Below are 219,609 nucleotides of genomic sequence, written 5' to 3'. Positions count from 1 at the left end.
TCGAGACACAACAAAGGAACTTGCTGCAGCTGGTTTGTCGCATTCATTTTGTGTATCAGTGCACACTAACCTGAACACACACACGCAGCATATTTTCCCCTTTTTTAAACCTTTTAGCTGAACTGTTTTCACATAGAGAGCTAGAAGCTGCAACTGATGAGTCAAATGAGAGAAAAAATAGAATGCCAAAGGGGGCATTAAGACAGTTTGAGAAGTTGAAATTGAACCATTAATTGCTTTTCTTGTTTCTTATTTTAGCCTCTTACCGCATCACACACACACACACACACGCACACGCACACGCACACGCACACACACACACACACACACACACACACACAAAATACTTATTAGAAATTAGTTATGGTCGACACGTCAGGCAAGAGTAATGGTATGTTTTGAAAGTGAGATTTGCAATAAAAATTATTACAATCATAAACATTTCTTGTGCAGGATGTGATTTTGACATTTAGGATTTCACACAGACTTTATTGTAGTCGTGATGGTGTATGTGTAACCCTGTCACTGAGCTTACAACAAGCTGATTATATCCCAAGCATCACCCGGCAGCAGTGATTATTGATCTGATGATGCATGCTGGGAGAAATGATTGCTTTCAAAGGTTAGAGTTAATATCAAAAGGTCAGAATGTAAAGTCTGTTGTTTATCTGCTTGTGTATATTTGGCTGCTCAGCAGCTGTGTAGATGGCTGCATGCGCTAATGAGTAATTATTTAAATATATCCAAGTGCACTTTGGACCATGACCAAGCATAACTTGCACTTTGAGTCTTCAGAGATAAAGGTTTGGAGGACTGATGGGCATGAATGTGGAATGAACTCACAAACTGGCTTAATGGGAATTGCAACAAATTAACGTGAAAAATTAGATCACAAAACGCAAAACAGTTAATAAGTAAGGGTATGCAAAATCTCAAAGCAAATCAAACAGAACTTCAATTAAACGGAGTCAGTCTAACACAAGAAATGAATAAATCTTACTGAAATACACCCTAAGAATTGATGTAAAAGTGTCCCATTTGCATAGCAGTCTTTACTATTTCTAACATGAATTTCTGAATTTAATATAATATATTCTGCTTTGAATGATAAAAAGTAAATAAATATATGAATTTCTACACTTGGCTCTTGTCAGATTTGAACAATTTTGACGTTTGATTGCATTAAAAAAATGTCAATTTATGTCAAGATTAATAATAAGAGTAAAGACATTTAAAAAAAAAAACTTCTCAAAGCTCTAGTTTGGAGTTTCCCATGTGACTTTGATTCAAGCATTCCCACACTATTTTGTAATCATTCACCTTCATGCACATGAGTGCATTCCATTTTATATATTTATTGTCCTGCCAGTTTGCACAACCTGAGCAACCAATCATCCAATCAGTCTACCTTGCCTACTTTCATTCCCTGGCATTTCCTCTCAGCTACTAATATCTTACAACGTGTTTGTTCAGCTCTCACCCCTAGTGCATCACACATGGATAATTGGCCAGGTTTCATTGGTGGAAATTTTCAACCCATGCATGTATTTTTTTTTTTGTATTTTTGATGTATTGATAGATGTAGCAGCATGTCTGTTAGGATAAATCCTATTTTCAGTCCAACCACTGGACCCAAAGTAGCTTGACCCAAGTTTGCAATGTTAGTCATATGACTACTGTCATTAAAGGTATTAAAAAAAAAGCATTTTACCTTTTTTTTCCCCATAACATTTCATTCAAAATCTACTAATTTTATAAGAGTTTTAAAAAAAAATGTGGCAATTAATTTGGTCTATCTCTGTGCACTATGTAAGTTTTTTTTCCCACAAATGTTGTTTTTAATATTACTGTTTAATGTTCTCACACTTGTTCCTAGTATTGTCACCACTCACTTAAGAAGGAACGTTAGATCACTGAATGAATATTTGAGCTGACCCGTGAGTTCATTTTCTCTGATCAACTGTGCTAAAACCAGACTGAAACGCTGCAATCTTTGTATTCATATGCAGCGCTGCAGTTTCATTTGTTGCAGAGGTCAGCATGTGACGGGGGATCGGTGTACGGCGGACAGGGGGCAGATTGATTTGACCTCTTCTCTGACTTTTCCACCACCAGATGTTTATCCCATTTTGTGTGACAGACTCACGGATGAGCATTGTTGTGGGTGCATTCTGTCCATACGTGGCTTTGAAAAGTACTGACCCTGACTGAAGCAGACTGAGTTTGAGAGATTGCTCTCAGCTATCTGTCACAGGCCGAAGAAGAGAAAAAAAAAGGGATGCTGGAGGAGATGGAGCGCTGCATTTTGATAGTGTCCCTGTGAGATAAATAACTCAACGAAAGTGGCTGTCACTGGGAACAGACATAAACTGATGACTTGTCAGCCTGCTTTTGTTTCTCCTCATTAACAAGTGCACCTTTTTAAATGATACTTCTGGAGCCAGAAAACTACTCTTATGTGGCCCTCTAGCCGGCCAAACATGATAACTTGTTAAGCGATTCGAAAAACAATTTACCAGGTGTCAAATGGAATTCTTGTCAAAGCACCTGTTTTAAAGGGGAATTTTGAAAAAAGTGTACGCATAAATAAAAAGGGGCATTACATCAGGGAGGTCTAAGGCAACACGGTTTATGGAAAAGCTTTTGAAATACAAGAGAAACAATGAAGAACCCCATTAACCTCATCTGTGATTAGACGTCCTTAATCATGAGAAAATGGAAGCATCTTAATCAGCACAGCCATCGAGAGAATCAGTCAGTGAATTGTAATAGGATCTGTTTTAGATTTTGGAAGTATTGGATTCTGCACAGTTTTAGCTAATTGGTTAGTTAGTTAGTTAGTTAGTCATTTATTGAACTGATGAGGATCACATGTTTGTCTATGGACAATTCTCTACAGGAGAAAACGTAGTGGCTGCTTGCAGATAATGGAGCTACTGAAGCGGGCGAGGCGGTAAAGTGAACTGTTTTTTCTTTATGTGAATTTGCTACTCCACCTACAAAAAAACTGTGCATATAAGAGGAAATATGGCTTCCTCAACAGGGATCACACATGCATACACATGCACATACTTGATGATCATAATCATGCACTTAGTCGTAGAGCAAAATATCCTCATTGTGTTGTTTGAAATTATGGCAACTAGAGTTAAATCTTGAACAGAAGGACTACGAGCTGAAGAGTTATTAATCAAACCGCAGTACCTAACAAATAAGACAAGTCTCTGCAAGTATAATCCCTCTTCTGTCGTGCACATTCTCACAGAAAAACAGCAGTACGCATTGTGTGCACAGGTGTGCATCAGCATTTTCTTGTCAGTTTGCATTGGTTTGTGCAGCCTTTTCCGTGTCATCAGTCTTTCTGTGTATCGCTCCGTGTCAGAGAAGGAATGTCTCTGAAGTGACTGTGTGCTGATAGCGGGGCGCAGGTACCATCAGTTTTGGCATCAGTGGCAGATTAATGAGGGTGCTTTATTTAGCTCCTGCCATGTCTCCCTCTCTGACCTGCTGTCAGAGACCCATTTCACTCTTGACAACTATTCAAACTTAGAATTTCTTAAATGAGTTTTCACATGCAAATGACAAACCTTTAAACGATTGATAGACGTCTGGCTGAAAGTAGGATGCATGCATGTTCTATGTACACTGTTAGTCCACTGCAGAAACACTGTTTTCATTTCTACATAACTCCACTGATACATGACCTTTACCATGATAGATTTTTTGAAGCACTTCTTCATGCGTCATCTGCAAATGAACCTATTTTCCAATGCCTCTCTTGAGCTTTGACCCAGATAGTCCGACTGTGTCTGGGCCTCACCGTCGAGTCCTGACCCTCTGTTTGGACAACCCTGGCCCAGAGCACATCTGTATTCAGCCCCCACTCTGTACTCATATTGTCATTGCCCAGTGTGCAGACCTCTGAAGATGGATGAAGGTAACGTTTGGCCTGATAACCAGTCTATACCCTCAGGGTTGGTGTAGCACTGCACTCCTTTGTCACCCGAGTCCCTACACTGTCTCTGGATTGACTCAGGCATTTCATTATCATGCCTTCGAATTCATCACCAGACAAACCTTCCCAGCTTACATTATTTCAGATAATATTTTTTTCCTGCCTCATTCTGTACCATTAGAATCATCCACTGCTTTCCGCTGCATATGCCTTGTTGTCACCCACCATTTCTCTCTTTTTCACTCTTGTATCACATATTTGAATAACAAGTGTTTTCCGCAGTGAATAAAAATGGCTTTGTCCATAAAATTCATTTTTTCCGTCATTGTAAAGGTCCTCCATATGTATCCCTAGTTTCTTCTGTTGTTTTCAGTGTTGTCGTCAGCATACAAAGCAAGCTACACACACTTTTTTTTAAATGTATGTCATTTTATTTCCTGCCTGCCTGATTCCACTGAAAAATGGTACAGAAACCAAATGTGAATAAGGAAAAATGAGACAGAAAGGAGAAATCTAAAGGTCATGGCACATTGGTCATGTGGAGTAAGATGCTGGTTTGATGTTTACAGGTCAAAAGCTCAATACATTTAGGGTCACTGCACAGACTGCAGAGCATAAAAAAAGTTTAATCATGCTCAAGTCCAAGAGTTTTAACCCTTTGATGCTGTCATGAATGGAGTCCTGGAAGAACAACATGGAACTGGAATGTTGCACTGACAGGTTTAACCACACGCGCACACACACACACACACACACACACACACACACACACACACACACACGCACACACACACACACACACACACGCACACACACACACACACACACACACACACACTCACACACACACACACACACACACACACACACACACACACACACACACGCATGGCTACAGTGAAAACAAGAGGCCTTCTACAATGCGTTCAGGTTTCGTCTCTCAAGATGAAGTGGGTAAGTGTTTGTGTGGCTGCGTGTAGATGATTATCAAGGTGTTATGTGGGTGAACGACTGCACAAGTGTTATCGTATGTGCTTGTTTGTCTGCACTGCATTGTAAGAGAGGATGTGCTTCATCAGCAGACCCATTGTTCCCACCGCCCCTCATACTCTTCCTTCCTTCCTCCTCCCCAGGGTGTGGACAGCAAACAGGGACAGCTTTCTCCTATATGTGGAGATGACCCAAGTGGGCGTTGGTGTTGTCGACCGGACTGGGGAAAAATAAGACTAAGAGGCCAACAAACGAGCCAGAGACCATTAAAAATGACAAACTGCTCTTATCAGGTGCTTTCCGTCAACAACTGCTGCCTGTGCTCCCGAAGCCCTGTGTCTGCCCCACTTCATCAGCTGGCCTGAACATCAACAACCTTTTCTGACGTGTTTTTTTTTTCTTGCTTATGTAAAGGTTTGGAGTTAATTCACAAAATGGCACAACACAAACACACATAAGCTTGGTGGGAAGAAAACGCCTTGTATATTTAAGGGAAATTCCTATTTTGAACCACTAATAACTAATACAGGAAAGATAGCATCAAGTAATTTGAAGGCACAGAAGTCAGTACTATCTAATGTCACATGTAGGCAACTTTCATAGCAACATATAGTTTTCACTGGTTGTTTTTTTTTATGTTTTAACTATGTTTAGGTTGGATAGACCATAAGAACCAGGAATGACACCAGAAGGTCATGTTCAATGTGCAATAACAGGCTACAACAAAAGCCCAGCCATAATGGAGCCATTCTCATGCTGAACTGTTACAGAATGGTTCATTTAAAGAAACCATGAGCCCTTTTTTTCCTTTCTTTCAACAGTCTGTTGCATATTGTCTCTATTACACTTTACTGTCACTCTCATTAGACATGTTTGCAAAAAGCATGTTTAGATGTTTATTTGACATCTTCTGATGCTGAAATCTGTGGTCTTGAATCCAGAAGATGTTTGCGTTCATGATTCTATGAACATCAGTTTTTGCACATAAGGATGCACGCTAGAATAGTGCTCTACAACTGTGGAGTCTGCCAGAGTCTTCCAAAAGTTTATTGCAATAAAACAAAGGATGTTGATTTGCCTTTAGTGATCCTAAGCAGAGTTCTCTCTTAAGGGTTTCACAGTGTTCCAGACTGCAACTTTACATCCTCTATTCATGTTAATATCTACAATAAACTGCAATACGCTTGTAACCTTTATCAGCATCAGTTATTTCAATATTGAAAGTGGAACTCAAATGTGTAGAGGCGCCCTTGACCTTGACTTTCCTCATTAAGGAAAAGGTTTTCGGGGCATTTATAACACTGATAATTGTATCACTTGTTCAATTTTTTAACAAGAAATGATAACAAGACCAAGCTCTTGCATCTTCTGAGACCTGAAAACTCAGTCTTGGCTGGTGCTCAAATGATCGCATAACAGTTGTGGAAGCACCGATGAAATACACTATGTTGGCTAAAAATGTTGAAAAAGATTGCGTCCCCCTTAACTTTGTGCTTTTTTGGAGATCCTTTGATGATCTGCTCATTATTCACAACAGCAGATTTTCTTCTTTTTTTTTGCTGAAGCTGTACACTGAAGGCATTCATATTGCAAAGCACGTACAATATTAAAAGCCCAAGTCATTCTATAAACTCGTAAAAAGAGTAAATCTAGTACAAAAGTATCTGGGCCAGTGTGCTGCAAAGGGACAACACTGAAGTATGAGGCCATCCAGTGGCCCGGGGTGAAACCAGACCTCCTAAGTTTGAAGATTAAGAACTTCATCCCAGTTCTTCAGCCCCGGGGACTTGGGGGACATATCTAGCCCAAGACAGGTGTATAGTTCTGGGCTCCGGGGCAGGAACTGCCTCCTCCTCCGCAGAAGCAGACTCTGGTCGCCAGTGTCCCTGCAGGGAAAAGCCCATTGTGCGTACCATCTGTTGCAGCACACGCACACAAAAAGAAATGAGAGGGGTGAAGGGGTGGGGGTGCTGATGTGCAGTCACTGTTTAATATCATTATGAGCTGCAGCTGAATTTGTCAAAGCTATTAAGGAGCATTTTAAATGCAAATGGGGATTGAACTTGCGTGCGCGGGGGGAGAATAGAATGAAGATGCGACGACATGGACGAGGCGCTAAAGTTTCTTCTTAGTGAAGATATTACTCATCTGACTTTCCATGGTCATGCCTGCAAAATATCGCTTCCTTATTAATTAATTAATTTATTTATTTATTATTATTATTCCTAAATTAAATACTTACCTGCTGTACTCTACTGCCCTTATTTTTAACAGCTTGTGCTTTTTATTATTTTACCTCTTTTCTTATAATTTTATTTCATTTATTTGGTATTTAAGCATGCTCTTAAATTAAATACTTTCTGAAAACCGCGAATGAGATGTGTACCTGGGGTATTCTACTGCCCTTAGTTTTCAGCAACTTGTGCTTTTTATTATTTTACCTTCTTTTCTCATCATTTTATTTCATTTTATTTGTTATTTACTGTTTATGTCTTGCGCTTTTAATGTTGATGTTAAGCACTTTGAATTACCTTGTGTTGAATTGTGCTATATAAATAAACTTGCCTTGCCTTTCCTTATTTGCAAATGACATAAAAAATTATCAAAGTCCAGGCCGGTGTTCTGCCAATCCATGCTACCTGCCGAGAAATGCTACTTTGTGGTTCTGAGCATGCGCACAGTCGATTTTCAAAGTTTGATTGCCACGTCCATCATTTCTTGCACGATGTAAAATTGATAATATGGGATATTGAGTATTTGATCCTTCAAAATACACTACCCATGACATGAATTGCATTACACTTTGTCAACATTATACAATAAAGAGAGAAAAAAAACAATGATATCGCTTTATTTGATATTCATTCAGTCATTCGCATTTATTTAACCAGGCAGGTCATTAAGAACACATTCTTATTTACAATGACGGCCTGGCAAGAGACAAGGACCACTTGGGGGGAAAGGGAAGTGGGTTAGGGAGTAAAACACAGTAACATTGTAGCTCTATAAAGGCAGAAAACCATTAGGTAGCATTTTTTGGCAAAGCAGCAGAAATTGGCAGAACACCAGTTTTCTTTCCTCTTTTAAGCATAGCCATATTGGAGATGTGTAAACTAATATCCTACTTAACATCACTATTATTTCATCCCATAGGGAGGTGGTTCTACTAATGACACAAGCGTTTAAATCACCTCCCACGGGGGGGGAACTTGACTGTTGGCTTACAACTTGCGATGCAGTAGCAGCACTGAGCCAACTGGTGGCGTTATTTCCTTTCCGAGCGGCAGACACCGTTTCAAATGGGTCAAGGAAAAGTTTGGTGTTTTGACAATGCCAGGTGGGCGGAGCGGCGATTGGTCCATTGGTTCGTGAGTTTGGGCTCCGGGCCGCTGATTGGCCCCGGCGGCCTAATGGGGGCCGTGAGCAGGCGGTGTTCGGGGCTCCCCCGAACCCCCCCCTCCCTCCCTCTCTGCCCTGGACTCCGCTTTCCCCTCGCGCTGCTTGTCACACATTGTTTACTACGGCTTGAAATGTGACTCACATCTGAGGCTTATCTGCGGGAGTGCAGCTCTGACAAAACCAGGGGATTCTTTTTGACGCGCAGCCTTGCGTCCTGGTTATTTGGGGGAGAAGCTGTGGAGACTATCCTTTCTGCCATGACAGTGGATTTGTTTGCGTTTTTATGCGTTCTGGTCATCACATCCTCTGCGATGGAAGGTAAATGACAGTCCTGAACTGTAGATGTGGGGGTCCAGCATGTGTTTTTTTTAGGGGGGGTTTCTGCGTTCCCAGCGTTCAGGGATGCTGTACACGTGGATGGCACCGGGCAGCATCCTCCCGCTCCTCCGCTCACACTTTCTACTGTTTTCATTCTCTTATGTGAAGAAGGGTTTTAGCCTGAATTATGGTTCCGCGTTAAATCGACGCAGAGTCTACACCGTACGTTGCGCGTCGCCGCGTAACCTACGGCGTAGGCTCTGCGTCGATTTAACGCGGAACCATAAAGCAGCATTTACTTTGAGCCATTTAAACGTGCCTTTAAACGCTTTTGTTGACAGAGGCTGTTGTATGAGGAATGTGTGCCACATTTCCGCGCATTGAGTAGTTTTCATCTTTTTCTACTTGTAGGATTTGAGATGCGCCCACCAGCTTATTATTTATTATTTCGATTTGTGTTAACCCACGAGCCTTTTTTTTTAAGTGTGACAAAAAGGTTGAATGTAACCAAACATACCTATGAAATTCCCGTCACGTTTTTGATTAAGTAATATATAAGAATTTATAAATTAGGTTCAGAAAAGTCCATCTGGCATTTCCAGTCGGTCAAGGAAACGCTCATTTGTGGATTGTGCTCGCAGGATGACTCCCTGTATGTTGAATTTTACGCTGGAGTATTTTCACAATGTGTATGAGAAGTATTCTTTTAACTGTTTTAAAACCACCCACATTACGCACCACGAAAACACTCCTTTTGAAAAAAAAAAAACACGTCATTTTGTCACATTATCCTTGGATTTTGCTCGTTTAATTCTAATTTTGAGACTTTCTCAGCACTTCCTCCCCCCTCCTTCTCATGTAAGTGGTGATGCCACTAGTACAGTAGCTGTTATGTCCTCAGTCAAACATGTTTTTCATTTCCGCTGTAGGACCACAGGGACTGGACACTACTGTCTGTGTGCCGGATGGATAGCTCAGCTCCCATCATGGATACATCCATTCTCTCATTTTATCGTACAGCAATTTATCAACATACAGAAGACGCTCACTTCCCCTGTCAGTTAGTATCTATTCTTATATATGAATAGATGAAGAGGACAATTAGAATTAGTTTTCTCACATGACATTTGCTCTTCAATCATTTACAAGTCTATCCCTGTTTTGTTCCCGGCTCTGCTTGTGCTCTATAATTTGGCAGCCCGCTTTCTTGTTTGTGCGCATCAGATTTCAATACAGGCTATGGATACTCTACCAAGCCCGGGCCTAAATTACCACCTCTGGGAGAACACATATTTTTCGACTTCAAATCTTTACCCTGTATGAAAAGGGTGGATGATAAAGGAGTGAAATTTCCCTGCAAGGGAAAGGGTGGGTGATATGTGCTTAAAAAGATGGGACCAAAACGAAGCAGGCGAGCAGGGAAATGGCCCCTGGGTCACCTGAGTAACACGGATGAAAGTGATTTTCTTGTTTTTGGTTGCTAATTGAAAGGCGGATGCCGCTGGGGATGGTTAAAATCTTCACTGATCTGAACTCCGGTCTCTTCCTCCTTCCTTTTGATTTATCTATTCATTTATTTGTTATTATTGTGTGTGTGCGTGTGTGTTAGTGGGAGAAAGGGAAGCCACTGACCTCATTATTTCTGCCTTTCTTGTCAGCATTAATCTGATTACAAGTCTAAATCAGATGAAAGTGTCTGTTTGCACAAACGAGTGTGGGTGGCTCTTAGTAACTTTAGAGGAGTGAGCACCCCCCGACCATATGGACTGATAGCTGTGATGAAAAGAGTGATTTATTTGACCTCTCTGCATATAAACACATAGAGACCTGGTACATCATACAAGAAGTGATGAAAATCACAGGAAGGAAAAACTACTATGGATGGATGGATGGGCGAGATACAGTTAGGGATAGAAAAAGAGATTTACCGTACAGTCGGAGGTTTATGTAAAGGTGGATGTTTATTTGTTTAGGCGAGGTGCACAGAAGGACCAAACCTGTTTCCTTTCATTCTCCAGGCATTCAAATGCTTCGTCACACAAGATGCCGTGATACTAACGAGTTACTGAAAGGGTGCAGAGGGCATTCAGACCCAAAGAACAAAGCCAACACAGAGTAGATAGAAAATGGGGATTTGCATAGCATTAAATACGTAGCATGTGCATTGGTCTTTTTTTTAAAAAACCTTATTTGTTTTCTGTCTCCATTTCTCCCTGTCATCGTCACCTTCTCAGACAGCTTTCCTCTGCACCTTTTTTTCCCTTCATTTCTCTAACCCATACTCTATCTTCCACTATTTTTCCCCCCACTAATCTCCTCACTCCACTCCTGCCTCCCTCTTTGCTTCTGTGGCAGGCAGATGGTTTTTGCCAACAGCAGCAGTAATTCTCCTCCACTTGCAAAGCCATTGCTTATTTTTGTTTGCACTTAAACCAATTAAGCTTAGATAAACTCCTGCATTTAACGGCTTGGAACTGGGTGGTGGAGGGAGCACAAAATGAGCGAAGGTGGATCAAATAGTGGTTGAAGGTAGACGTGTACGAGAGGAAGATGAAAAGGTGAGGGAGACAGAAAGGGGTGGCCGTGATTTTTCAAAAGACATCCAGTATATATGTTTTACAAATAAGTAGAGTGAGGCAAGCCTAAGAAGGTAATTGGGAAACAGACTGTTTCTGTTATTTGACATACAGATTGTGTCTGAGCCTCGCTTCCCTGGTGTAAAACAGCAGCAGCATTTAATATGAGAAGGATAAAAGGATAAAGGTATGTTAGTGATGTTTTGTACACAGTCCCTGAGGATCTGTGTTCGCATCCTCTGTGGAAAATGCACTGTGGTAATACATTTTCCACAGAGGATCTAAACAGGAAAATGATAGCTCCCTGTATGATACACTAAAAAAAAAAAAAAACTGCTTTCTTATACAAAATTAATTGCATTTGTGATGCTGACCTGACTCGCTGACCTCAATAGCAGTGAGGTTGATGAGATCCACGAGCGTGAACCTGCTTGAAATATGACAGACTTTAAATATAGAAACAGACTTGCAGGGCTCAAATACAGCTTAGCTAGGTCACGCCGTGTTGCGACTGCTGGGGCTGGAAAATGAAGACCAAGCTCCACAAACTGCAGTTCCTTGGCACTTTGGCTTCTTCTCAAGGCCCCAAAAGTCTCATTTGAAAATGCCATTTTACCTCGAAATGATCTTGAAATAGTCAATCCTGTCAGGTTCTAGGCCATGCCACAGTTGCCTTGTTATAATAGAGACTCGGTTTGGATTTTAGATGTGACAAAAGCCAGAGGTGGTGATACTTACCCTACATCCACGAGAGTGCGGCTTCATCAAAAAATGCAGTTTTAAAAGAAAATGATCCATAGACACTTATACTTTTTAACTTTAACTAAAAAATGTCATAAACCAGCACATTCATTAATGTTTACACTGTTAAGGGTTATCTGTTTTATTCATTTATGTATTTTCCAATAAGAGTGTCATATAAGCTGTCCAAATCAGGGGAGGAGATACAGTAATGCAGACGAGAGAAATAAACAAATTGTCTCAAAGGGCTTTGGGTTTTATCTGTCCATCCTTGACTGAGACGCCAGCATTTACAGACTGAAATTGGGTTTTCAAAGTTCAGACTCACTGGAGTAGTGTGGACATCAGTTGTACCAAAAACAATGATTTTACATTGAAAAATAAACAAAAAATTTGAGGTGGACATAGTGTAGCCTTAAAGGGGTAACCTAGTGCTAGTGTTTATACCTTTTAGAAATACCTGTAAAGAGTATTTCTTATATGGAAATAGGGGAAAAAAAAAGAACGGCATAGAAATCATCATGTTTTTACCAATTGGCTCCACTCAGTATTTCAGGGTTTTGCTTTTATACAACTTAACATGAATAAAAGTGTGTTCTTTGAGTGAAGCATGAGTGCCGTGGCCACTCCGCAGCAGCTGTTTCCTCGAGTGCCTCCATCTCTTGAGTCTCTTCTGCCTCCTAAAACAGAATAGGATAATGGCTAAATGACAAAATCAAGTCTGTGAACCTGTTGTCCACAAACCTAATGGGTACATCATTATTTTTCTTTGTCTTTTCTAAGGATCACCAAATCACTCCTTGTGGTTAGGCGGGGCTCAGAAGTCAGTTTGCTTAGACACCATTCTGTTCCAGAAAAATGTTATTTACTACAATCTAAATACTGACACTGGTCTCTCAAAAATGATAATACACTCTTCATGCACCTGATTAGGTAAACAGAGCACTTATAGGACTCTTAACAATCTCTGAATTGGAACAACAGCTTCTTTTTTTTTTTAATCAAAATTTCCAGGAAACCAGACTAGGTTAAGCATTTGTAGAATGATGCTTCATTTGGGCTATCAGGCCGTAGTTTCTTGCATTGACCCAAAATTTCTTGCCAGACACCAAAGAGTGTCAATCATTTCCTAGAATGAGAGTTGTTTTTCTTTGTGCCACTAGAGGTTGTATTAATGCAGAATGCCTCAAGAAGGCTGTTGCTGAGCTGATAATTCTCCCCGTCTCTGTGTGTGAGCTGTGTGATCTCACCAGCTGCATGGAAGAGTCAGACTGCAAAAAAAGTCCTGTTGAGTCTCTAATAGATGTGAATGTGAAATTTCTCCTTTCCTCTACTCTCTTGATTATATGTGTTCAAAGAAAAAAAGAGGAAATATTGGCACAACATAGGTCGTGGGTGTAGCTCTAGGGCTGAAAAGACATGAAGGTTTACATGTTGAGTACTCGGGAGTCTATTTTTTGCCACGGGCACTATTCATGATCTGGGACCACCTGGAGTAGGATTCAATTCCTCACTCATTTTGTTCTGCTATGTGTGTTCATGTATTGTCAGAATAACGTTAAAACCATTATGGCCCAATAGGCAAGTAGACATGCCCTCATCGCATAAAGGGGGCTTCATTTTGGCCACAGTGAAAAAGACTACTTAGTGTTAAGGCACACTTAGCCTAGTCAGCTTTGACGACCCCCATTGCAGATCCATGCCAGCAGCTGATGTGCCTGTAGCCCTGTAAATGTGTCGCACACCCTATTCTGTGACTATATTACGCTTCCATGCATGCAGTGTGGAGAGTATTTGTGATCTGTGCAGCTTGTTTCCCATAAGCCCCCACCCCAACACAGTATATCATCATGTAGAATAGGGAAATCAAAAGCTCAAGTCATTTTTTTTTTTGGTTTGATGTTACATTTTGAAATGTGACATTAAACAAGATGAAATAGCTTGCTGATATGTCTAGTGGCAGGAGAATTGTCAAATATCTTAATTGTTTTCCGCTTGTAAATAATCCTTCACACTGAAGATTAATGGATTTCAAATTGTTTGGAAATGATAGACAACATTGCTGGCTTTTCTAAAATCATTATTGAAGTCTTTCTTTCTTGACACTGTGCTAACACTACTGAATGCTCCAGACTACTAAACTAATGCTGCTTTTCAGTGAGGTGGTCCCACTCACTGATGATCAGTTAAAGTGACATCTGTAACGCATGGCTTTGGCATAGGGTTAGGGTTAGGATGCTGAAGGGCCAGGCTTGACCAAAAGACCCAGTGAAAATGTAGATTTGGTCCATGTTTGGTAAATATGTGGCATAGCCACAGTAACAATGAAATAATGCCATTAAGGCTTGAGAAATCTGGATCCGGACCACATTCAGGCCAGATATAATATGTCATGTCTTGTTATTCTGGTTAGATTTAACTATTTCAAGTTACTTTTTTCAATGTCCTGATATGGTAAAGCTTACATTTAGAAGGGTTATACTTGCTTTTGTTATGAGACTGTGTGGCCGTGTACTATAATTTATACTCTTTCATTGAAAGATATTAATTGCTTCTCTCTCTCGCATCCATATAAACACATAAGACCCAGTGAAACACTTCCTCATAGCTCACCTTACCCTAGAGACATCTGAGCCTTGGGATGGCCAGATGGTTGATGCAGGCCGGGAGCTTATGCATGTGCACTTTTTAGTGAACCCCCTCAGTGTGAAAGTGAGACGCATCATATAGGGGTCGGAAAAAAAAGATGAACATGCGCAGTTCTGAATGTGTGCGTTTGTGTGCTCTTTTCATTTTAGGTCTAGACTTGGGAGTAATGCGGGCATATCTCATTGTCTTATACCATATTGCCCGCCTGTGTCTTCCACACATTCCTGTGGCCACAGATTTGCCGTGGAGATGCTATCAGCAGTGTCAGGTTCCACCCATCTTGCTTCATGCTTGGCCCTTATCAGAACAGGTGGCAGACTGTGGGACGAGCGCTCAGGCCTTATCTGGCCAATCTCAGGGAAAAGCGAGCCGAAAGCATAACATGCGTAATGTATTAGAGCAGAGGGGTGGACGCGGTGACGCTCTCGAATTCAACCTCAAACTGTGTGAGTCATCTGTTTGCTGGAAAAGCCAGTTCTCTCAAGGGGTCTGAACACAACATGGACAGAGACACACACTTGCACACAGCCAGACACCCGCAGATGCTTATGGTGCAAAGATGCAGAAAATAAGAGGTAACTGTCCACGCACACCTAGCAGAAAGTGGCATCACTAGTAATTGATTGGCAGCAGTGACCCAACTAACCCCGCCACTCAAGGATGGCGGTGAGAAAAATGTGCTTTTTCTCATTCTTTTTTTCTGCTTCGGAGCCTTTTTCTGCTTTTTTCTTATCCTCCATTATCACCTCCCTTACTCGCTGGCTGGCAGTTGTTCAGTCAGCAGGAAAAAGAAGCCTCTTTGATATTAGTTGAATTGGGAGGTGTGAAGCAATAGCATTGATTATTGTGTCTTATTTCCCACTTTTTCACGCAGTCTGTCTTCGTAGACTGCTATACGTACAGCCTCATTTCCAGCACCTCCTCCCTACCTTCAAGCCCCTGTCTCTTCCAACCTCCCCAGCTTAAGGTCCACAAAATCTTGCTGTAAATTCAACTTCCTTACTGCTTGTTCTTGCAGATGATTTTGCTTGAAATTTGGTCTGTGTATAGATGCAAGGTATTCAGCGTGCTCTCCCAGACCTTGTTGCCTAGTTCCTTATCCCAACTTTTGCCCCCGTTTTCTCCCCATCTGCCCACTCTGACATGCCTCTTTCCCCCACCACTTTTGTGGTTAAAAACAGATGCATTTATGAAATGCTGTAAAGTTTACTACAAGGAAGAAATGGGAAACCTGAGCCTGCCCTTTGTAGGGTGTAATAGTCTCAGTATTTGAAGGAACAGGAAGAGGGTAAAGAGGCAGCTGGGGTTATGTGAGTTTTGAAACAAAGAGCTTCATTTATGATTGTTATAATGAGATCTGTTGAGTGAGGTCCAGACAGATTTTGCAGTTAAATTTAAGGCTTAAGAACAAGGCTTAAAGGATAAATTTAAGAAGAAGAAGGCCTACCTATATTATATTATATTATATATTTTATATATATATATATATATATATATATATATATATATATATATATATATATACATATATATATATATATATATATATAGTGAGAATTCTGCATCTCCATTTCTCAAAGGAATTAAAGGCAGAACGTTAATAGGGCTGAAATTACAGACAGTGGTGGAAGCTGCTCCACTTCTGATTAAATAAAAGCCGGCTCCTCCACAGGCTATTTCTCATAGGGACGGACAACCTCGCATACACACAGGCGTACGTGCACGAGAACAGATGTGAATGTGAAAGGATGCGAGTATACACAGCCATGGACACACTGAGCTTTGATGTGTGGAGAGGAAATGAGTAGAGATGGGGAGCTAAGGGCTGGGGCCTGGGGCCTGTCCCATTATTAATGAGTAAGTGCCAGAGCCTCTCCCAGGTTCAGGACATTTAGACATATTTCACCATTTCCCTGCCCTTCTCCTTACCATAAATGTAATCTCTTATTAAACACTGGTCTTTTAGCGAGAGAGCAGCTGAGAAAGTGTGCATGGTTATTTGTGTCGGTGTGTGTCTGTGTTGGCATGAGAAATGAATAATGCGTCGGAGAAACTGAAGTGCCTGCATAGTGCAAAATGGGCCGCCAACTTCTGAGAGGGACACTGATGGGGGAATAAGTAGCGGCAGTGGGAGGACAGTTTCCACCGTGCGTATCGCTGGATTCTACTGCCAGGAAAAATTTCACCTGCCCAGCGTTGTCCACTCTTCCAGGAGGGTAAGAAGAGCATTTGTGGAGGTAATTAACTATTGATTCAAAGTACATAGGGTAATGGGGAATGAGTGGACAGTATCTCGATCCACCTGCAGTCGCCTGACTGGTAGCAGTACACCTTAAAATGCAAAAGGGTGGGAGGCGTATTTCATTGATTTGTCTTGTTTTTACATTCTGATTCCTTTTGTCCATTCCTGTGTCTACTTTTTGAAATATGGTCGGATGATTCACAGAGTAAGTCCCTTTTGGCCCACAGACAGCCATAACTGTTCATGAAGGGGAGGTAGGTCAATGTTGATTGGGATTTATGTTAACACAATTCATCCTGAGGTCACATAGCAAAGATTTCACATTTTGACCATATAGTTTGAGCAAATGCACAAACAAGCCAGGAAGAAAGTTACCAGATGGAGACGCTGTTGTAGTCCATCATCTGTGTCCTCCTACATCACTGTGATGTATTGGTTTTGTCTGAGGCGAGCAGGAGGACAAGGATTTAAACTCATTTGTGCAAGAGAACAGAGGCGACGAGGGACAAAGAGGTAGCGAGAGAGAGAAGAATGGGTTTGTATCATGCCTTCAATCTCATATGTGCTAATTAGGAGGCTGCTGGTTCTGGCTGCTAACCCTTAAGCTCACCCATCCCTTTAAAGTGTGCTTTTCTTTGACACTACATGTCTTTGGATTATGGTGGGGATTGTGATTTACCTATTTCCCACAAAAAGAGTAAAAAAAAAGTCATAATTGATGTGTTGAATCATGGTATCGTGTGCATTGGATGTTGGTGTAAGTCGTCTTATTTTGAGTGCAACGTTTTGTGTTTCAGTTATACACCCCTGACTTATACCTCCTCTGCATTGAGACTTGCTGAACTGTGTAAAATTCATGGCCTTTTCTAATTGTTTCTTTCCTCCTCATTCTTTATTCCTATGAAGTCTGTCCCCTTCCCCGCTTTCTCCCAAGGCTGAGCATTTAAAGCGGCATGCCTTTGATCTGAGCTTCACACACTGTTAGAGACCCACTCAGCAGATTGACACATGATGTTTTGCCAGAGTCAGCCCATTTCTGAGAGCTGGGGAAATGAACTGTTTGTGTATATTGCACAAACATGCGGTATTCAGTCAGGTAGTTTTAAATAAGGTAAAGCAGAATCCGGAGGTGAAAGAACAGATGTGCTCGTTTTTCTACTGTGGCCGCGTAGCTGTGCGCTGATGACATGTCAAGAAGACAAACGTTCGCGCTAAGCTAAGTTGAATGTAATTGTGCAGCAGTTTTTCTGGTGTTTTACAATGGTGTCACATCCGTTTAAGATGACGTTCAGTTAATATCAAGAGTCATCCTTGACGAACAGAAGATAGAAAATGGTTCATGTAAAGTAGGAAAAATTGGGCTCTTTTTTATGCTTTTATTCAACCAGCTTTAGATCCTTTAAAGCCTTAGATCTTTGCTGCAGCGCAGAAGACGATAGATGACTTGTAGAGGTCTAACTAGACGGGAAGTGTGTGATATATGTGGGTGTATATTGTGCAAATTACCGTGAATAGCTTAAGAGAATCTCTTAGCATCAAGCTCTGCAAGAGGCTCTGTGTGCTTGATGTGCAGTGCATTGTTGTTATTATTATGGGAATTTACGGCATTATTTCAACATATAGAGCTGTTCCATCTTTGAAGGTTTATACATCATACATTGCAGGTTGTGGATTTATTTTGTAAATTACTGTTGTGTGTCTGGCTACCCACCAGCGCTATCTCCTGTTATTTCCTGCTGTCTTTCGCAAATCATCAGCTGATGAAGTCAATTTCAAATTTGCACGAGTAGTGGAGCGTCTAGGTGGCACAGTGTTTTCTGGTTCAAATCCTTGCTAAGGACTTTTTTTTGTGTGGAGTTTTTGTGTTATCTTCACAGTCCAAAAATACGTGTGTCACCTGTGATGGGCTGGAGATCTCTCCAGGGTGTAGCCTACATCTGGGATATGCTGCAGGCCTCAGGCCCCAGTGATGGAGTATAAAGCAGTTATAAAAAACACAATAAATAGATAAATGGATAGTAAGGCGTGGCTAGCGTTTCATTTGTTGGTAACTCAAAAGGTCACATCTGTTGAATTCAGTTTCTTTTTTTTTTTTACATTTTATGTAAGGTTTTGAAAACCTCCTGACTCATGACTGTGCAGCAAATCTCAGAACAGTATGTGTGACTGCCGAACAAGGTGTTGAAATCACTCTCTTTCAGCATGCTGTATTCAAAAGCTCTTGCTAAATAACCCCTTTTTTCTGTATGGGAGGTCTTGGAGATCTTTTGTGTTATTACTCTGTCAGTATACAGTGTATGCCAGTACATTGTGTATCCCTCACAAAAGGACATCATTTCAGCCTGAGAGTACTTAGGATTAAATAAATCACATTACTGAGTTGCTCCCAACCTTTATGGATGGGTAAATCATGCTCCAACCTGTGTTAATGATAACACTGACTGTGTAATGCCAATCCTAACGGCTGCCTGGACAAAAGACTCTGCCAAAGCAGAGTCATATATGGGTGCGTTACGGTGTGACAATTAAGATTCAGATTTCAGATTTCTTTTATTTGTTATTGAGTCAGCGCCCCGACACAACGGAATTTCATTCCATTCCCAGGCTTTTACCGTATGTGCCAAAGATTGAATCTGCTTTTCACTAGATAAAAAAACAAAAAAATAAAACAGGTTCGGACAATTAAGGAATGTTGTCCCTCTATTTGCACATTTCCAAAAGTGTTGTTTGAGTCGGTTGCTGTGATTTCTAGACTATCATGCATATTTATTCTTTTCTGTTTTTAAATTTGATTAAATGTTTCCATCTCTTTTTGGGTTTGTGGCCCCATGTACACAGATCTATGCTCTTTTCTAGTTATTGATATCAGTATGTATGTATGATTTTGAATACTTTGGATGGAATATACAGTAGTCTTAACAGTCTAGTTTTGATATTTGAATGATTTTGGATGATCACTTGCCAAAAGTCTGGACTTTCTCAAATCCACTTGGTATATTTTTATTCCAAAAAATAAGGTGCGACAGAAAGGGTCAGATGTGTATTGCTCACTTTATGTGATAAATAACTCCTGACAAGGTCACTGTGTGAGTCTGAGAGTGTGTATTTGTGTATGTTTGTGCAAGTGGATTCAAGCACCTCTGGAAAAAAAATGTAATACAAATATTCTGCTTGTCCTTAAAGGGTTTTTTAGAGACCTGCCAGTGACCGACTGAGGGAAGATGCCTTCTTTCTGCTGTTACTTACATCTGGACATGTAGACACAAGAGACTGGCTTATGTTTTTGCATTGTGTTTACAATCACTTTGACATCCTGGTAATGCTCAGGGAATCAACTGCACCTTTGATAAACATCATGTAGAAGCTTTTTAAGAGGAAATGCATGATAAATTGCCAGATGGATGAATATTATTTATTTAAAAAAAGGTAGAAAAGACGACGGACAAACACGAGGCATCCATCTCTTGTTGTTGTCTTGGCTCTGAGTGATTGTGATTGACCAGGATGGATGCAGTCATATCATGTGTCACTGCCTGGGGAGGGAGTGACAGGTGTCATAAGTGTTCATTGTTTATTCGAGAGCCAAGTGTTTGTCTGGTGGAATAGCCACGTTTGGTGGATACCAGACTGATTTGTCACCTCTAATGTGTCTCACAAAAGTGAGACAAAAAGTGGAGTGTTTGTCCGATGTAAAAAAAGTTACCTTTTAATTTCAAGGTCACGTCTAGTTCAACTAATCCAATAAATAAACATCTGAGGCCAGGAAAAGCTTTTACAAGGTATTTCAAATATAGACTTTTCTGTTCATTTCTTAATATACTTTGTCTTGGAATCTATGTTCAATGAGACCCGGTCATATTTAGAAGACTTTATCTTTTGTAGTTACTGACAATCGTGTATTAACCGTTCTCTGCAGGTACAAATCAGTTTTAAAATAATAATAATAATTCAAAAAAAAAATCTTATCTAAAATCAGTTTGAAGACAGCTGGGATAAATTACAGTGAAAGCATCAATAAGAAGTTAAACCTTTAAAAGGTAGAAAGGGATTTTCAGGATTTGCAACATCTCTCTTAAGCACAGCTCAAAATGTTTCTTATGCTCTAACAACTATATTTAAAATTACTTTTAACATTACTGTAGCTCAGTCAGTTCTTTTACCGGTACTTTATATTTATTGATTTATTTATGCTGTGATAGCTGCAGACTACAGCTGAAGAGTGACAACGAGATGCTGACACGTGTGGCTGCTTCACACAGTAAGAAGCGTTATTTAATTTTCAAGCTAAAAGCATTTCTGACGGCGCAAAACCTTAATTGTTAACTGGTAACTTAAAACAGGGCGATACGCCATTTTCCGATTTTATATTTACTTCTCAAAATGTGATGTGTCACTGGGACCTAACTCTAAAGTGTCTGATCAGATGCTTTTAACTTAATATTCAAATTTAATGTTAAATAAAAGGTACTTTTTTAATAAAATGTGAGGCCCCAATGTCACTTCTGGGATCAGCGTCTGTGAATTATGGTAAAAAAAACAGAGTCTGTGAGTAATACATTTGCCACTCCTCACTACAGCAGTTATTTACAATATTGACACAGCTACTAACCATATAAGACAGTCAGCTTGTAACAGCCAGATTTATGGGGGTAAAATCTCCACAAATCAGGTGACACCAGTCCAATTGAGCAGCAATTTTCCTCCCAGTTAAATCTACTGTCATGACAGAGGAAGATATACTGTTTCTTCAAAACACACAACTCCACAGGCTGAACAACTGGTGCTTCACTCAGTGTAAAACAGCATATGGTATCATTACAAATGATTGAAATTAGACGTATGACATATATATGTTACAGTTAATGTAGAAAAACGGCTATTTTGCAAAGTAGCCGGTCAATGTGCAAAATGACCGTCAGGGCGGTGAATGTGTAAATTAGCCCGCTAATGTGCAAAATAACCGTCAGGGCGGCTAATGTAGAAAAACGGCTATTTTGCAAAGTACATACATTTTTAAGCTCATGGTGCGCGGACATCACATTTTTAATCATCTCTCCAGTCTCGATGCTCCGGTCAGCTCGAGACAATTGTCTCGAGCTGACCGTGGCATGCCGTGGCAATTATAGCAATTATTCTGAGTCCAAATCCCATGCAGTATATTCCTAAATTGAGTATTCCAAAACGAATAATGCAAACTACAGATCACGTCATTGGCACCCCAGAATAGAGCGCCACCGAGGTGGCAAAGCGCAGTGGAGTGCACTCACCTCTACCAGCCTTATAGGTCTGGGAAATGTACTCGCAAATATCCAGTGTGACAGTAAAGATCTATTCCCACCTTCTCTTTGCACCTCCAAAACAGACAAACAGTTGTTGCGTCTCGCGCAAACCCGAAGCGCGCGCATGATGAGATGAGGTCTCTCCTCCTCCTCCATTTGCACAAATTGATTAAACCAAAACAAACTAAGCAAACGTAATTCATTTGGTAGATAGAGTCCAGTTACTACACTACAGAATAGCCTACAGTTCAGTTGAATGGATGAAGTTCGCGCTTCAAACCAGTCACTTACAGTCGCCAATCAGTGCAGTTGGTGTGTAGCGCAGCCAATTGAAGAAGCCCATATGCTGCACATGCTTGTTGTTGACAAGGCTATTTATGGCTGTTGAAGAAGCCTAACGTTACACTCCCCGAAAAAGTGTCGGGTCTGACACATCCACAGCATTAACCGGCTACTGCCGTTTTTCTACATTAGCCGCCCAGACGGGTATTTTGCACATTAGCCGGCTATTTTGCAAAATAGCCGTTTTTCTACATTAACCGTAACATATATGATATATGACCAGTGGTGTAAAGTAACGAAGTACAAGTACTTCGTTATTGTACTTAAGTAAGATTTTTGAGAATTTGTACTTTTATTGATACTTTCATTTTTCTGTACTTTTACTTTTACTTCGTTACATTTTCAAGGAAAAAATCGTACTTTTAATCCGCTATATTTAAAATTGGACACGTCGTTACTCGCTACAAATTAAAGAACAGCACAGCGGGGGCTGATTTATGGTTCCGCGTTGCACCGGCGCAGAGCTACGGCGTAGGGTACGCGGCGACGCACACCCTACGCCGTAGCCTACGGCGTAAGGTGTGCGTCGATTTAACGTGGAACCATAAGGCGGACGGGAAGGAAGGGGGCCGTGTGAATGTACCGAGAAGGAGCCACAGCTCCCGGGAGAGTTGCGCCGCAGAGGCGGGCCGGAAGGCCGGAGGAACCGCCGTCGCGTCGAGTACCGATGAGGACTGAAGCCTGAATTATGGTTCTGCGTTAAATCGACGCAGAGCCTCGCCGTAGGGTACGGGCCCTGCGTTGGTGTAACGCGGAACCATAAATCAGCCTTGAGTGGCAGCCAACGCGTGTTCATGCGCACCATTCTTTATCAGCTGGGGTTGCTTAATGTTGTCACTGCATACTACAGGCTGGGGGTGGACCTGTCAGCGGGGTCAATGGGGTACAGCAGCAGTGATGAGCAAAGGGAGAAATTAAAATGGGGTAATGGAAACAAACGCTAAAGGGGTCAGAATAATATCACCATTATTTAGAGTTGTAAGCAAATTCTTGGATTCTTCATTTCTTTGCAATCCTTTTGAAAATAATTTTGTACTTTGAATTTTGTACTTTGTACTTTGTACTTTTTACTTTTTACTTTTGTACTTAAGTACATTTTACACCATGTACTTTTGGTACTTTATTATATTTAAGTTGAGGTACTTTTATACTTTTACTTAAGTAATGTTCTTAATGGGTACTTTTTACTTTTACTTAAGTAATTTTAAGCAGAAAATTTGTACTTTTACTTAAGTACAATATTTTTGTACTTTTTCCACCTCTGTATATGACAATAATAAATGCTTTTGAAGGTGTTCAGTTGATGCCAGAAACCTATCAGTCTTTGATACCCAGCCCTAAAAGGACTCTGGGAAACGTCAAGTCTTTTAGGGTGAAGTTACCAACAATGTCACTCAAAAACACTGAAAAAATGTTTGGTGACACTGGCAGCGGTGAGAAATGTACACACTGGTGCAGGTTTACAGGGGAAACAGGTTATTCAATACAGCATCAGACAATATTGATGCAATGAGACATGAAAAAGATAAATAATAATAATAAATGAAAAAAACACTTTATTTAACCCATCTCTAATTTTTAATACACCTAATTTAGTTTAAAGAAAAATAGCATGTCACTGGGTTGATGAGTGTGTGCTATTAAGGGAAGGGTGAAAGTATGAAATAGTTTTGCGTAGGGGTGTAACGATACACTAATCTCACGATACGGTACGATACACGATATTGAGGTCACGATAACGATACGATACGATATTATAGCAGTATTTTTTTAAACAACCTTGAATGAGGAACATATGACTGGAAAAAATTGTCTTATTTGAAAGACACAAAATACAAAACAATGCTGTACGTTTGCCCTATTGTTACAGTTTGTAATGCTTTATAACTGTTTAAGTTTTAAAGAGAAAGCCAGGCCAACCATTTTCCACAAACTGAACTAAAAGTAAATGTCAGGTTTGCATTATGCATCTTCAGTAAACATATTTTGCCACAAACTGAATAGTTTCTCTCACGTATGATTTGACTTTTTTCTTTCTAATTTAACAACTAAAATTAAATAAATAAATAAAAGTAAATAAATACATACAATTTTACAATCATAAAAAAGATTGATTCATGCTCACCTTATAAGTGTAAGAGGAGATTTATTTTTGTTAAGAAGTTTATTTTGGTAATTCAGGGTTGATTATTTTATAAATATATTCTTTATATTCTGATGTAAATCAGGGACTATAATGACACTAGTCAGTTTATCTGTAGTGCTTAGTATGTTTTAGATTGGGCGGAGTGATACAGCACTAGGTGCTGTGTTGATGCTCTAAAATCCTACGCTGTTGAGGGACATTAAAGTACACTGGAGCTCAGCAGAAGTTGCCTGCGTGTTTATCCTACTCACGACCCGAAAAAGGTTTAATTTAATAAGGTAAGGCTTAACTCTACACCAGCCTTACATAAGTAAAAGTTCAGAGCTGAAAACGGGACCACAAGACGGGACTAGTTTCTTCTGAGCGGAGTAAGATTTTGGTTCCCGGGTCGAGGTGCGGCCGCGGCCGCAGTCGCGGTCGCGGTCGGATGCGCGTTTCTAGTCAACACAATAGATTAATAGTAATAACCCAATATCGCGATACACTTTGTCACCTCCACGACACGTATTGTGACGTTTTTGTATCGCGAAATTTCGTGGCACGATATATTGTTACACCCCTAGTTTTGCGTGACACATGCACAGCTGCTGATCAACTTATAGATAAAAAGGCCTGGTTCCTGATCCACGGCTCCAGACAGACTTTCTCCAAAAAAAGTACCTATCTTCGAAAATGGAAATTTAAAAAGCAACATCTCAAAATTTAAGAGCATCCAATTAGATGAAATGCAACACATCGATTATTTTAACCGTCCTAATTCTGTTATTTCCATCACATAAAATAGTCTGAAATTGCTATAGATTTGTTTGTTTGTTTTTTCAGGATTGTAGCCAAGATGCAATGTATTTTCAGTCAAGCCATTCATGTTTATCCTCACAGGCATTCATGTTTATTCTCACAGACATTCATGTTTATTCTCACAGGCATTCATGTTTATTCTCATAGGCTTGAATTAAGGCTACTGGACCTGGAGCTGCTGAGCATTAGTTATAGTTATAACTTCAGATCTAATGTAAGTTAATTTACTCGTACCCTGCAGTGATATGAACTGCGTTGATCCTGAACGTTGTCTGCTTTGATCGTGACAACAGTAAGTGGAGGCTTCTCCTTGTTGCACTGTGATCTGCAAACCCTTGTTTCTATCCATTTTAAGTAACTGCTAAATGCTATACAGGGTCATATGGGTCTGCAGGAGCCTATCCCAGTTGATTACAGGTGAAAGGCAAGGGTACACCCTTGACAGGCCGCCATTCCCTCGTTTCTACTTTAACTTTATTATTCACCTTTTCTATTAATATTCTGTACATATACCCCCATTCCATATTTAAGTTCTATTTAAATTGTCATTGATGAAAGGGTATCAATACAAATGTTGGTATTTTTATGACCAAAACTTGTGTGAGTTAGGAGTCGGGACAAGGTTTTTTTTACACAGGCAGGTGCCATTGTAAAACTGTAAATGACTTGTCTGAGTTAGCAATAGTAAGTAAAGGAGGTGGGACTTCCTGATAGGTGAATGGGAACTGTCAGAACGTTTTGGGTTGAAGCTGAAAGGTCTTCAAAAATCAAGAAAAGAAAACCAAGTTACCTTGAGTCAACCTTTTAAGAATTATGTGGTGGTTGTAGATTGTCATTGGATCTCCCACCTGCCTAGAATCCATCCCTTCAACACTATTTCCTACATGGACGTCATGATGATGTACTTTCCACAGCAATTTGAATTCAAGGTGTTGAAATTGCTTCAAATAGCAGGCCTCATCTGTACTGTCCTCATCAGCATTTTTTTATGGTGAAGGTTAAACACCTTTTATTTCTAAAAGTAAGCAAAAAATGTTATGCTTCATTAGCCATACTTCCACAAAGCTACTGTATATTTCCTTTACTCAATTTTTCTCATTTAGACTGACCAAGTAGTGGCATTATACAAGTAAATTGTAATACAAACACTATTTACGCAATACTGAAGCAGAGGTCTAACAACATCTGAATCTGCTTGCTCACAAGAACATCGACTTCGATCCAATGTTCCTACTTTGTACAACCTTTGTACCCTTATATTGAGTGGCAAATACAGGGTTACTGTCATCCAAGTACCCAGTGAGACGCTGCACAAACTCTTCATTATTCAATCCTGGTGATATAACGTATGACAACTTAAGAACCTATCACGTCTTAAAACAACAACAACAAAACTGTCATACTGTATTTGCAAGTTGCATCAGTCCCACGGTTTAGAAGCAAAATGTAATCACACAGCTGGAAATCACTTATTGCAGCATGCATGGTCACACACCTGCACTCATTGGTATGGAGGACCATTTCTTTGCTAGCAGCTCCTGATTGCTTTGCCTTTCACATCGAAGTGACATCAGCACATTGCTAATTGACAGATAATTGCCAATAATGATGAGATAGATTTGTGTGAGCACAATTAAGGGAGCTTGCTGCTCCCTGCCAGTTCCTTTGAGAATTCTGAATGGATGTGTTTGTCCTTGTACAGGGTAAACCAATAAATGTTCCTAGGAACAAGTTTTGAGATTCTGTGTATGGACTTCTGTTGGACGTTCCTTTTGTTGCAATCTCTTTGAAAGATAAAACTCGTGCTTGTAAAGGGATCCTGTCTGTTGGGAAAAGATGGAGGAAATCGCTTGGAGCAGGAATGCGCTTGACCTGTTCGTTTAGGTCAGTAAAGGAATTGCCGGTGTGTGTTTGCATGTGTGTGTGTATGTCTGTCTGTTGCCCTTCTCTGTGTTCGCTCAGCAATAGAAAATTTGAAATGTGATATGAATATCCTCTCCATTCTTTCATGAAAGCACCTGAAAATACCCCTAAAAGGGTCCCATTTATGCCCACTCTCTCACAATACAGTACAATGCTCTTGATGACAGGCTAACTGGGGAAGGAAATAGCCCTGCTAGGGCCGGCATAATGGCAGAATAGTCTGGAAGCTACAGGAGGGATTTATGGAAGCAAATAATCTTATTCAAACATCCAATAGGGCCATGTGCAAGGCTTTTTTTTCTGCATCCGTGTAGTGTGTGTGTGTGTGTGTGTGTGTGTGTGTGTGTGTGTGTGCAGTTTTTGTGTCTCTGTATCTGACATCCTGACCTTTGTTGCTGTGTGTGGACATTCTGTGATGTGCTAGATGTGTGAATTGGAGCCTTGCCTAGCCTGTCAATCAGATGAAGATATCATTAGAGGTGTCACTCAAATCTCACATCTCTTTAATCAGCTGTCATACTAACACCACACACCACATGTACCTGTGCCCAGCTACCAAATACTAATGAGTTGGTACAATATCGGTTGAAGCCAGCTACAGTCTCTTAATAAAAACTAAAAACTCCTTTCGACTTCTTATGCACTGATTAGTTACAGTGGCTTGTGTGTAGAAAAGAGCATGTCTTGGTTGATCTACTTTCCCTTTACCTGCTTTTTTTTTAAAAGCAGGAAATAACTCCATATTGTGCTCCATATGGACCTCATGTTCAATCCACGCTGCTCTGTAACACGGAGGGAATGGCAATTAGCACTACACTTGCTGACGATGGCATGGAACCAGAGACCCGTCACCTCTGCTTCACATCTCTGTCTTTGAAGACATGCATGTGTCTGTGTGCATGCACCTATTTCAGAGCAGGTGGTAGGAGTGCCTCACCAAAATAATGTGTGCGTGCGTGTGCGTGCGCGCGCAAACTCACGCACGCGACAGCTGAGGGGGTAACACAGGACATCACATTTGGCACCCTGCATGTGATCAGAGCCAGAAAACTATCTGAATTCATGCGGTTACTTGTAGTCAATGTTACCAGAGACCCTTTTGAGTATGCTAATGCATTCTAAAATGCTAATGCTTTTCAAGGCCAGTCCCCCATTTTCTATCATCTCAGTGAGTGAGCAATGGAGCACATACTGTAGTGACATTGACATGGAAATCTGCTGGAGGAGAGCTATACAACATCTTGGGAAAAGAGACTGCTGCACACATGAGAAATTGCATCGCATGTCTGCTGACATGTACTCCTCAGGTGGTAGCCATTACATCCCGGGAGGTTATTTGATTGAAAATTATAATTATCTTGATGGATTGGACTGATTGACTGTCACACAAAGATGGTTAGAAGCCCATTGATGAAGCCTGGGAATCTGCACATCATATCCCTGGAAAACCCTAGTTTGAGATCTCTGATGTCAGGAGACCAAAAGAATGGAAGCAGTGGCATAAAATAGGCCTCGTCAACTTGTTCCACAGAGTATACTGTACGCATGCATGAACGCATGGTAATCGGGAGCTTCATTTTTTTTGACAGACCTACAGCTGCTAAGATATCCCTGAAGGAACTGTCCCACACCAAGTGTTTATGCACAGAAAACATCAGTTCATCAGAAATGTGCCGATCTTGTGGAATTTTGTGCTGAATATGAAACATATATCACAACATGAAATTAAAGAACGGCATTAGATACCATAGAAAACTTCCAAATGGGTCCTATGATCTCCTCAAGGCATAGCCTGATTTGACGGGGTCCTCGTTGGGCTGCCCTGGATTCTTCAAAGCTTCTGTCTGATTAATCAATGCCCAAATTAGTATTCAACAGCTTAGTTCCTATTTTTGTTGTCGGACATTCGTAAACTGCAATTTCCCTACACTGCAGAAACTCATTTCTAGTAAAGTAAAAAAGACTTGTTTAGAGAAATTTATTTGATAGTTTTAAGAATTCTGCTCAAAAAGGTTTTTCTTCCAGTTATTTTTGATTAATATATGCAAATTCGACTAGATGGATGGATTTTAAGCTAATTTCTAGAGGTGCTGTTTTTGCAGTGTAGTTTATTTCCATTTCAGTTTGCCTGACCTTTCTCATTCTTTAATTGTAAGTTTTCTTAAAAAAAAAAACTGCTGTTTTTTTACAAAATAAAACAAAGAAAACAACATCAGACTTCAAAAATAAAATTGGTTATGGGCTTCTGAAAATGTAGGCAAATTATAAAATAAGTTATTTCCTTCATTGGCCAAAACAAACATAATCAAGTTGGTTGAATGTTTAAGCTCTTACAGCTTCCCACCGCTCGATGAGCCGTGACACCTCTCGACTGACACAAACAAAGTCTGCTCGATGTTATAGTGTCTCTCTGCGACTTCACTGTCTGTGTTGCTGTGCACATGGCGTGAACCATCTTGTGACTTGAGTGTTAATTTGACCGGCACAGAATCTGCTGTACTTCAGCCAGACTTGCTGCTGCCTGGTGAAGTTTGACCGAGCTGAAAACTGTCTGATTCGAGTAGGCTGATCACTCATTTCATCTTTATTCACTGTTGCATAGATACAATAATCCCAAACAGCCAATGCCATAACATCAATTCATTATGTGCTAGCATTAGTTATTAATAACAATCTTTTTTTTTATCAGTGATATTCAGTCTTAGTGTATAAAAGCACTTTTTAAAGTGTAATCAGGACTGACTCTTGGATATGTTTAATATAAACCCCCCCAAAACTCATAATCTATCGTCTTAAATCATTTCAAAGTTTGCCTACTTTAACTCCAAATACTCAAATCACAGGCATAAATTCGATATTTGCATTTACAGAAATGTGTCCCCTTTGTCTGTTTTCTTTTCAATTGTTAGTGCAGTCAATATGTCCCACTCTACTTCTTTGTCTGTCTCGTTCCGTCTCTCCCCCTGTCCACACATTCGAGTGCCAGGTTGTCTAACATGTTGCTTGGCTTTGTACTCGCAGACCATGACTTCTGTCAAAAGCTCACAGTTTTGGAATGAGCTTAGTTTTGAGTTCAGCGCGCATCTTGTATCTGTGTGTTTGGGGATAAACGGCCCCCGTCTGCTTGCATGTGACTAAATAGTGTACATGACAGTCACAGCTGATAGTGGCCACGTCTCTAAGTGAGCTTTGATTTGTGGCCCGCAGGGGGAATAGGCACGACGCTGAGACAGTGTTTAGACGAAGCTTCAGTGGTAGCTTAGAGTCCCTGGAGTCCATACCTGTGGAGTCATTGAGTCCTATGTCTTGGAAACAGTGTAAACATATCCAATGAACAATAAGTAAAAAAAAAAAAAAAAAGAATCAGGGGCTGGCCACTTTTATTTTGGGAAAATGTATATGTGTATATATATATATATATATATATATATATATATAATATATATAATATATATATATATATATATATATATATATATATATATATATATAATATATATAATATATACACATTTTTTTGTGTTGTTTGCGTTTCCTTTTGCAAAATGTTTAGTTGAGCGACTCAGCCTGTTTACAAGTGTATTTTCACCACCTGTAGTGTAGTAAATTATTTATGCAATTAATTAGCAGGGATATTGTTCTATTTACAGTAACTAAAAAGTTTCAGATGTTTATCAGTGCCATCGCAGCACTTTTTCCGTTTCAGGTTAATTATTTTCGACGCGAGTGAAACAATTTTAGAACTGAGGTTGTGACGACAGCCTGTGCAGTAATCTGGAGATGATCAATCCAGAACTAAAATGCACTGTGTGCCTTTTCATGTCTTGGTGTATGCTTGTGACTGGATAGATAAAGGAATGAAAGGGTCCCCATGTGACTCAGGCTTTATTAAGAGAAGTTAATGAGTTCCCCTGTCTGAATCTCATTTTCTCTCTCCTCCCAATTTATTCTAAGCTGCACCTCTTCTTGTTCTCTCTCTTTCACATCCTTTGTTTGTTTTTACTTTTTTTGAAAGGTATGTTCATTTTTTCAGGCATGCTGCTTTACCTTTGCAAGGAAATTAAAAGACTAAACAAACAAAAAAAAAACTACTTTGCTATTACAGACATTTTTGTGAAAATATCAAGCAATTTTGTACATCCGGCATTTTTGTTTCCCCTTTTCTTTTTCCTTTGTGGTCTCCAACTTTTATTTTCCCTTGTGCTTTATAGAATTTTAGCTTTAATAGTGTCTCCTAGTGGAACTTTGTTGCTAATTCAAGCAGATCCCAATGCTGATCACAGATCCTCTGCTCTTTGTGCTTGTGTTTCTGATATCAGAGCACATGATTTATTTGATGTTTCAGATCTTCTAACAACAAAGTGCAGATTCTTTGCTCTTGAATAATAGATATCTTTAAATCAGCTGGCTGTTGGGATGATTATAGCAGTGAAGCTGATAAGCGTCTACAGTGAATTTTCCCCAATATTATGGGTTGAAAGGAAGAGAGAGGGGGAAAGAAAGAAACTCAGAAAAACGTTTAACTCTGATCCGTTTCACCCAGCTTCACAGTATTTTGTTGACTTTGCTCCCACAATCTTACAATGACAGAGGCTTGCCAGTAAAGGAAGCTATCTCTGCTCACAGGATATAGAACACTGGAGGCAGCACTTGGTCAAATCTGCCAACTTGAGGTGGAAGACAGGCCTGTGCAGGAGAGTGAGGTAGACAAAAGCAGAGCCATGTGCTCTCATGAGGTGCAGAGCTCAGCAAGTGACATGACATGTTATTGAAACAGCACTCCACCACTGTAGCATCGTTCTGCTCTTTGTAGCACTACAGATGCAGGAGGACAAAAAGCTTCAAACATTTCCCCTGAAGACTTTACAGTTGGCAGAAGTAATGTGGCTTTCGTCCCACAGTCCACAAAACACGGCGCTTTCGGCTTATTAATAATTCTAAATTGCCCATGTGAGTGAGCGTGTCTGGTTGTTTGTCAGAATATGACCATATGATTTAATGACAAACCCGTCCAGGGTGTATGCCTGCTTTTTGCCCAAAGAGAGCCTTCCCTATCCTACCTTGTTATTCAATGTTATGTGAATATGCTGGGGTAAAATCTTGCGTGACAGACCCATTCACATAGAAATAGGGCGAATAGTAGGGCTGGGCGATATGGACCAAAAGTCATATCTCGATATTTTCTAGCTAAATGGCGATACTCGATATATATCTTGATATTTTTTCTGTGCCTTAATTGGGGTTTCCCCCAAAGCATTATAGCATAGCATCTCTGTTAGCTTCATATTTTTCTCAGGCAAACCCTTAGAAAAACAGTCAACAGAGGTCTGCACAATATCAAAATGTATAAAACAAATGAAATAAAAATAAACTGCCTGCATATATAGAATAAAAATGCTTCTTGAATAAAATGAAACAAATATCCCTTTCCTGCATAACAATTAAATTAAAATACACTGTGCAATTAATACAATGTAGACAGTAACAGGCAGACTTTTCCTCTGAGGTTGACAGTTGTGCAAATAACAAAACATTTGTGCAAATCTCAAATAAAACATTCAAGTCAATTTGTCACAAAATAAGCTAAAAAAAATGTAGCAAAAAAATGTTTAAAAAAAAAAGAAATTTTTTTTTAAATCGATATAAACGATATTGTCTCGTACCATATCGTGTTTGAAAATATATCGATATATATTAAAATCTCGATATATCGCCCAGCCCTAGCGAATAGCCACCCTTTTTTCTCTAAATCAACAGAAAGTAGCGATAGCATGACTCAGGTAAGGTAAGCGATTTTGCACTTGTCATGCAGTTTTCCATTTCCTCACGTGTTTCCTGACAACTACAACCATTTGTGCTGCACTTGAATGAATGACTGCAGGTGCATCCCTATGGTCTCACAGTACAATGAGATTTTCAACCCAGTACATTCTGGCCCGTTTGACTTCATTCCAGTTTTATACTGGATGCGCTCCCTCTCTCTCATGTCGACTTCAGCCATCTGGGCTTTTGATCCGGTGGGCACACTGGGATGGGCCTGTTTGAGGGGCCAGCAGAAGAGAGATGACATTGTCTTGTGCTAAATCTATAGAAGTGACACACAGGGGGGACTTGTGCAATCTTCCCAAGTCAGGGGGATACTATAGCCGTCTGGATGATCTATGGACTGTGATGTGAGTGACGTTGTATGATATTTGGTGGATTCCTCTCCGGACAGAGCGAGGCGCATCTGTGGCAGGGAGCCAAATCAACACTGATTTACACCACACGGCCATCTAGAAGGGGGGCCTGCCCAGTCACCCTGCCATAACAGAAGATGTATTGTCAGGCGTAACACAGCATCAAAGAACAATCACTCACAGAGACTCTCTCTTTCACTCACACATGTATATACAAGCACAAGAAGATCTATGATGAGTGAGCTCAAGTATCTGTAGTCACAAATTGTGGCTGCTCACATTCGACATATATAAATCTGTTTTGCACACCGAGACACAGACATAGGCTGCTTCTGCCAACAGATATCTTGTGAAGAGCAGACCATTGTTCCAAATAAAACAAGCTTCTTGGCCAGGTTTCCATACGGGCCAGTTTGACTGCATGTTAAACCTTCATTGAGCCCTCATTATTTCGCCTGCGTTTAGTTAGCCACACATCCCATTCAGAGCTACAGAAGAACTCACAAAGGTCTGGAGCAGGGGTCGGCAACCCAAAATGTTGAAAGAGCCATATTGGACCAAAACACAAAAAACAAATATGTCTGGAGCCGCAAAAAATGAAAAGTCTTGTATAAGCCTTAGAATGAAGGAAAATGGTGAAAGGTGAAATGTCGAGGAAATAGTAAAAATTTCGAGAAAAAAGTCGAAATGTCGAGAAAAAAGTCGAAATGTCGAGAAAAAAGTCGAAATGTCGAGAAAAAAGTTGAAATGTCGAGATTAATGTTGAAGTACAATTTCGAGAAAAAGGTTGAAATGTCGAGATTACAAAGGAAAGGAAAAGGGAAGAAAAAAAAGAGAAAAAAGGAAAAAAGAAAAAGAAAATAAAAGAAGAAAAAAAAAGGGTCAAACATTTTTGAAAAAGCTCCAGGAGCCACTAGGGCGACGCTAAAGAGCCACATGCGGCTCCAGAGCCGCGGGTTGCCGACTCCTGGTCTGGTGAAACTAACAGCAATGTAGAGCACTGCTATTCTAAACGGATGGTTAAGAACTACATGGGGGCAAAAGTTAGGATTGATGGGAGAAAAGACACAAGTTACTCTGAGAGAAGTGATATACTGTAGCAGAGAAGAAATGAGGCAAGGTCATTCTTACTGAATGCTCGCATAAAACTACACAGGTAGATGTGGTCTTATGAAGATGTGTAAAGCTGTTTTTAGCATCTCTTGAGAAACTGCTTTTTCAGGTTCAGGTATAAAAATTATTTTCTTTTATCTAGACACATTTGCTTTAAGGTAAGAAGTAGCTGTGAATCAGAGTTTGAACGAGACAGAATCGTTGATGTGAAAAACATTTGTCTTTTTTTAAATGAGTCATTCTTAAAGGTCAACTTAAAAAAAACAACAGTTTACCTTGAACATGCTACTCATTTTACTCATATCTCTTCATTAAACTGAACACAGATTAGCTGTAATGGCAGATCTGCAGTTTGAGTTGGGTACCTCTCTAATCTCTCCTTTGAGAAGCCTTCAAACTCGTACACAGGTACACACGGCCGTATGTAAACATCCTAATTGGTGGTGAGTTAGACAGAAAAGGGGCTGTTTGACCAGGGCCATCTGGCGGGGCCTGCCTGTCTGCCTGATCTATAGGTCTCTGGTTTGCCAAGCCCCCGTGTTTTACATTGTCTCACAGTGAAGGGAGCATGTGTTAGCCAGAAATCTGTTGTTTTCACCAGAACAAATTTGATCCATAAACCTACACAGACATGTTTGGAAACACACAGAATTTAATTCACATATATTCACGCCTCAATCCATTTTCTCCATTTCATTCTCATCTCTCCTACTTACTCTCTCACGCAGGAAAATTAATTAGGGTTGGCAAAGCAGCAGCAGCAGCTTCGTTCTAATAAATCTTTCCATTATCTAAAGTGATTGGTGGACAGTGCTGCTCATTTCCTGCTACAGAGTTGAGACCAAAGGACAGGCGGATATTAACCCCATGTTTCCTGTCCTGTTACGTTTCTACGGTTTAGTTCTGTTAGCGTACGTGCAGTAAGGCGGGCCATTACAAAAGGAAATACACAAAAAAGTCAGTGGTGTTTTCGTGTTGTATTCATCCTCGCTTTACCTGCCAGGACAGGTTCAATCACTAAAAATCTATCTGACTAAAAAGGCATATTTATAACCTAAACCCTTTGTGCCTTAAAATAGCTAACACATCTCACAGTTTGACAGTATTGGAAGCTTGGTTTTGCCAGAAGTGTTCTTAATTCACACTTCCACTCAGAAAATGTGTGTTTGTGAATGGTTTCTCTCTCTCTCTGTCTCTGGATGGACTGGTCCATCCAGATTGTCCAGTGTGTAGCGTCACCCTCAGTTTGGACAGGCTAAACACCCTCTAGTCTTTGCACTAATTCAGCTTCCTTCTCCTGACCGCACATTGATTATTTGAGGAACTAATACAAAAAATGGCACTCTTTGTACATCACATGGCACTTGTCCCCATTATCAGCAGTACTCTATAAGAATTGGGATTTTTTTTTTTAAGATATTATGCACTATGGAAATAAAAGGGGGGGGGTACCGGTACTCTCTCCAATTGTGGAGCGCTTGATCTAGGTTAGTTATCATCCCACTAATAGATGTCCTGCAGTTTGGACTTGTGAAATAGACTCGGTAGTATATGGGATTCTGACCCAGAAAATGTTTGAAGTCTTGCGTCATAACAGTGTTGCAGACAAGACTGAATATTTCTTTATTTAAGTGGGAATTTTGAGTGAAACAATTTCCCCTTCCTGTTTCACATAAGCATTATATGTGTCCAGCAAGCCACAGGATCATCTGTGTTTCATCTGGATGACAGCTGAGCTCGGGGCATTTGGGTGATAGGACACATGGATGGGGCAGGGCTCGTACAGCTCGACTTGCACTTACACTACACATGCATGCACTTGCACTCACCTGATTTGAAAGAAAGAGGGACCAAATAAATCACGCAACATGAACTCATGGGGTAAGAGCCTCTGATGAGATGTCAAGCCTCCAGAAATAGGCCATTGCAGACCCCATTCCTCCTGGCCAGCGTCAAAGTTAATGGCTTTCAGATCTCTGGGTGCCTCTCCGTCTCTTTATGTGTGAGCAGGGTTGTCTTTGTTATTTCACAGCTCACATCTTTACTGATTCTGCCTCGTCTATTTGACAGCTTTGTGCTCCGTCTTCGTGATGATGTGTTATGTTATAGAATAGTCTAACAATAAGCCAGAGTCCATTCATGGCCTTCGGTTGTTTCAGCCTGACTCTGTTTTCATTTTCAAATGGAAGGAAGAGCTGAAATTAGAGGAAGAGTAAAGAAAGGATGGAAGGAGGAAGGGAAAGCCAGGACGGCAGTGTAGACAGAAGTAGGGAGGGGAAGGCTGTGACTTTTACTGTTCTTCTGGCAGGAAGTCAAGTGAGCGCAGTGAGGCAGAATAATATGGCCTGAGAGTGGTGAGCTGAAATGCGCCTTGCAAACAGGACTGTGTGTGTCTCTGCGTTTGACTGGGGCACAGCCCATTATTCTCTACGCTTTAACCGAATTTGGTCTGAACGAGTGGCTCAAGAACTTTGTGTCAGTTTTTATTAAGCAGAGAATGCAGGCTGACGTATAACGCCTCCAGCTGGGACAGGGATTCAGAATGGGACTCAATTTACCACGTGACTGCAAAGTGGTGTTTTTGAAATGTAAAATGCTGCATAATATATCACTTGGTACCTTGACACTGAATTACAGCCGGAAACGTGAACAAAAAGTTGAAAAGTGAATTGTTGTTATTTAAAAAAATATAGATTGTAAGGTGGTTGCATTTAACGGGGAAAACATTATGTGCCAAAGTACACCTGTCCATTCTCATCTGAGTACAAGGATACCGGGATAATAACATTCTTTTTGCCTCTGGCACATCACATTTTTACTATTTGCCAAGCAGCCAATATCCAGTGTCATTAACCTCATCATTGCAACATAATCAGCTGCAGATGAAGCTGCCACTAATCCGAGACAGCCTTCAAGGTACAATTCAAATTTTTAATGAAATGTTGCTCTGTTTGGTATTGGCTTGACATGTAAGGTAATAAAGACAGCATTTTGTCTATGAAGTTTTCCCTCCTCTATAACTGTGGTCCTGTATTACACTTAATAATACATTGCTTAAAGACAACCATCTGAGACGAAAATATTCAGATATTTGGGAGTGAATAAAGAAAAACGTATCAGTAGACTGCTAATAATACTGGGACATTTCATCCATCAAATGTTGTAGCTGCTCTTTGTCGGGATCTGTAGGTGATTCTTTTGTTATGTTTTGTTCTTCTTTACACACATGGCAGTTAAATGAAAAAAGAAAATAGCTCTGAAAATGTTTTGTGGATGCTCAAACACTTGACCACATATTAACGATCAAGCATGTGACAGTGACCTGAGAGAGGGTCCTCTTTGCATGAGCTTGCCTTTGCATGTTAGGCATACAGAAACTGAATCTGCATCTCAAACCATCTGCAATGACAAAGAATGCAGAGGCGTGAGTCTTAAATAAACCGGACAGATTGGGCAGCCTAATCTTTTTTATTAAATGCTGCCAGTCATCTCCCCGTCATCTGTGAAAGACTGCTTGCTTGGCCGTTTTAGTCCCACAAAGGCTCAGCAAGCATTGTGTGAGTTTGTTGCTGGCCTAGTCTTTGCTGTGCCCACAGATGAAGCAAACCCAAGAACAACAGGGGGAGAGTGAAAAGGATTAAAGGCAGAGACAGACAGGTCTGTTCAGAACAGGTGTGCTTATCCTTTTGTAAAGTTGCTAAAACTATGAGACTTGTGTTTGATAGAGAATAAAAGTAGGGTAGAGTATCTGTGTGTGTGCTTGAACTACTAACTTTAGGAAATGACTTTTTCTTCTGTTTACATGGAGGCATTGTGGTTACTGCTTTTTCCCCCCTTTTGAGGCAACAAACAACCCCCCTATAATGCAAATCACAAAGTTTTAGTCTTGAGACTTGCTCTAAAATTCAGTAGGACTCCATGAAATAAAGGGATGGCTTTGAGGAAGAGTGGCAGGATATGTGTAGCTCCCAGTCTGTGAGTTAATTTGCTCTGTCTTCATCTTGATGTTTATACAGGGTGTGTGTCCGTCTGTGTGCGCATTCATTGAGTATCTCTTCTCCACACTGACTCATTTAAACAGGAGCAGAGAAAGTGCTTCTTGACTTTTTACATTTAGTTATAGTGTGTTTTAAAGCACTGTGCCACCCACACATAGCCTACATTATCTTGTACGTACATGGGAGTCCCATAGAGGCAAGCATGCACTGAAGAAATAAAGTACATGCACCCACAGAGACAATTGCTGATGAGTGTGTGGGCTGGAGAGGAAATGCATAGCTGTAGTCCGAGAAGTTTGTGTGCTCACTGAATACTTTCCCAGCATTAATCCGTCCATTCCTGTCAGCATGAAAGACGGGGATTAGCAGACGAAAGGTGAAGATGGAGAATAGGTCGAGGCAGAAAAGAACAAAAAAAGGAAAGGGATAGTATCCTGGAACCTCTGCAAGACTTTCCTCTTGCTTTGGTGCATGCAAATAAGCTGACCAGAATGAAGTGAAATCCTCGCATTGATCAGCAGAGCAGATGGTTATTCCAAAGCTTTGGAAATACATTTTCCCTCTGTGGGATTGTAATAGTTGGCTGTAAAAAGTGTTAAAGTAATTACAAAGAGAGGTCATCAAATGTGTTTAAAGGTATCCATTTAAGTATTCGGCTACAGAAATGAGACAGATGCTAGAGTATGAATAAAGAGCCAGCTTAAATATATGGAATGTCATATAGATGGTTAGATGAGAGGCTGGATGTGCTTGTTATATCACCATGAAATGAAAGTCACTCCTGGATAACCTCTGACACAAATACAAGAGAGGAGCAGTGTTGTTGCGACTACCTGTAATTAATTATTGCTCATGACAAACAAGACCAATATCTGTTTTTTTTTTTCCCCTAGCAAGTAAGATGTTGGTGCAATGCTAAAGAAAGCTGTGCAAATAAGGTGTTATTTGTATATATATTTATAACATGTATGGATATATGTATGTAGCCTACATATAATATCATATTATATATATTAGGGTTGTCCCGATCGGGCCGGATCACGTTGTTTTAGACTTCACCGAAATTGGACATTGAATCCCAATCAGGGATTGGACATATATTTTATTCTCATTATTTTGATCAGTGCATCTAACAGACTATGGAAAAAATGCTAAACAACTGGTGTATCAACAAGGAATGGGACACGTCATTTTGCGCCACAACGCTGCTAATATGAAGGAAGATATGGGTGAGCTGGGGGTGCGGAGTGTGGGCTGTACCAAGATAAAGTGAATTCTATAGTTGCTTTATTTTAGTGATCTGCGCATGCGCACAGCAGTGTTACAGCGGGGGCAAATAAATAAATGTTACAACGGTGATGGAAAACTGAATGTAGCTGGCGTCTGTGTTGTCTTCCTAAGCTGAACCTTCAGGAAAACGCCACCGGCGGCGTCGCACATTCTAGCTAACTTTGCGTGCACAAGGGCTTGCTTTCTAAAGGCAGCGTGATGGACACCATGGCTACCGTGAAGAAGCTTGTAGGTCACTTCAAACACAAACATTTTATTCTTTAAGCCAGAAAAAGACAGTAAGAAGTGAGAGTACAGTCTAAAAAGCACTTTACTGGCCTTAGTTTATGACTGTTGCACTTTTATTTGCCAATTTGTTGACATACCTGCGGGGTATTTTAAGTTGAGCTGCTGTTTTTATTTTATCAAATTTATGTTTAAATGTGCACTATTTTTACTAGTTAATAGTTGCACTATTATTACTTGATTGTTCAAGCTACCTCAAATGGAACCACACTGTTCACTGTTTCCACTGTTTAAGTGGAAAATGATAAAATAGGATGAATAAAATCAAAAAAGAGACTATATAATAGTAGAGGTAAGGTTAGAATTATTATAATGCTTGTAATAATAGAACATTGACATCAGGAATACATTCCTGATGCAGTAAAAACATATTTGTGGCATAGTATATGTTCTCTGTGAAAAAAGGCAACAGGAATGCAGTGGTTCCATCAATCACTGCAGGATATTTTTGCCGAGCTCGATCTTCCATAATATGCATAACTGAAGGCTTTTATACTTTGCACAGTCTTGCATCAGAATGTTTCCAAACTTCTTGCTGTGGCATTGTTTTGATAGAAGGCCTTCCCAACTCTGCTGGAGTGCTGAAAATTTCTCTTCAAAACTAGTCAGAGACATGCATCACTGGTTGAAAGATTGCATGCTAGACATCTGAGTCGCCTTTGTGCAAAACTAAGGGGTGGATGCTTAAAGTCTACTTTGTATCCAAGGCCTCATCTGTCCGTTGATAGATTGAGGTACAGCACATGTAAAAATAGCTCAAAAGAAAAATGTGTTAACAAAGGAGAGAGAAGGGACAGCCATGTGGTACACTACAGAAGACAGGGAGAGAAAAGGCAGATTTTGGTAGGCATTTTAACAGTTTGCCAGAATTGTTAATCGACAGTGGGCTGCGCTGATATAATTTAGATGTATGCCTCTTCATCCTTATTTAAAAAGTGTATTTTACTTATCATTCTGCTTTCTAAGGCATGCTCACTAAATTGAAATCTTAAGGATATCTTTAGAATTTCCATTCAGACCATTAAGACAGACCTTAACATACCATTTAAATAAAACTGGCTACCATACAGATTATTTATGGCAGACTTCAATACCTCTCGCCTCTTCTTTTTGGGCTCGGCATAACTCAGTGGGTTGAACGGGCTCCGTTTAAAGAGGTTATTGCCCTTGTGCAGGCAAAAAGAAACGGACAAAAATGCACATCTTGTATCTCAAAAGGCCTTCTTGGTAAAAACTAAAGGGCATATAAAATGTAAACAAGCACACATGTATGGATGGATGGATACCAAGTGTGCCATTGTCAGTAGCAGTGCATGCTAATTCATATACATTATATACATAGAAGTATAAATAAAATACCTTCTGTGAGCTGACGAGCCATCACCACTGTACACTTAACTGAAATTATTGTGCATTATTGTGTGGGTTTGTGTGAGAGAGGAAGGTTGTGTGTATATTTTTGTTTATATTTGACTTTTGGTTTGTGTACCTAAGTGTTTTTGAAAACAAAACAAACGTAATTGCTTCAATTACTGATATTAATTGCAAATTACTCCGCACTAGTGGTGTGTGACTCTCAATTTGGAGTCTTATGGATTCATATTTCAATTCTGCATTCACTTATGTGATTGCTGTAAAAGGTATTCCAAAGTTTTGCATTATCTCTGTTTGATACTTCGACACAGAAACTATCTAATGCTCACCTCTGGGTTCACTGCCATGCAAAGTTAAAGACATACTGATAGTGCTGTCTTTTGTGTGCTTAGTCTACATTAGCCCTGAATGTATTTAATTGTGCCTAATTTGACGTATGAGTGGTTGGCGATTAGTCACCCTCACTTTGTCCCTCGGTCCCTGTCACTTAACTAAACAGTCTAAAAGATGGATGCTTTGCAGATTCACCTTCTGCCTGCCCTGACACCCATAAAGAGAGAAGTAAATCAGGAAACTTGGGGATTTAAAAGTCTTGACTTATGTCTGAAACTGAGATCTATATTCTACCATCTATGTGGGCTGCTCTCTGAGTCAGTCGTGCATGTATTTTTCTTTTTGCCCGTTGGGTCATCTTGGGTGGGATGTAGGTGGAATGAGCTTGTAAGGTGAGATATACTGAAGAAACAAGATGATAACTTTTTATGGCTCAAAGGAAGCCCAACAGGACATACAGTGAACATGAATTTTCAACATTGCCTGATTGTTTTTATGACTGATTTATATAATGGAGGGTGATACCAGGTAATCTTAGGTTGCATTTACGAGGTTTTAAATAAACCCTCAAATATTGCTAATTACCTGGAATGAGTAGGTGCAAAGCAGATGTTCACTGCTTCTGGCACAAGTTCTGTGCAGTAAATGTGCTCAAGGCTAGCCTTGGCATCCTAGCAAGCCTTTGTTCCATCCTTCTGTTTTCCTCCCTGCTCTGTGTTTAGATGGGAATCAAATAGGAGCAGGATGAGAAAAGACAACGCAGTTTAATTACCGCGGTATAAGTATTCACAAGGTCGGTTTTTGTGAACTGAGCTTGACTCTCCGCACTGGCTTTAGGCTATTGTGAACCCCAGTGGAGGCAACAACAGAATTGTATTGCTGAATATACAACCATCACAGATGGACTTCCCATAAGCTCTGCTGTCTGGCTCAGAGTGAGAACGCAGGGGATCTACACAAAAGAGACTCTTGGTAATTCATGACTGAAAACGGAAAGTTTCATGAAAGTGAACTTATAATTGACTGAGTAACCTGACTCTTCATGCATATTTAGATGGATATGCTCAAACTGCTAGGGAGGTAATAGCTATGTCAGCTTTTTTCAGTTAAAACACTGATTGCTGAAAATGTTTTTCCATGCTGGCTTGGATCTTTTGCTGCCCAAGCGATTTCTGCTGCCATTTATGGCACTTTTCTACATCTGCTATGATGAATAACCCTGTTAACAGAAGAGCACGTTATATGTGGAAGGGGCAGATTGAGCTCTTCAAAGCCCAACTAATGCCTGGAATGACACCCAAAATCCATGACGAGTTAAAAGGAGACGTTGCAGATGTAGGGCTGGAGCAAAGCACAGAGCAAGGAGGGGGAATTTCAAGCCATTTTCTGTCAGTCATTATAGTAAATTTCACCATTCCTACCAAATAAAGCAGACAAGCTTGTAGTGTTTACACGGCTAGAGTAGTAATGCTGTTATTGCAGCATGTTGTTCCATCGAGCTATGAGAGCTTTCAGTTAATTATGGGGGACATAAAAGGTGCGTAAACCTGCCAGATAGGAACCTCTAACAGGACCGACCGTCTCCTCAGTCCCTTCAGCTGGCGTGTCTCCATTACACCGTAGCACCACACAAGAACCTTTGACTGAACAAATAGCACAGCTGACCATGAGGTGGGGCTAATTCACATTTTCTGCTGTTCGCAAACAGCCAACAGCATACAATGAAAGAACAAGAAGAGAAAGAGAAGAAGAAACATGTAAACAAGGGATGCTATTTGCATTTTGTTTGCTTTTTTGATGTTCACATGAGAGTGTTCAATGTCATTTAGGAATGCCGATTGGCAGATAGCCCCCAGGTTCCTGTTGGCTGACCTTTCCTACTCAAGGAACATTTTTTCTCCCTTTTTTTCTCCCTTTTGCTGGGCCGTTCCTGGCAATCAAGACATGTGCCATGGAACTCCTGGTAGTAGAAACATGCCTAAAAAAACTATCTGAAACATGTTTCTCAACACTCCACACCCTCTGAACAACATTTTGATGGGGTGGGGGACTCTGGTGCAATAAGGACCAGAAATCATTCCTGCCTTGCACTTTACCTTCATATAGAATCTTCAACACATCTTTTTTTTAAATTATGTTTTTAATCTTAATTGTTGAAAGGGGAAAAACATAATTATGAATTTGTAGAATTGTTACATCTCACAAACTCTGTAATGCTGATCACTTTTCCCTTTTCTTTATTTATCTTTGTGAAAATATTACAGATACACTTATCCTGTTTCATTCTTTTGGATTTCCTTTCTATTTCTCATATCACTAAAACAAGTAATAATCTTTATTGTTTGCCAGTGTTTTCTAGCTGCTATCAATACATGCACCTTACATTTGACATTGTTACATAACAAGAGAATAACATCTGAACTGTTAACATAAAACCATTTGCATCTTCCCAATACTGTACCATTTATGAGCTTTGGGACTACAGTGAGCTTTTTGAGCCAATTTCTGTTAAATTACATTTGTGGCATTTGGAGCTCACTGGTTGCCTTTTCTATATACAACTGACTACTTAATCTGCACGGAATATAGCTGATACCAAAGGAAAAGTGAAGCATATGAGCATAATTATGCTTATGCACATGTCAATACTGTGATTGGCAAGAATAGTTTAAACAAACCGTTGGGGAATAATACAGAATGTCGGCTGGACAGCATTCACAGATCCTCACTTACAATGTCTCAGTGATAGATCCACTGTGATGTTTTATTTGAGTGTTCAGTGATTCCAACAACAAAATGAAATGCAATCATGTGTTACAATGTATGAAACCGCACTTAAAAACCACCTATAATGATGGTCTGTTTATTTGTATAAACTTGGGCCTTTCCCATGTGCGTCACCCCTTCAGTCCAGTGTTTAGCAACATTCTCCAGCCCTGCAATTTTGTGCAGAATATGCACTCATATGTAGTTCATGCATGGAGTTATGACATTTTTACTAAAGAAAATGGTTTAAATTGGAATTTAATGAAAATGAGCTCAAATTAGCTCTTTGGTTTAAGGAATGTGATGGGTGTGTTATTTGCATGTTTCTAGATGTTGTAATCTAACTCACATATTTTGAATTATTAGTCTGGACAATAGATGCAGATACGTTCTAGATACAGCTGGCATTGTATGACATGCGTTTGTGTATTTTTATCCCCCCTTACAGTGGTGGTTCTGTTACTAAAGGAGAGTCTAAATAATTATGAACAGAAAAAGTTTTTCTCTCTGGGAAATTTAAGGGATGTGTTTTACAAGAAGTCACAGGTTATTGTTAGTTTGCATGCCTCAAAGCATAAGAAAAGTGTTAAAGTATATACGATATTGAAGATTTTTCACAGTTAAGCATCCCATGATGATACAATATATGTACCAGAGCTGAGCTGTGGCGAGCCCAATCTAATTTAACTTCCTTACACTGTTGACCCCCTGGTATTTTCCTCTCTTGTAAGTTTTAAACTGGCCATTTCTATTTCATTTCTGGCTGCATGTTGGTGTATGTGAACTTGATACTACCCCTGTTATCTTGTGCCTTCTGCTTCAGGCAACTCTCTAGATTTTCATATAAGGATAGACCCAATTTTCTTCAGCTTTTCCCTCAAAGATCAGGTTCATTGATTTTGATTGTTCAGAAATTGAGATTGGCTGCAAAAGAGCTCTAAGTTAGCTTTTGCTTTTCTTCTTTTTTTATATAGTATGTGCTTATTGGACCTGGGGTTTGGTACTTTATACCAAGTAAGTTCCTCAAATTGGACACAACATCATGGACAAAGAGGGCATTCTGGAGTATATTCATGATCTGTAGACTTAATTAACACCCTCTTTATAGCAAGTTCTATTGTGAAGATGCTTTGACACTTGTTTACTTTTACTACTGCTACTACTGTCATTTAGCAGACACTTTTATCCAAAGCGACTTACGTCTGAGGGAACAAACACACCATTTTGCTCAGGGAGCAATTAGGGTTTAGGGCCTTGCTCAAGGGCCCAGGGTGGTTCTTCTCGGTTGCCATTCTAGGCCTTGAACCTGGGTCATCCAGACCCAAGCCCACCTCTGTAGCCACTAGACTACCCCCCCCCACTTTTCATCCTCAAAGACGAGCTATTAACCTTTATAAAAAACTACTGAATTCCTTTAGATGCCACATTGTTTCAAAATTCTAACTCATATTCAGCTCATGTTCTGCTCAAGTTATGCTTTTTGAAATGAATAACCTAAGGACCTGCACCATTTATCGTTAACATACCATCACTAACAATCCAAACTTACAGTTTTACTGCACTAATGATCGATTCTTTAACAACATCAATCATGTCTGCGGAGTCCAGCAAAGAAGTGCGAAGGCGCTGTTGCCCTGCTGTGAACCAGCAGTGTGCAGCTCTTATCCCTGCCAGGAGTGTGTCTCCGCCTGTGCTTTGAGTTATTGCTGCCAGGGTTTTAGACCCATTCATCAGGGCTTCATTAAAACCCAAATTGCTTCTTTACTCACAGTACTCCAACTGTTAAGCTAACAAGTGCCACATTCTGCCTGCTCCATTTCTGGGCTGGGCCTGCTGTAAAGAGCAGCTCTGTCCCATGAATATGCAGCGCTAACCTGCTTTTAGTTGAGAATAAAGTGCTCCGAAGAGTACATCACCCACTTGGGAATCTCACTGGATGGAATGGCTTCTCAATTGGTAGGAAGCTGAACAAAAAAGTTTCACCTGGGTGACATGAGGGTTTGGGAGCGAACAAAAAGATACGAGCGGTTGAAAAGAACTCTCCACTGGCCTTTTCCTGTTCCACTTTTGTTTGGTATTATCTTTACTTTCTGTTGTTATTAAACCACACAATGAGGTACAAAACTGCCAGCAGCTCCTCCTGATGTTCTCCTCTGGCCTTTCACCTCTTCCATGCCAGTCACTTTCTGCTGTTTATTGCTCATAGGTCACTCACCGTCTTTGTCGTTACAAGAAATTATTAAGCTATTGTGCCTTTGCTGCTAAATGAAACTCTGTTTGTTCCTTTTTATCTATAATGCCCAGCCTTCAGTCTGCGTATGCAGATGAGAGAATAACCACTAGTGATTATATCGTCTGTGTAATAACCTTTGCTAGTACCCACAAAGTGGAGGCTCATTCTTAATGAATAAAGCTAACGGGACTTAGCACGGTGCATTTTTTAAAAAATGTTTCAATAAGGTAAATGTTTCTGTCCAACTTGCTGACATGGTGCTGCTCTTGCATATGTGCACAGCTTCACACACATTCTGCTTCTCCTGGGAGGGAAAGTCTTTAGTACAAAAACTAGAATTGAGAACCTCAGAGTTTGTCGACGCTAAAATCTTCAATAATTTATCTCTCATTCCTACCAAGGGTTTAGCAAACGGCTTGCTGTCAATACAATTCAAGTGTTGCTCAAGGCTATTTGCTTTTTTCTTTCTTAAAATAACATTTCATATCTTACCAGTTAATTAAATAGGACTCTGGGAGATAGCATTGAAAACTATAACATTCCAGGAAGTTGGAAGTTGGTCTTCCAAAAATAAGCCTGTGTCAATGTCCGCACCAGTCCGTCACTAAACTGGCAGTTTGATTAACAAAAGAAGCAGTGCTAACTGTTTTGTGTTTCTTTTCCACATACACAACATTCTTCCCCAGAAATCACATGGAGCAGATTAATGGTCCGATTAGATCCCTAAAAGAAAATGACCCTACTTCTCATTTGACCTTCTCATTTGACAACAGAAAATATCTTTGTGAGTTTGTTCCATTTTGACTTGCAAGTCAGAATTTCTGAGTTCAGAGGTACCGACTGGAATGCACCAAGTTTGGAAAGCTGAAGAAACCTCACTAACCCCAACTTCAGAATCCACCTTGGCTGCTCCTCACATTACCAAGTAAACACTTTCTTGCTCTCCATAACAGTTCTGTCTTATTTTATTCACATTTTTATTTTGATTGACATGAAGTTGACATCCACATTGTACACTTCACTTTATCAGTGGATAAATAACGTCAAGTTTGGCTTTCTTAAATCTTTCACAGTATTTATAGTAGCTCTTCTGCTTCAAACTGCAGCTTGAGTTCCAGTGACTGTATTTGTACAGAACAAGCTCATTACATTTGCTGTGAAATGTGACCTTTCATTTTGGTAAATGTAACACAGACCACAGGGGAATACAGAGAAAACAGGATTGGACATGGTACACTAGTGAGCAACTTGTGTGAGGAAAGTCAAAAGAAAGCATGAAAGTATTATTTTTCCAACTTTAGCATTGGGATTTATCACCAGCCAAAATGCATACTTTCTCATAGTATTTTAACTCTCGCTGCGCTACAGGTATACACGTCTGCACATTGTGACACACACACACACACACACACACACACACACACACACACACACACACACACACACACACACACACACCAACACGCTCACAGTCCTCCACACTTTTCCCACATCCTGGGGGGAGATGTCAGGTTAAGTGCTGCGTGGGGCAGTGGGCCTGCTTTTGCTCCTGGCTGGCACCCTGCCCACGTCAACAGTGCTTTTCTTCAAAAGCCACTAATGCAGGGTCTGGTGCTGACAGCGTTCTGACAATGAGTTACTATCTGGCAGCCGTGGCCCCTGTCCGACTGCCGGTCCCACTGAAAAACAGATCTTTGGCAAGAGCAAAGGTTAATCCAGCAGTGAGGCTCCGCTAGCAACTGCGTCCTCAGCCATGTGTGACTGAGAATAGGCTGAGAGGAATTAACAATTCTGCCTCGGGGAATGTTTACAGAGATGTGTGTGCATGTGTGCGCGCCGCTGTGTGTATGTTTGCGTCTGCTGGTGACGGGAAACGAGGAAGGGCCAGATGATGATGTTTGAAGAGGAGGTTTTGTCTGCACAATCCATTATCATAAGGGAGAAATCACGCAGGATAAAGGTTGCTTCGTGCCATTTAAAAGACGTAAGACAAATACCAGCAGACCGTATAAATATTGCGGTTAGACTCTGCATGATGTCTCCTTTTTATCTGCCATATCAAACGTACTGTCAGTTTGTCTCACAGCTTTTTTCTTCTTTTTTTAATCCTAACCTACATTAGTCATTGTTATTATGATTTCCCATCCTGCTTTCTGTCTGTGCTGTGGGACACCGAAAGGCAGAACTGAAAGTCTCCCGTAGGCTGCAATCCATTAAGAATATACCTGTAAAACATATGTTATTCTATACAGTCTGACCAGTGGATAAATAATATCTGATATCCATTAGGAATTTCTTAAGAGTCGTTAAGCTTGCCATTTGACTGAGTCAGCAAAGGCGTGCAGCTTCCTGCGGAGCGGACATTTGAACAGTTCTCCCTATGACTGTGCCAGCTGTCTGTTTTTAGTTCAAACAGCTCTGTTCACAAGTCCTTGTTGTCACATCATGGCCCCCCGCCTGCTGGCAACATGCTTACAATAAAACACTTACCGTTGCGACTGTGTACAATCTGGTTTTAAGGATGATTTTTACCATAACGGACAGTTATATCTTTACTGAAGTAATGGGAGGGATACATTGGATTTTTTAGATTACTGTAGGGCTGTGCGATTAATTGATTTTAAATCTAAATCGGATTTATTAATCAAAATCGATGTTAAAAAAGGAAAATCGGAAAATCGATTTTCCTTTTTTGCAGCTGGCTGCATTACAGACAGAGCTCGTCTAGTCATCTTTGTTTGATCAAGAAAATTGTAAATGTTGTCACTTTACTAAACTCAAGGAGGATTTACAGTATCTTTCAATTGCACTTCATTCCCAATAGGGACATTTGTTTGCTATTTTTCTTTAAAAATAAAGATAAAATATTTTAAACAATTTATTCCATTGTCTTTGTAGTTTTACCAAAAAAATCGAAATCGAAAATCGGGTTTTCAGGGAAAAAAAATCGGGATTTTATTTTTGTTCAAAATCGCCCAGCCCTAGATTACTGTAATTGTTGTGCCAATTAATGATGTCTAATAATTTTTTCATATTTCAAGAAATATTTTTTTTTTTAATTTCAAAATGTATGGACTTGATGAAGTGGAAATTGAGACACAGATGGGTGGGGGGAGAAGATGGATCAAGGCATGCTGGTGCTGGTTCATCAGTCAGTTAGCTATGTGAGGCATCTCATGGAGATATTTCTGTATGAAATTGCTTTCTCTGTCATAAACCTTTGTGTGCATAGGCGTATTTGTTTTCTTTTGCGTGTGGCTCTGAATGCCTGGGGTTGGCGTTTAGGGGTTGCCTGAGCACACACCTGCTAAAATACCATCATATAGTGCTTCTTGTGAAATAGACCAGCCTGGGGGGCATGTTCTCCCTCTCACAGTGGGTGTGCATTTCTTTATCTCCTTTGTCTGTCATGTTGACTGATGGCTTTTATACTAAATGGGGCTTTTGTTTACCTCACCTGTGCCAATGGCAGGCTTCAGTGAGTGCTGGGCTGTGTCATGGAGAACTAATAATGCTTTAAATGCTCTGTCAAAAGTCGATCACATTGACACAACCTCTGGTGTGGCACACTGTCCAACAGAGGGGCCGTCACTGGACAGATGTAAGTGGATTGTGTGTCAGCATTACATGGCAAATGTTGACTATTTCGGTGGAGGTCAGGTAAATGGAGCGTGCCATGGAGCTCAGGCGCATATCTGCTCTGGTAGTACTTATGTGTATATGCATGCAAATTCAATTTTTTTTCACTTATGTTTATATATGCATCATCTGAGTAGCTTTTCAGTTGATATTTGTATATCCATTGCAGGGTTAGTGGAGCAGGCAGGTCTTGCATGAGCTTCTCTACAGGAGTGTGTGATTTACGAGGTTTGTGTGAGCTCTTCTCCCATCCGCCCGCATAATGTTCCCATTAGAGACAGCGCACACTGTGGCTCTGTTCATCATCTGGCCTCAGCGACCAGAACACCTGGGGAGGGATATCTGGAGAGGGATGGAAACAGAAGCAGAGACAAAGAGATGTAACGGGGGAAGAAGGAAAAGATAAGATAGAGTGTTGCCATCGGTTATCACCCTCTGCCTTTACAAAGGCCACGACCAGTTACATCTGTGTACTGTAGAGCTGAGAAACATAACAAAGAGAAAACATGAGGGAAAATCAAAAATGGAGCATTGTTATGGCTTGAAGTCCATCCCCGGTTCTCACAGCTCCTTCAGCCATATATGAACCAGGTTCCAGGATTCATTCTTCCATCTCTGACTCTACCCACTCTTTTTTGTTTACCTTTGTTCTGTACCTGTGGTGGTTTCTTTTTTTCTTTCTTTTTGGTCTGTCAGCTTCATTATATGGAGTGAACAGCCAGGGGACACACAGGCTAACAACACCCCTGGGGAGGAGAAAAGAGGAGTAGTAGTGTGTGAAAACTCTCTGGGAGTCATTCCAACAGCCATCCACATTAATAACTCCACAGCCGCAGATAACAAACACTTCATGAAATGGTAGTCATATTTGCTCAGCAAACATCCAAGCCTTAGTGGGAGCATTTTATGAAAAGTGTACCAGCAAACATTTGGAAAATTGCTTTTTAAGATAGAATGGAGTGCAACATCTTTGTTCTCGCAAAACATCACAGACAGCGTTTGGTGTTTTATCTTGTTCATACAGCTGCTGTGCTGAGCCTCTGACCAGTTGTGTGCTCTGCTTTTCAACCACTTGAACATATTTGTGGATTTTATTTTGTAATCTTGATTGCCTGATACATGAAATTGGGCTATTGTTTGAAAATTAATCAATTAAAAATAATCTATATTATAAAATTACAATCTTAAACCTTAAAAATGGCTATCCTGTATAAGTATCCACAGTTAACACAATGGCAAACTCCAATAACCCCAATACTGACACAGTATGGGGGGGGGGGGGCTGTGATCCACTTATTTGTTGGGATGTCAGAGGACGATGTGTTTCTTATACTTCTGCTTTTTTCTAACACTGGAAAAAAGACATTCAGCGTCATTAGTTGCATAACAATGGTAAAATTTATATAAATGTGTGTGTAAAAGGAAATTCAATTAAGTTCCATTATACTTTATTGATACCTGAAGGGAAATCATGTATTGTATTTGTAGTTAAGTAAGTCAGTCAGTCAACATTGTCATCACTTTAAAGATGAATTATAGTGCAGTGAACCCGAAGAAGTCTGTGAGTGAAGATGGTGAAGGACCAAAGGTTCCCCAAAAAGTGCAGTTTGGTTTGTCCGTTCATGTACAGAGCCTCAGTAGCTCCCAGGTATCTGAAGTCCTCCATCTCTTCCCCCAGGAGGGTAATAGTATATCGCTTAGTAGGGGTGGGCAAAAATATCGATATGGCAATATATCGCGATACTTTTCCAGCCGATTCAATATCGATATTAAAAATTTGAATATCGATTTTTTTTTTTTTTTTTTAATTTATTTATTTTTTTAAATATTTTTTATCCCCGATTTTTTTCCCATTATATCACCCAGTGCTCCTACCTAAGTGACAGTCCTGGGCATTGCCACATAATTAAAGCAACCTCATACTAAATTTAATGTTAATTTCATATGATGTAAATAATATGAAAAACATATACAAATAAGTTGTAACTTTAGCTTGTATAGTTATAATAAAACATTGTTTTGACTCAGTTTGTCCCATGAATTGTCACTATAATCTGATGAACGTGCAACTCGGATTTTAAGATCCATCACTATCATCTGATGTACATATATACAACTTGGATTTTAAGATGTGTAATGCATTTTAAAATTTTTTGGTGAACTATGTAGAATATAATAATCGGGATATCGTATAATCGGGATATCGCAATGTGTATCGTATCGTGGCTCAAGTATCGTGATGCGTATCGTATCATGAGGTCCTTCCCAATACCCCTATCCCTACCACCCCTATCGCTTAGTCCTAAAATTCACAATCATCTCCGTTAAATTCTACATGATCAAGATGAGACAATTATTCCCATTATGTCTCAAATAAGTCTATCAGTTCTAGGTGGTCAGCCACCTCTCCACCACTGATGCATCTCACAACAGCACTCACATCTGAAACACGGAGAGGACAATCCATATCAGAGCAGTGCTGCGGATGACCTCCTCTAACACCCAACCCTTCAGTCTCCCATGCAAGAGCTGGTTTGTCAGGTAGTCAATAATTCAGGGAACTGAGAAGACATCCACCTGTGTCTTATGGAGTTTCTCACACAGCAGTGCAGGCTGAATCATGTTAAATGCTGTGGAGAGATCAGAGAACATGATCCCCCACAGTGCCACCTGCTTTGCCCAGATGAGAGTGGGATTGTTGAAGCATATGGTTGGTGGCAACCTCAACTCCATCTGTATGATCGTAGTGAAAGCGCTGTGGGTCCTGGAAAAGCACTCATGCCCCTACCTATTTGGGTTGATGTTTCCTGATGTAGTGGAAGATGCTGATGGGACTGTATTATGATCGAACACCAAGTTGAGATTCTAGATTTGTGAACAGCCGTGGATCTGGGGAGAGTGGGGACGTCTGGGGCCTGACTGGGCCAGCAGAGAAGCCGTGCTTCCTCGAGCTGAACCTATTGAAGAAGGGCTCTTGAACCTGTCCAGGTCTCCCTCAGTCTGATCCCCCTATTGCTTGATGTCAATAATCCCAACATTGTTATATTGTAACTTCCTCTAATTTCTCTCTTAGGTTGACATTAAGCTGTTTAATAGTGTCCGACCTCCCTCGCTGAAGACACTTTTCTTCTGGTTCAACAGCTCCTTCAGGTCACCTGTGATCAAGAGCATGTTACTGGGAGGAGCCCCTTACTGTTCTGTTGGGGATAGTGTTCTCAACACATACATTACTGTGGCATACTCAGTTCAGGCATTATTGCCTCCTCAAAGCACCCCTGCAGAGTCTCTTCAGCTTTCTTGAGGCTCTTGCATACTTAGGCCCCGTTTACACGGGGCAAAAACGGAGGCGTTTTCATGCGTTTTGGCAGTTCGTTTACACGAAAACGGAGGTCAAAGCCCCCAAAAACGATCATTTCTGAAAACTCCGGCCAAAGTGGAGATTTTCAAAAACTCAGTTTTCACGTTTGCGTCTAAACAGAGAAAACGGAGGAAAACGGAGATTTACGTCACATTATGCGACAGAAACGTCACCAGCAGCGTCATGAGTGCGACCTGTGTTTACAATTTGTTTGGCCACCGTCAATATTTTATTTTATTTTACCTGTTTTAAATTCTCTCAGACTCTCGTTCCGTTTTGGAAGTAAAGCCTGAATTATGGTCCCGCGTTAAATCGACGCAGAGCCTACGCCGTAAGGTACGCGGCGATGCGCGCCGTACGGTGTGCGTCGCCGCGTACCCTACGCCGTAGCTCTGCGTTGGTGTAACGCGGAACCATAAATCAGCCATAACTGGAAGTTACACGTGTTATTTGTTGATGTTTTTCCAGGATTCTGATTGGCTGGCATGACGTTAACAGCGTATTCATGAGGGTCCGTGTAAACGAGGATATTTTTGAAAACGTAGAGGGGAAAATATCTGTTTTTGTAAATACCCGGCTACGTGTAAACGTGGCCTTACATTCTGTAACTGCTTTACATACAGGACCGTGAAAGACATACCAAGCATCTTCGTACATAGAGTGAATATAAAACATCCATGGGGGTGGGGGTTTTGTGGTATTTAATACTTACAGGAAATTTTGAGGACAAAGAAAAAAACTAAATAATCAAAGCACAATGATTGAATAAGTCTCTGCACCCTTTTTAAATTGGGGGCTCTGACTCCCCCTGAAGCCTTTGAGCCAGGCAGGGAGGCATCGGATTCAGGAATGTGCTCCTGCAGCCACATTAAGCACATAATGATACATTCTTACTGAGTTCTCATCAATGCCCTAATCTCGTCTGTTGTCTTTGCCAATGATCTTACTTTCCCCTTGATGGAAGAAATTGTTTTTCTTCTTTTCGGTCCATTTTGCTCTTTCTCTACTGCCACAATGTCCCCTCTTGAAATCATTTGGGATTTAGGGTTTCAGTGTGGGTTTTTGTTGGTCTATTGAAAGCTCAGTCAGCTTCTCCCATGTATAAACAGCTCTCTGGTTATCATAGTGACTCATCATAAGAGATGTTAAAAAGTGCCAGAAGTACTAATGCAAATCCCTCACGCAGGATAGCTTCCAAACCAGCATAAAAACAATATCTCAAACATCACTTTTATCCAGGAAACAATTCCGTTCTCAATTGGATACAGTCTCAAGAGGATTTAAAGACACAAACAACATGACAATTCTTCTGCAACAAGCTGCCACTGGTGTGGTGCCATTGTAGAACAAAAAGATAAAAGACAAAGTGAAAGATGTGTCCTTTTGGCTGATTGTTTTTGATTGTGATTGAGACTTAAGTTAAGTTTTTATTTCAGAATTACGTCTTGTCTTTTATTCAAAGCCAAAAGGAGGCTGGATGAGGCCACCTTCATATCTGTGCTAGACTGCAGCGATGTGATTTATATGCATGCTTTGTCACAATGTTGAAGTAATCTGGATGCTGTTTATCATAGTGCACAGTGCATGAGGTTTTATAACAAGCCTCAAAGCCTGCACTCATCGTGTTTTATAGTCGGATGGTGTTCATTGTCAGCACACAAGACTGAACCGTTGGCATGTTTTTATTTGTAAATGTATTCTTGGTCTGCTCCATTTATATATCCAGAGTAACATCTGTACAGATGAATGTATGCTTTAAAAAAAAATAATAATGATTATAATAAAGATGATACCAACAAGCTGTTCGAAAAGGAGCAAGGAGAAGCAAAGCTTATTTAACCCTACCCCTTCTCCACTAACTATTAATCTTCTTTTTAATTCCTGCTGGAGTTTTACCATGATATATAGTTTCTTTAATAACAATCTATACAGTATATACACAGGTACAAATACACATGTATAAATACAAACGCATACAGACACATGCACAAACACAAACATACTGTACATACTGTACACACATATGCACCTTTATGCATATTTATTGACCTCTATATGGAGTTAACAGCTTTCTTTATACTTGTATATAGTGAAAATCATACTTTTGTACCACTTTTTAAACCAGGTCATGCTTGGACATTGTTTTATTTTTTACATTTAATCTGTTCCATAGCTTGACTCCATAGACAGAAAGGCAAAACGTTTTTAAAGTTGTATGCACCCAAGGATGTTGAAAAAGCAACTCTCCACTCCTGCTTCTGGAAGCATCGCGTTATCTATTATCCCACCAAGAAACGTATTTTCATGAACTCTTTCAATGTCTACACCATCAATCTTAATCTGTACAAGAGTGTTCTTTTGGCACTTATCAAATAACCTGAATTTTGTTTTATTTACATCTAATGATTATTAATTTAAATCAACCCACTTCTTTAGTTTACACATTTCTATTGTAGCCATTGCCAGTAAATTCCTCCCAGAACCAAAAATATTTGTGTTGTCTGCAAATAATACTAATTTGAATTCTGAATGCACCTTGCAAATGTCATAAATATAAAGAATAAATAATATTCAACCCAAAACTGAGCCTGTGGTACACCACAAGGAATGTCCCAGCATGAGAATATAAAGTCTCCCATCTTCTCTAACTGTTACTTAAATAACCACCCATGCAGACCAATATGGCCTTCAGTCCAAATATATATATATATATTTTAATCTGATGACTAAAGTACTTGTATACATTGATGCCTGGTGTGCACAAGGATTTAAAATGAAAAGTGCATTGATAGAGTTGACTGCACTTACTACACTGGATTTGCCACAGAGATGTACAGTAAAATTCACTGTAAACCTCCAGGCAGCCTCAAAAAGAAGATGCTTTGTCCTCCACACGCAGTGCAGCCATACTTAAAGTGATTCACTCCACATACATTGTTGTCATTCCATTTGGGATACAATTCAGTGTTGTTGTCTCCAAACACCTGCAAATCGCTTTACATTTTCACACATCCATGCACCGAGCAGACACCTGCAGAAATATTTTATCAGGTTGGAGCTGCATCTACAGCTGCAGAAGCTACTTCTTGTTTTCTGTATTTACTTTTGCACACATGCATTAGTGAATGTGCGTGTCTGTACGCAACGTGAGGTGTGTGTAAGTGTTTTTTCACACTGTTCCTTACATGCCAAGTGGGAGAATAGCTTATAGTGGGTCTGTGGCACTACATATTTAATGAGGAATCTTGCCTTCTTAGCTGCAACTGTTGTAGAGAGTGCTGCACTTTGACTCGTGGAGCACAGCTCACATAATGCCAGCAAACAGCTTCATCAGGCAGATGCAGAGTAAAGAGCTGCCTTGGAGCTATTTTCTTCTATCTGAAAGGAAGATATTTAACTGAGAGTGTAACCACAGGCTGTCTTGCTGCATCAAGAAGCTCACCCTCTGATCTTCTCATGTTCCACTAACTGTGGTACAGTAATATTTACAGACGAATTGAAAGATCCAAAATGACAGGAATAGAAGTAGTGTCAATGGATGTTGTCTTAAAGCCGGCAGCGGCTGTTTGCATTCCCTGCTTGCGCAACTGGACAGCTGTGACATTTGGGGTTGCATTGTGGGCAAAGCTCAGGCACTAAAGCATCCAGGATGTCAAAAAAGATGAGGTCAAATTTCATATATGTGTGCGTGTGTGCACGTGTGCTTGTGTGTGTGCTTGTGTGTGTGTGTATGTGCGTAAAATCAGAATTACCCCCAGCTTCCCTGTGGCAAAACAGATTGAATCTAGTGTGTATGAAATGACATTTTCACTCCCATGTGAGGCAAATGTTTAACTAAAGTATGACTTAGAAAGAGAAATACCGAAAACCTGAAACAGACTTAAATAAAAGAAACAACAACAAAAAAACAACAGTAGTTTATGCAGGACATAAAACAGCTGTGTGAAATGAACATGAAACACAAATACCCTCTGGGAGCTGAAAGAACAAGCGTTTCCCGATTGTTACAATCATCAACTCAAACCAAAAGAAAAACGGAACTGTTTTCCACTACAGTATGGAATATTTCCAAAAAACAAAATATCCCAAAAAGGTCTCTCAGTCATATTCCCATAAGGAAAAAGAAAAAAAAAGTAACTCAACCCTCCGTCTTTCCCTCACTCTCTAGTTGTTTGTTCTTGCTGGGGAATTTCAACCACCTGTGTCAGACTCATCCCAAAAGGTCAAGCTCCAGTGCTGAAAGTTTTCTTTTTGCCTCTGGACTGTTTTATAACTCGTATTCTCCCACAGACCCAAGCAAAGCCCTGGAGGAAAAACAAAGCCCATTGCCAACAATACATGGACTTCCCCGGGCATGTGAGAACGTTGCAAGAGAGAGGATTTAGTGTTTGCTTTTAATGAAAAGCAATGTGTTTGCTCGGAGTCATTTTGAAAGGCCATTCTTTTTATGGAGATGGATAGCGAGGGAAGAGGGGAGAGCGGGGGGTGATATCAACCTGAGATCGTCTGCATCATCGGTGGTTTTGCTTGTGGGATGTATTGACGATGTATGTATGTGTGTAGCTGGGGAAGCTATTTGTGTGGTCGAGCGGCACTAACGAGATCCCTGAAGAACACCTCACTAGTGGTTAAGAGAGTGAGATCTCACCATGCGTCGTGTCTCATTCACACCAACTTAGCCAGCCCCGTCTCTGTGGAGGAGAACACATGCCTGGGGAATACCAAACTGAGGCATCAATTACCTGGATCTTACTATGTCGGTCAAGGGAGAACAACGCTAAATTGAATAAACCTTTTTCCTATCACATGTCGGCATATGTGCCGTCTCGCACACACAAGTGCCAGCACACACACAGACACATTCACTCGGAACATAATCAGCGACCCGTCCCAGTGGCATCCTCTCCTGACGGGGTACAGTAACCGTCGCTTACTGCTGAGACTTCCTCTCGGTGAGAAACAGAAGTGTGGCGTATGATTGACTCACTCACACCTCCATATGACTGTTAAATCGTCTTATATGCGCCGTCAATCCAGGCTTAGTGCCTTTCTCGAGCCCCGTGGGCACGGGTGATAATTTGACTTTTATTGAAAATTCTGCTCTAGTGGGTTCAAGGTGGTTGAAGGTCGCACTTTTACTGCCACAAATGAGAGCACGGCCTTGTACCCTCAAGGTCCTCGCTCTCCCCGACTCTCTCCTGTGCTCCCTTGTTTGTTTCCCTCACTGCCAAAAGGGGGGATTATTCAGGAGGCACGAGTCAATTTTGTGGTGCATCCAAACATGGTTAACAACAGCATTTAATGAGATTGGATACAGCTACCTGCCTTTTTGCCTCTCCCTGTTGAATACAGGCTTAGTTATTACTTTTCAGTAGTTCATTGCCCTATTCTTGGAGAGGAAAAAAGCAGTCACAGAGAAGAAGAAGTATTAAGCTACTCTTTTGGGGATTAAAATGTAGACCATATTCCTTTTCTTTATTTGTGTTTGGTTTTTGGAAGGTGTAACGTTGCTGTTGTTGTTGTCATTCAAAATTATTGATCAGACTCGGGGGCGGGGGGGGTCAGCAGCCTTGGGTGTTATGGCAATACGCTTTGTTTACTGTGTTATTTGCAGTGGTGGACAGTAACGGAGTAAATTTACTTGAGTACTGTACTTAAGTACATATCCAGAGGATTTGTACTTTACTTGAGTATTAGATTTCTTTGGTACTTATTACTCTTACTTGAATACATTTCCAAGAAAAATATTTTTACTTTTACTCGAGTAAATTTCTAGGAAGGCTGAAAAGTACTCGTTACTTTCAGGTCTGCTCTTTTTTCTTCTTCCCTAAAATCCTATTGGACACAAGCTGTTTTTGTCAAAGGAGGAGACCTATCACAGTGCACGCTCTCCACTGGGATGTACGTAAAGCGGAAATACGTCAAGCCTCCTATATACTAATACCGCCAAAGTAGCCTGCGTTTGTCAAGACAGAGACGCAACAAGTCAAGACAGAGCCGCAACAATGGCTACGCCTGCGTCAGGAGAAGAAAGACAATCCGCTGAGTCTGATAATGAGCCGGACTCATGATTCATGATTGTTAATAAACTCTGCATCATCTGCTGTCCTCTTATGATCCCATTCATTTGATTTGTTTTTGGTGTTTCTGCAGGTTTTATATAACATTGTGGTTCTAAAAGCAGCACATCAGTGCAGCTGGTTTCAAAGAGTTAATTCTCAGAAACAAGAGTTAAAAGATACTTAAATTAATTTAGAAAAAATATAGTAATTTACTGATGTGGAAAATAAGAAATTTACTCTTACTCTTACTCTTACTTTTACTTTAAGTAAATTTAAAAGCATTTACTTTTGGATACATAAGTACCTTTAAAGTACTTTTCTACTCTTACTCGAGTAATATTTTGACTGAGCTACTTTTACTTGTAACGGAGTAAATTTTGACCAGTAGTATTTATACTCTTACTCAAGTACTGGGGTCGAGTACTCTGTCCACCTCTTGTTATTTGGTACGGGAGAGTGTGTGCTAGTGCCGTTTAGGACGATGACTAGGTGTTAAGTTTTGCTCTCGCATTTTACGGTAAAGCATTAAAAAGAGCTGAACAACATAATACATTCAAGGACCAGGACCGGGTTGCAGGAATTTCTTAGAAATGGAGTCCCTTGTGTGCTCCACTAAGGTTAGATCCATTTCACGATTAGATAACACTGGATGCAGCTGTATGGCGCTCTCTCTCCATCACAGTGTCTCTTCTCCATCCATATCTGATATCTTTCTTCATGTGAACTGCACCTAGCTTCCTTCTTCCTCCTGCTTAGACTTATTTATCTATTGTCTTGTTTTGTATCTGTGTTTCTCTCTATACAAGCTATACTGGTTCAGCATATTATGGGATGGTTAAGTTCAAGTGTTTGACAGCTGAGGGCAGTTTTGCATTATTCTTCAAACTGCTGTATTGCTGTAAAATGCAGCCAGGCGAGTTGCTCGGCTGTCACCAGAGATGCCTGTGCGCTGCTTATTTGCCAGAGATCATGTTTATAGATTCCGTTGTTCCTTTAAAACTTTAAGTGTGTTTTCTGTGATTCTCCTTTCGCATTCTGACAGGATATGTAATCTCCCCACACACTCAGGACCTTGCTATTGACAATTCTCTCTTAATTGGACTGCAGTGCAAGGCTGGGTTGAGTGACATAATTTTGTTCGCTCAGCACTTCTTGTTTTGGTTAAAAAAAGCAAAGATGCTATTACTCTCTCTGGGTAGCCCATTAGCTGCAGCTTTTGCTGGTAAATGTCAGTCTCGCAGCCCCGTTGTGACCCGACACGATACTTCTCTGTCAGTCTAGTCACTGCCTCTCCAGGCAGCAGATGTGGTGATAGGATAGTAAGCCTGAGCTAACTCTCCTGTGTGAAGTTTAGAAATGTCAAAACTGTGGTGAATAGACTTTCATTGTAAACCCATTCTCCTTATGGGAAAATGTTAAATTACACTGCCATTTTCCTGGTAGCCCACTAGCTATCCAACACAAACAGATTTTGTATTTTTCTTTTACTGAGAGCGTGGTTGTCCTCTTGTCCCTATTTCTTTCTGTAAAGTGTTTGTTTTCCTTAAAACTATTGATTTAAGAATTATTCTAAGGAAATCAAATTTGCTTGTGATACTCTATTGGGAACCGAACGAGAATAAAAGTAATAAGTGCAAAAAGAATGGAAGACAGCGAGTGGGTGTGATGGAGAAACACAGGAAGCCAGCCAAAGCTGTGCTCAACAGCCAGTGAAATATTAAGGAGTAGTGCCCCCCCCCCCCGCACACACACACACACACACACACACACAACCACCATCACTAAATGCTGTTTAGTGAGGTGAGGAGCCTGATAAAAGTTGTAATTACCTAATTTCACAATGGCAAATTGCCAGATTTCTTAAAAGCGGAATGGCAGACGAGGTAATATCAGTGGTAATCACTTGTGATGACTGTTTGTGCAGCTTTCATACAGATAGTCTTCTTTGGTCACTGCTGCTGCTAAAAGAAATATGAACAATCCAGCACTTTTAATAATATATTGGTTGTATGTGTATATATTTTACAGCCTTTTGAGAAAGCTGGGAACCATTTCTGGCTTGTGGACACATATGAAAGAAACTTAAAAGAAATATAGAGATTAAAGTAAACTATTTGTTGTCCCAGTTCTATTAGTTGCATTTCGTCATGGCTGTTATGGATATATAGGGAAAAAGACAAGAGGGAATGGGTGTGGGAGTGGAGAAAATCACATATGCTGGTTTTTGTAAAGTAACCAGTTAAATCACTAAATGATGCCATCCCAGCCTGACTCACTTTACAAATCTTCACAAGGGATATCATGTGTCTACTGTCTGTGCCGGGAGCAGAAAGAAAAAAAAAAATACATTTGAAACACTATATCCTTTTGTTCAACTGCAGAACACTGCTCTTGCCACACAAAGCTCACACAATGAAACACTTTCAGAGCCCTTTTCAGGGAAATGTTGCTGTCCCATAATACTTGAGAATGTACAGAAAGATTTTCAAGACTTTCTACATTCGATCGATGTGTAATGTTCATCTCTTACACCACTCTATTATTTAATTGAGTCACTATTCATGTTTGGACTATATTGCTCGCCTATGTAACGTAGAAGAAAATAATAACACATTTGACATCTTTTGCAGTTGTACTAAATGTTATCATTTTAGGTAATCAGTAGGATCAGACTTGTCCTTGGTTTGGTTCTCACATCGGAATCTAATAATAAGAGAATACTTAAGAGTGATGGTTTTATTCAGTCAGTGCCTTTTTTTTCTTAACTGATTAAGGATAAAGAGAACAATTACAATCCCACTCTTTGTCTTTAAGCAACAGTGAAGCAGTCTCACAAAGCTTCATGTTCAGATATTTACACATATAAAACCCCCACACAAATATGCTTTTTTTTCTATGGTACAAGTTGCTTTTATTTTAGATATATGCTTAGAGTAGGCTATAAGAACCCTTTGCAATCTTGGCTTTAAAATGTGTTCATGTGTATAAGGAAACGTATTTAATTAAAAAAAAAATGAGACAATAAAGTGTATTTTAGTTTGCAGGAGTCAAAAGATTGTTTCAAGAACCTGGTGTAAAGTCTGTAGATCCTGAGTTTAATCTCACCCCCCTGACGGCTGGTTATTGGGTTTGTATGGCGTAGTCAGTTGACTGATGTGTTTGGGTGTGCACGTTCTCCTTTCAATCTTCCAAAAGCTCCGTCTGTCATTAACGAGAGGCCGGCAGAAAAAAAGCGATAAGACAAAGAAATGGAAGTTAGAAGGCAAAGAAAAGAGGGAGATGAAAGAGAAAAGAGAAATTAAAAAGATGAAAGACGCCGGTAAATAGAGAGTGGGAAAACATTCAGGGGGAAAAGAAGGAGAAAGCGATGCCATGGGATCAGGGGAAAAGGCGAGCGAGGCAGAGGAGAGACGGATGGTTGGAAAGGAAAGAGGGGAAAAAAAGAGGGAGGTAAAGAGAAAACAGAAAGATAAGTGGGTGGTAGGGTTATGATGAATTAAAGATGACACTCTCCGGCAGTTTGGTTTCTAAAGATCACTCTGTCTGCTAATGTAATGTTAATGAATGCAAATGATGTGCCTAACCTCTCTCCCCTGACCAAGGGAGGAAAGAGGAGAAAACGAAGGAACAAGATCAACAGATAAAGCAGACGAGGTAGCAAAGGAGAGGTGTGTTGTTGTAAAGGCAGAGTATTAGTATAAAATGTGCCGTCTCTGCGTTACTAAAGCAGCTGGGAGACTGGCTGACCTCTTAGATATGATGCGATGCATGGCTCTCCAGCGCTGCTTTTGCCATTTTTATCGCGCTTTGACTGTATACCTGTCTGTGTTTGCCAAATAGGCGTTGAGGAGGGGGGGCGCTGTTTTTTGTTCCTTCTAAAGCAACTCGATAACAAACTGTTAATAGTGCGGGGAAAGCATTTGGCTGCTCAGCAACAGCCTCATGGTTGGCTCTTAAATTGTATGTGATGTGGCAGCCCAGATGTGTAGGGCCATGAGAATGTCACCTTGCTGTAATTATTGGATTATTTGATCGGGTTCTGCAGACGCTGCATGTATATTAATTGTCCTCACAGAGCGCTCTTTCAAACATCTCTCCGTCACTCCTCTGTATGTTCTCTTATCTCTCGTGGCTTTTCTCTTTTGTCTCATACTGACACTGTTAATGCATCTGCGTGTGAAGTCTGTAATTTGTGAGCCTTCTCTTTTAATCCTGTCTGTGGCTCAGCGATGCAGGACTCGTGTAGCTCTTCGCGCTGTGCTAATGCCTAAGAGGATGGCAGATTATTTTCTGTTCAATTTTCAAATCAGACACATTGTGGTATCTGTCTTTAGAGTGACAAATAAATAACACATTTCTTTTGATGTCTTCCTGTTGATTGTGAAGCATAAGCCCTTCAGCATGACTGGCACAAATTCAGTAGTACAGATTAGAAAAGTCTCATATCTGTGTTCTTGAGGATTCTTGTCTCTGTTGAACATGGTGACTCCATCAGATACTGCTTCGTTTATATTCCTTTTTTGCCTGAAGCACCGCTGCACCATAACAGCCATTGCAGTTCTCAAATCACGTAAATCGTCTCAAACGCGCGCTGGACTTGAGCAAGTGCTCCTCTCCAATCCAAAGTGCAATGTTTTTCGTTTGCAATATGTGGTGAATGGTGTCATTGCATGTGAAACTTCCCAGCGTTTGTTCAGAAAGTACCTCACTCTGTCCAAAAAAGTTCCCTTTATATTCATAAATCGCCTGTGTTGATGGCTGATTAGTTTGGAAGATGCAGCATACATTTCCCGTGCTTGTTTGTCACTTTGTTTTCAGTCCCATATTAAAGATGCCAGGCTCAGCAGGCTACCATGGGGTTTCATCATTGTTAAGTGCTCATTTCGGTCCTGCTGATTTCTCCTGTGGGTTTTTCATTTCCATTTTTGCTCTGTCTGTCTATCTTTTCATTTTTCTTCCTTTCTTTTTTTTTTTCTTTGTGGGTGGGCGGATGGGTGGATGGGTGAGTGGGGGTGGGGGGACTCATTTCTTTATCCTACCATTTAGAATCCATTCCCATGAAAAGATAAACCCCACTTAAATAATGTCATCCCGGGGCCTCGGATCGTCTTTCAGTATGTATACAACAACAAAAAGAAGCATCCTGAATCTGGACGTGATTGTCTCATTGAATTACAAAGTGTGCTAGCAACCTTGAACAGGAGGAAATAGAGGAAGGTTGAAGAATAGATGAATGGAAAAGATGGGAAAGCAGTGGAAATCTGTCGAGAATCGTCTGCTGTATTGATTAAGGAGCCTGAAAGCTTTGCAGAGGGGCTTCAGCACATGTTCTATCGACCAACAGCCATGCAATTATTCAGACATGGCCACAAAAAAAATGGAATCATACGGACATGTCGCCTTTTCTGACTCATACTTTTGAATCAGACTCATGCATAGATGTCAAGTAAGGATGCATAGATGAAATGATCCATTGTGGCTGATCTGTCTTCACCCACCTCACCTCCTTTTAGTGTAATACTAGTAATGTGTAATAATATGTGTCTGTGCAATGTATCATTTGGCTGCTTGCTGACGTGTAATTGTGCGAAGAGCGCTGCTGCCTTATCGATCTATAACACAGGGCCCCATCAATGTTTAATGCAGTCCCTCTCACTCTTTCATTTCTTGCTCTTTCTCTATACCCCCTCTCTCTCTATCTGTGGAAACAGCCCACCATTTGTATTGATCTATCACTTGGTGCTAATAAGAAAGAGCAGTGCTCTCTTGTGTCAGAGGCTGCACACCCCCGCCCGAGTCTTGGTTTTGGCTCTGCTTGTGACTTCTGAGTTTTGACAAGCGTGCTTGCAGTGCAACAGCCCAACCGAGCTTTCCACAGTAAAACATCCCACATCCGTTGTATGATTAAGAGTAAATCATCTTCTGTGATCTAGTCAAAACACGTCCCCTGGTCTGGTTTCTTTTTAAATTAATTCAAGGCCAGCAACCCCGACACCTACACACTTTTGTTTTCCAGTACATTTATGACTTTTAGTCACATAGTCAGTGTTAAACTTGTTATGCTAATGGTTTTCACACAAACTGGAAGCAAACCTGTCTATGATTCATTTATTGGAACCGACATGGCACAACATGAATAAAGGACAAAGAAAAAAACAGAAAACAACAACTCAGGGTTACGAGGGCTGGAAACACATGGGACTACAGCATGTCTTGTGTGACAATGTCGTTCAAATTACTGAGGAGGAAAGGACCGTTTCCATGGTGTTTAAGGATCTAATACCACTCACACTACTGAGGTTCTGTCCGTACAATCTTCAGAGGAGAAATTTGATTAAAGACCTCCGGAACCAATGTTTGACCCAGGTGATCTGGTAATGTGACCAAATTCGAAACTCAATCTATTAAACACATTTCACATCAAGTAATACATTCGGAAACAGCTGATATTGCTGCCAGGTAATCAAAACACCCAAGCCCTGAAGGATGAGGCTCGCTACTGTTGACAAATATTAAAACCCACACTTAGATCTCATCTTCACCTCCTCACTGGATAATAGACAGCCTAAGTTGACCATATCTCTCCAAATATTTTCTCATCACAGAGTCATTTTCGGCTTTGTCTTTTCCTCACAGCAGAATAATGATAACATCAACTTGTTGTGCAGTGGTCTCCACTGTGTTTACACGCTTCCTTGTGAGATTGTGTGAGATCACGGAAGGATTGCTTTAGTCTGTCATACACCTTTTGTACGATTTAATCTCAGAGACAATCGTTTGTAAAAATTCACTGCCAAATTTAGTCAGCACTAACTCATACTGCCCAAGTACCCATACATACAATAGCAAATGGTATATGGACAGTATTTATTTAGTTTTCCTCTCGTCTTGCAGGCTTCTCAAAATACTTTAATGTGTGATTTCAGTATATTTATGTTGCAGCTGTTGAAGCACAAGTTATAGTAACATATTAATACACTATTATTTGAATACTCAAAATCAGTGACTGGTTCAGTAAAAAAAAACCGTGGTCAACACAGCTTGGCAAAAAAACAAAATCTTCTTCAGTAGTGAGTAAGTAGTGTAACTTCCCAGAACCAGAACCCAGATTTTGACTTTTATATGTATCATATTTGCATTAAAAAAAAATGTAGTTTGAGAAAGTCTACAGAAGTTCACAAAATAAACCAATATTCAATTATTAGAAACTTAGTGTAGATGATCACAATGATTTATTTATTTTTGGATCAATTTGGATATTTTATATTTAATGCCTTAATATGAATACAGTATTAAATCAAAGTAACCAGCAGCCACTTAGTCGCCGTTTGCTCACAAAAAAGAAAATCATTGATTGAAACATAATAGTTTTGAACCTCATGTCAATCAAACCAAGTATTCTCTTGCAATTTTAATAAAGAGAGCTTTTATAATTAATGTGAGTAGCTTATTTTTTTTTTTTTTTAAAGAAACTCTTCAAATCCTCTTATGAGTTAATGGAAAAACACAACAGCTCATTTAAAACTCACACACATACACATGGGACCTTTTCCAAATCCCCTGTGCCAGTGGACAGGTGTGGGAGCTGTGGCATGACGGCTGCAGGAGCCCCACTTTGTTGCTAATCACCACTTAGCATACTCCATTTACTCATCTGCTACTTTGATATTCTGCTAATGGTAGGCATCAAGTCACATGATGCGTCTCATCCTCCCCTCCCATGGGCTTTTGACCTTTTTTGTACCTTACCCGCATTGTCCCTCACCTCAGACCCCCCTTTTCTCTATTTTAAAGGAAATGGAAAATGGCCTACCAAGTGCCTGTGTGATTTGACTAAATCTTCTGTGATTTCCCCCGAGAAAGGTTGGCAATCCCTACAATGCTGGCTGGTTGCTGAGGGCTGTTTCATGCTCCTATCTCCCCAGCTGACAGCGAGTCTTACAAGCAGGCAGGCAGGCAGGCTGGAGCTCGCTGGCTGTGGAAACGAGGCACGGCTGATCTTTAGGAAATTGAAATACTCTGATAGAGGCTGGGGTGTGAACAAGGCTGTCACTGTAGGTGTTCGAAGAAAATTGCAAAGTGCATCTGCGGAATGTATGTCCATCTCTTTGTGTCTTATACATGCACAAATGCGGCTTTATCTGCATGCATATTACTGGAACTTCTGGAAACCTTAAGAGGGCATCTTGTATTTCATCAGAGTGAGATTTCTCCCTCATCAACACCTGCATGTTACACAAGTCAACTGTCTTCTGAAGAAGTGAAAGATATTCACGCCCAAATTCTCTACTACCGTATCTGCTACAGATCATCCCTCAGCCATGCCTTTCACCCTTATACCCCCAGCTTTTATCAGTTTGGGTATAACAACCGTAACAGAAGGCATGTTGGAACAGGGTACATCCAAAAATGAGAAATATGCCTTCACTCTATAAAATGAAAAGTGTCTGGCAGAGATTAAACTGTCTGCCGAAATGGAAATCTCTCATTGCACGACTAACATCCCTCCTTGTCCATTATCTATAAATCAGTTAGACTGAGAGAGGTAGGTGATATCAGTGGGATTGTGATAACTGGCATATTTCTCTTGTCATTGCTGGAGCGTCACGTTAGGTTTCTCCATTTTTGCATGCCAACGTGGCGGATATTAATCAAAACCGAGCCGACAAACTTCTTGGGAGAGCTGCCACACTTACTTGTTGGTGCAAAGTCGCTCAGAATTACCAATAAAGGAGAGCGCAAGGTAGAGTACAGGCCAGTCACGTCCCCCTGTGCAACAGGGGTCCGAAGGAATATGAATGAGGTGTTTGAGCACACATTCTTTCTGCTACTGGTTGGAGCTCAAAGATACTTACTAAGTATAAAAAGACTGTTTTCTCCAGGTTAACAGTGTCCAAAGCCATAATTTATTTTTCATGCAAGCAAATATGAGCAAAAAATATTCTGCCTATTTTTCTACATATGTCTGCGTGTCAGTCAAATACATACATGTGCTGAATAACAAAGTCAGGATGTGCATATTACACTCATGGTCACAGAGAGAGAACACAATACAGGATTTAATACCATGACAGAGGCACTCAGGCATTTCTCCCAGCAAAGTGCCGAGAATTTGTTTCCATGTTTCTTGTCTTAACAGAAGTGTAGGCGAGCTGGATAAATCACATAGGGGGTTTCATCTCCTTTCTGTTCATAGATGATAGTGTCAAGTGATCACTGGGCCTTGAATACAAGTCATCTCTCTGGAGTGATGCTAAAAATATCTTTTCTTTTTTTTCTCACTCTCTCTTTTTTTTTCTTAAGTCTAACCACAATTTCTCTGTCATTTTTCTTTTTTCCCCTGCAGAGACTTTGATGGACACTCGGGTGGCCACAGCAGAACTTGGGTGGACAGCGTATCCTAATTCTGGGGTAAGTTGACTGTTGCCAAAAAAATGTGCGTGGTGAATTTAAAAAAAAAAAAAAGAAATACACACCCATATATTGTATATAACTTGATGGTGTGATATGTAATATAACACAGTCCACCCTGAGATGTGCAGGGATACTGGCGGATAGACAGGATGGAGCTAATAAACTGAATCACTGTCCAATGTTACTGCCATTACAGGTATTATATTCCCTGTTTCTTGGTTTATACTGGATTCTTGGTTTATACTGGCTTAATAGGTCTTTGTAAGCCCCTGAATACGGTAACTTAGTCCCTTTAACTGAAGGCCGGGGGAATGCCATAGACTTAATGATACTGTTATGATATATTTATACATGAAAGTAAAGGCAAACCAGGGAAACCAGGGAGTAGGACTGAAAATGCTCAGGGATTTCAAGATATTAAGGAAACTTTTTTTTTTATCCTACTTTCAGGTTTACTGATTCAGTAAAAGGGAAAAAAACTGAAAAAAACTGTCGAGTCATCAGAATATGAACAGGATACCTCAGTTCTTCACATCTTAACAAAATACACTATCTCAAGAGTTATTGCCCTATTACACTAATGGACCTAAGGAGGGTTTTAAGACCCTTATCTCTGCACTGTAATTCGATAATCCAATGAAAAGCTCCAGAGCCCTACATTGGTATGAATTAAAGACCTATCCTGCATGTTCTGGGTCTTTGGGTCTTTATGAGGCATTTTACACACACAAAAGGGACAACTTTATTTGTACTGAAACAGATGCTCTGACCCTGTTTAGAGACTTTAAATACTGTAGCAGCCAATATTGCCATTGTTATACTTTTTTTTTTCACCTCTGAAACAACCTGAAATCTGGACTAACACTATTTGCTTTGCGTCACTTCATTAAGATGTCATTGCTAGGATGTTGTAGGGTGGCAGCCATTGTCCCCAGTGTAAGTTTGCATCCTCTGAAGAACTTGTATTCTTATAGTATAGTCATACAGAGGATAATCAATATGTAATACCACATGAAGTCTATTTGTTAGCATTAAAAAAGGGGGGGGGGGGGACAAACACAAACACACACACTGCTATTGATCAGCATCACCATGTATTAATTAATTGGTGGTTTGTGAGGATTCAGTTTTGTTTGATGTGAGTACATCAAACATAAACTTTGAGATAAGCTAGTACTTATCACTTCAGTCCTCTCTGAGATATTTACCACCACACACAAAGGGTCACAAAGCATCGTTAAGAGCATCTTCTTTACTTTTGCTTCTTTTTTATAGTCATCTTAAGCAATGTATCAAAATAAAAATACTGAAATGGACACATGGCATATTTAAAAACTAAATCACTTAATGATAGTTTTGCATGCATTATTTATATAACACTTTTAATGAGGATCATTAACAGCAGCTTTGGTGCCCCCATTTATTGATTAACCAGTAAGATCTATAAGCAGAGGTTTCAATTCAGCCCCAGGCAGAGCCCCTTGTCTGTTATATTTAAGCCCCTTGTGTTGTAAAGGTTCAGCCAGGTGATGACCTGGTAGAATACTCTCACACTGCTCACAGGCACAACCTGCTTTTCTCTGTAGCTAACTTTGAGTTTGCAGTGTGAAAGCAAATGCTTTTATGCACATCTGACACTCTCGGATAACTGGAGTACATCTTACAGGTTTCGAACGGATTTCTGTGGCATGACTGCTACGTATGTAATAATGGCAATTAGTCATATCTGACAAATGTGCACCTTCACCTCTGAGAGCTGCAGGTGCACTCTTGGTGTAACATATTTTTGTAAGTGTATAACCAGCAGCAGAGTGCTCAATTTGCTTCCCTTTGTCAATTTGGCAACTGCATCACACAAGCAGTCACATATATTGCTGTTCCTTTGCTATTTTGTACACACTTAGTAGAGGTATGTGTTGTGCCGAAATATCCAGTATATACTTAATAGCATATATTATTGTATTTATAATTTTTTTCATCGCTTTTTCCTTCTTGAGTTCACAAATTGCATCTTTGAACCGAGTTGCGTTTCGCTCATTGGAAACATTTTCAAGTACTGCAAGGGCCATATCATTAACTGCAAAGACCAAGGACATCAGTGTTAGGCATGTAAACATACACCTTACATATTAGCATCTGTTAAAAAATAAGATAATTGACTTTTTTTGGAAAAAAATCAAAACACCCGAATATTTTTCATACTATGCATTTGTGCTTTTCTATTTTCTCACTGTTTAATTTCAGTTTCATGTTTTCTTTTCCCGTTTGGACTTCACTCTCCCACGTCTTTTATCTTTGTTTCTGTCTCACCTCTGCCTTCATATGTTGATCTTTTCTTTGATTTCTCTCTCCCTGCTTTTCACTCTCAGCCATCCTCTTAGGCACACACTCTCTCTGATGATTAATAAAATATAGAGCCCCAGAAAGGCTAATGCCCCCCCGCCCTTGTCATGCAGCCACATGACAAAACAGACATGACCGGCAATGACACACAAATACAATAGTCTTATAATAGTGCATTCACACGCACACATAGGTAATGTGGTTATTTTCAGCTTTCATCAGTAATTTTGTTTGTGAAACTTGATCATAATGATAAAGTCCACTGTCTTTATCAGGATAAGTGATCGAAGGAAATCAAAACAACCAAACCAGTTCACAACTGTGGCAACAAAGAGGCAGAGTGAAACATAACAAAGTCATTAAAAGAAAGCGTTTATCTCTGAAATCTCAGTATGCTGAAGTTTTAGTCCAAGATTCAGCATAAAAAACCGTGTGTTTTTAGTTAGAACATTCCTTAATTAAATTTTTAAAGGTGAATGTTAGTAATGAAAGAAAAAAAAACAGAGCAAGATCACCGTCCAACTCATCCGATGACAATGGTTCAAGTAGAAAATCCCTTTATAAGTCACTATTAAATAATATTTGTCTGAACTGATTCAGAACATGGTAAGGAGTGGAAAGTAAATCAGATTACTGAACAATTCAGTGTAAGCTGCAGGAGATTTAGCAATTCTACTTTTTTCCTGGTTATGCAGTGTTATCTAATTTCCTGCGTGATTTCTCACAATAATCAGATTTTCCTTTGGTCATAATGTAAGCACAGTCAATGTGCAGAGGACATGATGAAAAAATGGGCTGGCGCACTCCTTCTGAGGAAGAAATGTCATAAAGTTAGTTAAGAAATATAGGGAACAGTGGAAGAGTGCAGTGAAATGTGGACCGATGCCATTAGGCTTAAAACATGAACTAGTTTTTTACCACTATGCTACTGCAAGATGTATGTAGATTTAAAAACCAGAATTGTGCAGTAATACTTTGAATCTACATCGGAACTCAGAGGTACAGAAATGGAAAAAAACTTAAACTCTTTCACTTTTTTATCATTCTTGAATGATTTTGATAAATGCTGAGGCAGACATGCAGAGCAGCTCTCACAGGCTGAAAGATGAGAGGAGCATGAAGCTGAAATATGGGAGTGATTTTAGAGGCGCTGAAGGGGTTGCAGGATTAGGAAGGGGGTTAGGGAGGGATTAGAAGAGGCTGCAGTGAGAGAGTGTAAGAAGATAAACTGTGCGAACAAAACCCACAGAAATCTGCATGTATTCTTGCTTTTTGTTCATGAGGACTTTGTATGTACATGTGTATGAATTCATTTTATTTAAGATATCTGGATGTGTTGGGACTAACATTCCATATGGTAATCAAAGCTCAGTCATGAAGCAGGATTAACTTCCTGGGGTTGTAACAAAGGTCTGGATGGAGATTAGAATAAAGTTTGGTGTTACAGGTTTGGGTTAAACATCCAATGGAAGTCAGTGTAAAATCCTGCAATGGTTAAACCTTATATCTGTGTGTGCGTGGTGTTTGTGCCATCAAATCTTGTTTTTGTATAATCTCATTTTGTTGTGACCAATAGTCCTCGTGGGGGTCAAACCCCTTGTGTTTGAAAGAAGGTTTAGGGTAGGTCACCGGATGCAGGGAAGTCAGAGGCAGTGTTACGGGGAAAGTCTGGGATGGTTATCTGGACAGCAGGTGGCGGCAGCTGTGGTGCTGCTGGCTGTGTCATCGAGCACGGAGAAGCGGGGCAGGTATGTTTGGTTGTGGCGAGCCTGAGAGAGACATATGAGGAGTGGACTGGGAGCAGAATGAAAGAAGTGGAGAGTAAATGCTGTGATGATGCAGTGGATAGGTACAGTAGATGGAATTTATAACACTGTAACCTAAACAGAACCCATGTATCACATCACGTGAGCTCTCAGTTTTAATAGGACTCATATTTCTTTGTAATTTTCTCTTTTTCGACCTTTCCAACATAAATAATCGGATACACACTTTCAGGTCCCAGGATGAGCTAGTGTTGTTGACAAATATGCTGCATGCCATAGTCATCCCTTTCACTGTTGCTACTTAAAGTCACACTGTCAAATTTGTACTCAATCAAATAATTATATTATTCCATCAAAATATGATGACTTTTATTGTGGATATACTGCCTTCCGGCATAGCATTATACCACAGATATACTTAGGATGAATATTTTGCACATGATTGTCTTCGATCTGCAAATATCCATAACATACTAAGAGAAAGACATTTTACACTTTTCTTGGTGGGCTTGTGGGTGAGCTCGGGAATAAATTCATGAGATCGGAAGAATTGTTGCCAACCTGAGCCCGCATATAAGAGTTCCTTAAATCAGAGATGCAATTCTGGGCATGCCCCACCTACCAACCCCACTGTGTTCGGCGCTTCAGCAGAACGCCTTGTGGACCTTAACTGGACAGGTGTCACTCACCGACTGTATGCCACTAAGGGCATGGGCAGATCCATAACGGTCATCTCGCCATCTGTTGACCAAACTCAATACACCTCAATTATTCATAGAGGGAAAGACAGACAGGCAGGGGTTCAGCGGGCATAACGATCACTGGAGGGGTAATGTAAACTGAGGAAAATGAAAAAGAGCAAAAGCCAGAGAGGAAGGAAGTCAGGTTTTATTGATTGCAGATTGAGAGAGAGAGAGAGAGAGAGAGAGAGCAAGAGAGAGAGCGAGAGAGAGAGCGAGAGAGAGAGCGAGAGCAAGAGAGAGAGAGAGAGAGAGAGAGAGAGAGAAAGAGAGAGAGAGAGAGAGAGAGAGAGGTCTGCACTTGTAAATCTTGATCTATATAACTCGAGAAATCCCATCCACTGGTAATTGACAGTTTAAGCCATTGCATGAATTACTTCTTTAAAGAGGATCCTATGTAAAAGTGGTAGGATTTCTTCTCAGAATGTATCATATATGTGTATTTAACAAATTACAGGTTATTTAATAAGGATTTTCAGGAAGAATCCAAAAAGAAAGAGAGGGAAAAAAAACTGTTTTGGATCAGTTTACTATAAACTGGGATCTTAGATCTTCCTCTTATTGTGGATATCAGTTTTGGGATTCTCTTAATGGGGTTATGGGATGAGGGTTAGGGTTTTTCCATCCCCTCGACAAGCAGAAGCTCAAAGGGCGTAGGGAGCACTTGAGGGCAAAATGGCAAGTGGAAAAGAAGATGAGGTTGATTGAAAATAGATAATAAGAGTCTGAAAGAAATTGGAAAAAAAAGGCAAAGGATGAGTGGGAGGGAGTAAGAGCGAGGAATGGAGATGAACTGTGAACTTGCGGTGCTTGAACTCAAATGGAAATAAAGAGGAAAAATGGCAGGGTGTCATGCTCGCTGTGCTGTAGAGGCCAGGTGAGAAGAGTGGCTTCATTACAGATCCATATGCCTGTACACATTCACGATTCATACAACCACCCTGTGTGGTTGTATGAGTGAGCACCCGGAGTGAGTCTATAAACCTCTATTTAAATGGATTTACCCAGATATGAACATACTGTATACACATATCCACACTTTTAGAATACCTCACACATATCAGATTTGCCACACCACTGGGGGACGTGCATCATCTTACCTCCATGATATCTGAGTGTGATTGAGGAGCGTAGCGATACAGCTGAAATTGCTTGAAGCTAAGACATTTCTTTATAATGAATGACGAGTGAAATGGTTCAGCAAAGTACCATGACTGTGTTTCTTCTGCGTGGACTGGCATAACTTGGCTTGATTCCCTTTGAATGTGTTGCTTTCTTTTTTGTAGAATGGTTCAAGCCAAGGTAATTGTTACCTTGAAGTGTATCAGAAATGTTTTACAGACATGTAGAAATCATCACCTGTCTTCTCAGATTGGCAAACCAAAAAGAGAATCCATGCTGCAAGGCTACGAGATACCTAATCCATTCACATTTTCCCCTGCCCTTGCCATCACAGACTTCTTAAATGGTTCTGTGTAACAAAGCACAGTGTGCATCTCATTTCTGACCACTGGTATGACAATATTATTACCTGTTGCTTTTTTGAATAAAGAAATTGCATGTATGATGTATCAGATGGTTTCACTTGGTGAAAGGTCTGAACTGCAGGCAAGCCAGTTCTGCACATGAGCTTTTTCAGTTCGGAGCCACACTTTTGTGTATTTTATCATGCATTCAGCACATAACATACAGAATGAAATAGTGAAGCTACGAACAGTGCTTGTGCTAGTTTCAGCAAGAAGTTGAGTCTACTTTTTGGTGAGGTTTCACCACATAAGATTGTTTGCACTTGTGAGTCTTTGGTATTTAATTTTCCAAATTCTACTGGGTCAACATGGCAGCAGAAAACAGAAAACTCCAAGTCTAATTACAGTACAACATTCTAACATTTCTTGATTTTTCACCTCTTTGCTGTTTTTCATTCTCCCTCCTGACATTAAATAACATATGCTTGGCTCAATTATTGATTTCTTTCCAGCGGATTGCTTTCTCTTGATTTCACGTGGAAGAATTCTTTAGAATTCATCAGGAAACAGAGGGTGTTCTTTTTCTTTTACTTTTGTAAAGAATTAATGAAAGAACAATGTGATAGAACTATACCAAAGGAGAAAGAAATACAAAATGAGTCTATCCCTTATTTTGTAGGAAGCTTCTGCAGTAGGCTACCTGTTTTTTCAGCAGTCACATAGCTAATAGAAATACCAGTAAATCCTTACATTTTTTTGCTCTCCCAATTTGTTTTCCTGTATTTTTTACTCCATTTTAATTGCATCGAAGCTCAGACTCCTTTTTTGATCTGCCTAACAGCCTCAGCCTCAGACCACCCCCCACCACATCTACTGCTTTCCATTAATCAGGTGGTAACAGAATGTGTCAGTGTCACGTCTGAACGACCCCCTCACCCTCCTACTCCCTCGTGCCTTTCCGTGCATTTTGCGTCTAAATAGGTTGGACCTAATGATTTGTATGGGATGCTTTCAACATGGCCCAGATCTGAGCTGACATGCAGACAAGCACAGTTAATGTTAGTGCAGCTTTTGATCAGCTGTTGAGAGGAATCCGACAGATATTGAGTAAATAAATTATGGTGCTGTTCAAACCTTCCTATATAGTATTACCTCAGTTAATTAGCTACAGCAGTGAGTGATTTCTTTTTCACAGTGTCTGAGCCAGACAAATGAGAGAAAACTGACTGAAAGCGTCTGAGCTGCACTTTAATTTTCTGCTTCCTGTCTGATTGGATATCAATATTTTCAACTGCTCTGGTCCCTAAAGGGCTGTTGTTTCTTTCCGTCTTGAATAAGGGGCTGCAGTGGGTTATGATTTGTAGAATATCTGATCGCAGTTTGCAAAGTTTTCTAAACAATGAAAACATACACACCTGCAGGTACAAAAAAAATGCTTGGGCCATGCTGTCTGCCATATCAACACCTTTCACGCTATCTTCCAGTTTTTTGCACTTCACTCACACCTGTCTCCCTCTGTTATCACATGCTTTTCCTGTTCATCATTTTTGTATTTCCTTCCAACAACAACTTATTTAATCTTTTAGCGCTGACATCTTAGCTCCCTCAGAGAATTTCCCTCCATGTTGTCTGTTTTGCTCTCCCTTAAGACGTTTCTTTTCTATCTGCACATATCACTGAATGCATCAGGGCACAGCTGCAGTTTCATTATGTACCATATAAACATGGTCCTGCTGAATTATTTACTCCTCTTGCTCAACATCCCCCACAACAGATCCATAAGGCTGCAGAGTCAGTCAGATTTGAACTAAACAAACTGCCTGGGCCTTGTGCAGGATGACCCAAGGTAATGTTGCTACTGGTAACAGAACCCTGCTCTGGTAGTGTCAGTTGCATAGTTTCTCTGAAGGTACCTGAGTGGGTGTTACCAGGTGCATTGTTAGATCTCATTCTTCAAGAAAGAATTCTCTTTTCAGCACTTCATTTAACAGAAGCTTTGTATCTTTGAATTAATAAAAGCTTTAAATCACCTTTTTGTCTTTTACAAGATAAAATATTTCCATAAAATGCATTTTAGGATGATAAGTCACAATTAACATCATCACAACAGCAACTTATTCTACTATACATATACCAGTTTCCAATTGAATTACTTGAGACTGTAATGTTTTGGATTAAAAAACATTATTTAAACCTTTGTTGTTGCCTAATAACTGCTATTCTAAAAATATTTATAGCCTAAAAGATTGCTGGGCTTTAGAGACTGCTGCTTTCAAGCAACTCCTCCTAATTGAAAATGCATCGGGTTAAAAACCATGTTATAAATCATGTACGATGTGAGTGTGTGAATTCCTCACTTTAATGGTACAGGATGATTCCAAGCACATCATTTTTAGGATGTTTGAAAAAGGGCATATCAAAGATAAATGGGAGTAGAGAACTGGAAAAATGTTTCAGGACAGCACATTTTATAGCCAGTATGAATGATTTGGGGTGAAGTTCTGCACAAATGTCACCAGTATAAAACAGTGAGGCTTTCCTAACTTTTGTTAGGACAGAGAATCATCAAAGAGAAGTCACTAAGCTGTATTGATCAGGATACGGGCATGGTCAGGGAGCCAAGCAGTAATGAGACTCTTTTTGTGGCATCCAGCCAGATGGGCAGGGCTCTCCTAAGGCTGAGACAAACCGTGTGACTGTAATTATAGAGTGGCTTGAATCTGGCAGGACCTGGAGTGTTTCAGACATCACCATTTCCTCCCCATCCATCACATTCAACCAGGCGGAACTAGGCCTCAGATGCCCCGCAAAATAATCATTCCCATGCAACAGCCCTGACAGCAGCATTCATTCAATAACACAGATGATAAGAAATGATAATAACAATCATGCTGCTGCATATTTTAAAGGCTCTACTGTGGTTCTGTGTGTGTGTGTTTGTGTAAGTGATTTTTACAATTATGTATGAACATGAGCCAAAAGTTTTTGAGGGAAAACAAGTGCATGAAGAAGTAGTTATTGTGCACAAGCAAACCAACTGTTGATTTACAGTATATGATATGTCCATCGACTTCAAGGAACAGACCCGAAGGTTGAAATGCAAAAATCCTCATTAACTCAGAGCGATTTCAAACAGCCTTCAGACTGAAAAAGCTATCTGGCTTATGATTACTGTCAGCAGAGAGCTTTGCAAAAATGAGAAGAGCATCTTTCAGCAGGGGCATAAAGAGTTCAATCCCTATTTCAGCTTTTCATGTCCACACATAATCCACTGTCCTTCCGAAACCTTGGCCTATGCAGATCTGCCAATGTGAGTTTCACCTGCGCATGTGTAGTTTCTTTTTTATCAAAAGCCAGCTCTTAAAATGTGGAATTATTCATGCATAATTATTTGAAATTTATTCAGTGAAGGTACACTCTCCTTGCCTGAGTACAATGTTGGGTTGTCATGAATAACAAATAGGCTCATTATTGAAATGTCCATCCCAGGCCCAGGGTATGAAGAGCAATGTTGTATCTGGCTCCACCCTCATGTTTTACTCCTGCAGTGATAGATGAAGGGACAGCTCTTGGCTGGGAAATGCTATTCAATTTTTCAAATTCAATTCAATTCAATTCAAAAGTCTTTATTTCTAACATAATAGTAGTGTAAGTAACAGACCTGCTTGAACATACTTAAGCAAGGAATGCAAGAGACAGCAGTCTTGACATGTCCGATAAGGAGTAGGAAGAAGTAAAAACGTATTAGTACTTTGTTGGGAATCCTTTTGCACGGATTACTGCATCAATGCGGCGTGGCATGGAGGCAATCAGCCTGTGGCATTGCTGAGGTGTTATGGATGCGCAGGATGCTTCAATAGCAGCCTTTAGCTCATTTGCATTGTTGGGTCTGGTGTCTTTCAGCTTTTTCTTCACAATACCCCACACATTCTCTATGGCAGGGGTCTCAAACTCGCGGCCCGCGGGCCAAATGCGGCCCGCCGGACGCTAGTTTGAGGCCCCCGCCTTGATATGAAAGTTTAATGTTAGTGCGGCCCGCGCGAGTTTGACATGGATGCTGTATGGTATCATGTACCCAGAAATGACAGCTTAAAGCTGTGTGCACACCGGACACAATTGACACGATTTTGTCCCGCCCATACGCGAGCGAGCCCGCCTGTTTTGCTTTTTCTCTCATCATCCATGACTGAGATCACCACCATCACTGCGCTGTACTGCTCTGAAAGTCCGAAGCTCCGCTGTCATTTCTGGGTACATGATACCCTCTGGAGGCGTCACATTCTCCCTAGTTCTCCCTATAAACGTGCATTTTTTTCACACTGACAGGCTCAGATAGTTACAATAAGTGTCCGACAACATACTAGAAAGGAGAAATGAACGTATGTCTACCTTTAGCTTGAGATCGCTGTTTGTTGTTGTTCTGCTGCTGTGTGGACTAAAGGGGTGTTCACAGCAAAAGCGACAAAAATAATCGCAAAATACTCAAAAATACTCCCATGGTCAGTAAACGGCCGCCGGTAAACTGTGGGTTTTTCCCCCAGTTCTCTCCTTCAGTGCTGCTGCTCTGAGCCGGCTGCCTGCCAGCTAGCAGTGGTTCAGTCCTCCGGTCCAGTCCCGCGAAAAAAATAAACAACCTCCGGTCTGCATTGACTTTGTATGTAATCTCGTCGGTTTTCCCCCGGTTCTCTCCCTCCGAAACTCCCGGTCAGGTAAACCGCCAGCGAACTCCGGTCCAGTCCCATTCCCCCGGTCAGGGGAAGTTCACAGGGGATTCACCGGCTCTCTCCTCCCGGTCAGTAAACAGGGGATTCACCGGCTCTCTCCCTCCAGAGCCGGCTGCGAAACATAAACTCTCCTGGTCGTTAAACGGTTGTCGGTAAACTCTGTCTTCCATAAACTGCAGCGGGCACAGCAGCCTGCAGGACACCGCACAGGACCTGTGTGCAGTAACGTTATGAGACTCTCCACACTGATTGGCTCTCGCAACAAACAGCGATCTCAAGCTAAAGGTAGACATACGTTCATTTCTCCTTTCTAGTATGTTGTCGGACACTTATTGTAACTATCTGAGCCTGTCAGTGTGAAAAAAATGCACGTTTATAGGGAGAACTTATAATATAAATATTAAACGGCCACCACAAACACTTTGTGTTTCCATGGTTTCTGACGTTCAACCAATCACTAACTGTGCCGTGCTCGACGTCATATGCAGGCGCAGGACCCTGAGCCAATCTGGTACCAGCGGAAATTACGTTCTTTGTACGTCAGCTAAACACTAAAACTTAAACTTCAACACAACAGCGATACCTAGTGGAATTATATATTACACAGCCCCAAACATGTCTTTCTCAAAGCCTGCAGTGAAGAGAAAGGTTGGTGATGAGCACAGACAATTTCAGGAAAAGTGGGAAATTCAGTATTTCTTTGTGGAGCACAGGGGCACTCCGACGTGTCTTATTTGCACAGAGAAAGTTGCGGTGCATAAGGAATACAATTTGAAACGTCATTACACAACTAGACATGCTGAGGACTATGCAAAATACCAGGGAGATGAGAGAGCCAACCGAGTTGCCAATCTTAAAACATGTCTACTGAAGCAACAAGATTTTTTTAAGAAAGTAACCAAAGAGAATAACGCAGCAGTCGAAGCTAGCTATGTGGTTAGTGAGATGATTGCTAAAGCAGGAAAGCCATTTACAGAAGGTGAATTTGTCAAAAAGTGCCTGTTACAGGCTGCAAGTATTGTCTGTCCAGAAAAGAAAGGTCAGTTCAGCAACATCAGCCTTTCTGCCAACACCGTGGCAGAGCGCATTTGTGACATGTCAAGTGACATTTATGATCAACTGTGTGAGAAAGCAAAATGTTTCAGTGTATACTCAGTCGCTCTTGATGAGACCACAGACATCACTGACACTGCCCAGCTCGCAATATATGTCCGTGGTGTTGATGACAATTTTGAAGTGACAGAGGAGTTGCTCACAGTAATGCCAATGCATGGCCAGACCACCGCTCAGGAGATATTTCACCAGCTGTGTGATGCCATTGAGAATGCCGGTTTTTCATGGAAGAGATTTGTTGGGATAACAACTGATGGAGCGCCATCAATGACAGGGAGGAAAAATGGACTGGTGGCACTTGTTCAAAAAAAACTGGAAGAGGAGGGTGTGGAGGAAGCCATAGCTCTGCACTGCATTATCCATCAGCAGGCCCTTTGCAGCAAATGCCTGAAATTTGACAACGTGATGTCTGTTGTTGTGCAATGCATCAACCACATCAGATCCAGGGGCTTAAAACACAGAAGGTTCCGTGCTTTTTTAGAAGAAATGGAGTCAGAATATGGGGACGTGCTTTACTTCACCGAGGTACGTTGGCTCAGCAGGGGAAACATGTTGAAGAGATTTTTTGAGTTGAGAGCAGAAGTGAAAGTCTTCATGGAGAAGAATGGGGTGGCTGTTCCTGTGTTAAGTGATCCTATATGGCTCATGGACTTAGCTTTTCTTGTTGATGTCACGCATGAGCTTAATGTACTGAACAAGAGGTTACAAGGCCAGGGGCAACTTGTCAGTGCTGCCTATGACAATGTGAGAGCATTCTCCACAAAACTTATGCTATGGAAAGTTCAGCTATCTCAGACAAACCTTTGCCATTTCCCAGCATGCAAGGCACTTGTGGATGCAGGCACACCATTCAGTGGTGAGAAGTATGCTGATGCCATTTTGAAGCTACAGGAGGAATTTGACCACAGATTTGCAGACTTCAAGACGCACAGAGCCACATTTCAAATTTTTGCGGACCCCTTCTCCTTTGATGTGCAAGATGCCCCTCCTGTGCTTCAAATGGAGCTCATTGACCTGCAGTGCAACTCTGAACTCAAAGCCAAGTTCAGGGAGGTGAGTGGAAGAGCAGACAAGCTTGGGCAATTTTTGAGAGAATTGACTCCCAGCTTCCCTGAGCTTTCCAGAATGTTCAAGCGGACCATGTGCCTTTTTGGGAGCACGTACTTGTGTGAAAAGCTCTTCTCCACCTTGAACTTCAATAAGTCCAAGTACAGGACCAGACTTACTGATGAGCATCTTCAAAGTCTACTGAGGGTCTCAATTGCTTCCTCCCTCAAGCCAAATGTGGCTCGGCTATGCGAGAGGAAGCGCTGCCAGACATCTAGCCAAAAGTAGGCAAGAGAAGCCATGTTCAGAACAGTTCATGTTGAAAGTTTCATTAATGTTCATGTTAAAGGTTAAATAACTGTTAATACTGTTAATTTGAATCTGAAAAAAAATAATTTCTCTACCCACCAACTATATGTGGTTTCTTAAGTTTTTCTTATTTGCTGTTTTATTATTATTTTATTTATTTATTACTGATTGATTGATTTATTTTCTTTATTCTTTATTTGTTTATTTATTTTTTCATCTTATTTTGTGTAGAAAATTAAAAATTAAGATATTTGAGAACAGTGGAATGTTTTATCAGAGCTTTTCTTGTGGAAAACCGGAACCAAAGCACTGAAAAAGTGTAGGGTATAGCAGAAGCAAAAGCATTGAAGACAGTTTTTTTTTTCTTTTTTTTTCTGTTTTTAATAAATGCGTTTTTTTTGTTGAAAACCTGATGCGGCCCAGCCTCACCCAGACCCTAGCTCCAGTGGCCCCCAGGTAAATTGAGTTTGAGACCCCTGCTCTATGGGGTTCAGGTCAAGGGAATTGGCAGGCCAATCGAGGACAGTAATGCCATGGTCAGTACATCATTTACTGGTGGTTTTGGCACTGTGGGCAGGTGCCAGATCATGCTGGAAAATGAAATCATCATCTCCATAGAGCTTTTCAGCAGACAGAAGCATGTAGTGCTCTAAAATCTCTTGGTACACAGCTGCATTTACTCTGGACTTGATGAAACACAGTAGACCAACACCAGCGGCTGACATGGCTCCCCAAACCATCGCTGACTGTGGGAACTTCAAGCAACTTGGATTTTGCTCCTCTCCAGCCTTTCTCCAGACTCTGGCGCCTTGACTTCCAAATGAAATACAAAACTTGCTTTTGTCTGAAAAGAGGACTTTGGACCACTCTGCAACTGTCCAGTGCTTCTTTTCCATAGCCCAAGTCAGACGCTTCTTCCGTAGTCTTGAGTTCAGAAGTGGCTTGACCATGGGAATACAGCTATTGTAGCCCATTTCCCGGACACGTCTGTGAACAGTGGCATTTGATACCTGGACTCCAGCTTGTCTTTGAAGCTCCCCCAAATTCTGGAAGCGACTCTTCTTCACAATGTTGTTAAGGCTGCAGTCATCTCTCTTGGTTGTGCAGCGTTTCCTGCCACATTTCCCCCTTCTAACAGACTTTTTGTGGATGCGCTTTGAAACGGCACTCTGTGAACAGCTTGCTCTTTGAGAAATTTATTTTTGTGTCTTACCCTCCTGATGGAGGGTGTCAATGATGGTCCTCTGGACAGCAGTCAGATCAGCAGTCTTCCCCATACTTGTGATTTAGTTTACTGAACCAAGCTGAGTGTTTTTCAAGGCTCAGGAAACCCTTGCCGGTATTTCGAGTTAATTAGACGATTCAAGTGATTAGTTGAATACCCTACTAGTATACTTTTTCATGATATTCTAATATTTTGAGATAGGATATTTGAGTTTTCTTAAGCTGTAAGCCATAATCAGCAATATTAAAATAATAAAAGGCTTGCAATATTTCAGTTGATTTGTAACGAATCCAGAATGTATGACATTTTTGTTTTTTTAATTGCGTTACAGAAAATAAAGAACTTCATCACAATATTCTAATTTTCTGAGACAGTCCTGTATACACACGTACATATATACACTTATATACATCCACAACCATACAACTCCCGTCCCCCCCACCAACCCCACCCCCAGCACTCCCCCTGACAGAACAAGAACAGAACCAGGAGATCCCCTGTCCCGATTTGCCGGCACAAGACAACGCACCAACACCAGTTCCCGGGCCCCTCACAGCAACACCAGAGAGCCAGCCCAGGCACTCCCCACCATCCCCCCGCCAGCCGCAGATTGATTGATTGATTGAAGAATTTATTAGAAGAATTGCATAGGATCAGGTACAGTTTCATGACAGTACAGATTCGCTGATACAAAGTCAACTAAAAGGCATTATTCCAAGAAAGCATTACACTTGTTTACATTGGAGACCTTTTTAAACTCATATAACATTGAATGACATACAGGTAAGAAGCAGTACTTTGTAGGGAAGATTGTAAAAAAAAAGAAAAGGGGGGAATTACTGTTATTTTGCACCGAGAGAGACTAAAAAGGTGATGAGACAAATAGAATAAGCTAGGTAATACAAAACAAAACCAGAAAACAAAACAAAAAACAAAAACAAGAAACGATAATAAGAAGGAACAGCGGGATGTGCAGTAGAGGCTTTGATTATTCCCAGTTACGAGTAGCAGCCTCCTGTAGGGGGCTTTTTAGGGCAGACTTGAAGGAGACATGGGAGCCCCCCTCCGAGCCTCTGCCCTATTCAAATGAGACATATTATTATTACTCTTTTTAAAAAGTTGACAATTTCCTGAAGTATTGATGAAATGTTTGTGATATGCTTAGGTCATTATACTGTAATAGTGTAAGAGTTTTTATGTCTAAAACAACTGTTTTGGAATGAGTCACTCATTTTCATTCTTTTAAATTAAACACAAGAATGCTAATGCTCAGAAGAAGACTGAAGGCACTCAGTAAAGGCCTTGGCACAACTTGATTATATACCTGTGAGCAGCAGTAACTGATCTTTGGGGTCTTTGGGTTGGAACCTCCTTTCACCAGTGTTTTATTTAAATAGTCTCACTCAAACTTCCAGATGGCTAAACAGTGATCTTTGGCGTTGTAGAGTCATTCCCCTAATGCCAGCTCTCACTGCTCCTCACCAAGACAACAACCTCCATTAGCTTACCTACAAAATGGCTACAACAATCAAATAGTATTGCCATCAGAGAGGGCTTGGAGGGGGAGGCAGGGCAAGAGAGGGTTGCTGGACTTGAACACTCCCTCGCCGGACCGGACTGGACCATGCACCCATGAAGTTGGGGGGAGATGGGGATGCTGGATTAGTTGAGTCTGATCTATTTGTAATAGTGCCCTGCAAATCTGAACCACCCACTGAATGACATGTCGTAATGTTGTGAAGTAACAAACACTGTCACTTTGCCAAATATATTAACAAGGTTTTGAGGTGTTAAGCACTTTAGACAACCAGATATATTTAAATATTGATTAAAATAAATTGAAACAAATGATCCAGCCTTAAACATAATTAGAATCCAGTCCCACACCTTTTTTTACGAAATACACAACTTTCTTCTACCACTTACACTTACAAAGAAACGTTTTAAAGTTTCAAAGTATAACAATATCATGGTGGAGCACTGGCTCCACTTTTGTCTGCTATTTAGTATGTCACTTGTTTTGCTGTAATAGCACACCATCAGACTAGTACTTTTCAAGGCCTTTAAAGAATCAATTGCCACCAGGCACTCATGTGCTATTTGCGAAGGCATTTTGTAGACCTGTATAGGTTGAGGAGCTTTAAATGTGAAAATGCTTTGAGCTGCTCAGCACCCATCTGTATTCAGTTTGCCTGAGCGTGTAGCTGAATTAACTGGTGCTGATGGATTTGAAAAGCTGCAGAGGATTGTGACTCCACTAAGGACCAGACAGCAGACTGGAGGTCAAAGATCAGTAGGATGGACGTTTCTCTATGAAGGTGTCCCTTTTCTGTGAATTAGCTGAGGTTGAAGGATGAGCTGAAAGCTGTCAAGCCCCATTTGAATGTTTGTGTTTCAGTCAGAGTCATCGACAAACCAACATCTAACTGATGTTTTGGCTAGTTTATTGATTGAAGATAGCGGGCATGTGTATTTGATATCCATCCATCCATCCATCCATCCATCCGTCCGTCCGTCCGTCCGTCCGTCCGTCCGTCCGTCCGTCCGTCCGTCCGTCCATCCATCCATCCATTAAATGGATCATCATCATCCTCATAATGTAGATGGAGGAAATGTTTGACCCACACAGTCCCCCACAGGCTCAATGATCAAAACTCTCTTCTCCCACACTCATGCATAGACCTTACCAGGAAGAGTCAGGAGTGTCAGTCCCCTATAAATGAAACACACACTCCCATCTCCCTTCAAAGGGGGAACCACAACCCCGTCTGCCAAACTGGAGGGACTGCCCCCAACATTCACATGATGTTGCAGAGGCAGTCAAAAGAGAGTTCTACATCAACCAGAGCCTCAAGGAACTTCTAGGTGGATCTCATTCACCCCAAGAGGCTTGCTTCTGCAGACAGTTTGCCCTTTTTTCTTTGAGTGAATTTAATCTATGCATTTTTGAATTTAAGATGAATTGTTCATTTAAATCACTTCACCCATTCCTATTTGAAATCATCCATTTATATTTATTTTAAACCCTGTTCAAGGTCAGGAGCTTATCCCAGCTGTCACTGGATGAGAGATGGGTTAAACCATGAACAGGTTGCCAATCTGTCTCAGGGCCAAACAGAAACATTTGAGGCACACAACTATGCACACACGCAGTCCTACAAACATATATATTAATAAGACCATTTTATTTATTTTTCTTTTGTGTTTAAACAGCAACCAAAGCATCTGTGCTGGGGACTGCCCTGGAGTCCCTGGAGCTGCTTGTCCAAATAATCTTGTATAAATTGCAAAAGAAAATGGTATTAGATTGCTCAATGGGGTGAGTGGGAGTGTGTGGTTGTTTGTTTATCGTGATCCTGCAATGGACTGCTGACCCGTCTAGGGTATGCCCCTGCCTTTTACCTGAGGAAAGCAGGGACTCATGATCGTGGATTTATATAAATGGATATAGATAATGGATGGATGAACTGAACTGAATGGAATTGAAATGTTGACATTCAAAAACTTCCTTATAATGCAACATATTGTACTAGATTTCGGGACAAGATATGCAACAAAGACTTTCCTCTGATTTACGAAAAAAGACCTTCTGTAGTTCTTCTATCATGCTTTCTCCAGACGACTCATTAGTCCAGCCTGTTTAGCCGATCCTTGTCCTTCAGTGTTATATCCATCTTTTCAGGTCTCTCGGCTGTGACTGGGACCCTGCTTGTCTTCAATGTTTGGCGCTGCAGCCCTTCAGGGCCAGAGCTTGACCATCAAAGCTGTTCTGTGTTATTTTAGACTTTGACGGTAATGGCAAGAGATCATTGTGATGAATGATCATTATGACGGTAGAACTGCTCGATAGCAATGAATTGAGTCTTTGGGAAGGGTAACACCAGCCTAAATATATCAGCTTGTATTTTACTTTTATTCATCACTCTGCCTCTTTTCATTTTTTCCACCCTCTCTTCTCCAGCTCAGCGAGCTGTGACTGGTCATTAACACAACATTAAGTGCTCTGTGAATCCATACTTCCTCCAACTCATCTCTTCTGCCCATAAAAAGGAGCAGCTATAATGACACTCACAATGACTGCATTTGACAGTGAGGGGCAGACAAAGTATCTCCTACACATCTGGTAAAATCAGAGCTGTCAAAGTGGAGCTGGTAGAGATAGTTGGCTTACAAATGTGTGTTGTGTAAAGAGGCTTTTAGTATGTATCGGGTGTTTCATCGGTAGAGACGGTTTGTGTTCAGTGATATGGTCAGTGATGAAATAAAGATATGCCAATTCAAGAATGAAAAAGTGAGAAAGAGCGAAATGCACACATACATTATTGTGCTAAATATTGGGCAGTGTGTCCAACAGCTTTATCCCACATCACTGTGTTCTTAGTTGATCATTATGTAACCAACATCCTCTTCTGGTCTGCGGTTTCTGTCATAACTGACTGCCATGAAGAGACCATTATTTCTTATCAAAATATATGAGACCTTTAGGAAGGGGAAAAGGGGCTCTTTTCTCTTCTTTCCAAAGATATTTCATCTTGACTTGATGTAATTGCAGCTGGATTCAGTGATAGAAACATAATTACTGTGTATAGACCATGAGTCTATACAATTCTATACCATGAGTCATTTAATACCTGTCTTTTATGTACTAAATATTAAAGAGTAAAAGAATGCAGAGACTAGGATGTCCCGATACTGTTGAGGTGAGAGGTAATGAGAGGTTGCATACAACTACATTTTATGTAAATTGTCTAAAAAGTGCAAGTAAAATGCAACAAAAACGAGGCGGTGTCTTGGCAGATTTTTTGCATGTCTTGGACATGTTGTCCTGAGAGTACAAATACTGTTCTTGCCTTTTCAATGTCTGTTTAATGTGGTTTTGAATCATGGGAAAATTACAAAAGGTGCTGCAGAAAACAGTGCAATGTCAACACTCACAGTAAATGAGTGTTTTGGTCTTTACACCAGTAGATACGCGGCACGTAGCCCGGAGGTCTCGGCAGCAGAACAAGAGCTACCAAATCAATATGTTGTTGGTAAACTATCAAATTACAAACACGGCCTTATCCCAGCCCACAGGTACAAACAGCATCATAATGCAAAGTACTTACAGGGTAAAATGAAACTGTGCCACAAAGTTTGATTTTTCCTAACTTGTAATAGTTTTGTGTCTGACACAATGGTGTCACTGAAAATTGACTAAGGAGGCAAAAAAGAAAAAAATCATTCTTATATGAGCCATTTCTGGGCAGATACTGATAATGGGCATTATTGGGGATGCCTTGGGCCCCTCTCTGGCATGAAAGATGGTGGTCATTTGGCTAGACGAGAGGCATTGAAGACCCCCTCCTAGACTGGAGCAGGTGGGTGCGGAGGCGCCTAGGGCTAGCTGTATTAATGAACAGGCAGTGCTGAAAGGGACAGGTTTCTATAATGCTGATGAATGGTCATTACAGAGCAGAGATGGGGGAAGAGAGCAGGAGAAAAGGAGACGACAATGGGAGAAGAGTCGAGTGAAGTGGGCAAAGAGGGAGCAGCAGAAGGGACAAACAAAAGCTTTAATTTGCACCTCAGATTTCTGTAAACTCATTTGTCATGTCAGCTGTTTTACTGTTCATCATGCGTCTTCGCATTTCACCTTGTATGTGTGCTTACTAGACCCAAATCTGGCTTTTTTCACCATGTGTCTTCTGCACCAAATCATTTTATTATCTGCATTGAAATTTTATGACTCATATTTCTCCTGTACCTCTTGTCTCGCACCATTTTATGGATTCATCTAACAAGACCTCTGAATCTATACCATGCTTTAAATGGTTCTGGGGGTGATGTGTGGAGACCTGAAAGCATCTCCTCTCCATTAAATGTTATTGAGCAGGTGGGGCTTTAAAGGTCAGAAAAAGGAGGATGCATCAGGAGATATATGCTCATAAGAAACATAAACTGACTGGGGGCCAAATCCAACCGCTATAAACTTCATTAACTTCTTGCCTACAGCTGTTTGGGTCATCGGTGTTGAAGGATTTGCAGAAGTAACTGTCTAAACCAAAATGTTGCTGTAATAGGACTGTTAAGAATAGAAGTGATCTGATATCTATAACATAAATAAATAGAATTAAACAATCTTAGCACGATCAGCAATCTTGAAGACCAGCAGTTATAGGGAGGCTTTTCATCTGAACACTTGCACAATTTCTCCTCCCAATTCTCAGTGATTCCATCCAAATGTTAATGACGCTTTTTCATCATAATTTGGTGCACTGAGTTAATTCCCTGAGGACCTACCAGCGCTCATCCAACATACTTTCTGGGTCACACGTGAAAAAAAAAAAAAAAGAAAAAAGAAAGAGAGGCCCGCATTAGATTGGCTTCTGGCTGCCGTGTAGTCAGTGTCAGTCTAATTGCAGTGCAGTAGTGTATAATCTAGAATTTGTTACACTTCATATTTCCTACTGCATCAATTCAGTGCCCAGCAACACTTGGTGTAGATGCCAAATAGCATCGCATCCGCAGTAATTACTTGGTTTGTGCTTGTATGGTGAGAGTACTTATGTTACAGCTGTGAGCGTATTTAGAGAACAAGACAGTAAAGTAGTGTTTTGCTGTTGCTATGCTTAGTCAATTGTTTATTATTCTAAAAAGTCAGGAAATGTGTGTGTTTCTAAAGAATGAATGGGGTCTGTATCCTACTGGTCTGATGTGTTTTTGTGATGTTTTTGGTAATGTTGTTAGTCTTAGGGGAGATAGTGATATGTATATTACTTCTATCTGGTTCAGCCAATGTTGACATTGTCTATTAAAATGTCACAAATTTACAGTAAACATCACAACCTCATTCCACATTTAACATTATCCAGACACCACTTAACTTTCTTCTCTGTTTCTGTTTGTTTAGTGGGAGGAGGTGAGTGGCTATGACGAAAACCTCAACACCATCAGGACCTACCAGGTGTGTAATGTCTTCGAACCCAGTCAAAACAACTGGCTCCTTACCACCTTCATTGATCGTCGTGGAGCACAGCGCATCTACGTGGAGATACGTTTTACCGTGCGCGACTGCAGCTCCATCCCCAATGTCCCCGGCTCTTGCAAGGAGACTTTTAATCTGTACTACTATGAAACTGATGCTGTTATTGCCACCAAAGGCACAGCCTTCTGGATGGAGGCGCCTTACCTCAAGGTGGATACCATTGCTGCAGACGAGAGCTTTTCCCAGGTGGACTTTGGTGGACGCCTGATGAAGGTCAACACAGAGGTGCGCAGCTTTGGTCCGCTGTCCAAAAACGGCTTCTACCTGGCCTTTCAGGACTATGGGGCCTGCATGTCTCTGCTGTCAGTCAGGGTGTTTTATAAGAAGTGCCCAAGTGTGGTCCAGAACTTTGCAGTCTTTCCAGAGACCATGACAGGGGCGGAGAGCACCTCCCTGGTCATCGCCAGAGGTAATTGCATCCCCAACTCAGAGGAAGTAGATGTCCCTATAAAGCTCTACTGCAACGGGGATGGAGAGTGGATGGTTCCCATTGGTAGCTGCACCTGCAAGGCTGGGTTTGAACCTGACAATGGCAACATCTGCCGAGGTAAGATACATTAATCTTCAAGTACTAGCTAAGACAGGCCTTCTTGGACCTTATTTTCTTTTCCTTATTCTCTCCGTTACTAAATAATGGACCATTTAAAACAAACCAGATCCATTTCTCTTAAAGACATGACAGGAATTTGTTTTATTGTGGGCTTGCATAAAACAAGGGTTCAGTATATCTTGGATCACAGACTTTCCACATCATTAGAGAGTCTAAAATGATTATGTTCGATGGATTGTGCTGAATTTAAAGCGCTGTACTCTTTTATTTATTGAATTGTTTTGATCATGTATATTTCCAGAGTGCTAAGAAGGCACATTATCATTTATTTACTTTGTTTTTTTTTGTTTTTTTGCTTAAGCTGTCACTTTTTTTCTTTTTCTTTGCGTCCTCTAATGCACCTTTCGGCTCTCTACCTCGTTATTTTGACACACTCACAGGCACACACATATGAACAGAAAATTTGCTCAAGGTGTCTGGCGATAATAAGAGTAGCTGGGGGCTCTCAGTATGGTGCTCCGTTGGTTGGCTTACCTCAGGAGGTTAGTTGGAGAATGTGTGGAGCCAAGATAAGATTGATTGACACCATCTCCTCTGATCAATAAACAGATATAAGTCTGCCACATATCTACAAAGCACAATGTGTGTGACTGCATCTACTGTATCCTTCCCGCTTAGCTTTAAATGCTTTGCAACACAACCTCACACTCGTATACACACAGAAACGAACACCTGTAGTCTTTAACCAATATTGAATGACATTCAAATGAATGTGGCACGGCAAAAGTTGATTAGTGTAAGTTAAGCAAATTGTTCCCATCTCTAGTTAAAACATCAACATCCTTGTGGTAACAGCCAAATATTTAGAATATCAATTTTGTGTGACTTGTTAACCGAACACATAACATATGTAGATATAGTGTAACCACTTTACTTATGATACTTTACATGCTTCATGGTTAAGATTAATAACTATAATCGGTTAATCAATCGGCTTGATCAAATGGACATTTGGGATGAAACCACTTTCAGCTTGGTCTACTGAGATAAGGGCAAAAAACGTCATATATTTTGGCAAACTTTTCAATAAACTGCATACTATGAAGAAAGGTTAAATAGAGGACCCTCTTAGCTAGTAGCACTGGCAAATAGTTACGTAATGGCATTCAGAGCTCGTTTCCCTTTTGATTCGCCTCTGTACCTCTTCACCAAGGTGAAACAGCAGCTCATCCGCCTCATGGTCATTTACATAACAAATTTGGTGGACTATTGGCGCAGTGACCAGAATTGTTAGTGCAATACAGCTAAAAATATAAAGATCTATCACTTTTGCTCAACAACCATCTCAATCTCTGGAGATTTGTATGGAATCTGTTCCCTTCTCATCTCAACTCAGAGGCTCCTGCTATAACCTTTTATTTTCCATGCAGTCTTTTTTCATTGACTTTTAATCCATTATTTAAACAGGAGAGTCGAACCTAAAAGTGCTTGTGGAAGCTGAGTACTATGGGCAACCAATAAATCGGAGGTGGGTGCAATAACATGGCTTCAGCTTTGGGTCTGAAGTAATTCCCCATTAGAGATGGAGTAACAGGAACAGGAATAAGAAGAATATGAGAACATGTAGCTTCAAGCTGAAATAATTTCCCTCATTGAGAACAACATGATGGAAAGGTACTACTTAGAAAAAGGGAACGGCGCTGCAGTTCCTAATAGCTCAGTGGGAAATGAAAAGAAATAGCTTCTGTTTTGAGCAGTGATAAACTACCTGGGTAATGTGTTACGTTGTTTGATATAAAACCCATTTTTATGTTATATTCCTCAGTACAGAACAGTGGGGTTCCGGCTAGAAACCCACCTACTTACTGATTAATATGTTAACGGTATCTATTGAGAGCATTTTTGATCAATTGCTGACTCAACATAAGCAGATATTTAACTTACCAAGCAGTTCTTGATGGAATAATGAGTCTCAGCTTGTTGTGGCATGAAATCAGCATGTTAATTCTAACTACTCTTTTTTTTTTAGAAAAAAAATTATTTTAACGTATTTTGCTACTGCAAATTTGTATAAGTCTTTTTCAAGCACATGCATATTTATGCACAATACATTCTGCAACACTTTGGAGTAAATAATTGTCTTTTTTCTCTCTCGCTCTCTCTTCTTAAATGTCAGTGTCCATTTGCTGTGACAGTGAAAGTTTTTCTTTAGTGGAAGTGAGAGGGCTGTGTGTGTCTGCTTAGGTGGAATAAGCATTCATGACTTGATTGCATGTCAAATATATGTTTTAATTAGTGACAGGTAGCATAGTGTGTGTGTTTGCGTGTATATGTGTGTGGAGAGCCCTCTGTCAGCTGGGTAGAGAGGCCATGTAGAGATCTTGTGCTCTGTAAAGATGATGTCAGCATGCTATCCTCATTACTAGTTCCCCAGCTCCCACACAAGCCATTAGGGTATCCCCTACTCTCTCTACCTCTCCCTCTCTCGCCCTCGGCTATGTAAGCAATCTGCTAAATATTTTATCGCCTCCCTGTTAAATCGAGCAGAGACACTCCACGCGGCAGCACCCCACCACCTTTAGCAGTGCAAGGCTTGTCCTATGTGTGTCCCGTTCAACTGAACAACCTGAAACACACTCATTTGTTGGTTTTATTGACCCTTCTCGTAACTGTTGTTGTGGTCTCCATCCAAATGATTTATTGCATCATCTTGTTACGTTTGCCTTACATCATCTGCTAATGTAATTATTGATCATTTTAATGCATCAAGTAATTAAAGCTCTCCGTTAAGCTAATTATTCTGATGTTAAAACTCTTAAAAGTGACTGATGTGGCACAAATTACGTTAGATTTTGCATTCCAAAATAATACATGGTGAAAACCAGTTCAAACTTCAGACTGCCTCTTCCTCATCGTGCTGTCAACACCGTTTCCTGTGGGGAACAGGGTTTGATGAAGTTTATTAAAGCCTGACTGACTTTATAAAGATGAGAGTCTTTTATGAGGCCCTCTATTACATTTTTCTTTCATTTCCAGTTGGTTGCCCATGATTGAAGCTTAAAGATTTTCCTCTGTTTACACCTAATTGGACCATTTCCATGCAAAACACATAGCTGTAGAGAATCTCCTCTCCTGTGTATTTTCAGACACTGTCTTGTTAAAAAAAAAGAATTTGAAAGGGGTAAAGTATTGTTTCTGTAAGTGATTGTTTTTAAGTTAATTTAAACTTGATAAGCGTGGGACAAAAAAATAAGAAATAAAAATGTCCCTTATTGTTATCTGTGATATTGAAAACTTATTCTTTACAATCACAAGCTCGTTTCCAAACTGGGAATAGGGAATTGGTTTATGAGATTTGCAATGATTTCTGAATCTCATAAACCAATTTCTTTCTGCAGTGGAACATAGAAAACATATCAAATATTTGGTGGAAATACATTAGCTCATTTTGAATTTGATGTCAGCAACACAATATCCATGACAACAAAAGACTTGGAAAGAAATTGGCACTAAAAATAAACATCAGGACAAACATTTTCCAACTACCGTAATTGGGTTAATTGGCAACAGGTCAGTGACATGAGTGGGCTTCAAAAGAGAAATAGAGAACAGCAGCATGTCACAGAAATAAGGATGGGAAGGAGTTCACTAGGTTCCAAAAAACAAGTTGTGAAACAGTTTGTTTCTCAGTGTAAAATTGTGAACACTTTGAAAACATATTTTACAGTACAGTACACCATCACAACATTCTGTGATTGGAAAAAAGTCTGTGCACAACGGACCTTAGCAAAAATAATAACTGCCTGTCATCTTAGAGGCTCAGATGACATTCCTTTAAAAAAAAAAATTAATAAATACCACAGCAAAGACTAAAGAACCATTCTAGTAGTCACCGTCTAAGAACATAATTCACTGTAATGTCCAATGTAGGTTAAAGCTCTTTCATATAAAGAAATCATATGCAAATATAAATGTTGCTATCTTCTCTGGGCGAAAACTAATTTAAAATGGACTGAGGCAAAGTAGAAATCTGTCCTGTGGTCAGACAAATCAAAATATGTAATTATTTTTGGGACTCATGGATGCTGCGTCCTCTGTAGTAAAAAGGGAAAAGTGGCTATCTTCTAGTATGGAGGTGCCTAAGTGCTTGTGGAATGGGCAGCCTGTGCATCTGGAAAGGAAACATGAACGCTGAAATGAACATTCTGGCTTTGGAAAAGCTTATGCTCCCATACAGATAATTTCATTCCAGCGAGGTGTTTTGTTTCTAGCAAGTTAATGCTAAATTTTACACTGTATTCATTGCAAAAGAATGGCTTCATATAGAACAAACTTGATGCTGGACTGGGCTGTCAGAAGTCTACGTGACATGTCATGAAATGAAAACCCAGTACTGTTGAACAACTTGAATCCTATATCAGAAAAAAATTAGACAGCATTGTTCTCCTATATATATATTAGGGCTGTCCCCGATGCAGGATTTAGCTGGTCGACTCAAGTCGGGGAGTTTAATGCGGCGCGTCGACGGCTCGTTTTTTAAGTATCCAAATTCTTGGTTACACATCAAACACTGTACTTTTTTAGGGTCATCCTTCACAACTTCGAAATGTTTCCAAACCTTTGATTTCTTACTTGCCATGTTTTAACCTGCTGCTTTCTTTCACCGCATAACACACTTCACATGTAGCTCCTGCTGATACTGCACATGCGCAGTTTGCGCACCATCCCCCCCATCCCCCTTCCCTAAAAATACGATGGCTCGACTCAAGGAATGCGCGTCAACGCCAGGCTCCTGTATGTATTTGTATATATATATATATGTATATATATGGACTTTTACCTTCTTTTTTCCTTAATATGGTACATTTCCTCACTTTAAACATTGACTTATTTTCTATGTTTATTTCTGGATGACATATAGCTTTATATGATCTGCAAATCAGTGCAATCTTTTTTATTTACATTTCAGTGTTCTATTCTTTTGGATTTTGGGTTTTACCCATCTATCTATCCATCCATACATCCATCTATCCGTCCAGACATCCAGCCATCCAGCCATCCTCCTATCCAATGCAATTTCCATGATGCTGTATCTATATAGTTTGCTATTTACATAATTCCTCACCCGAGCATTACAGACCCGCACAGCAATATGAATCTATCCATATTTTCTCTGCCCGTTCAACTCCAATGGGATTTTGACATGCTGGCACATTAATATTACAAATATTCAAATAACTTTATTTAACATTCTGCAGGCTGGCAGTCACAGTGGGAGATTCACAGCCCATTGAGCAAGTGTACTTCCCTGGGCTAAGTGCCGATTCATCATGGCTGCCTTACTCCTGTCTAATAGCTGCCATCATGGGGCATGAGCACACACACACGCGCACACACATGCACCCAGAAAAACATATTACGTCCTCCATGGATGCATTTTTATATTGTTAAATGCAGTGACCCAGGCACGTTTCTCACATTATTAACCCAAGCCTAAAACCTTATAAATCTTAATATTTCCCCCTGTAGGGTTCATTGTCATGAGCACCATTGGCTTATTTTTTCTATATGACGGGGAATAAAGAATGTAACGAAATAGAACAATGTTTTTTTTTTCACGTCCTTAGAGCACATGGAAGCATAACATTACACCAGAGATTTTCTTTATTCAAGATATAAAAGTTCTGCTTTGGAAGTTTCACAGTTTTCTGCTCCAGGGCAGATTTTCTTTATTCTTTGTACGTCTCATCTGAGAAGATCTGGCAGAGAGGACCCACAAAGGCCTCCTAACCTATTAGTACCAATTCCAGTCTATTTGGCCTTGTCTGCTTCTTTTTCGCAGTGTTTACTTCATTTGCAGGGATGCATCTGTGTGTGGACAGCACAACACACGCACAAGCATCCCTTAAGTGACCTTGAAGCCCAATTAAATAAGCATCTGACTCTTCCTATCCCTATTAGACTTATGGTAGTGAGAACCAGTCTGTTGAGGACAAAATGGCGTGGTGGAAGAAAGACAGAAAAAAAAAGGGGACTGAAAGACTTCTTGTTTCCATGGCTCTCAATAGGTTTAATAGGTGGGTGGCAGAGAGCACTGGTGATCGAGCGTGACCCAAACAAAGACTCTTTGAATTTAAGGTCCAAACTGACTGTTACTAATGACCCAAAACACGGATGCACTGCTCTCTCTGCAGTGACAGTCTCATGATTTAAAAGGAATCTAGGGATTTTCTTCACACATAATGGGAGATTTTTGCCACAAACGGAGCTGTTCTTATCCTCTGAGGGGGTGCACATATTCCTTTTCCTATTATTTTTAGTCTCTTTGTATTTCTCTTCAGCTGCCGTTTTTCTTTCTTTTTCTTCTTTCTTTTGGCTACTTCTCCAACCTTCTGTCCCTTTCAGGCTGTGTATTTGGTGACTGTGTTTTGCCTGAGCATTTTTTTTTGTAATCTCTTGCTGAGTCTTTCCCTCCTTCAAACTCGGTCCTTCTACTCCGCTCTTTCGCTTTTCCTCTCATCTCCCGTTCTCACGCAGTGATGGACATTTGGTTTTGAGGCCAGTCAGAAACACAAGGTCAGAGGGAGACAAAGGAGCCCAAACATTTACCAGATGGCTGGGGCTCAGCTTAATTTGCCTATGTCACCCTCCCTTACAAAATACAAAAGCATTTCACTTCACTCTCCCACCCCATGCTGGACCCCTATTCATCAAATCTCTCATTTGACTATTTACATTTTTTTTTTATTTCTTTTTTCATCCAGCCTTTTTTTGACAGACTTAATCATTAATGGATCAAAGAAAAACATAGCTGTATTTACTTTGGTTCTACATTTACAAGCTTTCCAAATTTACAATTTAAGAGAATTATCAGTTTTGACTGCATAGAAACATTTTTCTTACTCTCCTGTTGCTTTTTTTTCCCACTTTTACAATACGCTGTTTCTTTCTTCTCCTTTCTCTCTCTTCCCTCTAAAATCTGGTCCAACCGGCGGTAATGAGGCGACATGGTGAGCTTCTCCACAGAGTAGCCTCTGGTTGGGAAAGTGCAAACATCCCTCATCTCTCCCTCTCTCATCATTTGTTGATTCTTCCTCTCTCATCAGTGCCCATCAATATGCACTGGCCCACAAGTGGAACAGCCTTGTCCGTTCGGTTTGACAGCAGAGGGCTTTTATTTCCGCAATAACTCAAAACACATTCCCACAAAGCAGAACTGTTTAGTATAAGATCATTTGAATTTCTTTTTTTCTTTCTTATTTTTTTGTAGATTCAGTTAATGGACCTTCTGATACTTCAATTTGACAACTCAACTGACAAGTAGTGTTTATATAAAGTATGATACATTTTCATCATAAGCCTTTATGTTGACTTAGGGAGCATTATATTTGCTTTTTTTTTATTTGCTATTATTTTTTGCTTGTTGTGTTTTGCCCAAAAGCGCATTCTCCATTTTTGTAGCAGCCTGATCCAGAGGCTGAAATTGATTGCAAGTTTAAACTTCAAAGGTCAAAGTTTGCAAGATCTTTGTTCTCTTTCGTGGAGAAGCCTGCATGCTTCGTAGATGAGTCCATACACCCACAATCAGTTTCTATTACCTCTTGCTGAACTTTGCATGTCCAATTTCATAACCATAATCATGTATGCCATAATCCTTCCGCACTTGAAGCAAACAGCATTACATTTCAACTGTAAATGCTCCCTAAGTGTCCTTGATTAAAGACACATCGCAAATTAAGTCTGTGTAATTTGTGTTATGACACCATGAATTATCCTAACTCAGTCCAACTCTCTATAACTAGTTGGGTCGTAACAAACACGGCCTCAATCCCCTGACAATATGCAATTAACCAGCAATTACACATCTCGTACAATCTGCACTGGACTATGTCATTGCATGTGTGTAATTGCATGTTAGTGTTGACCATTAAAGGAGTCTGTACTTTTCAGGGTCAAGAGACGTAGTTCTGCAGAAACAAGAAGAAATGGCTCTTTTTTGTCTGAAAAAAGAGGTCTCTTACAGATGATTGATAATGACTATGTTGACTCACCTCATGTTAATGAACCCTGTGTGTGTGTGTGTGTGTGTGTGTGTGTGTGTGTGTGTGTGTGTGTGTGTGTGTGTGTGTGTGTGTGTGTGTGTGTGTGTGTGTGTGTGTGTGTGTGTGCGTGTGCGTGTGCGTGTGTGTGCGTGCGTGCGTGTGTGCGTGTGCGTGTGTGTGTGTAGATGTGTTTCCACTACCCTTAGATTTGCGAAAAACCAAATATCGAAAAAGAAATCCTGTTTTATCTCAAATATGCACTCTCAGTGGAAGAGAGACAGCTCACCCTCTCCCAAAACCATTTGGTACAAAAAAAAAGAAAAACAGTAAATGAATTGTTAAGAAGGACGCTACAGGGATCTGCTGGACCTTATCCCAGCTCTCTTTTGGCAAACAGCAGAGGCCCACCTTGGACAGGTCTCCAGTCCTTCCCAGATCCCATTCCAATCAAGTATCTGTAGAACACTCAGGCACCGCTCTGCAACCCGATGGCCTAAAACATCTGCAGCCAGGCATCATATGATACCTCCAGAAGTGCTGTGTCCTGCTGTGTCCTAATCCTGCTGGATTAAAGCTGCTTGGATGGTTTTAGGAGAATATACATAATATTAGGCACAAGAGGTCTGTTTATGTCGTGGGAGAATGGTGGTGGATACATTTACAGCTTAACCCTCTAACACTTTTATGATGTCCATATGCGGTGCTTGGAAATAAATACAGTTTCTGAAAGACAAGAGCTCCAATCTTAGTACCAGGCCAGTGTGAATATAGTACTTGTCCAGTTTGCACAGTGGTATGTTTCTCAGAGAGAATGATTTCTGATTAGTCTAGCTATAGCTGACAAACAAATAGATTTTCTCTGTCTGTAATGTTCTCCTGGGGAACTGGACAGGCTGCGATAGAAAGACAGTGTTTTTGTGAAGGAGCCAGTATGAAGCATAATAAGACCCTTTGGGGAATGAGCCAAACAGAGCGATAGGGACAACAGGACACATGCTTGTACACTATATCGGTTTCAGCATGACTGTCTCTTTCTTATTCTTTCATCCCAATTATTTTCTCTTTCTTCTTTGTAAACTGACCTTAACATAGTTTTCCACAATCGTTGACCTATAATGAAGTGCTTTGATGTTATAGGTGTGTTTTATTTATTTATTATTTTCACTCTCAGTAAGTCAGACTCACACATATTCCTATCTTCCACTGACCCATTCTCTTATGTTGTGATTGGAGATCAGACACATTATGTCAACTGTGGTCTTTACTAAATACATTCTCCACTTGGCTGACTTGCAGAGTCAATGTGAGGCTTTGACACTCCTAATGCCAAGTGAATAGTGTTGCCGTTTCACAAGAACTGCCTACATGAGCACTCAGACCCAGGATTTGCTTTAAATTCAAGAGCCTTTTTCCTAGTTCTTCTGACCCATGTCCGTATTGGCTTTGCTGGCCCCCTTTTCAGAATACACAGTTCCTTATTTCTGTAGCTGCTTAATCTGGATTTGAAGCCCCTTCATTGTGGAAATGCTTTAAGTCGGGGTCCCAGCCACACAAAAGGCCTTATCTTTGGCTGAGGGTCGAGCCCTCCTTTGACTCTGTCCCTCCCTTCCCTTTCTTCCACTTAGAATCTGACTAAAACAGCAAATGCTTGCATGGACAGGAAGAGTGATGGCATGCTGAAAGGATCTACTCCAAGCAGAATACAAATGTGACAAAAAGCAAGATGAATGTGGACTTGAAAAATTAGAGACAAGAGAAAAGTTATAAAAAAGGGAAAAGGTTAAGACATATCTTACAAGTTCATCATTGGACCCAGGTCAGAAGAGACTGCGTGACGCTAGTGTGATGGTAAAGTTCGATCTGATTCTTCTAGATGACAGTGGGTAAGACTTTAGAGCTGGAATGTGTAACAAACTGAGAATGAAGCTTTGAAGTTTAATGCTTTGCCCTGGGCTTCTTAGCTTAAGGGTTGAATTAGATTACACCTTTGATCATTGTTAGTGCCCCCTGATCTGAAGGACTGCATTTAAATATGTGTCTGTGCTATTACTTATAAGTGGCTGCCATGTCTGGGAGTTTGTTTTTTTCGTTATTTTTCTAAAGACTTGGGGCCTCATGTACTAAGAGTGCGTGGATTTCAACTTGAATCCGTGCGTGGAATTAACAAGAACGCAACAATTCATATGTACAAAACTGTGCGTGCGCCCAAATCCACGCAGGTTTCTCTGTACATCCCAATCAGCGTGGATTTGAGCGCACATGCGGGAGCACAACACTCCGCCTTGTCTCCTCCCTCAAATATGTTTGAATATGATAATGAAGATAATTGTCCATTAAAAACTGCTCATCCTAACAAGAAATGTGCAAAAAGTAAAACAAATTTAAAAAAAAAACATCGGCTCTGAGCTGGGTGTCGGACTCCAGTCCTCGAGGGCCGGTGTCCCTGCATGTTTTAGATGTTTCCCTGCTTCATTGCACCATGATACAAGTGACTGTGTCATCAACAGAACTATCCAGACTTTGATGACAAGTTGGTGACGATGATTAATTAGAATCAGGTGTGTTAAAGCAGGGAAACATCTAAAACATGCAGGACACCGGCCCTTCTGGGATTCAGTTTGACACCTACATTATGGTGTTCTTTGCTTTGCGTTGCGTTCCGTGAAGAGTTTTGGTTTTATTATGATCGTACGGGTTTGTTAATGTTTATGGGCAGCGTTAGTGCATCATTACACTCTGCTTTTCTTGTTTGTATTTTAAGAACCGACACCAGAATTTTTGGTGGATGAAAAACGGCTCCTCGTTCTGCTTTATTGTCATGCATATTATATACTAACGGATTAAGACCAATGTACACGTTTATTGAGTCTTACACATGGATGTCCGCGATCACCACTCTCATAAGTATAACAATGTGAACAATATACATTTATATTTAAAACATGAAGCATCGATCTGATTCCTCTGCTGCAGAAATAAAGACAATTTGTGCCGGCGGGATTATCGAAGTGCAAACGTGAGAAATAAAGAGCAAAATTGCTCTAACTCGGAGTGTTTCATCCGCAGGAGGAGAGACAGGTGTCGTGCCAAAAAGTGATTGCCTGCCAGAATCTGATTTCTCCCCTGAAAATGGGTCTTTTTACCTGCCAATAATTGATTGAAGGCCAAATACAGTTAATGAAAGGTTGTTTCTACCTAAATATGACTTGATCTCATTCTTGAGCTTCATAATCTGAAATCTGACGGTTTAGCGCTCTCGCTCAACGGGCTGCTGTGCGCGCTCTCGCGGCCACAAATCAGAAGAAATCAGATTCTGGCAGGCAATCACTTTTTGGCACAACACCGGTTTATGCTTCAAAATTAATTTTAATGTATTTCTGTCCAGACACAGTTATGGGATGTTTTGGGTCTGGCTTTTATCTCCAGTAGTCATCCCATACGGTCGTCATGACGACAGACAGATGTCCGACCTGCAGCAGCTCCAGCTGAAGCATCATGTTGGTCTGAACCGGAGCAGCTGGTCCAGTTCAGGGCAGCGATCCAGAAGATCCTCTTGGTACCTAAACCAGCTGATGATTCAGTCTTAGTCCTGGACCAGCAGATCAGTTTGGTGCCTGAAGACTCGCTCCTGATCCTGCGTCAGCAGGTTCCTCTAACGGAGCCAAAGCTCCATCAGGATTTGCAGGTTCCATCGTTGAGCTCCTGCCTCTAGTTGTTTGTTCAGATCATGTGGTGGATTGTGAGATTGTTGCAGCTCCACTCTTGTGTAACTTATCTGGTGATGTCGGGACTGTCGTGTCCTTCACGTGGTCGTGAACTTATTGTTGACGTTAAGTTTCCTCATATTCTGCACTTCACTGCATCACCAGTGAGTGTCGCCAACGGACAAAACCTCAGAAAAGTGCGTACAACAGCCTTAATGTGTGAGTGACGGACCGCAGCTTTCTACGTTCATGTCATTCTTTGTACATCCGACCGTGAGCGTTAAAAGTGGCGTACGCACGTTTTTTGTGCGCCGCACTCTTAGTACATAAGGCCCTTGGTGTGTGCTAATAGTTTGCATGGCGTCGTGTGAATAAGAAAGCTGTTTCAGTTTTAAGGTTTTACATGTCGAGAGGAAAATAAAAAGATCTAGACACCACCAGGCCTTTCATTTAGTTAAATACAAGCTCAGAGGACCTGGGCACCTTGTACATAGAGTAGTAGAAGTACTTCACATTCATTTTTGTGATAGTTAAAGTTCAAACTAAGCAATGTTAACAGGACAGTGATTCCAGGTAAACCATCAAATCTACAACAAAATACCTAAAAATAAAGGAAATAATCAAGGCATTGCAATAGCCCAATCAAAATCCAGATCTCAGCTGTGGAAATGCTGTGGCAGGACCTAGAGAGCTTTTGATAAACAGTAAACCTCAAATAAAATGAAGAAGTCCTATAAAGAGTGTGTCCAGGGGGGGTGCATTTCCTTCCCAGCAAAGTAAGAGACTGGTAACATTGTAAGCAATTATTTCAAGCCATTGTTTTTAAAGGTGAGTTTAAAAGCTATTGCTTCATGGAGTGTATTTAATTTTCAAACCACTGCTTTTCCATTTTAGTTTAGTTTTTGAGAATTAAAATAATCAAACAGTGTAAAGCCGGGCATACACTGTGCGATTATCGGCTCGTTTTGAACCGATTTTCCAGTCGTGCGACTATTTTTTGGATCAGGCCGGATTTAGACCCAATCGTTGGTCGTGCCTCGTGCAGTATACGTGGGGTAACGACGAGAGATTAACACCTCACGACGAGCTCCAGATCCCGAACCGTGTGCTCGCAAGAAAATCAAACGTGTTTGAAATCCTGTTCGCTCCTCGTGAAGGTATCGCACAGTTGAAGCAGCTACGACCCGATTGGACTCATCCTTTCGCAGAGAGCATGCGCAATCTCTGATGTCACGTCAAAAACTATTATTTGTAGTTTAAAGTGTTGCAAATTCACATTACAAATCATGTTTTAAAAGCAGAAAAAAAGACTGCATTTCCCACGTCTGCCCAGCCAATTCCTTGTCCAATCACGACGTTGTCTAATCTTCATTTATCGCCACACAGAATGGCACAAATTGCTAAAGGCTGATTTATGGTTCCGCGTTACACCAACGCAGAGCCTACGGCGTAGGGTACGCCGTCGATTTAAAGCTGATCCATAATTCAGGTTTAAGGCAGCGCGTTTGTTTTTACTGAGCATCTTTGGTGTCTCCCACTTCGGGGTTCCTCCTCTTCCACTTCTTTTTGACGTTGCAGTTCCAGTACACAGAAATCCAACGTGAGGATTATGAACGTATAGTGTGAGCAGACGGGTCGCATCAGAGCACCGGGACGTACAGTGTGAGACCATAAATCGTGGGCTGCGAACTTTTGAACTCAGCGATCTAGTCGTGCAGTGTGAGATGGGGCTGAATCAAACGATTTAAGATATCGCACAGTGTATGCCCAGCTAAATGTGCATGTTGTGCTTTAATGGAATGTTAAGAACAGGTGAGAACTAAAAATGTTTTTCTTTATATGCAAAACCTTGTAACTGAATGAAGATGTGTTTTTGGGGTGTGGTGGTCTGATGTACTCATTTCAAGCCTTGCCCTACTAATTAATAGTTTTGTTGACCTAACCTCAGTCAGTGGTTTGTTAGTGCGTCTTCCAAGCCCGTTTTTTTTTTCTTTCTCTGTGCTCGCTGCCCCAGAACACCTTAATCCAGTGTGAAAGCAATTGGCTCTCTCAGATCTAATCAATAGAGGGCTAGGGCACTGAGCCAGGGAGAACATCTTTGGCCCCTGCTCAGCTACAATCAATTTAGAGCTATCGATTCAGTGATTGAAATACAAAGAGCAGATGCGCTGGACCGTGCAGGTACTTTAGTGTTTGGGTGTGCCAACATGTTATATATCTCCTCTTGCGAGCATTTCTCTGTATTTATTTATATATATATATATATATATATATATATATATATATATATATATATATATGTATATGTGCGTGTGCGTGTGTGTGTACACTATATTTGGGTGAGCAGGCTTGTGTACATGCATTTCTTTTGAGTGTGAATTGATAGTATGATTTATTTTGGAGTTATCTGTTGTAAAGTGGAAATGGCATTTAATCTAGGACCTCTGAGATCGAGCAAAGAATTAAAAGAAAAAAAGTACTCCTAATACAATATGTCCTGGCCGTGGAAGCTGTTTTATAAAGGTGTGTGTATATATTTAAGAATGCTGGTGCATTGACTTGTGCCTAAAGGCTTCTGGCTCCTTTTGCCTTGTACATTAGCAGTATATGGAACGCCACCCTGGCTCATTCTCTGTCGGAGGTTGCTTCAAGCTCGACTTGACAGATATATCTGATGTTGCTCCCCTGATCTGCAGAGCCACTTTCCCAGGCTGGAGGTCACAGCTCTGAGTGCTTTAAACACAACTGGCACCACTGTGTCCTTCACTTTTTATATGTGTTCCTTCAAGCCTTGGCATTTTTACCGTTTCTCATGTTTCTTCTTCTTGATGTTGCAGTTGCTTGGGATCGCTACATCTATCCCTTCAGCTTTCTTTTGGAATTTGTTAATGACTTTCAGATTAAACATCACCAGTTTATCAGTCTTGATTTGTAAGTGCCACAGGACCTTTTGTTTTTCATTCTCCACCGCTCTTGGACGTATCTTCCACCTTGACTTTGAGCCTTCCAGTTTCTACTCGGTACAGATGTTCCTGTAAACTATTCTGGGTTTTTGGTTGCAGTGTTCCAGGTATACTTTTCTTTCTCACATCTTACATCCTGCTGCATATTTTTTTCACAGTCTGTAGCTGGGGTCTTGTCTGGGTCTGTATGTATGTGTATATGTATATATGTGTATATGTATATATGTATATATGTGTATATGTATATATGTATATATATGTGTATGTATGTATGTATGTGTATATATATATATATATATATATATATATATATATATATATATATATATATATATATATATATATATATATATATATATATATATATATATATATGTGTGTATGATGATGATGATGATATATGACTATGCTAAACATTTTTAGATATGACGTATGTGAATATTCATGCATATGTGATGTCAGTGCATATTATCTTGACATGCAGCTCAGCAGGAGCATATAGCTTAAATTGTCTCCATCTGCTGCAGTAAGGGTCGTAGTGCTTTCTATATGTGATTGTGTGTATGTTTAAACTCTATCCAAGTGTGTGATGAATGTGAACGCAATAGAGGATTTTACTCCTATTTGTCATGAGAACCACATCAAAAAATGATGTATTTCACATCTGCCTTCATACTGCCATTGTGAGTCACAATGTTATCATTCTGTTTTATGCTTGGATCTGCTATCCTATGAAAAAGATAGCGTACCATCTTTCAATCTTCCAATGTATTTGTGAAGAAACAACTGAAAAAACACTATACTGTAATGAAATAAAAAATCTGAGCTCCAAACAATATTTACCCCTGATCATTTATTCCCTTTTATTTTTGCCAGGCATTGTTTGAATAACTGATAGTACTCAGTACAATAATTTTGAGGAATTTCCTATCAGCATTCATCCAAACTGATCATTGATTCGAAGGAAGTGTGTGTGTGTGTGTGTGTGTGTGTGTGTGTGTGTGTGTGTGTGTGTGTGTGTGTGTGTGTGTGTGTGTGTGTGTGTGTGTGTGTGTGTGTGTGTGTGTGTGTGTGTGTGTGTGTGTGTGTGTGTGTGTGTGTGTGTGTGTGTGTGTGTGTGCCGGGGGGGATGTGTGTGTGTGTGTGTGTGGCCGGGGGGGGATGTGTGTGTGTGTGTGTGGCCGGGGGGGATGGATCTTTAAGGTGTTTACAACTAAATATGATGATCATTTAAGTTATTTACTCTTTCTACTTAAAGGGTTTGTCAATAATTTAATGGTATTGTAATTTATTTTGCATGCAGAATTAGCTGGTGTAGGTGACTGTTTCTCTCATGAAACTGCAATCACAGATACCTTTGTTTGCTCCAGAATGAGCACTCAACCAGCGCAAGAGTTAGATACGAGGAGATTGGAGCGTGTCAGTTTTTTTTTTTTTTTTTCAACATGTAAGTCTTATTTCTTTTGTCACAACATGGGCATGGAAACCTCTAATCCTAAAAGAGAACAATACCAGGCCACAGATTCACAGATGTGAATGATATCTTTGTCAAAATACGAACACACTGAACAGATCGTCTCGGCCAGCAACATCAGAGTTACCAAAGTGGACACAAAAAATAACAAGCTGTTCTAAGCAGTCTGTAAGTCCTAACTCTGAGGTACACACACAGACACACACAGCACTAATATCTGTTTTTTGGATTCGCACAACCTACTGGAACATGAACCGTCTGTCATCACACTTGTACAGCACTGGTGTTGGAATGTTCCCTCTAAAACAGAGGAAAAAGGAACGGAATGCAAATACATGAGAGCGCTTTTCAAACCTGTAAATAGTCAAACTGGGCCTAAGCTAAGAAAACATTAGAAAAAGAAGAAAAGAAACAGAGGTACAAAAATGTTGTCATTCCAATTGCAGAAGGAGTCTCTGATAAATGTAAAAAAGGATCTTCTTCAAATACATCCGTGGTTTACATCTAACTTGAGCAGCACAAGCTTAACCAGTTAGAACTGATTACGTGTTTTGAATGGGAGGGAAAATGTCTTCAAGAACAAAGCAAATAAATCCACTTTCCTTCTCTTCAAGCATTTCAGGATTGCCATGATCTTGATGACTTGAAATCTATGCCAAAAAAAAGCTTAGACCTACTGTACAGATACTAATTTGATCAGCCATAACATTATGACCACTGACATGAAACAAGAGTAAACACTCTTCATCTCATTCCGAAGCAATGTTCTGCTGAGGAAACCAGCATTCTGGCATTTACATGAATTCCTTAATAATAATAATAATAATACATTTTATTTATATAGCGCTTTTCAGGGCACTCAAAGACGCTTTACATTAAAACAAAACACATAATACAAATTACAATTACACAGGACAGTACATAAGGACACAACATGAAACAGGACATTAATCACGCATTAAAAGCAGTTCTGTAAAGGAACTGGCTCTTACAACCTAAATACGATCCAAATCCACGTAGACCCCACCCTGCCCCAACCCAATCGGTTGATGGTAATCTATCGCTAAACATGTTCAAAATTCTGCATACTTTAATCTTAGAGAAAATGAGTAGATTCACATCTTCTTCCCGTTATACACACATAAACACACTTTTATCACGGTTGGGCCTTTTATCCCATTAATGGCTTTATGTCATTTATACAGTTAATCCAGCTTCCCAGTTGGTTTTGTTGTGTCTTGCCCTCAATTCTCCGCTGGACACTGTATTCATGTCTTTCTTAAAGTCTACAATGTCACCAAGCCAAAAGAGAATTTGTCACACACCAGTTTAAGTAAGCCACACCTGAATAGCTTTGCACACTTACATCTAAACCCTGAGCACAGTATTTTCCTTACTGGTTTTCTGAGTTCTTCTAACAACACTGTTGATTACCCCAGAACACACCCACTAAGATGATTCAGTAAAAAGACTGCTAATTAAATATTTATATATATAATATGTATATATAATATATATATATATATATATATATATATATATATATATATATATATATATATATATATATATATATATATTAGGGCTGGGCGATATATCGAGATTTTAATATATATCGATATATTTTCAAACACGATATGGTACGAGACAATATCGTTTATATCGATTTAAAAAAAAAATAATAATAATAATTTTTTTTTTTTTTTTTTACATTTTTTTTAATGATTTTGATATAGCTTATTTTGTGACAAATTGACTTGAATGTTTTATTTGAGATTTGCACAAATGTTTTGTTATTTGCACAACTGGCAACCTCAGTGGAAAAGTCTGCCTGTTACTGTCTACATTGTATTAATTGCACAGTGTATTTTAATTTAATTGTTATGCAGGAAAGGGATATTTGTTTTATTTTATTCAAGAAGCATTTTTATTCTATATATGCAGGCAGTTTATTTTTATTTCATTTGTTTTATACATTTTGATATTGTGCAGACCTCTGTTAATAAAGGAACCTGTGTGACATTTGCCACGAGGCTTTGTATTAAAACTGACTGTTTTTTTAAGGGTTTGCCTCAGAAAAAAATGAAGCTAACAGAGATGCTATGCTATAATGCTTTGGGGGAAACCCCAATTAAGGCACAGAAAAAATATCGAGATATATATCGAGTATCGCCATTCAGCTAGAAAATATCGAGATATGACTTTTGGTCCATATCGCCCAGCCCTAATATATATATATATATATATATATATATATATATATATATATATATATATATATATATATATATATATATATATATATATATATATATATATATAATATGTATACATAATATAGTGAAATTAATCTGTCAGTTATGGTTCTGAGGTAGAAAATAGATTTCGTTTATCTGATAACTGTAAGATTACACAATTACATAGTATATATGTTTGCTGCTCTGATGGCTATGTTCTTCAAAGTCCAATAGAGTGACCATCCATCAGCACAGTCCGTGGCTGTCTGTCATTGACTCATCATCCGATTGAATGCCTATCTGTATCCATCAATCTAAAAATGCAAGAGGGCATAAAGAAAACACACAAACATGTATTCTACACACAACACACCTGTCTGCTTTATTCATACATTTTGGCAGATTGACTGTGTGATAAAGGTCAGCACTGACCAGATGTAGACAGGGGGGGGAATAGGGGCTGGAGTTCACCATTGGACTCTTCTGTGTGTTTGTGTGGCTGCAGATATGACTCACAGATAAGGCTTTGAAGAGGGCAGACAGAAATAAATATGACATGAATATAAATGCGCTGGGGGTCTGGTCACCTTTGGGTGGATGTTGCAGCTGCATAAGCATAGCGCGCCAGGAAAACGGGGTCACCCTCTGTTCAGTCACATCGTTCTGCGCCTAAATGTTTACCGTAGAAGCAGCTAACAGTTTCATGGATGTCATTTATGCAGAGAGATTTTTTAGTCATGTCATGGTGGGATGTAAACATAATTGTTGTTTTTTGCAAGTATGAAAGCACAACTGCTCTGAACCATGAAGGGATCTGCCTGTGCTGTGTAACACAGATAGCTAAGCCGCCTCAAACAGCCTTCATTTCATGTGCAATGGAAAATGTCTGCCACACACGGACGGCACACACATTTTGGGAATCAGCCACCAACAATTTGACTGACAAGATGTACCCCTGAGTGCTTTCTTACTTTGTTTTGCTCTGATTTCCCCATTTATGTGCGTCTCTCTTTCAAACACTCTATTACTCTTATTCTGGTCACTTTTACTCTCCCACGCTTCACGCATAATTTTTTCTTTTTTTCTTTTGATGCGTAGCATTTTACTAATACTCCCCCATTAGGCATTAAAGCAGCAGGGGTGATAAAACAAAAAGCAGATGCGCCAGTACAGCTGGAGGAAAATCTTCCCAGTGAATTGTAATGATATAGTTGTTTTTGTGGCCGTTGATGTCATCCCCATTACAGGGCGCAGAGCTCACCATTACTGCGTAGCTCACACCACATCGCCCCTCTCCTGTACTCCAACTTCATTTCTTGCCTTATCATTAGTGATGCAATCTCCTGCCTTAAGGTAAAGGCTCTAAGCTCCCTAATGGATTTCAGATAACCAGATTTATATTGTTCCACACCTAGTCGGCTCTTCTGCCAACCTCCAGCCTCCAACTAAATCAAACAGCCTGTTTGCCATGTGTGAAAGTGACAGCTACAGCATAAAAGAGTGCAAATGCTGTCTCCTATCTGTCTCTCTAAGATGACAGAAGCTCTGCTCAGTTTAGTGATTCTGTCCTGGCTGCTTGTGTTTAGAAACCTTTGGTATCACCATTATTAGGTACACTCAATTAGGAATCAAATTAGGTAATGGTGACGGGACTTTTGTACTTCAGATGTTGTATCATTCTTTTCCACTGCTATTTTCATAGTTACTTATCTCCCTTCCCACGCCTTAACACTCATTAGTGAGCTTTAAGCCCTGAGCTAAGACACTGAAGCGATTTTGAAATTTTTAGCAGCTGTAAAATCATTTTGACCAAGAAGATCAAGATCTTTGAACAAGCTCAAAACTTTTGATGGCAGGAATGTTCAGTTGTTTCATATGGGGGCAGAGTAATACAGACTCTTCTAGTGCTTCTAAATACCATCAAATTATGCAGCAGCATATAGAAGGGACCAAATATGTTGCACCTTTATTTTATACTAGATAGGTCAGCAGGAATCTGCAGTGCAATCGCTTGAAAATTCAGTGCATTTAAATTGCAAAAAAAGAGAGAATCTTCAGAATTCCTTGCACAGATAAAAACATGAATCAGTGTTTTTTTTCTTCTTTTGTTGAACTTTTTCTTATTAGCTTCACTTTCTTCCCATCTTTTTAAGTTCACAGCCATGAGTTTCATCTTACTGGGTCAGTCCTATTGGCTCTTAACTAATAGGCCTTTGTCAAATTCCTTTGAACTCAAAGATCATACAAAACTGCTCCTTAATTCATGTTTATATGAAAATTACAAATTATATTACATATACAGCCAGTAACCCAAGCTCCATGACCATTTAAGTGCAGAATAATATGATCAGTGTTAATGAGTTTAGCTTCACTCATTGATGTAGTTTCTAAAGTAATTTATGAAAAACAAAAGAAAATAAACATACCTGCTTATATCTTTTTGATCTTGTCTCCGGAATCTTTTCAAAGAAACCTGTGAATGTGTAATAACCATTTTTAAGTAAAACAACTGCAAAGAAGCAAGAGTGGGCATCTTTAGCTGGCTGCTATAGATTAATTGATCAAACCACGAATTAATGAGCTGGATCTGTTTAAAAACAGACCAGTGCTGAGGCAGAGGAAACTGATGGCCTTTTCTTACTTTGGAGTGGTAAGAAGGACATGAAAAAAGGCCAATTTTCTTTGAACATATGCTTTATTCACTGTGTTTCAAGATCATAAGATTCTTGCCAGACCCTGTAACTGCGTATTAATGATAATTTGGATCTGTATCATTATTCACATACAACTCATTATAAAAAATGCATTTGTAGGTGTTAAATCTACTGGATATGTTCTCTGTGTGGGGTGGATTTAACTCCACAATAAATACATTTGCTATGTAACTTTAAGAGATACTTTAGCAGTAAAGTTAGATTGATTGGATCAATATGCTGCCATTAAAGTGCAAGTCAATGCTGAGAATAAAATCAGTCTTTCTCGAATAGCATTTCCTGAATGATTTCACCCCTCGCCAAGTAACTTTCCATCCTTCTGGCCTTTTCTTATTTTTCCTTTGTCAGTTGGCAGCGGCCGCGGTGCCTGGTCAGCCCCCTGTTAGGTTCTGATTAGAGTGTAGATTGTAGCGCAGGGAAATGTTAGTTCCTGAAAAGCGTTAGTATTTTTTGATGGACAGTTTTTCGCTACCATTCTCAACCTCACCAGCCAGTGGTGCATAGGCACCGTGGAGTTTCCCAGAATGCTAGTGCCTCTTCAATTTTTCGGTTGTTTCACTTTGCTTCTCTCTTAACAATCTTCAATCTGAGATAATGTACGTATACGCTCACTGCGTTGGTTCATACTGTAATTTGCATGTTTTCTGAAGATAAAAAAAACAACCGAGTCGATGCAACAGACATGATGCAAAACTACTATCAATGGAAAATGGAGTCTGCATAGAGTTAAAAAGAAAAATGAATGTATTATTTTCTTGATCTGTATCATGCTCATATTATGCACGCACATGCTCATGCATATAGACACACAACTTATGCATGCACTTTCAGTAAGCCAGATTTCCCAGTCGGCTGGTCTGTCATTGGCTGGCTGTTCAAAGGGAAAGTGCGGGCCAAAAGAAGAAGAAAAAAAAAAAAGAAACCTGGCTATGAGGTTGCCATGGTAACAGCCTGCCCAGGGGTGTGTGCTGTCTGCTAAATTGTTCACTGGTTTGTTAAGGTTCTCACACTTAATTTGAAGAGAATGTGTTCCTTTTATTCAACATCTAACAGACACACGCTTTGTTCACGAACATTAGCAGGTTATTTTGGATAAATTACAAACAGACATATTTATTTTCTCTTACTGAGGGACTCTCATCTGCTTCAAGCTATTTACTGCTGCACTGCCCTCTATTGAAACCAGTCAGGCATGGTTTTACCTCCAGATATATTCACATAAAGCTGTACATTACTGAATCACCATCCCTCTCTGAACAATGGGGCAGTGAGTCTTAAACTTTTGTGCAATGCAGATTTCACCAATGTTTTTATTCTTCCTATAAGGTATTGTCTGTCCTTTCTGATACAATGGGCAGCAATACAGATAAGGGTTGAGTTCCAGCCCTAATCGGAGAATATCTCAGCTTTCTCAAGGGGGTTTAACTTTTGTTCACTGAAGTTACTGCAGCATCAGACATTGCTGTATCAGCTAGTTAGGATCTGGTTGTTGGTGAAGAAGACGAAGGTAGCAGAACGTTTTGAGTGCATAAAATATGTCCATGAGAGAGCAGGTTTGTGTGTACGTAGGTGGTTGTGGGTGTAGTTGCATGTTTTATCACAGGAGAGAGACCCTGACAGTGCCAGAATGGACAGATGATTAATGATCAGGGGGAGTGTTATGTGGGTGGACCTCCTCAGCACTGCTGCTCTTGACAAAAGCATACAACACTCTATGCTCTTTTGACCAACCATTTATTCATGAGAAAACCACTCTGGCCCTCTTGTCCCCCCCCCCCCTTACATTCTCTATTTTAGTATTAGATGGTGATGACAGGGCATAGTGGGAACATACAATGGCCAGACTTGCCAAGTGATGTCACCATGAATCCTGGAAGCCTTTAAGTAAAAAAGAAACAGCCTTTCTTGTGAAATGCCATGCGCTCGAGTCGCAAGTCTTAGATATTTGGTCAGAGTGTTCTAAAAGCAGTTTCTCCAAATAAATAAATCATATGCCTTAAAGGCAGATTTTTTTTTCCTGACCTTTAATGTCCCTCAGGCATTTTGTCATGATTCATACAAGGACTAGCATCTCTACATGCCTTGGTCTCAAATGATTGTGTTGTGTTTTCCAATGACCTTGTGGAGAAATGGAACACCTGAGTAGGGGAAAAAAATCCAGCTCATTATATGGATTGTCCAAGGAAAAATGAACAATGGCGGGGGTATGTGAAAGAATACCAATGGGACATAGCTCTGATTGCTTTTTGTTTTAAGATGCTGGTTGCCCTCTCTGTCAAACAAATATGTTGATTTCACCACGAAGTTTAACTTCTCAGGTTTATCCTAGTAATGCCTTCGGCTTTTATGCAACATCCTGTGGTTTCAGTGGGAGAGTGCTGTCTCACTGAGTGATTTAAGAACAAAATATTGAAATAAGGGTCAACTGGGGTCTTGACCCGATCATAAGCCTGCCTGCATGAGTGTTTCTCAGTGAATGGGTGTATGCTTGTCGCTTAAGCTTCTGAAGACTGTGATCCGACCCATGTGATGGATGAGGGTTGGGGTCAAGGGTGTACTTTGGGGCAAAGAGTTGTACTTAAGGGTCACTGGCGGTAATTCACAGCTTGTGCCATTGCACTTTCTGTCTGTCTAAAACCTCGAGCAGGCTGGGCTGGTATGTCAAAGCTAAGAAAATTGAATCATGCTATGGAGGAAGCTGCATGGATTAGGTTTTATAGAAGAAAAGAAAATGTGTTAACACTTATTTGAGCTCCTTAATAATCATGACTGGACTGCAACAGAATTGCCAATGTTATAATTATCTTAACTATTATACAATAGAACATACGGAAGTATCTTTCCACATCAATTATTATATCGCATTGTATTGTGCTTCATACAATTTTTTGCCAAGTAATATTTGCTGTTTGAAAATCTTATTCATATTTGAGAGTATGAGCCAATCAAAAAGTCAGGTGAGGACTTAATGCACTTCAACTTTGACTGGGTTTGAGACAGCCATTTCTGCATTAAAACCAAGCACCAACACACCTGCTTCCTAGTTGAGACTTTACTGATATTAGGAAATGCCCCTCCAAAAGCAAGTCAATGTCCAACATCATTGGAGTTTGTCCAGCTCTCCTCATACAGATTAAAACAGATGCACCTCGTGTGACATGGTACCAGTGTTCTTCAATTTGTTGAATGTTCCTTTGACTTCATGGTTTATTATACACTTAGCAAGCACATTATTTAGTCTAACCCTTGAGCACTAACTCCCAGCCCTGCACATCTGCCTTTTTTAAAGGCTGCCTACATGGATTAGCCCATATTGCTAATATTCTCATTCAGTTCTTGACCAACCAATAATCTGCTGTATAAAAAAGGAGAGAGCATTAGCAATTTCTCCAAATTAACTAATTAAATAATCAAAGTATACATTGGACAAAGTTGGTCCAGACATGCTGTTTTATATCTGACATCTGAGGGTTGTAAATAGAAGGCATCTACTGCTGGGATGTAAGTCGTCTGGGATGTGACGAAACCATTTTATGTCTGTTGGTCAGCCTTGATATCACATGAGATCATCACAGGTGCTGTGAGCGGTAGTGAAAGGAGATCCGCTGCTGCCATACCTGTCAACTACAGTTTCCAAACAAAAAGATGAGAGAAAGATAGCAAGCTTTAGAATAGATTCAGACCTGTCAATCAAGATGAGCAAAACGAGAGAAGGAAAGGTTAGACGAGAGAGCTACCAGTTCATTACTAGTGGGGTAGACAAGAAGTTCTGAGTGAACAGAAGAAATATGAGGAAATGAAAAGAGAACAATTTGGGGAAATACCTTGGAGATCAACTGAAAAGAATGAATGTTGTGTTTCTGTATGTGGCCTTTTCATTGCTTGTGAGAAGGTATTATTCCACTTCTCACCACTATGTGCAGGTGTTATTTTTGTTGGGTTGGTGTTTGGTAACCCACCTTTTTGTATTCACACACTTTCTGCTCCTCCTTCCTGATTAACCTGGGTCAGGTTAATCCATCCAGGTTAGGCCATCTAGGGTTGGCTTTAAGGGTGCCTGCACTCCAGTCTAAAGAGAGATGAGAGTAGGTCTGTTGGCCCGCCGGAGGGAGTAGGCAACTGTGTTAAAAGTACAAACCTGTTTTGGTTGGTTTTGGTTCTGTGACCTGTGCACTATTAAGGGACTGTCTGGTTTGCAATAAAACTACTCTTTGTGTAAAAACCATCAAACTGCCCCCCCCAAAGTCCAGGCTGATCACATCCTGCAACGGAGTAACCACTCCTAACGGAGTAACTATTCACATTGCTGTTTTTTATTTTTTATCCCACTCCCAAGATTAATTACTTGTAAATCAGGTATTCAACTAATGTTCAACCCCTAAAGTCCCTAAACAAGCACATGCAATAAGCAATGCTTTTTAGTTATTCATTTATTCGTTTTTGACACCACAGGATCTTCTGGCCTTCTCCAATCTAAATATGCTACCCCTTTTAGGGGTTTCATACCATAATACCATACCATAATGTTTTCTTGATATCTCTCACATTCCTTGTCTGTGTCTTTTATGTTTGTTTGATTCCCCTTTCACTTTCAGGCAGATAAGTAAACCATCATTGACTTTAATGTTTAGATCTATCCACACGTATATTTCAATTAGAAAGGGAGTGTCAGCTCCAAGGTAGGCATTATAATCTAAACAGACATTAATCTTCTTACGTGTCTCGGAAGAAGACGTTGTTCTCCACATAGGTTCGTACATGGTTGCCATTTTGCTTTGGCTTCCTGTCACTCATCTTCCTTCCTGTAATGCTGATCGCAGCATTCCTTCATTTTCTAAGGAAAGGGATTAAATTATCTCATCTTCTGTAGCACACATCCTTGTCAAATGGTGGATCATTTGATTTCGCCATCTCATTTAACGGGGTGAACATTGGTTACATGTCTTGTTGTGTAAATCACTAAATGCACTCTTTGATGCCAGTGTGACTCTCTCTCTCCAAGTGTATAAGTATGTGTAAGGGTGTGTGCTTTGTTGTTCTGCTCACACGCATTTTGCTTTAAGCCCATTTTGCAACACTGCTATCTCAGTCAGCTGAATCAGCACAGCTTCCTCCGCATCTCTCCACACTTTTGCCCATTTACGAGTGTCCAGGGAAGCGGCAGTCAGTCAGTAAACACACAACCTGAGGGCAGAACTTAATACACATATTCTGCTCACACCCCATTAAACATACAGTGAACAACCTAGAGTGATTCGTTTTCATAAGAGCCTGTTCAATGCATTTGACGCTATCCCGATCTGCGTGCACATAGTGTATTATTCCCCCCTATGTTTGAATTTTATAAAGCAATATTGATGAGACAAAAGTCTTCTCCTCTGCAAAAAAAAAAATCTTTATTTTATTGTCCTGTAACATCTGATGCCGGCAGGAGTTATTTCTCAAACAATAACTGCATTCAGTTTGTACTCCCATATTTAGCAAGGGAGCAGTTACCAAAGCGTCCACGTTTTTGTATTAGAAGAAACTTGATCTTGTCGCACATGAAATCTGTGTTAGAAGTCAAGAGCAGTTGCAGAACTCCACTTCAACACTATAAAAAGACTAACTCTCCTTTATAGAAAAAATGATTGATTTTATAGGCTTCTTACAAACCCATTAGAACCATTATACACTCTTTCATGCATGCAGTTTGACTTGCAAGACAGCTCTGAGGCACTTACAGTGTAGCTGCACATTCCCATAGATGCTGCTTGTGGCTTTTTTGGTCCGACCACTTATGTGCACTTGCATGTGTTGGTGTAAACACTATTCTGTGTCTAAGGATGATGCCAGTCAGTGAGCCTCTGGTGAATCTGTCAGCCACAGCCAAAGAGATGGAACAACAACCACTGGCATGGCTGCTGCTTGAGTGTGTGTGAGTGTGTGCCTGTAGGTGTGCGTGTGTGTGTGTTTTCTCTTTTCCACCACCTGGATTTCTTTCTCAGTCTTTCTGTGACTCTCAGTCTATCACCATCTGCCCATCAGAGAGGCTGCTGAACGTTGAGTCATAAAAACAGGGTAGATCGAGTAGAGTATACTCGAGCTTTCAAGCCTAACAACTCCATTCATTTTATCAAATGAAGCATAAACGTTTTTAGATTAATTCTTACAAACCTGTAACAAAGGTGTAAGGGGTTTGTTTCACATCAAGTAGAAATGCCATTATTCATTATTTGACTCAGCAGTGAAGGGAAATAATACTGACTCCTTTTAACTGTTATCATACAAATTTACCAAGCTCTTCAGATTAAACTAAGAGGATCCTTTTGAGACTCAATAGAATCATTTTTTCTTAGGTAATTTCAGTGCCTATTAAATCCGCCTGCATTGCTTTTATCATCTGAAACACTTGTCTCAACCAGTGGCTCATTATTTTCATAAACTCCGTCCTTGTCTGTGCACCTCATATGGAACTTTTCTCTCTTGTTTTCTTATCGTGGCGTCATGTTTTCTCAGTGCAATTCACCCTTTTACACACTTCCCAAGTGTTATAAAAGGAATGAAAATTGTGTTTTTACACAAGCCTTAGATCTACACTAAAGCCGTTACAATCAATCAGCCTTGTCCTATTAAATTTATAACCCCTCCCTTCTTTAGAGTGCAGGCACATCACAGCTTCCTCCCCCCCAGGTTGCTAAAAAACCAGACATTTATCATAGTTATTACAGTCATTAAATCCTTCCACATGGTCCAGAATCTCTCCGGATCTGTATTCTTTTAAAGGTACGGTAAATGGATTTGGTTATTGCCTTCACTTACATAGAGTCAGCTACAATAATCCTTGTCCTCCACCACAGCTTGTAGAATTTAGGTGTGTGACGCATTAGTTTCAGCAGGACTGCTGCAGCACTCCTAGTTCCTTTGGTCATTAAAACCAGTACCGTATTTGTTTGGAGTTGTAGTCTTGTTGCAGAATGACTTTGGGGTTGGCTGTGGCTCTAAAGGTGTAACAGGTCATCCACTAATCTAAGGGTCATTGGCTCCATCATTGGTGCTTTCTCTTCACATGCCATTTTGTCCTTGGACAAGGCGCTGAGCCCGTAAATGTCCACAGTGTGTGACTGAATGTGTGAAATATGTATACAATCAAAATGCTCTCATGAAGTGAAAGTGAACTGTGATATAAAGCACTTTGAGTGGTTGTTAATGCTTGAAAAAAAACTGAAAATACATAAAACTAAAACATTTTCAACTTGAACTTTCTTCCATCTGAGTCTGTTTTCATCTTTTCTCAACAGTCTTGCATATGGATTTATTATTCTCAGATGCTTGACTTTAATGAGTATTGTTGGCTCATGTTTTTTTTTTCTTTTTTTTTGTCACAGCATGTCCACCAGGTACGTTCAAATCCACGCAGGGTTCAAGTCTTTGTCTGCAGTGCCCTCCCAACAGCCGCTCCACAGCTGAGGCTGCCACTGTTTGTGTGTGCCGCAATGGCTACTACCGTGGGGATGCTGATCAACCAGACGAACCTTGCACCAGTAAGTGTCTCATACAAAACATTTTATACACACTCAAAAACTGAGACACAATAACTTTTCTTGCTGACTATTTGACAGTATTTAATGGTAACAGTACTGTGCAGACAATGAAAGACCTTGCCTTGTGTTTTCATTCATGTATACTGTATTTTTGAGTCTATTACAATACAAACAGAAAATACAATGATAATTATAAAAGTAGACCAATCATTGGGTTGTCTTATTATCTGTTTCTTCCATTATTGGCCATTTTGTATGAATCAACATTAGCTTTAGAGAAATCCATATTGGTTGACCTCAAAATAATGTGTATGCAAAATAAAATCACATAATATTTAGAACAAAATAACTACAAGACTGCCAGGTTTCTATATTGTCTTGTATCTTGAAGATATTGGAAAATAAATATGGATGCCATTAAAACTTTGATAAAATAGCGATAATATGTTTGCTTAAGACTTTTCCACATAAAAATAAAAATAAATGAATATATATATATATATATATATATATATATATATATATATATATATATATATATATATATATATATATATATATATATATATATATATATATATATATATTAATATGTGCCTTAGGTGTTTACCAACATGGTATTAACCATTAATATATATGCAGACATAAAAAAAGACTTTTCCACAGCACCATATATGGTCAGAATGGTCAGCTGCAGTCCATTATATTTCCACAGGCGCACACTGCGTTTTTCTGACTATGATCCGACAAGCACACACAGTTGCATTTAAATGAGATGGTATCCAAAGCCCCAGTCATCTTTTCAGTGTGGTTATACGAATCACATACCAGGGTTTGCATCACTAACATCTACATCACTGTGACAATGAGCTTGTTCTCTCCTTCCCTTCAGTTCCATCTTTCTCTCACCCTCACTCTATTTTCTTATGTTGTTGCTTCTCTGTCTGCTATCATTCCCTAAAGTCTTAATTACTCAGGCAGATGCTGCGAAGCCACGATGCTGTCCTGCCGTTATCCGCTTGAGATCCAATAAGGCCTCTCACAGCATCATAGTTGACTTAACATGATGTAAAAGCAATAATCTAAGCTTGCCCGCTGTCCCTGCTAAAACAGTTATGTAGAATTCGAACTCCAAAAAATCTGTTAACCCTCTATCTTTATAGAAGTAGAGAGATAAATGTCTTAATGGTTTGTAATTCTAGGCGTGGCAGACAGTCATTATATGCAAGGTTATAATTTCATTTGTTCCTAATTTATTAACGCAGACTTGGTGTAGTCCCTTTGAAATGGCCTTAGGAACATGCTTTTACCACATAAAGCATTTTTTTCTGCATACCTCTTCCACCATGTAGCCCTTTTTGAGCCCTTTTGATCAACCGATACGTTTTTCAGAAGTATTACAGTCAGTACGTTTACATGCACTAAGAGAAAGTCAAATTATTGCCTTAGTCCGACTGATATCGAAGTGATGATATTGTTTTTTTTGTGGCTCTAGTGGCCTTTATTCAAAGTTTGGACAGAAAGAATGGGGACGACATGCAGCAAAGGGCCGTGGGCTGGGACTCGAACCTGCGACCGCTGCAGGAGGACTGTAGCCTCAGAACATGGGCCACTTGCTTTAACCACTGTGCCACCCAGCAGCCCCTGATATCGAAGTTTTAAAAGCCATGTATACACCTTAATCAGGCTGTAGTTGTACCAAGCTGGAGTTCTTGAAATCGAGCTATTAAAGCCAGATAACGCAGTTGCAAATCGAGATGTTACGGCATGTACACACAAACCACAGTTAGCCGAGCTATTGACTGGCTCGAGACCGTGGAAGCGGTAATAATAACAGTCACAACAACAACACAGTAGCAGAAGAAGAAGAGGAAGACTGCATCTTACATGCAACACGATCAGGTTTAGTGTGTACGAAATGTATAGAGATGCTGGATCGTTGGTGTTCATATCTTTGCGTGTTGTTGTCCTCCTTCTACATCTGTTTCAAATCTGCCGTGTTTGTTTACTAATTGTTCTAACTAACCGGAAGAATGCAAGAAAGGGCCTGTAGCGCCCCCTAGCGTGTCTTCCCACGCATGTGTACTCGGATTTCTCGGAAACTCTTTCTTAATCCTTAGCTCGATTATTTCCAATAGCTCGATTTTATATGTTCATGTACCTGTACTGACTGTAGCATGGCCAACTGTCTATACTTCCCAATTGTGGCCGTCCACACCTTTAGGCTTTAGATCTTCTCGGGGGATGACACATCTCTTTCACCTTTAAGGCTGGAATATACTGGTAACCCTCGTTATGACACGCTCTCCTTGCGTGGTGCGCGAAGCAGAGTTCGTTCACAACGCAGCTGTTTGTGTGCGGGAACGGACACGAACAACCGTTAGTGGTTAGTAACCGTAGCATCAGCATCTGCCTTCAAGTCTTACATTTTCCCCAAGCAATCTCCACAGCGACTCCCCATTGATTATCTTGAACATAGCCTAATGTCCATGCAGGCTGTTATTTCATTGTAGTCCAACTCCTCAGTCAGTCCTGCTGTTTCTTTTTTTTCCTTCATTTAGCACTCAGCAAAAAAGGATAAATACAAAAATATTAATAGCACATCATTGCTGTTTAATTGTATTACTATTCATGCATTTCAAATTCTAAACTTGCATGTTATCACAGCCATAGTCAAATATTACACTCTGAAGTAAATTATTCAATGTAGGACACTGTCGCAACTGGAAAACTGTTTTGCTGTTACATTTAAAAGCTCCTTCTGAGACTTGAGCTGTCAACTGCTCCTTTCTCATTAACATTAAAACCAACTTCAATACTTCGACTGCTGTTAACAGAACTCGTTTTGCGGCGGCTCTTTCAAAGCTTCCCCTGAAAGTTTGAACCATACTGTTGCAGCTGAGCTTGATTTTGTGGTTGCTTTACAGCACTGCAGGGGGTCCAGTGAGATCATCCTAGTAAGAATCTCTTTAATGCCGTAGGTCCTGATAAGACTGCTGCCAGAGTAGCTTAAATCAGACCAGCCTGTAGCAGCAGAAGCTGAAGCTTAAGTGCTTCTTGCCGGCGTCAGAAGCCCAAGTCCTACTATGCGCCAGATCAGACTGATTAGCTTGCTGATAGATTGTCCAATCCTTGGCTCCATCAGCAGGAGGCCTCACACCATATCCCTCTGCCTCCACTGGCGTCTTCCTTCAGGGGACTGAATATGCCAGGCCTTGGATGTATTTCAAACTACCCATCTACCTCTCACCGCTCCTTTCTCCTAATCATCTGTCTTGCGCTGTCTCCAGTCTATGCCTGAGGGGAGGAACACCACAAGTGTTCGGTCTCACAGTGTGAAGCCCACCACTCTCAGTCAGGTTACCTAGCATAGTAAGCACTTTTGTCATAGTAGTTTGCTTTATACTTCACGCCCTTCAGGTCCATTCTCTGGACTCCAAGCTCCAACCTGACGTATGTATTGTTTCCCCATGGGTTTGGATGTGTGGAAATCTATTATTTTCCTCATGTAAGAGTATTTCAATGAGTAGTAAGTAGCTTGTTACTTCATTCTGGGCTTCTGTGAATGTTAGAAGACTGAATAAAAAATCTTCAAACCAATTCTTATTAGTCTATTAAAAAGCAATACTTCCATAAAGGAAATGGGAAGGTAAGCAAAGGCAGGTGTAAAGGCTAAGTATCAGAACATTGAAGCATTGTAAAAATTTGTATTTAAATGTTTTCAGATTTTCATTTGAAGTTCTTAAATGAAAAGTTAAAAGCTGCCCAAGAAAGTTCTACACACATTATCACATGAGAGTAGCAGTGAAGCATAATATTGGGCAATGTGAGAAAATAAAGAAATAAATGCTCACCTACTTACAGGCTTATATCCTGGGAAACTGCCATGGACAGCCTCTTCCCAGATCAGAGAGGAAATATTTATAATATAACTGAATCTTCCAGCAAATTGTATGTTTCTGATTATGTTCTATAGAATATATTTATAGTGTTATAATACTTGATCCCCCACATATAATTCTTAGTTACTTTGCCTCTGCAGTAAGTAACTGGCTTTTCTTTACAGCTCAAACGGCCACTTTCCTTCCTGTCTAAGTAGTGCGGTAGTAAATGGAGTTAAATCAAGTGGAGTACATTTTCTGGATAATCTAATCCTCATACCAGCTGGGAAGACATTATGATCCATAATGCAGACTATTGTGCTCAGACATACATGGACTGGTTGAAAAACTACACCAGCCGCTCTGCCGTGCACGTACTGTATGTACTGTTGTTACGATTTCAATATCCTTATTACCTCTTCTCATATAAGTCATTGACTGCGTTTACATGCAGTCAATAACCCTTTTAAAACCGGAATACTAGCAATAACCCAGTTTTGCAAACGCCAATAACCCCTTTGAATAACCCGAATTTGCTCATAATCCGGTTTTTAAAAACCCAAATATGACCCCTGGGTTATTCCTTTTCTAACCTGAATATTTGGTCATGTATAACGGGATATCCCGATCAAAAGGGACATTAATTCGTTTTCTGTGCATGTTCTTTTCGCAAGGAATCTTGCTCTTTTGAGTCCAGGAAGTTCTTAAAAACATGGCAAAACGCAAGACCAGGAGTAGACTAATCACTTCATAAATGTAATGAAAGATATGAACATTTTGGGATTTGTAGACGGTAGAAAGTACCGGGATAGCCAGATTTACAAAAAGGTGAGCGAAATGTTGCGCAAAGCAGCATTTGTACGTAGAGTACGCCAGACCAGATCAAGCACCGCTGGAAGACGCTGAAAAAGGCGAACTACAGGGCCGAGAAACAAAACGACTTCAACTGGGTTGTTCATTTTCCGCCGTGCTGCTGTTATTGTTATTTTGAATTTGGATACAGGAAGAAGAAGCGGAAATGACGGGAATTGCGGAAATGACGTTCTCCGTGTGTCGCTGTTTTGATCGCGATATCCCAAATGATTAATTAGCATTTATACAGGGATAACCCTGTTTCCTCACGCATGTAACAGAATATTCTGAATGTTTCAGTAACCGGAATATTGACCTTAACCTGAATTTTGACTGTATGTAAACGTAGTCATTGTCAGCCTTTCAGTTTGTGCTGCACGCATACACATTAACATGCCACCAGACACAGTCGGAAAGACAATGTTGTTCCTTTTATCTCATGTCTTATTTTAAATCTCAACAACCCACACAACTGCCCTTTCTTTCTCCCAGCTCTTTTGGCTGTGATGAGAATCTCCACACAGGGATCTTCTGTTGGTCCTTCAAGGTCTGTTTCACCCCATAAAAACAATCTTTTTTGAATAAGGCATGGAATGGCTTCAAAAGATTCAAAAAGTAATTGAGTAAACATTATGTAGAGGATTTCCTTGGGAGCTGGTTTTTATCATCAGAAGAGAAACGGAGCTTGGTCAGGGTCTTCTATAGCTGAGACAGGATGGTAAGAATCCTGCTTAAATTTTAATGTTAAGATTTGTTGTAAGGCAGAGATTAGGTAGCCGTAGTCAGGCAGCAGAACAAAGAAATCTCTTTCATTTGGTGGAAAGGCTGAAGTCAATTATAGCACCAAAAAGATTGGTGTACAAACTAGGAACAGGCAAGGATCGCGTGAGCCAACAGTCTCCAGTGTGTGGGCAGTTTTTGGTGAAACTGACTCCATGCAGTCGATGTAATGGTGATTCACGCATGGAATTGTGGTTTCTTTAGGAGTGTCAAATTAGCGCGTTAATTGCAATTAATGAATTACTGGCATATTTAGAGCGTTATGTTTTTTAATCGTTTAATCTATTTTTTGATCTCTAACTTTACTTTTTCTGTTTGCGAGTTGCCTTTATTTTGAAATCAGTGTTTGTGGGGTGCGATTCTTGTGCTTGAGTTGTGTTGTAAAAGAGATTAATTAGATTAATTAATTACAGATCTTAATTAATGAATCGCTCAATTTTTTTTAATCACTTGACAACACTAGTTTTTTTATTCATTTAATTTTAAATTCTTTTTCTTGGAGTTTATAACCAAACACCATGGCATTGCAATGTTTTCACTAGCTTCGCTGAAAAGAATGCAATGTTAACATCATAAGAAACAGATAATAAGCTAATTTAAAGTCCAGGGATAGCTATAATGTTTTTAGTGCTGAATTCATGTATTTTATACGTATAAAAAAATATATATATATATATATATATATATATAAACACATACATACATGTAATTTGATATACATGTATTGTATTTGACAATTACCTGACACTTTTGTTTGTTTGTCTGTTTTGATTTTTTGATTGAAAAAGCAATTTTATGACGGTTTAATAAAATACATTTTAGAAAAATATGTAACGCTGAGGTCAAAGTAAAATGCATGCAAGCACAAATGAATCAGACTCGGGAAACTAAAGTAGTTTAGTTAAGAGCCCTCAAGTTACATTCATGGGAACTTGAATACCAATGTTAATTAGACATCCAAAAAGGCTGCAAAATGGTCTGCAAATCAATCAGTAACTGGCAGTCATATCTGATTTCTTCTGCTGTCTATACACAGTGGATAACAGTACCAATTGTGACATTCCCAAGGGGCACAGCAGTGCTGACAGACCCCTATATGCCACGTTTTCCCTTCACATGCAATGAATCTGGTAGAATCTAAATTATGAGCTTTTTGACCTCTTCTGGACCACTAGCTATCCTCTCAGCCAGACCTTAATAATCCCACTATGGAGGCCATGCCTTTCCTTTCACTGACCTCTTTGGCACTGAGACGAGTTTCCAACTGTAACAGTGCCGTTTCGTGACCCTCGTCTTTTTTCCTGCTTTGTCCCAGCTCTCCAAGTCTATTCCTCATGGCTTTGTTGCAACAATGATTAATTGTGTCTGTGTTGAAAGAAGTCATTTTTTGACCTATTCCCTCGGAAATGGGAAACTAAATTGATGTATTGTTATATTCCTTAAAATCCATATGTGATTATTTTGTCATAAAGTATCCTGAGTAAAAATAAATGAAAAGGAAGGAAGAGAAGTATAGTTTTTTTTTTTTGGTGAGCTGAGTAATTCTTCAAAGGTCTCTAGAATTGACTGGATTAGTTTCAACGCAGTCATAGATCTGGAAATGGGTTGGTTAAACTTCTCTCTTAATGATAAAGGTCAGGCTTTATGGAGAATAAATTGGTACCAAAGGAGTCTCTCCCGGCTCAGTCAATCTTAGCAGCACTGACTAAGGGTTTTGGAGAGCTTTGGCCATGTCTGCTGTCTGAGAGGGAAGAGCGTCCTCTTAGGAGCTGGAGGAAAATAGTCTTACCTAACCAAAATTCTCCACTACCTTTTGTGCAGATTTGAACTCTTAAAGAATAATCTGAAGGAGCTGAACAAGCCTCTTTTCTTCCCCCTAATATCAGGCCAGTACTCGGCTATCACAACCGTCGTATTCTTCCTAGATTTCTTTCTGAATACAGTTTTTGAGGTTCTGCTGCAGCTGCATGCCCAGAGGGAATCAATGGGGGCATAAATTTTCACATTCACTCGGATAAGAACACTCCACGCAGTCTGCATTTTGCTAAATAATCAATGTTTGATAGAAACGTTTCACTGTATGATGTCTCTGGATGTGTATGGAATAAATTAGCATTTCAATTTTGCTTAGGATGTAAAACAAAATCACACGAGAGTCATGTGCAATCACACTTATTTATTACAGTGTTTAATTTAATGAACATTTGTATGTGTCATTGTGAATTGATTTCCTTTAAGCATGATGAAAGCTTTCAGAATGATAAAATGTTTTCTGGTATGAAATAGATTTAGCACTCAAATGCAGTCACATTTTGCTCAGGTGATATTGCTCTGTCCCCAGGTGTCCCATCCAGTCCAAGAAATGTGATCTCCATTGTGAATGAGACCTCGGTAATCCTGGAGTGGCATGCTCCCAGGGAGACAGGTGGTCGGGATGACGTTGTCTACAATATAGTGTGTAAGAAGTGCCGGGCTGACAGACGCTCCTGTTCCCACTGTGATGACAACGTGGACTTTGTTCCTCGACAGCTGGGTCTGACAGAGACCAGGGTCTTCATCAGCAACTTATGGGCTCACACCCTCTACAGTTTTGAGATACAGGCTGTCAATGGTGTGAGCAATAAGAGCCCGTACCCTGCACAACATGTCACCATAGACATCACCACCAACCAGGCCGGTAAGTGCCTATTGTTGCAAGGAATTTGAGGTTTTCAGTCATCTAGGTTACGATGAACTAAGAGGGATACACATGTGGATGAAAAATAAAACCAATGGTCACTGAAATAACTTGAGTCTGACAAAATTAATAATGAAAAACAATTTACTAAACATAGGGACATGTTGAACTAAAGTGGGTCCTGTAATTGGTTCGTGGATCAGGCATCTGGGGAGGATGCCCTCTGGATGCCTCCCTTGGCAGGAGGCTCTGTGGAAGAACCGGGAAATGCTGGAAAGATTACACCTCTCGGTTGGCCTGGGAATGCCTCAGTATCCCCTCAGAGGAGCTGGAGCAGGGGTCGGCAACCCGCGGGCTCTAGAGCCGCATGCGGCTCTTTAGCCTAGCCTAGTGGCTCCCTGGAGCTTTTTCAAAAATGTTTGACCTTTTATTTCCTTTTTTTCTTCTTTTTTTCCTTTTTTCCTTCTTTTTTTTCTCTTCTTTTTGCTTCTTTTTTTCTTGTTTTCTTCTTTTTTCTTCTTTTTTCAGTTTTTTTCTTCCTTTTTCCTTTCCTTTTTAGTCTCAACATTTCGACTTTTTTCTCGAAATTTTGACTTTTTTCTCTAGATTTTGACTTTTTTCTCGACATTTTTGACTTTTTTCCCGACATTTTCGACTTTTTTCACGAAATTCTGACTATTTCCTCAACATTTCGACTTTTTTCTCAACATTTCAACTTTTTTCTTGACATTTCGTGTTTTTTCTCGACATTTCGACTTTTTTCTTGCCTTCATTCTAAGGCTGATACAAGACTTTTCATTTTTTGCGGCTCCAGACATATTTGTTTTTTGTGTTTTTGGTCCAATATGGCTCTTTCAACATTTTGGGTTGCCGACCCCTGAGCTGGAGGAAGGGGCTGGGGAGAGAGAGGCCTGGACCTTTCTGCTTATCATGCAGCTCCTGTGACCCGATCTTGGATAAAGAGATGTGAATGGATGGATGGATGTCATCACTCTGCTGTTTGGTATCATGGTTTTACTTCACCACTCTAAACATGGACCAGAGAAAGCAAACGAGAGAGAGAGAGTTGTCTGAGGAACTCAGAAACAAAATTATAGGAAAGCATGTCAAAAGTTAAGGCTTAAAAGACCTTCTCTAGGCAGCTTGATAGTCCTTTTGATTATAGTTGCATATTTCATTCAGAAGTTTAGGGTCCACGGGACCTTAGTCAGCCTTTCTGGATGTGGCTGCGATAGAAAAATGTATGGGAAATTTAAGAAACAGGTAATAAGAATGGTAAATTCAGAGTCCACAGCAACTTCCAAAGAGTTGCAAGGTGAACTCAAGGTCAAATTAGATAAATGTGTAATCACACCATCTATCACTGTCTGAGCAAAAGCCGACTTAATGGAAGACAACCGAGCAGGACCCCATTGTTGAAAACAAATCATAAAAAAGTCAGACTGGAATTTGTCAAAATGTATGAAAGAAAGTCCTTTAAGCAAATGAGACAATACTGGAACTTTTTTCTTTAAATCACATCAGCGGTATGTTCAAGCAAAAATGAAGCATTGAAAGCAAAGACGACCGTAGCTACTATGAAACATGGAGGAGGCACGGTTTTGTTCTGGAGCTGCATTGCTGCATCTGGCCCAGGGGGGCTTGTTGTGTAGGGTACAATGAAATGTCAAAACTCTCAAAGCATTCTGGAGCAAAATGTGCTGCGATGTGTGTCCGCCAACAAGATAATGATCCAAATACAAAAAAACATCCCCGAATGCCAAAGAACAAAACATTTGTCAATGACAATTTCATTAGTAGGTTCTTTTTTTAAGCATTCTTTTGAACCACAATTGTCTGATTTTCATTACTCAATGTTAAGTAAATTATCATTTATCATTAGTTTTTGTCAGCATCAATTATTCCGGTGACCATTGAGGGTTTTTCTTTCTTTATTGGCTCAACAGAAGTTCTTTCATGTGTTTATTTACTTTTTTTCTGGTTTTTATATATTCATTTATTATGTCATCAATCCATCTCATCTGAAAGGGTTAATCAGTTCTAGCTGACTAGTAGGGAACTGTTGGTGTAGATTCTCAATCATCTGGTTCTTATTTAATCTGTTAAAGTCACCATGTCTGAGGGTCATAATGGTGACACAGTACCAACACATCTTCCTATCAATTTACATTATCATCATGTAACTTTCTTTGTTAGGATTTTTTTTCCTAAACCTATGATCTCCAGAAGCATCCTAGTTTCCCTCTTGCCTTAGCTGTTGAACTTCATTTTGTATTTATGAAATTGCAAATTCTCTATTACTTTAAAAGTGTGAATCATTCCTCCTCAAAGCAGCAATATCTTGCACAATGTGCATTTCAGACTCCAATTTCATGGCTTAGGCAGCTTCAGGGCTGCTCCAACTTTACACTGAATAACGGGGGTTTGAAGAGTGAGGAAAAAGTGGTTAGGTGATGTGTAAATTCATGCTCTTCGCCTAAACCTTCTTTCTCAGGATAAAGGTAATTGCTTTCTGATTTAAAAGGAGAGAGGGAGAGGGAGAGGGAGAGGGAGAGGGAGAGAGACGACAAGCCATTATAAGCCATTTTAGTATTTTTGATCGGGACAGACTGTTTTAATTGCTCCATCTCTTCTTGCTTTGGTACACACTCATCGGTCACTTTATTAGGTACACTTGGTATACGCTAGTCACTTTACTAGGTGTATCTGATAAAGTGGCCGATGAGTTTAAGTAGGAACATTTTTAATACATGATGCGTCTTTCCATAGATTCTCATCTTTAAAACTGGTACAACAAATATAACGCTTTTTTTTTTTAAATATGAAAACTCTATTTAATTCAACCAAGCACGCAACATTGTAAATATGTGTCTGACATTCTAAACAAACCCCTGCTTGAAGTTGATGTAAAATTCACCAGGATCTGATGAGTTGATTAGTTGAACTAGACCCGGACTGTTTCTGCAGTCAGACATGTACAGGAGGTAGCTGCAACTAAATGCAGTCTGGTTAAAATCATAAATGTGTTTTTTGTTCACTTTTGCACAATAGCTATTTTCTGCCAAACGTATTACTTCTACAGCATTTAAAAGTAGAATTCTATACTTTTCACCGTTGTGACAGGACAGTTGCATATTATGGAGCAAGATGAGGTATAAAACTTTCCAAGTTTTCAAAAGTTTAAAAGACATTGTTTTGTGTCTATAGATAAAAATCCCAGCTTTCTGGAGGTCTTGTCATATCCTTTTGGTGAATTTTAGGGTTGAATATTTACTGGGGACTTCATTGGAGACTGGAATACTAGAGATGAGTTCATGGTTGGCTCAACAACTGCAAAGGTGCCCATGATCCAATATGAGCATTTGATGCTGTAACCCTTCAGCAAAAATATTATCATCGTCCCAAATTGTATTATTTATTAACTGAGGGTAATACTAAGCAGAGGTTCTGTGATCGCAACCTTGCAGACTGCTATACATTCACACTGAAGGTTTAGTTGGTCTATTCCGATTTCTTTGTAGAATTTTTGGACAATTTGCCGAAATCATCTTTCAAAAGCGACCCGGATCTGATATCTGACGTTTACCCTGGTTGTCTGCCTGGGAAACAACCTTGAAAGGTAGATGAGCGTGACTGCCGATCTGTAAAATGCTCGGCAGCAAGAGAGAAAACAGGTGCTGTTTTCAATAAACGCAGGTGAAGTATAAGATGCAATACATGAGTCTGTTTCCATCTCTGCACTCATATGTCTCCTCAAAGTTCCACTGTGCAGTGGATATAAAAGGGATAGACAACCCCTGTGAAGTTTCAGGTTATCAAAGTGTAAAGAAACACAGAAAAACAGTCAATAAAAGGTTTTTTAAACCTTTAATGTAAGTTTACAACAAACAGATATCCAGAAAAAAAGAAAGATTAATTTATTTGGGATTTTTTGATTGAATAACCCACTGCAGCTTGATTGCATGAATATAATTACATAACGCCATCCACTCCATGCTTCCCTTTAGGTATGGTGTTCCTTGGATGATGCTCTGTCTTTTAGAATTAAGGCCATCAAGTACAACCTTTGTTTCATCTGAACACATTTTCCAATATTGTTTGGGGTGAGAGATTGGATTTTGTTAGATAAATACAGATGACCTTGCTTTTTTTTCAGGATACTGAAGATGGAAGTCACATGTAAGGAGTAACCTTTACCTGCCAGAAATTACTATAGTTCCTGCATGGTTGCCCTCTTGGTAGCCTCCCCTGATAAGTTTCCTCCTCATCCTCTTAGGCGGGTCATCCTAATCTCTGCAATATCTCTGGGTTGCCATGTTTTCTCCACTTATCGATGGGGGGTTTTGATAGTGTCCCAAGGTTTGTGCAGTGCTATTCATGTTTTTATATATCTCTCCTCTGTTTGGAACTTTTCAAAAATTTAAGTCTCACACTTTCTTTGGCAACTCTTTGTAGCCCAGGGCTCTAAGCAGAATGCAGCCTCAAAGATTTAAGCAATTAGTACTGCAGCACCTGACTTTTATCTGATTTTAATCAGATAAATCACTTTAATTGATGGCAGGTGTCTGCTATTTACCTACAGGGCTAATGGAAGTTAGAGCCCATTATGAAAGGGTGTGCAGACTTGTGCCATCAGGTAGTTATTGCAGGGGGGGTTTTCTGTTTGTTTTTTTTACTTTAAATGGTCGTAATTTTCCTTTGTCCCTCTGGATTTTTTTATTTCTGTTGGAAGATCACATTAAAGATGGGACAGTTTTGGCATTGTAGTTCTAATCTCTCTCTTTGTATTTTAAAGATCTGAAGACCCAAGTCTGCCTAGTAATTCTTGAAGTTGTGAAAGACACCACAGAACACTTTCTGAAACATACTTTTAGGTTAGCAAAAAATTTGACATATTTCAAAGTGGAGGAGCAAAAGGCATCTGTCAAGGCAACAGTTGTGAGTGATGTAAACACGGGTGTGTTTTACATTACTCACAACTTTTGCCTAGTTCAGTGCTGTTGACTCACAAATGTCTAATTTTGGGGTGACCTTGCTTGGATGCCAAGTCGCAGCAAAATTAGTGTGCACTTTGAAGGACTACAAGAATGCCCTCTTCCATGTACCACTCAAGTTCCGAGTGAATACATTTTAGATGGCAGACATCAGTGGAAGAGGGTATAAATCCAAACATACAAGGTTTATATTAAGTTGTCATTCTTTTTTGTTAGCTTTGGTCCTTGGAAACTGGTTGGCCATGCCTTTTCATAATTTATGTTATGTTTTGTTTCGTTCAGATGAGTCATACATCCGAAAAGACAGTTTAATCTATTCAACAATTGTCAATTAAAATCCATTTTGGTCCTTTTTCACCTGAATTGTAGAATGCTAATACACTCTATCTCCAAAACTATTGAAATAATAATTCCTTCATCCAGATTTTTCCCTTTTTCTTTTTTCCTTTTATTTTTTTATTTGCAGAAGTACATTATGAAAATAAAATTGACGTGGTGGGTGGAGGACATACCACATTTGATTGCATCAACTCTCAGAGGAATATAATGATTTACTGCACCTGCCTTTCTCTGAAAATGAGTCAGGATAGTATGATGAAGAAGAGAAGGCAGGATGGAGACACTGGAGGCCTTTTTTTCTTATTCTCTATGAGACCTGCAGACTGTGACAGTGAAGGGGAAAATGAAGGGATAAATAGGTCTGATTACCAAGGTGGCCTAATGGTGCTGACTATGCCAATTTGACAGGCTAATAGTACACTTGACAAATAGATGTAGAAGAAGTATTACCCAGGCCTATTGTTGAGTCTGTTGTAGTAATGAGCTGTTCTCCAGTAATCTGCCAGGTCTATGTCCAGACTTATATGGCCCCTTTGTCGCCACGTAATTGCACTGTTTCTAGCCTCAATGGGGTCTTCAGTAAAAGGCCACTGTCAATGCACAAGCATAAAAAAAAAAAGAAATTGATGGTAAGAATGCACTTGGGGGGAAAAAAACACCTTCAAAACACTGGGTTTATCTTTGGTGTTAACAAAGGACGGTTTGCATGCAGTAATAAGTCACAAGGCCATTTTGGCAAGCTGTGAAGATCCCATATTGAATTTACTAAACAAATACCATGTAAATAAGATAGTGTCTCAAGAAGTTTGAACTGATGAAAATTATAAATATATTCATAGTAATGCCCGTGTAAACTAATTGATATGGATCAATAGATTTACCAGCTGACCTTATTGTGTGGTTAAGTCAGGTAGCAAGCTGGTTCATACAGATATCTCTTACAGCAAAACCTTTTTCTCATATGGTGACACTCAGTAGTGCTTTTGAGTTTGTCTGAGAGAAAGCGTTTTAATTGCTTCTAAATCACATTTTTGAACATCTGTGGGGTGAAAAGTGTCTGTAATCAACACCGTTTACAACACCAAATTTAGAAAAAAGTTGCAACAATGTAAAACATGCAAACAAAGCATACCCACTTATTTTCACTTTTAATATTTTGGAGACAACATGGACCTGAAATATTCCACGCCACAACTTTCTGTTGGGAAAATTCAGGACTTGTAACAAGGTAACAGGAATTGTAACTGTTGATGTCAACAAGTGATTATAATTATGATTTGGTACATGAGTAGGCAACTTATTTATGGACCTTCTGGTTGCAGGACAACCGACTCTTCTCACTCACTATGCCACAGTTACAAAAGTATTATCCAGAAAAAGACTTGAGAAGCAAAGCCTGAGCTGGGCGATCCTGGTCTCCTTCTTTAAACAGCACAAGAATTGTCAATACTACCCTCAACAGCTGACTTAACCACAGGACCAAGAGTAATAGTGTGGTTGAGTGTGAGTCTTTCTGTGACCATTCCTCTCAAGGAGATACATACATGCAAACATTCAAAGAATACAGACATAAAAATGTTATATACTGCACCCTCTAAGACAGACATTATTAGAATTAAGGAAAATATGTACTAGTCACATGGATGATAAGACGGTTCACTTTCTGAGCTTACTGGCACATCCTATTTGACCTAGATTGTGTGCCAGCAACCTCCAGACCACAGAATGCCAAGTATATATACAAACAATCCTCCTCCACTTATCTAATGTTTGGAGAGCTGTTCCTGCAGAAATGCAAACATTGCTATCCTCATCCTTTTTACGGCAATTCTGATGTCGGTTGCTTTCAAGATAGTAAAATCCACTGCTTTTAACTGCAATCCAAACAACAAGATGAATTGCAGACATCTACACTCTGTGTGTTTGTCAAGTCAAATGACATATTAGGGAAATGTGTCCATGGAGGATATTCAAAACAGTACTCATCGTGTGTCTTCAGCTTACACGGGTTTAAAGCCTGTTCTTTCTTACTACCTTCTCACCGTATTCAAACATACAGTATGTCTCTGAGAGTTTTGTCATGCTGCTGCTGTCTCATTGTCTTTTTTTTTTAATCCTTGTTGTTATAAATGTTGAATACCATCTCTAGATCCAGGAAGCAAGGTGTGAGTTGCAGGCAGAAAAGTGTGGACTTCTAAGCTCAGCTGTCACTTTGGATGACTTTATATTGTAATAAAATATTATTGCACTGCACATAAGTGACAGTGGCTATATATGTGCTGTGCCAACCTGAACTAAAACTCAAGACATCTACAGCTTCTGTCTTTTTCCGAAATAGAACTGTACTGAGCTATGTTCAGAAGCCTCCATGTATAATATGATTGTGGAAAATAATTCAAGCTATGGGTCCTTGACAGAAATCCACGGTGTTGAACTCATCCCTCTTTAAGATGTTTTGAGAGAGGCTCATTACTTTGTAGTCATGGCTGGCTTGGCCTTCTGAGCCCCTACTAATAAGCTGGCTTGCAGCTGAACCTTTGGCTTTGACTGACATACGGCACATGACTATAGGCTGCTCCCCTCGTCTGAGACACTGACTTCCTATTAGGAGTCTGTATGCTTCACTTGTGCAGCAGGATCTTAAAGCACAAACTTCAAGCACACAACAGAGAAAGAATAGATTGGAATGTGTGGTCACAAATGTGTAAAAGTGCTTATGCACTTTTTTTTCCTGTTCACAGAGTTGAGTCAGGCATTGGCGCAAGATCAGCTGAGCCAATATGATGTAACTTTTCGGTCCAATCATTTCGCTGGTGGTAACTGAAGCAAAGTAGCAATTATGACTTGGGATGTGAAGGGTGTGCTAGGAGCGTACAGACTCCTTGTTCTGTTCGAGGAATCCCACAATGACCAAAAAGCTACAGATATATTAATAGTTTTATATGTATTACTTGTTTTATTTTGTAAGATGTTATACTAAAGATCTGTTTCTTGATCAGATGAGTTATGTTCAGCTGGTATGAACAGTTGGAGGGATCTTTCAAAAGACATTATCTTTGTAAGGTCGTGATGGATTATCAACAAATTTTCAACTAAGCATCTGATCCAGATACTTAAAGCATAGATTAGGATAAAAGATGAGGATTCAGTGTTTTAGATATGCAAAATCAAAAGTTTTTTGGCTTCATACAGGAGCAATGGAATGCACAGATTTATTTGTAGTGTATGAGACAGAAATGAAAATGATGTACACTAAGCACCTGGTGCACTGATTACCATAGCATTTACAACTGTGGCACCTGCACATTATACTAGATGCACATAAATATGCCAAGTCATCTGTAGTCCACAACAGATTAAATTTACAAAGGAGAAGTTTCTCATTCTTTAATAATTTTGCCTCATGCTATTTTTTGTTGGTCTCTTCTCCTTCTGCACATCTCTTTCTAAGTCAGACACAGGCTTTGACTTTGATAAATGGTGAGCCAGGTTCTGCATTAAAAGCCACTGGCTGCAAGTGGGACCAGATAAAAGTAGAGTACAGGAGCAAGTGATAGGCGGAATGCAAGAGGGAAAAAGGAGTGCAAGACATAGTCACCAATCAATGTCAGCATCATCGTCCCAGGGTGGCAGTGCGGGGCACATTTGGAAGGGTCAGCAGTGCTTCATGGAGCTGAACTTTAGACAGGCATGACACATCTGACAAGTTCTTACCCCGTGGTGTTTATTTTGGAGCAGGAAGTGCTATGTTTTTCATGTCTTTGTTTGTCTTATGTGAATTGCACAAGTCTATATCTTAATAATCTTAATGCTGTGTGTGACATGATTTGCCAAAAACAACTCCTCAGCAAAATCTCACTAGATGATGTTGGTAGTGTGCAAAACTGATAACAGTCAAGTCTCTCGTTAAGTTTATACAGTCCTTGTGGATCTGTATCAACTCCAGAAATGTAGAACAGTTGTTAAATAGTTACAGTAAACTGGACTCACTTTACATTTTGTCAATATTAAAAAAAAAAAAAAAAAAAAGCTTTACATGCATTTTCAGAGTAGCATAACATTTTAGTCACCACTTCTACATGGTCTTGAAAATCTTTTTTAAAATTAATATATTGCAAATGACAAAAAAAGCTTCGGCACACATTGAATGTTGTACAATCAGCATTACATTACATTACATTTTGATACATTGTCAATATGGTGTGTTAGAATTATGAACCGGTCAGATTAGCATACATCTCCTTGCTACACTGTAATTTACTCTGTTGTGCTCAAATCACAAATGTCCTGACAATGCTGAATGATTTCAAGCCAGCTTTCTTGACAGTTTATTTTAAACTTGCTGTCACTGGCTGGCCTAATTAGGATAACGGTGGAAACATGCCTAAAATCCGGTCTGAATTATTACTGAAAGACAAATGACCGAGATCACAGATCTGTTCAGTGAAGCCATTCACTGAGGAAAAAATGTGGAGTTGTGGAGAGATGAAGACGTGTTCTTGCATGCTGTTTACAACATAACTACTGTAAAACAAACAATGAATAAGGTTTTATTTTTTCACTTGCTTTGTTTGGGTAAAAGATACTGCTTGAGCACAACAGATGGTGGAGTCAGGGAGGTGGGGCCTGTTGTGTTTGCACTCAAAGAAAAAATGCGGGTTTAAATGCATCTAAACCTGATTAAGGTGTCAAAATATATTATGTTGGATGTATGCAATTTCACATGATGGCAACACATAAATATGGTGGCTGAGACCCTCAGATATAATCCCTGTGGAATTATTCCCTGAAAAGCACTCACACAATGGTTTTACAGCGTGAGGAAGTGGTGTGTATTAAGTGAACTAGATTAAAGGGTCCATAACACCAAAATCAAAGTCTGGCTGGGAGATAACCAGACTGACCATCAGTAAGCCTCAAGTGAATCGATGAAAACAAGCGCTTGAACCTATCTAAAGCTAGTTCACATATGGGCATATTGGTAACAAATTAACTCTAAAATATATATCCATGAAAAATAAGAAAGAATAAGAGATTATTGATGCACTTGAAAGCTATATTTGAATTTGGAACAGAGGTGCTGTCTTTCTTTGCTGATATTTTTTCCTGCAGAAGTTCGGTGAGGAGTTGTTCTAGCCCTCCCCTGTGTCTGTCAGGAACAGTGTGTCTGTGGCTGATAATTGATAATTCGGCCAAGGCAGCCCTGGTTAGTGGAGCATGAACCAGCCTGAGACGGAGAGAGCATAGGTGCACTGAGGTGAAGCCCAGCCTGCGTCAAGTATGAATCAGGAAGGGAAGGCTGGTGGAAAGAGCCCAGGAACACAGATGGAATGTAATCCATACACTGACGGGATAAACATTCACATTATACGCTGTCATGATCTGACGCTCAAATCAAGACTGAATTAGCCACGTTTCATGCAACAAAACATGATTTTCAAACAACAGCAATTTGTTGAAGGGCTGGGAATTCTCTCCCACTGGAACTCTTCTCCTAAAATTGCATAGAAAGGGAAAATAAATTAAATAATCATAAAGGAGTGTGATAAAAAAGATCACTTTGTCGTCTTTTGAAGAGATGAGCTATTTAGAAAGATGGTGAGTGGGGACCAGGTGGAATGACGACCCACCCCAAGCAGCGAGCAGGCTACACACAAAATGTAGAGCATGGACTTGCGTGGGACTGCATCTATGTCTGCAGACACAGGGGAGGAGCCGTAATCTAGTCAGACGCAGCTTACAAATGATTCTGATATGAAAGTGCATTTGGATTTGGCATTTAAATTTATATTAGAATAAGGTTTATTTGCACATTGATGATTTTCTGAAAACAGTTTGAATGAATTTCATTAAATAAATTGATTTGCAAATAAACACTATTTTGTCGTGGCACCATGAAGATGTTAAGATACACTTAAACCTTATAAATGTTCACATATGGAATAAAAGAAATTGATACATAAATAAAAGCAAAGTTAAGCTGTTTTGGGTGCTTGGGGACTGCACTCTTCTGGATAAAGATCTCCTATATTGCTCTCGGGAGCTGGGAGATCACAGCTCAGACTGCTCCGATTACCACTGGCACCGCAGTTAGCCCTCACTGTCCATGTCCTTTCTATTTCTTCCTTCCACCCCTTGATATTTTTCCAGCTTATCGTGTTACTTCTTGATTTTGCTGTTTGTTGAGATTGCCAAGACTATCACTACTGCTTTTTACTGCCGTTCGGGAGGCACCATGATGTCCTGTTGGCTCGTCATCACCATTTTATCAACCTGGATTTGGAAGTTTACTCAAAATCTTGGTTCTCTTTTTCCACCACTCTTGGAGTTGTCTCCCATTTGGATTATGGGGTTTCCGACCCATACTGATTACAGATGATCGTGCACACCATTCCAGCTACTTGATCGTAGCATTGTCCATGTTTGTTTCACATGCCATCATCTTACATCCTGCTGTTATGCGCAGGATCGTCTCAGGGGCATCTTTGCACAGTCTGCAGCTGCGGTCTTGTCTGGTGTGGTAGACACTCGCCTCTATTGTTCTTGTGCCCAAGGCCTGAGCTAGTGTTACTATGATTAATTCCTCCACGTTGTCCTTGAAATCAGCCTTTTCCAGCCATTGGTAGAACTTGTCAATGTCAGCCACTTCTTCAGTCTGCCAGTGATACATGATGTGGATGGACATCTCTTTCTACGATGGTCCTCCTCCATCTCTTCCTCCACCTCATCAGAGTCTTGCTGCTCTGCAGATAGGGGACATCCTCTGAATGAATGTGTGGATCTTTGTTGTTTCTGGATGGTGGCTTTAACGCTCACCGATCCCTGGTCTCCCTCCTTCTGCTTCATGTAGTCTCATGGTGTAGACTTGGGTTGAAATCCTCCATTTGTCATGAGTTTTCTTGAATGTACTCAAGAAAATATTTAATGGAGAAAATGAATAAAGGAACATTAAAAATAGAAAGAAGGAAATAAAAACATGTATTCAGGTTTCCAGTACTCTTAAAAGGCAGTAATTCCTTTCAGGTTGTACCTCATTTGCATAAAGTAGCCTAGACTTCAACATTATGTAGATGAGGAGCAGGCAATGTGACACAAGGTCTCTCAAAATGCAGAATGGCACTCCAGAAATTATTTGAGGAGTACTTACCTTGACAATGAAAAGGAATTGTCGAGCCTACGGGCCCCATCAGCATAATATTATTAACATATTTTAACATATACATTTGGCTGATCCTATATGTGTATATATATATATATATATATATATATATATATATATATATATATATATATATATATATATATATATATATATATATATATATATATATATATATATATATATATATATATATATATATATATATATATATACAAACATATCTTAATGCAAACATAAGACAAATGCTTATTCAGCTGCAGAGCCATATTCCTATTTATTGAAGCTAATATTCATGTGATATGAATTTGTCCTGTACTGTGGTTTGACTATACGCACTTCTGCCTCAGATGATTTACTGGGTAGTGATGACGGACGTTTTTTCTGGTTACTGCTATACAGAAAGTTTTGTGTAACTCATGACAAGTATCATTTGCTAAATTCTATAGGGTCTAAGCCTACTCTGTTATTAAAATCTGTACTACTACATACAGTTATTTGACCGCACTTAGAGGCTGATATAAGATGCATTACCATGTATCGGGAATTAAAGTTGCTGGGAGGCAGATGAAATGGATATCCCATAGCAGGCTTTATACAATAATGTGTAATAATTTGATTCTGAAGTAAAAATCAATATGACTTTTAAACCTCTGCCTTTCATTTGAAGTATTGTGACAGCTAGTTCAAATTAAGTGGATAGCAAGTTGCACACTGCTCTACTTGTCAAATTCATATTCTCACATATTTTTTTAGGGCGACACTTGAGGAAACTGGGTTAATGGCCTCTAACTGTGCCGTTCATTCAAAATTATCACTGAATGCCTTTGTTTGTCATCCCAAATCAACATCCATTTGCATTCAACAAACAGCTGTACGTGAGACAAATCTGTAATGATTACCTGTTGGTGTTGACTGATTTAGTGTTTCTCTCTCTGTTTCTTCCAGCCCCATCAATAGTTCCCATCATGCATCAAATCAGCTCCACCATGAATAGCTTCACACTCTCCTGGCCTCAGCCAGAGCAACCCAATGGCATCATCCTTGACTATGAGCTGCGCTACTATGAGAAGGTAAGCGGCATGTGCATACCTGCAGGTGAACTTCTTTCACCCGTGTTCCCTTCTCTCCGAGCTATCTGTGAGTAGAGCCCCTGTGTGCTGATAAAACATTCTGTCCCCATGCACCCTCCTTCTCTCCCACTGTTCTTTGGATTCTGCTGCTGATGAATTGAGTAGGTTGACCTCTGCGCCGGGCCCGCTCTGCACAGTGCAGTAACCCTGTCCTGCTGTGAAAATGTATTGCGTCTGGGGGGAGTCACATCGACCCGTCTCCTCACACACAATACATCTGCTTTATTAAGTCGCCAGGCCTACCCCTCAGTGGCGATGCTGCACCAGTATTGACCTGTAGGCTTTTCCCAAGGCCTCAGAAATAATGATACTGTGTGATTGGAGATGTGTTTTATTTTTTTGTTTGGGCCCCTGCTCGACCTTTGAAAGCCAATCAGTGGGTATTGCAAGGTTGGACTTGCTCAGTTTTGGCCTCGGACTTTGTTCATCTTCAGCTGTTTTATAATCTCCCAGTAAAATATATAAATAAGTCATGTGTATTAATGAGTATCTCTTTCATTCATGTTCTTTACTTCCAACAATTTCCAACAAAATTCAGGGGTTAATTTTTGTTGTTTTGCCTTTTTTCACATTTACTATACATTTACCATATTAAAAAAAACGATATACTATACACACTTTATTCATTGCATTTAGCATCTTAAATGTGCAATGAAAGCTAAATCTATTGTTGTTATCCTACCTCTGGCATTGCACTGGTCATGAAACTGAATCCAACTTTCGTGACTCTGACAAGCCTCGTCAACCAGACAGCTTGGTATTGTGTAAAGAACATGTACGTACACAGTCTCAATTTTCTCATGAATATCTATGAAGCCTAATCCTATTGATGTTTTTGTAGCACATCCTCAAACAAGTAGATGAGCACAGCGTAATCACAAATTGCACATTATCAAGGACAAGGTTTGCACTTGAACTGAGACGATGTAAATGATGGAGAGGTCTTACACTGTACAACGTGTGCTCCTCCAACTGTGCTTAAATGTACCTACCTGCACATATTTCCAGTTATTTGGCTAGAGACGATCCAGCATGTAAGGCTGAGTAAGACACATCAGGTGAAACCGAGTGATTACTTTGTGACACACTGGGCTGTCAACATGAGATTTCCCCTATGGTGATCATTTTTGACACCCTGTTGTTTGGATCTGACAAGATCTTTTTTTCTTCATGGCTCTCTGAACAGACTTTTCTTCAGCCAGCCATCGTCATCTGAGTTGTCAGTGAAGTTGTGCTTTTGTACATGATTGAGTACCAGTTCTCGGAAGCAAAACTAGCAGCTGGTAGATAATGATTAAAATGTTATTGGTTAAAAGTATTTTGTACTTGCAAGGGGACAAATCTATTTAAATTACATATCTGACACCTTTGTTTTTATTGCTTAGATGCACAGCTATCTTGCTAGCTGAGAAAACCAGGAAATTAAATTGTATAGCACCTTATGCCACACTTGTGCCACCTTCCTTCTTATTACCTGAATGCTTGATAGGTCCAGAAAATGGGTCCAAAAAGGGAGGATGTGGCCTTTTTAAGTAATAAAACATAATTACAGATAAACCCAGTCATTTTTTTTTATCCGTATCCATTTCTCTATCTCTTTATGTCTGCCTCTTAAGTTGTTCAATAGTCTCAGCGGTAGTAGACCTAATCTCAGTTCTAATTATACGTCTAAAAAGAGAATTTAAAAACTATTGAATACTAGTCAAGATCAAGAGCTGTGTAAATGTCTCTCGTTTTATTCAGGGAAAGAAAGGAAAACAAACTCCAGTGTACACTGGAATCAAGTTGGTTGTTTTACGACTATTTCTATTAAATCTGCTATCCAGACAAAAATAAAATAAAGTAAAAAACTGCTATCCAGTGATCATGGTTCATAGCAGAAACAACCAACAAGCATCATCAGAAACCATCAGTAACTTTCATCAATAACGACAGTAAAAGCTGTACTTAAAGTAATGACTCTAAAAGACTCCCTTTGGAAGCCTTGACTGCAGTCCGCTCTGAATATTGAAGGATGTTCACTCTGCAGGTTTCTTCTACTTTTCTTCTTATTACAGAGTAAGCTTTCCCAGGACCCCGTAAATTTGGAGGCAGGATTAAATGAGTTAAATGATTCAAGAGAAAAAGCAGAATCGGATTGCCTCCTTCGCTCCATTTTTCTCATACCCTTTTTCTTCTGGTTGCCGGAAAATTTGGGGATGATGGAAATAACTCAGCATTGCAGAGGTCAGGCCCTCCATTAAGGCTGGAGCATAGCAGCCGGTTACTGATAGCTCTGTCGCTGTCAGAAGAGACGGTGTGTGTGTGTGTGTGTGTGTGTGTCTGAATGAGTTTGTGCTTGTGTTTGTGTACATCTGTCTTCAGCAGTTTAGATGTGTGCAGGATAGCAAGAGTACTGTCGTCCACAGTGTGAGAAACCGAAGAAAAAAATCTAAGTACTCCAGCATGTCACCAGGATCTGCAACATATCAAACCTAGCACCATCTGCAGCATTGGTTTGTGCTTTGTATACAATTCTCAAAGGTTTTTGCCAGAGTTATGTCCTTATTATTCTTTTGCTTGTTTCCTTTCAACCATTGACCACAACACGTTTGAATACGTAGATGTTATTGAGCCAAATTTAGATCTTTAAAGTATCTTGTGAAAAACAGGACTTATTCTGTAGCAAGCTAAGATCTTTGCATTCCTCCTTATTTATTTTTTCTCCTTAGACTGTATACTTTAATCAGGGATGTTAATGGGAGATATTTTTTTTACTTTGTTTCACTTCACAGACTTAACATTTGAATGTTCTCCCATAAACTCTCCAGTTTTCCTTTGAGCAAGTCTGTTATTTGCATGCCTGTAAGTGTGTTTGAGACTGTGAAGAGGACACATGGTATCCCTCCATGTTCGTTTTTATGCCAAGTGGCCATGCTGTCCATTTTGGGTGGTTGGCATTTTTTTGAAGAACAGGCACACTAACATGGCACACACACACTTTCAGCTACCAAGTGAAGCACACTGAGTAAAGTAATATTCTTATAGTTCGAAGTGCTGCATATTTTTATGGTCCAATATGACACATTGTGTCTCGGTGGTCTTTGCAACAGGAGTGGGTTTGACAGTCACAGCGAATGTGTTTTTGGCGAAACTCACTGAAAAAACAATCTAAAGAAATAAATGAGAGAAAGCCCCGTGGCAGATTGTTGGCAGCTCAGTACGAGATAGCGTTGACTGTTATTCAAGTAAGTTGAAAGTTTTAACATGTTAAGAATACGTTTTGGATTCACAGCACTTTGACAAGACTAGAACTGACCAATCAGTTACACAATAAAAACATCAACTATATGCTAACATGAAGGTTTCTATTTATATAATATATTTTTGATGCAAGATTACCAATTAACAAAGTATGTAGTATAATATGGAGGATAACAATGAGATAACCACAACAACTCAGTCTACAATGAATGAAATAATCACAAAAAAGAGCATTTCTTAGTGAAATGAATACCTTTTTAAAAAAATTATCATATCCTGCAACTTGAAATAACACAAACAATATATGGAAGATGAAGTTGCTTCACCATCCGTCAGAACATGGAGAGGAATTTGAAACACTAATCAGTGAATTTGGTGTTTTAGGAAGACCCCTCTTGCTGAGCTTGCCTTTGTGGTTTTGCTGAATGCTGCGGAGACCAAGTTCCCTACAGTGTCAACCCTGGCAATGCCTTTGATTGGCTGGTCCACCATCTGCCTTCCCACCTGCATCTCTCGTCTTGGTTTAGTGAATTGGGGTGTGGTCCTCCTAATCCCTATTTGACTTGCAGCAGGAGAGGACCTCTCATAGCTGGAAGTCCCTCCTGGCATGGCCTTTTTTTATTGGTTATCCTCTAACCTGCTGGAATGCCAAATGCCAGCTCATTTCTAAGTGGCAGATGTGTGTTTGTGTGTGTGTGTCACATAATACCCGTTTGACAGGCATCATGAGGGGCCAGTCCAAACTAAAGGCCCCCCCCCCCAGGGATGCCACTGGCGGTTTGCCATCTGTCTGCTCACCTGTCCTCTATTCAGTTGGAACAGATGGAGGTTTGGTTTTGAGAAGGAAAATAGCAGGAATAGGCAAATGTTGACCCTGAGCGGTTCATGTGCACTCAACTATGGCTTCGACCATATGAATAGATGACTGCGGCTCCACTTTCTCGATGAGCGCCTTGTGTTTCGTGCTATTTTCAAACAAAGAACCTGTTGCTCCAAAGTCAAGTTTCATAAGTATTTGTTTCCACCACATCGCATGATCTCATGAACCCAAAAAGGCCATGAAATGATTAAACCCTCTAAACTAGTTATATCCAGCATGTCATTTATAAATATCTCTTTCCTCTCACAGATAGGGTGAAACCCTGTTGGATGCTCCCACATCCCAAGCCCAAACATTTGTCTTCATCAAGCCCAGAGTGTCCAATAAGAGTTAATGTGATTCCACACATCATTATGTGTGTGTGTTGGGAGCAGATTTCATAGCTGTGTTTACCTCGTCTGCTCAATGACGGAGCAACCGGAATGATTCAATTACACCAATCAGATTGGATAATGATTTCAGTGTGGGTTGCCTCTGCCTCGAGTTTCTTATCGCTTCCTGCGATCTTCAGCCCCCTCTTTCTCCTCCGCCCTCCTCCTCCAGCCTCTTTCCCTTCTTCTCTGCTTTTTTTTTTCTTTACCACAATTTTGTCACTCTTTTTTTTCCACTCAGGAGCGTTCATACATATACCAGAAGATGTACTAGTTCAGCCATGAACAGTGATCTGTTTACCAAAAAAAAAAAAGAAAAGGCTGCTTCTATTTACACTGTATCCGTGACGCAGAAAAATGTGCCCCTCCGCTCTCGAGAGCCCTCTCTCGACTTTGTCAGCATCTAGCTCTCAGCAGCCAGCAGTGGTGGGTGTAGTGTGGGGGCAGTGTTATTTTCTGGCTGTCATATTGACTCTGCATTATGGGAGGGTGATGGGCCTCAGTCGTTACAGATCCCTTACAGCAGACCTCGTACCTCCCAAAGTACACTCCAGCAGACTGCCGGACTGGCTCCCTCGAGCCTGTGAAAGAGTTCCACTGTTCAGACGACAGCTGTATTTAATGTAACCGCTATATAACCGCTATTAGTCCATATCCAATACATATATATATATATACATATATATATATGTATTCAAACTGTCAAAGTTAATGCATTAATAATGCATGAACACAAATTGTGTTTAATGCCACTATTTTCCCAGCAAGATTAATGCACACACGTTCCAGGACCCTCAGCCCAACCTAGTAGTTGTAGAGAAACAAAAAGCAATGCAGTTTAAATGGACAATATACGAGGCATCAGCCAGGGGACATAGTTGTTTTCATAGGAGCATTTTTAAAGCCTCCTTTTTCCTTTGACTTTAATGCCACCACCTTGGTCTGGAAGCTGATGGGAACACGCCCACTGTAAGTCAATCAAAATTGGTCGCGGCTTCCAGCTCTTTCAAAAGTCCCACGTCGGAGGTGCTGCAGAGCTTCTGGTGAACATTTACAGCAAATTAAACCATTTTACATTCTGTGTCGTTTGCTAAATCAGAAATCACTGCTGTGTTTAGCCGACGCTAGGTTAGTATAAACCTCTGTAGTCAAGGTATGTGCGGTGGATACGTTTGTAAAGTCAATGTTGAATGCAATTACCGTACTGTTAGAAATACTAAGATTGCTTTTGGGCCAAAGTGTGCCCTCCCTAGGCTTTCAGGTTGTGTTTTTGGCATGTAATAATAACAAATATTAAAATATGTTGTCTTCTGTTGGAACTTTTCCACTATAGAAGCAGCTCACATCATACAATAAAACAAAAAATAAGATGTTGAATTGTCTTGCAGTAATTACATTTCATAATAAAACACAAAGAATTACACAGTTTTTTTCTTAACTGTCAGAAGCACCAACTGCTATTCAAAAAATAGTTTTTTAGTCTTTAGTTACCATATTGTGTTTGTGTTACTTACTGATCTTTTATTGTTCATGAGAGCACACATTTGGACCTCTGAAATGACATACATAACACACTTCTGTTCTGTTTGTTTAGGACTTTTAGTTAGCCGTTCAGTTTTAGCCCTTCAAGTCAAGTTTCTATTTCCCCTAAATTTGCGCAAAAACCCAAATATCGAAAAAGAAAACCTGTAATGGAAAAGGCTCTAATTCCAAGGAACTCCTAAATATCACAAAAATGCTTTACGCTTTCTGAAGGTGGTTTTTCAGACGATTCTATAATCCAGTTTATCGCAAAAGTGTAATGGAAACGCTTTTACAGACCCAAATCAGCCTAGAATTATGCACTTTTGAGAACTCGTCACGACATTTGACACACATCTGTTCATTTGACTTTCTTTGCTGTTGTTTATTTCAACAATGCCATGCTGTTCTTACAGTATATGTCTGGTTTACAACTAAAATATATAACTTTCAAACTCTAACCAACGTCCCTGGACTAGTCCTCGGTATTCAAGTCATTGTTAACCCACTTTACTGTTTTATTTTCAAGTAATTCGATTTTCTTGAGAATTTCCATGATTGACTTGTCATAAAACGTTATCATTGACATGTTTCTGGAACGTGATCTCTGATATCCTTCCTCTGCTTACTGCTGCTTTCAGGACCATGCAGAGATTAACTCCACGATCCTCCGTAGCCAAACTAATACTGCTCGTGTGGAGGGCCTCAGGCCGGGGACGGTCTACGTCGTACAGGTGCGCGCACGGACTGTGGCTGGCTTTGGCAAATACAGCAGCAAGATGTGCTTCCAGACCCTCACAGATGGTAAGGACTGCAGAGCCAGGACAAACAGCTCTCTCTGCCTGTCTCCCTCTTCCCTTCTCTGTCTTGTTGCTTTCTCACTTCACACACATACATACGCCCGTCTCTTTCTAACACTTGGGTGCCTCTTTGAATTTGTCGCTGCATTGTTGTTGTTGAAAGAGATGGAGGAGAAACAAAATGTTTGATTGCACCTCTATTTCTACAGGAAAATTAATTTCCTTCACGGTCAGGTTTTGCTCTGTGGGGGGCTTTGAATAAGTGTAACGCTGAGTGTCTTTTGTCAGCTAATTGGTTTTTCAGCCAACCCTTCTGTTGCTGGAGAGCCGTCCCAGATACATAGCTGTGATTAGTAGTTGATGAGATTAATTCTTTGCCATTCGTGGCATGGGGGATGCTGGCTAGGGAAGAGGGGCTGCAACACCTGGAAAACTGGCAAAGATGTGGAACTATGTTCATTCGTGTTTGTGCAAAGAGATGTGATCGTTTGTGAGGGTCGCATATCACCTTTTCAGACTCAGAATTGGTTGTACAACCAACTCAGCATACTTCAGACTGGATGGATTAAACATTTTACTGAATATGTGTAACACTCATTTGCAGAGCGACTGTACATTGAAGCACGTGCACCTATCATTCATAATGTATCAAAGACAGGGGTGACATTTCCACGTTGTGTCATTGCTAATAAAAGTGATAACAGTGTATGACACAGTGATGATCTTGAGGGAGGGGAAAATGAGAAGGATAGTAATGATGATGAAGGTGATCATTTTGGCTATTTACCTGTACGGAGCAGATGGTGGCCCACTTGATGGTGGCCTTCTATTTTCCCTCTCCCTCTTGATCACAAATTATCTTTCCGTCTACCACATATACAGCAGAAATCAGCAGATGCACGTGCAAAAAAAGCACAATATGCATGTATACTTGATGTTTGTTAACATTGTTTACAGTAAATCCCTTGGCTGGTTGCCATAGCACGACATTCATCATGGCAATTAGCGGCAGACACAAGAGGACAGCTGACGATAACACCCACGCCTCCACCTCCAGCCCCCTTTACCAATCTATTTTCCTTCTCTTCCTGCCGCTTCATTACCTAATCAAGACAACATGCCACCATCATTCCATATAATCCCCTTTGTTTCCCTGTCAGCACGTTTTCATACACCTTGATTTTGCATGTTTTTTTTGTTTGTTTTTTTTTTTCCTTTCTGGACACACAAACACACTCCTGCTCAGAATCAATGCAGAGTTGATTGAGTTGTGTGATTAAAAATTGGTGATCGGTCCATTAGTTGGGTGAATAATGTCACAGGTCCATTGTAATAATAGCCTGAAACTTCAAGAACTAACCGACTGTAATAGGAGCATGTTTTAAGACTGGAATATTTTTTCCTGATTGCCGGTCCTGAAGGGTAAGTTAGCATTCTCAAATGTGTGAAAGGGAGATTTATATGCATCTTTCACATACAGTATAACATACATCAGGAGATAAGAGAAATACTATCTTGGAGCTTAAGTGGCTGGTATATTTGCTTGAAACATTATTGATAAATGTGCAAGTTTAACTGAGTGAGCAATTCCTGTCACATTGAGTCTCCTCATATCCTTCCGCTTTCACACCGCTCTGAAGATGCATTCGTTTTCTTTTTATCACTTTAATCCTATAGGCACATTCTGCAGGAGGGATGGGATTGAGAAGCTGCCGATTTGCTTGCAGCATGCTAAATTGTGCTGTTATAATGTTTGGTGCCACTGTCACAGAAAAGCAGGCACACAAAAAGATAAGCATGGGCTCTGCTTAGGCAAATACTGAGGTTGTCGTCTGGACCAGCCATCTCTGTCCATGGCTAAAATAAAATCTCCTTGAGCTGTATGTTTTATCGACAGTGAATAACTTGTTTTAAGTCTGTACAAAAAGCTTTACAAGGCCGATTTCCTTGTCCGCTTTTTCCACTAGCAAGATAGAGGGCTCCCTCGCTCTTCACCAAAAGTTTTGGACACGTCTCTCACTCTCTGTCTATCCCAGAAATATCAAACACAGCATGTTTTTTGGTCTGGATTTCAGTCAGCAACTGTTGGCAGAAATATCTATGTTTTCTCTATCCCTCAGATCTGCTTTGCCATTTCTTTTTCCAGTTCCTCTCTTCACCTCCAAATCATTTCCTGTATGTACCCTCTTTTAAATAAACACAGCCTGATCTGAACCGCTCTCGGTGTGTCTGTCCTCTTTTTGTGCAATGCAGATGACTTCAAGTCTGAGCTGAGGGAACAGCTGCCTCTGATTGCAGGGTCGGCAGCAGCCGGAGTGGTCTTCATTGTTTCTCTTATTGCCATCTCCATCGTGTGCAGCAGGTAACCACATTCTTCTTTCTCTTGTCTATTGTAATACATGCTGCAAAGAATCTCAATTTATTGTGACAGTTGTCCGAGAGAAAAAAAAAATACTTTTTTTTCTTTAATTCTTTATTTTGTCAGACTCCAAACTTGTTCTACTGCTTTTGCTGTTATATTTCCAGTTTAATACACGGGGTGTCCTTATCTACCATGCACTGTCTTATTGACCATATTTCTCTAAATGGAGCCATATTTTACATAATGACTTAAAAAGTGTCATTTGGAACCACAAACACGCGGCGTTAACCGAGTCGACACATCAATCTATCCAACTCCCTTCTTGCTGATTGCTGTGATAAGACAACCAATTAGCAGCTCGTGTTTATGAGCATTCTGCATTTCTTGCTCTCTGTTACTGTTTCCAAAATTCTTCTTCATTATGAGAAAACACAGCATCCAAGCTAGAAAGCTAAATCATGAAAATAATCTGTTTTACCCAGATTTGCATTACGCTAAAAGGCAGATGTGTTTCGGATAATTATCAAGAAGATGTTAACAAAGGGAGTCTTTCTTTGTTGAGTTTGCATGTTCTCCCCGTGTTTGCGTGGGTTCCCTCCAGGTACTCCGGCTTCCTCCCACAGCCCAAAAACATGCATAGTAGGTTAATTGATGATATTAAATTGCCAGTAGGTGTGAGTGTGTCTGGTTGTTTGTCTGTGTATGTGGCCCTGCGATGGACTGTCGACCTGTCCAGGGTTGACCGTTGCATCTCGCCTGTAATGAGCTGGGATTGGCTCCAGCAGACCCCAATGACCCTGCGAAGGATAAAGCGTGTATAGAAAATGGATGGATGGATGTTCACAAAAGGACTGGCTAAGAAACATTTGTGAACTCGTACTAGACTGTTGTATAATTTGACTTCATTTAGCAACCTTAGGATTTGGTACAGTTCAGTTTTAAGGCAAAAAATGAAGACAACACAAAATACATAGTGCATACATTTTGTAAAGCCCGTTATGTCTTAAATGCAGTGACATTTTTTCCCCTTATCTTCCTCCTCAGAAATGTCCCCGCTTAAAAAGACAAAAATGTCACAGCATAATATCAGCAAAGCAATTGATGTGATTGAAATTAAAGATAAGCAGTTATATTTTCTAAGTGACATATTCTATTCCACAGAGATGGTGTCAACTCCTACTTTTCCCTGTTAAACTATTCTCATTTTGCACCATTTTGTCACATTGTCACATACCTGACTTGCTTTCCTTTAAGCATATGAAAGTCAAAGTGGTGCTGCATGCACGTTTTGAGCTTGTAAAGTGTTCATCAAATGGGCCAGGCTCTTTTGATGCTGAAGCAGAGGAGACAGATGAAAAGGGGAGCGATCCTATCAAGGTCTAATTAAAAATCAGCTCATTTTCATAAACTTCATGTGCCAATGCTAACCTGCTGCAACTGATTCAATTTCATCTGCTTCATTTTCAGCCTATGCAAAAAGTAGTGAACAGAAATGAAACCTTATTTAGTCTTCCTTTCATCATGTCAACTCTCATGCTCTCTCTCTCTCTCTCAATATCCACTGCTCTCGTAGGAAAAGAGCGTACACCAAGGAGGCTGTGTACAGTGACAAGTTACAGCATTACAGCACAGGAAGAGGTGAGTCAACCTTAATACTAAATCATAAAGTTGTGCTAGGCTAATGGTAAGTTTTTAGTCACATACTGCATGTTTTCATGTCTATTATTATGTTTAAAACATGAAAAGCTGTTTATGTGCACACATCTGTTCATTCAGTGCTCTTACTCTCATGTCACTAACAATCAAATAGGATGTGTATATATCAGCTCAGTTGGACGAGCTAATATATACATAGCATGGTAGTACACCCCATCACTTGTGATCCTTTTGCCTTTCTTCAACACCATTTGACTCTATTTATCTAGTCTCAATGACATTCTGATATAGTTGCCTTGTTGAGGTGGATCAGTGAATCTGTGCAGATGTAGCCACTCTTCTTAGCCACTCCATCCGATGGTCTTGCTGAGGGGGTTCAGGTCTATGCAGCACAACAGAAGGAGAAAGTCATAATCACGCCATATATTATACTTGATGTTAACATTTACAGCTGGCTTTGAATTGGTCTCTAGGGTTATATTCCACTGTCTCATTGAATTATTGATGAAATACTCATAATGTCCTGTTGATGTTGTGCAGTTTCAAACATTTAAACATATACATGTTTGTAGCCTCAAGTCGTACTCTATCCAGGAAGTTCAAAGATAACTTTGTCGGATCAAAATATTTCGAGCACAGGTTCTGTTAACCAGTGACAGGTGCTTGGCTCCCCAGGGATTACTTCCATTTCCCTTTTTATTGGTTTCTGTGATGGTTTAAAGAGGCATAACATGCAGCACTGAGTTAATATTTTCTGGCAGACTTTTAGTATCTTGTCACTTAGCCTTGGTAAAGGGTCACAGAGGCTCAAGGTATCCATCTCAGACAGCTCCACTTGTGTTAAGGTTATTAGAGCTTGGTATTCAGTCCTGGATGGTACTGAATGATATATCTCCCTGACTTATCGTCCTGGCTCCGTCTTGCTGTAGCATCTTGTTTTTTTCCTCCCTAGTTGCAAATGTCAATTATTTTATGTGGACTTTTAACACTTTGTAGGCATAGCTCTCTTTATTAAGTCGCATGTCCTCGTCTCCCTTATCCCTGGGGTTGCTTATAAGATAGCGCTCGAAAATCTGATTTTCTTTGATCTGGTCTACACATGCGTTCTTGCAGTAGTCAAGCTCTCATCTACATGTCGCAGTCCTTGTTAATCATTTCCTTTTTTGTTGGCTTCATTTATGCTTCATGCTAGGGCTGGGCGATATGGACCAAAAGTCATATCTCGATATTTTCTAGCTGAATGGCGATACTCGATATATATCTCGATATTTTTTCTGTGCCATAATTGGGGTTTCCCCCAAAGCATTATAGCATAGCATCTCTGTTAGCATCTCTGTTAGCAGTCAGTTTTAATACAAAGCCTCGTGCCAAATGTCACACAGGAACCTTTATTAACAGAGGTCTGCACAATATCAAAATGTATAAAACAAATGAAATAAAAATAAACTTCCTGCATATATAGAATAAAAATGCTTCTTGAATAAAATAAAACAAATATCCCTTTCCTGCATAACAATTAAATTCAAATACACTGTGCAATTAATACAATGTAGACAGTAACAGGCAGACTTTTCCACTGAGGTTGACAGTTGTGCAAATAAAAAAACATTTGTGCAAATCTCAAATAAAACATTCAAGTCCATTTGTCACAAAATAAGCTATATCAAAATCATAAAAAAAATGTAAAAAAAATTTTTTTTTTTTTTTTTTTTTTTTTTTTAAATCGATATAAACGATATTGTCTCGTACCATATCGCGTTTGAAAATATATCGATATATATTAAAATCTCGATATATCGCCCAGCCCTACTTCATGCTCATGTTAATCTGAAGCGGGTGACTGAAGCCTCACCTTGACCAAGATAAATACAGGCATGAATCTAAACATGTGTAGGGTGAATGAGAAACACAATGTAAAGCGCTCTGTGTAACCTAAAACCAGGTTAAAAGGTGCTATATAAGTGTGAAACATTAACCATTGCTAAAAAAGACTGGATTCATGACACGGAAAATCAGTAAAAGTAAAATTACGAGCAGATACAAGCATCTGTGAATGTAAAACACAGTTTCCCTCCTGTATACTGTGGCATTGACTGACACCTCTTTGGGCTACGGTATATGATAGCTGTGATTAAATCCTTTTTAAACACTTTCTGGGCATTGACTGATAGGAAAGGAAAACTGGAGGTACAAACATATTATCTTGTACACACTCAATCACACATATGGACACAAAGGAATGCGTATAGGCTTTGTATTACAAACTGCCAACCAAGCAGTATGAAAAGGGGCTCACCCGAGGGGATTGAGTTTTCTTGAACCTGACACAGCAAAGTATTTCAACACAGTTCCTTTGTGTCAAAGCCATAGGAGTGGCAGCTTGGGTCTCATTAATGTTGCTGTGGACTTACAGTCGTAGTAGTCAGATTTGTGACAGCTACAGTTGAGAGAGCTACATGTAATTAACAAAAGTCATAAAAATAAAAGATCAGAGACACTTTCAGTATAGAAATAATTGTTGATAAGGGATCCTATTCATAGACACAAGTTCCTTAGCCATCACTATTTCAACATTTATGAAGTCTCAGCACACACTCCCAGCATCCAATCCATGGCACATTGTTTTCTTTTATTCCATGAAGGATTTGTCTTGACAGTCTCGTGATACTAGTCTTCAGTACAGCAACAAAATAGAACCGCTAAGCCTGTTGGTCTGGGTGAATCTTCAAGGGTATGTTGTGGGCTTTGCTACTCGTCTTGTGTTGTCACGTCATTTGCAACCCACCCAAAGAGACACTGCTACCGAATTAACGCAAGTACACCAGCACGGTTGAGTGGGTGGTGTTTCTAAATCTGACATTTAACATTTTACTCAGATATGATGTCGTAACAAACAGGTCAGACCTTATATATAAACAAATAGAGCCAGCGATGCATCATCATTTGGGGCCAGTGTTCATGACCTCATTCATTTGATGCGGATAATTTCATTTTTTACAGAAATTCTTCTCAGTAAGTCCACTCCCTTTTAACCTTCCTCACACTAAAAGCTGTTCCACATGTGTCTTTTATGCCCCAGTGCTTTGCTGCGTATGACTGGAGACACATTTAAATCACTAATCTCTGAACCCTGTTTTTTATTCCATTGCTGCAGCTGTTGTCTGTGCTGTAGCATCTGGTGCTCATACTTGCTAAGAATAGACTGGAAACCCATTTAACAGAGATTGTTATAGTTAGATAGTGATGTTTAAGTTTTAAGTCTTTATTTTTTTACTGAACATGTTGCTCTTTTACAAAAGTACTTGAGCACAAACAGTTAATCATCTACAAACCGCTCCTAATTAGCATAATATATCATAGTAAATAGGTCAAACCCTTCGCTAGTCATCAAATGAAAGGAGCTGCAAATACTTTATGAGCCACACATACATTTCTTTACAAAAGTTAAATTGCATGAGGGACCGGATTACTAATAGGCTTTAGTGTGTGTGACAAATTATTTTATGACGTTAAACTGTGGATAATTCATTTGTTTACATGGGAAGCTCTACTCATTTTAAACTGTGCTACATAAGGGATATATTTGCATCTTAGGCCATCGTTAAATAGCAATGAAATCACTGAAGGCTTACAGTATATAGCCTGACATGTATCTATATAACGATGGATGGATGGATGGATGGATGGATGGATGGATGGATGGATGGATGGATGGATGGATGGGTGGATGGATGGATGGATGGATGGATGGATGGATGGATGGGTGGATGGATGGATGGATGGATGGATGGATGGATGGATGGATGGATGGATGGATGGGTGGATGGATGGATGGATGGATGGATGGATGGATGGATGGATGGATGTATAAAATAATATTAACATAGCTGTACTCTATGTCAGGCAAAAAAGAAGAAGTAGAGGAAATGATGTCCTCTTGCTGAAATGCTAACATAAGAAAAAGTTCCTTTTAACTTAAAAGGAAGTGAATTATGTTAAGTAAGACAGTAATTTGATTGTGCCCATGGTAATAATATATCAATAAAAGCATTAATCCTCTTTGGCTGATCTGTGGATACATTACGATCACCCACTGAACAAACAGAGCTGACAAATGGCAAGGTCATCAATGGACACTGGTGAAAATAACATGGTTAAGTGTTGTGCACTCAATTGTAACTTAAAGCCAACCGATAGGCTGACACTGGAATATTGGCAGCCAGTCTTTTTGAGTTTAGCAGATTGCAGAGGTGGGGGCTCTGTGGATCAGTTTTGTTCTTTGCATCCCATTGATCCTCAATCAGATTAACATTTGGGAGGTGGGAGGCTGTTTTTATTCTTGAGCTTTTCTAGAACAGTCTCTGTGGCGTAAGAATGAGGGAGGAGTGTTGCCATGCCAAGTCTGTATCACTGTTTGGGCTGGTCGTACTTCTTAGAGTAACATGCACAACATTGCAATATAACAAGATGATCGGCACCATTCACTTTACTTTGATGCAACCTCACTAAATACTAGTGTAATTGATTACATATATACATTTGCAATAAAAATACCCTTTTTGTCTGATTCAAACTTTGTGTTTCCATCTTTGATAAAAGTATGATGCTATGGTATATTACATTTAGGCCCATCAGTTATTGTAGCGGTCAGGCATCCTCTTCCAAGCAAGTGGTTGTTTCCCATGCTAGATAAGGACAGAAATGGCATCTAAATACATTTCCTTCATACACTGATAAAAGGCCTATAAAATATTGATTTGGAAGAATTTTTTTTCCAGCAAACCATCAAAAGATGGGTCCAGTTAGCCAGAGTTGTACCTCCGGGAGGGAAAAACATGTATAAAGAGTTTCCATCTTAAATCATACATGAAAGTGGGTTCCGGGCTGTGAATTAGAAAGTATGAAGCAAATGTTTATTTGCAGGTGTGTGCACATGAAACTTTGAAAGCATGTTCTCCCACGTACGTGTTAGTTGTGTATGTAACCCTCTGAGATTTTGGGTCCAGCCAAGGCAACACTTGTAAATAGAAAGACTCAATGGAATGCAAAGCTGAAGGATTAACATGAATCCAATGTGTATGGAATCTCAAATGACCAATTACTCTCAACCAAACAGGGTTCAAGGCAGTTAGCGTGGTAACTAGGACTGCAGCGTTATCAGAAATAAGTTGAGGCACCTATTCTCACTCTGTCTCATGAGACCTTTCCTTCCTTTTGTATAGCTTATGCAAATGAGGTCGGAAAGAAAAAAATGTGCTGATTGAGTTGAGTTTAATCAACTGATAGTTGCCCAGGTTTGGATTTAAAATCTCAAATGAAAAGGCCTGGCCTTGAATGTCACAGTATAAATTATGCTTTCATGTCTGGTTGCTCGCTGTCCATCATATGGCAGTATATTTAATTTGTTTACAAGTGTTTTATCCCCACCTAACCCATCGACACAGAGAAATCTGTCTTGTTCAGACACGTCTCCAGGATGTGAACTGAAATTGCCCACTGCAGAACTGCATAAAGAGTTTGTTGATAGCACAGTGGTTTAATCTCTTTATGAGTGCCTATAAGAAAAGACTGTGAGAAAATTGGTTTTACCACATCAAAAAACAGACAGTGGTAGAGGATTAAAGGCACAAACAACTGTCTGCATCTATAGTTTGGATATATTGCCATCTCTCCCCTTGTCCTATGGTGCTCTTTTTTCTTCAGTTGTCTGTTTTCAAGTTCTTATTCATCAATCCAAAATTTTGTCATCAACATTTAAGTATATTTCTAACATAGCATACATATATATATGTATGCTATATATATATATATATATATATATATACATATAGCATATAAACTGCAATGAACAGTTCAAAAACGTTATTAATGAGTTAACATATGGGAGTTTTGCCATCTAGCCTCTAATCAGTCCCCTGTTAGTGGTTTACATAGAGATATTAAGGGTCATAAATCTAACACCCCCCTCCATAGAATCAGAGCCCACAGGTGGAGCTGGAGAGGAGGTGGGATTTTAAGAGTGACAGCAACCTTGGCAGGTTAGATTGGAATGAATTGTGAAAAGATTCATGCCAATGCAATATAAACACTGCTCAGATTGTCTGCATGAATTATCCCGAGAGTCACCTTATCAGCTGCTAGAATATGATATCACCTATGGTAAAAACAACAGTATCTTCCTGTGGAAGGCTCACTAAGCACTTTGGTTGTTCTAGAACTCTCTTTGCGAGCCGACATGTCTAACTGCCCCTCCCCACTGGGCTGCCCGACCCACTTCTCAGGCTCCCCGGGAATGAAGATCTACATTGATCCCTTCACCTACGAGGACCCCAACGAAGCTGTGCGGGAATTTGCCAAGGAGATCGACGTCTCCACTGTCAAGATAGAGGAGGTCATTGGTGCAGGTATGGTTCATAGGCATCGCCCAAAGTGTGTCTATGTGTGTTTACATTCAAGTGTGGAGTGTGTGTGGACAGAGGATTTTTTTCTTCTTTTATTATTTATCTTTTTGTGCTGTGTGAGGTACAGTATTCACATGGTGTGCAATTAATTTTTATTTCCAAGGTCATTAATCTAACACTTCTGGCATCTAGATCAGATTGGAGCATGTCAAGGGCCTCTGTCAGTTGCACCAAAACTATTCTATATGGGGCAGCTACCAAGGGACCAAAAGGCTTCAGAAATAACTCTAGCTATACGGAGTATTCCGTTTTTGTTCCTACTATATTGGTTTTGCTCTTAACTTGTTTTTCCTTGCATTAAACCTTTTTCAATTACTTAATTAGATTAATAGTTACTTAATCATTACTTAATCATATTCATATCCAACCTTGTTTCCGAATTTTTAAAACTAATGAACAGCTTTGACAAAACATCTGATTAACTGGAGGTTCTTCTTATTATGTCCCCTTCGCAGGCAGGAGGCCATTCTATGTTTAATCATACATATGTTAAGGTAGTAATATCTGCAACAACACCTGGTCTACTCTGTAAGTTAGGTGTGGAAATAGTGACAGAGGTAGGATGGGGGCTAGCACCAACTATTTAATTAGATTTTCTCTTTTCTTAATAACTTCAAACCGGTGTCTCTGCAGGATACCAAGGTGGTGATAATTAATCAAACAGTCTCCAGATATGTACCAGATACCGCATGGCTCTTATTTTTTTGATGAGAAATATAGAGACTTGGCTGTCCTCTTAGACTATATGACGACCATGAGTTTAGTGCAACACTCATGCTAGATATGATCATAATGAAAATCTTTGCTAGCATTTTAGCTCCAGTGTTGGCATACTTGACAAATTAAAAGATTTTGATCTGAAGAAGTACGTCAGTCCTTGTTTCTGTCACATAAACCACTGCACTCTTCTGTTTCTAACCAGGTGAATTTGGGGAAGTGTACAAGGGCCGCTTGAAGCTACCGGGTAAAAGAGAGATCTATGTCGCCATCAAGACCCTGAAGGCTGGCTATGTGGACAAGCAGCGGAGAGACTTCTTGTCTGAGGCATCAATTATGGGCCAGTTTGATCATCCAAACATTATCCGTTTGGAGGGTGTAGTCACAAAGAGCCGACCAGTCATGATCCTTACAGAGTTTATGGAGAACGGTGCCCTTGACTCATTCCTCAGGGTGAGTGATGTCTGTAGCAGCAAGGTTCATTGAGTGAAATGTACAAATTGGATGGAAGCACAGCACAATGGGACTGAGAAGTTAATCTGAAATAAATTCTAAAACAATTAAAAGGAAATTGATGGTATAAATTATTCCTAATACAAACCGGCATGAACGTTATTAATCTACCCTGTGCCAACTGAGAATATGCTCAATGAAGAGGATTTCAGTCCTTTACAAATTAAAAATTTCCACAAGAGCTAGATGTATTAGCCTTTAACTTCCCTAATAATGCCTAGAGCTATTAATGGACTTTTGGCTCTTTCTTTTGTAGCCAGAATTGAGAGGACATACAGCTTAATCAATATTCAGCTCGCTTTTTTTTTCCACCTTCAATCTACGGATTGGCGCTGTACTTCACTTTGATCTCGGGTGGGTTTAAATGGGCTTTTTGAAGTTGGCTTTGCTAACCGCCACATCCGACTCATGTTTCCATCGATCTCTCTTACACACGTATTTGTTACTCTGTTTCAAGGGTTCAAAGCTCACCCCTGAGAGCATTCACGCCAGGCTAAGGGCACCACGTGTGGATATTAAAGAGATGGATAACGACATGCCAGAATCCACCAGTTCTCAGACGGATGCAATACAGAAGAATTGCCTTAGGCATCAATTTTACTACTTGATGCACGCTTTGATTTTGCTTGTCTCAAATAGTAAAATGAAAAAAAAAAAATGAAAATTTAACAATGGTCAATAACAAAATATAAACTGCCTGCTTAAGGCAGAAGAGCAGCCTTGATGCCGAATGAATTTATAGAGTACTGTATGTTTAAACTCAAACAAAAACAATCGTCTTGTATTGATATCACCTAATAAAAAGTGACATTCAAACAGAATTAAAATCAGTACAAGGCTGACATTTTAACAGTTCTGACAATCTTACTGAGCACAGCAACTACGATTCAGTACACGGCTAGTATAATGTGTTCCTCACAAGTGATGAGATTTATGTTATTCACTTTATTTTAATGTCTCTAACCCTCAGCTTTACTTGTTCATGTTAATTATAGGAGAAGATGACTTCTAAATGAACATTTTCATTTCATTCTGCTCTGTTCTCAGCAAAACGACGGGCAGTTCACGGTGATCCAGTTGGTGGGAATGATGCGGGGAATTTCAGCGGGGATGAAATATCTCTCCGAAATGAATTACGTTCATCGTGATCTGGCTGCGCGAAACATTCTCGTCAATAGCAACCTGGTGTGTAAAGTATCCGATTTTGGCCTGTCACGCTATCTACAGGACGACACATCTGATCCCAGCTACACCAGCTCTCTGGTGAGTACTTGTAATTCTCAAGTTTCTGTTTGCTATGGCAAAAAAATTGTTATTCTACAAGTTCTCTACACATAATATAGTCTATATGAAGTTTGCATGACGTACGCTGTGATTTAAAAACACTAAAAACTGCCACATGTCTGTCTTTTAAGTCTTGACACTGACATGTTCTCATTCTTTTTGAAGGCCTTTCACCTTTTCAGAGCCTTTCATTTTATATGAGCTGTCACTTTCTTCTTCCTCCATCCCCCTTCCTCTTTCCCATGGCCTGCTCTGTAAGTCACAGACTGAAGGTCTGTCACATCTTCATTAGTGTGGAGACAAGCCTCCTCTGGGAAGACTCCTCTGTCGTTGGCATGCCCAGAGTGCAGAGGAACCAAAAGGGCACTGCAGCCTCTCAAACTGACATCTCCCACCTCTCTTTCTCTCTCTCCCTCCACCCTCTCACTCCTCATTCATTATCATTGGGGCATCATGGGAGGCTCTGGCTCCTCATTAACTCCTCCACGCTACAGATCTGTAATTATTAGCAGCCATCGTTACTCCATCTTCTGCCTCTCCTCTTCTTAATTCAGAACGCAGTTTTACAGCCTCGCAAACACACACTGCAGGTCATTAGGACACCAGGCATGCTTTAGGTAGTGTGGGGGAGTTTGATTGTCATTGTGCACACAAGCAGTGGTGTGTTTGTGTGTCTCTCCTGGTACCCATGTTTGTGTGCCTGGTGCCACCATATTGACTGGTTAAAACTTTGCTACAGTTGAGGTTGTTTACTGCTTCGGACCCATGTGTTTCAATCCGCCACTGGTGTGAGACGATCTCAGATCCTTCCATAAAGTAAAAGCACAGAATAATATAAACAAATATAAATCAAAAAATAAATCAAATAATAAATCAATACATAAAGATACACTTCATTCGTGGCGGAAACAAGAATAGTATGTATATCTTGATTTAGTGATCAATTAATTTATTTCTGAATTACTAACTAATGATAAAGAAGCAGCTACTGTTGCAGCTCCTGTAGGTGGAGCTATTTATGGCTGCTTACTGCAGGTTATAGTTTTTTTTATATAGCAAGATACTAGATTTGAGAAGTCATACGATGATTGATGATGAAAGAGGAGAGAACGGAAAGCAGCTGTTCTGAATAGAGTTAGCAATAACCCAGGTCTGAAATCCCGTTTTGGCCATACCCGTTTTTTTTTTGTGTGTGTGTGTGTAGAAGATTGACTAGAAAGGCTAGCTACTGTAGGTCAGTCTTCAGTTCAGTCTAGAACATTGTTGTAGAATATCTAGGGGTGTAACGATACACTAATCTCACGATACGGTACGATACACGATATTGAGGTCACGATAACGATACGATACGATATTATAGCAGTATTTTTTTAAGAACCTTGAATGAGGAACATATGACTGGAAAAATTGTCTTTTATTTGAAAGACACAAAATACAAAACAATGCTGTTTGCCCTATTGTTACAGTTTGTAATGCTTTATAACTGTTTTAAAAGTTTTAAAAAGAAAGCCAGGCCAACCATTTTCCACAAACTGAACTAAAAGTAAATGTCAGGTTTGAATTATGCATCTTCAGTTTCATACAAGTACAAATATTTTGCCACAAACTGAATAGTTTCTCTCATGTATGACTTGACTTTTTTCTTTTCCAGAAATTTAACAACTAAAATTAAATAAATAAATAAAAGTAAATAAATACATAGTCAACACAATAGATTGATATTAATAACCCGATATCACGATACACTTTGTCACCTCCACGACACGTATTGTGACGTTTTTGTATCGCGAAATTTTGTGGCACGATATATTGTTACACCCCTAAGAATATCCAAGGTTACATCCAATAGCACATTTTTAAGTCTTCAAGTCATATTTAAGAGATGACCTACTCAAAGACTACCATGGCACAACTCTTTCACTTTGTTTGCTACCTTGACATCATAGACCCAAATCAGAGTACAATTACAGTTAGTTAAAATAGCATCTTCTTGGGATCACTATGAATGCATAGCTGGAAGGTAGAAGCAGAATGAACAGGGTATCGCTAGTTTGTCTTCATACCATATTATTTCAAATACGAGGGGGATGGAGTGTAGTTGTGTGGCTCACTCCACTCCCCAAGACTAGCTGCTATGAACATGAAAGGTGTGAACATGTGATTACTATTTACTGTATCCATTTGGTATTTTGACCAAAGCATGTCAAACAGACGGTTCTTTAGAACTTTAGGGAGGTCTGTCAAGTGGTGATAAAAGCACATACAGTAACATGGCTTCTTTAAAGTAACCAATAACTAAACCTGTGATAAGAAAGTATTGTGAATTGTAGGCTCCTCTATGATTACAATGGTCAGCACAGATAAAAAGCCAAGCTTGATTTTATTGATACATAAATTCTATCTTAAAATTCAGCATAGAACCGCAGATATGAACTTGCAATACCCATATACAGTATTTATGTTAAATAAGTTTTTGTTTTTCTCAGCCTTGTCCTCTATTTCACCTATCCACTTCTTATTTTTGGGTTGACAGTCTCTAGTGGCCCCAGAAAACCATTCCTAACAATGTTACCTGGGAACTGAAAGTTTAACTTGCTTCACATACCTGCCTTGGGGACATATCTCAGCAAAGATTCCTTCTATGAGATGTGAATGTACACCTCTCTGGTGGAACAGTATATTTTGTGAATAAATATGATTATATTACAATATAAAAGGAGCCTATTTTGGGATAAGCTTCAGATGTATTACAACACATGCAAACCTTTAGATCAAAAGAAGGCAGCCCAGCAGACTCCAAGGAAGTGCTAACCAGGTAAAAAAGAGTTGTGACTGTAATTTATCTTCATCTTAAAATTAGCAAATGGACAAAGCAATAATACAAAAAACCAATGCACTTTTCACTTCCTTTTCCTTATAGCTGAATTTAAGTAGCTTTCTTACAATATCCTTACTTTTACTTAAAAACCCAGAGTGCTGGCTGACTGGCAAGAGGTTGTTGCCAAGGAGTGATCAACAGCGGTGTCATAGGAGCCAGAGGAGATTTGACCTCACAACAGGGTGACGGAGAGCTAATTGCTCCCCAGGAATAGCTTGCTTTGTATGCGTGATCCCTGTGGCTAAACCTTGCTGAATGGGCATTATTTAGCAACAAAGAGGAGCAGCACCTCTGTTCTCTGTGCCGCTGAGCTGGCTAATAAAACCAGGGTGTAAAAAGATTGGATTATGGATTGTGGTCAGTATTTTGATGTAAATTAATTCAGTCTCTACAAAGTGTCCACGAGGACATCTGGATGATCCTATGAGCAGGAGCTTTGAAGTCAAAAACCAGTTGAACTGTTTTGATGCTTTATTTTACTGATAAAGATTGTAAAAACCTCATTATTACATTTAGAAACTAGTTTTACTATCCTTATGATGGATTATGATAAATAAAGGATTAAATACAATCAATTTTCAGAAGTTAATAATACTTAATAAGATTTCTGTGAAATGTTTGGTAAACATACCAAAGAGATACAGTACAAAAGTACAAATGCAGGGAATTGTTAAAAAAATGGGTTGTGATAAGGATGAGGAGGTTGTATAACTGATATAACTGACCCTGACATATTTTCAGACTTATGTGGCTCCAGAAAAGGTGGTAGTGTTCCGAAAGCTAAAAGTATCCTTTAAAGAATTTTTTTTCCATAACATGTACAAATCTGTAAGGAATGTATGTATTTTGAATCTGAAGCAAGCAAGTATACCTACAGACTTTTAAGTCCAAAAATGTCCTATTTTGTAATTACGTTATGCATTTCTGCAGCCCTTCATTCCACAACCTGTTTGGTTTGCGTTTGGCTATAACCAATCAGTAAGTCAGTCTGGCATGGCAGACAAGGACACAAGCCGAGACATTAAATTGCTCTGAGATGTATTGTCACCATACTACCCCCCTCTTGCAAATTAATCACCTCTTTCCATCCATTGCTTCTCTAATTTTTGCCTGCAATTCAAGACACACCAATTATTGTGCCTGTGGAGCAACCATGGTTGGAAAGACACGCTGGTAATTGTGTTAAGCCTGGATGTGGGTTCTCTCTGGTGCAGGGTTGTGGAGTTTAGGACAGAAGGAGGTTGTCCTCCCTCTTTGTTGGCAGCTTACCAAAGTCATGATTAATTAAGCTTAGTGGATAATACCTGAACTGCACTGGACTTGCAAAGGTTCTGCGTGTTAATTAATTGAAAAGCTTTAGCCAATGTATGTTTCCTCTGAGCCGTGCCTTTTTAAAAATGTGCCTAATTGCTTATTTTCGTGTAATTGCAAGGGTTTCTCTCGTTGCATATTAATCCATCCATCAAATAGACTATCTTGTCATACATCTGTTTATATGTCTTACTTTTCTTTTTATTCTATACTTTATTCAGAATTGTCTACAGAGATTAGATGTGATGTAGGGGGGGGTTGCAGTTATGTTGGCTCATATGTTCACCCTGTTTTTTGTGTTCACAGATGAGTGAATATCAGAGAGTTTAGTCACCTAGTATGAACATATACCATGGATGACCAATTCAGAATAGAAAAAGATGAAAATAATTCAACGAAGCAGGTCATTTCAAACCTGGTGTTAGAGTACATCTATACATTGTGATCATGTCTTTACTTTATAAGCAATTAATGCATCAACGCTTTCTGTTTGCAAACATGAAATGCATTGTTGTTTTTTAGCAACGGTAGGCAAAGATGCACTTCTCAGACATTGTGTCCTGGAAAGAAATTATGCAGAAGATGTCAGTTGAGTGGGCGTTTCTTCACAAGCCCAGTGTGACTCATGTACATGCTGGCAAAGGAACATGACCATATGCTGCCTAGACCAGCTCTGAGTATGGCCTGAATGATTCCATCGTAATGTCATTGTCCACTCGTGATAACATCTATTACCATGTGTGCTAGGACTACAGATAACTTATATGATCTGTGCATGTAAGCCCATAAGCACTTAGTCAAGTGTTTATGTTATATCCTTTTCTATTGAGGGTTCATGTTTAAAGTGCAACAGCGGGAAGGAGAAGTGCAAACAGAAGTTCTTGCCTCCTCCGATGATGTGAAAAGGCTTTCATTGCCTTCCATGTCACGCTTTGTGTACTGGACTTTACATTGTGACCAAATGGGCAAATACACCTTGTGTTTATACACCTACTGTATGTGCCTTATCTGTCTTTATATATGTGTGTGTGTTGGTTGTGTGTTTGCATGTTTGCTTGTGTCATTGAAGCTGAGAGAAGTTGAAAGGCAGGGTCACACAGAGGCAGTAACAAAGCTCATCCGTCAAATCCCTGTGACCCGTGTGACATTCTCTCAGCTCCGCTCCAGTGCTCACACTATGTGGACAGCCCTGTTGTTTCTGTCATTTGTCTGTTTTCTATTAGCATCCTTCCCTGCTCTCGCTGGCCTAAGGCCCAGGCACTTTTTTTGCATTGCCGATTCAACTTGTAGTGAAATATTTATGCATTCAGAGTTGAGGGTACAGAGTCTCGAAGTAAACAAGCAGTAAAATGGGGTGTCCATACAGACTGCACAAAGTCACTCACATTTATCTTAAGTTTATTTTCTCCCTCTTACGTTGCATCCACATTTGTTCGATAAGCATTTGTGATTTCATTGTTGTTCCCTCAGTGACTTGTCACTACCAAACTGTAGATGAAAATGCCAGGTAGCTTTTTCATCTGGACCAGTCACTGACACTGGGAATGGGATCATTCAAACACAACAAAATCCTAACATCCCACCTTAAGGCCAGGACACACCAACCAGATAATTGGCCGTCAGACGCCGTTGGGCGAGGTCGGTAGCTCAAGTCAGGTTGGTGTGTCCCAGGCAGCCGTCCGTCTGCGTTCATTTAGGACGATTCAACATGTAGAAACGGCCACCAGCCGTCGGACTCTATGACCAACCTGAATCGTAGAGTGCTAGCCCTTGACTAGCAAATCAAAGTTAACTAGGAAATGAGGATGGTAAACATACTAGATAGACAGCAATAGCACAGACACTAAACTACACTCTATCATGGTATTGATATGGATTGTGTTTGACTGTGTTGTGAACACCAGTATATTTTCATTACTATCCATTGTATTTTCAATTCTTCTTGACTTCTATCAGAAGTGAAAACACTGATTGATGACAGGGGGCTCTGTTCATACCAGAAACATGAATAACAGTATAAAAAGCATAAAAAACATGAATAATAATTAATTGGATATAGGTGTCAAATACGAAAGCAATATGCAGATATTGTTTTTTAAGGGAACAAAAGGACATGATCCTCACCTGCTCTCTGAATCAGTGTAGATTTACAGTACACCATAATGGTGTATGTTAGAATTAGTATAAAGCAAGTGTTAATTTACCATCTGTAGCTGTTTGGCTACATTTGATGTTCACAATGAAATAAATCCTGCACACTAAATCCAATATGTGCAAGCAACTTTCATCCTCAGCGCTCTACTGTGCAGATTGCTCACTGTAAAAAGTAGACGTAGACGTAACTTTTATGTCATATTGTTCCTCTGCACTGATGACACCTGTTTTGGGACTAAAATGTGTGAAACTAATATGTTTCATCTCTCTAAATTAAAGATTAAAAAATAAGAGTATATTTGTAAATTAGAAATCTTTTCTCCAGGAAAATGTTGCTGCAGCATAATCCATTAGCACCCCTCCTTTTCCCTGATGCCAACGAGATTCTTTGTTAAATATATTACATTTTATTGATAAATCATTTAAATCATAATGATCTGTAAAACACTGTTGAAAGCACAAAACCACTTGTAGTTTCATTCTGTTCTCATTATACATGTGTTCATACCTGCCATTCTAGAAGCATTAGTGAGAATGGGGCCTGTTCAGGTTTTGCTCCAGTCTGATAAGATTGTACATATAACTTACTACATCCCACATCCTGTGAAGATGTTATGGGCTCTGAGATTGCTTTCTATTATTGGAATGTAATGGAAAAAAATAAGACGGGATGCTAACTGAGTTTAATTTGATTGTGCCTGTGGATGCCTGAAATGTTAGTCTGTTGGTACGCAGATAGTGTTTTTAATTTAGAGTGTGTGGAGTTGCATTATACTGCGTCGAAGCTGCGTTTGTGTCTTTTTCTGAGAGGAAGGGAAACTTTTATTTTGTAATGTGAGCAAGCTGGTTAAAATAAGCCTTAGCCAAAAGCTACACAGTTGGCTACGAACGTATCAGGCTGTATGTGTTTCTGAAATAGTCATTAAATCCATCCATTCATGCATCCATCCACCCATCCTCCATGCCCCCTTCGTCCTGTTCAAGGTCTCGTGGGGTTGGAGCTTTTCCTCCCTGTCATTGCGTGTGAGGCAGAGTGCAGGATAACAGTCCATCATAGTGCTAACAGATAGAGACAGATAACCATGTGTCTGCACACAATCACATATAGCAAATTTGGACCTAACCTGTCACGCATGTCTTCAGACTGTGAAAAGAAACTGTGGCATGTGGAGAAAACCCACAGCATAGGAAATTTCCACACAGTAGTCTCCAGTTGAAGTTTGATCAAAGGACTTTCTTCCTTTGAGGCAGAAACACTAACCACTATACCCTCCATTCGTCATTAAATGCAATTCAAATGCTGTGTCTAAAAATAGATATTTTTCTTTCAGTTAATGATAAATTAAATAAAGGCCAACTGCTCTTACATCAATGAACTCATGTTTAAAACCAACAAGTGTTGTGAATATTCTGAGCAGTCAGTGTATGCTCTTGGAGATATATTTCATACCTTTTCAACCTGCAAAGTCAACTTGATTTTCCTAAAGATGCACTGGATTACAGATTATTGATTACATGTGAGTTCACTGTTTTAAAGAGTTCATAGATTACTCAAATTCAGTTCCATGCAGCAAACATTTTTTTCTAAATAGAATTACTTCAGAATATGCAATTGGTATGAATTATTTCAGTGTAAAAGCAAAAAATATCCAACAAATTCTGCACAGTCTGGACTCAAACTATTGCATTACATGTTTCCTTTGTAAACTGTTTCAGGCCAACATTTTGCATTCCATAAACTGGTGCAAAAGTGATTTTTCACAATTATAACAAATTCACACGCTTAAGACGCTTGCGATCTGTTGTTGAAGTGGGCGTTACATCACAGACCTTCTTACCTATTGTCCAAGAATCTTAAACCTGTCTTTACACACATGGTGTGGTGGTGGAAACAAACCCAGTGGTGATGGTTGCTATCAATTCACCAGAATTGTGCCTTACAGCTAACACAGAGTAATATTAGGAGTAAAGTATTGCATTCTCATATTTCGTATGCCTTCAGTAGAACATATTGTAATCGAGACATTGGGAAAAATACAGGTTTTTGTGTGTGACTAAGCTCGAGAAGGGATTCTCTGAAATATCTAACATACATTTTTAGTAATTTTTTATTTAATGGGGCCATGATAGCTCTTTGCTTTTTTTTCCATTTATTCCACATATCTTTTCATGCAGCTTGGGAACATATAACAGAGTTTATGTATCAATTCAATCCAAAAACAAACGAGTTCCTTGCTGAATGACAGACTGTTTAGGATCAGTTAACACATAACACGTCTCTGAAATTGTGCATGACTTCATTGTATGTATATACTGGAGAGTCTGTGTCACATTCTTGGTCCCATGATTGCCAGAGAAATCCACAACTCAGTTCCCAACAAACTTTTTTCTCCTGTGCCATTTTCTCCCCATCTTTCTCTGTCAGTCATCCTCTTTCTCTCTCGCCATTCCTTCAGTCTCTTTCTCATTCTGTTCGGGCAGACATCCAGGACAGATCATTGCCCTCAGGATTTTATTAAAACGTTGTTGATGGAGCACTCTGGCCAACCAAAGTAAATGTAGTCAAGTTCATTTAAGTGTGCATTGTTTGAGAATGGATTACAGAACTTGGAGTAGAAAAAGAAAAAAAGAATACAATATGGGAGAAGGGGAAAAAAGATCTACAAACCGTACACGTATATTCAAATAAAGGCTAAGGCTTGTAGTTATTATTTGTGGTGTGGCTTCCTTAAAGTCACATTTATCTTCAGTTCTCATTGTTGTTTGTGTGACTTGTCATATTTTTCCACATTGACTTTGGTGGCTTTGCCTTTTGGTTTTGTTTTCTACCCATAGTCCATCTTTCTTTTTTATTTTTGTCCTATTTTTCTTTTGTCTGAGTCAACCTGGCCCTTATAGGAGCCCAGTATTTAAATGAATCAAGGTTTTTACTTGTGGAAGTATGGCATTTGTCTTCTACATGATGTTTATTTGCTTCCAGAGAGTCTCTGTAGAGTAAAAAAAGCTGAATTAAACATACATTGTGATCTGGCATATTGCATCATATAAGTGGCAACTGTATTTTGCCCACTTGCAAGTATCTAAATATCACCTCTTTCCACATTAGATTTGCTGGAATCATAGCTACGGATACTAAATAGAGGTGACAAGTGTTTGATATCTGAGCTACATGGGTCAGTATCTACACACACATAACGTCCAGCAGTAAGGGCAAACATTACCTGACTGCAAATGTTTGTCTTCCGTCTCTTAGAGCTGTCTGTCACAGGAGCACAATGGTCTCACCGTGATAACTCTTAAACTGACAGTCCCAGCACATCTCCTTTCAGGAATATCGCTATCTGTCACAGTTGGTCACAACCTGTCAGAGGTGGCCCCAAGCAGGTGGAACCAGTCACGTACCGTAATCTCACTTTGTTGGCGTAGTGATGGCAGCGCACTCAAATGTTTGCTCAATGTTTTTCTGGATCAAAATTCTGTCCAAAAGAAAGCCTAATGTGTCATCCATAAATGTATGTAAGGTTTTTCTTTTGTGGCACATTGATTTTAAGTTTTCACATCCTTGTGATGACTTGATTTTTACTGCAAGAGCCAGGAAAAGAAATCCGACCAATTTTGCAACAAACGCTGTGCATGTCACTCACTTTTCTTAGTATCCAGGGACTAATGTGAGGTATATCCCTGCAGCGTTATCCTATAGTGGTGATGCAGAATTTACTATGCAGGATAGCAGGAACATGTGATGTTCTGCTGTAGGAACATTGTTTCCCTTCAATGCAAAACAGAAAAAGGTTTGTTCAATTTGTCCGTAGCCAGCACATCGTACCATATCCATAGAGTTCTATCCATGCCTCAAGGCTTTGCCAAGTACTTGTTATTTTGTGTTGACATTTGGCTTGTTTTAATACCCATCATCACATCTGCTGCCCTCAACTCATCCTCCCTAGTCCTGATGTTTCTTCTACGGAAACGCAAGAAAAAGCCCTAAGCTTGTTCTTATATTTTTTGCCTCTTTCCTTGTATGCATGAGCTGTTCAGAACTTCATGTTATTAAAGCGGGATTTTCGCGGAGCCATCACTGGCTTGCAGCAGTAATTACTGAGGGTTTGCAAATTTGCCTCTGACTCAGCCGCCTTGGAAACGTTATTACTAATGTCCCTCTGATTGGAAGCACAGGGAACGCGTCTTGAGAAGCCCCGGTCTTTGCTCAGGGCATTTCAGCGATGCAATGCTCATATCCTAACAAAGTTCTGGGGCATCAGACCAGATGTACAGCGCAAGGATGGCAGTAAGCAAGTTAAGACAAAGAGAGGACGTAATAGACAGAATTTAGCTCAGAGCCAGTGTTTACTGATTTTTTTCTCCTCTCATGTGAAGCATTCCCTCTTAAGGAGAATGGGATGGGCCACTTTCAATATTTTAGGCCACATATTTTGCTTCCATGTGCAAAGTTTAACTACCCTTGAACATAAGGAAGTGCAAGCTCAGTTTAGATGAAATGATTTAGCCATGAACTATGCTGAGGTCAGTAGATGATAAGATTAGTTTATGGCACAGCAAGTCGGGGTTGATTTTCTGCACCTTCCAATTTTTCTAACTTTGGGTGGTGCATTCAGCAAACGGCAATGGTGTTTGAACAGGTGCATCATTATATGCACATCTGGTGCATCTGTATGATGTTTCAATGCGGCTACAATGATGCAAATGTTACCAGAATACTACTGCTTAAAGGTAAGCCTTTATAGGGCTATCCCTCTTGTGTAGCAGTCGTTTTCTTGGTAGAGGCACTTTCCATTTAGGTTGAGGACGAGAATAATTGGAGCAAAAACGATTGCGTTTCTGTGTTAGCATAAACATTTTCTTTTGCCAGATGTAAAAAAGGCATCTAATAGCCTTTTTAGCAGGAAGCAGGAACACACGGAGGCACACGTCAAGCACTGGAAATCTGCAACAAAAACCACAAATAAAACACAAAACCGACACGGAGCCGACCAAAACACGAGCAGCAATCGACCCAAATCTCGAGACACCAACATCTCTTAAATATAAGCATGCAGTATGGAAAACCCTTAAACAGCCATTTTCTGTATCTCATTCTCCTCACCAGGGTTGGTCTGTATAGGTTTCTTTTGAGTTTGTTTCCAACAGCAGCTTATCAGCAAATGCTCAGGTTCAGTTAATTGGCATTATTAAGCTGGTGGCAAGCTCAACTCAGATGTGAATGCAAGGCAGTGGGGAGGCGAGGCACAGTCAGGGATTTACATTTGTCTGCCTGCCTGTTTGTGTTTGTGTGTGTGTGTTTATGTGTTTATGTGGGTGGGTGTGTGCACACAAACATCTCTGTTGGTGCCCGTGCATATGCTCCCAGCTGGGCCTGTATGTGTGTGTTCGTAGAATTTGAACAAGCGGCTGTCAATGTCAATCAACACTGCGCATGTCATGCCGGAGGCTCAGGTAGCCTAATTACAGGGAGAACCACTTAAGCAGAATCCCAGGCCTATCCACTTTTATTCAGACGGGGCTGAAGTAGAGGAGGCTCTAATAAATGTAATGTCGGTCGATGACTGTTTGCAATCACTCCTGAGACAGAGGCAGAAAGTTGTGATTGTTTTGGCTGCTAGTGGATTGATAAACTGAGACTTCAGGGTAATGATGTATTTTAGTTCACTCCCACTAAAAGGGTATCTTCTTTCTGTTATTTCTTTTGCTCCCTTTTTTATTCCTTTCTTTTTTCTATTATTTAGGGAGGGAAGATACCAGTGAGGTGGACAGCGCCAGAGGCCATTGCTTACCGAAAATTCACGTCGGCCAGTGATGTGTGGAGTTACGGCATCGTGATGTGGGAGGTGATGTCATTTGGAGAGCGGCCTTACTGGGACATGTCCAACCAGGACGTAAGTGCTTGTAAACATCTAGAGCCTATAAAAATCATGCTATTATGCTCCTAATGTAATGCACTTTCTTTTAAAACAGTATATCAGAGGAAGTAATTTGTCAGCCAGTAATCTCTTGGCTGTCATATATAAAGAAAAGGGCTTTTAAACAGGCAGATAAAAACTGGGAAAAAGAAACAAGAAAAGAAAAATCATGTGTTCAGGAACACTAAAGAAAGACGTTGAACCCACATTGTATCCATATACTGTTATTTTATTTATTAGCATTATTTTTGGGTAAACTAGAGTGACAGTACATGATTTATTGTTCAAAAACACATTACTTGTCTGAATCAATACTTCTTTACAGATCCTCTTGACTCAAGGGCCCAGCTTTAGTGTTAAACTCTTAAGGCTCTTTCTCCTTAAGACCCAATCTGCCTGGACTGGTCAAAAATGGTGAAGTAGAAGGCAGCTTCTCATTCTTTGTTTGACTCTCTAAGCAAGCCACTGGGCAGACATTATGCAAATGCCTTTTATGATGATGTGGACAAGAAAGAGAGGAAAGGCCTGAACTACAAACAAATCATCGTAGACAGCTCAGAGGCAGTGTTTTCTGGGAAAGACGAAGACTTGTTTTCTTTGTAACACCCCTGTTTAAATTTAAACGTGGAGAGATGACTCATAATACATATACATGTGTGTGTGTGTGTGTGCATATATATATATATATATATATATATATATATATATATATATATACGGTATACATATATATGTATGTGTGTGTTTGTAATTTGCTTAGGTTTTGGCCCAGCTCCTTTTTTTGGGCGTGGATGTGCATGATTGTATTTAGTTTGTATGAAAAAATAATGATGAAAATACAGACTCATTAAAGATCCAGGAAAACTGCAACTTAACAAGCACATACAGGTTCCTCTATCAAAAAAGTTTAATCCGAACAAACATCCATGAAAAAAAGCCATTTGTGCACAGCTGCAGTTATTTTGCATTTACCCCAAACACACACCCACAATTTGGGGTAATTAACATGAAAAGAAGCTCTAATAAATCACTTTTTTATCAGTCCAATTTCATAGCATGATCACTGAAGATGTCCTTAACTCTGACTTTGAAAGTATACTTGTAATGGGCACAGCCTCATACTATCCCCTTTCCTTCCTGGCTAGCTTTTGAAAGCAATGAATGATTGCTGAGAGCGCTGCTTTGTTCCCCATGTCCTCTTGGATAAGGTCCACACTCACAAGCACCAACACAAACGACCAATGAATTTAGTCCCAAACTATGAGGTTTGTCTCCCCGAGCTTCCCTTAAGGAGACGACTAGCCAACCATGAGGCCTCCGTGGACCTCCCTCCACCAGGACCATCCAACCCAGCAGATGTTGCCTCAGTGGGCCAGCAGCGAACACTGCCTGGTGGGGCTGGCACCGCTCAGCGTGTCTGCCTCCTCAGCCCACACATGCTCGCATACAAAGAAAACACACACTGTCCTTTTCTATCTTGCATCCTCTACCAATCACTGACACCATAACTGCTTCCTTAGTACAGCATCAAAACCCTGCTATATACAACCTCTTTGTATACTCCATTTGTGTGATCTGTCAAGATGCTTTCAAGATGCACTCAACATAGGGGTGGAGATGAATAAATTACAACAAATCTTTCTTTTTTATGACATTCACAGATGGAATACATATGTAGACATTGGTGGGACTAGATCTTTCTTAAATGTTTGGCTTCATGTGAGAGTCTAAAATAAATCATCTTAAGGATGTTTACTTACATACATATATAGCTTAACTTGTAAGTATGGTGTTTTATTATATTTGTGGTTTTCTTTGGTGAAGGCTTTGTTGTAATTAACTCCTATTTGTTTCCCTTTATTTTTACATGGCCCTGCATGTAAGTAAGATGATATGCAGTGCTTGAAAAGTGGGTCGATATTTTCAGGTGTGAAAATGGTCTTGGTTTTAAAATAGGAAAAAACAAGAGAGGAGACCGCACACTTTTGCTCCCCAGTGCAGATACCGGGTGAGAGACCGAAATTAAAAAATATAAATACATAAATGAATAAATAAATAAAAACACACACACGCACACATTTGAACCACTTTCATATACCAGCATACAGTATATGAGGAAGAATGGGAAATGTCATAGATCAGGAAACAAAATGGAACGTACAGCAAATGAATATTTAAAAAATGTGAATTGTATTTATTTGAAAAATTTTGTTGCCTCATGAGAATACAATTTCCTTGCATTTTCCAAGGTCAAACTAGAATAATCAATCTTTCTAAATGGGGAAAAAAAAACTTCACTAGAAATTACAAAAAGATGATTAAATGTGACTAAGCCTCACGAAATCTGAAGGTTGCTATTCTCAGTTCTGACAAGGTTATCTCCAAAGTTTAACAGCTGCAACAAACCAATAATTATGATGGATGAAAAGCCCTTATCACAACTCACTTTAACAGCTTCAACATCTAATTCCAATCTCATCCAATTCCAATTTAAATTTCATTCTGGTTCCAGTGGTGACTAGGCAGCACGATTTAGTATAACTGTTCTATCTAATAAAGAATGATAGGAACACCAAAAGCTGACAATTTGAGCCTATATTGTATAAAATATGGTGCTTATTTTAAGAGCACAATGCAGAAGGGGAAGTCTCAGATGGACATAAAGCCTGGAGCATGTTACCAGAGAGATGCTTCTGCTTACTCTTGCCTATTTGTCTGTGTGCTGTCAGTATCCTCTTTTAACACCATAAAGTTATGAATTTCTCTTACAGAGAAAAATGGGCATGTGATGTGACATCATGGGAAAATATAAATTGTGTGAACCCCAATCTGGCAATCTGGCAGTTCTGGCCACTGCCATATGGGCCAGTCACACACTGGCCCATATGAGGGCTGAAAGCTCACCAGAAATCTGAGGTTAAAATTAGGAGGAAGAATAAATTTAACAAGGTGTTGCAGCCCACTCAATGATGGAACAGGCCAGGTGGGGTCTTCATTCATCCATCCATTTTCTATATCCGTTTTAATCCTGTACAGGGTCACGGGGTCTGCTGGACCCATCCCAGCTAATTGCAGGCGAGAGGCAGGGGTTCACCCTGGACAGGCTGCCAGTCTGCAGCGAGGCTGGGCTCTTTCATACTGCCCCATGGAGATTCTTTATACTCTACAATAGGAGTAGTAGAACTATAGAACCATAGTACCATAGAAGTACTGAAATCACCACTCCTTACCTCTTTAAATCAATTTCATGTTCAAAGCTGAGCAGAAAATCTAAAAAAAGCAAATAAGTCATAAGGATATAAATAGATAAAAGTCCAAAGAGAAAAAAAAGGTGGAGAAGCTGTCAGAGGAAAACATAAAGGGATGTCAATGTGCTGCAAAATATTTTACCACAATTTAACCATTGAAATAAGTTTTCTAATCTTTATTAAATACATGCAAATACTATCTTTGCAAGACCAATTTTAACTCTGCTGTAATACTTCACCGATGCAAAATGAAGAGGTGGAGAAAAACACCTGCACAGAGGCTGATGGTGAAAAGAGTTTTCCAGTCCTGAGGACGTGCAGCGTAAGGATAGGTTACCCTCAGCTCTTCCCCTACACTTTGGAAAAAAGACAATCAACATCAACTTGAAGCTTTAAGAAACAATAAATATTGGCAGAAGTCAATTGATTTTGTGTAAGCTGTAGGAAGTTCTGTGATATAAGCACTCTGCTTCACCGTCCCTGGCTGTTCGTGTTCCTGAATCAGCAGCAGGGCTGTTCAGCGTAATGGCCAATTGTACTGCACTGCGTATATGTTTTATAGAGCTTTACATAGCTGCTCGCACAAAAGAGACAAAAGCAGAGCCACTTCACTCCAGAGCTTATTGCAAGAGCAGAATATTCTCCCAGTCCAACTTTGCCCTCACAGTTAATGAGTGATAGTTGGTAGCTCTGGTAAGAGCTTTAACACATTACAAGAGCTGTCACATTCAAATGGCTCTTCTCCACAGTATGAAATCTGTCAAACCACTAAACTAGCCTCAGGGCTGATCTAAAATCATATTAATTATAATATATATAGTAAACTGTAATTCATAATAATCAATGTGGTATATACATTATACATAAATAAAAATATATGAATGTATCTCTTACATTTCTTGTGTAGATTGACAGCAATGGTATGTTCTAAAGTTTGGACTGAAACAGTTACAGGGTGGATGGATGTGCTATTGTTTTTTAGTGTGTGCTTTCTTTAGCGTTTAATGCATTTTTGTATCTTTTTCTGTCTGATGAGAAGAATGAGATAGTTATGTGAACAGGTTATTTAAATGTGATCATCTGATCACGTCATTTTTATGATGACAGTTTTGTTTAAAGTAAGGAAAAAAGAATGAACCATGACTTTCCTGCACCTGAATCCCGGGGGATGCATTTGCTCCATTTCCTCCCTAACTACTATAACACATTTTTTTATTATTGTCCTAACACTGGCCTATTGTACTGTTGTAATATTATACTCATAAAGGAGGAACATTTTATTCAAGTCAAGGTTGCTATAGTACTCACATTTTTATGATTACAGCTGTTGCACCTTTGCTGTTAGGACTTTATTGTTGCAGTCCATATTTTGCAATTAAAGCAAATCTTGACCCTAACCCCAGTAAAATGTGCATGGGCTACAAAGGATTTCATATTTTTGAACTGTTTTCATGTCCACACTTTCAACCATTTACAGGATGGTTGGTTAGTTTTATGTGTCACTTCAGATCACAGAAAGATATTGGTGAAGGAATCAATCCAAGGTCAACATGACAACATATTTATGGTCAGGTCTTCAGATCAAAGTGGTTGATGATAGTTTATCCAAATTGTTACCTGACATCCTAAGTGAGTGTGTGTCAGTAGGCTTCACTTCTGCTTTCCCCTCACGTTGCTTCTGTCTGAGTGGGTGTTTGTTTGCTTTCACTGTATTACTCATTAACACAGTACCTTTTAGACAGTCCTGTGGTCACCAGACACATAATAAAAGCAGACAGCCAACCTCTGTGTCTTACTCTTATTTTATGCTTCTGCTTTAGTTGCAAACTAACTGTAGGAACTGTCGCTGTCATTAAAATTCTTCTTCCTCTCCCTCAGGTGATCAATGCTATTGAGCAGGACTACCGTTTGCCACCACCCATGGACTGCCCCAGTGCCTTGCACCAGTTGATGCTGGACTGTTGGCAGAAAGACCGTAATGTACGACCTCGCTTTGCAGACATTGTCGGTACCCTGGACAAGATGATCCGTAACCCGACCAGCCTCAAAGCCGTAGCCAGTATTCCTGCAGTGTGAGTAAAATACTATTCACACAACGCACACGTTCACCCTGGACATGACGTACACACATCTATGCCCATCATAATGCACAGCATATCTCTTTGTGCAAACTTAGTCCGCAGCCATATGTCCATTTTTCTTATTCCCTCATGAAATATCCCCCTTTTTCTTTATTGTAATGGTCAAAAACAAACATGAATGTATTACTATTGATTGCATCACACCTGAACTTTTCCCTGTAGTGTTTTTTCCCTCCCATCTAGCCACAATACGTGTTTCAGAAAGTTTCACGTCTTTACCTAATACCCTTGTAATAGTTATGCAAAAACATGTAGCAGGCTCATGTAAATTATGCACATATTCAGATTGCTTGTTTTTGAAGGTGCAGCGCAAGCATCTATTTATTCTTAAATCTTGATGTAGATATCCTTGTTGAGGGTTTTGTAGATCTTGTTTTTGGTGTAACATCTTCTACACTTATTTTAAAACCCTGTAAAGCTCAAGCAGATAGCATGTGTGCTTTTTTTCCATTTAACTTTAATTAAATTATGTGAATGATTCAGGTTTCTTTACAGGCTAAGTGTTCAGGCTTTAGCTGAGCTACTGAGGGTCAGTCAGGAACTTGAAGCCATTTGTTTTAGCTATTTGTTTTGAGCTGTTTCCATGTTGCCCAAGGTGAACTTGTAGCTCTGTGTGAGATTGGGTTTGTGCAATGGAGCATATTGGACTTCAAGGTTGTTCTTCTTCTAGTTCACTGTTTCTTAAAGTACCACCACCAACAGAATCATTGTGTGGATTATTTCAGTATTGCACAGTATTGGCTGGGTAATTAGTGGTATTCAAGCAAGAATTGGCTGTTCTCTCTGGATAAAAAGTCATTTTGCATTTTGTTTAAATCATCTTAGCTAGAGAAATATATTGAAGGTTTCTCCTTCTTTTATACTCCCATGGACACACACACACACACACACACACACACACACCAACCGCGCAGTCACACTCCTCTTAAAATCCCTTTAGCCAAATATTACATCAATGTTCTTTTCTTTGCCTCATATTCTCCGTCCCTCTCCCTCCTCCAGGCCTACTCAGCCGCTGTTGGACAGATCCATACCTGACTTCAACACCTTCAGTTCGGTAGAAGACTGGCTCGCTGCCATCAAGATGAGCCAGTACAGAGACAACTTCCTCAACTCAGGCTTTACCTCCCTGCAGCTTGTGGCTCAAATGACCTCAGAGTGAGTTTTCCTTTTGTGTGCAAACAAAGTATTCTGAGCCCATATGGCACTTGATCAGCACACTTGTTTAAAATGACTTCATGTCAAGTGCAGGTATTTTTAGCATAAATCCACCCAATGACTCGCATTGTTCTGTGACTGCATCAAAGCAAAAGCCTGTGTGGGTATTAAAAATAGCACTTATTAAACAGAAAGTGTGCACTAGCTGTCAAATGAGAGCAATTACACATGTGATACTTTAGTTTCATGACCATTTACTGTATAATAGTAAAGCATTTTGTATTCACAATCTTTCATGCTGAAAAAGTGTTTCAGGGTATTAATAAATGGACACAAATGTTGCACATCAAATACATTAATTACCGATTTTGCTTCGTCTACAAATATATGAAAATAGTAGATTATTCTTCTTTTTTTTATTAAAAATGTATGCTTGAGGTCTTGATAACATTTCTGGAGTCCCTTTGCAATTTAAAGCAAAATCCATTACTGGGTCTTCTCTCAAGTCCTAGAATTAATTTTGTAAATTTATGTTGTCTGTTCCTCACCAGTAATTTTCCATCCCGAAGCTGTGCTTTCGGGATAGTTTGACTGTAAATGCATCAGAAAATGATAGGCCTTTTTTGCTGCTGTAATTGCATCTTATTCAAATGATCAATTCCACCTCAAATATGATGGAAATCCTCTCATCTATGTCTACAAGATAGGTTCTTGCACTTCAATTTCTTTCTGTCTGCCTCCTTCCATTAAGGGACTTGCTGAGAATAGGAGTGACCCTGGCTGGCCACCAGAAGAAGATTCTCAATAATATCCAATCCATGAGGGTGCAGATAAGCCAGTCACCGACCACTATGGCATGACTACATGGGGCGCTGTGCCACGGAACGGGCAGCATTCGACGGACCAACAACAGCAGCCCTCGAATGACCCTCGATCCATCGGAACGCGCCAGAGTCGAGACTATTGTCTTAATCTAACCCACTATCACAGCAACAGGAGACCAGGGTCTAAACTACCACATGTTTCAGAACGTTCACACTTCATGTAATCCACGGCAGGCATCCAGGGTCCAAACCCAGTACGTGTTCCTCCATTTAACAAAAAAGGAGATGGACATCAATTGTTGTGGTGATGAACTACATTCGTGCCAACATAAACAAAATAAGTCCACACTGTCAGACATCAACACAACTTAACACTTCACAAATTCTGACTGTGTGGTAAAATGAGTGACATTGTACTTTGATATTTTTTGGAAAAGAAAATGTTAAAATTGTAAACACAAGTGTGAGACATTTAGAAACCTGTGACCTGTGATTTTAACCCATACCGTAGTCAGTATGTGCAATGAAAGTAAACTTGTCTTGGCGAAAACGAAGACGCGATTAGCAGTAGGAATAATTGGAGGCAGAAGAATACAGGGATGTACAGTGGAGCACCATTTTCAACTTTCACATCACCTTTTGCTTGTTTAAAGATTTTTAAAAAATGTATCGTAAATTAACTAATGGAAATTCAGAGCTTAGTTATATTTTGTCTTTTACCAAGTGTTTGTTTTGCCACTATAGCAAGACTCTGCCCACTTGTATTTTAACTTTAACACTACCTGTGGAGGTCCAGTTGGGAGACCTTGCCAAAGTACTTCTTAACCACCTCCACCCAGATTCAGAGAATATGAATATGTTTATCTCTTGCTAAATATGATTATGTTTCATAATAAACCTTCATATTGAAGGTGTTATATATGAATATGTATGTACATATGTCTCTGCTTGCATTTTTGGCAAAGGAGCGTTGACTAGATTGTGATAGACACATGCAATGTGTAGTTTCCTGCGATGCCCTGGTTTCCATTCGACAACAGAACAATGGACAATTAGTCGTATGTCTCCAGGTTCCTGGAGGGAGGATTCTGGACTGAATCTTTACCGGAGAAAATGCTATGTGAACCATGGGTGAAGAACTGTTATTGTAGAACTGTATAAAAAATTGCTGTAGGAGTTAAACAATTGAAAAATATCAATTTACTGGAGATCAGTTTAAATATGGATGTAGACACACCATCTCTTGTAGGTGAGCACTTATATGTACAGATATGTTTTATGTTCTGTTTGCTTTTTGACTTGTCGTATGTGTTGAGAACAGTCCCTATCCAGAGGACAATGAAGCACCGCGTCTTGGCTGACTGGAATGGTAAGCGCCAGCTGATCACACTGGGAAAAAACCACAACTTAACATCCAAAACTCTGTTGCTGGTTGATTTAATTTCAGGCAAATCCAATTACAGTTTCTCAAGGGCGTTCCGCATGTTTTTTGGCCACGGCAAGATTTCTCTGCGAGTTTGAAATGCATGGGGGACCAGCTAATCAAGGCATCGGAAATCAGGGAGAATCAGCATCACTTTTTGACACTGAAAAGTCATATCTGGACTGAGGTTTTGCCAGCAGGGATCTATTGAAGTTTTATTAAATACACAGACACACACTTCATCCCATAGGCTTGTGTATTTAGGCTGCTGATGTTATTCAAGTTCCATCACTATATGCAGTTGCCATATGGATAAGCAAGTTGAAGCCAAAAGCCATGCTGCTGAAGAGTTTCACACATGCATAAAATTGCCAACATAAGTCCCAAAGGATGTCATGGATGGCAGCTTGTAAAATTACTCCTCAGTTTTATGGAATATACTTGGAGCATAGTTGTGGTTTGTCCACATGGATGATTCCTCCTCCTCTATGTCTGTTAATGGGGCTTTTTGATTGCAGTTTAATTGGACTGCTCAAAGTGATGCTGCTTGATAACAAGTACTACCATTTATTTTTATTGTTATGACTATTCCTTTGCTGGTCATTGACATGAGACACATACATTGTGTAAACAAAATATATGTTGTTGTACAAAATCCTGTGTTACTATTTATGTCAAACGAAACAACCCTTAACTGAATGTTCCTTTGCTAATATTAATTCCACATACATCCAGGACAGTGAAATCTTTCAGCTCACTCTTTTGATGAATTCTTCTAGTATCTGTTCTTTACAGCAGCTGTGGCCCCACTTAAATCCCCTTTGGCTCCATTTGGAGAGATATGAATGACGATAGTTCTACCTTGCATCTAAAATTAGAAATTGATGGCAGGCCCATTAGTAGATTATTAACTACACTCACCCCTCTCGTCATGCTCCTCCTCCTTCTCTTTCTCCACTGTCTGTCCTGCCCTCTCCATACTCCTACGCGCTGGCACATCTCCAGCTCGTTTATCCTGGGTGCAACCAAGCTGTCCCGGGCTCTGTCTGGAGATGGGTTAGGCCAGGGCTGGCCAGAGAAATAGTTGGCTCCATGCTTCAGTGGACCCAGTCAGGGTGCAAACACCTGCTTAGACCCCTGTCTGACAGGCATCTGATCAACCAAAGGGAAAGAGACTGATGGGACCTTCCAAACAGACATGCACATACACCCACACACTCGGGAGCCTTCCATTATGTTATTCTCAAGTATGGTTTCCAGTCTGATGCTTAATGAAGACAAAGTGGGCCGAGACTTGACAGAGAGTGTATGTGTGACTGAAAGAGGAGTAGGATGTCAATTCCAGGACGGTGGGCTTGAAGGGAAGCAATGACATTAAGACAGGATGGTTAAGTGAAAGTCAAAAAGTTACTTACGTGGTTTATGTTGCAACAGCTCGTTCATTATGTAAATGCTCATTTCTTTATATTTTATATATTGTTATATTGAGTAAGAGAAAATACTGTAATCAAGCAACTCATTCACTTTTTGAGCAAAATCAATTACTTTTTCTTTTGATTCCCCCGATCACTGATTTAATAACCAAATATAATCACGTTCCTTAATGCAGACATAGATACCTTTCACCGAATCTGTTTAATCACTCTGAATGTATTAGTCCTCTATTCAGCTGAACGTATTTGCTTTTCAGCCCATGAGAGCCGTTGAAGGAGATGGTGAATGTATTCATTATGGAACAGTGCAATTCATTTATCCCGATTTGCTCTGTTTGTCTTTGTAAATATGTTATTGTAATGATACTCCACTGTGATGAATGGAGAGGAGGTGCACCGTCCCTCACCGAAAGCTGGAGAAGCTATTCATCACACACTGATACAAAACACAAGAACCGAGCTTGTTAAATGTTTCATGGTGCCGTAACTGCCTGAAGAGTGAACAACGACCCGTTTAGTAACTGAAATCATGCCTGTCATTTATGGATCAGAGCAGTGGAAGTTGTGTCCACCTAAAAATGACCTGATGTGCATCCCTGCCAAAATACACTCATTAAACTGCTGCATTTTCTCCCCTCCACCCTACCCCCACCCCCCATTTCTGTTTCAGACTGGAAGATTTACACTCTTATAAAACAGCATACAGCCATCACCTCACATCCACACGTTCACATAAACACACGGTGAACACAAAGAGGAATAGCTGCGGACAGCTGGTAAGGATGAAGACCAGATGAAACGGGACCTTTCAGATACATTTGTCACAATCTCTCACTGTGTTACACTTAATGGGAGAGCTGATTGTGTGCACAGTCATTATTTGTCTATTTGTGTGTTTGAGAGACAGTGGATGTTTGATTTTTGTGCATTTCAAACATGTTTATGTGTACGAACATCAATGCGTGCACAGGTACATTGTGGAACAGTGTGAATGGTTTATTTCTTTTTCATTACTTTCAATATAGCTGCCACTTCTGAATTGTGAAAAGTATGTGTCAAAAGTTTGTAAGATGTAACTCTGAAAACAATTGTACTAAAACGCACTCAATAAATGCTTTAGAAAACCACTCAATAACTCTGTAATGTGTGTCTTGTCATAAATAGGACAAATAGGCCCCAAAAAAAAGGAATTCATTTGATCCAGTTCCAGTATTTTGTACTCCGTACAGGAGTGACATCAAGGGAAACGCTGTTATTTTAAACCACATTGCATCATGTTAAAAGCCCTAAACCACTTATCTATTTATTTATTTTTGCAGACAACCACTCAGAAATTGCTCTCTGAAGAATTACTTTGATGAATAAATGGAATTGATCCATACGACTAAAATTTCATCTGTGTCTCAAATGCACACGAAATAGGCCAGCAGTTAGTGTGGTCTCATAAATTACAATTGCAAAAGACTTCACACAGTGGAAATGATGTTGCACAGTAATGATATGGTTAATGAGGTGAGTCAAAAAAGTATGGGGGTGAATCCAACTCTCAGCATTCCTCCATAGCAGTTTATTGACTAATTGATTGATATTATCCATCTTCATATCAGCAGAAAGACTGCTGTGCCAAACATGGAGGAGGCCAGTAAGATTCATGAAAGTCAGTTTCATATTGCCTCAAGTAAGTGATATTAAATGAGTTGGCGTAGTGCTGAATGGGGTGATGTCAAAATGGAAAATAGTACTGAAAGCTGTTATGAACACATATTAGCACTTCTGGAATAGGTAAAGAGATTATCTTACTGTGATAGACTGATGTGATGTGTGTGTTATATTCATCTGAATACTGACTCATAAAACATCAGTGCTGCTCAACCTTTGTCACAAAAACCTTAAGAGACTGGAAAACTGTGGCGTTATCAGGTGCAGTTCCAACTTGGTTTAAGTCATATCAAAAATGGGTTGTTTTCATGGGTAAAAAAATCAATCTGAGCTTATCACCATGTCAGAAGGAGTCCCCCTGGAATAGTTCTCTGGCCCACTGTTATTCAGATCATACGTAACAATGTAGCCGAGCACAGATATGCAGATGACACATTTCCTTGACTCTGTAAAAAGTATATGGTCATTTAGATGCAATTAACTTTCTATCAGTTTAATTAAATATTTTTTTGAAAAAACAAATCCGAACAAAATAAAACAAAAACAAAAAATGCCTCTAAATTGTGGTTTCCTGTTAACCCGAGCTCTCAAAGTTAACTCTGTCCAATCAGAGGGCCAGGATCAAACACCAAGATGGAGGCAGAGTCAGGAACAGATCCCTAAATCCAGTGAAGTGGGTATCAGCAGGGTAGGGAACAACTGAATCTGAGATACAAGAGGAAAGTATCTATTCCCATTACACCACCACGGATAAATAAAATAACACATTTTACTATGGTTTGGCCAAAACCAGTAGCACGGAGTTAATGCTAACAAACTGGCAAGAATTGAAGCGTTAAGCCGGTGGCTAAGTGTGGCCTGATAACATAATGCCATTAAGGTGTTGTACAATTTGTTAAATACACACACACAACAATATGTACCAAGATACTTAGGGGGTGAAAGCTTATAGATCTGAGTGGGAACCATACAGGGAAAACATGCATTTAGATACACAGAGAGAATAAAATTACTGTTGATAATAAGTAAAGTTTTTTTTTTGTATATATTTAATTACTTTTTCTGCTGCATCTATTACTAACAGTAGCCTAACTGTAAAATACTTTCATTATGTAGTCAAATCTTAGTCTAGTTTGTTTTTTAATTTCATGCTTTTTTTGTTCTGATTATCTTAATTGATTTATCTCAATGTTTTTATCATCTTTTAATTTATAGATCTAATTTCCTTTAGTGTCCCTGCTTTTACTTTGTATCTTTTCTCATAATCTGATGCATTAACCTGCCAGTGTTAAACAGTTCAAAATGTGTCTGTGTATAAAAGTTTTTAAATATTTAGATAAAGTTGCCTCGTTGTATATTCAAAACCTTATGCACATGAATAAAGTAAAAGTTGTGTAGTGTTATAATCAAACAATGATCAGAATACTCATAAAACTGTAAAAATCTATCTAAAGTCTTATCACAGAAGAAATTACCTTAATTACTTTATATTGTGTTGAATATTATAACTGGGAATATTAATAATAATAATACATTTTATTTATATAGCGCTTTTCAGGGCACTCAAAGACGCTTATATACGATTATATAGATAATTGTGGCTATGGACACTAACAATAACCTCTCTGTTAAACCAGCTGTGGCACATTGTATTCCAACTGGACATAACATTAAAAACACTGACAGCTCACATTGAAAATGGTCCATCCTGCAATAATACAATACCCAGCTTGACAATTTTGGTTCCAGACATTCACGGCAATGGCAGGGCATTTCCAAGAAAGATACTATGCCACACCACGCAGACATCAGAACAGAAAAATGCTCCATAACGTCTTGAGGAAGATAACAAACAGGGGCTGATGATACCGTAACATCCCACATCCCAGTATGATCAAGCTTTCACGGCAGGGCAGAGACAAGTCTGGTCCTCCAAGACCACAACGAGAAAACCCATCAAACCAAGAAGGTATGCTGCCAACATCCTGCTGGCAGACACCACAGGACATTTCTGGATGTTGTACAGCTGACACAAACTGATTTCATCTGATAAAGCCAGGGTTACATTTCTTTAGGTTTACGTGTAACTGTGTGCCTTACCCATACTGTTAGGGTGACATTTAACGGCAGTAAAATTATACTAAACAACGTTCATTTAGCCTGAAATGTTACGACTTTTCCCTAAAACAAATAATCAAAAATAAAGTGATTTAAAAAAAATTATATTTTTATCCGGGTGCTCCAAATACTGCACACTGAGACTGTTTCTGCAAATTTGAGATGTGTCTATTTAGATATAACACTAAATTAAATGTTTACGTCCTTTTAAAAACCAGTGAGACTGTGAGATATTTTGAGGATATTTTCCTCAAAAACGGGTTATGGCGAATATTATTGTCAGATAGGCAAATTATACTTTATGAATAGATATTAGGGGTGTAACGATACACTAATCTCACGATACGGTACGATACACGATATTGAGGTCACAATAACGATACGATACGATATTATAGCAGTATTTTTTTTAACAACCTTGCATGAGGAACATATGACTGGAAAAAATTGTCTTTTATTTGAAAGATACAAAATAATGCTGTGCATTTGCCCTATTGTTACAGTTTGTAATGCTTTATAACTGTTTTAGTTTTAAAGAGAAAGCCAGGCCAACCATTTTCCACAAACTGAACTAAAAGTAAATGTCAGGTTTGCATTATGCATCTTCAGTTTCATACAAGTACAAATATTTTGCCACAAACTGAATAGTTTCTCTCATGTATGATTTGACTTTTTTCTTTTCCAGAAATTTAACAACTAAAATTAAAGAAATAAATAAATAAAAGTAAATAAATACATACAATTTTACATGATAAAAAAGATTGATTCATGCTCACCTTATAAGTGTCAGAGGCGATTTATTTTTGTTAAGAAGTTTATTTTGGTAATTCAGGGTGCATTATTTTATAAATATATTCTTTATATTCTGATGTAAATCAGGGACTATAATTACACTAGTCAGCTTATCTGTAGTGCTTAGTATGTTTTTGATTGGGCGGAGTGATACGCCACAGTACGGCACTAGGTGCTGTGTTGATGTTCTAAAATCCTACACTGTTGAGCGGACATTAAAGTACACTCGAACTCATGCAGAAGTTGTCCCCGTGTTATCCTACTCACGACCCGAAAAAGGTTTAATTTAATAAGGTAAGGCTTAACTTTACACCAGACTTAAAAGTTCAGAGCTCAAAACCCTGCAAGAGCCTCGTGATCGGGACCGCAAAACGGTACTAGTTTCTTCTGAGCGGAGTAAGATTTTGGTCCGCGGGTCGAGGCGCAGTCGGCATGCATGGTCGGATGCGCGTTACTAGTCAACACAATAGATTAATATTAATAACCCAATATCGCGATACACTTTGTCACCTCCACGACACGTATTGTGACGTTTTTGTATCGCGAAATTTCGTGGCACGATATATTGTTACACCCCTAATAGATATAAAGTTGAACATTTGTCTAACCAATAATTATAACAGTATGAAATTCATTGCCCAGTTTAGACACCAAAGTAGCCCTAATAATCCTCATGAAGCAACTATTTTAACTGGAAAACATTAAGAAATAAAGTTGAAGCTTATATACCGATATTTCCTTTATTCGTCCTAAATCTCAAGTTAGTGAGTTGTATTTTCTAATAAGCTCCTGGAGTGATAGCCATGTTGGCTCGAGGTTTGCTTAAAAATCTTTTTTGTGGCTGTAGGATGTATCACAGGGGAGTTTTCAGTACTCACTTCAAGGTCATGTGGACAGTTTAATTGCACTTATAGTCTTTCACTAGTAGTTTAACAGAAGTAATGGCCATTCACATGGTGACACTCTTTATAATATCCTCTCTCATTTGCCTTTCGCTTAAATGAGCCTGTTTGTCACTTTAATCAGAGCAATTAGAGAGAGATACAGGCCTCCTGACAAGGAGGAGATTACATTAAATGTGAAAGCCAACGTGTATAAGAGAAATGAGATGAGGTAGACAAATAGATGCTGACAAAAATCCAAGCGGACAAATACAGACATGCTCAGAGACAGCAACCTCCTAAATGTATACAAATGTAAATGTATAATGTTTACATCTTTATCTGGCGGTTTATCACTGATGAGGAAGTCGGATCACTTCATTTCACATTAAAGCCATGTGAAGTTTGAAAGTGAGTTCTGAGGAGCAAATCTTTCCTTTATCAATATTCTGTGAGCAATCACCTGCGAGAAGCGGATTGCCACGCAGCAGGGAACTCCTGCAGAGAGAAGGGGAGAATGATCAAGAAGAAAAGCAATCCATCTAGTGGTGCAGAGGTGAGTGTCAGAGTGGAAAACTTGAAGTGCATACTGAATGCAGGACAGTGGAGAAACATTGTGAAATGAGGGACAGAGATGATGGCAAAGAGTCCTTGGAGAAAAAGAGAAATGACAGGAGTGAACTAAGAATTTTCCAATTCAGTATCCAAGCGTAATACCTGTGACCCCGTCTCTGCCTTTTAGAATAAATACTTATTTAGCAACCATAACAAGACTTGATATATCTATTCCCATTCACTGGTTGATTGCCTTGCAAGATTTTCTAAGGCCTAAATTTGATCTCAGAGCTTGCTGGCTTCTGGACCTTAGTAAGCTGTGTGCATATTTACAGTCGTCTCAGGAGTCTGGGTGCAACCCAACATCATAAGGCTTTGTGGTAGCCTTTATGTGCAAGATTTTACAAATAATAAAACACTGCATGTAGGAAAGGGAATGGAAGGGAAAATAAGCATCAATAATTCTTAAAAGCCCTTGGAGTTCCAGTGATCACATGAAGCAGGCCAACCAGTCTTATGAAAATCCCTTCTTTGTTTTTTTTCTTTTGTTTTTCTTTTTTTTTATTGAAGGGATTCAAAGTGTAGCACTGCATTTTGCGATAAAATCTACCAAAAATTATTTATATTTGTGAATGCATGCATTTCACACTTTAATGACTCTCAATCATTGAAAAATAGTACAATTTCACATGTACAAATCAGATTTCCTGAAAGACTGAACAGTCCCTTAAATCATAATTGTCAAAAAAGTCAAGCTTGCATGACTGGTTTTGTAATAATCACAGACAACAGCTAATGGCAGTATGCAATACAGGTGATGTGATTTTTGTGGGACTGGCTGTTTCAAATACACATATACACATATCTATATATATATATATATATATATATATATATATATATATATATATATATATATATATATATATATATATATATATATATATATATATATATATATATATTATTACACACATGTTCTTGCAAGATATCCTCTTGCATCTCTCTTTGCAAATATTGCTCTCAACGTGGGAAAAAGGCTTATTAAAAAAAATACATATCGTTTATTCATCTGTTCCATGTTTTTTTCTCTCCCTCTCATATCAACTCCTTTATCAGACATGTTAATATGTGTGTGCAAACTTTTGAAAGGAATAATAACATTTAACTGACATGAAAAAGATGAAGGATAACATTGGGTAATTAGATAGCAAATTGTGTGACAAATATGGATCCTGGACGGTATTGAGAAAGCTCCAAAGATCTGCCAAAAGTGACATGATGTTTTTATTATTTGAGTTTGAGTTTATTCACAATACCAGAATAATAATTATAATAATAATAATGTCTCAACAAAAATGTCTGTCTGTCCTTATAACTGGAAGGGTGTTATTTATGTAGAGTAAATCTGGCAGAGTGAAGAGGTGAGACTGGGTCTATGGAGAGATAAAAAGCAGAATCCCAGAATTTTCTTATGCCATTGGCTGGTCATGTGACTTTCATATACTGTCACATTTCTCAGGGAACAGATATCCAACTATGGAAAAATCCAACAAATTAAAAAACAATCTATAAATGCCCACAATGCTGTGCATTTTTTCAGAAATCATAGCATAATCATTGTAGTACAACATGCAGCAGCAAGCCCTGCTTAATTCATCCAAATGTAACTAAGTAACTTGCAGAAGTAAATTCATTTATTTAAAGTGGGATTTCTGATGTGGTTAGTCGACACGTCAGATGTACGATTCCATATATGTCACTGTTAATAGCAGCAGACATTTCTCCGTTTGTGTATAAGAAGAGAAATCCAGCACCTGGGTCATATGAGATTTTATGTCTCAAAGGAGTTCATCAAATTTAATTATGATACATATAATTACCAAAAGCAATCTTCTGTGTGGTAGGAATAATCATTTCAGAGAGATGTCGGCACCTGCAGGGATGAGGCGTAATTTGCAGACAGTCTAGAGTGACAGGAAGAGGAAAGTGTGGAAGAAAGCGATAGAAACAGGTGATTGCTGAATCCTCCAATGAGCAGGTTTGGATTGCACTCACTGCACTTTTTTTCACTGTAAGAGCTACAAATGATAGAAAATGTCAACGCCACTTAACCAGATTTAGTACTGCTTTAACCATTCAGGATGCGATAACTAAAGAACATTTAAGGTGTGCTTGATTTTTTGCTGATGAAAACATGGCCATCTGTCATCACTGTTGTGCTCGGGGAATCATAAACAACAGCCCCGCTGAATCCAGATGTTTGGAAACGAGACGGATTTATCATGACAATACACGAGGACAGATAATCAGAAGTTGTGCAGAGGGTAAAGAGTGAACAATAGGTGCTGGGCTAAAAGGTGAACGATGAAGGGATCACGGCTGTAATTGGCTCTTTCAGAAGGTGAGAAAGGGTTGGGGTTATGAGGAGGCACATTATACCCCTTCCCCACACATAAACACAGCCTCAACACCTCCATACCCATCACAGAAACCCCCCGCAGTGTCTAATCCTACTCAGAGCCCTTCTCAGCGCCGCCTGCCTTCGATTGCAGCAAAAATCAATGAAATATTTTCCCACCAAAATGAGAAGGAACAATGGATGAGATCCACACCTCAAGGTCTTCCTAATTAGAGAGTCCGCACAAAAGGGCTCCTGTGTTTTTATGGCTCTCAGAAGAGAGGGAGAGAGGTTGGGAGACAGGAATGAATGAATAGTGAGCGATGAAGGTCATACACTTCCCACTCGTTGCTCCCATCTCTCTGATATCAACTTCATAACTCATAAGCTTGGCTGCCAAAGCACATCTGATCCACTGACATCCCTTTACGTTTCTAGTCAAAACTGTCCATGCAGCATGACATGCCAGAGGCTACAAGCTTCCTATATGTCTCTTTTCCATAAAGAGACGTGTCACTATTTTATCACATGTAGGCCATAAGATTTAAGATCAGCTACATTGTTATGTTTTTTTTAAAGGCCTCTGATATATTTTCCTTGTATGAGGACAAAGATTAAACCTGGTCTCGTGTACAAATTCAATAACACCCTTAACTTGACTGTCCTCACTGACCGATGCAGAGATCAAATAATAACAGGCTGCAGAGCTCTTTAATGAGAGCAAAGAGACAAGATACAGAAACATGCTTTTCTTTGTCTCCTTCTGTACAGCATGCAGCCTTCCTCCAAAATGAAAGCTCCCTTGCCTGTATGATGAACTGAATTATCACAAATATGATCTGAATGTATGAGCATATTCTCCACAGTGAAACGAACTTGGCAAATTATATTTCTATAGCCACGCTCTACACAGTGGTTATGCATCTGACGCAGAATTATGTAGAGGGGTGGAACATTGGATAATGGCTGTCATTACTGCTCTTAACCAACACCTGCCATCAAAACAAATGCCAACAACACTGAGAGCTGTGTTCCAAAGATGCACTTCAGCTGGCATAATGGTCATTAAACTTGGTGAAGAGGGATGAGGACTGCACGATTGCACTATGTGTACTACCACCGGGGAGTGGCAGAGCTTCCACAGGCAATATAGAACTCATTCAAGCTTATTACAATAATGTAATTCATGTCAGTCCGAAAGGTATTGTGCACACTGTATCTGCATCTGTATCAGCATGGTAAGTTGGAAATTAAAAATAAAAAACACCTAAAAAAAAACAGTATATTATACAACTGTAGTGTTTTATTGTTGGTTTCAGCAATACAATACACTCATACCTGGTGATATAATTGGTAAGGCATTGACAATAATTTGCTATGCCATGGCGAATGTCCAGCTGGGGCTTTTATGCATATCATTGTCCCTTTTCATGTTTCTTTCATTGTGTCATCTCTCCATTTTCAACAACTTCATAATAAAACGCTGAATCTGAAAATAACATTAAAATTGAATCTGACACAAATTTGGATTACACAGGTTGAAAACCTTGTACCAAACATGAGAGTGACTGTTACAAGAAGACAATGAAAGACATTACATCACAATACAACATGCATTTGTAATTGTTATGTAGGGGATCCATGAGTAAATGATTCATGTCTCCCCTAGAAGTTCCATCTCAGCTTTTAGGGTCAGTACTGTGTACGTGTGTTTCTTTTTTCGTAGTTTTCATGAGTGTTTATTGAAATGTATGCGTATCTATGGATGTGAATGTATGTGTGTCCAGATGGCAGGCGCTCTGATGGGAGCGTGTGTGTGGGTGAGCTGTAACTCAAGAGGCTCGATGAAGGGCCGACCGAGTGGCTCTCAGGGGAGAGTTGATCGGCTGTTAAAAACAGTGGAGAGGGACACAACAGCCTCAGCACCCGGCAGCCGCAAAATTAGTCGCACAGTATCGTTTAGAGTCATTTTTACTGACAGGCTCCCATCCACATCTCCTCTCTATCCATGCGGTCCTCGTAAGGCTTTCACCTTTCTCTAGTTACTCATGCCAAAAAAGTGGGTGGATTATAGTTACAGAAATAAATATGAGCAATAGAAATAAGTGGCTTCCAATGTTTAACATTGGCACTCCTCAATTACTGGTAAAATCTATATTCACTCTGTAATTTGGATGGTATTTTATAAATAAGAAATGTTCAGTCTGTATGATAAATGGATTCTAACAGGTAAGCATAGTCAACCTTGGACTGTACTGTATTTAAAAGTTAGCAGGCACTTTTGGAAAAAGAAAGAAAAAAAAATCAAGTCCTTGAAGTAAAATATCTCGAAGGATTCCCAGGCAATGGCCTCAGATCATTGATCTCTGGTTCAAAAGTATGCGTTTAAGTGATCCAAACCGTCTCATTGAAGACCAAATCACCTTTTTCTTTCACGTTAATATGATGTCATTGGTTAACTTCATAATTTATCAGTGAAGTGATTGTCTATCTTTCCAAAATAATTCTCTGATCAAGCATATCTTCGTCCTCATGGCAACCCGGAGGATTCCAAATGATATTCCTCAAAATAGTGCATGATCTCACAGAGGCTTCATCGTTCATATGTGTTTTACAGACAAGATTATGCCCGTGATAATCTGTCCTTTGTGTAGTCCATTATTATAGCTCCTTTCCAGTCCAGGTTGAAAACTGAATTATTTTGCAGGTGATGCTTTGCATTTTTCCCAGATGCCAGTCTGGATCATGTAGTTCTGGCAGCTTGGTGGTGCAAACGCTTGGGAATCATCAGCATCCCAAAGTCTCAGTTACTGTGCCACCACTACCCCTTTCCAAATTGATTAAATGTATCGTGTCAGGCAGCAACTTCCTCTTCCCTTCTACAAGATGTGACTCTGTTTCTTACCAAGTTGTTCCAAATAAGACATTGTGGTAGCACAAAAAGCCTGGAGGAACAAGGATGGAGTTGGCGAGGAGGTGGGTTGGTGCTGTTACAACTTCAATGCTCTTCAGAGCTGCATCTGCTGAGAAAAAAAAAGAAGATCCCTCCTCAGTCTAACAACCACTCCTTCCCCTTGATACCTCAGTATTCCCACATCACCCACATCTGAGGCATTATCCAAAGTAATGAAAGGAGAAGAGGAATGCCAAATGATAGCAATGTCCCTCGGGACGTTTCCATCCCAATCCCAACCCTGATTTTCCTTTCTACTGTCCTCTTCACTTACCGTCTCTACCAGTACAACCATTCTCATAAGGCTGAGAAATGCAGCTGCTGTCAGCTGCCAAAGGCCTCCAGGCTGATCTCTCACTTTCTGGAATGCGCAGTGCCATAATGAGCCCGGCTCCCCTCCCCCATCCAACATGTTATTCCTCCATCTTACTTCTAAGATTTCCTCTACCGTCTTCTAGAGCAGCATCGGCGAGCAGCACACACATGCTAATAAATTATGAAAGACGAATGGCAATGTGTTTTTTTTTTCACCTTTCAAGAAGTTATGTTTTATATTTATTTATTATTTATTAATAGAAATAGATTAAAATATAGTGTACACTTCAGGTGATTCAATTAAAATGCAAAACAGGTATGTTGAACCATATTTGCGATAAAACAATAATTATTAACAACTTTTGTGCACTCCATCTGCAGTTTCACTTCAACATGGCAACACTCACTAAATGATGGATTCCTCCGAGAGATGTGTATCAAAGGATGTGTGCAGCTGTGCTTGGCCTCTGTGCTTATGTTGATGCCTGAACTCTGAACTGCTCTCATTACTAACACCTGTCAGTCAGTGGAGGGTCAGCCTCTGGAGGGGATTTGTGACAGCTGAAGGATGAATGAGACAGGCCTCGCACCCTAAATACAACACCCAAAACTCCCCTGTGGTCACAATAATCATAACTCAAGTGCTGCCCTCTGACATGAAATGTATTACACCAGGGAGATGCAGTCCTATATAAAGGACACAGTGGATAGTATATCCTCCAAAAGACTCAGGCAATTTGTATGTATCATCTGGTCTAAACATAGGTTTCGTTGAAAAAACTGCTTCATCCATTCACTGATGAACTCTATTTAAAATGTACTAAGCAAGTGAAAAGTAACAGTGAGTAAAGTAATGGTAGACTCACACCTTTTGCAACAATCTGAGGAACTGAACCAGTGAGTATTTCTTAGAATGCTGAAAATAATGTTCCATCTGTAAATTTACAACCTTTATAGATCCCACAAATGTTATTTATTTGATTAGTAGGGGCTAAGAGAAGTGTTGACCAAATTTTTTACATGTATATTATTTTCTACAGTCATTATCATGGTGAATTTTGAGTATCCTATATTTTCGTTTAAAATAAATGGTGAGTACACACTGAGACATTGAAAAGCATGCCAATTATTGATTAAAAAAAGGTGCATTGGACAGGCAAGTACAGACTTACACTCAGCATACACTCACCACATTATAAGGTAAACTACTTGTACCTAATAAAGTGGCTGGTGAGTGTTTTTGTTCTTGCTGTCTTGAAGTCAGCCTTATCTTTATTTTTTCCTGCTTTTCTTGTTCTGCAGTAATGGAAAACATTCACCGTAAGCCCTCTTATGTCCTGCTTTCTTGTTTGTTTGTCTGTGCATGGAACTGTATGTCACCTTTGTATAACATTCTGCAGGATGCCTTTTAGCATATTTGTTCATTCAAATCTCAACACATCACTTGGTCCAATCTGTTGTCTCAAGAAAAAAATATTTACCAAAGTGAAGCCCTGAAGCAGCTCCATATTGGTAGTAATAATGATGGAAATCTTGTTTCCTTTTGATGCATGAATGTACCGTAGATTTTTATAGCCATATGTCGGAGCTGTTGTTGATGTGCTTGATGCTGCTATTGTTGCTGATCGTGTTTGATCTTGCCCAGACTTGGACATCAAACCCATATAACAAAGCCACCCCTGACTGAGTGATGAGAAGGATGCATTTACATTATGCGTATAAAATGATATACACACAGATGAATGCTTTGTGCCAAAGTACTGTATAAAATGTGCTGCTTATATGTCAGTGACACTATTTTGTCATGTATAAATCAACCCTGTGTGTGAAGTCTAGATGGAGCCTGTCCTAATTGCATGTGTACTTTGCTGAACCTTTGATCAGGCAGTGAGTCAGCTGTAGCCTTGCTGGGTCAGGTCCTCTGAGAAAGCAATCTGCAACCCAAGACTGCTGCTTGGATAAGAGATTCAGTCAGACAAATTACCTTATTTGGAAGACATTGGGTTAGCAGTTTGGTCTTAATTTCTGAAAGGTGTAACCATAAAGCTGTACAGTCTGGGAATGAATTGAGGTACTCCATCAGAATCTGGAACGATAAAGGTAATCAACAAAGTGACTGGTTTTTGTATATGGTTATATCTGTCTCTGTCACCGTTGTGGTAGAATTTAAGCTCATCCTTGCAATCTATAGCTTCAGTGCATTGACATTTGTGGAAATTTGCTGCTTAATTACAATTTTTGGTCTTTTTTTTTAAAGGTCCTCCCATCACATTTCACTCTGCTTCAGGCCTGAACTATTATTACTACTTATTACTACTATAATTTTGTGGATTTACTGTTATGCTTGGGATCACTGTCCAGCTGTCCTGTCAAGGATTAACTGTTAGATAGATTGTATATATATTAGTGCTGTCAAGTGATTAAAAAAAAGCAAGTGATTAATTAATAAGGATCTCTAATTAATTCATCTAATTAATCTCTTTTTAATCTCATCTAAAAATTGCTGAGAAAAGAGAGGTGTTTTCCTTTAAATTCATTACATTAATGTGGCAGATCAAAAGATTGACATATAACAACAAAAATTGGCTTTATAAAGTCTTTTTTTTTCTGCATTGAACAGATGCAGTCCTAGCCATTAACATCCACTTGGCAAGGACATTCGCCAGCCTCTCGGTCGCAGACGGGCACATGTGCGGGGTGCTCTCCTCCAGTTTAGTTTGGTGAGGAGCGTTGCTGTGGTAACGCTGATAACGCGCTAATATATATACATACATACATATATATATATATATATATATATATATATATATATATATATATATATATATATATATATATATATATATATATATATATATATATATATATATATATGCCATTTTAGTCTCCTCTGTAGTAAGACACAATGCAAAAGGACAAGGATCTGGCCATTTACCTGATGAACAAAAACATGAAATATTACACTTTGTAAAGATATAACAAAAGATCATTAAAAAATGTACACTTCTGAAGTAATGTCCTTTATTACTTTAGCAGGTGATAGGCATTCAAATATGTTTTAATATTTTTTTATATATATCTTTGTTGCATAGGTTCAACTAATGGAGACATGATTCTTTGCAAGCATTATTAGTGGTTCCACATACGTAAAAGAAAACTGAGATGAAAAGTTTCAGAAGCCTGTGTTTCAGTTTAACTGTCCGTGCATCCTATAGGTTAGTAAGCAATCAATACAGCATCAGATTATAGCATTGTCTGATTATGTAGCTCTGGTAGAGGTTGCAGATGCCTGGGGCAGGTAGCCTCAGGCAGGGACATGGACCAGGTTGCATAAGATTGGTAAGTAAACTTCTGCCTTACTCCACACATCATTTTATTTTCTTATTGTTTTTTAGATTTTCAGTATTTTTCCAAAGTTAATGTAAGTATTATCACCTTGTCATCATTATATGGCAATGACAGGAACCTATGTAAAAAAACAGTAGGCCAGACTGACTTAGACAATTCTGAAATCCTAAAACAAACAAACAAACAAAGAAAAAAAAACCCAATAGCAGATGCATCAAGTTACCTTTGATTTAATTCAATGAAGAACTTAATCGATGAAGCACCAGGCATTAAAAAAGAACGAAGGTGATGTCAGTTTCCATGATGTGAAATATGGGAAAATTTCCATTTCATCTATTAAGGACTGACTTCAGTGTATGATCAGACTTGAAATGAGAAGATATATCAAACTGGAAATGTTGAAAGTGATGAAGAGTTGTGAGTTATTTTGCTATTTTAAGTGCTATTACAGTCCAAGACATCGTGTACCAATGGAACAATTTAGCTGGAACCAATCAACCCAAACCAATCAGTGGGCCTCTGCAATTTCATGCTGCTGATGGGTGATGTGGACTAGAACTTCTTAGAGCATATACAGATTGAAAGGAAAGGGGGGTGAGTACTAAAAGAGAGCAAGAGAAGAGGTGAAAAGAGGACAAATACATGCAGCTTCTCAGACTCTTTATAGCCTGCCTTGGAGCTAAGCAGGTGCACAATAGGAGGCAGGAACTCGTGTCTGCGCATCTCTACAGAGGTGTGTTTCTGAATAAAAAGGTGTTCTTTTAACTTCCAAATAAATCACCTCAGAGTAAATTAATCTACATCTAAACTCTAAATGATTTTTTTTTTTCGTTTTCGTTTCGTTTCGTTTAAGTTCAGCTAACATAGTAATCCTGTGCCTATTACATATGCTTAAGTGGGTATTCCACCAGATCTATCTGTCAGAACGGTCAGGAGCAGCGAGATTATTATGGTTTTCACCTGACTACATTTCATTAGGTTATGTAGATGTGGATTTGTACAACTGCCTATCAATAGTCCTATCTGTTTCAAGTCTGTCTCTAATTAAATCAAGAAGAAAGTCTTCAAAAACTGGAGGGCTTAAGTGTGAGAAGTTATAAGTTAGAGGAGTTAACCAGCCAGAGCCCCATGATTCCTTCAGTCTCTACTGTTATAGTTTACAGTTTTTTTGTTTTTTTCAGTGATCCCACACTAGTTATTAATTTTATCATATACATTCATTATATGTCAGCAAAGGTAGTTTTCTGGACTTTTAGTGGACAGCACATACAACACAGTCCCACTCTACAACAACCAACTTCCTGTTAAAACTTCAAACTTATAAAATACATTTTAATTTCCCCAACATTGTTAAACATTAAGATCTGCCTTTTAAATGTTCTTCAAAATGCTACGTTTATTATAATTCATATCATTTTTTTCAGCAGTCAGTTGTAATGTCCCATTATGTGCCACTGTCTAATGAAAAAATAATTTTCATTGTTACTAACAACTTTTGCAAACTTTTTCATTCCCTGCCAATATCAGCGATGATATATCAATATTTGGCCTGCACTGTGGGGTTAACTGGATCTAAATATCACATATGTGTGTTATAAGTTCATTCCATATCAGAAACAAATATGAAAGGCCTCATTTGAGCCCAACTTAGTCACCCACAGATTTGACACCAACCTTTGAGATATTGCATGTCTGTGGAGATTCATTTATCCAGGTAGAAAGTTCTTCTAAAAAGGGTTTTTATTTTTAAAAACACTGGACTTAAAACATACTTAAAAACACAAGACGTTTCGGTGTTCATCCAAACACCTTCATCAGTTGTTTGGTCCACAGGAAGTAGCTCTGGCAGTTATAGACTCAAAGGAGTCACATGACTAAGGTCACATGACTGCTCAATGAGTGAGCCAGAGAAGATGGTGTCCCAGGAGCCTAAACAGATGCCCCTCCCCCCACCTGTGAGGTGGAGCAAGTTGGTTGGTCTGTTAAGCGCCGGGGTAATGTCTTCAAAACAGCATTGTAAGACGAGGACAAATGATGTCTCAGTCCCCCCCCTCTATTTAAAGAGGGCCGCTCCACTTTCACATAGATGGCCTCCCTTACGCCCCTCTCAAACCATCCATCCTCTCTGTCCAGGACGTGGACGTCCTGATCCCTAAAACTGTGTTTTTCTTTTTGTAGGTGGGTGTAGACTGCAGAGTCTTGTCCCGAAGAATTCCCCCTCCTGTGTTGCGACATGCGTTTGCTGAGCGGCTGTTTCGTCTCCCCAATGTAGAGCTCTTTGCACTCCTCTGTGCATTTCACTGCATACACCAGGTTGCTCTTTTGATGTTTGGGAATCTGATCCTTAGGGTGGACCAACCGCTGTCTCAAGGTGTTTTTAGGTTTAAAGTACACAGGGATGTTGTGCTTGGAGAAAACCCTTCGGAACTTCTCAGACAGTCCAGCCACATATGGAACGACAACATGACTTCTTCTGGGTTTTGGAGTTTTGGTGTTTCCTGGTTTTGGATCTTTCTGCTGGTTCTTTTGTGTTTTGGTGAAGGCCCACTCAGGATAGTGGCACTGTTTTAACGCTTGCTTTATATGTTTCTGTTCTTTGTCCCTTGCCTCTGGGTTGGTGGGCACGGTCTTTGCCCGATGTTGTAGGGTGCGGATCACTCCCAGTTTGTGCTCCAGAGGATGGTGAGAGTCAAACATCAGGTACTGGTCGGTGTGCGTGGGTTTTCGATAAACCTCCACTTGAAGCTCTCCTTCTCCTCCCAGGCTTATACCACAGTCTAAGAAGGGAAGTTGATTTTCCCTCATCTCCTCTTTTGTGGATTTGATGTAATTATCCACAGAGTTGATGTGGTCAGTGAAGGGGCCGATTTCATTGGTCTTCATCTTCACCCATGTGTCGTCCACGTACCTGAACCAGTGAGTGGGACGAGCTCCACTGTAAGTCTCCAGTGCCTTCCTCTCCACTTCCTCCATATATAGGTTGGCCACAATGGGAGACACAGGGGAGCCCATAGCACAGCCATGCTTCTGTCTATAGAAGACCTCTTTATATTAGAAATAGGTGGTACTCAAACATAGCTCCAACAGGGTGCTCACCTGGTCTGGGTTGAGTTGTGTTCTGTCCCTTAGTGTGTGGTCATGGCTCAGTCGTTCCCGCACTGTCTCGACTGCCAATGCTGTTGGTACGCATGTGAACAGGGATGTCACATCGTATGACACCATGGTTTCATCTTTCTGCATAGAGAGTCCACTGATTTTGTCCACAAAATCCTTAGAATTCTGTATGTGGTGTGGCGTGTTACCAACTAATGGAGCTAATACAGTGGCCAGGTATTTTGCAATGTTGTATGTAACTGAGTTAATGCTGCTGACAATTGGTCTGAGGGGGTAGTTGTCCTTGTGTATTTTCGGTAAACCATAAAGACAAGGTGTGGTTTCTCCTGGGTACAAACGATAGTATAGCTTGCGGTCTACAACTCCTTGTTTTTCTAAAGACTGTAGGCAATTGATTACCTGTTTCTTGAATTTGCTGGTGGGGTCTCTCTTCAGAAGTTCATATGTGTTATGGTCTCTCAACAGGCTGGTTACCCTGGAATGATAGTCGTCTGTATCCAGCACCACTGTACATCTCCCCTTATCTGCTGGCAAGATAGTGATGTTGTTATCCTTACTTAGAGATGTCAGGGCCCTTTTTTCTTGTTGGGTGAGATTGGATGGTGGGGGTTTTGCGTTCAGAAGAGACATGGAAACCTGAGCACGAAGCTGTTCAGCCACATCCTCAGGGATGTTATTGTTCCGGATAGCTGACTCGGTTGCTGTGATCATGTCTACCACTGGGATTTGGTCCGGTGTTACTGCAAAGTTCAGACCTCTGGCCAAAACCTCCATCTCTGGCTTTGTGAGCTCTCTATCAGACAGGTTTTTCACCCATTTGTCAGACATCTCACTCCCATCAAATTTTTCTTCACATGGAGTATTCCGTCCAAAGCCCTGAGTGTGTGAGCACAAAGAGTCAAACTTCTTAATTTGTCTTTCCTTGCTCTTGGTGTGTTGGGCCAACTGTGCTTGATGCACAAAATCAGTCACTTTGTGTAAAATGTCCTCTGGTAATTTGGTAGCCAACATTTCATGTAACCGTTTGTCTTCTTGCTTCAAGACATCAAGAGTGAAATGGACCTGTCGTATCCTTTCATTTAGTAGCTGTTTTTGTGCTCTCTGTAAAATACCTTTTGTTTTGTGGCCTTTGAGGGATGATCTGAGGCACAAGCTTTTTGGTGTGATCCCATGAAGCCGACATCTTAGGTGGAAGCGCACATGGTTCCTGTACTCTGCCACTTTTCTTGCTGTTTTCTCATACTCCCGTAGCACCTTCAGGCTGTCCTTGCCAAAATGCTCAGTAATATGTCTGTGGAGATTCATTTATCCAGGTAGAAAGTTCTTCTAAAAAGGGTTTTTATTTTTAAAAACACTGGACTTAAAACATACTTAAAAACACAAGACGTTTCGGTGTTCATCCAAACACCTTCATCAATTATCCAACTCTGTGGATAATTACATCAAATTCACAAAAGAGGAGATGAGGGAAAATCAACTTCCCTTCTTAGACTGTGGTATAAGCCTGGGAGGAGAAGGAGAGCTTCAAGTGGAGGTTTATCGAAAACCCACGCACACCGACCAGTACCTGATGTTTGACTCTCACCATCCTCTGGAGCACAAACTGGGAGTGATCCGCACCCTACAACATCGGGCAAAGACCGTGCCCACCAACCCAGAGGCAAGGGACAAAGAACAGAAACATATAAAGCAAGCGTTAAAACAGTGCCACTATCCTGAGTGGGCCTTCACCAAAACACAAAAGAACCAGCAGAAAGATCCAAAACCAGGAAACACCAAAACTCCAAAACCCAGAAGAAGTCATGTTGTCGTTCCATATGTGGCTGGACTGTCTGAGAAGTTCCGAAGGGTTTTCTCCAAGCACAACATCCCTGTGTACTTTAAACCTAAAAACACCTTGAGACAGCGGTTGGTCCACCCTAAGGATCAGATTCCCAAACATCAAAAGAGCAACCTGGTGTATGCAGTGAAATGCACAGAGGAGTGCAAAGAGCTCTACATTGGGGAGACGAAACAGCCGCTCAGCAAACGCATGTCGCAACACAGGAGGGGGAATTCTTCGGGACAAGACTCTGCAGTCTACACCCACCTACAAAAAGAAAAACACAGTTTTAGGGATCAGGACGTCCACGTCCTGGACAGAGAGGATGGATGGTTTGAGAGGGGCGTAAGGGAGGCCATCTATGTGAAAGTGGAGCGGCCCTCTTTAAATAGAGGGGGGGGACTGAGACATCATTTGTCCTCGTCTTACAATGCTGTTTTGAAGACATTACCCCGGCGCTTAACAGACCAACCAACTTGCTCCACCTCACAGGTGGGGGGAGGGGCATCTGTTTAGGCTCCTGGGACACCATCTTCTCTGGCTCACTCATTGAGCAGTCATGTGACCTTAGTCATGTGACTCCTTTGAGTCTATAACTGCCAGAGCTACTTCCTGTGGACCAAACAACTGATGAAGGTGTTTGGATGAACACCGAAACGTCTTGTGTTTTTAAGTATGTTTTAAGTCCAGTGTTTTTAAAAATAAAAACCCTTTTTAGGAGATATTGCATGTTTCAGATGTTTCTCTGCTTCATTACACCCAATTTAACCTCCTGAACTGCAGTTCATGTCATCTTAGCTGCACTTCTGTGTTGGCTTTACTGCACTTACTTTGTGATCTACCATGTTACTGTGTCTTGACTGTATTCCTCTGTTCTAAGTCGCTTTGGTTAAAAGTGTCTGCTATATGTAATGTAATCTGTCCTGAATCACCTCCTACTCACAAAGTAGTGCACTACATTGTGTTGTTGCCAGTTTTAGAAAAGATGGGTTAAATTGCACAAGTAATAATATGTTGCTGTAAAGTGGGTTTATTCTGTCGCTTCCTATCAAGGCTTAATCAGATTGGATTCAGAGGTCTTTGCAGTTCTGATCACTTGACTGAGTTATTTGTGGGATTTATCAATCTGTCCTTGAGCAGTTTATGTGACTTTGCAAGGCACATTATCAATGACAAAGTCCCCATTGACATCGGAGGCTTGTGTTTAGTCTTCCTCTGTATTCCTCAAATCTGGCCCTCATGGTCCACTTCCTGCATGTTTTAGATGTTTCTTTGCTTCATCACAACCGATCTCTGTAATGGATCACCACCAGCTTGTTATCAAGGTCTGTAAACGTCTGCCAATCACCTATTCATTCACAAGTAGTGTTTCTAAACAGGTGTGAAAAGAGTAAATGAATAAAAAGGGTTATTGTATGTCACCATCTAAAGAGGGAAAGAAAGAAAAAGACAGTTAAACATGCTCTTCACCACATCTATTAAATTGCATCTTAGCAGCACACAGTGGAGGTTCTAGATGTTTATTTTCCTTCACTTGTCAGAGGCCTCATGACCTGGTTTGATAGTTAACAGCCCTGGCAGAAAATGCAGGTGATGTTGCTTCCAGGTGCAGTTCTCAATATGTCATTCAAGCAAGGTTTGCTTCCACAACAGAGGATGAATAATGTATAATTGAAAACAGTGAAATCATTCCACTGTCAGACACAATTTTTAAACACTGTTTTCAATGCCAGTCATCCTGACAAGCTACAAAATGCCTATTTTTAATATCTCAGGAATACAAGGATGTAAGGGCAAGTCAGTGCCATAATTTACTATGCATAGCTCTTCAGACAGTCGTAGTTAAAAATGTGTCATCTGTGAAAAAAATGAAGGCATAAACACAGATTCTTACTTTCCTAACAAGCACAAAACGGTTTATTGAATAGTCTCAAGATGATCCTAGTATAAGAGAAAATATAAGAGAAAAAGAAAACCTTCTCTGTCTTCATTTTCTTAAAAAAAAACCCTCTTTTGTACAACTGTTTTGCATAAAAGAAGGTATTTCTGCTGAAATTCTGTCTAAGTACATTGTATGTAGAACACCCTGTCCAAATCCACAGTTATAACAGCTTCCTATTATGACTCATTTTATGTGCATCATAATCCCAGTCATCCTCATGTAAACCTTGAATTACAGAGGTAAACACAAATATTCAGCATTTGTGCTTACTGCTGATGGTTAGGCGTACTTCTCTGTGCAGAAGACGGCATTTCCTGCCTTGACACCTGGTACACCCTGTCTCTACTGCAGCGAGGCAGCTGATAATGTTGCCGCCACTGAAGAACTTTTCACTGATGGAAACTCTCTGAGACAGCAAGTCAGCTGTAACCATTTAAATTCATGTTCCAGCATGAATCTAATAGTTTAATCTGAGCTATTGGGATTTAATCTGGAGTATATTTGAATATTGTAAGTACCAGTATTTGGATGTGTTTGTGGCACGATATGCTGCAGATCAGTTGTAATCACATCTTGTCTTTAAATTAAATGCAAATCGATAAACACAGCTAGAGTGTGCTACAGCCATATGCGTGGTTTTCAGAAGCTTCTGTATTTGCATGGTACAATATTTTAATCTTATAAACATGGCCACTGGTACACATGTGAGATGCTACGTGGGTGTATATACAGTATGTATAGAAAGGCTTACATGCATGCATTACTGAAAATGTTAGATTATAAGAATGTGCATTTTTTATATAGTCCTCAAAATATAAAAGTTTTCTTCTTAATTGAATGCCCATTTGTGAAGAAACATCTGCACTGACAGTGATTAACATACTTCATGTGCAACAAAAAAAAAACCTGGTAAATAATATTTTCCCCCTTGAAGCACTGAAATGGACTGCAAGCAGATCATATCTTCACGTAAATGTGAAGGAGCTATTCTTCAGTCACATCCAGACTACAGTCCCATAGGACACAAACAGGAACATAAAATCTGATGATAGTACAAGAAATACACGTGAACGTTCCAACACCCTGCAGGTTTGGACTATCAGAGCCAGAAAACACATTTTTAAATCAAATATCCTCTGCAAGATATGGTCAGCTAATAATGCACACTCCACAGGAGGATAGACACAGATCAGGTTTGGCGTCTGGCAAAATGCCTTCACTTTGCAACGAAAGGAGAGAGTTTTCTAGTTTTGAATAAAGAAAGATTTCTTTTTTTATATAACTAACTGTTTCGCGTAATAATGAATGTTAAGAAAAATGTCTCGTTATAGTGAAGCACAAATCCAGAACTGCAATGGTTAATAACTGAGTAACAAGTTTAAAAGCATGATGACATCTTAATTTGGTAAATATATATATATATATATATATATATATATATATATATATATATATATATATATATATATATATATATATATATATATATATATATATATATATACATGGTTTTTCCCTCAAGGCCAAACTAGCCATCTCTCAGAGAAGATGAGAAATGTTGTCATGCCTCCAGTTTATTACATGTAACACCCAGCCTCAGACGTTGAGAGGACAGCTAGTTCTGCCACAACGGCCATAATATTTAGATGTCCTGATCAGGTAACACCTTTTACAGCCGTGTTATCTTTAACACGTGAAGTTGCTTGTCAATGCCAATTGCTCAGACATCATAATTCCCTTTGAGTCTTCAATATTCACCAGGAATGGTATGGACATCAAATACTTGCACTGTGGTTTTTTGCTTTGTTATTCTATCTCTGCCTTGTCTCTCGGGAGAACATCAGTGTCTGTGTCACAGTGGAGGAGTGGGCTCAGCAGCGGCAGGATCATGTGGCCTTGTCTAATTGTCTCGCAGCATTTTTCTCACCATTCATCATCCTTTGATAAAAGGTGGTAGAAATAGAGCCCAAAAGAAGCGACTGTTGAGTTTACATTGGATCTTTCTCTTAAAACTCAAGGTGGAAGCCATGAGCAGGAACAAACAACCAGAAATGATTGAAATAAAATAAAACTGAAGGGAACAGATGATAAATCACAGGCAGATGTTCATTAACAAAAATAAAACAACAACAACAAGGTAACAGATAAAGATGCTATGACAATATGTGAGGGTCAGTCTGTACACATTAACACTCCATATTTTTCTTGCAAACAGATGTGTTTAACCAGGATAAACAGAGCCATCAGTGTTATCCCCGACTGTCAGTCAGATATCACATAGAAAAAAGTGGGAAGATGAGAGCAAAGGAGTTGCATTTCCTTTTTATGCTGAGAGCAGGAAGACACAAGTTCAGGGGACCTCGCCGTGAGAGAAACGCATCAGCTAATCATTGCTACTCCCACCTCTTAATTTCCCTTTAGAGCTAATTTCTTCTTTTTCCTTCTCTTTTTATAGTATCCTGTCAACACCTGTCAAATTTCTCAGATGACTCAACTTTAAGTGCATAGACAAATGTAATTTAAACTGAACAAAACTAAAGAGGGCTTATGAAACACTGACCCGTTTTTTTTTTTCTTTTTTTAATTAGTGGGGAAGAAAACACTACTTAAAATATGAAACCAGTGAAATTGAAATCAGGTGTCAATGGCTGCTGTTTTTTCTTTCCAAGGGACTCCAAGGGAGTGTGTCAGTGTCAACTTTCTTTTTCATCCTTTGTATCTGAAGCAAATGAATGTGAGAAAACTGTTAAAAAAGCTGTCGAACTAACAACTTCAAATGTGTCCAGCTCACTGACTGCAAGGTGCCTAGGTCGTGTGGGCGGAAAACATTATCACCCTTGTACTTCAGCACTTACACAGTTTCTGTTTGTCAAATATTATCCCTGAGGTCTGTCTTTGGCATTGTTTCATACATCTGAATACTCTAGACCAGCAAACTACTGGGTGTTTGCTTGTAATAGAGGTGCTCGGGCTTGTTAGTTTGATCAAATGTTCTAATTTTAATAATAATAATAAAAAGAATAATAAAAAAAGAAAGAAAAAACTTGACAGGTGTTGCAATGCGATGATGGTACACTCATGTGACGTGATAGATTCAATTTTTTCAGAGCTGATATCAGTAGTATGGCATGTGTGTAACTGTACCGCAATCTAAGCCTTAAAAATCAGACATTCGTTGTTTTTTAATAAGGGCTAATTTTTAATGATTAAAGCTGTAGAAAAGTGATGCCTTAAGCTATTTCCATCCACCAGAGGGATGACTGTGCACTCAATTCAGTTTCACTTGAGTTAAGTTTATTTGTATAATGCCAGGTTGCAGTAAATCATCTCATCTCATACTTTACACAGAAAACATACAACTTTAAATGAATGCAGTCTAAATTATTTAATTACAGTTTGGTTCAATATTGCAACCTCCATTGGGGAAAAACTGATTCATAATAAGATGATGTTAGGAACTGAAGGTCTTTATCTCAAAACAGTTGTAACACTGGTATCTTGTTCTTCAGTGCTGCAACCACTGGAGTCAAAGCGAGGCCTTGACGATGAGAAGTCCCAAGACTTACCCCACAACTACTCCTTCTACCGTAAAACTTCAAATAATGGCCGAGTCCCAATTCGCCCCTAGTCCCAAGTATCCGCTGGATGTAGAAAATTATTTTTTATATTTAACACCCATCCCAAATTAAGGTCGGGTCAAACATTGCTTTTCTGGTGGCCCAAAAAATATTCTACTGTATGCAAATATAGCCTACCTAAACACAAACAAATAACCTTGAACGAATTGAAAAGTGTGTGACTATTTATTTAATTTTAGAGTGACCTCACTGATGACGTGAGGTCATTCACGGCTTGTGTATCAAAGAGAAAGGTAAAAAAAAGGAGGGGAAAAGAGGTGAGCATGTAGCCTCTAGCTCTTCCCCTCCTTTATTTTGCCTTTCTCTTTTCTTTTAGCTTGGATATTTCACAAGCGTGACGGACACCCGCATGAGTTGCTGAAGATTATACAAATAATGGTAAAAGAGTTGTATCAGACCATAGCTGACTACGAAAAGCTGTTCTAGCTCTGGCTAGATCGAGTCCTGAAGACTGAAGAGGAACGGCTTCAGTGTCCGAAGACGCACAATAAGATGTGGGTTGAATGGAGACACAATTAATAAAGGCAGGTCCCAAATAAATGTAGGTAATAAAAGCCTGTTGATTTGAGCAATTTAAGCAAATAAACGCCCGGGCCTCTTTTTGGTGGCCTGTGGTGTTTTACAGTTTTTCCTTTTATCGACATTATCCTCCTTAATAACAAACCTGTCATATTGAGTACTAGCTTTTTCTGGTGTAGACTCACTCCAGCCAGTCCCAGCAGCCATGGGGAGACCTCGGACAGTCCATCAACCTGAGAATGCAAAGGTAACATCAGCCTTGCACACTCAAAATCAGATCTAATGTTTCTGTACAATAACCTGCTGGCCATACATATGTAGCCCCGCTAAAATAATGGAGGTATATTAACTGAATCCAGTAATCCACAAATGTTCATTGGGTATACGAGTTTAAAAACTGTATAAATATGGTTAAAATACAGAGCAAGTTAAGAAGAAGTATGTTAAAATATAAAAAAAGTGAATGTTATTTCGTTTCATGGCATATAAGAAACTAAAAAGGAGTATGTTCATATTGAAATAGTGCTTTGGAGATGTATGATTAATTCTGTTTTATTTACATAGTGTTATTTGTTTCCAAAAGCTGTCGATCAAAAAGCTGTCTTATATGATTGGCATGTGCAGAGCTCCAGTGATTCTGGCCAATCGCGGAGCAGTCTGAGGTAAAAGGGGCGGGAGCTGCGCTGTGAGGTTTTTACCAGGAGCGAGGGAGAGAGTCTTGGTGAGACACGAGTTTGCTCAGAAATACCTGTCAGGTTTTGGATTTAAAAATAAGGGGCATTTTCCAACACCACCGCTGTCCCACCAGCCAAACCGAGGTCCAGTATCCCTTACATTTTAAGACTGGTTTACTAGAAATCTAAAATAACTACCTGTCAACCTGATAGGCCTACCTTTGTTGACACTGAAATGCTGTGGACATTCCTATGTATTCCTGCAATAGAGACACACGAAAAGTTTGAAAAAAGTACATTTATTTATTTATTTATTTAAAATATTTTCAGTTTATATAGCTACATATTGATTGTCTTCAAGTGAAAATTTTACATTTTCTTTTAATTTGTCATTACTCATGTGGCTCTCCGTCATTTGAATGTTTGTGACTCCAGCACATGGATGTATTGCTCCAGCCGCGCTGGTGCTGCTGACGGACACCGGTCCTTCCCTCGTGATCAGACCCGGATTAACTAGGTGTGGTTCCCCAGAGTGACCACACTTGAAGTGCCCCCCTCCTCCCACATTTTACGGTAAGAAACGGAAAATTACTATGGTTATAAAGACCATAGATTTACACGAATGTACAGTATTGCTGAAGTAGGGAGACCGGGGCTTGTTGTCACACTTTTTATTCTCTTATATTTCTTGTAATTAATACATCATATATGAAACAAATGTGTACCAGATGAAAGACAAAAGTCTCAGGTATATATTTTGTATTCATATCATGTTCATATCTTGTGTCAGTTCAGAGTTATTATCAATCAAATAGAGATTGTGAACATGTCTCAAGTTGCCCCGCCAATGGGTAAGTTGTCACACTATATGGGGTAAGATGTCACACTGGATTTTGCAATTAATAAAACAAGGACAAAACTATTCTTATTAATATTTTTTTACTTGAACGTGAATAAACCTTGACGTAAAACATTATGCAACATTAAACTAGTCCCAAACTAATCCTGGAAGATCTATTCAACAAACTAAAACAAAACCTGACCTCAGTCAGTCCTGGAACATCTAGTCATAAAGTTTCAAACAAAATCTGACCTCACTAGTCAGACTCCTCATCTGAGTCGCAGTTCTGACATAGGCTACTCTACATACACTGATTTTCCAGGGGTGCATTTTTCATGGGCCCATCCTTTGCATATTATGCACTGCACCCAGGTTTCTCCTGGCTGTTTCAAAATGGCTCTACACAGACCAGACAGCCCATCAATGGAGAGGTGTGAGGAGTGGTTGTCAAGGAGGAGCAAGCAAGGCTTCTCCTTTGAACACTTGGCATGCTCCACAAAATGATGGAGGAAATCGACAAAGTGTTGCTCTTTCATCCACCCTGTTTTATTTGCTCCACCTTTGCTGCCAGACTGTGGCCCATTGTTGATGAAGTGATCACGAAAGTGCACCAGAGGAAATGTAAAGTAGGGGGGGATACTGTTCCCTGTGGCTGAGACTGCACAGGCAAGGGTCACCAGGGTACTCCTTTCCCCCAGATGTTTGTATCACATGTTATCACATGTGTGACAACTAACCCCCAGATGACTGAGACAAGTTACTACCATGATTGCTTATGCTAGCTCTAGCTAAAAGTTAGCTTAACACAGAGCAATGACTGAGGTATGACAGGATACCTTAATCTCTTCTCTAACAAGTCCACGTTTATCATTGCTTGGATTTTTTCTGAAAGAAGCCTAATATTAAATATATAAAGTTAATATTTTTTACTTGGGGTGGTGGAAAATGGTTAATTGGTGCTCATCTCAACTTACAATGTTTTGGTGTCTTCTCACACTGTACATGAGACCTGCCCATGTAAAGGATGAAAACTAGTATTCCACTTTTTAGCTTCCCCCTTTGGTGAAGAAGATAATTGCAATGTGACAAGTTACCCGTGTGACGATTCAATTCAATTCAGTTTTATTTATATAGCGTCTAATACAACAAAAGTTGTCTCTAGACGCTTTCAATAGACCCAGAACATGACCCCCGAGCAGTTATTACATAAACAATGGCAGGTAAATACTCCCCTAGTGGGAGAAAAGCCTTAAGCCAAACAGTGGCAAGGAAAAACTCCCCTTTAGGAAGGAAGAAACCTTGAGCAGGACCAGGCTCATAAGGGGGGACCCTCCTGCCGAGGGCCAGACTGGGGGGTCGGGGACGTCAGCAGCACATTAGGCAGGTGGAAGCAGCAACGGGATGACCGGGGGTGGGGACCGCAGGCCAACACGCACCTCCCGAAGCTCCGGCCCAATCAGCAAGCCCCAGGTTAGGGTCAGGGTCGGGGAAAGGATGAGAGGGGGCAGGGCCAGTGAGAGGACAACAAGCCCCCGTCTCCCTACATGCTCAACACTCATACTACAAATAAATGTAAGACAGCCAACCAACTAAGAGTAACACCACAGATAGACATGAGTCTACAAACGCCATACTACACTGATGCTCCAATCAGAATGCAACTCACATACCAATGTAACACCACATGTTAACTATCATCATTTCCATCATATATGGCCGTCTGAGGACTACATGCAAAACTATTACAGCATATGACTAAACAATCAAACAGGCCTACTGAATGAGCTGATGTGAAGGTTGGGAACAGCACTCTCACTCAAATGCAATTCTTTTTATTTCATTATTATTATTATTATTTTCATTATATCATTGGTTACTGCTGTACCTGTTTGCTCCAATTCCAGCAAATATATAGAGAAAATAACAAAATATGACATACAGTATATGGTCCAGTTAGTCATTTGATTTGGTGCCCCCTCATTGGCTGGGGTCCCTGGGAGCTCGCCCGGTTCAGTATATGGATAATCCAGCCTAGCTCGTGAGAGACACTAAAATCGCAGTTCTACTACAGCTCTACTGCAGCTCTACTATCTCGTATCTCTCGGGAGCCGTGAGTACATTATTTGCATGTGCATTTTATTTTTGCTTACTGAAAGTGAAGCGGCTAGTTTGCTTTAGGCCCGGCGCACCTGACAGGGGTTTTGGTAGCCTTACAGACTGTTGGTTAGTCTGAGGCGTGTGTGAGTGTGTATTAGTTTTCATGTTTCAAAATATTTTATGTGTTACATACAAGTGACTGATACAAGTGACTGAAGGGTACTTAAAATGGCTATAACCTTTGTTCAAATGTAATGTTTCACTGAACCCAAGTGCTTTATGTCATATTCTTATTTATTATATTCAACTTTAATAATACCGTATTTTCGCGACCATAAGGCGCAACTTTTTTTTTTTTTTTTTTTTTTTAAATGTGCCGGGCGCCTTAAGAAACGGTGCGCCGTGTCTATTACCTGAATTACGGTAATGTAAGGCCGGCCATGAGAACGGTAAAGGGAGAAGGGGGCGGGTGAAGCTGAATGAGACCATCCACTGAGCTGTTTAATGCGAAACAGAAGATGAAAACTTTTAAGGATTTGCTTGATGTGTAAAGTGAAATAAAATACAATCAAACTAAGTTTTGCTCCCGCTCTATTTAAATAAGCACACTTGTTCTGCAGCGCCCGTGTGTTTTGCATGTCGGAACCGGTGACTTTCCCCGGTTAAAGCAGCGGCTGGAGCAGCGCGGTGATGGGCGCTGCTGCAACCCGACTTCCTGGTTCCCCAAGCGGTCCAATCGACCTGGTTCCCGGCCGCTTTGCGAGCAGAGATTTCTGGGGTCTGTCTCAGGTCTGATCAGCTTCGCCCTCCGAAATTTGCAGCCAAATCTGTCGGTTACAAACCCGGTACCGGACCCCGACATGCGCGGGTGTGTGTTCGCGGCGACACACACAGATTCTCATTTATGTAGCGCTTGACTGGCGCAGCTGATGGACAGAAACCTATGGTGATTTTTAAAAGAAAAACTTTGCATAAGACGTTTCCAGCCGGAGTCATTATAAGGACGAATGGAAAGGGGGGGCTGGATGAAGGGATGATGATGATCAGGTGGCTGAGACAGGTCTGGAAATTCGGACTGGAGCTCCTGTCGGATACAAACCCCGGTACCGGCTCCCCGACAGCGCGTGTGTGAGCGGGTCCAGCGCGGGGGAGCAGACGGGGAGCGGACGCGGGACCCGGGACGCGGGACGCGGGACCCGGGACGCGGGACCCGGGACGCGGGACGCGGGACCCGGGACCCGGGACGCGGGACGCGGGACCCGGGACCCGGGACGCGGGACGCGGGACCCGGGACCCGGGACACGGGACGCCGCGTCCCTCCGCCGTTGTGCTGCGGATCCCGCTGCGGTCGGGATCCGCAGCACAACGCAGCACAACGGGGTATGAAATGTTTATTTTCTTACCTTTATTTATTCAGGGGTCTGTCCCAGGTCGGAACAACTTCACCCTGCGAGATTTTCAGGCAAATCTGTCGGTTTGATCTCTGGTAGCCTAACCAAGATGCAGAGGATGCGCTCAGGAGCCGCCAGGCTCCCGCCGCGGGTTTGCCGGGCCAGGGCGCACCATCCCCGGGGCAGATCCGGCCGAAATGCCGCTGGTCTTTCCCCGGGAGCCCCTGCTCCCATACAGGTGGGTGGCTTCGGTCCCAGCCGGTCCGAACAGGTCACATTCCTGGTTAAAGCCAGCGTGACGCGCGCTGCTCCACCCCGCTGGGGAGAGACGGGCTCTGCGCGGTGGAGGATCCGCACAACGGGGTATGAAAAGTTTATTTACTGTTGTGCAGAAAGTGACTGACACCGAGGAAATTCGGACTGGCGCAGCTGAATTAGCGGAGCTCTTTAATGCAGAAACAGAGGTTTTGCTCCCGCTCTATTTTTTAAATAAGCGCTTGTGTGCTTGTGTGTGCGTTCTGCATGTGTGTGCGTTCTGCAGCGGGTGTGTGTGTTTTCCGGCCGGCGTGTTTTGCGGCACGCGTGTGTGCAGCTCTGCTCTGTAGACTGCGCCTTTTGGGTCGGTGCGCCATATGTATGTTTTAAATCTAAAAATGACACACAAAAATGAGGGTGCGCCTTTCCACACGGTGCGCCGAATGGTCGCGAAAATACGGTACCTATAACTAAAAAGAGTATTTAAATTCCATCAGTTTTTGTGCGGTGTTTATATAAGTATTTCATACTTTATTTACAAGTATAAAACAAAGGGAATATCATAAGAGTAACCTAGGCCCTGCTCGTATTTACATGAGACAGGTGTTACTGTACGTGTACAAGGAAATAAAAGATAAAAAAAACCTGGTCCTTATCAGACCACACTGTATCCACCAATGCCGTCTTTTTTGTATTTAAATGTAGAGAAATCACCCACTTCAACTGACTTTTTTTTGGCGAAACTTGTACTGATTATCAGATAAATTTCAGTGTGAATAAAACAGTCTTAAACAGTCACGTCTAAAACTTTTACAGGCAGTGGGAGAAGACTCTTGTATAGATTATAAACTTATTAAATCCTCTTTATTTCATCTTTCATTACCATGCATTGCACCCAGGGTTTCATGAATTCTTCATTGGCCATATGTACTGCTCTTTCTTGCAATTTGGCCCATCAATTATTAGGAACCTTAACTCAATTAAATGGTGGATGTGATAAATCCTATACCATTAATATTGCATTGAGCTCTTTCAGGCTTTTTAGCAGGGTAGGTCATTAAGGAGCCAGTAGTCCTTAGTGTTGTCAATATTTTATACTTATGTACCTTAGTTGATTGAGATGGGACTTCAAGTATTGAGGTTAATGACCCTAACTCTGAGGGTCAAGCAGACATTGGAAAGCTTTATAAACAGAGTTAAAGGTGAAAAATGATCAAAATAGCTTTATAGAAGCTTAAAAGAATGGTTTTGTTTGGCTAAAGATATAAAAGTAGAAGCATTGTTATTGGTGCTGTAATAGGAAGGAAGGCTGCTTATTTTATCCTCTTTTATTCAAAACTGATTAACATAGCCATGTGGCTGCCTGTGATCTGAAACACACAAAAGATGTATTATATTTCTTCACAGCATTCGAATCACTGAAGTCAGTAATTACCGACAGAAAAGAGTTCAGGTGCTGGCAAAAAAGTCAGGGGCATTCATACACTCTTTAATGGTACCACAATTCTGAGCCCACCTACACACACACTGTTAATGGGTTGCACATAGCTTAGTCATGAATATGTAATCCAATCTTAGCTGATGGTTCCAAAAACCAAACTACAAAAAGAACAACAAATTGTGTATCTTTGTAATTGTGAGATGTCAGCGAAGGTATTATGCAAAGCCTTACTGCCCACGGTTTTGTATTGAATGGAGAGCTGCCTTTTGATATGTATGAATAAGCTTTGATCAGACAGACGTAACTTGGAGCCGTCTGCTGGACTTACAAAACAGCTTTGTTGCTTCAGTCTTCCTGTTCCAGTGGTCTGCTTTATATATTTTTTTCCACACTCATTACTGTTTTTTTAAAACTGAATTAAAAACAGGAAATTAAAAGCTGTTGAGATTAAAAGAAAGCACAAAAAATATGTGTGGTATCAAAAACAATAACTGGGCAAGACAAAAAGCAACCACACATTTGAATAACCATGACCAAAAATCATTCATCAAGCACACCCAGAACAAAACTTTCCCCATAGTAAGTCAAATCTCTGTCAGTATACAATGATGGAAAACAATAAAGATGTTATCGTCCATGCACAACCCTGACAGCTATTGAGCTTTCATTATACGCTCATGAAGTCACTTCCGTGCCTAACTTGAAAGCATATTATTATGAATAAACAACAACACTGAAATGTCAATCAATGCTGATTCTTTATTGCCTCTTATTCTATTCCCCCGGATTCCCAAGTGCTCTGGTTTAATTTGTCAGTCCATTTTTTTTTCATTCATGATCCTATAATAATCTCAATGGGGGGGGGCATATTTATCCTGGCAAATGTGCCAGAAATGTTTCTTCAGCCATTTGTATACTGTTTAAAACACCAACTAACAACCAGAACTTTAGTATAGTGGGAAACATGTTTCATTGGCATTCAGTCCAGCATCAAAATACTTTGAAGCTGTTGCAGGTATTGGCTCTGATCGGTATTGATCGAAACAGGAATCAAAGGACAGAAGCATGCTGTACCTGCTAATTTTCACTGAATGCTGATGCTGACTCCTGAGGGCATGAGTGGGCACACTTCACCTTTTTCTTTACAAAACATATTTATCTGTGGTAAATGTTTCTCTGACAACCGTTTTCAGCAACAGATAGCAAACAGGACAGCTCATCCTCAGGCCGCTTCCCGATTATACTACAAATGATTTTGTGGACAGTCGCATCGCTCCCCTTTTTTCTTGCGTACAGGCAGGTGCTGCTGGCCTGTACTACAAAATTTCAATTTAGAGCTATGTCTTTGCTTTGCTACTTTGTTGAAATACATGAATATAAACAACTTTAACCAGATAACCCCAGCAAGTGAAAGTACCTTTGCTCTCAACCTCTACCACCTTTATACAATTCTAATTCGCTGTCCTGAGCATGCAGCATGGGATTGTAAACATTAGGAAACCTGCAATGGCTATCATCAGCTTTTCCTCTATGGTTTTTTTAACAATGGCACAAGGTTTTTACATTTTCTGGTATGATACTACCACCAATACAACAGACATAAGGAAGAAACATCCCATCAAAAGCAAGGATGTACAGAATAACATTTACTTTAACTGGATAATACCCTCACGTTGGATATCCTTATTTGCATAAATATGTGCAAAACTCAACTTTTTGACACTCTGACTAGATGCCCTGCTTTCCCAAGATGCTTGGCATGTATGTTAGAATATAAAATGTCTGCATTTGACATGTAAGTCACACAATGTTTGTGAGGAGACATTTATGAGATGTAATTTGAGAAGATGCATGGGTGTTTTTAGATAGGACTGGATTATAGATTAAAATCCCTACCCCACATTTTTTTTCCCCAAGAACGGTCACTCCCATTAAAATGCAACAGGGCTCATGAGGGACAAAATAAACCCAAAAAACTATAGGTGATGTGACCTTGACACTATATGTGTGGAATATGAAGTGGGAGTGTGGAAACAGCGACAAACTGACGTGTGCTGTGTGGGTATTAAAGTGAGGATGTGTGTCAAAATTACCAGTTTTTAACCATGACTGTGTAAGTTTTTCTGTATTAAATGTTGATTTTATTATGTATGAAAAGTGCTATATAATGTAGTGAAGGGTACACAGCTATAGCAATGCTTTCAATAGCAGGTAAATTGCAAACCTCAATAATTGGGGGGATGGGGTGTTGTTTTTACTCCAACTGAAGAAGAATACATGGCATTGTTCCCTACTGTTGCTCATCAAGACTTGCTAACATTACCAGCAGCTATGAGATGTGCAAACTTTTGCCACAATCAGACCATGTTTACC

The 219,609-nt window shown here is 39.9% G+C and overlaps 1 protein-coding gene and 1 pseudogene across 4 annotated transcripts; one reads left to right on the top strand and one right to left on the bottom strand.

The window, feature by feature from the left end:
* Window positions 1–8,442: 8,442 nt before the first annotated feature.
* LOC133452682 (ephrin type-B receptor 1-B) lies at window positions 8,443–185,602 on the top strand. Of its 4 annotated transcripts, none has more exons than XR_009783273.1 (17): window positions 8,443–8,662; window positions 69,335–69,399; window positions 91,028–91,709; window positions 120,214–120,369; window positions 128,224–128,559; window positions 142,000–142,124; window positions 148,841–149,003; window positions 151,253–151,361; window positions 152,935–152,999; window positions 159,233–159,421; window positions 160,401–160,648; window positions 161,756–161,971; window positions 174,080–174,229; window positions 179,380–179,573; window positions 180,645–180,800; window positions 181,552–182,993; window positions 185,151–185,602. XR_009783273.1 is itself a non-coding variant. In XM_061732220.1 (16 exons), the coding sequence occupies exons 1-16, from the start codon at window positions 8,602–8,604 to the stop codon at window positions 181,658–181,660; spliced, it is 3,024 nt and encodes a 1,007-aa protein (XP_061588204.1). In that variant the 5' UTR covers window positions 8,443–8,601; the 3' UTR covers window positions 181,661–185,144. The 4 variants fall into 4 exon arrangements, 1 of the variants encoding a protein (XP_061588204.1); XR_009783274.1 differs by having other exon boundaries at window positions 8,444–8,662; window positions 159,299–159,421; XR_009783275.1 differs by lacking the exon at window positions 128,224–128,559.
* Window positions 185,603–201,411: 15,809 nt separating this feature from the next.
* On the bottom strand, window positions 201,412–203,921 carry LOC133452213 (uncharacterized; annotated as a pseudogene).
* Window positions 203,922–219,609: the final 15,688 nt, after the last annotated feature.

This window comes from Cololabis saira, chromosome 10, assembly GCF_033807715.1.
Source record: "Cololabis saira isolate AMF1-May2022 chromosome 10, fColSai1.1, whole genome shotgun sequence".
Taxonomy (NCBI): Eukaryota; Metazoa; Chordata; class Actinopteri; order Beloniformes; family Belonidae; genus Cololabis; species Cololabis saira.
Note: the sequence above shows the minus strand (reverse complement) of the source record. Positions and strands in the feature narration are given on the sequence as shown.

Bases quoted from the DNA above. Each gene is read 5' to 3' on its own strand.
- LOC133452682 (XM_061732220.1), top strand. From the start codon at position 8,602: ATGACAGTGGATTTGTTTGCGTTTTTATGCGTTCTGGTCATCACATCC. The intron at 69,400-91,027 runs GTAAGTTGACTG...CTGTTTGTTTAG, and splicing joins CAGCGTATCCTAATTCTGGG to TGGGAGGAGGTGAGTGGCTA. The intron at 149,004-151,252 runs GTAAGGACTGCA...TGTGCAATGCAG, and splicing joins CTTCCAGACCCTCACAGATG to ATGACTTCAAGTCTGAGCTG.